This window comes from Glycine max, chromosome 13 (genome assembly GCF_000004515.6).
Source record: "Glycine max cultivar Williams 82 chromosome 13, Glycine_max_v4.0, whole genome shotgun sequence".
In the NCBI taxonomy this organism is placed as follows: domain Eukaryota; kingdom Viridiplantae; phylum Streptophyta; class Magnoliopsida; order Fabales; family Fabaceae; genus Glycine; species Glycine max.
Window position 1 is genome coordinate 6,010,081 of NC_038249.2, and position 288,358 is coordinate 6,298,438.

General features: G+C 40.4%; 1 protein-coding gene and 1 non-coding gene across 3 annotated transcripts; both read right to left on the reverse strand.

The window, feature by feature from the left end:
* Positions 1-130,934: 130,934 nt before the first annotated feature.
* LOC100780476 (protein AIR1) lies at positions 130,935-134,267 on the reverse strand. 2 transcript variants are annotated; one of them, XM_006593844.2, is made up of 7 exons: positions 133,827-134,267; positions 133,231-133,338; positions 132,966-133,124; positions 132,719-132,880; positions 132,460-132,576; positions 131,762-131,851; positions 130,935-131,638 (listed from the first exon to the last, which is right to left on the reverse strand). In XM_006593844.2, the coding sequence occupies exons 1-7, from the start codon at positions 134,157-134,159 to the stop codon at positions 131,036-131,038; spliced, it is 1,572 nt and encodes a 523-aa protein (XP_006593907.1). In that variant the 5' UTR covers positions 134,160-134,267; the 3' UTR covers positions 130,935-131,035. The 2 variants fall into 2 exon arrangements, with proteins under 2 accessions (XP_006593907.1, XP_003542327.1); XM_003542279.3 differs by having other exon boundaries at positions 131,762-131,869.
* Positions 134,268-172,827: 38,560 nt separating this feature from the next.
* Positions 172,828-172,934, reverse strand: LOC112998906 (small nucleolar RNA R71). The gene has a single exon (XR_003264085.1). It is a non-coding gene; the product is annotated as a small nucleolar RNA R71 (small nucleolar RNA).
* Positions 172,935-288,358: the final 115,424 nt, after the last annotated feature.

The following is a 288,358-nucleotide window of genomic DNA, read 5'->3' on the forward strand; positions in this document are numbered from 1 at the left end:
GAGCAAGGTTGCTTCCTCCAGAAGCAACCGCCTTCTGGAGGAAGAATCTGGAAGGCCCAAGTGGGCCTGATTGCTATTTACACCCCCTTTTTTTTTACTAAATGCACCCCCCTTTACTTTTTTTTGGTGATTCTTTTTCCGTAACGTTACGAAACTTTACGAATTTCGTAACGATACTTATTTTCTTTCCGTAAGGTTACAAATCCTTACGGATCATGTATTTACTCCTTTTTTATCTTTCGAAGAAGTTACGGAAACTCATGGATTGGGCAACAATACTTCCTTTTGGTTGCCGTTGCATTATGGAATTTCACGGATCGCGTAACCCTACTTCCTTTTGATTTCTGGCGCGTCTCGGGACTTACATATTGTGCAAGAAAGGGTGCCGAGTATCTTGAAGCAGCCAATCAAAGGTTGCACGTCATCAAGTAATAATCCCCGGACGAAATTAGGGTATGATAGTTGCCCCTCTTTACATACCTTTTATCGGAGATAAGAGGAAAGGAAAGATAAGACACTGATTTCGTCCGTCTTGCCCTTTCCGTAATTAGTCCATGACGACCCAATTTTAAATAAGGGAATTGCTCTTAAAGCCTCATCTTCAATCCAAGAAGAAAGTGATAAGGAAATTGATCTAGATGAAGATGATGATTTTAGCCTTTTTGTAAAAAGGTTCAACAAGTTTCTCAAAGTAAGAGGAAATCAAAGGCGACCCAATTTTAAATCTAAAAGAAGGACAAAAACTTCATCCATTACTCCAAAGTGCTTTGAGTGCAATCAACCTGGACATCTGAGGGTTGATTGTCCTATCTTCAAGAAAAAGATGGAGAAGTCTGAAAAGAAAAACTTTAGTGAAAAGAAATTGAAGAAAGCATACATCACATGGGATGAAAATGATATGGAATCTTCTGAAGATTCAGAAAATGAAGAGATAAACCTCTGCCTAATGGCTAAAATTTTATGAAAGTGATGAAGAGGTAACATCTTCAAATAACTTATCCATTTCTTTTGATGAATTACAAGATGCATTTGCTGATTTGCATAAAGAGTCAATTAAACTTGCAAAGTTAGTTTCATCTTTTAAGAAAACAATTTCAGATTTAGAAAATGAAATTTCAAAATTAAACAAAGAACTAGATCATCTTAGAAATGAAGTCTCAATTTCTAAATCAAATGAAAAAGTTCATATCTCTACTAATTCTGACAAGAAAATATCTGATTCCTGTAGTTGTTGTGAAAAATATGAAAAAGAAATTAATGAGTTGAAAAAATCACTTGCAAAATTTTCTTATAGTAAAAATAATTTAGATGTCATATTAGGAAAACAAAGTTATGTCTCCAATAAGGCTGGAATAGGATATAAATCTGAAAAACAACAAAAATTTCATAAAAACTTCTCTACTTCTACACAAAAATATAATTCTAGTTCTATCACTTGTTTTTACTGTGGAAGAAAAGGGCATGGCATATCTACTTGCTACTTTAAGAAAAACTACAACAACATTAAAATGATATGGGTCCCAAAAGGATCTTCAGTTTACACTAACACACAAGGACCCAATAAAGTTTGGGTACCTAAGTCAAAAACTTGATTATGTAGGTGTCTTTGAGGAAGGAGTGGTACATAGATAGCGAATGCTCAAAACATATGACTGGAGATGCATCAAAGTTTACACATATCTCTCCCAAGAAAAGCGGGCATGTAACATATGGTGACAACAACAAAGGTAGAATCCTTGGAGTTGGTAAAATAGGTACAAATTCTTCAAACTCCATTGAAAATTTTCTACTTGTTGAAGGTCTTAAGCACAGCCTGCTTAGTGTTAGTCAATTATGTGACAAAGGCTATCTAGTATCATTTGATTCTCAAAAATGTCTTATAGAACATAAGCATGACATTAATATAAAGCATGTAGGACATAGAGTCAACAATGTATACATGATAGACTTAAGCCTAAAACTAGATAACAATCATTGTTTTCTTAGCAAAGATGATGATCAATGGTTATGGCATAAAAGAATTGCTCACATAAACATGGATTACTTAAACAAATTAATTTCAAAAGATTTAGAAGTTGGTTTGCCTAAATTGAAATTTGAAAAAGATAAACTATGTGATGCATGTCAAAAGGGTAAACAAACTAAAGTCTCATTCAAACCTAAAAATATTGTTTCGACCTCTCAACCCTTACAATTATTGCATATGGATTTATTTGGTCCATCTAGAACCATGAGTTTTGGAGGAAATTACTATGCTCTTGTTATAGTTGATGATTCCTCTAGATATACTTGGACATTATTCATTACTCATAAAAGTGATGCATTCCAAGCATTTAGAAAACTTGCTAAAGTTATACAAAACAAGAAAAATCTTAAGATTGCATCCATTAGAAGTGATCATGGGGGTGAATTTGAAAACAAAGATTTTGAATCATTTTGTGAAGAACATGGTATTGAACACAATTTTTCTGCACCTAGAACCCCTCAACAAAATGGAGTTGTTGAGAGGAAAAATAGGTCATTGGAAGAAATTGCTAGAACTTTATTAAATGATACTTTTCTTCCAAAATATTTTTGGGCTGAAGCTGTCAATACTGCATGTTACATCATGAATAGGACCTTAATAAGACCCATTTTAAAGAAAACCCCATGAGTTATATAATGGTAGAAAACCCAACATCTCACATCTACATGTTTTTGGTTGCAAATGTTTTGTACTTAATAATGGTAAAGATAATCTAGGAAAATTTGATGCAAAATCTGATGAAGGCATCTTTCTTGGATATTCATTGCAAAGCAAAGCATATAGAATATATAACAAAAGAACTATGAATATTGAGGAATCCATTCATGTTACTTTTGATGAATCTAATGCTATCTTGTCAAGAAAGAATATGCTAGATGATATTGTAGAATCTTTAGAACAAATTCATATTCATGGACAAGATTCTAAAGGAAAAGGGAAAGGAAGCAATGAAGATCCTCCAGAAGAAGCCAAATCAAATAATGAACTCCCAAAAGAATGGAAAGTCTCAAAGATCATCCCCTCGACAACATTATTGGTGATATCTCAAAAGGGGTAACAACTAGACATTCTCTTAAAGAATTATGCAATAATATGGCTTTTGTATCTATGATTGAACCTAAAAATATAAAAGAAGCCATAATAGATGATAATTGGATAATTTCCATGCAAGAAGAACTGAATCAATTTGAAAGAAACAATGTGTGGGAACTTGTAGAGAAACCTAAAAATTATCCCATCATAGGAGCAAAATGGGTATTTAGAAATAAGTTAGATGAACATGGAATAATCATTAGAAATAAGGCTAGATTAGTTGCAAAAGGATATAATCAAGAAGAAGGTATAGATTATGAAGAAACATATGCTCCAGTTGCTAGATTAGAAGCCATTAGAATGCTCTTAGCATATGCATCCATAATGAATTTTAAGCTTTATCAAATGGATGCTAAAAGTGGTTTTCTAAATGGCTTAATTCAAGAAGAAGTATATGTTGAACAACCACCAGGTTTTGAAATATTGGATAAGCCAAATCATGTCTGTAAATTGAAAAAGGCTTTATATGGCTTGAAACAAGCCCTTAGGGCTTGGTACGAGCGTCTAAGTAAGTTCCTTTTAGAAAAGGAATTTTCTAGAGGAAAAGTGGATACTACTATTTTTATAAAGAGAAAATCACATGATATTTTATTAGTTCAAATTTATGTTGATGACATTATTTTTGGATCCACTAATGAATTGTTGTGCAAGGAATTCTCCCATGACATGCAAAGTGAGTTTGAAATGTCAATGATGGGAGAACTTAACTTCTTTCTTGGATTGCAAATTAAACAAACTAAGGATGGTATCTTTGTCAATCAATCCAAGTATTGCAAAGAGTTAATCCACAAATTCGACATGGAAAATGCTAAGCACATGGCTACACCAATGAGCACTGCTTGCTATCTAGATAAAGATGAAACTGGTCAGTCAATAGATGTTAAGCAATATCGAGGTATGATCGGATAACTTCTTTATTTATCTGCTAGCAGGCCTGATATAATGTTTAGTGTGTGTATGTGTGCTAGATTTCAATCAAATCCTAAACAATCACATCTTAGTGCTGCTAAAAGAATCATTAGATATTTGGTAGGCACTACGAACATAGGTTTATGGTACCCTAGAAATTCCACATGCACCTTAATTGGATATTCTGATTCAGACTTTGCCGGTTCTAAAACAGATAGAAAGAGCACTAGTGGAACTTGTCAGTTCATTGGATCTACTCTAGTTATTTGGCACAGTAAGAAACAAAATAGTGTTGCTTTATCCATTGCAGAAGCGGAATATATTTCTGCCGGCAGTTGTTGTGCACAAATCTTGTGGATGAAACAACAACTTTCTGATTATGGAATCCTTCTTGACCATATACCTATTAGATGTGATAATACAAGTGCAATTAATCTCTCCAAGAATCCAGTTCAACACTCTAGAACTAAACATATAGAAATTAGGCACCATTTTCTAAGAGATCATGTTCTAAAGGGAGATTGTGTGTTAGAGTTTGTTGATACTAAGAATCAACTTGCTGATATTTTCACAAAACCTCTCCCCAAAGAAACATTCTTCTCTATTAGAAGGGAATTAGGCCTCTTAGATGTTAGTGATTTAGATAAATAAGGATTGATTGATTAATTTATTTTTATGATTGATTGTTTATGTTAAGTATGTTACTTTGATTGATTTTGTTTAAATTCTTGTTATTATGATAGGATTCATGAATTCCTGTTTGTTTGATGTTTGAATGATTGAATTAAGTGCATTGGTAGTGATAATTAATAATATTAGATGTATTTAGCATAGAAATTGTGGCGTCCCTAAATTAATGACTGGTTTGATAGTAATGATTTAAATAACAAAAACCATGGTAAATTTTTTTCTTTTTTTTTCTTTTTCATTTCTTTCTCTTTTCACCATAACTAGGTTTAGAAGGAAAATCCTCACTATAGAGTCCTGAATGGCCAGTTCACAACTCTATTCGGAGTCATTTCTTTCTTACCGCTTATAATCTCTAAACTATTTTGCTGTTTCAAAAGGAAGAATGTACCAGCCATTACTTTAGGTCGTCACGTGAAAATAAAAGAATAAAATACGGTCGATAAACTCTTTTACAAATAAAGTTGCTAATGCTTTTTTCTCAAATAACAAGATTGATCATAAATACATTCATCATTTAAAGTTGTCCAAAATATGGGAGTTTTACAAAATACATAGTGTCATCCAGAGCAAAGGTGTCCACAGTGGTGGCTTCAGCCACATGTATACAATCATCAAATTCTTATACAACAGGTCTACCCATACAAAAACAAAAGAGTAAACCTAACAGTCAGTCCTAGATACACCCACCCTCAAAAGTATATAAAACTAGTCCATGGAACTATCCACTATGATGAAGAGCCTCCACTGGTCGCCATCTCTCTCGGGCCACTATCCTCCGTAAAGTCTGCCTCAGATGCCGACATGACTTCCTCGGGAGAATCCACCTCAGGGAGTGGGTCCTCATCACCCTCTAAAAAGTCAAGAGCATCCCCAGCAGGCTCGAGAGGTAGCTCCTCAAGATCCTCCTCAAGGTCTTCCTCGGACGACGTTACCTCAATCACTTGGACTGGCTCCACTAGACGGTATGGTGTAGGCGTGGGTAGTATCCACTCCACAGTAAGCTGAAGCGTGCGCACGGGTTCATCTGGATGCACCAAAGAAGTAGCCGTGAATCGAATCGTGCCCCGAAATCGGCACCTCGTGTTGCCTTCGAGGGTCTCCCAAGCTCCCTCTAGGCACTCCATCTCCACTCGATCATGGATTAGCTGCGCCGCCATCACGATCTACAAGAAAGAAAAGAAAGGGGTTGACTCTTTCACGAGAATCTAACTACGCCGCAACACAATGCGTCTCATGACCCCTACATGCAAGTAAAAGGGGTATCTCAAGGCTTTTCATCCCTGGTAATCCATTACACATCCTTGGTAATCGATTACCAGAGGCCAAACTCGAATCACAGCTTCAGGACATGAAAACCTGAAAAAGGCACTGTGTAATCGATTACGCATACCTGGTAATCGATTACCAGTGACCCATTCCTCTGTGTAATCGATTACACACACTGGTAATCGATTACCAGAGGCCTCCACTGTGGCGTCCCCAAAATAATGACTGGTTTAATAGTAATGATTTAATTAACAAAAACCATGGTAATTTTTTTTTCTTTTTCTTTTTCATTTCTTTCTCTTTTCACCAAAACAAGATTTCGAAGGAAAATCCTCACTACAGAGTCCTGAATGGCCAGTTCACAACTCTATTCGGAGTCATTTCTTTCTCACCGCTCATAATCTCTAAACTATTTTGCTTTTTCGAAAGAAAGAATGTACCAGCCATTACTTTAGGTCGTCACGTGAAAATAAAAGAATAAAATGCGGTCGATAAACTCTTTTACAAATAAAGTTGCTAATGCTTTCTTTTCAAATAACAAGATCGATCATAAATGCATTCATCATTTAAAGCTGTCCAAAATATGGGAGTTTTACAAAATATATAGTGTCATCCAGAGAAAAGGTGTCCATAGTGGTGGCTTCAGCCACATGTATACAATCATCAAATGCCTATACATCAGGTCTACCTATACAAAAACAAAAGAGTAAACCTAACAGTTAGTCCTAGATACACCCACCCTAAAAAAGTATACAAAACTAATCCAAAAAGTTGTCCACTAGGATGAAGAGCCTCCGCTGATCGCCATCTCCCTCGGGCCGCTATCCTCCGTAGAGTCTGCCTCAGATGCCGACATGACTTCCTCGGGAGAATCCACCTCAAGAAGTGGATCCTCATCACCCTCTAGAAAGTCAAGGGCATCCACAGCAGGCTCAGGAGGTAGCTCCTCCAGGTCCTCCTCAGGGTCTTCCTCGGATGACGTTACCTCGATCACTTGAACGGGCTCCACTAGACGATATGGTGTAGGCGTGGGTAGTATCCACTCCACAGTGCGCTGAAGCGTCCGTGCAGGTTCATCTGGATGCACCAAAGAAGTAGCCGTGAATCGAATGGTGCCCCGAAATCGGCACCTCGCGTTGCCTTCGAGGGTCTCCCAAGCTCCCTCTAGGCACTCCATCTCTACTCGATCACGGATTAGCTGCGCCGCCATCACGATCTACAAGAAAGAAGAGAAAAGGGTAGACTCTTTCACAAGAATCTAACTATGCCGCCACACAATGCGTCTCATAACCACTACATGCAATTAAAAGGAGTATCTTAAGGCTTTTCATCTCTGGTAATCGATTACACAGCCTTGGTAATCGATTACCAGAGGCTAAACTTGAATTACACAGCCTCAGGACATGAAATATGCAATAATGCACTGTGTAATCGATTACACATGCCTGGTAATCGATTACCAGTGACCCATTCCTCTGTGTAATCGATTACACAGGCTGGTAATCGATTACCAGAGGCTTCCCTAGCTTCCTGACCTCGTTTTCAAGCCTGGTAATCGATTACACCCCTTGGTAATCGATTACCAGAGACCATCTTAGCCTCCTGTCTTCAATTTTAAGCCTTGTAATCGATTACCCACCCTTGGTAATCGATTACCAGAGGCCACAATCCACATATTACACAAAATTCACAGCTGGCCAGCCACCACAAGCCTCCTTGCTTTGTGGTCTTGTTTTCCTTTTATCTGTTGACTGCCAGGAGCTCGCCTGTTTAGGTACATCACAGGTTCTCACTGACCGACTATGCCCGGGTTGGGTCGGGATTGGTCAAGCTTGGTTTTGGGCAATAGCACCCCACCTGACGTCCCCAAGGTCTCCTGACCCCCGCGACATATCTCCAGGTACCACTCTGTAGTCAACAATAAAAGCAGGAAGTTCACCCTTCAACACTTCCTCATCTCAAGCTTGTAGGATTATGGGGTACCCATCACATGTGGTACTAGGTGGCGGTCGGGCGATGGTGCACAACAAGTTTTCCACATCCACAATGCGCGCATAAACCCACCATCCCCTATTGCCCACCTCCAACTGAGCTCACGTACTCCCACGTAGCCCATATCCTCATTTCTCTCAACACCGGGTCCCCATCAATCCTCCCAAGCTTCCACAACATCCAAGCAAAACAACATTCAAACAGCACAAGCTATCATAGCCAAGCAAAACAGAGCAAAGGCAGAAAACTCTGCTCAACACATCAACCAAAATCACAGCTTTTCTCACTTAAAGACCATAGTAACAATTCCTTCGATCCAATTCGTTAACCGTTGGATCGACTCCAAAATTTTACTGGAAGTCTATAGTGCATAAGCCTACATTGTGACCGTTGGGATCTACTAGCAAACATCCAGAACTCATTTTGTACTACTCTTTCCACAGCCAACCACACACAAGCATTTTTTTGCACTTGTGCAAAATTCTGCTGCACAATTTCACAGCAAAAATTCTGCATAAGTGCAGATTTCGGAAATCACACTTCCTCTCATCCAATCTTGCCCAAATCAATTCCTACAAGTCCCAAATCATGTATCAATCATGTCTAAACCAAATTCAAGCTTTAAAGCACAGCAACACAGAATCTAGGTGTCCAACACCCCTCCATTCAATGGCTTTTCTAGGTTTGAAAGGTGAAATTTAGAATGAGGTGAATTTGAGGCAAACTCTCACCTCACACCAGTCCATAACGTCAATCTAAACTTGCCCAAACTGGAATTACACCTAAAATTCCACCAAATCAAAATTTGACTCTTCAACACCCAATTTTGCCCTAGAAATGGCTCTTGGTTCACTTTGGTCATTTGTTTTTCTCTCTAGCTCAGCCTAACCTTTCTCACATGTCCTAAATGACATTTCAAGCTAGTATTAACTCACTTTAACCTCCATTTACCACAGAATTCAGACTTAGCCTTCCAACTCTCAAAGTCTCACTCTTTTTCCACTCATAACATCACATTCTCACTTTCTAACCTTAGGTTAGTTCTACCCTTCGTCTCTAACAGATTTCCATCAGCAATTTCAGCATATAAACATCACAAACATCATCACAAAAACCCTAAAACAGAATGGGTATGTTTAACTCATCCAAACATGGCAATTTCAACAAGCTTTCAACAAATGTCTTCACAAATAATCATCACACAGCAGAACCCTAGCAAGATTACCCATCATATCTCCCCAAAACCCCATACCCACGAAATTTAAGAGAGAAAGAAGTCCACCCAAACCTGAATTTTCGAAGTCCCACTCGTAGCCACGCACTTCACGATCCCGAAAATGCTCTTCTTTCACGATTTGGGGCAGAAACGGGCACTAAAGGTTGAAGCTTTGTATGGAGCTTTAATGGAGAATGAGGGAGGAAGAAAGGCAACGTGAGGGAGAGAGAAAGCTGTCTGAAAAAAAAGTGAGGGCTGAGTGAAGAGAGAGAAAAGCTTTTTGGTTTTAAATAAAAGGTTTTCCTCTTTTTCTATTATTTTATTCAAGCTCTGCCACATGTCCCTATTTGATTGGAGCAAAAAGGGCCCACTTTCTCTTTTTGACTGTGACCTATACTCAGTCACAAAAGTGGGGAAAATCTGACCTCTGAAACGCTAAAATACTGCCTCGGTTTGCGTGTCGTTTCTCTGGTTCCAGTTTCTCGCGTTTCTCTGCGTCCGCCGGGGCCAGTTTTCGAAAGCAAGCAATATATATATCAAAACACTCAGAATAAAACCCCGAGCGTGGTTCAGAGGTTGGTTTCGTTAAATTTTAAGTCGCACGCAAAACGATGATTTTTAACTAATTAATTAGGAATTAACCCATAACCTCCCAGTTATGGATTTCTCTCCCTTAATTAGTCCGACCCGCATATCTTGCCCCCGCTATTCTTACTCTAACCAAGAACATATATGCATATACACTGAATAATACTTATATATATAATCATTCAAAATACATCTTTTTTCGAAAATTCCGGGTAGAAATTTCTAGGATGTTACATCCACAACCTGCTGCCTTCATTTCTAAGCCTGGTAATCGATTACACCCCCTTGGTAATCAATTACCAGAAGCCCTCATAGCTTCCTGACCTCGTTTTCAAGCCTGGTAATCGATTACACCCCGTGGTAATCGATTACCAGAGACCATCTTAACCTCCTGTCTTCATTTTTAAGCCTTGTAATCAATTACCCACCCTTGGTAATCGATTACCAGAGGCCATAACCCATATATCACACAAGATTCACAGCTGGCCAGCCACCACACAAGCCTCCTTGCTTTGTGGTCTTTGTTCCTTTTATCTGTTGACTGGCAGGAGCTCGCCTGTTTAGGTACATCACAGGTTCTCACTGACTGACTATGCCCGGGTTGGGTCGGGATTGCTCAAGCTTGGTTTTGCGCAATAGCACCCCACCTGACATCCCCAAGGTCTCCTGACCCCCGCGACATATCTCCAGGTACCACTCTGTGGTTAACGAATAAAAGCAGGAAGTTTCACCCTTCTACACTTCCTCATCTCAAGCTTGTAGGATTATGGGGTACCCATCACATGTGGTACTAGGTGGCGGTCGGGCGATGGTGCACAACAAGTTTTCCACATCCACAAATCGCGCATAAACCCACCATCCCCTGTTGCCCACCTCCAACTGAGCTCACGTACTCCCACGTAGCCCATATCCTCGTTTCTCTCAACACCGGGTCCCCATCAATCCTCCCAAGCTTCCCCAACATCCAAGTAAATCAACATTCAAACAGCACAAACTATCACAACCAAGAAAACAGGGCAAAGGCAGAAAACTCTGCCCAAAACACCAACCAAAATCACAACTTTTCTCACTTAAAGACCCCAGTAACAATTCCTTCGTTCTAGTTCGTTAACCGTTGGATCGACTCGAAAATTTAACTGGAAGTCTCTAGTACATAAATCTAAATTTGGACCGTTGGGATCTACTATCAAACATCCAGAACTCATTCTGCATTACTCTTTCCACAACCAGCAAATACATAGCATTCTTCTGCACTTATGCAAAATTCTACTGCACAATTTCACAGCAAAATTCTGCATAAAGTGCAGATTTCGAAAACCACACTTCCTCTCATCCAATCTTGCCCAAATCAAATCCTAAAAGTCTCAAAACATGTATCAATCATGTCTAAACCAAAGTCAAGCTTCAAAACACAGCAACACAAAATCTAGGTGTCCAAAACACCTCAATTTAATAGATTTTATAGGTTTGAGAAGTGAAATTGAGAATGAGGTAAATTTGAAGCAAACTCTCACCTCACACAAGTCTATAACATCAATTTAAACTTGTTCAAACTGGATTGACACCTAAAATTTCACCGAATCAAAATTTAACTCCTCAACACCCAAATTTACCCTAGAAATGGCTCTTTGTTCACTTTGGTCATTTGTTTTTCTCTCTAGCACAGCCCAAACTTTCTCATAAGTCCTAAATGGCATTTCAAGCTAGGATTAACTCATTTTAACCTCCATTTACCACAGAATCAAGATTTAACCTTCTAACTCTCAAAGCCTCACTCTTTTCCCACTCATAACACCACATTCTCACTTTCTAACCCTAGGTTAACCCTACCCTTCATCTCTAATAGTTTTCCATAAGCAATTTCAGCACATAAACATCACAAGCATCATCATAAAAACCCTAAAACAGAATGGGTATGTTTAACTCATCCAAACATGGCAAGCTCAACATGCTTTCAACAAGTTTCTTCACAAATAACTATCATGAAGCAGAAAACTAGCAAAACTACCCATCATATCTCCCAAAACCCCATACCCACGAAAATCAAGAGAGAAAGAAGTCCACCCAAACCTGAAATTTCGAAGTCCCACACGTAGAGACGCGCTTAACGACTCCAAAAATGCCCTCCTTTCGCAATTTGGAGCATAAATGGGCACTAAAGGTTGAAGCTTTGTTGGGCAACAATGGTGGATGAGAGAAAAGAAGAAGAAGGCTGCGTGAGAGAGAGAGAGAGCTTCTGAATTTTCTTTTGGCTGAGTGAGGAGAGAGAACAGCTTTTGGTTTTAAAAAGGGTTTTCTCTTTTCCTATTATTTTATTTAAGCTATGCCACATGTCTCCATTTGAGTGGAGCAAAAGGGCCCACTTTCTCTTTTGATTGTGACCCATACTCAGCCACAAAAAGTGAGAAAAATCTGACCTTTGAAACGCTAAAATCCTGCCTCGGTTTGCATGTCGTTTCTCTGGTTCCAGTTCCTCGCGTTTCTCTGCGTCCGTCGGGGCCAGTTTTCGAAAGTAATCAATATATATATCAAAACGCTCAGAATAAGACCCCGAGCGTGGTTCAGAGGTTGGTTTTGCTAAATTTTAAGTCACACACAAAACGATGATTTTTAAACTAATTAATTAAGAATTAACCCATAACCTCCCAGTTATGGACTTCTCTTCCTTAATTAGCCTAACCCGCATATCTTGCCCCCACTATTCCTACTTCTACCAAGAACATATATGCATATACACTGAATAATACTTATATATATATAATCATTCAAAATACATCGTTTTCAAAAATTCCGGGTAGAAATTTCTAGGATGTTATAGAAATAGGTAATGTTTTTTTTTAAACGAGCCTAGTTTATGCTTTGGTAATCGATTACCATCTAGTGTAATCAATTACACAAGAACAGGCAGCCTATAATTGATTACAACATCCTGTAATCGATTACCAGAAGGCTCATTACTCCTGTAATCGATTACCAAGCCTTGTAATTGATTACAACTCATCCTCGTCTATAAATACCCACGAAACCAGTGTTGCTGCGCAGCCAAGGCTTCTCCTCGTGCCTCCTCCATCCCTAAATCTTCAAACCTTTGTATCTTACTCAAATCTTCACCAAAACACATCCCGTAAAGCCCAATCTTCCTCTTTTTCACTCATCTTTCACTTCCACCGATTGAAATTTACTAAAACTTCATCAAATGGAAAAACCATCGAAGAAGAGAAAGGGATCATCCTCCACCGCCGCTGCTGCTGCCCATCGCCGCCACGGACCATCCGAAGCACCCACAACACCTATTCATCCCTCTTTGTCATCTCCAAGATCATCCACTTTGTTTTCATCTGATGATCAGCGTCTACGGTACCTTTCTCAATTTTCTTCTAGGATCATCTTAGACCCTAAGTACCTAGACATAGATTTCTTTAATGATAAAATGTTTGATTGCTATCAAGTGTTTCAAAATTCAGGCTTGGTTGATTTCATGTCCTTAAAATTGCCACATTATCCTGAACTTGTAAAGGTCTTCTACTGCAATTTAAAAATTCAGGATGGCATTATTTCTTCTGAGGTGCATGGTATTCCCATGATCATTGATCAGTCATTGTTCTTTTCTTTAACTCATTTACCTAGTCAAGGTGCACCTTTTGAGGGCACCATTGCTAATGACTAGAAATTTGATTATTCTAGTCATGATGCTCGCCGTATGGTCTGCAATGACCAGGCTGAAATGACCGATAGATTGCTGGTCGGGTCATTAACATTTGATAATCGCATCATGCACTATATAATTGTTAAAATTTTGCTTCCCCGGTCTTCAAATTTGGCACAAGCCTCTAAGGAGGATTTGATTATGATGTGGGCTTTCCTTACCGGTCGTCAGATCGACTGGGCTCACTTGGTTCGGTACCGAATGCATAAGGCATTACGGGCCAATGCACCTCTCCCTTACCCTCAATTGATAACCTTGTTCTGCATCATTTTCAAATTCCGCTTGATGATGAACCATTTGTTCAAGTCAAGCGTTCCTTTGCAATTGGTGCTGGTGCAGTGACTTCCTTTGGATACCATTAGGATCGGAATGGTCAATGGCTGAAGAAAGACGCACTCCCTCCTCAAGATGAGTGTACTCCTTCACCTCCTCCTCAGCGAGATGATTCAGCACTCATGACTGAAGTTCTTTCCGAATTACGGGGTCTTCGTTCTTATGTTGGTGAACGTTTCGACTCGCTGGATACTCATTTTTCCGGAATGGATATTCGCCTCACACAGCTTGAAGAGGATGTGGGTTACATTTGTCAGAGTTTCGATCTTCCACCACCACCTCCACCTTCTTAGAATTTAGTTTATAATTCTATGTCTCTTATAAGTCGTGTATTTTGGCTATGCTACTTAGATTATTATTTTCAGTACTTTATTTATCTTTTAGTATTTGGATTTTAGACTTTTATGCTTTGATACTATGTGTTTTTGAATTTTGAACTGATTGGATTCTATTTTGGTTATGTCTTAGTTATGATTTTCGTTAGTTATGACTTATAATTTATAATTAATCTTTATCCACTTCATTATTATATCTGTTTTGATTCCCAAGTACTTTGGCTTTTTGATGTTGCCAAAGGGGGAGAAAAATGGGGTGTAGAAAAGCTTAGAAAAAGCTTAGAAATCAAGTGATCATCAATTCCAAAACATAGGGGGAGTGAACGCCAATTTTATACATATACATTGTTTGCTTGTATCTTGATTTCAGGACTTATATTGTCATCATCAAAAAGGGGGAGATTGTAGAAGCAAATGACTTCGGTGTTTTGATGATGATCATGATGATTTGATGCAAATGATGCAAATGGGATTTTCAAGTTTAAATTCAAGACAATGATTCAAGAATACAAGCCACAACATCAAAGTGATCACTAGTATTTTAGGAAGGGAATTCCTATTTGATATAGCAAAAGGTTTGGGCAAGTAATTTAAGTTAAAAAGTGTTTTTCAAGAGATTTACTCTCTGGTAATCGATTACCAGAGGATGTAATTGATTACCAGTGGCCAAAAATGATTTACAATAGCTACTAAATATTTGAATTCAAATTTTAGACTGTGTAATCGATTACACAATATTGGTAATCGATTACCAGCAATTAATAAACGTTTTAATTCAAATTTTAAAATCTGTAATCGATTACACAATATTGGTAATCGATTACCAGCAATTAATAAACGTTTTAATTCAAATTTTAAAATCTGTAATCGATTACACAAATCCTGTAATCGATTACCAGAGAAGATTTTCAGAAAAATATTTCTAAGAGTCACATCGTCTCAAATGGTTTTTACATGACCACCAAAGGTCTATATATATGTGACTTGGAACACGAATTTGCTCAGAGTTTTTCAGAACAACAAGTGTTTATTCTCTCAAAGAGCAAAATCATTTTATCCTCTTAAGAATTCCTTGGCCAATACACTTGCAATTCAATAAGGAATCATTTGAGAGCTTAGATTGTAAAATCTATCTCTTTCAAGAGAGATTCATTCTTCTCTTCTTTCTAATTCTCTAAGGGATTAAGAGACCGAGGGTCTCTTGTTGTAAAAGAATTCTGAACACAAAGGAAGGGTTGTCCTTGTGTGTTCAGAACTTGTAAAAGGATTTTACAAGTTCGTGGTACTCTCAAGCGGGTTGCTTGGGGACTGGACGTAGGCACAAGGGTGTGACCGAACCAGTATAAATCTGAGTTTGCACTTTCTCTTCCCTTAAACTCTTTTATTTATTATTGTTTTATATTTATATTCAGATTGTTCTATTTGAATCATTATTTAAGAAGTTCATTGTTAAGGGAATTTGTAACTTGAATAGAAAGTGAAATAGAATTTTAATTGGGGAAATAGTTTGTAATATCTTAATTCAACCCCCCCCCCCCCCTTCTTAAGATATCTGAGGCCACTTGTCTAACAGATTTTCTTGGCCATTCTAATTGAATGACATTGAAAGAGTTGAAACAAATTTATGAGGTTTACACTTTTAATTTTTATCCTTCACTTCTATAATCATTTAAAATTAAACTTTTTGGACATGCTTATATCTAAGATTGTGAATACATATCACAGTGCTTTTGGTGTGGTCCTCGGAATAATTAAACATCTTATAGAAGGTGAAGATTGGTGGTACACTGCCCGTAGATGCAACAAATCTATTTACCCTAATAGTAAAAGATATTTTGTGAAAGTTGAAATCAGCATGTTTCTAAAGTTTTTACAAAATCAAAATGCATTGTTTCGTCTTCCATTTGTAACATTTTTAGTAATGAATTCTATATTTCATATCTATAATATAGCAACTTTTATGTTTGAAACAGGTATCGTATCAAGATCAGGGTGGTTGATGAATCTGATAGTAGTACATTAGTTTTATTTGAATGAGATGCAACTTATCTACTGAAAAAAAATTGTGAAGAAATGGTTGACTCCACTTAAAAGGTACTAATATCCTTTGTTAATGAAAAGAAATTTATATCAGTTTTGTTTTAACAATTTGTAACAAATTTAACTTTTATCTTTATGGTGTTGCAATTCTTGAAGAAATTCGATCTCTGGTCAATAAGATGTTGTTGTTTAAAGTTCAGCTGAAAAATATGGCCACTTCACGCTTTCAGCCTTGTTTTCGGGTGAAGAAAGTTTGTGATGCTCTTATTTTGATCCAGAAATTTAAGGAATTGAAGCCACCTGCAAATCTATTTTCAAATTTTTTCTCTTTTGAAATTTGAAATTTATAACATTTTAAAAGTAATACTGTCTAACTCACAGTATAATGAATTTAGTAACATTCCTGTTAGTAAGAACTCAAAGTTAGCTGCTTTGGAAGCTGTTTCTCTACAAGGCGAGACACTGCAAATTACATTAGAGAAGACTCAAGGAAATATTCAAGTAGATGATAAGACTCTAGATAGTGATGCAATCCTATCCCCCAAGGGCAATTGATAGAAGATTCCAAGAAGATTGGGCTAGAGATGCAATAGAAGGCACTAGGGTTCTCATGAGCCTTAGGGTAGATTTTGGGCCCATGGGCTAAGTATGAGCCCACTCTTCTTTGTACATATTAGATTAGGATTTAATTATTTTTAGGCCTTGTATTTAGGGCTCCATAATGTAGGTAGGGTACCCTAGAAATGTAGAATTTTTCGCCCTTGTATTTTAGGGCACCTAGACTAGTTTTTGTATTAGGGGTAGTTTTGTAATTTCACATGCATTAAGTGAATATTTGATGTGAGTTTTGATAAATAAATTTAATTGAAATGGGAGAATCCCAATCTAATTAAATTTTAGAGGGGGAGGCGAGCATTTGCTTGCTACGCCCCATTGCCACATCACATAGTCACACTTTGTACATGCCTCATGACACCTAAGCACACTTAGTGGAAAACCTTGGACTTGATCTTGGATTAGTAGGCTGAACCATAGCTAAAATTCACTAATCATAATTAGTGAAATTTTGGCTCCAAAATTTGGCTCCACAAATTCAATTTCAAATTCAAGTGAAATTTGAATAGAAATTCAAATTTCCCTCCAATTTTGTGTGACACTTAGGCTATAAATAGAGGCCATGTGTGTGCATTTTTTCCAACTTTGGTAATTTGAGAATTACACTTCAAAGTTTAGACCTTATTTGAGGCACAAAATTTCGTGCCCCTTCTCTCCCTCTCCCTCCACTCATCTTCTCCTACCTTCAAGCTCTTATCCGTGGCTTCCTATGATGGTGAGCTTCTTCTAGACTCATCTTCTCCTTGAAGTGGCGTCTCCAATCATCTTTCTTCCTTATCCATTCCGCTGCCATGATCTTCAAGAAGAAAAGGACTCCGTTGATGAAGAAGATCCAAGGCCTACAAGCTCCATAGGAGCTACATCTTGTGGTATCAAAAGCATCTTCATTTAGGTGATATTCTTTTGCTTCCTCTATCTTTTTGTTTGATCAGTTCACTTTAAATCCTTGTTATTCATCTTATTCTCAATGTATATCCTCCATTTTCTTGTGGTTTGGTGTTGTTTAGAGTAGATTCAAAACAATAAACCGATTAAATCTTAGATCTACACTTGTTCTTGCATTTCTATGGTTCAAATTTTATAGATCTACTCTTGAATCATGTTTTTGTGTTGAACCTTTAGATCTAAATTTTATTCCAAAATATTGATTAGATCTAAATTTTCTTCCAAAATATTGATAAGAAAAAAAAACACAAAAATATAAGTGTAAATCACTTAATCCATGTTGTCTTAGAGTCATGTTTAGTCATAATAATTGTCACATTATGTTCTATGTTTGTGTTGAATTTTTATTTTGTTGATTGAATTCTAGATACATTTGTTCATGTATTCTTGTCATTCTTAGCCTATCTTTTGAATTTTGAGTCTAATTCATGCATGTTATTTAGTTCATAACATGTTCAAAAATCAATTCCTAGAAGTAATCTTGTTGTTGAACTTTTTTTGTTTTCTAAGTTTCCTAGATGATGCCTATGATGAAGTTGAGTTGTGGTGCTGATTTGTGGCTAGATTTGTGAATCAAAATAAGTCTTAAGCTCTCTTGAATTGTGTTATTCAAGATAATTGAGCATAAGCAAACACAAATTGTAACTATCTAAGCCTTAAGCAACATAAACACTACTCTTGATTTCTAGGTTGAGAGTGGGAATTCTCATGGAGAAGAAATCTTTTCGACAATGAGTTGGGGAGAGCTTCAGCCTTTATTGAACAAGCTACAGCACTAAGCCCTAATGAAGCTTTGAAGGATTATTGGGTGTGGGGAGCTGACCCAAAGGGAATCTTTACTACTAGCACTGCCTATCTTTGTATTAAAGGTGATCAGCCAATTGGCCACCTAAATCGTGGCTTCAGTCAGCTGTGGGAAATCAAAGTACCTCCTAGAGCCCTATCCTTTGCTTGGAGACTACTTTGGGATAGGTTACCGACTAAGGAAAACTTAATTAGAAGGCAAGTTGTAATTGAAAATGATCTTTGCACCTTCTGTCAAAGCCAAGTTGAATTTGCCTCTCATCTCTTTTTCACTTGCAAAAAAGTTATGCCAATGTGGTGGGAGTTTAACTCTTGGGTCAAGGAAGACAGAGTTATAGGCCTAGGGACAACTTCTCTCAGCACTTCTCCTTGGCTGGTTCGAGGGATTCTAATAGAAAGTGGAAGATTTGGTAGATAGCAGCTACAATATCTATTTGGAACCTTAGAAATGACATGATTTTTAAAAATCAACCGTTTGTCATCTCTAAGCTGGTGGATAATGCAATCTTTCTCACCTGGTCTTGGATGAGGGGTTGGGAAAAGGACTTTGTTGTTCCTTTTCAGTAATGGTCCTCATCTATGTCTTTGGCCTTTACCTAGTGTGGGGTGTATGGTTGGGTTTTGTAGTTTTCTTTGTTGGGTTGTTATTTTGTTGCTTATGTTTTCACGTCTCAAGAGACGGCATCCCCTTTGTATCCAATGAAAGCAAATCATTCAATTAATATGAACATCACTAAATTTTTATAGAAAAAAATGAAGAAAATTATACTAATTCATTTTCGCTCTATGCTAGAAATCTACCAACACATGCACACAAAATTTCGTTCAAAACAAAAATCCAGGCCTCCAAACAACAAAAACTGGATACAAACTTAAACCAACAAAAACTGGATACAGAAAGAACACTGTACTTACCTAGGATCAACTCCAGACAAGGATAGATAAACCCACCCAGTTGGCTTCAAAAGTTCCACGGTCTTAATCTCCTAAAAATGTTCCCAAAGTCAACACCAAATAATTAAGCATAATCATCCCAATCAAACCCAAACCAATAAAATAAAAATTTACCTTCAAGTTGTGAAAACCATCACCGGCACGGATGGAAACTTTGCTCGGCGTGTAACTCTCGTCAAGCTAGAAAACCACGTAAAGCACAATCAACTGCCACAACAAAATGAAACCCTACATTACAATTCTTATTGATACTTTTATATGGTTAGCCAAGTGGACAAAATGACCCAATAATTTGATAAGAACCTTCGGACAATGCCACCGCACTGATTAAGAACTTACTAAGAAGAGCAACAAACTAAGGTAGAGCTCATACCTTGTTAACTGGCAGCGTAGAAAGCTTCGAGCTTTGAGCACCCACGACTGTTCCAAGAGCAGTGTAGGGTTTTCTTCGACCCACACAGTTCCAACAACAATGTAGGGTTTTCTTCAACTTTTCTTCGATAGGAGGTTCTGTGGGTTCCAGCCAGCGGTTTCCGATAGTATTGAAATGAATGTGGGGGAATGTGGGTGTCGACCGAGCGGTTTCCGGCATATTTCAGGTGGGAGGAGAAAGAGAATAGAGAGTGCAGCAGGGTTTTCGAGCGTGCGAGTTGTGAAATTTCAACACGTTTTAACTTATTAACATAACAACATCAACATCGGTTTTTTAAGGATAACCGATGTTAGGATGAATCTATTAACATCGGTTTTCTAAAAACCGATGTTAATTTCAACAAGGTAACATCGGTTTTTATAAAACCGATGTTAAGTAACTCCATTTATTTACAAAAATGCCACCGCGCTTTCGTTAACATCGGTTTTTGCAATAACCGATGTTAATTGACCGATGTAGAAAGCCTTTTTTTTAGTAGTGGATTATATACTACAATCATTTAGTTAGTTATTTAAATAGTAATATGAAATTTATATCTATAATATATTTGCAATTATAAATTTGGAAGTACATGATCTAAAAAAACTTTGTTTTATTGAGATAGAAAAATTACTTCAGCCAGCCATATTACATATCTCTTGGAGTGCGTTTGGATAGAGAATTTTAACTTAGGAAAGTAATTTATGAGAGAATTCAAATTTCTTTAATCTAAAATTCATTTTTTGGATGTTTTTTTATGAAGAATTTAAATTTTTGGAATTTTAAAATAGAATTTTTAACAACTAAAAATGTGAAATTTTAATTTCCTTCTAAAAGGTTAAAAATCAAAATTCTCTTCTTGATACTTCCAAAATGTGTTTGTGTATTTCCTTTATAACCTTCATCCTCTCTTCCACCTGAAAGTTTTTGAAATCCCATTCTCGAATTCACGACTCTTCCCTCATGCCGATGATCCTCTTCTTTAAGAAACACCGTCTAAGCTCACGGAACGTCGATCGAGTGCAGGTGTAAGGGACTTGTAGAACTACACCTGCCAGTCAGGGGAGCAGCCATCACTGCCTATCACCGGCGCGGAGGGCCTGGGTCATGGATTGCGCTGTTGACTAAATGTCGTGGTCGGGTATGATGGTGTACACCGTCCTATCCCGGTTCCCCTGCGACTCCCCATACCGCATCAATATTTTTCTCTTTGGAAGCACACCAACAATATCTTCTCTTCTCTTTGCATTCATTTTCTTTCCTTCTCTCAATTTTAATTTTTTTATCCAAACACAAAATTTTGAAAATAAAAGAATTTCAATTGAAATATTTGAAATTATTAGAATTTTAAATTTCCTCATCTTCTACTCTACCATATCTAGAAATGTGTATAGAAAGGCAATATGTTAACAAATTTGTTGCTGATGAGCTGAACTACAATAGAGATGAATTGAAACGGACATGCTAGGATCTTTTATCATCATTATCTAATGAGTAACATAATGTTTACCAACAAATAATGGAAGTTGTAATGCCTGACAATGGAGGATTCTTTTTTTTTATATACGAATATGGAGGGACTAGGAAGACTTTTATTTGGAATGCCTTATCTGCAACTATCGAAGTTGAAGGTTTCATTGTTTTAAATGTAGCTTTAAGTGGCATTGCATCATTGCTTTTACCAGGAGGTAGAACAACCCATTATGTTTTTTCTATTCCATTAGTCATCAATGAATCCTCCAATTGTAACATCAAGCAGGGCAATGACAAAGCATAATTACTTCAAAGAACAAAGTTGATTATTTGGGATGAGGCTCCAATGATGAATAAACTTTATTTTGAAGCTTTGGACAGAACATTGAGACATATCATGAGGACCAAAAATTCAAATAGCTCAGAGCAACCATTTGAAGGAAAGGTTGTTGTTCTTGGAGGTGATGTTAGACATATCTTACCAGTTATTCCTAAAGGTTCCATACAATACATTATTTCTATTGCTGTAAATTCTTCTTATTTGTGGAAATTTTGTGAACTCTTAAAACTGACACAAAATGAGGTTAAGATTACAGTATCTAACGAAAATGCAACTGACATACAAGTTTGCTGATTGGATTTCAGAATTGGGAGATGGTCTTGTAATAAGGAATGATAATGCTGAATCTAATGTAGAAATTCCACATGACTTGTTGATTCATGAATATGAAAATCCTATACTTCATTTCATCAACTTTGCATATCTAGATTTGTTGAACAAATTTTCTTATTTAACATTTTTCAGAGAGAGGTTTTGGCTCTAACATTGCAAGTTGTTGATAAAATAAACAGTTTCATTTCTTCCCTTATACCAGGTGAAGAAAGAGAATATCTGAGTTCTAGTTCTACATACCAATAAGATGAAAACACCAATAATTGAAGGGGAATGGTTTACTCCAGAATTTTTGAATGATATTAGAAGTTTTGGACTTCCAAATCATAGATTAACTTTGAAGATTGGAGTGCCAATTATGCTTTTAAGAAACATTGATCCAAGGGGTGATTTATGCTATGGTACTCAGCTAATTGTAAATGAGATGGGCAGAAACATAATTGGTGCAACTATTCTGACTGGAACTAAAAGTGGGGGAATATATATATATATATATATATACATACATACATAAACTAATTTTGGTTTGCCTTTTATGTTTCAAAGAAGGCAATTTCCTATATCTATATGTTTTCCAATGATAATTAATAAAAAACCAAGGCCAGTCCTTCTCTCAAGTTGGATTATTTCTTTCGAGACCAGTCTTTACTCATGGCTTGCTATATGTTTTAGTGTATAGGGTCAAATCAAGAAGATGATTAAAGATATGGATTATGAATGAAAATGAAAAACCATGTAGTATTACGAAATATGTAGTATATCAGGAAGTTTTTGACAACCTTTATAGTGTGTTTGGATGGAGTAATTTAACATAGGAATTCATTTTTTCAAGGAATTTAAAAGGATTCATGATAAAATACATTATTTGGATAGAATATTTAAAAGGAGATTTAATTTTTTTTATATTTTTATGAATCATTTTGATTGACTAAAATAGTGAGATTTCAAATTCTCTAAAAAAATATAGAATTTGAAATTCTTTTTTCAGAGATGCTCACTCTAACTCATGAAGTTCTTGCTCGCAACTCATTCTCTCTCAACACTCACAACTATGGGTGACCAAAGTTTTTACGGCCGAGATCGACATAAGTTTTTTTTCACAGATGTTGGTCGAGGTTTTTTTGGTCAAAATGTTTTGTATGATGTCAACCAAAGCTATTTTTTGCTGATATTGGCTAAGATTATTTTTAGATGATGATGGTTAGGGTTATTTTCTCAATGATGTCAGTCATAGGAATTTTTTGTAGATGTCGACCAAGGATTTTTTTGGCCGTTGTCATCCAGGTTTTTTCAATTGATGTTGACCAATGATTTTTTGGTCGACGTTGACTAGATTTTTTCTACAGGCATCGGTCATGGCTAACTTTTGAATAGACACCTGCTAGCGATTTTCAGCTGATGTCAACTAAGTTTTTCTAGCCAACATAAGCCAAAACTATTTTTAGCCAATATCGGCTAGGTTTATTTTTGAGTCGATGTTAGCTAGAGTGTTTTGGCTTATGTCAACTAGATTTTCTTAGCCAAAGTCGGTTAGGATTTTTTTTGCTGACATCGACTACGGTTTTTTGGCTGACATCAGCCAGAGCTATTTCTTAACCACATTAGCTAGGTTTTTTTGGTTGATGTTGGCTAGGGTTTTTTCTGCTAACACCAGCTAGGTAATTTTGACTGATATCGGGCATGACTATTTTTAGTCGACATCGACTAGGTTCTTACAGTCGACATCCTCTAGAGTTTTTTCAGTCAACATCGATCAGAGCTATTTTTTAGCCAACATTAGCCAAGGTTATTTTATAGCCGATGTCGGGTAGGTTTTTTTGTCCAACATTGGTTAGGGCTATTTTTTAGCCAACTTTGACTAGGGATTTTTCAGCCAACGTTGACTAATGATATTTTTCAGCCGACATCGGGTAAGTTCTATTGGTCAGCATCGACCAAGCTATTTTTTAGACGATATTGGGTAGATTTTTTGTCAATGCCTGCTAGGATTTTTTAGGCCGACGTTGGCTAAAAATAGTCTTGGTCAATGTCGTTCGAAAAGATCCTAGCCGGTGTCGGCCAAACAAACCTCAGCCAACGTTGGTAAAAAAAACCTAGCCAACATCAGTTGAAAAATAGACTCAACCAAAGTTAGCCAAAAAATAGTCCCAGTTGACGTCAACTGACAAATATTCCCGACATACTTTGACAAAAAAACTCCATTTGATGTCGACCTAAAAATAGCCTTGGTTGATGTCGGTTTTAAACATCACTGGTTGTGGTCAGACAAAACAACCCTGGTGAAAATTATCATTATTTTTGTATTTTTAAATTATTAAAAATTAAAAAATATTTTTTAATTAATATTTCAAAATTAGATTGTGTTTGTTTTCTATAAAGTTTAATATTAAAATTTCATATATTTAAAATATAAAATTGAAATTTTGCATATGGAGGAAATCGAATTGCCTTATCCAAACAAAAAATTTAGAATTGAAGAAATTTGAATAGATTTATCCAAAAAAATATTTGAAAAATGAAAGAAATTAAAATCAAAGCAATTTAAATTCTAGACATTTCAAATTCCTTGGAATTTTGAAATTCCTAATCCAAACACAAGATTAATGTCAAACAAGGTATTTCTTAAATTAGTTCCTAATTATTTTGATCATCTTTCATTTTACATTATTATAATTTTGTTCTACTATCACGAAATTTCTTTTGCAGAATATGATGATTCAAAGTTGGTTTTTTGGAATCTCAAAAGAGAAAGATAAAGTAATTCATAAGGATTTAAAAGTTTGTAGATAAAAAGGTGAATGAGCAATTTAATTTTCCCCGATTTCTTTAATACTTATTTCTCTAACTTAAATAAAGCTTTGCTAAATTACCAGGTTCATAGACTTAGTTTGATTCTTCTAAAGAATCCACTTATTATGCAGTTGTAATGAATTTGGAGTCCATAATTTACTCTCTAATTGAACTTATACTTTTATTGATATATTTTTACGGATATGTATCATGTATAAAGGAATTTGGATACTTTTCATAAAGAAAATGATATTATGACTCACAAATGACCATTTATTGTTGTATATTTTTTATACTTTAAAAGGTTATTATTTATTAGTTTAACTTGGCATATTTTCAGTATAATCACATTTTATGTCATACCTTATTACCATTTTAATTAGTCATAATTCTTGTTTTAAATTGGTTTTAATATCTCATTTAAACATAATAACTACTCATTATTTTAATTAATTATCTTTTATTGCACATTATTATATGTTTTTTTTTCTCTCTATAAAAAGTTTGCTCCCTTCCCTTCCTCCAAGTGAGATTGTATCATCCATGCTCTTATCTCTTCTTGAGTTATCTATTCACATATTTTACTACTTGTCTCCTTTGATGTCCCGATTATTCAGCAAGAGCCTTTTAAATCCTAGGGGATAATTATTCAAGGATTTGAATGCCAAGGACAACAATATTAAGGACTTATAAGTTGTTCAATGGTTCATGAATAGTTCATGATTGATCGAGGATTTAAACGCCAAGGACAACAATCTTAAGGACTTATAAGTTGTTCATGATGACGTAAAGTGAGACTAATTTTTCAAAAGTTTTGACCTTAGTATGTCACATTGAGGTACACATATTTGATGGCCTTTTCTTTTTACTTGTTTATGTGTGAAATCTGGATCTACCGAACAAAAAGTGTGGTGGAGAAATGAGAAAAATAGAAAATTGCAAGTCATAATTTGCAAAATGATGTTAGCAAAAACATCTTGAGAACTTCTCCTAAAATCATTATGAATGGTTTTTCTTCCTTCATGAATCACATGGGAGAAATATCAGCTCATAATTATTGAGAGGCTTTTTATGCAGAGTTAAAAAGTCTTCAGGGAGAAGTAAAATTAGCATTAGAGTGAAAGTATAAGTTCTCATGAATGATATGAGACTCACTCTTGAACCAATATACATTTGATGCTTTTTTTCCGTTATATATATGCATCATGTTATGAGATGATGTGTATATTTGTTCTATGATTTGGAAATATTGGTTTCAAGTTTTCCTCAATTGTTTGTTGTTGGATTTCCCTTGCAGTTACTTTTTGGTCCACTTTTTGTTTATACAAATATGTTCAAGGGAAATCCGGTTTGCCGGAAAGCGCATCGAGTCGTCAAGTATTTAAAATTAAAATGGATGAATCCGAGTATCGAACTCAGGGAACTAGTCTTAGACATGGTTAAATTCAGAAATAAGGCATTGTTGAAAGAAACATTGATAATTGATGATTTAGAACAAAACTAAACTAACTATAGGGTAAAAGCAGTAAAAATGCAAGTAAGTAAAATTGACAGTAGTTGGTAGAAGTGTTGGGTCTTTCTAATAGACCAGCTGATGTATATAAAGATGTTTCTCTAATTAATCATGATTTTGTGTTCTATGTTGTAGCCTAAATTACTAAACCTTGATCCCTAGTTAGACTGAATCAATCCAAACTTCATCCTCAGATCCCTCTTGTTGGACTAGGCTCAATTTAGACAGTCCTCCTAGGTTTAGACTAACTTAAACTAAGCTTCATCCTCAAATCCCTCTTGTTGGACTAGACTTAGCTTAAATAGCTTACGAAAGTTTAGACTAATTTAGCCTAAGCTTTGTCCTCAGATCCCTCTTGTTGGACTAGACTTAGACTAAACAACATTATTGTAACAACATATTTAAAACCAAAACTTAATCCGCAGATCCCTCTTGTAAAACTAAGTTTCAATTTTGCTTCATTCAAGTTCTAAGGCAACAATACATTTCCCAATGCTAAAATCACCTAACCAAGCACAAAAATTGTTGATCAGACCAAGAGCATACAGAATTTAAGCATTGAAAGAAGCATTGAACACAAGAAACACAATCAATTAGATATTAAAATAATTACATCATTTGTTCTTTAGAAATCCCCAACTAGGTTGTTTAACAAGCCATTACAGAAAAACCCCTAATAATAATGAGATTACAAAACCTAGGTATCTCTGCAAAAGCTGCTCCTCTTGCTGCCTCCAGAGCTCTTTTCCCCAAATAGGCACTGTGGTGTGCTCTGGAATATTGCTCAAATTCTGCTGTAAAAGTTCTATGCCCAGGGTATTGTAAAAGTTGTACCCTAATTCTACACAAGACAGGATTTAAATAGGATCTGAATTCGCGACGTTGCACTTAGCGCCACCCTCGCGCTTAGCGCGAGTAAGTGGATTCTGTGGCATCCCTAAATTAATGACTGGTTTAATAGTAATGATTTAAATAACGAAAACCATGGTAAATTTTTTTTTCTTCTTTTTCCTTTTCATATCTTTCTCTTTCCACAATAACTGGGTTTAGAAGGAAAATCCTCACTATAGAGTCCTGAATGGCCAGTTCACAACTCTATTCGGAGTCATTTCTTTCTTACCGCTCATAACCTCTAAACTATTTTGTTGTTTCAAAAGTAATAATGTACCAGCCATTACTTTAGGTCGTCACGTGAAAATAAAAGAATATAATACGGTCGATAAACTCTTTTATAAATAAAGTTTACTAATGCTTTCTTTTCAAATAACAAGATTAAACATAAATGCATTCATCATTTAAAGCTATCCAAGATATGGGAGTTTTACAAAATACATAGTGTCATCCAAAGCAAAAGTATCCCCTGTAGTAGTCTCAGCCACATGAGTACAATCATCAAATTCCTATACAATAGGTCTACCCATACAAAAACAAAAGAGTAAACCTAACAGTCAGTCCTAGATACACCCACCCTAAAAAAGTATATAAAACTAGTCCGAGGAGCTGTCCACTAGGATGAAGAGCCTCCGCTGATCGCCATCTCTCCAGGGCCACTATCCTCCGTAGAGTCTACCTCAGATCCCGACGTGACTTCCTCGGGAGAATCAACCTCAGGAAGTGGGTCCTCATCACCCTCTAAAAAATCAAGAGCATCCACAGCAGGCTCGAGAGGTAGCTCCTCAAGATCCTCCTCAGGGTCTTCCTCGGACGACGTTACTTCGATCACTTGGACTGGCTCCACTAGACGATATGGTGTAGGCGTGGGGAGTATCCACTCCACAGTGCGCTGAAGCGTACGCGCGGGTTCATCTGGATGCACCAATGAAGTAGCCGTGAATCGGATCGTGCCCCGAAATCGGCACCTCGTGTTGCCTTCGAGGGTCTCCCAAGCTCCCTCTAGGCACTCCATCTCCACTCGATCATGGATTAGCTGCGCCGCCATCACGATCTACAGGAAAGAAAAGAAAGGGGTAGACTCTTTCACGAAAATCTAACTGTGTCGCAACACAATGCGTCTCATAACCACTACATGCAAGTAAAAGGGGTATCTTAAGGCTTTTCATCTCTGGTAATCGATTACACAGCCTTGGTAATCGATTACCAGAGGCCAAACTCGAATTACACAGCTTCAGGACATGAAAACCTGAAAAAGGCACTGTGTAATCGATTACACATACCTGGTAATCGATTACGAGTGACCCATTCCTCTGTGAAATCGATTACACAGACTGGTAATCGATTACCAGAGGCCTCCACAGTCTTCCAGTTCCCTTTTGAAGCCTGGTAATCGATTACATCCCCTGGTAATCGATTACCAGAAGCTCCCCTAGCTTCCTGACCTCGTTTTCAAGCCTGGTAATCGATTACACCCCTTGGTAATCGATTACCAGAGACCATCTTAGCCTCTTGTCTTCATTTTTAAGCCTTGTAATCGATTACCCACCCTTGGTAATCGATTACCAGAGCCCATATCCCATATATCAATCAAAGTTCACAGCTGGCCAGCCACCACACAAGCCTCCTTGCTTTGTGGTCTTGTTCCTTTTATCTGTTGACTGCCAGGAGCTCGCCTGTTTAGGTACATCACAGTTCTCACTGACTGACTATGCCCGGGTTGGGTTGGGATTGGTCAAGCTTGGTTTTGGGCAATAGCACCCCACCTGACATCCCCAAGGTCTCCTGACCCCCGCGACATATCTCCAGGTACCACTCTGTGGTCAATGAATAAAAGCAGGAAGTTTCACCCTTCTACACTTCCTCGATTCAAGCTTGTAGGATTATGGGGTACCCATCACATGTGGTACTAGGTGGCGGTCGGGCGATGGTGCACAACAAGTTTTCCACATCCACAAATCGCACATAAACCCACCATCCCCTGTTGCCCACCTCCAACTGAGCTCACGTACTCCCACGTAGCCCATATCCTCGTTGCTCTCAACACCGGGTCCCCATCAATCCTCCCAAGCTTCCCCAACATCCATGTAATTCAACATCCAAATCATCACAAACTAACAAACCAAGCAAAACAGGGCAAAGGCAGAAAACTCTGCCCAAAACTCAGACCAAAATTACAGCTTTTTCTCACTTAAAGACCCCAGTAACATTTCCATCATTCCAATTCGCTAACCGTTGGAGCAACTCGAAAATTTTACTGGAAGTCTATAGTACATAAACCTACATTTTGACCGTTGGGATCTGCTAGAAAACATCCAAAACTCATTCTGCACTACTCTTTCCACAACCAGCAAAACATAGCACTTTTCTGCACTTATGCAAAATTCTGCTACACAATTTCACAGCAAAATTCTGCATAAAGTGCAGATTTCGAAAACCACACTTCCTCTCATCCAATCTTGCCCAAATCAAATCCTACAAGTCTCAAAACATGTATCAATCATGTCTAAACCAAAGTCAAGCTTCAAAACACAGCAACACAAAATCTAGGTGTCCAAAACCCCTCAATTTAATAGATTTTCTAGGTTTGAGAAGTGAAATTGAGAATGGGACAAATTTGAAGCAAACTCTCACCTCACACAAGTCTATAACATCAATTTAAACTTGTTCAAACTGGATTTACGCCTAAAATTTCACCGAATCAAAATTTGACTCCTCAACACCCAAATTTACCCTAGAAATGGCTCTTTGTTCACTTTGGTCATTTGTTCACAGCCTAACCTTTCTCATAAGTCCTAAATGGCATTTCAAGCTAGGATTAACTCACTCTAACCTCTAAATACTACCAATTCCAGATTTGGCCTTCCAGCTCTCAAAATTTGACTCTTTTTCCACTCATAACACCATATTCTCACCTTCTAACCCTAGGTTAAGTCTACCCTTCATCTCTAACAGTTTTCCATAAGCAATTTTAGCACATAAACATCACAAGCATCATCATAAAAACCCTAAAACAGAATGGGTATATTTAACTCATCCAAACATGGCAAGTTTAACATGCTTTCAACAAATTTCTTCACAAATAACTATCATGAAGCAGAAACCTAGCAAAGATACCCATCATATCTCCCAAAACCCCATACCCACGAAAATCAAGAGGGAAAGAAGTCCACCCAAACCTGAAATTTCGAAGTCCCACACGTAGAGATGCGCTTCACGACTCCGAAAATGCCCTCCTTTCGTGACTTGGAGCAGAAATGATGGCCAAAGGTTGGAGCTTTGTTTGGAGCTTCAATGGAGAATGAAGGAGAAAGAAAAGCAACGTGAGGGAGAGGGAGAGAGAGAGCTGTCTGAAAATGTAGGGCTGAGTGAGGAGAGAGAGAGTTGCTTTTTAGTTTTAAAAAGACTTTTTCCTCTTTTATTATTATTTTATTTAAGCTATGCCACATGTCTCCATTTGAGTGGAGCAAAAAGGGCCCACTTTCTCTTTTGATTGTGACCCATACACAGCCACAGAAAGTGAGAAAAATCTGACCTTTGAAACGCTAAAATCCTGCCTCGGTTTGCATGCCATTTCTCTGGTTCCAATTCCTCGCGTTTCTCTGCGTCCGTCGGGGCCAGTTTTCGAAAGTAATCAATATATATATATCAAAACGCTCAGAATAAAACCCCGAGCGTGGTTCAGAGGTTGCTTTTGTTAAGTTTTAAGTCGCACGCAAAACGATGATTTTTAGACTAATTAATTAAGAATTAACCCATAACCTCCCAGTTATGGATTTCTCTTCCTTAATTAGCCTAACCCGCATATCTTGCCCCCACTATTCCTACTTTTATCAAGAACATATATGCATATACACTGAATAATACTTATATATATATATATATATATATATATATATATATATATATATATATATATATAATCATTCAAAATACATCGTTTCCAAAAATTCTGGGATGTCACAGATTCGAGCTTAGCGCCAGTCGTGTGCTGAGCCTGGCTGAAGATAACTGTTGCACTTAGCACATTGCTCTCGTGCTTAGTGTGCGGCCTTGATATTGATGCTCTGCCAGATTCTTCTGTTGCACTAAGCGCGCTGAAGCTGGGCTTAGCGGTGGATGCGCGCTTAGCCCACTGATGAGCTAAGCTCAACTGTCACTTTTAGCACTTCATGACTTAGCCTCTTTTTCACCTGAAATTGCACATATTTAATCATTAAATCCAATGGACATATTCTAGAGACAGCTTTAACAATAAAACATGATTTATTTACAGAATCACTACAAAATAACCATAAATTGGGGAATTATACAAGTTTTGGAAAATGTTTTCTATACAAAAGTTAGTCGTATAAGACGACTAACAAACTCCCCCAAATTTTCAGGTTTGCTTGTCCTCAAGTAAAGAAAGAACAGTTCACCACTCTTCAAGTGACAAGCTGCAGTGATCACTCAAAAATGGTGTTTGCTTCACAGAGAAATTCAACCATATGAACTGAATATCATGGACTGCTTCAATCAATTGATTTTCACAAACATGCAGCTTTTCAAAGATAAGAACATACACATTAGAGTCACAATTGAAATAAGCTAGTAAGGATGGCAGAAATCAAGGAAGGATCATCAACCAATACCTTATAGTCATTGTTTCACTCAAGCTCAAGTGTTTAGGCTCATTCCATCATAAACAACTAACACAAGTCCCAACCTTTGCCTTTCATCTCATATCACATAGCACTGAACACACAAAATGAATTTGAAGGACTTTCTAGGCTTGTAATAGGGATAGGCTGCCAACAAAATCATGGTTTTTCTAGGATTCAAAAGCTTAGGTTCTAGGAGGGCATTCATCTATAGATAAACCTTCACTTTTTCATTCATTCACATCCCATACTGTTGGATCAAGTGGCCTCAGAATAATTAAGAAGGGAGGCGGTTGAATTAATTATTAATGTGTCTTGACTAATTAAAAATTTATCCTTTTTAATATTACTAGATTCAACTAGACTTTTACTACTAAGTTAAGAAAGTAAAGAACAAAAATAGAAACTTAACCAAAAGTAAAAGAGGCAACTAAAAGTACACAACGGAAATTAAAGAGTGTAGGGAAGAAGAAGACAAACACAAGATTTATACTGGTTCGGCTACAATCCGTGCCTACATCCAGTCCCCAAGCAACCAATCGGTTCTTGACAAAGAATTCTCAGGTGGTTAGTCCTTTGAATCTTTGTAAGGGGAAACAAAAGATATATAAGGCGGTTAGTCCTTTGTAATCTTTTGTTTAAGGGGAAGGGAAGAATCAAAAGAATTCTCAGGCGGTTAGTCCTTTGAATTCTCTTGGAAGAGAGAAGGGAGACACAAAAGAATTCAGGCGGTTAGTCCTTCTATTCTTTTGGCAAAGGGAGAAGAGAGACACAAAAGAATTCAAGCGGTTAGTCCTTCTATTCTTTTGGCAAAGGGAGAAGTGAATGAAGAAGAATAGAACAAGTTTTTGATCAAAGAAATTTTCTTGAAAGAGAAAGGATTGAACAAAAACTTTTAGAAAGATGAAGAGAAATGAATCAGAAAGTTCTATAAAAAAAAACTTGTTATGAAACTTGTTGAAAGATTGTTGTGAAATTCATGCCATGGTCACATATTTATAATCTCTTGATGACTCAAGTTAAAGTTTGTGACTCTTGGCAATTTCTTTAAAACTAGTCACCTTTTAAAAATTGTGACTCTTTTGAAAACTAGTCACTTAAAAAGTTGTGACTTTTGAAAAAATCTTCAGAAAAAGGGTCACTTTAAGAATTGTGACTTTTGGAAATTTATTTTTCAAAATCAGTCACTGGTAATCGATTACCATCAAGGTCTAATCGATTACCATCAAGGTCTAATCGATTACACATCAACAGCTGTGACTCTTCATGTTTAAATTTTGAAAATCAAAATGTTTAGAAACTCTAGTAATCGATTACAAGTATTGTGTAATCGACTACACAAGTTTAAAATGATTTAAAAATGTTTTATCACTAGTTGTGACTCTTGAAATTTGAAATCTAATGTTTTAAAACATTGGTAATCGATTACATGATTATGGTAATCGATTACAGCTTCGTAAATCAGTTTTGAAAACAATGTTGGTTACTGGCAATCGATTACTACCTTCTGGTAATCGATTACCAGAGAGTAAAATTCTTTGGTAATGATTTTGTGAAAACTTCTTGTGCTCGATGTTTTGAAAAACTTTTTTAGTACCTATCTTGATTAAGTCTTCTCTTGATTCTTGAATCTTGATCTTGATTATTCTTGAATCTTGATTCTTGAAACTTGATTCTTTGAATCTTGAATCTTGATTCTTGATTCTTGAAACTTGATTATTGAATCTTTGGAATTTGCTTAACTCTTGATTCTTTGGCATCATCAAAATAACCTTGGAAGGCATTGCTTCCATAATCTTCCCCTTTTTGATGATGACAATCCTGAAATCAAGAGAGTACATACAAGTTTTGTTCTACAGTTTACTCATCCCTTTTTCCCCCTTTCTTTTTGAATTTATGCTTAATTTTAATGTTTTGAAAATATAATATCTTGATTTCTTAAAATACCCATTTTTCTCTCCCCCTTTGGCAACATCAAAAAGGCCAAAGTGTGTAAAACATACATAATTTAAAACATACACAAAGCATACCGTGTAAAACACTCATAAAAGATTCTAAACCATACGTGAAGCAAGACATGAATAAAACCAAATTTAAATGCAAACCACATAGTCATATATCACAACCCATAAATATTCATTCATACTAAGCAAATATTAAAAATACTAAGTGTTCAAATGTCATAAGCATATAGCCAAATACAAGGTTTTAGAAACAAAATATAATAATAATAATAATAATGTCTAAACTAATGGTGGTGGTGGAGGTAAATCAAGGCAGTCGCGAATGATGGTGACATCTTCTTCAACCTTTGTGATCCTTGAGTCCATTTCATCGAATCGCGTGTCCACTTGTCGTTCCAAAGCATCAAACCTCTCACCATCATAGGTTTGAAGTCCATCAAACCTTTCAAGAATGATGTGCAAAAGAGATGATGAGTCATCTCTCTGAGAATGTGGTGATGGAGAGCAGTCTTCAGCGGCTTGTACTGGAGCATCCTTCTTTACCCAAGAGCCATCCCTCTCTTTGCGGTAACCGAAGGAGGAAACTACATTTGCACCTATAGAGAAGGATCTCTTGACTTTGACAAAGGGCTCAGAGTCAAGAGGGACATTGAAATGTTGTAGAAACAAATTAATCAAATGAGGATATGGGAGTGGAGCATTTGATCGCAGGCCTTATGCATGCAATATCTCACAAGATGGGCCCAGTCGATTTGACGACCGGTTAAGAAAACCCACATGATTATCAAATCTTCCTCAGAAACCTGTGTAAGGTTGGAAGATCTAGGGAGTAGGATACGCATAATCAAGTAGTGCATGATGCGGCATTCAAATGCCAATGAACCTGAAAGAAGCCTTACGGTCATATCCGCTTGGTTAGTACAAACCATCTGGCGGGCATCAGAAACAGAGAAATCAAACTTCCACTCATCATCAACTGAACCCTCAAATGGTACACCGTCACTTGATAGTTGAGTGAGATCAAAGAAAAGGGACTGGTCTATGACCATCTTAATCCCATAGACTTCGGAAATCAAGGAATCTTCTTGAATTTCCAAGTTTGAATAGAAAGCTTTAACCAATTTAGGGTAGAAGGGAAGTTTCATGGAGATAAACTGAATTAAACCAGAATTTTGAAATGCTTGAAAGCAATAAAGCACTTCATCATCAAAGAAAGCTAAGTCTACGAACTTAGGGTCGATAATGGAACGAGAAAAGAGAATTGTACCTGGTACGTTGTTCTTCTGAGGAAAACAACGTAGGAGATGATATGGAGGGAGGAATTTGAGATGTCTGCACCTTGGATGTTTCGTGGCTTCATGTTCTAGAGACTGCGGATGAAGTCACAACCCCCTTTCGCTTCTTCGATGGTTCTGCCATTTGAGAGATTTATTTGAAATTTCAATCAGTTGAAATGAAAGAGGATGAAAAAAGATGAATTTTGGGCTTTGTGGGACGTGATTTGGTAGAAAATTGAGGGAGAAATCAAGTTTTGAAGATTTAGGGATTTGGGTTCGAATTTCTGCAGAAATCATGTTCTCGCGGTTTCTGAAATTTTGAATTTATAGACACAGACGCTCTGTAATCGATTACAGGAATATTGTAATCGATTACGTAAACGATTACAGGAATGTTGTAATCAATTACACTTAGTCTAACTGCCTATAATCGATGACATAAGAAGGTAATCGATTACCAGACACTTCTAAAACATCAGTAATAATAAATAAAAAAATTAACACTTACCAAGATGAACATAGAAAGTTTTAATATATCAAAAAAGATAATTTTATATAATATAATGGTTTTGAAAAAAACATGAGCAATCAATCAAATACTTCTAAACATATCATACAAGTAATCATACAACAATTGAAAGATATAGATCATGGCATCATCAATCATGATAATCTTCATATTTTGAGAAAGGAAGATAACTCAACTATACATATGAGCACAAACTCATTATAGAAATCAAACAACACAAACAAATAAAATTTTGTTAGTCATCATATAAACATGTTAAAAGGTAATGGTTTTGATGTTACCTTTTTCATGATTCAAGTGCTTAGATCTTTAAAGATGGAAGTCAGACTTGTATTTTTCTTACTTAAACTTCTTGAGAGATGTTCTCATCACTTTCATAGTCCTTGGATAGAAGGTTGATCTCCTTCTCCAAACCATCGGAAGAGTCATTGTCATCCCAAGCAATATACACCTTCTTGGATCTTCTTTCTTTATAGCTTTTCTTCTCATTCTTCTCGGGCCCTGGCTCATTTGAGGGGCAGTTTGCCTTTATGTGATCGGGTTGATTACACTTATAGCATTTAAGTGTAAGAGAGACTTCTTGGGATCTCTTCCCATTGTTGAAGTTATGGCTTCTCTCCATTCTTCTATTTTTGACGAATTTATGAAACTTCTTCACAAAGAGTGAGAAGTCCTCTTCATCATCAGATTCTTCTTCTTCTTCTTGCATTGAGGAGGAGGCTGTGAGTGCTATGCTTCTTTTCCTTTTGTTGGTCTCTTCATTTTGGTTGAGACGTTGAAGTTCCATTTCATGTTCCTGAAATTTGCCAAACAAAGTGGCAAGAGACATAGAGGAAAGATCTTTACTTTCAGAAATGGCAGTTACCTTAGGCTGCCATTCCCTACTTAAACATCTTGAAACTTTATTAATTAAATCTTCATTAGGCAAGATTTTTCCTAAGGAGGCAAGATGATTGACTATGTGTGTGAATCTTTTCTGCATACTTTGGATGTTCTCATTAGGGTTCATCCTAAATAATTCATATTCATGTGTAAGGGTATTGACTCTAGATCTTTTCACATCAGTGGTGCCTTCATGTGTAAGTTGGAGAGTATCCCACATCTCCTTTGCATTTGAACAATTTGACACTCTAAAATATTCATCTATTCCTAGGGCAGAAGTGGTGATATTTTTGGCCTTAAGATTATATTGGATTCTTCTTCTATCCTCTTCAGTCCATTTATCTCTAGGTTTTTGTGTTGTTGTGCTAGTGCTTGCATCTACTATGGTGGGTATGTAAGGTCCTATTTCTATTGCTTCCCAAAAGTTTAAATCTATAGCTTCAATAAAGATTTGCATTTGGGTTTTCCAATAGTGGTAACCCTCACCATTAAAGATAGGTGGTCTATGGATGGAGTTTCCTTCAGGAAACAGAGAATTTGAAGAGGCCGTGAATCTTGAAGTTGTGAAACTTTCTACAAGATACCTGCTCTGATACCACTTGTTGGATCAAGTGGCATTGGAATAATTAAGAAGGAGGGGGGTTGAATTAATTATTAATGTGTCTTGACTAATTAAAAATTTATCCTTCTTAATATTACTAGATTCAACTAGACTTTTACTACTAAGTTAAGAAAGTAATGAACAAAAATAGAAACTTAACCAAAAGTAAAAGCAGCAATTAAAAGTACACAACAAAAATTAAAGAGTGTAGGGAAGAAGAAGACAAACACAAGATTTATACTGGTTCGGCCACAATCCGTGCCTACATCCAGTCCCCAAGCAACCAACCGGTTCTTGAGATTTCTTTCAACCTTGTAAAATCCTTTACAAGCCAAAGATCCACAAGGGATGTACCCTCCCTTGTTCTCTTTGAATAACCAAGTGAATGTACCCTCCACTTGAACTGATCCACAAGAGATGCACCCTCTCTTGTTCTCAGTACAATAACCCAAGTAGACGTACCCTCTACTTGTACCACAAAGGATGTACCCTCGAATGTGTTAAGACAAAGAATTCTCAGGTGGTTAGTCCTTTGAATCTTTGTAAGGGGAAACAAAAGATATATCAAGCGGTTAGTCCTTTGAAATCTTTTGTTTAAGAGGAAGGCAAGAATCAAAAGAATTCTCAGGCGGTTAGTCCTTTGAATTCTCTTGGAAGAGAGAAGGGAGACACAAAAGAATTCAGGCGGTTAGTCCTTCTATTCTTTTGGCAAAGGGAGAAGAGAGACACAAAAGAATTCAGGCGGTTAGTCCTTCTATTCTTTTGGAAATTTATTTTTCGAAATCAGTCACTGGTAATCGATTACCATCAAGGAGTAATCAATTACACATCAACAGATGAGACTCTTCATATTTAAATTTTGAAAATCAAAACATTTTGAAACTCTAGTAATCGATTACAAGTATTGTGTAATTGATTACACAAGTTTAAAATGATTTTAAAATGTTTTATCACTAGTTGTGACTCTTGAAATTTGAAATCAAACATTTTAAAACATCGGTAATTGATTACATGGTTATGGTAATCGATTATAGCTTTGTAAATCAGTTTTGAAAACAATGTTGGCTACTGGTAATCGATTACTACCTTCTGGTAATCGATTACCAGAGAGTAAAATTCTTTGGTAATGATTTTGTGAAAACTTCTTGTGCTATTCAATGTTTTGAAAAACTTTTTTAGTACTTATCTTGATTCTTGAATCTTGATCTTGATTATTCTTGAATCTTGATTCTTTGAATCTTGAATCTTGATTCTTGAATCTTTTGAATTTGCTTAACTCTTGATTCCTTTTGATTTCTGACACGTCTCGGGACTTCATTCATTGTGCAACCAAGGACGCCAAGTGTCTCGAAGCGGCCAATCAAAGGTTGTATATCATCAAATAATAATCCCCGGACGAAATTAGGGTATGACAGTTGCCCCTCTTTACTTACCTCTCATTAGAGATAAGAGGAAAGCAAAGATAGGACACTGATTTCGTCCGTCCTACCCTTTCCGTGATGACGACTCTTGTCTCTACTCCTTCTTTTTTCTTCTGCACAAAACAAAATACAAACAACAACCAGAACAACATAATACACATATACACATACTTGGCGAAGGAACCGATCTGGAAAACAACAGAATAACGTGTTTCCCAGTCACCAGAGGCTTCGCGCTTGATAATGGAGAACACATGAACAGCGCTAGGCAATGACATTCATGGTGCTCCAAACAAAGGTAGAGTATGGAGGATTGCCTTGAGGGTCCCCACTTAGGCAATCATAAAACTCAGCTCCAAACTCGAAAGTGGAGGACACATGAACGAAAACGCAATTCATGGAGCTCCGAAAAAGGGTGAGAATGGAGGATTGCCTTGAGGGTCCTCACTTAGGAAATCATGAAACACAGCTCCAAACTCGAAAGTGGAGGACACACGAACAACCCTAAGCAATAACATTCATGTGGCTCCGAAAAAGGGTCAGAATGGAGGATTGCCTTGAGGGTCCTCACTTAGGCAATCACGAAACACAGCTCCAAACTCAAAAATGGAGGACACATGAACAGCCCTAAGCAATAACATTCATGTGGCTCCGAAAAAGGGTCAGAATGGAGGATTGCCTTGAGGGTCCTCACTTAGGCAATCACGAAACACAGCTCCAAACTCGAAAGTGGAGGACACACGAACAACCCTAAGCAATAACATTCATGTGGCTCCGAAAAAGGGTGAGAATGGAGGATTGCCTTGAGGGTCCTCACTTAGGCAATCACGAAACACAGCTCCAAACTCGAAAATACATTGCAAGATGTGCCAAATGAAGCAATAACATTCATGTGGCTCCGAAAAGGGTGAGAATAGAGGATTGCCTTTAGGGTCCTCACTTAGGCAATCATGGAACACAGCTCCAAACTCGAAAATGGAGCACACATGAACAGCCCTAAGCAATAACATTCATGTGGCTCCGAAAAAGGGTGAGAATGGAGGATTGCCTTGAGGGTCCTCACATAGGCAATCATGAAACACAGCTCCAAACTCGAAAGTGGAGGACACATGAAAAGCCCTAAGCAATAACATTCATGTGGCTCCGAAAAAGGGTGAGAATGAAGGATTGCCTTGAGGGTCCTCACTTAGGCAATCATGGAACACAGCTCCAAACTCGAAAATGGAGGACACATGAACAGCCCTAAGCAATAACATTCATGTGGCTCCGGAAAAGGATGAGAATGGAGGATTGCCTTGAGGGTCCTCACTTAGGCAATCATGGAACACCGCGCCAAACTCGAAAATGGAGGACACATGAACAGCCCTAAGCAATAACATTCATGTGGCTCCGAAAAAAGGTGAGAATGGATGATTGCCTTGAGGGTCCTCACTTAGGCAATCATGAAACACAGCTCCAAACTCGAAAGTGGAGGACACATGAACAGCCCTAAGCAATAACATTCATGTGGCTCCGAAAAAGGGTGAGAATGAAGGATTGCCTTGAGGGTCCTCACTTAGGCAATCATGGAACACAGCTCCAAACTCGAAAATGGAGGACACATGAACAACCCTAAGCAATAACATTCATGTGGCTCCGAAAAAAGGGTGAGAATGGGGGATTCGCTTGAGGGTCCTCACATAGGCAATCATGAAACACAGCTCCAAACTCGAAAATGGAGGACACATGAACAACCCTAAGCAGTAACATTCATGTGGCTCCGAAAAAAGGTTAGAATGGAGGATTGCCTTGAGGGTCCTCACTTAGGCAATCATGAAGCACAGCTCCAAACTCGAAAGTGGAGGACACATGAACAACCCTAAGCAATAACATTCATGTGGCTCCGGAAAAGGGTGAGAATGGAGGATTGCCTTGAGGGTCCTCACTTAGGCAATCATGGAACGCAGCTCCAAACTCGAAAATGGAGGACACATGAACAACCCTAAGCAATAACATTCATGTGGCTCCGAATAATGGTGAGAATGGAGGATTGCCTTGAGGGTCCTCACTTAGGCAATCATGGAACATAGCTCCAAACTCGAAAGTGGAGGACACATGAACAGCCCTAAGCAATAACATTCATGTGGCTCCGAAAAAGGGTGTTTGGCGGGACCGAACGGTCCACCGGGTTTTTCCACCTGAAAGGCAAACATGCTTTTTGTAAGGAAAAATAAATCATTCACGAGAGCATCATATCTTAGAGAAACAATATACTTTTGCTAAGGGTTATCTTCCTTGTAATCGAGAATGAAGGGTAGGACGTCAACTTTTAGCTTTTAATTGAACATGCAGGGGAAACATCGGGCTTGGCTGAAAATAAATCACTCATAGTGTATAAAACTCACAAGGCAAGTGTTTTATCCTATTCCCAAACCATAATTGCACCAGGACTTCATTTTGTACACGATTTCCTATCGAATCAGAGATCACACGTACGATCACAGATCAATAGGATTTTCTCGAGGGTGGTGTCTTGGAGAGGAAGCTGGGTGTTTCGGTCTTTTCCTCTTTGTTCACGTGGGGTGGAATATTGCCAGTCGAAAAATGATTTCGAGTGGCAATCTGGCTTGAAGAAATTTTGCCCTCTTTCCTTCATTGATCGAGAATTGCTTCTTTTCCCTTTTCACTTCCTTTCGATCTTTGATCGGGAATCCTTCCTTCCTTTCTTCTGTTCTTTTCTTTATTTTCATTTTTCTTTTTTCTTTCTTTCCATTTCTTCCTTTTCTTTCTTTTCACTTTTCCCCCATCCCTTTCTTTGGGAAATCGGGTTTAGCATTCTATTTTCTCTCCCTTGAGGAGATTCCGTTGTCCTTTGCTTCGAGGGAAAGAATGAGGATTCCTTTTTTACAGGCCAAGGTTAAAAAAGGTCTAAGGTTGTGTTTCAATGGGGTCTTTTATCGCGGGAACCCAATCTTGATATCTGGGGCAGAACAAATTTGGGTGTCAAGGTGTCGGTCTCGGGCCGAACTTCCATATTACTCCACAAGGCACGCGTGACAATGATGATTTGAAAACAACGTGCAAAATTAGTCATGGCTACAACCAGGTGGGCACTCAAGCATCCTGTTTTATGGCATTGTGATACTACGGTTGGGAATTTACACAGACAGACCCAACGTTTCCAAGTTATGTTCTTTCATCATTTCGATGAATTCATCCATCCTTATCTCGGTTCATTCCAGAAAATACACTCTTAGCATCAGTCCCTTGTTTCCAGAAAATACGTTTGCTCTTTACGAATGATTTATACTTCTTAACTATAACATGTCGACCTTCGCGGTCTTTCTTTCTCTTTACTTTTTGTTTTATTTTTTTATATATGTTCACTAAAACTATACACTGTGATCCTTTATGAGGAAAACCTTTCTTTGTACATCTATATTTTTATACATGACAAACTTTTTCTGTACACGCATTGGAACTCTTTCTTTTTACGTCACACGGTCTATATACAAACCCTATTTACATTCAAAGATTTTTTTTATTTTTCCCAACACGCACTTATGGTTCACACAAAAGTTTCTTCATATACACTCGTTGCTCACACACACAAGAATTTCTTTCCATGCATCATTTACACACAAAGACCTTCTATACACATTTTCCTTTTTCTTTATATACGCATACATTTTATTCACAACACTTCTTTCTTTTCATCATGATTTTATTTTTAGGACAACGTTCCTAAATGAAAAACTCTACACGGTTCCGAAACTTCAACAAACACTACTGACAACAACGAAGTAAGCACTAACGCAATAGTCCAAACAAAATATATGCACAAAACAAATGACAATCGCCACAACAAAACAAACATTAGTCCCTCAAGTCATAGAAACAAGATAACATACGAATGATAAATGATGGAACATACAGATTTGGGGATCCCACGGTCATGTAGCTCCGCATGACACCGGACTCTTGGGACACGGTAACAAAAAGTGGGGTGGTCGACAAAAGCAGGGCTTTTGCTCCTACGTATCCTCAATTTGTGATGAGGAACTCAGACCTACGTAGTTCTTGACAACTGTGAGACCAAAAATAGTCTCGGTGTTTTCTTAACCAAAATGCAAACATGCTTTAGTAAAGAGACAAAACTTCCAGTTGATCAGAGCAACATATGCTTTTTGGATGAAAAACAATGTGTCTATCAGGGAAGGAGAGTATGCTGATGAAATTTTCTCATAACCGTAAATGAGATTTTGGTTGTTTAGCATTTCATTTCTAAATGACCATTTAGAGGAAACACTGGGTCCAACAAAGATAGGAGAAAATCACTCAAAGTGTATCAATCTCACACAGGTAAGTGTTTTATCCTAATTCTGAACCATAGATATGTCATGACTTGATTTTGCAAATCATTTCCTATCAAATCAAAGATTACATGCGTGATCATGGGTCAATAGGACTTTTTCTTGGGAATGGTTTGTTTTTTTCTTGGTGGGAAATTTGGCTTTGAGTGTTTCTGCCTTTTCCTTTTCTGTGTTTGTTTAGTGCGTGGCGAGAAAGTCGCTAGCGCACAGGATTTTGGTTGGCAATCAAAGGGAGAGGACCACTTTAGGTCGTGGTTTCCTTTTTCTTGTTTACTTGGTGACAATTCTGTATTGTTTAGGTATTTTCTGGTCCAAAGACCTTTCTGGATGTTTCTTCTGTTTTCTTCCGATCCTTGATCGGGAATTTTCTTTCCTTTTTTGCTTTCTCCCACTCTTTGATTGGGAATTTTTCTTTTCTTCTCTTTTTTGTGTCTTCTCCGGGAATTTTCTTTTCTTTTTGTGTCTTCTCCCTTTCTTGGATTGGGAATTTTCCTTCTCTTTGTGTTTTTTTTAGGGCAAGGATTGACATTCTCACCCTGGGTCAAGGTTTATGGTAAGTTGGGATTTTGGCTCAAGGCTTATAGAACGGCTGGTCATGATATAGGGTTTGGCCAGCGGTTCGAGGATAAAGGGGATGTCCTACATTATTTCCATGATACACATGCAACAATGATGATTAGGAAATTTTATGCAAAACTGGTCATGCATGCCCCTATGTGGACATTCAAGCATCAAGTTGTTTATGGTCATGTGACACTAGGGCTCAGGATTCATTTTCCCTATTTTAAGTCAACCCAGTATTTCCAAAATATGTTCTTCTATCAATTTGTGCATTCATCCGAGTCTATCTTGGGTGTTCAAAAAAACTTTTCACAACATTTACCCTTCAAATGTGTACACACATTTTTTAAAAAACTGGTTAAGATCAGTAAAATCTTTCAAAGAAAAGTTGGAAATTACCTCTTTTCAAAAGCATGTTGTTTTTTAGCTAGACAACTTTTATTTTTTATTATTTTTCTTTCTATTTTTTTTCTTCCTTCTTATTCTTTTCTTGCTCGCTCTCTTTTTGCTCTCTCTTTTTTTTGAAGTATTTTGCTACCTAAACATACGTATATTTTTGTGAGGTATTTTGCTAAATACATGCGTGTCCAAGGTATCTTGCTACCTAAACATGCATATATATGTTTTGTGAGATATTTTTGCTATATACATGCATATCTAAACATACATATATATATTTTGTGAAGTATTTTTGTTTACATACATGCATATCTTAGGTATTTTCACTACCTAATCATACATATATATATTTTGTGAGGTATGACTACCTTCCGAGCTTGTGCTTGTTTTATTTAAATTCCTAGGATCATGAGCAACTAGGTGTGTCCTACTATGACTTGAGAAACAAAAGTGATCAAATAACAAGCAGAGATTTAAAAGGTACTAGGTTGCCTCCTACTAGCGCTTCTTTAACGTCTTGAGCTGGACGCTTGATGGCTTGTCGGTCACGGACCTAGTACTTTGCTTACCTTTGGCTCTGGACTTGGTTGCCTATTGGTCGGCCATGGGTCGTAAGCAACGCTCTAACCTTTTTGTGGATGAGCTGAGGTGAACTCTAGAGGTGATGGCGGTGCGTCTGTTGCCTGCTGCTGGCCATCCCCAGGCTGCTGTGGTGTTTCGCCCTGCGCCTGCCTGGAGACGCAGTACTTCTTGATGAAAGCTCGATTAGTAGGGGGCCTGATGCCCTTGCTGGAGGTGACAGGTACTCCGTAGAACTGACAGAGACCCGTAATTAGAGCTTGACAACTCCAAGACCCTGTTGGACTTCTTCGGGTCCACTGGGTGTCTTGCAGGCGCGATCCCTGCAAACAATAGATGAAATCAGAAATCAGTTGAGCGATGTGCATACTTACCTATGATGACGTGACCTTGCCGGGGGGAACGAGCACCCTGTAGGACTACAGAGGCCCGTAACCAGAGCTGGAAACCCCAGGGCCCTGTTGGACTTCTCCGGGTCCACTGGGTGTCTTTGTGGGTGTGATTCCTACAAACAATAGATGGTATCAGAAACCAGTTGAACCATTTGTATGCTTACCTATGTCACGATGGCATGACCTCGCTGGGGGAACGGGCACCCTATAGGACTGACAGAGGCCCGTAACTAGAGCTGGAAACCCCAGGGCCCTGTTGGACTTCTTCGGGCCCACTGGGCGTCTTATGGGCGCGATCCCTGCAAACAATAGATGACATCAGAAATCAATCGAACCATGTGCATACTTACCTATGTCATGACGGCACAGACCAACCGATACATCTGTAGGGGGAGATTGGCATTATGGTCGCCGGGCAGAATGTTACTAAATAGCAACGCCATCCATATCCATGTAAAAGTGGTCATGTTGGTGCGCATGATCCACACTCGTCTTTTTGCAGCGGCACGGGTGAAATCTTGCCCCGGTATGCATAGTAGATGCGTGATAGCCTCCCTCTCTGGATGTGCTCGCACAGTTGGTCGCCCTCTAATATCAGGGGGTGGCCCAGGAACTGATAAAAGGAAACTACTGGCCCCTTAACCGGGAGCGCAAGTCTCGGTTAAGCATCTAAGGGAAAAGGACCTTATATTCTCTTAAGGTGTGGATATGGAGCACACTGAAAATGAGGACGCGTAGCCCTCTGCAGGCGAGGACATATAGTCCTCTAAAGGTGATAGGTACTAGTACCCAAGGGTCCACCTTTATGAGAAAGCAAGAGATCGACTCATCGAGAGGGCAGGTCATCCAAAAAGATTGGACACGAGATGTAGGAACTCTATGCAGTTAACATGATTTTTAGGGATGCAGACGCATGCAACCTTTGTTGTGAAATTTGGTAATGCTGACCGCACATGAAACAATGCAAAGCAATGGAAAGTTGTATAATGTTCATGACATTCTTTCCCTATTTTGTGATTTTGATTTTGATTTAATTTTTTTGGAAAACACAGATTGACTGTCCTTTTGAAAGAGGTGATAATTCATGCAACCTCATCCTATCTTTTTGCAAATCTCTCCGGGAACTCCCCCAGAGTGTATGTTCTGTTTGATTTAGTCACTTGACCATTTTGGAGTGACGGCAATGGAGCCGTTTGACGTTTAATTAATCTATTGAAATTCCAGGGCTTGTCTCCTTTTTTTTTTGTTTAAAAACATCGACGGGTGAGAACTTTTGATCTGCCCCTATGTTCACTTGAGGCTCATGCACGATGCCCCTCATTGCCCCGGTGTAAGGCTTTGAGGTACCAATTGTTATCTTTCGTCATGACCTTGTAGCTGGGAACCTATTGGGTGAAAACTTCTAATCTGCCCCTATGTTCGCTTGAGGTTTTTGCATGGTGCCTTTCATTGCCCCAGTGTAGGGCTTTGAGGTACAATCGTTGTCTTTCGTCATGACCTTGTAGCAAGGAACCTATTGGGTGAGAACTTCTAATCTGCCCCTAGGTTCGTTTGAGGTTTATGCATGGGGCCTTTCTTTGCCCCAGTGTAGGGCTTAGAGGTACCAATTGTTGTCTTGTTTTCACAACCTTGCAGTGAGGAAGAATGAAAGATGCAGTTGATTCTTGCAAAAAGAATTTTCCAAGGACGAGAAATAGTTGAAGGATTTTTCAGTTGATGGATTAAGTCAAACGACTCCAATGTAGAAGCAAGATGTTTTGATGTCTTGATGATGCTAAAGGATCAAGTGCTTCTAAGTCTTATTCAAGACAAGAATCCAAGAAAATCAAGATATATGATCAAGTTGATCTCTAGAATCTTTAGGAAGAAGTTTCCAAATTGAAAACAAACAAAAGGTTTGACCAAAGAATTCTATCATTTCGAATTGAGATTTGCTCTCTGGTAATCGATTACCAGCAGTTGAAAATGTTTTAATTCAAATTTTTAAAACCTGTAATCGATTACATAAGTCTTGTGATTGATTACCAGAGGGGATTTTCAGAAAATAATTTCCAAGAGTCACATCTATTCAAATGTTTTATGAATAGCCATCAAAGGTGACTTGGAAACATGAATTTAAAGGGAGTTTTCATTTCCTAAAAATTTTATCCTTTCAAAATATTAAGAGTTTTTTTTTAACTGAAATGTTTTATCCTCTCAAAAAGATTCCTTGGTCAACCACTTGCATATTCAATAAGGAATTTTGATTGATCTTCATTGTACAAGCTATCTCTTTTAAGAGAGATCTCTTCTTCTCTTCTTCTTATTTCTGAAAAGGGATTAAGAGACTGTGGGTCTCTTGTTGTAGAGGATTCTTGAACACAAGGGAAGAATTGTCCCTGTGCGATTCAGACTTTGTAAAAGGAGTTTTACAAAGAGAGTGGAAAATCTCAAGTGAGTTGCTTGAGGGCTGGATGTAGGCACGGGAAGTGGCCGAACCAGTATGAATCAAGTTTGCATTCCTCTCTTCCCTTAAACTTCTTTTATTTATTGCTATTTATCTTTTGCTTTAAAGAAGTTTATTTTGAATTGTCTTTTGAGTAATTCATGTTAAGGGTGCATTGTTAATCCGAAAAGAGAGAGTGAAAGTTTAATTGGGGAATAATCTTCGTATCTTAATTCAACCCCCCCCCTTTTTCTTAAGTTAACTGAGGCCATTTGTCCAACATCCTATTCTTGATAACTCACTTCTCTCTAAAAGACAGACTTTCTAGAATGATAAAATGAGGTCACATGGACGTCTTGAAAACACAGTCAATCAAATGCTTCTTTTTTTTTGAACTCTTTTTTTTTAAAACTTATTGGTTTTGAACTTTACTCGTTGTTTTACGGCACCCCCACCAACGTGCAAGACGAGTAATCTCTGATTGAACGGTCTTGGAAGTCCAAACTCAGGAGCACAGGTTGCTTGAGCAAACAGACCAATGGCTTGTACCCACATTCCGGTGAAAGTTGAATAAGCAAAGATGCGTTTGTGAGAGGATGAGGGACAAAGATATCAACTTTATCCATTTCATTTAACATTGTAACTGTGGTTTACAATAATGGTACAAACTTGAAAATCCTGATGAGTCATTAGAGACATCTACAACAACTTTCAAAATTGCCCCATGTGTGGCATCTTTTGTCAATATCAGGATTTACACGTGATTCTCCTCAAATTTCAGCCAGCCCGCAGCAATTAGACCTCACACCTTACGCTTCAAAGCCCTACAATGCTCAATGGAATGCCCCGGGGCTTCTCCGTGACAAGCACACGTTGCGTTCGAGTCGTATTCTCGGAGAAATGGAGATTGATGAACCTTGGTTGGGGTTATGGCTACCATTGAATTATCAAGTAGATATGGGAGCAAGTCAGCATAGGACACTGGAATTGGGGTGAATTCTACAGGCTTTCTCGCTGCAAAATTCATTTCTTGGTTGGTGCTCTTGGTTTGTGCTAAAGGTGATGTTCGTCATTGGAAGTGCGGAAGACAGACTTTGTGGTTGTTTTAGGGATGGCCTTTGTGGATAACTGGGCGGTGGGTAAGGAGAAGGTTGGTTATTGGCTGAGTAATAACATTGTTGGGTTGGTGGGAAACTTGGCTGTATAGGAATGGCAGTCACAGCACGGGCTTCGCCTTCATCCTCACCCTCTTTATTTGCCCCAACTTTTTTTTTTTTGCATTTATCAAAGCAAGATGATCAGATTTGCCTCTTTTCAGACCCACTTTGATCCTTTCGTCGGTGAAGACCATATCATCAAAGCTTGAAGGTGTGTAGCCCACCATCTTTTCATAGTAGAATACTGGTAATCATTGTTTTTTCTCTGTCATTGAAGTACTACTTGAGCTGCCAAGTCTCTCCACCTTTGGGCGTATCCTTTGAAAGATCCGTGCCCTCTTTTTGCACATGTTCTGTAGTTGCATCCTATCCGAAGCCATTATACTGACACTGCCTAACGAAGGCAACCACTAGGTCCTTCCAAGAATGGACTCGGGAAGGTTCCAAGTTACTGTACCAGGTAACAGCTACCCCAGTAAGACTTTCTTGGAAGGAATGTATAAGCAATTCCTCATCTTTTGCGTATGCCCCCATCTTCCGACAATACATCTTTAGATGGTTCTTGGGGCAAGTAGTCCCCTTGTACTCGTCAAAGTCTGGCACCTTGAACTTAGGAAGGGTGATGATATTGGATACTAGGAACAATTCTTCTAGGTTAGCAAAGGCATAATCTTCACCTCCTTCAATGGCCCTGAGCCTTTCCTCTAGATGATCCAACTTTCCCATTTCTGCCATAGCATGAGGGTTTTTACTTGTTGTGGAATGCAAGAGGTGTAGTTGTGGGTGATACTGAGGGCCCTCCAAAGGGTTTTGTAGGGGTATACCATCAACTGCTTGCCCTTTAGTGGCATATCCGAGGCAAGGCTCGAAGTCGGCTAGATTGTGATGGGGAATTTCATATGTCTCCCCCACGGTTTAAGAGACATGTGCATGATCAGCTTGGGGTTGCTGGCTCTCAATGGGTATAGGAGTGGAGTTATTGACATTCTTATTGGGAGTGTACGCCATATTGGGTGGCGTATAGTTGAGAGGCAAGCCACATGGCGGGAAGGCATGCTCGTTTTGAATTTTCACATCATGGGGGCCGCCCATACTTCCCAAATCTTTGCCTACCATAGCTGAGGTTGGATGATTCATTTGGTTGAGGCCAGATTGGGGCATCGGATTCACCTTAGCAACAGTGCTGGTAGCGGCAACTGCAACTGCATTGGCTTCCATTATCTTCTTCATGATCATCATGGCCTCCATCATCATGGCCATTTGCTCTTTCATGGCCTCCATGTCGGCCTTCATCTTCTCTTGTACCTCCTCTACTTCACCCATTACTCTAGCTCTATCACAGGTTTGGTGAGGGCACCGTAAAGCGCATTCTTTTTCTTTTTTATAACAATGATTAAGTTTTTTTTTCAAGGAAAGAATGCAATGAACAATGCAACCAATGAACAACATGGATGTATGCGAATGATGCACAGTTGAAGTATTGCGAATTTGTGCACTGGATATGGGGTTGAATCAATTTAGATTTTCAACATGGTCCATGACATCTCCGTCAAGGTGAAACTGGAAGTAACAGGGACCTCGATAGCCCTAAATGTGTTTGGCAGTAGACGAAGGAGCGATGTAACACGATCCATCTTTTGCCCCAATTTTTTGCAAGATGGTTACTTCCATACTTCAACTTGACTCGATGAACCTTTTCGTAAAAGCACGAGCTTGGTTCAACCCCATAACCCAGAGAATGGCAATTTTGATCGCCAATACTTCATCAACATTTCATAGGGATGAAAGACTCGGGAATACGCATGCCGTGCATGGAAAATGTAATTATGAGATTTGAGATGCCCGAAGAAACATCCTTTCTTAGTTAACCATGCATTAGGTACCATGTTCAATCATTTTGTTTTTAAGTGAAATGGGTTTATGATCCCAACACGGTTGACTCACGGTACCGAATATATGCAACTAAGAATGCAGCGTGAATTTTCGCGCTTTCTTTTTTTGTTTTTGTCCATAGAGGAAAATACAAGGATCATGTATGAGCAAACAAAAAGTATGTTGAACGCATATGCATGATGACGCAATGACTCATGCAAAAATGGGAATGTGATAACGGACAAATGTAGGAACGATATGTTCATTATGATGCTGAAGAGATGTTTATGCGGTGCATGATATGAATGCATTTACGGACATGAGAGCCCGGAAAATTATTTCTCCTTATTGCGCATTTGGGGGGCACAGTGCCCCATGTGTGCAATTAAGAAGACAATATGGATCTTCCGGCTTCCCATGACAAAAGACGAGACCCACATACAACGCATGTGTGACGGTATGATGCAGATGCGCATGCATGAAACGGAAAGAAAACAACACAAAGGGGTAATTCATACATACGAGACCGCAGAGACCCAATTTTAATGCTACGTTTTGGGCATGATGGCGCCTCAACGTAGCATTAGAAAGGTTTACGTATTACTCTAAAGAAAACAAACACCACTAGCAAAAACTATAAACTAGTGCTATTTATCAAAAGATGCATGAGAACAAATGGCACGGAGCGTGTTTGCTCTTTGCCCCTATTTGGGAACCTATGGGATAATATCTAGGAGTTGCTAATAACTAACTTCCCAACAATTTATAACTCACACGGCCGTTCTCTAGAGGTATCATCACTCAAGATAATAATATTGTGGCGGTATAGAATACCAGCAACAACACATTATAAAGAGAGAAAGCTCTAGATGGGGTTTCACTATTATCAAGCAAGTCGGAGACCTAGCATGATGATAGATTCACCTCCACTCCTTAAATTCCCATGAACCCGGGTGTAGGGCCCCTTTTTTACTCAAACCCGTGGGTGCTTAGAATGCAGTGTAAAGAATGTGAAATATACAACAATTATTTACATTTTACACAGTTCGACAAATGCACACACGAAGTTTCACAAATCCACAATTCCTTAAAATAGGCCTAACTCACAAAAAGATCCCCAGTGGAGTCGCCAACTGTCGCAACGTGCCCTTTGCGGGCGAGCGAGGGCGAGGCTCACGGGTGCGCTTTCCAAAGGAGGAAAGATGCGCGGAGTCGCCACCAACGTTTATTTGTGGAAAACGTCGGAAAAACCGAAGGAAACCGGCCAAAATGAAAATTCTAAGTTTGGGAGTTATATTTACGCTTGAGGAAGGTATTAGCACCTCTCACGTTTGTCTTGAAGGACAACAGTCTATTTTTTAGAATTGTGGAATTGTGTTATCTTAACTTTTATTTCTTTTTATTTTTTGAGGTCGACAAAAGCGGGGCTTTTGCTCCTACGTACCCTCCTTTGGAGAGGAAATCAGACCTACGTAGTTCTTTCTTAAGCGTGAATCAAGTGATTCTTTTTACTTGAAAGGTGATCATTTTTAAGGCGTTGGACCTTAAAAATGACCATTTTACTTGGTAAGAAACTGAAATGATAAAACTTTCAAAACCCTATTTTTGTGGACGAGCTTGACTAGGCGAGTTGATTTTAGCCTTAGTTTCACTTTAGTTATTAGTCAATTCAATTAAGAATGAGAAATTCCAAAGAGAAAACATCCGATTGATCTTTCGCTTTTATTTTACTAAAAGGTATTTTTTGATTATTATATTATTATTTTACCTCTTTTTTGATTTCCAACGTGGTTACGGCACGACCGAACGGTCGGAATTCATTTTAACCAAAATTAACAGATTATGCAATTCAAACGATCGGTGGAAATTTATTTTATTTTTAGATTAGGCGAGAAATGACTTAAATAAATTGCTTAAGCACGTCAAAAGGGGGTATAAAAAGTAAATGAAAACGAGAATAAAAATACATGAACAAAATGTGGACCACCACGGGTACATAGAATGAATTGAAAAGCTTGGTTTGAGGTACTTACCCGTTGAAGACTGAAGAAGACGAAGAACGAACGATGAATCTTGAAGAACGGTCAAGAATCTTCGCGTAATTACTCACAGAAATGTTACGGAAATGTTACGGAAGCTCCTCGGCTTGAATTTTCTTCACGGAAATAATTTTCCTCAGCAATTTCGAGAGAGAGAGAAGTGCCTAAGGGGCTGAACCCTTTTCTTCTTCACTTCTCCCCCTATTTATAGCAAAATGGGGGAGAAGCTTCTAGCAAGGAAGAATGAAAGAGGCGTTTGATTCTCGCAACAAGAATTTTTCAAGGACGAGAAATAGTTGAAGGATTTTTTTAGTTGACGGGTTAAGTCAAATGACTCCTATTCTTGATAACTCACTTCTCTCTAAAAAAGGACAAACATTCTTGAATGATAAAATGAGGTCACATGAACGTCTATATTTTACTTGAAAACACAGTCAATCAAATGCTTTTTTTCCTTTTCTTTTTGAACTTTTCTGCTTTACTCATTGTTTACGGTATCCTCACCAAATTTGTAGCATGAGTAATTTCTGATTGTACGGTTTTGGAAGTCCAAACTCAGGATTCTTTGGCCAAACCTTTTGCTTTTTCAATTTGGAAACTTCTTCCTAAGATTCTAGAGATCAACTTGATCATATATCTTGATTTTCTTGGATTCTTGGATTCTTGTCTTGAATAAAACTTAGAAACACTTGATCCTTTGGCATCATCAAAACATCAAAACGTCTTGCTTCTACATAGGAGTCATTTGACATAATCCATCAATTGAAAAAAAAATCCTTCAACTATTTCTCGTCCTTGGAAAATTCTTTTTGCAAGAATCAACTGCTTCTTTCGTTCTTCCTCACTACGAGGTTGTGAAAACAAGACAACGATGGTTACCTCATAGCCCTACACTGAGGCAATGAAAGGCACCATGCATAAACCTCAAGCGAACCTAAGGGCAGATTAGAAGTTCTCACCCAATGGGTTCCCAGCTACAAGGTCATGACGAAAGATAAAAATGGATACCTCAAATCCCTACACTGGGGCAATGAAAGGCACCATACAAAAACCTCAAGTGAACCTAGGGGCAGATTAGAAGTTCTCATCCAATAGGTTCCCAGCTACAAGGTCATGACAAAAGATAACAATTGGTACCTCAAAGCCTTACATTGGGGCAATGAGGGGCATCGTGCATGAGCTTCAAGTGAACATAGGGGCAGATCAAAAGTTCTCACCTGTCGAGTTTTTTAAACAAAAGGGGATAAACCCTAGAATTTTAATGGATTTATTAAACATCAAACGACTCCATTCTCGTCACTCCAAAATGGTCAAGTGACTAAATCAAACAGAACATACACTCTGAGGGAGTTCACGAAGAGATTTGCAAAAAATAGGATGAGGTTGCATGAATTATTTTCTCTTTCAAAAGGACAGTCAATCTTTGTTTTCCAAAAAAATTAAATCAAAATCAAAATCACAAAATAGGGAAAGAATGTCATGAACATTGTACAACTTTCCAATACATTTCATTGTTTCATATGAAGTCCGCATTTACCGCATTTCAAGACAAAGGTTGCATGCATCTGCATCCCTAAAAATCATGTTAAATGCATAGATTTCTTACCTCTAATCTCCAATCTTGTGAATTTGGGATGACCGGCCCTCTCGATGAGCCGATCTCTTGCTTTCTCATAAGGGTGAACCCTTGGGTACTAGTACCCTCACTTTTAGAGGACTACATGTCCTCGCCATCAGAGGGCTACATGCCCTCGCCTTCAAAGGACTACACGTCCTCTCCTTCAGAGGACTACACGTCCTCGCCATCAGAGGGCTGCACACCCCCACCATCAGAGGGCTGCACGCCCTCACCTTTAGAGGACTACACGTCCTCACCTTTAGAGGGCTACGCGTCCTCATTTTCAGTGTGCTCCATAGCCACACCTTAAGAGAATTTAAGGTCCTCTGCCCTTAATGCTTAACCGAGACTTGCGCTCCCGGTTAAGAGGCGAGTAGTTTCCTTTTATCAGTTCCTGGGCTGCCCCCTGATATTGGAGGGCGATCAATTGTGCGAGCACATCCAGAGAGGGAGGCTATCACGCAACTACTATGCATACCAGGGCAAGATTTCACTCTTACACAGATATAGATGACGTTGCTACTTAGCAACATTCTGCCCAGCGATCGCAATGCCGATATGCCCCTGCGAAAGTATCAGCTGGTCTGTGTCGTCCCGACATAGGTAAGTATGCATATGGTTCAACTGATTTCTGATACCATCTATTGTTTGCAGGGATCGCACCCACGAAGACACCCAGTTGACCCGGAGAAGTCCAACAGGGCCCTGGGGTTTCCAGCTCTGGTTACGGGCCTCTATTAGTCCTACTGGGTGCCCGTTCCCCCCAGCAAGGTCATGCCATCATGACATAGGTAAGTATACACGTGGCTCAATTGATTTCTGATGTCATCTATTGTTTGCAGGGATCGCGCCCACAAGACAACCAGTGGACCCGAAGAAGTCCAACAGGGCCCTAGGGTTTCCAGGTCTGGTTACGGGCCTCTGTCAGTCCTACAAGGCGCCCGTCCCCCCAGCAAGTTCATGCCATCGTGACATAGGTAAGTATGCACATCTCTCAACTGATTTTTGATGTCATCTATTTTTGTAGGGATCACACCCGCAAGACACCCAGTTGACCCGAAGAAGTCCAACAGGGTCTTGGAGTTGCCAGCTCTAATTACGGGCCTCTGTCAGTTCTACGGAGTGCCTGTCGCCCCCAGCAAGGTCATCAGGCCCCCTACTAATTGAGCTTTCATCAAGAAGTACTGTGCCCCCAAGCAGGCACAGGGCAAGACACCACAACAGCCTGGGGATTGATGCAATCCTATCCCGCAAGGGCATTGGGTAGAAGACTCAAAGTAGATTGGGCTAGAGATCCAAGGGTAGGCCCTAGGGTTCTCATGAGCCTTAGGGTATATTTCGAGCCCATGGGCTAAGTATGAGCCCGCTTATCTTTGTAAATATTAGAATAGGTTTTTCCTTCGTTTGGGCCTTGTATTTTGGCCATTCTAGTAGTATAGGGTTTTAGCCTTGTACTTCGGGGCATTTTGAGTAGTCTTTGTAGTAAGGACTTTTTTTTTGTATTTTCATGTTTTTTTGTCATGGGGGTGAGCATAGCTATTATAGGGGGTGTGTAGCTAAGTTCTAGCTTCTCATCTCAAGGAGGTGAGCTTAGCTATTAGAGAGGTATGTGTAGCTAAGCTCTAGCTTCTTTAGGAATCTTCTTAAGGAAGCTTCTCAAGGAGGTGAGCTTAGTTATGAGAGGGGTGTGTGTAGCTAAGCTCTAGCTTCTCAAGGAAGTTTTCTCAAAAAAGCTTCTCAAGGAAGTTTTCTCAAGGAAGCTACCTAGTCTATAAATAGAAGCATGTGTAACACTTGTTGTAACTTTGATGAATGAAAGTCTTATGAGACACACTTCAAAGTTCCACTTCTCTCCCTCTTTTATTCCTTCAATTTCGTGCTCCCCCCTCTCTCTTTCTTTTCCTCCATTGAAGCATCCTCTCCAAGCTTCTTATCCAAGGCTCATCTTGGTGGTGAAGTTCCTTCTTCTATGGCTTATTCCCTAGTGGATGGCGCCTCCTCTCACCTCTTCTCCTTTGTCTTCCGTTGCATCTGCATGGTGGAAAATCACCATTAAAGGACCTCATTGAAGCTCAAAGATCCAGCCTCCATAGAAGCCCCACAAGCAAGCTTCCATCAAGTGGTAATCAAAGCACAAGAGCTTCAAGTAGGTGCTCCTTAAACCTCCATTAATTTTTTGCTTTACCTTCTCTTCCATTGTTTTTTTTTCTTCATTTTTCTCCATGTATCTCCTCACATGTCTTGTTCTAAATGTTGTTAACATGATTCTTTAGAGTTTGCACCGATTAAACTTGCTATAGAAGTTAGATTTGATTTTCTATGGTTCAAATTTCTTGTTCTTGTTCTTGAACCATGAATAGTGTTGAGTTTAGGTTCCTTTGAGTTTTGTCTTGTTATTTTTTGTGGCTGAAACCTAAACCATAAAATTCTTACAAAAATATTAAAGTAGAAGAAAACCTCAAAAATCTAGAGTGACTTGTTCACCTATTGTAGTTTTGTCATCGAAGTCATGTCTAGTCATGAAACTTGTCACATAAGATTTCTTATGTTGTGCTGAATTTTATTTTCTTGTTTCTTTGTCTAACTCATTTGTTCATGAGTGTATGAAATTCTTTTATCCTATTATTTGATTTGAGTCAAATCTTTCATGTTAATTAGTCCTTAACATGTTCATGCAAAATTCTTAGAGAGTCTTTGATTGTGAACCTTTTCTTGAACTTTTAGGTTTCTTTATGATTGTGTCTATTGTGAATTTGAGTTTTGGTGATTGAATTGATGGCTGAAATGTTGATCCTAAGTGAATATTGAACTCCTAAAACTTTGGTAAACAATCCTAGTGAGTTCAACATACATAGGAAGATTGAAAGTAAGCCCAAGGCAATCAATATACCATGCTTAAAGAAACAAATCGCTGGTGCTGGCAGCTTGGACATACAAACTTGTAAAAATTACTGAGAATTGGTTACTTCGAATTTTGAGCTGAAATTTTTACTGAATTTTATAGACATCTGGATAAAAGTTATAAAAAAAGAAACAAGTGATTTGGATAAAAGGAAAAAATACGAAAAATCACACAAGTTGGCAGGAAAATCAGTATCCAGAAAAAAAGGTTAAAGGGAAGGGTGCTTGTTGTTTTGGCTCAAAATTTATTCTATAATTGGAAATTTCAATTCAAAAATAGTGTGAAGACAAGTGCCAAAGCTAGAGTTTTGTTGAGTCTTTTTTTCAGTTTTTTTTACTCTACTCTAGAGCCATTCTAAGTTTCTCTTTGAGTACTAACTTGCTTATATGTCATTTTCATTGCTTTAATTGTTGAATAATCCTTGAAAAATTGTCTTGTTAAAACTCCATTGGTTTAGCTCTCATATCATTTTTTTTTTGGTCTTTGGTCATTGCTTGTCTCTTTGTTTCCTTGTTTGTGGGTTGCCATATAGGAAATTGGAAGGAGGATTGGTGCCATCCCTTGAAGAATTTGAGTCCAAAAGCAAGGGGCCAACCACCTTAAGAGCTATTGGACTAAGAAGCACTCCAAATTGAGTGAATCACCAAAGAGAGAACAACCACCAAAATTGAGGACCGTTTTGTAATTTTGTAATTTGGAATTTACTTACCTTCATTGCTTTCAAGTTTTGTAACAAAAAGGCCTTTCATTGGAAGTGTGTTGGGAGCCTCCAATAGGTTACCAAACTTCCATTTGTGTGTAATAATTTTAGGCAATTTTTCCTTAGGATAGTGAGTGTTTTGTTGGGAACCTTGAATGTGGTCATCCAAACCCTCTTAGGATTCGCCTAGTTTACATTTCTTGCTTACTTTCATAGCTTATTTCCTTTACCTTCCATTGTCAAACCGCCTAGATAGCTTTCCTTTTACCAATTAGTTTTTTACCTTATCTTTCACACCTCTTTTAGTGTTTATCTGGCTAGTTTCAACCATAGTTTCTTTTACCTTTTGTTTTCAAACCTCCAACAAGAAAGAACCACAACTTAGGAACCAACATGAGTCATCATTCATCTAGTGTTAATGGCAAGGGTACTAGTCATAAAGACCCTTTATCTAGAATCTTAGATGAGTTGAGTTCCCTCAAGTTATGGAAAGAAAAACAAGAGAGAAAAGAAAAAGGAAAAAAAAGAGTGGAAGAAATAAGTCAAGATGAAAGAAAGAAAATAAGAGAGGAAGAAAGAAGAAAAATAATGGAAGAAATGAAAAGAGAAAAACATGCCTCCTATAGTAGTCATAACTCTTGCAAAAGCCTAAGTGAAGAACTTCGTGACTATTACGAAGGAAGGCATAGGTCACATCTTAGACCTCACTCCCATAGAAGAGAAAAGGAAAGAAAGCCTCAAGAGGCTAACATTAAACTCTCATACTTCCATGGGAAGGACAATGTAGAGGCTAACTTAGATTGGGAAATAAGGGTAGAGCAACAACTTAAAAAGAAGTCTACTTCAAAATCTTATGGCTCTCACTCTTATCCAAAGAAAGACCAAGGTCAAGGCATCTTAGGGGTGACACCTTCTAAGCCCAAAGATGATAAGGGGAAGACAATAGAAAAGCAAGCCCCTAAGGCTAGTATGCAAGAGAAAAATAGCTCTATAAAGTGCTTTAAATGTCTTGGAAGAGGACACATTACTTCTCAATGCCCCACCACAAAAACCATGATTATGAGGGGCCAAGACATTTATAGTAGCCAAGATGAGGCTACTACTTCACCTTCCTCTAGTGAAAGTGAAAAAGCAAAAGGGGAAGAATCTAGTGAAGAAATCTACCCCCAAGAAGAAGGACAACCATTAGTGGTTAAAGAGAAGTGTAAGGAGGTAAGTGTCTCCTCCAAGAGTTTAGCTAAGAAGGAAACTCATTTTACAATAAAGACAAACATTAAATAAACTTTCCCTCTTAGACAACCTCCACATTTTCTCTTTTGTAAAAAGGCACTTGCTAGCATTGCCACACCTCTTGGGCTTGAGTTTATTCCTCAAGTAAAGAAGTTGTTGGATGAGATTTTGGTTCGCAAGAGCTTAAATCCTTGTGCTTTGTTGGTGCCCAAAATAGGTATTATTAGGCACCAAGTCCCTAAAATAGGTGGTATGATGAATGTTTTGAGTGGTGCAACCCTCTTTTGTAAAATCACTCGTACACCTAACATCTTCATGGTGTGTGTACATAGGGACCCATTAGGTAGGTTTGTTCTTATTTTTAGTTTCAATACAAACTTAGGTACTCATATGGGACACCTTAGGTTTGTCATACTTTTTGGTAGGAATAATCAATATGAAAATACAGAGAAAGGTATGTTTTATTGTGTTACTTTTCTTAATTTTTCAAATAGTGATCAAGGGGTTCCCATGAACCCTAAGAGAATAAAGGTCATTCCTGAGTGGTTCACTCCACCAAGTATAAGAAAAATTTGGGGCTTCCATGACTTAACAAAGAAGCTTCTCAAGGAAGTTTTCTCAAAGAAGCTTCTCAAGGAAGTTTTCTCAAGAAAGCTTCTCAAGGAAGCTACCTAGTCTATAAATAGAAGCATGTGTAACACTTGTTGTAACTTTGATGAATGAAAGTCTTATGAGACACACTTCAAAGTTCCACTTCTCTCCCTCTTTTATTCCTTCAATTTCGTGCTCCCCCCTCTCTCTTTCTTTTCCTCCATTGAAGCATCCTCTCCAAGCTTCTTATCCAAGGCTCATCTTGGTGGTGAAGCTCCTTCTTCTATGGCTTATTCCCTAGTGGATGGCGCCTCCTCTCACCTCTTCTCCTTTGTCTTCCGTTGCATCTCCATGGTGGAAAATCACCATTAAAGGACCTCATTGAAGCTCAAAGATCCAGCCTCCATAGAAGCCCCACAAGCAAGCTTCCATCAGGGATGGCCGGCAGCGGGCAACAGACGCACCGCCGCCACCTCCAAAGCCCCTCAGCTCATCCACAAAAAAAGTTAGTGCATTGCCTACGAAACATGGTCGACCAGTAGGCGACCAAGTCCAAAGCCAAAGATAAGCAAAGTACTAGGTCCGTGACCGACAAGTCATCAAGCGTCCAGCTCAAAACGTTAAAGAAGCGCTACTAGGAGGCAACCTTGTAACTTTTAAATCTCTGCTTGTTATTTGATCACCTTTGTTTCTCAAGTCATAGTAGGACACACCTAGTTGCTCATGGTCCTAGGAATTTAATTAAAACAAGCACAAGCTCAGAAGGTAGTCATACCTCACAAAATATATATATGTGTGTTTAGGTAGTGAAAATACCTTAGATATGCATGTATATAGCAAAAATACCTCACAAAATATATGTATGTATGTTTAGGTAGCAAGATACCTTGGATATGCATGTATATAGCAAAAATACCTCACAAAAATATACACATGTTTAGGTAGCAAAATACCTCATGAAAAAAAAGGGAAAAAACAAAAACAAACAAGAAAAAGAAATAAACAAATTATAAGGAAGGAAAAAAGAAAATAATAAGAATAAAAAGTTGTCTAGCTAAAAAACAAATTTTAGCCTTTGTTTCACTTTAGTTATTTAGTCAATTCGATTAAGAATGAGAAATCCCAAAGAGAAAACGTCCAATTGATTTTTCGCTTTATTTTACTAAAGGGGTATCCTTTTTTATTTTTTATTTATATTATTATTTACCTCTTTTTTTTGGTTTCCAACGTGGTTGCGGCACGACTGATCGGTCGGAATTCATTTCAACCAAAGTTAACGGATAATACAATTCAAACGATCGGTGGAAATTTAGTTTATTTTTAGGTTAAGCGAGAAATGACTTAAATAAAACGGCTTAAGCACGCCAAAAGGGGGTACGGAAAGTAAATGAAAACGAGAATGAAAATACATGAAACCAAATGTGGACCACCACGGGTACATAGAATGAATTGAAAAGCTTGGTTTGAGGTACTTACCCGTTGAAGACTGAAGAACGATGAAGAACGAATGAAGAATGTCGAAGAACGGTTGAAAACCTTCGCGAAATCACTCACGGAAACGTTACGGAAGCGCCTCGGCTTGGATTTTCTTCACGGAAACAATTTTCCTAAGCAAATTCGAAAGAGAGAGAAGTGCCTAAGGGGCTGAACCCTTTTCCACTTCACTTCTCCCCCTATTTATAGAAAATTGGGGGAGAAGCTTGCCACCCACCTCGCCCAGGCGAGCAGGGTTGCTTCCTCCAGAAGCAACAGCCTTCTGGAGGAATCTTCTAGAGGGCCCAAGTGGGCCTGGTTGCTATTTGCACCCCCATTTTTATTAAGTACACCCCCTGCCTTTTTTTGGTGATTCTTTTTTCGTAAAGTTACGGAAACTTACAAATTTCGTAACGATACTTGTTTTCTTTCCGTAATGTTACGGAACCTTGCGGATTACATAATCATCCCCTTTTTTGACTTACGGAATGTTACGGAACCTCACTAATTGTGCAACAATGCTTCCATTTGATTTCTGGTGTGTCACGGAACCTTACGGATTGTGCATCAATATTTTCTTTTGTTTTCCGGCATGTCCCGGAATTTCACAAATTGCCTAATGATGGGTGCCAAGCACCTCACAAGGACCAAACAAAAGTTGCATGTCATCAAGCAAAGGTCCCCGGACGAAATTAGGGTATGACAATTGCCCCTCTTTACTTGTCTTTTATTGGAGATAAAAGGGAAGTAAAGATAAGACACTAATTTCGTTCCTCTCGGTTGACTAGAGTCACGGGTGACCATAAAATACATCCGCATGTAAATGACTTGATGTCCCGGGGGAACAAAAGGTGCAGAAGACGATGTCAGTCTCTGCGTGCTATCAAGCGTTCTGTCTTACAGATAGCAAAAGAATGTTTATACGGATAACCACTCGGGTATTTCCGCCCATCAGCGTGACTCAAATGTCAGTATGACAGATCTTGTGAGCGCGGAAGATGACGTAAATCTCCGCGTGTCAACGGGCTTGTTGGCCACGATTGACGAAGGGTGCAGAATGACCATAATTTGTCTCTGCATGCCATCGGACACAACTGTGTCTGAATGGCAAAAAGGTGTGCGGAATGACCATAATTTGTCTCCGCATGTCATCGGGCCCGCCGCCTCTGGATGACAAAAGGGCGCAGAATGATCATAATTTGTCTCTGCGTGCCATCGGACACAATTGTATCTGAATGGCAAAAGGGTGTGCGGAATGACCATAATTTGTCTCCGCATGTCATCGGGCCCGCCGCCTCTGGATGATAAAAGGGTGCAGAATGACCATAATTTGTCTCTGCGTGCCATCGGACACAACTGTGTCTGAATGGCAAAAGGGTGAGCGGAATGACCAAAATTTGTCTCCGCATGTCACATGACCTCAGGGTCAGTATGACAGAGATTGTGGGGCGGCCGACAAAAGCAAGGCTCTTGCTCCTACGTATCCTCCAATGAGGAACTCAGACCTACGTAGTTCTAGATAACTTGTGAGACTTGAAAAAGTCTCGGTGTTTTCTCCACTAAAATGCAAACATGCTTTAGTAAAGAGACAAATATTTCAACTGATTAGAGCAGCATATGCTTTTTGGAGTGAAAAACAATGCGTCTACCGGGGAAAGAGAGTCTGCTGATGAAACCCCCCCATAACCATAAATGAGATTTTGGATGTTAGCATTTCGTTTCTAAATGACCATTTAGAGGAAACACTGGGTTCAACAAAAATAGAAGAAAATCACTCAGAGTGTATCAACCTCACACAGGTAAGTGTTTCATCCTAATTCCGAACCATAGATATGTCACGACTTGACTTTGCGAATTATTTCCTATCAAATCAAAGATTACATGTGTGATCATGGATCAATAGGACTTCCCTTGAAAATGGGTTCTTTTGGTGGGTTTTTCGGCTTTTGATCTTTTTTCTGGCTTTTTCCTTTTCTGTTCTTGTTTTGCGCGAGGCGAACAAGTCACCGACGCACATGATTTTGGTTGGTAATTAAAGGGAGAAGACCACTTTCAGGTTGTGGTTTCCTTTCCTTTTTGTTTATTTGGTGACAATTCTGTACTGTTCAGATATTTTCTGGTCCAAAGATCTTTCTGCACGTTTCTTCTGGTTTCTTTCGATCCTTGATCAGGAGCTTTCTTCCTTTTTTACTTTCTCCCATTCTTTGGTTGGGAATTTTCTTTCTTTTCTTTTCGCTTTCTCCCACTCTTTGATCGGGAATTTCCTTTCCTCTTCTCTCTTTTTTTTGCTTTCTCTTTGATTGGACATTTTCCTTCTCTTCCTTTTTTTTTTCTTTCTCTTTGATTGGACATTTTCCTTCTCTTCTTGCTTCCGAGGGTAAGGATTGACATTCTCACCCTGGGTCAAGGTTTATGGTGAGTTAGGATTTTGGCTCAAGGCTTGTAGAATGGCTAGACATGATACATGTCAGGGTTTGGTTTGGTTCAAGGATAAAAGGGATGCCCCACATTATTTCCATGACACAAATGCAAAAATGATGATTTGGAAACTTTATGCAAAACTGATCATGCATGCACCCATGTGGACACTCAAGTGTCAAATTTTTATGGTCATGTGATGCTAGGGCTCAAGATTCATTTCCTCTATTTTAGTCAACCCAATGTTTCCAAAATATGTTCTTTTATCCATTTGTGCATTCATCCGAGTCCATTTTGGGCGTCCGGGAAAATTTTCACAGCGTCCACCCTTCAGGTGTACACACATTTTTTTTAAAACTAGCTATGATCGGCGAATTTTCCTTCAAAGAAAAGTCGGAAATAATCTCTTTCAAAAACATGTTGGCTCTTTATCTTCTATTTTCCTTCTTTTTCTCATTACTTGCTCTCTCTTTCCTTTTCTTTTTATTATTTTTATCATGATTTTTGTTTGTTTTATTTTTTGGACGATGTTCCTAAACGAAAAACTCTACACGGTTCCAGAATTTCAAACATCATTGATAATAACGATATAAACACTAACGCAACAATCCAAACAAAAATGTATGCGCTGTACAAATGACAATCGAAACAACAAAAACAAACATTAGTCTCTCATAACATAAAAATGATAAAAGAAATATGAAAGAAAACATGAATCTGGGGATCTCCCAGTCATGTAGTTCCACTCCCTCCCAAGAAGTCAAGCAAATCGGCCATCTTCTCGTCCTCGTGGGCCTCCTCTCCATCGCCGGGAGCCTCTAGGGGCGCCTCTCCTGCTTGGGCCTCGGGCCAATCCCCGGGCCATGCGACCTCTGCCCTAAACTAGTCTGGAGTAGGGCATGAAAAAGAAGCGAAGCCCTGACTCTGCATGCTGAGGCTCAGCTGGTAAAGACAATCATGGGTCTGTACATGTGCCCGCTGGTTGGCTGCCTGTTGGCGAACCAAATGCCGTAAATACTGCTCCATGTCAAATGACCCAGCCGGGCCAGCCTGATGAGGTGGTGGTGGCGCGCCTGCGGCCTGTGGAGCATCACCCTGAGCCTGTCTCTGGGTGCAGTACTTCTCAATAAAAGCCTGGGTGATGGGCGGCCGAATCCCTTGGTAGGGGCCACGGGGACTCCGAACGACTGGCAGAGTCCTGTGATCAGTGCGGGAAATCCCAGGGCCCTGTTGGACTTATCTGGATCCAAAGGGTGCCTGGTAGGCGCCATACCTGCAAAAATATAGATGGCATCAGCGATTAACTGAGCCACATGGATGCTCATCTGCGTCATAATGGCGTACACCAGCTGACACTTCGACAGGGGGAGGTCGGAATTATGATCGGAGGGCAGGATGTTGCTGAGCAGCAAAGTCATCCATATCTGAGTCAGGGTGGTCATGTTGGTGCGCATGATCCGCACCCGTCTCCCGGCAGCAGTCCGGGCAAAATCTTGCCCCGGTATACATAGCCACTGGGCGATGGCCTCCTCATCGAACCCATCAGACCGGTTCCTCCTCTGGCCATACTCGCACTCCTGGCCTTCTTCCAGCACCAACGGATATCCCAGGAGCTGGCCGATAGCATCTGCATCAAACGGGATCCACTGACCCCTCACCCAGGACCTCATGTCACGCATGCCCTCCTCTGTTGGCCAAGCATTGGCATAAAATTCGAGGACTATTTCTTGATCGAACTTGGCCATGGGGGTAACCAGTGATGCCCACCGCCGGCGACCTATCTCCTCCTGGAAATCAGTATACTCGTCGTCCCTGAGCTGGACGCGTCGCTCCCGGAGAAATGACCATCCCTTGATGGCCTCGAAGCGCTGCTGATGTACAGCGCTCCTAAAGCGGTGACTGTCATACTCGGGAGCGAAACTAGTTCCTTCGGCCACCTTATCCTTCCTGGATCTCTTTGAGGCAAGTTTCCTCGGGGCCATTTCCTGCGAGAACAAACATTCAGAAGTTAGTTTTACAAGATAATGCTTATCTTAATGCAAAAAATGTCATGCCAATCTCTCTAATTTAGACTAAACTCATATGATCCATTCATGCACGCATGTGTAGAAAATACCCTATTATTTATATCAACATACAAGGATATTCAAAACATTCTAGTTACCACACATATATATTTTTTTGGAAAGAATACTTACACGCGTGCTCAAGGTATTGTGCCCAAAATTACATATGTTCATATCCTAAACATTTGCTATTTACAAACTACCTATACATGTTTGAAATGTATATCATACAAATTTTTATTGTTTCTCTCATATTCATTTATATGCATGTCGGAAAGCTAATTACATTATGCACACACTTTTGCATTCAAAATGGACTTTCACATCATTTAATCTACACTTGAGGGGCAATTCCACATCATATATTCATTTGGGAAGCATTCTTGTGCCATCTTTGGCATGGGTACATTTTTTTGAAAGGCTCCTTATGCTACCTATCCACAAATATACATATTTGAAAGGCATTATTTACTATTCTCTCATTTTGCAAGGTATTTTCATGTCATATATTCACATATATATATACCGTTGAAAGGTATTTTCCATGCTACCTAGGTGCAAGGTATCTCTCATGGGGCAGCCAAACTTAAATTTTAATAAAAGACCCTCAAACATGTCCTAATATTCATGCCCCCTTTTTTACATTCAAAACCAAAAATTAGATTCCTAGGCATAAGTCATGCTTCCTTGCATTGAAATTAAAAACTTGGGTTCCTAAGCCTAGAATTACATTCGGACTCTCATTTTAAATCCTTCATGCTGTCCCTATGTATATGAAACAGTCCCACAATCCCAAGCTTTCAAAACCATGCTCATATGTCATTGAGGCATTTCATCGAGCACTTGGTGGGCGCATGTTTGGACATAAATTGCAAGAGAATGGGAGCAATGTGGGATGCCCCATTGCTTCAGAATACGACCTAGGCCTAAGGCCTTTTCATTCAAATCCTTAATTCAAGAAAACAAGCATCAAAGCAAACCAAAACTGCCTCACAATTATAAGCATGTTCTCACAATTTAAGGCACCAAAAGATGAAGAAAACACATCAATGGGAAGCAAAAAACCTCAAGGATGGAATACTTACTTGTGGGAATGAATTGAAACACCAAAAATGAAAGCAAAACGTGATCAAAAGGCTTAGGGGAGCAAGAAACCGCAAGCCTTCGTGTTCTCTTTTTCTTGAATGAAGGGGGGAAGTTTTTGGATACAAAAACGTTCCCCTCCTTCGTTTTTTATTTTGAGTGCAGGGGTTGCTCGCCCAGGCGAGCTAACCTGCCTTTTGTTTTTTTTTTTTTTAGGGGAACATTAACCATATCCCCTCCTTTTTCATGGGTTAGCGTCTCGCCTAACTTGAACTTTCTTAAGTTAGAATTAGGCGTCGATTACTTATTTTAAAACAAACAAATAGTAAAAGAAAACTGCGAATACAAAGGATACTGGGCTGCCTTGCAGCGACGTTCTCTGCTTGTTTAGCGCAGAGAAGGGGCAACGATCGGTCAGTTGTGACCCCATCCCCACTTGCATCTGTCCCTATGTACCTGCAAGTAAGAAACAACCAGGTGTGGCCAATCTTGGCCGCGTCGTTGTCTTACCTTGATTGGTTTCTGCTGTTCTAGTTTTGTCTCTACCCCAGAAGGTAGCTCAAGATGATCCTGCCCCTGTTTTACCACAACAATATGCATGCGTATGCGTATGCATGAATGTTTTCAAACGCAGCAAATCTTAGTGAAAGTTGGTTTAGGGTCAATTTTAATTAAGCGCTTGGGGCATCCCACAAACTGAGCGGAAGGGCTCAGGTGATCACAAATTAACGCAAGGATTGAAACCAATGTGAGGACTAAAACCTCGAATCCACGTTCTTTTCTTTAAAAGATTGTAACGAGAGATACAACAGACGGGAAATCCCTGGGGGAAATCCAGAAAACACATAAAGATAAAGAACATGCAGGGACATCCTTAATTGCCCTAGATTCTAAGCATAATATCGCTTGACGGCATCAGAATTCACGGGTGAAGGTAGCTCTTCGCCATCCATGTTGGTAAGCACCAGGGCTCCTCCGGAAAAAGCCCTCTTCACAACAAAAGGCCCTTCGTAGTTTGGGGCCCATTTTCCTCGATTGTCCTTGACAGCATGGGACATTTTCTTTAGCACAAGGTCTCCCTCATGGAACTTGCGCAAGCATACCTTCTTGTTTTATGCACTCTTCATTCTTTGCTGGTACAAACGCCCATGACTCATGGCCGTTAAGCGCTTACCCTCAATGAGGTTGAGTTGGTCATAGCGCGTTTGAGCCCACTCTGATTCCTTTAATCCGGATTCTGCCAAGATCCTTAATGACGGGACCTCTACCTCAAACGGTAACACAGCCTCCATCCCATATACCAATGAGAACGGCGTTGCCCCAGTTGACGTTCGCACTGAAGTTCGGTAACCGTGTAACGCGAATGGGAGCATCTCGTGCCAATCTCTGTACGACACGGTCATCTTTTGGATAATCTTTTTGATATTCTTATTGGCCGCTTCCACGGCTCCATTCATCTTTGGCCGGTAGGGCGTGGAATTGTGATGCTGGATTTTAAACTCCTCGCACATTTCCCCCATCATCTTGTTATTCAGGTTGGTGCCGTTGTCCGTGATAATCTTCCTTGGCAAACCATATCGGCAGATGATCTCTTTCTTAATGAACCTGACCACCACACCCCTCGTGACATTGGTGTAGGAGGCCGCCTCGACCCACTTGGTAAAATAATCTATCGCTACGAGGATGAAGCGATGACCATTTGAGGCCTTGGGCTCAATGGCCCCAATGACATCTATCCCCCACATGGAGAAAGGCCAAGGGGCGGACATGACATTCAGAGGATGCGGTGGAGCATTGACATTGTCTGCGAACGCTTGACATTTGTGGCATTTCCTTACATGGACACAACAATCACTTTCCATGGTAAGCCAGTAATAACCTTCTCTTAGGATCTTCCTGGCCATAGCATGCCCGTTGGCGTGCGTTCCAAACGAGCCCTCATGGACTTCCTCGATCATGTGATTCGCCTCCCTGGCATCCACGCACCGCAGGAGTGTCATGTCGTGGTTTCTCTTATACAGTATGCTTTCTCTCATGAAGAAGCCGGCCGCCAACCTTCTCAATGTCCTCTTATCATTGTCGGCAATCTCTGGCGGGTATTCTTTGCTTACGACATATCGCTTGATGTCGAAATACCAAGGCTTACCGTCCCGTTCCTCTTCTACTTGGCAACAATGCGCGGGTTTGCCACGACACTAAAATTCAATGTATGGTAGATCCCCATGCGGCGTTAGCTGGAACATAGACGCCAAAGTAGCAAGCGCATCCGCCATTTGATTTTCCTCACGGGGAACATGATGGAAGGAGATCTCGTCAAAGGTCTTAGCCAATTCCTTGATATAGGCTTTGTAGGGTATCAGCTTGGGATCTCTAGTTTCTCATTCCCCTCTCAGCTGATGGATTACCAACACTGAGTCGCCGTACACCTTGAGTAGTTTGACATTGGAGTCAATCGCTGCCTGGACAGCCAGGGCACATGCTTCATATTCGGCCATGTTGTTGGTGCAGTCGAATCCTAGCCTGGCTGTGAAAGGTACACATTGATTGTCCGGAGAGACCAATACTGCTCCAACGCCATGGCCTAGAATGTTTGATGCTCCGTCAAACCATACGGTCCATTTGTCCCGATCTTCGTCCAATTTTTCCTCAAACAAGGCCATGATGTCCTCATCCGGGAATTCAGGATGCATGGGCTGATAGTCGTTAAGAGGCTGTTGAGCCAAATAATCTGCTAAGGCGCTTCCTTTTATCGCCTTTTGGGTGAGGTAAATTATATCAAACTCGGATAGCAGGACTTGCCACCGGGCGATTCGTCCCGTGAGAGCTGGCTTTTCAAAGATGTACTTAACCGGGTCCATCTTGGATATCAACCAGGTAGTATGGCTCAGCATGTACTGCCTTAGGCGATGGGATGCCCATACTAAAGCACAACACGTTCTTTCGAGCAAGGAGTAATTCATTTCACAGGTTGTGAACTTCTTACTTAGGTAGTAAACAGCGCGCTCTTTCTTTCCGGATTCGTCATGTTGCCCCAGCATACACCCCATTGACTCGTCCAAGATTGTCATGTACAAGATGAGAGGCCTTCCAGGTACTGGTGGCATAAGCACAGGGGGATTCATGAGGCACTTCTTGATCCTTCCGAAAGCCTCTTGGCAACCCTCATTCCAGCGGTCAGTTTGGTTTTTGCGTAAGAGTTTGAACAATGGCTCACAAATGGCGGTGAGCTGCGATATGAATCTGGCAATATAATTCAAGCGTCCCAGGAAACCTCGAACTTGCCTCTCAGTACGGGGTTCCGGCATCTCAAGGATGGCCTTCACCTTTTCGGGGTCTACCTCTATCCCTTTCTAGCTTACGATGAAACCAAGCAATTTCCCTGATTTGACCCCAAAGGTACACTTGGCGGGGTTCAACCTTAATTGATATTTCTTAAGCCTTTCGAACAACTTCCGCAAGTTGACAAGGTGTTCTTCTTCGGATTTAGATTTAGCAATTATGTCGTCCACGTAGACCTCGATCTCTTGATGCATCATATCATGGAACAAAGCTACCATGGCCCGTTTATAAGTTGCCCCGGCATTCTTGAGTCCAAAGGACATCACCTTGTAACAGAATGTTCCCCACAGGGTGACGAAGGTAGTCTTTTCCATATCCTCTGGCGCCATCTTTATCTGATTGTAACCGGAGAAACCGTCCATGAAGGAAAATAAAGCGAAATTGGCCGTATTATCTACAAGGATATCGATGTGTGGCAAAGGAAAATTGTCCTTGGGACTGGCCCGATTCAGGTCCCGATAATCCACACACATTCGTACTTTCCCATCCTTCTTAGGGACCGGTACAATGTTGGCAACCCATTCTGGGTACCGAGCGACGGCCAGAAAACCAGCGTCAAATTGCTTCTTCACTTCTTCTTTTATCTTCAAGGATGTTTCGGGCTTCATCCTTCTCAGTTTCTGCTTTACCGGGGAACACTCGGGATTTAGAGGTAATCGGTGTTGTACAATGTCAGAACTCAAACCGGGCATATCTTGGTATGACCAAGCAAAGATGTCTTGGTAGTCTCTTAGCAGGATTATTAATTCTTCACGGATAGGCGCGGTAATACCTGTGCCTATCTTTACTTCCCTTTTTCCACTACCAATTCCCAAGTCTACTAGTTCTGTTTCTTCTTGATGAGGCCCCATTTCTTGGTCCTCATAGGTGACCATCCTTTCTAATTCTGGGGGAAGTCCCACATCTTCGTTCCCTTCATCTTCCGTTTGATTCGTTTCTTGCTCGAAGTTGATAGGCGGGCCCCAGGTATTAGTACCTTCTAGGGACTCGTCATCGGATTTGCCGTTTTAAAAAGTAAAGAAGTAAACATGCAAATGGATGAGAATGGGTAGAGACGTAGGAACAGATTAAGAAAGATCCTTGTATTATAAATTCAAAACAAAAGACACAAAGCCTTAACAAAAGAAACTCTAAAGCCTAGGCCCAACCATAGAGTTTTTAAAACCGTAAAGGTTTACATTATGCTCGTTGCGTAAATGTCAGGGCGTTCCTCCACTCGCCAATTTCCCAGCTGGAAATCAGGAGGGCATGGTCGTACCAAATCCAATGTACTCGGAACATCATCTTCGTATATCACGACCACTTGACCTTCGTCCCCCAGACCCGCGCTTATAAAGCTTCTACTTATGTGGCAAGGCGGGCTTCCTTCACCTTCTTGTCTCAACCGCGAGCTTTGACTACCACTCTTCCTTCCCGCGATGCTTCTCTTTATATCTGCCTGAGTGGGCTTATAGCCTAAACCATACTTCCCACGATTTCCTTTGGCATTTATCAGGCTAGTTATGCCATCGTTGTCTTTGCCTAAACCCATTCCGGGTTCGTAACCGTTCCCCAACATAACTCGGGCCATCATTACTCCTGCATCGGACAGGCAAGACTGCCCAGAGAAGGAGTCCACGGAGGAAATGCTTACCACCTCAAAAGACTGGAAAGCGGTTTCTAATGACTCCTCTGCGGCTTCCACATAAGGCATAGAGGATGGGCAGCTCACCAAGATGTCTTCCTCGCCTGATACGATGACCAGATGCCCTTCCACTACGAATTTCAACTTTTGGTGGAGTGTAGAGGGAACAACTCCCACTGAGTGGATCCACGGACGCCCCAACAGACAGTTGTAGGGGGGGTTAATATCCATTATTTGGAAGGTAACTTGACAGGTGTGAGGGCCTATCTGTACTGGGAGATCGATCTCTCCCCTAACCTCTCTGCGGGTGCCGTCGAAGGCACGAACCACCATTGAACTCGGCTTTAAGTGGGAAGCATTGAATGGTAATTTCTCCAAAGTGCTCTTAGGAATCACGTTTAAACTGGAACCATTATCGATGAGCACTTTGGCTACGATATGGTCCATACACTTGACTGATACGTGCAAAGCTTTATTATGCCCTCTCCCCTCGACGGGGATTTCTTCTTCAGCGAAGGCGAGATAGTTGTTGGCAGTGATATTATTGACCAGCCCTCCGAAACCTTCTACCGAGATATCTTGGGCCACGTGGGCCTCGTTCAAAACCTTCACTAGCAAAGCCCGATGAGGCTCGGAGCTCATGAGTAATTCCAACAGCGAGACCCTGGCCGGGGTTTTGTTGAGTTGTTCGATAACCTTGAATTCGCTCTGCTGAATTATACGGAGGAACTCGCTGGCTTCCTCTAGTGATACCTCCTTTTTACCATCCTTTTTCTCCGGAAGACCTTTTGCCGGAATATCTTTATTCGAAGCGAGGGGTATTTCATCATCTTGTTCCTCCACCACCTTTGCTTTCCCCTTGACATTCGCGGGTTGGACTGGTAGATCTGGGGGTGCAAACACACGACTACTACGGGTCACACCACTCAGTCCCGTGATATTTGTTACTTTAGCCGACAATGAGCTGACGTCAGTGGCTTCATCTTCCTTCCCCCTCGGAGGTGTATATCTCCATGGGACTGCGTGGCTATTTTGGTATGGGAAAGGGACAGGTTTAGCTGCAAAGGGGTGTCCGGGCTTTTGCGAAGCTGTGCCCTTGGTGAAGTATATCACCAAGGGTTTGGGCTTCGTAACACTGCTCCCATCCGTGGATTGCATGCATATATGCTGCTCCTCTCTTCCTTCACTGCCAACTTCTAGTCGACCTTGATCTATCATCCGTTGTAACAATTCCTCTACTCCCAAACACGTTTCCATGTCATGCAGCTCGCCGGAATGCAGCAAACTGGAATCCTCCTTACGCCCATTATGAGGAATCACACCTCCCTTTTGTAGGGCCTCAAAGATAAACCTCCTAGGGGTTGCCACATCCCTTAAAGGTTTAGACCTGCGCGGCCTATCGGACTCAACGGCATTAACCGCTCCCCCTCCATGATTGGCGAGTGGGTTGGTTTTCACATTGGGCCGATCCTCTTAGAAAGTCAGCCATCCAGCATCTATCAAATGTTGGACCTTGTATTTAAGGGCCAAGCATTTTTCAATGGAATGCCCCGGGACACCCCCATGGTACTTGCAAGTTGCGTTAGGGTCATACCACTTCGGAAAAGGGGGTTGGAGGACCTTTCCGGGAGTTACCATGGCCAAATGGTTGGCGATGAGGGACGGCAAGAGGTCCTCGTACGTCATTGGGAGTGGGGTGAATTCTTGAAATGGCCTCGGAGGGAAGTTCCTTGTTGCGTTGGAATTACCGGTTGGGCGAGTTGTGTTCGGAGTTGGAACTTAGGGAGCTTCCCTCTGGGTGGGTGCCTTAGGCTGCACAGGTGCTGAACTAGAGGCGTTCCCAGTATGAGCCGAGAAGCTCGGGTGATGTTGCGCGTACTGATGGGTACCATGAGGTGTCTGCGGGGGTTTGACCCACACGGGAGTTGAAGAGACGGCATGGGCATCTCTTTCCTTCCTTTTTGCCCCCGTTGTCCCGATTCTTTTGGCATTCGCACTCGTGGAGGAAACGTAATCGAACTTTCCTCTTTTCAACCCTACCTCGATTCTTTCCCTGGTGAACACTAGGTCTGCGAAGCTGGACGGCATGTAACCTACTAGCTTCTCATAGTAGAACACTGGCAGAGTGTCTACCATCATGGTGATCATCTCTTTCTCAACCATGGGAGGAGCCACTTGTGCCGCCAGGTCTCTCCACCGCTGTGCGTATTCTTTAAAGGTTTCGCCCTCTTTCTTGAACATATTCTGCAGCTGAGTGCGATCGGGAGCCATATCGGAATTATATTGATATTGCCTTAGGAAGGCAGTAATCAGATCCTTCCAAGTACGGATACGGGAAGCTTCCAAATTAGTGTACCAAACTACCGCGGCTCCGGCCAAGCTATCTTGAAAAAAGTGTATTAATAGCTTCTCATCCTTAGAGTGTGCGCCCATCTTGCGACAGTACATCTTGAGATGGTTCTTGGGACAAGTCGTCCCTTTGAACTTCGGGGGGATAACAACATCGGGTACTAAGCAAAGATCCATCATGTCTGCGAACGGATAGTCCCCAAATCCTTCCACGGCCCTCAATCTCTCCTTGAAGAGATCGAGCTTCCTCCTTTCTTCAGTTGCCGGGGGCGGTCCTTCCATGGACAAAACCATTGGTTGTGTCGTGATGTTGGGCTGAGGCAACGTGCTGGGTGCCGGCCCTTCGGGGATCGGGGGATAGAACTCGACATCCCTTCGAGCATAGTCTTGAGGGTCTTTGTGGACCTCGTCGGGCTGTTGAGGAGGCTCTCTTTCAAGGACGGGAGAAGCAACATGGCCCGCATCGTCTAGCAGGACGGGTGGTGAGTAGTTGGGCGGCAATCCATAAGGGTAAGCCGCTCGGCTGTATCCCAGATGAGGGTTGCCATCGTGCCCCAGTGTGTCCCTTCCCCGTCCTACTATGTTTGAGGGAGGATGGTGCGCGGTTGCCAAGAGAGTTGGGTCTGCTTCGGCAGCCGAACTGACAGCGGCAGCGGTGGCCACGTTTTTCTCCATGAGCTGCCTCATTCCTAACATGGCCTCCATCATGGAAGCCATCTGTTCTTTCAGAGCCGGCATGTCGGCTTTCATCTGTTCCTGTGTCTCCTCTTGATCACCCATCGTTCTAGATTTGGATCTGGTGCGATAGGGATGCCTTGTGGCGCGTTTAGTTATGGTATTTTTCCCTAAAAAACCAAACGTGAGGAGTGGGTAAAGAAAGAAAGAATGCATGCTAGAGATAAAATGCAGGAGTGATTTGATTCGCACAAGCTTTTTAGAGTAGAAACATGGGACCAACTCATTTTATTTCAGAAAGTCGTATCTAGTCAAGGTCTGAGAGACCATACAGGTTTTCTAGCGATTTCTAATTATGTGGGCCATTAAGTCTATCATATGCTGACAATAGCCGAGAAGCCCATGAATTTCTTCGGGGGCGGAGCAGGTGTCCGCCATTGCCTTGGCCTTGGCTAACAATCGGGGAAGTTCTTGACTCCCGTTCAAAGTAAGAGCAAACCGATCCATCCACATGGTTGCCTCTTGGTGTAAAGAGTCGATCACCCTTCCTCTAGCCTCTTTTTCCGCGTATACTTGGGCATACTCGTCCGCGACCCTATGCTCGTGGGTCGTGGCTAGACCTAACTCTTCTTGGTACTTGGCGATGATAGCTAGCATGTTGGTCTCCGTCTCGCATAAACGTTGAGACAAGCTCCTTTTGGACCTTGAACAGGCAACTAACTCCTCTTTCAAGACCATGCTATGTGCTCGCGACTGGTCCCTCTCTTCCCTTTGCAGCTTGAGTTCATTGTTGCTACCCCACAGAGCTTCGCGAAATTTGTTACGGCCATACTCTTCCTTGCGAGCCCTCTTGGCCTCTTGTTCAAGGGCACACTCCTTCCGGATGTGTGTAGCGGCCAACTCGAACTTCTCCTTGGCAAGTTTCGCCTTTCCTAACTCGCTTTTAACTTGGCGAGCCAATCTAAACCTTGTATATGAACTTTCAGCCATTCATGGTAACCACCAATGATGCCATTACGAATGCCCCTAAGTTCTTGATCTTTCCTTAACGGGGTTTCCCATGCCTTATGGATTCTTTGTATAGCCTTGAAATTTTGCGCGCCGAAATCCCTCACAAGGAAAGGAGACATGCTTTCTTCCATCGGTGCTCCCCTCATGGGGTACCCTAGTTGTCTTATAGCGAGCGCGGGATTGTAGTTAATACAACCCCTCGTTCCTATCAGCGGAATGTTTGGGTACCCTCCACATGAGAAAAGGACTCCCTCCTTTCCTTCCTTCCATCGGGGGAACCAAGTCAAGGTTAAAAGCCTAGATACCACCAGCATCAAGGAATTAGGGCGGTTGATGGAACCTCTCCAAATGCAAATCTTCCGCAAGACTTACGGAAAGATCTTAGAGTTGACCATAGCAGAGGTATCCATAGAAGCCATTGCATCACTCACCCAATACTACGACCAGCCTTTGAGATGCTTCACGTTCGGAGACTTCCAATTGGTACCGACCATTGATGAATTTGAGGAGATTCTAGGATGTCCTCTCGGGGGAAGAAAACCATATCTTTTCTCTGGTTGTCTCCCCTCTTTGAGCAGAATTGCAACTGCGGTCAAGGATTCAGCAAGAGGGGAAACCAACAAAGGAGTAAGTCATGGTAAAACATTGCACAAGATTAAATGGCTAACTCTCTAAAAACAGTCGCCAACTGTCGCAACCTATCCTTCGGCGGGAGGGCGACGCGTGACTCGCGGGATGCGTGTTCCACGAAAGGAATCCCCAGTGGAGTCGCCAACTGTCGCAACCTACCCTTCGGCGGGAGGGCGACGCGTGACTCGCGGGATGCGTGTCCACGAAAGGAATACGCGCGGAGTCGCCACCAACGTTTATTTGAGGAAAACGTCGGAAAAACCGGAAAAGACGCGATCTACGAACTTTTAAGTGAAAGGTTCGGGAGTTGTATTTACGCACGGGGAAGGTATTAGCACCCCACACGTCCGTCCCAAGGGACGGCATCCTTTAATCTAATGTGCAAACATAACTTTGATTTTTACGTTCCCTTTTTATATCTTTATATCCTTTATACCCTTTTTATATTTTTTCTCTTTTTTTGGTCGACAAGGGTGTTTCCCTTTGCTCCTACGTATTCCTCAATTGCGATGAGGAAATCAGACCTACGTAGTTCTTTCTTATGCGTGAATCAAGTGATTCTTTTTTACTTAAAAGGTGATCATTTTAAGGCGTTGGACCTTAAAAATGATCCATTTTACTAAGTAAGAAATTGAAATGATAAACTTCAAAAAAACCTATTTTTGTGGACGAGCTTGACTAGGCGAGTTGATTTTATCCTTGGTTTCACTTTAGTTATTTAGTCAATTCGATTAAGAATGAGAAATCCCAAAGAGAAAACGTCCAATTGATTTTTTGCTTTATTTTACTAAAGGGGTATCCTTTTTTATTTTTTATTTATATTATTATTTACCTCTTTTTTTTGGTTTCCAACGTGGTTGCGGCACGACCGATCGGTCGGAATTCATTTCAACCAAAGTTAACGGATAATACAATTCAAACGATCGGTGGAAATTTAGTTTATTTTTAGGTTAAGCGAGAAATGACTTAAATAAAACGGCTTAAGCACGTCAAAAGGGGGTACGGAAAGTAAATGAAAACGAGAATGAAAATACATGAAACCAATTGTGGACCACCACAGGTACATAGAATGAATTGAAAAGCTTGGTTTGAGGTACTTACCCGTTAAAGACTGAAGAATGATGAAGAACGAATGAAGAACGTCGAAGAACGGTTGAAAACCTTCGCGAAATCACTCACGGAAACGTTACGGAAGCGCCTCGGCTTGGATTTTCTTCACGGAAACAATTTTCCTAAGCAAATTCGAAAGAGAGAGAAGTGCCTAAGGGGCTGAACCCTTTTCCACTTCACTTCTCCCCCTATTTATAGAAAATTGGGGGAGAAGCTTGCCACCTAGCTCGCCCAGGCGAGCAGGGTTGCTTCCTCCAGAAGCAACAGCCTTCTGGAGGAATCTTCTGGAGGGCCCAAGTGGGCCTGGTGGCTATTTGCACCCCCATTTTTACTAAGTACACCCCCCTACCTTTTTTTGGTGATTCTTTTTTCGTAAAGTTACGGAAACTTACGAATTTCATAACGATACTTGTTTTCTTTTCGTAATGTTACGGAACCTTGCGGATTACATAACCATCCCCTTTTTTGACTTACGGAATGTTACGGAACCTCACTAATTGTGCAACGATGCTTCCATTTGATTTCTGGTGTGTCACGGAACCTTACGGATTGTGCATCAATATTTTCTTTTGTTTTCCGGCATGTCCCGGAATTTCACAAATTGCCTAATGATGGGTGCCAAGCACCTCATAAGGACCAAACAAAAGTTGCATGTCATCAAGCAAAGGTCCCCGGACGAAATTAGGGTATGACAATTGTCTAGCACTGTTCGTCAATCCTCCACCCTCAAATCTTATCCGGAGCCCCATGAATTTCTTATCATTCATGCATCCTCCATCATCGAGTCTAGAGCCCCACGAATTGATTGCCTAGCCCTGTTCATCTATCCTCCACCCACAAATCTTATCCGGAGCCCCATGAATTGCTTGTCATTCATGCATCCTGCACCATCGAGTCTGGAGCCCCATGAATTGATTGCCTAGCGCTGTTCGTCTATCCTCCACCCTCAAATTTTATTCGGAGCCCCATGAATTGATTGCCTAGCGCTGTTCGCATATCCTCCACCCTCAAATCTTATTCGTAGACCCATGAATTGATTGCCTAGCGCTGTTCATGCGTCCTCCACCATCGAGTCTGGAGCCCCACGAATTGATTGCCTAGCGCTGTTCATGCATCCTCCACCATCGAGTCTGGAGCCCCACGAATTGATTGCCTAGCGTTGTTCGTCTATCCTCCACCCTCAAATGTTATTTGGAGTCCCATGAATTGATTTCCTAGCGCTGTTCATGCGTCCTTCGTTATCAAGCGCGGAGCCTCCGGTGACTGGGAAATATGGTTTTTTTTTTTTGCTATTTTCCCGATCAGTTCCTTTGCCAAACATGTATATATGTGTATATTATGTTATTGGTGTTTTTGTTGTTTGTGTTTGTTTTGTGTTGTGCAGAGAAAGAAGAAGGAGAGACGGAAGTCGTCATAGACTAATCACGGAGAGAGCGAAGACGGACGAAATCAGTGTTTTATCTTTGCTTTCCTCTTATCTCCATAAAAGGTAAGTAAAGAGGGGCAACTGTCATACCCTAATTTCGTCCGGGGACCATTGTTTGATGGCATGCAGCCTTTGTTGACCGCTTCGAGGTACTTGGCACCCTTTGTTGCACAATATGTGAAGTTCCGAGACATGCCGGAAATCAAAAGGAAGCATTGTTACGCAATCCGTGAAATTCCATAACATGCCGAAAATCAAAAGGAAATGTTGTTACGCAATCCGTGAGTTTTTGTAACATTCCGAAAGCTAAAAAAGGAGTAATTACATGACCCATAAGGTTCCGTAACCTTACAGAAAGAAAACAAGTATCGTTACGAAATTCGTAAAGTTTTGTAACGTTACAGAAAAAGAATCACCAAAAAAAGCAAAGGGGTGTATTTAGTAAAAAAAGGGTGCAAATAGCAATCAGGCCCGCTTGGGCCTTCCAGATTCTTCCTCCAGAAGGCGGTTGCTTCTGGAGGAAGCAACCTGGCTCGCCTGGGCGAGCTGGGTGGCAAGCTCCTCCCCTATTTTGCTATAAATAGAGGGAGGAGTGAAGAAGGAAAAGGTCTAGCCCTTCAGGCATTTCGTAATCACTTAAAATTAGTGAGGAAAATTGTTTCCGTGAAGAAAATCCAAGCCGAGGCACTTTCGTAACATTTCCATGGGTGATTTCGCGAAGATTTTCGACTGTTCTTCGTCGTTCGTTGTTCATTCTTCTTCGTTCTTCGGTCTTCAACCGGTAAGTTCCCAAAATCGAACTTTTCAATTTATTCTATGTACCCTTGGTGGTCCCCATTTGTGTCACATACTTTTATTTTCGTTTCATTTACTTTCCATACCCCTTTTTGACGTGCTTCAGTCATTTACTTAAGTCATTTTCTCGCCTAATCAAAAAATAAAATAAATTTCCACCGATCATTTGATTTGTAATATCCGTTAATTTATGTTAAAATGAAATCCAACCGTTCGGTCGTGCCGTAACCACGTTGGAAATCAAAAAGAGGTAAAGTAATAATATAATAATAAAAAAATATCTTTTAGTAAAATAAAGCAAAAAAATCAATCGGACGTTTCTCTTTGGGATTTCTCTTTCTTAATTGAATTGACTAATGACTAAAGTGAAACTAAGGCTAAAATCAACTCACAAAGTCAAGCTCATCCGTAAAAAATCACTAAAAAGGATTTTAAAGTTCGATACCTCAGTTTTTCTCACCAAGTAAAATTGGTCATTTTAAGGTCCAACGTCTTAAAAGGACCACCTTCCAAGTAAAAAGAATCGCTTGATTCGCTCTTTAGATAGAACTACGTAGGTTTGATTTCCTCTTCGATGGAGGGTACGTAGGAGCAAGAGCCCCGCTTTTGTCGACCTCAAAAATAAAAAAGAAATAAAAGTTTAGGTACACAATTTCACTCAATTCTAAAATTTAGGCTATTGTCCTTTGAGACAAACGTAAGAGGTGCTAATACCTTCCTCAAACGTAAATACAACTCCCGAATATGGAATATTCTTCATGACCGGTTTCCTTCGGTTTTTCTGACGTTTTCCACAAATAAACGTTGGTGGCAACTCTGCGCATTTTCCTCCTTTGGAAGACGCACTTGTATAGAAGTTCAATAACCATGCAGTGCGAAGGGGAGCATCTTATGCCAATCCTTGTATGATATGGTCATCTTCTGAACGATCATCTTGATGTTCTTATTAGCAACCTCAACTGCCCCATTCATCTTGGGCCTATAAGGCGTGGAATTATGGTGTTGGATTTTGAAGTCCTCACACATTTCCTTTATCCTCTTGTTGTTTAAATTGGTGGCATTATCGGTGATGATCTTTCTGGGTAACCCATATCAGAAAATTATCTCTTTCTTAATGAATCTAATCACCATATTTCTAGTCACGCTAGCATATGAAGCTGCTTCCACCCATTTGGTGAAGTAATCAATGGTGACTAAGATAAAGCGATCCCCGTTTGAAGCCTTGGGTTTGATGTCCCCGATCACGTCTATGCCCCACATTGAGAATGGCCATGATGCTACCAAAACGTTCAATGGTACAGATGGAGCATTAACATTATCAGCGAAGGTTTGGAATTTATGGCATTTCCTTACATGAACGCAACAATCGTTCTCCATAGTGAGCCAGTAATACCCTGCCCTCAGAATCTTTCGGCCATGGCATGTCCATTGGCATGCATATCGAAGGATCCCTCATGCACCTCCATTAGCATTTGTTCAGCCTCTCTTGCATCCATACATCGAAGCAACACCATGTCATGGTTTCTTTTGTACAAGATATTTCCACTCAAGAGGAAACTGGCCGCCAACCTTCGTAACATCCTCTTGTATTTGTCAGAGGCCTCAGGCAGATATTCCTTGTCTTCAATGTATCATTTGATATCGAAGTACCAAGGCTTAACATTATCTTCTTCTTATATCAAACAACAATGTGCAGGCTCAACACGACATCTGAATTCAATGTACGACAAATCTCCGTGCGGGCTCACTTTGAACATGGACGATAGAATGGCAAGGGCGTCGACCATCTGATTTTCTTCTCTAGGAATGTGATGAAATGATATGTCATCAAAGAGTTCCATCAATTTCCTGATGTAAGCCTGGTAAGGCACCAATTTGTGGTCTCTAGTCTCCCATTCACCTTTCAACTGATGAATTACCAATGTTGAGTCCCCGTATACCTTGAGTAACTTGACCCTAAAGTCGATCGTTGCTCGGATCCCAAGGGCACATGCCTCGTACTCCGCTATATTGTTTGTGCAGTTGAAACACAACCTAGCCATGAAAGATATATATTCCTTGTCCGGGGAAACCTATACTGCCCCAATCCCGTGGCCTAGTGCATTAGATGCACCATCAAACCACACGATCCATTTATCCATGTCCTCATCTTCAACCTCCTCTTCAAACAAAGCCATAATATGCTCATTAGGAAATTCTGGATGCATAGGCTGATAATCACTTATGGGTTGTTGAGCTAGATAATCTGCCGAGGCACTCCCCTTTATCGCCTTTTGAGTGACGCAAACAATATTGAATTCTGATAACAGAACCTGCCACCGAGCTATCCTCCTAATGAGAGCAGGTTTTTCATAGATGTACTTGACGGGATCCATTTTGGACACCAACCAAGTAGTGTAACTCAGCATATACTACCTCAAACAGTGAGTTGCCCACACCAAGGCATAACATGTTCTCTCTAGCAATGAGTAGTTCATCTCACATGCAGTGAACTTCTTTCTCAGGTAGTAGATGGCCTATTCCATTTTTCCAGATTCATCGTGCTGTCCCAGCACACACCCCATCGACTCATCTAATACTATCATGTATAGGATAAGAAGTCTTTCGAGCACTGGTGGTACGAGCATAGGAGGATTCATCAAACATCGTTTAATCCTTTCAAATGCCACTTGACAATCATTGTCCCATTGGATAGACTGATTTTTACGCAATTATTTGAAAAGAGGCTCGCAAGTGGCAGTTAACTATGATATGGATCTCGCTATGTAGTTCAACCTTCCTAAGAAACCTCAGACCTTCTTCTTGGTACGTTGTCATACCTTAATTTCGTCCGGGGACTATTATTTGATGGCATGCAACCTTTGGTTGACCGCTTCGAGGTACTTGGCTCCCTTTGTTGCACAATATGTGAAGTTCTGAGACATGTCAGGAATCAAAAGGAGGCATTGTTACGCAATCCGTGAAATTCCGTAACATGCCGGAAATCAAAAAGAAGTGTTGTTGCGCAATTCGTGAGTTTTCGTAACATCCCGAAAACTAAAAAAGGAGTAATTACATGACCCGTAAGGTTCCGTAACCTTATGGAAAGAAAACAAGTATCGTTACGAAATTTGTAAAGTTTCGTAACGTTACGGAAAAAGAATCACCCAAAAGTAAAGGGGGGTGTATTTAGTAAAAAAAGGGGTGCAAATAGCAACCAGGCCTACTTGGGCCTTCCTGATTCTTCCTCCAGAAGGCGGTTGCTTCTGGAGGAAGCAACCTGGCTTGCCTGGGGGAGCTGGGTGGCAAGCTCCTCCCCTATTTTCATATAAATAGAGGGAGGAGTGAAGAAGGAAAGGGTTCAGCCTTCTTGGCATTTCGTAATCACTTAAAATTAGTGAGGAAAATTGTTTCCGTGAACAAAATCCAAGCCAAGGCGCTTCCGTAACGTTTCCGTGGGTGAGTTTGCAAAGATTTTCAACCGTTCTTCGTCGTTCGTTCTTTGTCATTTTTCGGTCTTCAACCGGTAAGTTCCCGAAATCGAACTTTTCAATTCATTCTATGTACCCTTGGTGGTCCCCATTTGTTTTGCAAGCTTTTATTTTCATTTACTTTCCGTACCCCCTTTTGACGTGCTTTCGCCATTTACTTAAGTCATTTTCTCGCCTAATCAAAAAATTAAATAAATTTCCACCGATCATTTGAATTGTAATATCCATTAATTTCTGTTAAAATGAAATCTGACCGTTCGGTCATGTCGTAACCACGTTGGAAACCAAAAAGAGGTAAAATAATAATATAATAATCAAAATATCTTTTAGTAAAATAAAGCAAAAAAATCAATCAGACGTTTCTCTTTGGGATTCCTCTTTCTTAATTGAATTGACTAATAACTAAAGTGAGACTAAGGCTAAAATCAACTCGCAAAGTCAAGCTCGTCCGCAAAAAATCACTAAAAAGGATTTTAAGGTCCGATACCTCAGTTTTTCTTACCAAGTAAAAATGGATCATTTTTAAGGTCCAACGCCTTAAAAAGACCACATTCCAAGTAAAAAGAATCGCTTGATTCACCCTTAAAGAAAGAACTACGTAGGTCTGATTTCCTCTTCGATGGAGGATACGTAAGAGCAAGAGCCCCGCTTTTGTCGACCTCAAAAACTAAAAAGAAATAAAAGTTTAAATACACAATTTCACACATTTCTAATTTAAGGTTGTTGTCCTTTGGGACAAACGTGAGAGGTGCTAATACCTTCCTCACACGTAAATACAACTCCCGAATCTGGAATATTCTTCATGACTGGTTTCCTTCGGTTTTTCTGACGTTTTCCACAAATAAACGTTGGTGGCGACTCCGTGCATTTTCCTCCTTTGGAAGACGCACCCACGAACATCGCCTCGCTCGCCCGCAAAAGGGTAGGTTGCGACAGTTGGCGACTCCACTGGGGACTGTTTTTGTGAGTTAGGCCTATTTTAGGAAAGTGTGGAATTGTGAAACCTTGTGTGTGCATTTGATTTTGAATTGTGTAAATATAATAAATGTTGTCTTTTCCACATTTTTACACTGCATTCTTAGCAGCCACGGGTTTGAGTAAAAAAAGAGGGCCTATACCCGGGTTCATGGGAATCTAAGGAGTGGAGATGAATCTATGGTCATGCTAGGTCTCCGACTTGCTTGATAATAGTGAGACCTCGTCTAGAGCTTTCTCTCTTTATAATGTGTTGTCGCTGGTATTCCATACCACCGCAATATTATTATCTTGAGTGATGATACCCTAGAAAACAGCCATGTGAGATATGGATCGTTGGGAGTAATTATTAGAGACCCTTAGATATTATCCTATAGGTCCCCAAATAGGGGCATGGAGCAAACACGCTCTGTGCCATTTGTTCTCATGCATTTTTTTTGCGAATAGCGCATAAATTATAGTTTTGTTGTATAGCTAGTGATATTTTGTCTCTTTAGAGTAACGCGTCACTTTTTAATGCATACGTTGGGGCGCCACAATGCCTAGAACGTAGTATTAAAAAGATGGACCTTTTTCGGTCTCGTATATGTAAATTACCACTTGTTTTTCTTTTCGTTTCATGCATGCGCATTGCATCATTCATATCGGAGCCTTGATTCACCCCCTTTTTAGGTAAATGATGGGGACAAATCAAAACGGAAAAAGGTTCTATCAAGTCAAGATCAAGGGCCTAGATGTCACCAGCCTTAAGGAGTTGGGACGGTTGATGGGACCCCTCCAAAGGCAAGCCTTCCGCAAAGTGTACGGAAAGATTTTAGATTTGACCACAGCGGAGGTATTTACAGAAGTCGTTGTATCCCTCGCCCAATACTATGACCAGCCGTTGAGATGCTTCACGTTTGGGGACTTCCAAATAGTACCGACTGTTGAAGAATTTGAGGAGATTTTAGGATGCCCTCTTGGGGAAAGAAAACCGTATCTTTTCTCCGGGTTTCTTCCCTCCTTGAGCAAGATTGCAACTGTGGTCGGAGATTCGGCGAGAGAGTTGGATCGTATGAAGCAAACTCGAAACGGCGTAGTGGGCCTACCACAGAAATACTTGGAAGGCAAAGCAAACATGGACAGGTTGGTGGACCTAGCCGCAATTGATGCTTTCCTTGCATATCACCATAGCAAGGAGAGCCCAGTGGTAGCTATCTTGGCGGACTTATTTGATACATTTGACCGGAGGTGCGAAAAGAACAACGCACGGATTGTCTGTTGTTTACCCGCTCTTTGTGTGTGGTTGGTTTCTCACCTATTCCAACAAGACATAAGGCACCCGTGTCTGCTTCAAAGTTATCGCTCGTGCGTCGAAAAGAGAAGAGTAGATTGGGACCAATACTTGGCATGTATAGGAGGCAGCACAATCAACTGGTTTCCTCGATGGAAGGAAGGAAAGGAGGGAGTTCTCTTCTCATGTGGGGACTACCCAAACGTTCCGTTGATAGGGACGAGGGGTCGCATTAACTATAATCTCGCACTTGCCATAAGACAGTTAGGGTACCCCATGAGGGGAGCACCGACGGAAAAGAGCCTCTCGCCATTCCTTGTGAGAGATTTCGGCGCGCAAAGTCTCAAGATTGTACTAAGAGTCCACAAGGCATGGAAAAGCCCGTTAAGGAAAGATAAAGAACTTAGGGGCATCCGTAATGGCATCATCGGTGGTTATCATGAATGGCTAAGAGTTCATACACGAGGGTTAGATTGGCTCTCCAAGTTGAAAATTATCAACCAGGAGAACTTCGAAGCTCCGTAAGAGGATGAGGAAATCCAAGCTCTGAAATCAGAGCTAGGAAAGGCAAGACTCGCCAAAGAAATATTCAAGTCAGCCGCTACAAACGTCCGGAAAGAGTGTGCCAAGTTACGAGAGGAAAATGCGGCTACCGCAAGAGCCCTTGAACAAGAAACCAAGAGGGCTCGCAAGGAAGAGCATGGCCGAGATAAATGCCGAGGAGCTTTGTGGGGCAGCAACAATGAGCTCAAGCTCCAGAGAGAGGAAAGAGACCAGTCACGAGTACATGGCATGGTCTTAAAGGAGGAGTTAGCTGCTTGCTCAAGATCCAAGAGGAGTTTGGCCCAACACTTAGAAGCCACAAAGCAAAGCATGCTAACTATAATAGGGCAGTACAAAGAAGAGTTAAACCAGTCTTTGACCCATGAACAAAAACTAGTAGAGGACTTCGCACAAGTGTACGACGAGAAGGAAGCAACAGGGAGGGTGATTGATGCATTGCATCAAGAAGCGACCATGTGGATGGATAGGTTCGCCTTGACCTTAAATGGAAGTCAAGACCTCCCGCGACTACTAGCCAAAGCAAAGGCCATCACTGAAGTGTGTTCAACCCCAGAGGAAATTCATGGGCTAATCAATTACTGTCAACACATGATAGATTTGATGGCCCATATGATTAGAAACCGTTAGGTTCTGTTGTAACACTTTTGTATGATCTTGGCTAGATAAAAGCTTTGTTCCATTTTATAAAAAGAGAAGTTCTGAAGCTCATCACGTTATCTAAAAAAGGCCTTGAGGTGGATGCAAGTGCTCTGATCATTCATTAGCATATTCATGTTTTGGTGGCATACTCACCACTGTTTGTTTCTTTAGGGAACTCACCATAACTAAAAAAGCGCAAAGGCACCCCTATAACACTCGATCCAGAAATAAGATGGATAATGAAGAGGGAGTGCAAGAACAGATGAAGGCCGACCTATCGACCTTAAAAGATCAAATGGCTTCTATCACGAAGGCCATGCTAAAGCTTCAAAAAACCATAGAAGATAATGCTACGAAGGTTGCTTCCAATACAGCTAGGGAAGCAGAGCCGGTGTTACAGCCCACAATAAACTTGGGCCGAGACAAGAACACAACGAGTTCCAGTCGGAGGTATAGTCCTCAAGCCTACCCTTATGGTTTGCCTCTGGACTTCACTCCCCATACCGTTCCAGACGATTTGAGCCAAGCCCCTACCTTCGAGGGACAGCTCCCTCCTCATGCTGACTATCCTCTGTAAGAAGATGATGAAGCAGATGCCCATTTAGGCCCTCTACTTCCCCTCAAGGAACCGGCTCCTAATAAGTTACCCCAACCAAACATAGTTCGCCGCGTCCCGTCTCCATCCGCACCCGTTAAGGAACTCGTTCCCTTTGCAAAAGACAAGGGAAAGATTGATCTACTTGAAGAGAGGCTGAGAGCGGTAGAAGGCCTCGACAACTGTCCGTTCACGGATTTGGCAGATCTGTGTCTGGTACCTGACATCATCATTCCCCCCAAGTTTAAAGTACCAGATTTTGATAAATATAAAGGGAGGACGTGTCCAAAAAGTCATCTTCGGATGTACTGCCGAAGGATGGGGACATATTCTATGGACGAAAAGCTGTTAATGCACTTCTTTCAAGACAGCTTAGCCGGAGCAGCCGTGGCGTGGTACACCAATCTGGAAGCTTCTCAGATCCGGTCATGGAAGGACTTGGCAACTGCCTTCATTAGGCAGTACCAATACAATACAGATATGGCTCCTGATCGGAACCAACTTCAGAGCATGACCAAGCGGGAACACGAGTCCATTAAAGAATATGCTCAAAGGTGGAGAGACCTAGCGGCCCAAGTCGTCCCGCCTATGACTGAAAGGGAAATGATCACGATTTTGGTAGATACGTTGCCCACGTTCTACTACGAGAAGCTGATAGGATATATGTCGGCTAACTTTGCAGACCTCGTCTTCGCCGGAGAAAGAATCGAGTCCGGACTGAGAAAAGGCAAGTTCGAATATGCCTCCAACGTTGCCCCCAACAACAATAGAAGAGCCCCAGTGGTGGGCACACGGAAAAAGGAAGGAGATACCCACGCAGTCACCACCGCCCCAACATGGATGAAAACGCCCCAAAATGCCCAAAACTCATACCAATACAACCACCCGAACTTTTCGATCCGAGCCAGAAGTTCCCTCCCAACTCAAGTGGAAGGGCCTCCCGCAACAGAAAAAACGCCTGCCCAACACACAGCTCCAGCCACTCCCCGGCCAGCGAATAATACAACTCCTGGCGCGAGCTATAACAATGCACGGCGCCCCCCGAAAGACGAGTTCTCTCCTATTCCGATGGCATATTCCCAGTTATGGCCCTTATTATTGGAAAATCATTTGGTGGTGGCCATACCCGGGAAGGTCTTCCAGCCACCATACCCCAAATGGTACAACTCGAATGCCACATGCGCATACCATAGTGGAGCCCCCGGACACAACATTGACTCTTGCCTGCCATTCAAGTATAAGGTGCAACACCTAATAAATGCCGGCTGGCTATCATTTCAAGAAGAGGGCCCCAACATTAAAACCAATCCACTAGCCAGTCATGGAGGGGCTAGCGTAAACGCCATCGAAGAGGATAGGCCGTCAGGGCCAAAGAGATTAGAAGATATGGCTACGTCTAGACGATTCATCTACCAGTCGCTGCAGGCGGCATGCATGGTCTCTCGTGGCGGAGGCGAAAGTGACGAAAGTCTGTTTCATCTCGGGGAATCACACGACATGGAAACCTGCCCCGTGGTGGAAGAATTACTTCAACGACTCATGGACTGGGGGCAGCTCGAAGTATCCAAGGGAGATAGGGAAGAACCGCAGATTTGCATGCAGTCGGAGGAAAGGAAGGTTCCCCCAACCCCCAAAGCCCTAGTAATATGTTTCACTAGGAATATGACCGGCTCCAGCTCCAAGTACCCCCCGACAGTGCCCAAGCCAACGCCATTTTCTTATCAAAGCAATAAGACCGTTACATGGAAGTATACCCCTCCCGCTTTTGGAGAAAGAGCTGCAGCCGAGGTTGACTCTTTGTCAGCCAAGGTGGCCAACATCACCGGCCTTAGTGACGTAACACGCAGTGGCCGGGTGTTCACTCCCCCTCACTCGGCGGAATTGCCCTCCAAGGGGAAAGCACCCATGATCCAAGAGCCCGCAGACGTGGCCACCCCGTCAAAAGAAGTAGATCCCCCGGTGGTAAAGGGAGCTGAAAAGAAAGAAGGTCTTCAAGGAAAGGCGGTGACCTTGGAAGAGGCTCATGAGTTCCTTCATCTCATCCAACAAAGTGAGTTTAAAGTAGTTGAGCAACTGAATAAAACTCCGACAAGGATCTCTTTGCTCGAACTGCTCATAAACTCTGAGCCTCATCGTGCACTATTGGTAAAGGTCCTCAACGAAGCCCACGTAACACACGACATCTCAGTCGAGGGTTTTGAAGGCATTGTTAATCATATAACTACCAATAACTATATCGCGTTCGCGGAAGAAGAGATTCCCGCCGAGGGGAGAGGGCACAACAAAGCTATACATGTGTCTGTCAGATGCATGGACCATGTCGTCGCTAAGGTACTCATCGACAATGGTTCAAGTTTAAATGTGATGCCAAAGACCACCTTGGAGAAACTTCCTTTTAATGCGTCGCGTCTAAAACCAAGTTCGATGGTAGTATGAGCCTTTGACGGTAGTCGGCGGGAGGTGATGGGGGAAATCGACATCCCCATTCAGATAGGCCCCCACACTTGCAATGTGGTTTTCCAAGTGATGGACATAAATCCCGCCTACAGCTGCCTTTTGGGGAGACCCTGGATTCACGCGTTAGGAGTGGTCCCTTCGACGCTTCACCAAAAATTGAAATTCGCAGTTGGTGGACTCTTGGTGATAGTGTCAGGCGAAGAAGATATGTTGGTGAGCTGCCCCTCCTCCGCACCATATGTAGAAGCAACGGAGGAATCATTGGAAACAGCTTTCCAATCCTTCGAAGTGGTGAGTTGTGCCTCTGTGGAAACGAGTCCATTGCTACCTTGTCTCTCTAATGCGGCCCTGATGGTGGCACGGGTAATGCTCAGGCACGGCTATGAGCCCGGAATGGGTCTGGGCAAGGACTGCCACGGGGATGCCGATGTGGTTGACATTAGGGGTAACCTGTACAAATATGGGTTGGGGTATGAACCCGGGAAACCTGGAAGAAGGAATGCACCATCAAGACTCCAGGCGGATAGGGCATGGCCCGGTCATGTTAGCCAGTGTTTCACAAGTGTCGGGATAATGTTCAAGGAAGAGGTGGCGGCAATAGGAGAGGAGGCTCCACAAGATCCGCCAAGTTTCGTGCGACCTTGCCATCCCAATTCCCAAGTGGGGAACTGGCGCGTGATGAGCCAGTCGGAAGTCTATACCGCTGATTCAATGTAATTAGAGGCTATAGATTCCTTTTTCTTTTGTTTTGTGAAACCTACCTTATTAAATAACAAATAGACCTTATTTCATCTGTTCTTGCGATTCCACCTTTTCTCATATTATTTTGCATGTTTTTGTTTTTGTCTTGAATGGTATAGATGTGAGGGTCGATTCTTTGAGGATCCTAACAACGAGGGTTTGATGATCGATTTTGACCGGGAAATAAGACAAACAATAAACGAAGAAGAGGAAGAGGACGTCATTTCACCAGAGTTGGAGAGGTTGATCGCTCAGGAAGAACGTGAAATGAAGCCTCACCAAGAGGAAATCGAACTGATAAACTTAGAGACCAGGGAGGGAAAGAAAGAAGTGAAAGTAGGAACCGGTATGACTGCACCTATCCGCCAAGGTTTGATAACCCTTCTTGAAGAATATCAAGACATCTTTGCGTGGTCGTACCAAGACATGCCAGGTCCGGACCTCGACATTGTGCAGCATAAGTTGCCATTGAATCCTGGGTCTTCCCCGATTAAGCAAAAACTACGAAGGATGAGACCCGAGATGTCGTTGAAAATTAAAGAACAAGTGAGAAAGCAGTTCGATGCGGGTTTCTTGGCTGTGGCTCGATATCCGGAGTGGGTAGCCAACATTGTCCCAGTCCCAAAAAAGGACAGCAAGGTGCGAATGTGCGTAGACTATCGGGACTTAAACCGAGCCAGTCCTAAAGGCAATTTTCCCTTACCACACATTGATATACTGGTAGATAATATAGGCAAATTCGCCCTTTTCTCCTTTATGGATGGTTTCTCAGGGTATAATCAGATAAAGATGGCACCCGAAGATGTGGAAAAGACTACTTTCGTCACCCTATGGGGAACATTCAGCTACAAAGTGATGGCCTTCGGGCTGAAAAATGTTGGGGCAACCTATCAGCGTGCCATGGTAGCATTGTTCCACGACATGATGCATAAAGAGATAGAAGTCTACGTAGACGACATGATTGCCAAATCTTGGACCGAGGACGAACACCTCGTCAATCTGTGTAAGCTGTTTGGAAGGCTGTGGAAATACCAACTGAAACTAAATCCCGCCAAGTGCACCTTCGGGGTGAAATCAGGGAAGTTATTGGGATTTATTGTGAGCCAGAAAGGGATAGAGATAGATCCCGAGAAAGTGAAGGTCATCCTTGAAATGCCAGAGCCACGCACGGAGAAGCAGGTTTGAGGTTTCTTGGGCAGATTGAATTACATCGCGAGATTTATCTCGCAACTCACCCCTACCTGCAAGCCCATCTTCAAACTATTGCGTAAGAACCAGGCGGTCCTGTGGAACAGCGACTGCCAAGAGGCATTCGAAAATATCAAACAGAGCCTCGTGAATCCTCCGGTGCTCATGCAACCTGTAACAGGAAGACCTCTTTTCCTGTACATGACTGTGTTAGACGAGTCTATGGGATGCGTGTTAGGTCAGCACGATGACTCTGGGAAAAAGGAACAAGCCATTTACTACTTACGCAAGAAGTTTACCGCCTGTGAGATGAATTACTCAATGTTGGAAAGGACGTGATGTGCCTTGGTATGGGCGTCACATCGTCTTAGGCAGTACATGCTCAGTCATACCACATGGCTTATTTCCAAAATGGATCCCGTGAAATACATCTTTGAGAAGTCGGCCCTCACGTGATGAATCTCTAGGTGGCAGGTACTACTATCTGAATTCGATATTGTGTACGTCACCCAAAAGGCGATAAAGGGGAGTGCCTTGTCAGATTATTTGGCCCAACAACCCCTCTAAGATTACCGACCAATGCACCCCGAGTTCCCGGATGAAGACATCATGGCCCTGTTCATAGAGAAACGAACGCACGAGGATATAGACAAATGGATTGTTTGTTTTGATGGGGCATCTAATGCTTTGGGCCATGGAGTAGGGGCAGTCCTTGTATCCTCAGATGATCAATGTATTCCTTTCACGGCCAGGTTAGGTTTCGATTGTACCAACAATATGGCCGAATATGAAGCGTGCGCCCTTGGGATTCAAGCGGCCATTGATTTTGACGTAAAGCTACTCAAATTGTATGGAGACTCGGCTTTGGTAATACGCCAGTTGAGAGGAGAATGGGAAACTAGGGATCCAAAGTTGATACTCTATCAAGCTCATATCTTGAACTTAGCCGAATCCTTTGACGACATTTCTTTCCACCACATACCTCGGGAAGAAAACCAAATGGACAATGCATTGGCCACCTTAGCATCCATATTTCAACTTGCCCCACACGGGGATCTGCCGTACATTGAATTCAGGTCTCGAGGCAAGCCGACACATTGTTGTGCGATAGAGGAAGAGCAAGATGGGAAACCATGGTATTTCGACATCAAACAGTATGTCGAGAACAAAGAATATCCACTAGGGATTTCCGACAATGACAAAAGAACATTAAGGAGATTGGCTACTGGTTTCTTAGTGAGTGGTACCATCCTGTACAAACGAAACCACGACATGACTCTCCTGCGATGCGTAGATGCCAAAGAGGCGAACTACATGATTGAGGAAATCCACGGGGGTTCATTTGGGACACATGCCAATGGGCATGCTATGGCCAGGAAGATCCTTAGAGTAGGTTATTACTGGCTCACTATGGAAAGCGATTGTTGTGCCCATGTAAGGAAATGCCATAAATGTCAAGCGTACGCGGACAATGTCAATGTTCCACCACATCCTTTGAATGTCATGTCCGCCCCTTGGCCTTTTTCCATGTGGGGGATAGATGTTATTGGGGCCATCGAACCCAATGCTTTGAATGGTCATCGCTTTATTCTTGTGGCGATAGATTATTTCACCAAATGGGTTGAAGCGGCTTCTTATACCAATGTCACCAGGAGTGTGGTGGTCAGATTCATAAAGAAGGAACTGATTTGTCGGTACGGACTCCCTAGAAAGATCATTACTGACAATGGCACCAATCTGAACAACAAAATGATGCAAGAAATGTGCGGGGATTTCAAGATCCAGCATCATAACTCCACCCCCTATCGGCCAAAGATGAACGGGGCTGTAGAGGCTGCAAATAAAAATATTAAGAAGATTATTCAGAAGATGACGGTGTCGCACAAAGATTGGCATGAGATGTTGCCTTTTTCCCTGCATGGATATCGAACCTCGGTACGAACTTCTACTAGGGCAACGCCGTATTCCTTGGTTTATGGGATGGAAGCAGTACTCCCGTTTGAGGTAGAGGTCCCTTCCTAGAAGATACTAGCGGAATCGGGCCTAGAAGAATCAGAGAGGGCTCAAACACGCTACGACCAACTCAACCTTATTGAAGGTAAGTGCTTAACGGCCATGAGCCATGGGCGCCTGTATCAACAAAGGATAAAGAGCGCGTTTGACAAGAAGGTACGCCCGTGCAAGTTCAATCAGGGGGACCTTGTCTTGAAAAAGATATCCCACACTGTTAAAGATAATCGAGGGAACTGGGGCCCGAATTACGAAGGACCTTTCGTTGTGAAGAGGGCTTTTTCTGGGGGGCTCTGGTGCTCACCAACATGGATGGCGAGGAGCTACCCTCGCCCGTGAACTCTGATGTCGTTAAGCGATATTGCGCTTGAAATCTAGGGCAATCGAGGGAACCGCTGCATGTTCTTTTTATTTTTGTGTTTGTGTGTTCTTCTTGGTTTCCTCTAGGGATTCATGTCCGCTGTAATTGTCTCATCACAGTTCTTTAAAAGAAGAGAACATGGGTCCGAGGCTTCAATCCTCACTTTGGTTTTAAACCATGCGCTATTTGTAAATAACCTAAGCCCTTTCGCTCAGTTCATGGGGTGCCCCAAGTGCTTAGTTAAAACTGAACCTAACCAGCTTTCACTAAGAAGATTATTGCATTTGAAAACATTCATTCATACGCATACGCATGCATATTTTGTGATAACAGGGGCAGAATCGTCTTAGACAACGGTCAGAGGTCGAGACAAGGTTAAAGGCAGAAGCCAATCAAGGTAAGACGACGACACGGTCACGATTTGCCACGCCTTGTTGTTTCCTACTTTCAGGTACTTATAGACGGATGCAAGGAGAGGTCACGACCAATAGGTCGTCATCCTTTGCCTAGCCCGGGACAAGCGGAAAGCGCCACTGCAAGGCAACCAGGTATCCTTTAAATTTACAGTAATTATTATTGTTGTTTGTTTAAAATAAATAATGGATGCCCAATCTACCTTGAGTGGGTTCGATTAAGCGAACGCCGACCCATAGAGGGCCATGCTTATGTCTTCCCTAAAAAAAAATGGCAGGTTAGCTCGCCTGGGCGAGCAACCCCTACACAAAAATATAAAAAACGAGGGAGGGGGAGTTTTCTGCACCCCAAAAACTCCCCCCCCCCCCCCCTCATTCAAAAGCAATACCCACGGGATTCACAAGTTTGCAGCCCTAGGATCACCATTTTTCACGTTTTTTTATTCCGTTTTGTGCTATTATTCGTCACCAACAAGTAAGTATCTCATCCTTGAGCTTTCTATCTTTCCATTGATGTATTTTGGTCTTCTTTTGGTGCTCTAAATTGTGGGAATGTGCGCATATATGTGGGGCAATTTTGGCTTTGTTTCATGCTTGATTGGTGTGAGTTAGGGGTTTGTATGGGATGGCCCTAGGCCTATGTTGCATTCTGAAGCAATGGGGCATGCCACATTGCCCCCACTCTCTTGCTATTCATGCCTAAACATGCGCCCACCAAGTGCTCGGTGAAATGCCTCAATGACATATGAGCATGGTTTTGTGAGCTTTGGACTGTGGGGCTGATTTATATGTATAGGGACAGCACGTAGAGGTTAAGATGAGTGCCCAAATGCGATTCTAGGCCTAGGAACCCAAGCTTTTAATTTCAATACAAGGAAGCATGACTTACACTTAGGAATCTAAGTTTTGGTTTTGAATGTAGAAAGGCATGAATATTAGGACATGTTTGAGAGGTTTTTATTAGAATTTAAATTTGGCTGCCCCATGAGGAGTACCTTGCACCTAGGTAGCATGGAAAATACCTTTCAACGGTATGTATATATGCGAATATATGTAGCAAAGTGTGCGGATATAGGGCATAAAAATACTTTGCAAAGTGTGAATATATAGCAAATAATGCATTTCAAAAATCTGTATATATAGGATAGGTAGCGTAAAAATGTCTTTCAAAATATGTATATTTGTGGATAGGTAGCATAAGGAGCCTTTCAAAAAAATGTACCCATGTCCAAATGGCATGAGAATGCTTCCCAAATGAATATATGATGTGGACTTGCCTTTCAAGTGTAGATAGATGACATGAAAGTTCCTTCTCAAATAAATGCAAGTGTGCGCATGACATGAGTTTGGCTCTCCAATGTGCATATATGTATAAATAAATGTGAATGAAACAACAAAATTTTTATTTTAATAAAATACTTCAAATGTGCGTAGGTAGTTTGTGGTAGCAAAATACTTAGGATATGAACATGTGTAATTTTGACACAATACCTTAGCATGCGTATATGTATTCTTTTCAAAAAAATATATATATATGTTGTAGTAACTAGAATGTCTTGAATATCCTTGTATGTTGATATAAATAGTAGGATATTTTACGCATATGCACGTACATAAATGTTTTACATTAAGGAAATGTGTGCACAAGTTTTGTTCTAAATTGGAAAGATTAGCATGCCATTTTTGCATTAAAAGTAGCATTTCTTTGTAAACTAAACTTTCCAAATGTTTGTCCTCGCAGGAAATGGCTCTGAGAAAGCTTTCCGCAAAGAGATCTCGGAAGGATGTCGCGGCTGAAGCGACTAGTGCCGCCCCCGAGTTTGACAGCCATCGTTTCCGGAGTGCTGAGCACCAGCAGCCTTTCAAGGCCATCAGAGGATGGTCATTCCACCGAGAGAGACGCGTCCAGCTCAGGGACGATGAGTACACCGACATTCAAGAAGAAGTAGCTCTCCGGCGTTGGACGTCGCTGGTCACCCCCATGGCTAAGTTTCACCCAGAGATAGTCTTGGAATTTTACGCTAATGCTTGGCCCACGGAGGAGGGCGTGCGGGACATGCGGTCATGGGTAAGGGGCTAGTGGATTCCTTTTGATGTGGACGCCCTCAGCCAGTTCCTGGGATACCCGTTAGTGTTGGAGGAGGGCCAGGAGTGTGAGTATAGTTAGAGAAGGAACCGAGCCGATGGATTCGACGAGGAGGCCATTGCCCAACTGTTATGCATACCGGGTCAGGATTTTGCCCGGACCGCTGCCGGGAGACGGGTGTGGATCATGCGCACCAGCATGACTACCTTGACCCATACGTGGATGACGTTGCTGCTCAGCAACATCCTGCCCAACGATCATAATTCCGACCTCCCTCTGCCAAAGTGTCAGCTGGTGTATGCCATCCTAACACGGATGAGCGTTCATGTGGCTCAGTTGATCGCTGACGCCATTTATTTATTTGTAGGTATGCCACCTACCAGGCACCCTCTAGACCCAGATAAGTCTAACAGGGCCCTCGGTTTTCCAGCGTTGATCACGGGTCTCTGCCAGTCATTCGGAGTTCCCGTCACACCCAGTAAGGTGATTCGATCGCCGATCACCCGGGCCTTCATTGAGAAGCATTGCATGCCTAGATAGGCGCAGGGTGATGCACCACAGGCCGCAAGCGCGCTGCCACCACCTCATCAGGCTGACCCAACTGGGTCATTTGACACAGAGCGGTATTTACGGCACTCGATTCGCCAGCACGCGGCCAACCATAGGGGGCTGGGGCAGGTCCATGAGTGTCTCTACCAGCTCAGCCTCAGTATGTAGAGCCAGGGTTTCGCTCCTTTTGTGTGCCCTACTCCAGATCAGTTCAGGGCAGAGGTCGCATGGCCCGGAGATTGGCCCGAGGCCCAGGCAGGGGAGGCGCCCGCAGAGGCTCCCGACGATGGAGAGGAGGCCGGCATGGATGAGGAGATGTCAGATTTACTCGGTTTCTTGGGAGGGAGTGGAGCCACATGACTAGGAGATCCCCAGATTCATGTTTTCTTTTATATTTCCTCTTTTATCTTTTACATGTTATTTTATTTTTTTATGACTTGAGGAACTAACGTTTGTTTTTTGTTGTTTAGATTGTCATTTGTTTTGTGCATATATTTTGTTTGGATTGTTGCGTTAGTGTTTATTTCATTATTGTCGATAATGTTTGTTGAAATTCCGGAACCGTGTAGAGTTTTCATTTAGGAACGTCGTCCTAAAAATAAAATGAACAAAAAATCATGATAATGCCAAGAATAGAAAAAAGAAAGAGGCATTGTGAACAAATGTCGTGTCTATATATGAAGAAAAGAAAAAAAAGTTTTTATATATAAAAAGTGTATGAAAAGATTTTTTGTGCGTGTAAATAATGTGTGAAAAGAATTTCTTGTATGTGAGCAATGAGTGTATATAAAGAAGTTTTTGTATAAACCACGAATTGTACATTGAAAAATGAAGAAGAAATCTTTGAACAGGAATAGAGTTTTTATATAGACCGTGTTGATATAAAGAGAAAGAGTTTTAATGCGTGTGTATACAGAAAAAGTTCGTCGTGTATAGGAATGTAGGTGTACAAAGAAAAGCTTTCTCATAGATGGCGATGGATGTATAGCTTTTGTGAACATAAAAATGAAACAAAAAAAAAGGAAAAAGAAAGAAAGACCTCGAAGGTCGGCATGTTATGGTCCTAGGAAGCATAAATAATTCGTAGAGAGTAAACATATCTTCTGGAAATAAGGGACTAACGCTAAGAGTTTATTTTCCGGAATAACCGAGATAAGAATGGATGGATTCATTGAACTGATGAAAGAACATAATTTGGAAACATTGGGTCTACTTGTGTAAATCCCAATGCCATAAACTGGATGCTTGAGTACCCACCTAGATGTAGCCATGACTAATTTTGCACGTCGTTTCCAAATCATCATTGTTACGCGTGCCTTGTGGAAATGATATGGAAGTTTAACCCGAGACCGATACCCAGACACGTGAATTTGTCTTGCCCTGAATATCAAAATCGGGCACACACGATGAAAAGACCATGTTGAGACACAGCCTTAAGCTGCTTTGAACCCTGACCCATGAAAAGAATCCTCCTCCTTTCCCCTGGAGAAAAACGACGGCAGAATCTCCTCAAGGGAGAGCGAATAGCGAATGCTAAAACCCGAATTCCCAAAGAAAGAAATGGAAAGGAAGAAATGAAAAGAAAGAAAAGGAAGAAATGAAAAGAAAGGAAAAGATCAGAGGAAAACAGAATAATTCCCGATCAATAAAGGAAAGCAAGAAAGAAAACAGGAGATGAGGCTCATTCAAAATTTTGACCAACAACGCCCGATGAGGCTCGAAGTTCATGAGCAGCCCTAATAGAGAGATCCTAGCTGGAGTTTTGTTCAATTGCGCAATCACTTTGAACTCACTTTGTTGAATGATTCTTAGAAATTCAGTCACCTCCTCAATTGATATTTCTCTCTTGCTAAAGTTGTTCCCTTCCTCTACAATTTTTCCAACAGAGGCCTGGTCATTCGCAGTCAGACCCGTCTTCTACCTCTCGCCTATATCCGCCTTCGCCTTCCCCTTGTCTTTTGACCTTGTTGTTAGTTTGGGAGCAACAAAACTACGAGTCATGCCACTCGTACCAAAAATATTTGTAATCTTAGCAAATGGAATGTCATTCCTAACACGTATGACGGACACGTCCTGCCTTCCATTGGGCCCCTGTACGCCATATTTCCATGGTACTGCCTTATCGCTCTTATAAGGGAAGGGTACAGGTGCCTTTGCTATAGAGGGCTGGAAGCCTGAGGGCCTCTGAGTGGTAATGTCCCTGGTGAAATGGATCACCAAAGGCTTAGGCTTACTCAGGTTTATGTCACCCGACTGCATGCATACATCTCCTTCCCCTTTCTTCGCACTACAGATTTCAATTCGACCTCTGTCTATCATTACATGTAGCAGCTCCTCAACTATTGGACATGTTACCACATCGTTCGATGCCCCTGGATGCATTAAGCACAGATCTCCATTGTCGCTGTCAAGGTCAATTACACTGGCCTCGCGCAATGCTTCCAATATGAACCGCCTGGAAGTTGACACATCCCTTATTTACCTCAGCCCTCGAGACTCCCATTCTTCCACTGCGTTCACTGCCAAGCCTCCATGATTGGAAATTGGATTAGTCCTCACATTTGGACTATCCTCTTGAAATGTCAGCCATCCAGCATCAATCAAGCTTTGTACCTTGTGCTTGAGGGCTACACACTGCTCGATAGAGTGCCCCGAGAAACCACCATGATAGGCGCATGTGGCTTTGGGATTGTACCATCAGGGAAATAGAGGTTGATAGACCTTTCTCGGGCTCACCATAGCCATTTGGTTGCTAAGCAAGGATGGTAGCAGGTCGGCATACGACATTGGTATCGGGGTGAACTTCACGGGTTTTCTTTCTGGGAAGTTCCTTCTTGGGTTGGTGTTTGTATTGGGGTTGGGATTTCCACTCGATCGGGGCTATGCAGGGAATGGATTTTGTGGGTGATGTTGGGGAGGTCTTTGTGGTTGTGTGGGCATTCTCGGTTGGATGGGCGTCGAACAAGGAGGAGATTCAATATTGGGCAAGTAATTGTATAGGTGCGGGGGATATTGGTACATGGGGTTATGAGGGGTTTGTTGGGAACTTAGCCATGTGGGAGTTGTGGTTACAGCATGGGCATCTCTCTCTTTTTTCTTAACTCCACCTGTTCCAGTCCTCCTATTGCCAGCACTTGTTGAAGTAGCATAATCGAATTTGCCCCTTCTTAGGCCTACCTCAATCCTTTTGCTCGCAAATACCAAATCCGTGAAACTTGAGGGCATGTACCCAACCATCTTCTCGTAGTAGAACACAGGTAAAGTGTCTACTATCATTGTGATCATTTCCCTTTCCATCATTGGGGGCGCTACTTGAGTCATCAAATCCCTCCACCTCTGGGCGTATTCTTTGAAGGACCCATGCTCCCCTTTGCACATGTTTTGCAACTACATTCTATCCGAGGCCATGTCAGAATTATAATGGTGCTACCTGATGAAGGCAACCATTAGGTCTTTCCAAGAACGGATCTGAAAAGATTCTAGATTAGTGTACCAAGTGATAGCTGCCCCGGCCAAACTCTCTTGAAAAAAATGCATCAAGAGCTTCTCATCCTTCGCGTATGCCCCCATCTTCCGGTAGTACATCCTTGGGGCAAGTAGTCCCCTTGTATTTGTCAAAGTCTGGCACCTTGAACTTCGAAGGAATGACAATGTTGGGTACTCAGCATAGTTTCGCCATGTCGACAAAAGGGTAGTCTCCCCCTTCTTCAATGGCCCTCAGCCTTTCTTCTAGGTGGCAACTGCAGCCGTGTTGACCTCCATCATTTTCCTCATGCTCATCATGGTAGTCATTTGGTCTTTCATGGCCTGCATGTCGGCCTTCACATATTCCTAAGCTTCCTCTATCTCGCTCATGATTTTAGCCTTAGCACGTGTTCGATAAGGGTGTTGCAAAGCGCGTTCATTCTTTTTGCTTACTATGGTTACTTTTTTATGATGACAATGACTGCTAAAAACATAATGCAATGAGTGATCCAACAATTGGATAAACATGAATGCATGACAATGATAGTTCACTGAAGTATTGAATTCACACAGAACTTTTCGTAGAACATAGGGTCGAATCAAATCCTATTTTTAATAAAACAACATGGTTCATCACATCTTGTCAGAGTTAAAGCATAAATACAACACAGATGTAACACCCTGAGATATTATAAGTTATAAATCGATGCTTAATTGTATTTATTGTGTTGTTTGACTATATGATAGACTTGAATGAGTGGAAGTATGCCTTGAACTAGTCATGCGTGAATTTCTTGATATGGATGTTGAATTATGTGGAGTTTTGTTGAGCTAAGTTGAAAGTATGAGATTTTAGATTTTACCACAAATCTAGTTCAGTGAAATCGCGATACCGGATTCGTTAACCGTTGGATCGTCTTCAACTTTTGTCTGGATATCCCTAAGATATGTTTCTACATTCTGACTGTTGGGATCTTGAAAAAAAATAACTTTTGATCTCCCGCTAAGCGAGAAAAGCGCGCTAAGCGTAATTCCCACCAAGAGGAATTGCGCTGAGTGGCCCAAAGTTGCGCTAAGCCCATTTCCAACTGAGAGGAAGTGCACTGAGCACCCAGAAGGCCCGCTAATTGAAAGTTGCAGGTTATAAATATGTCCTTAGCGTGAAAAACACAATCTTCACTCTCCTCTTCCCCCAAAAACGTCTCCCAAACCCTAAAACCTTATTTTTCACCACCCAAGACCACCGGTGGCCGCCGTGAGCCACCGTTGCTTGCCGTTGGACCCCCACACCAAGAGGAACACTTTAATCAGAGTGAAATCCTCAGAATCCTCCTCGAAGATTCCATGGAGAAAATCCTCAGAATCCTCCATTTCAAAGTTTCACTGAGGTAACCTTTACTTCTAAGCCTTCTCCTAACTAGTTTGAGCTCCTCTTAGTGTCTTTTATGTGTTGGGTACTGTAATGGGGTGTTTTTACACTTCCTTTGAAAAACCATAGAGAATGAGACATTTTAAGAGTTATCTTTTTATAACCTTGAGATTGTTTTTACGGCATTCACCGAACCCCGGTCACATTGGCGTGATCGGAATTTCAAAAATATGTTTCTTTTCTATAGAACCCGAAATACCCCTCAGCCCTTTATGTTTTGACACGGGTATTTGACCCCGAATGTTGCCTTTGACCTCATTTTTGAAGCTTATGCTAAAATTCCTTTCGTTTTGGCATAATAGAGACTTGTGTTGGACCGACAAGCACCAACGAGAGAGAGACCTCTAAGTGACGCAAAGAAAAACTGACGAAGAGCTCACGATAGGTGAGGGGAGTTATTATAAAATTTACCGTTTTGACACCATAGTTAGGGTCAAGGAACCTAGCTATGAGAATATTTGCCTATCCATGTTGCATGCTGATTTTCTTTCAAGAAAAACTGTTTTTAATGAATGGGATGCGATATATCCATTGTTGATGAATAACATTATTGTTTATTAAACTTGTGTTTTTTGAAGACTTGGGGAGTGTGAACCTCAGGCATGGAAAATATATTTACATGCAGAATGCGACTCATTGTTGATGTTGCTATTGGTGACTTTAATTGATATGTGGCGATGTTGATATTTATGATGATATTGATTTGAGATGATATTGTTAATAAAGAACATGTCAACATGAGTTGATGGTATTGTTGATGATTATGTGAATATGAAATGAGGTCGTTGTTGTGTTGATAACATCATTGAGACGAGATGATGTCTATGTTAAGAATGATGTGAGAATGGAATGTTGATTGATGTTGGAAATGCTTTGGCATGTGCATGTTGTGTATGTTCGTGGGGGGCGAACTGCACTGATCTTCCAGGGTCTTTGGCACTTGCTTTGAGCCACGTTCATACATCGTATGTAGTGTATGTTCATGGAGGTGGAGTGCACTGACCTTGTCGGATGGCCCAGACGTGGGTGGCAAGCGTGGTTAAATAATCTAAGCATTTCTGAGGGGATGCTTAGGCGCTTTAATTGGTCCATGATATTTCGCACTTGCTTTTGGCCATGTTCATAGCTCATACGACACATGAAATAGAATAACTGTGGCAGAGTGTACTTTGTACTGAGGGGGCTTGTCACCTGGTAAGGAACTCCTTTTGGCCCTAGGCTAATCACCTATGGAGGGGCAGTTACGTGCACAACCGGGTGTCTCGACGAACTCTGCATGGTTTCCTAAGTGAGAGTGTCATGTGGACATGCTTAGACTATTTCCTGGGATTTGGATGTTGGTATGTACCACATTGCATCTAAGAGTTGAGTCAGGTGCATGCATCATTCTGTGCAGTCTTGATTGGATCCATGGATGGATGATGAGTAATTGTTGAATATGGATGATGAGTAATTGTTGGATATGGAAAATGAACAATTTTTGGATGTGAGTGTTGGATAATAAATGTTGTGTAAGCTCATGATGTTTGCTTATGTTTTCTTGCTAATTGTGATTATTTGGATTTAACATTGGTTCTTTTTATAATGAACTCACCCTTGCAATTTTGTATTGTGTGGTTGATACCTGTGATGATCGTGAACCTTGTTCGTGGGAGCAGAATGATAGCAGTAGAGTGCAGGGATGAGATTTTGTGGAGGAGCCGCCAAGCCGACGTGATGACGTTGGGATTATTTTGGGGAGTCGTGTTTTGTTAATCAACTCCTCCATAGTGGTTCATGATTTCTTTTGTTGGATTAAGGATGTAAATCACAGATTTTAATTATATCTACGAACTAGTTTAATCTTCATTATGTGTATGATGTGTACTGAACTACTATATTAATATTCATGTATTCGGTTAAACATTGGTGCGTGTTTGGAGACATATATATATATATATATATATATATATATGTGTGTGTGTGTGTGTGTGTGTGTGTGTGTGTGTGTGTGTGTGTGTGTGTGTGTGTGAAATTCAAATTTACTATGATTTTCATAAGCAAAAATAATGGAGTTTTCATAAAAGAAAGAAAAAGAATTTAATTTCATGAGTTATTAGAGTGGTGATATCGTTGCTACGAGGCGGGTCGTTACAACAGAAGCCTCAGCGACTCCTAATTATATGGGTCATTAGTTCGACCATGTGTTGGCAGTAATCGAAAAGACCGTGAACTTCATCGGGAGCCAAGTACGTGTCAGCCATTGCCTTGGCTCTGGCTAACAACCTTGGAAGCTCTTGACTCTCATTTAGAGTGAGAGTGAATCTATTCATCCATTTCATGGCTTCCCCATGCAATAACTCTATCAACCTGCAGAGCCAATACCTTTGTTTGTTCATCTTCCAGCATATGCCCATGACTAGTAGCCAGGTTTACCTTCTCCTTATATTGATCAATGATTATCAACATATTCTCTTCTATTTTTCTCAACTACTCCATCAAAATTATCTTCGACCTCTTACAAGACTTTAACTTATCCTCTAACACCATGTTTTCCATCCTTGATTTGTCCCTCTCGACCTTTCTAAGCTTGAGCTCATTACTGCTGCCCCACATAGCCCTTCAAAACTTGTTCCTGCTCCATTCTTCCTTTCAGGCCCTTTTTGTTTCCCACTCTAACGCTTCAACCATGGTCATGTTGATATCTTTTAACTCATCACACTCTTTCCTGACCCTAGTGACTGCCGTCTTCAGCTTCTCTTTCACCACTCTTGTCTTTTCAAGCTCTCCTTTAAAAGCTTGCACTTCTTTACTTTCCTTAGGAATTTCAGCCTTTTTCCCACTTAGACTTTTTAGCTTTGGGAGCCAAGTTATCCCTTATGTTCTAGACTTCAACCACTTGTGATAGCCACCAATAACGCCATTGCTACTTCCCCTAAGCTCCTTATCTTTTCTTCCCACTCTATTCCATGCTTTATAGATTTTCTGAAGTATCTTTGCATTAGCTTCATTAAAACCTCGCGAGATGAAAGGCATGATGATTTCCTCTGACGGCGCACCTCTCATAGGGTAGCCTAACTGTCTTATGGCCAGCATAGGATTATAATTAATGTAACCACTCATCCCCATCAAAGGGACATTTGGGAATCCCTCACATGACATAACACTCCTTCCCCTCCTTCATTCCACCATGGGAACCAACTAATGGATGCTTCCGTCATGCCTGCAAAGAGTTCTTCCCAATTTGCTTTACCCTTTTTAGAGCACATGTGATGACCTTGTAGGGGATAGACAAATCTACCTTCATGATAAATAAAAACTTGGGATACCAGCCATACATAAAGAGCAGGCGTACAACAGACAATTCTTGCACTGCTCTTCTCGCATCTCAAGTCGAATGTATCATATAAATCTGCCAAAATAGCGATGATCGGGCTTTCTTTGCTGTGGTGATAAGCAAGAAAGGCATCGATCGCCACTAGATCCACCAACCCGTCTACATTCGGGAATAGTATCGTCCCAAACACTAGCAAAGCTAATACGTTGATGAATGCTGCCCATTCTCCTTGGCTAGCCAGAGCTTTCGCCTTCTCCTCCAAGCGCTTCCTTGGTATCCCTGCCACTCCATTCCTATTTTGCTTCACATAGTCTAGCTCTTGTTCCGAGATCTTGACCATTTTTTCTATTCTTGCCATAGAAGGATAGAATCCAGAAAAAAGGTATGGCTTCCTCCCCCTAGCGGGCATCCTGAGATCCCTTCGGACTCCTCTATGGTTGGTGCTAACTGAAAGTCCCCAAAAGTGAAGCATCTAAGTGATTGTTCATAGTATTGAGTGAGAGATGTGATGGCTTCAACAGACACTTCTATCATTTCCAGATCCCAGATCTTCCCATATACCTTGCTGAAGGCTTGGCACTGAACTTGATCCATCCATTGCCCTAGTTTTCGCAATCTAGCTAGCTCTAGATTCTTGACTTTGACATGATAGAACCTCTTTTTAAAAGGTGGCACTTGGTCCGACCCCATGTTTGCAAGAACGAAAAATCCGATGATCAATACTTTAACACCCTATCATAGAGGAGATATGATGAATGCATCAGGGCATGGTTATGCTATGCATGACAAACGTATCTATCAAATGATGCAAGATGCCAGAAAGACCATCTTTTCTTATCCACAATGCATTGGGCATCATGGTTTGTTTGCCATTATTATCATGGTACCCAATGCATGCAACTAAGAAAGCGGTGCAGACTTTCACGCTTCTTTGTGACTTTGACAATGAAAAAGAATGCAAGGCATGAGTCACGACACGGAGGAAGTATGCATGAGTGAACATAATGAATAATGGAAATAGAAGGTATGTGGTTGGTAGCACAGAGAAACATGCTAGACGAATGAGCATGATAACATAATGACTTAATGCAAAATGCTGCGTGTGAACATAATAAAAATGGTAAACACGGGAACGATGTATACTATTACGATGTATGAAGATATGCATGACTAGATCAAGGAAACAAGACATAGTGAGTTTGTTTCGTGTCCCTAGTTTAGGATCCTAATGGAGGGGATCAAAAGTTTGCTATCCGGTGATAACCCCCAAGGGTAGTTGTATGTAACTTTCAAGGTTTCTAGAGATATCATCCTCTTTGATAACAACATTGTGGCGGTAGGGACTACCAGTGACAACGCATCATTAAAAAAGGAAAACTCTAGATGAGGCTTCACTATTATCAAGTGAGTCAAAGACCCAGCATGACCACAGATCGACCTCCACTTCCTATGTCTCACACAGACCCGGGTATAGGGCCTAATACCTCGATGTGTGTGCAAAGGTGTAGGTGCCATGTGTGCATAGAACAAACAAATATTTTTAACTACGAATGTAATAGATAGATAGACACACAAAAAACACAGTAACACGGCAAGAGGTTATATACAAATATGAAAAAAAAAACAAAATATAAAAGAGAAGAGGGAACCTTAAACAAAGAAAAAGTCACGATAAAATTGCACACTGGTTGAATGGTCTAACTCTCTAACAAAAGTCCCTAGTGGAGTCGCCATTTGTCGCAACCTACATTTCGGTGGGAGGGCGAGGCAAAAATAAAAGGGTGCACGTCTTCCAAAAAAGGAGAACATGCGGGAGTTACCACCAATGTTTATTCGAGGAAAATGCTAGAAAAACCAAAAAGAAAAGGTCTGCGAATTTTGAAAATAAGGGTTCGGGAGTTGTTTATGCGTAGGGAAGGTATTAGCACCCCACGCGCCCATCATAGTGGACGACAACCTTAAATCAAGTGTGCAACATGACTTCAAAAGATATTTATTTTTCCCTTTTTTATATCTCTTTTTTATTTTTTGGGGTCGACAAAGGGATGTCCTTGCTCCTACGTATCCTCAAGTGTGTTGAGGAATTCAGACCTATGTAGTTCTTTAAAGTGAGAAAGTTTGTGTGTCAAATTGTTTTTATGCTTTTGAAAGATTCTTTTTAATTAACAAGAACAAAAAAAGGGTCGCTAAGGCGTTGGACCTTGAACGATCTCAAGTGACTTTGGCAGAGAGAAATTCAGTTATGCGTTGATTTTATCTTGGTTCTATTTGTTAACTTTCAATCCATTTAAAAGACAACTTTACGGCGCTAATGATCGGTTAAGATTAAACTTTACAAAAGAAAAGAGATTGCCTATGATAGAAAGAGGAGATGAATATGCACAAAACAACAAAAGGGACCCCTAAGGGTGCATAGATCACATTCAAATTTTAAAAACAAAACTAACCGATGGTCGCACGAAGAACACCGAACAAAGAACGATGTAGAGATTGATCATAGTCGCGATTCGACAGCACCTCGGCTTCGTTTCCTCTTCTTTCTTCTTCTTCTATCTTATTTCTCTAAATTTCATTCACTCCTCAATGCTGGAACCCCTTACCTTAGCTCCCCTTCATGCCTATTTATATAAAAAAAAATGGCACTTGGGACCATGGCAGCTTGCCCAAGCGAGCTAAGACTTACTCCTAAAGTAACTGGCTTGCCCAGGCAAGCTGGTTCCTTCAGCCTGAAGCCATTTGAGGGCCCAAGTGAGCCAAAGACTAGCCTGGGCAAGCTAGGGTCCATGAAACTCAATAAAAAGACCTTTTTGCCCCTTCTTTTTGGTATCTTTCTCATTCTTGATCAAAACATTGAACGATCTTTCGTCTTATGCGGTAACTAGTCCGCGAGAATCAAAACATCAGTGAATGTTAGTCCCTAGAAGAAATTAGGGTTTGATAGTTGCCCCTCTTTACTTATCTTTTATTGAAAATGAAAAGGTAAGTAAAGATAAGGACCCTAATTTCATTTGAGCGATCATGCTATCCGACTGGCAACTGGCAAAAACCAAGGAAGCGAAACCTGTAAAAAAGAATTGTTTTCTTTGTGATGAATCATCCTCAACTTATCAATCTTCCAAGATTGTGTCATTGTTCTTTCCATCTCCTTTTCTAATCCCCTTTTTCCTTTTTATTTTTCCCAATATTAGAGAGTCTCAAATAGGTTCTCCGATTTGTTGATGCTAAAAATTAGATCCGCAAATTAGGGTTCCATCACTAGCAATGGATAATGCCTTTGATCCCTGCTTCTTGCATATTGAAAACGACTGTCAAATCGTTAAAAAAATAAAACTAGAAAATTTTGTAGCATAGGATTAAGCTAGGTCAAACTTAGAAATATGATTCAATTTGATTATTACGTTCATTCACTTATAAACAAAAGAGGGGAATTTTATCGAACAGTTTGTAAGTGACTATAAAGGAATGCAAAAACACACAAAAAAAGACATGAAGAAACAAAACAGAACAAGAACAGAATACAAGTCAAGTTTAATAGCATCAATCCAATTCACCAAACTGATGCAAATCAAATTATCATAGTTACTACGAATGATGTTTTGTGTGAAAGTTTAGTCAAATGCATTAGATAAAGTTCAATCAAATTAATCTCTAAATTCCTTGAGATCAAAAATTAGGAAATGGATCCATAACCTAATCTATTTTCAATCCTAAGCATAATCATAATCATGAAAATCAAAAATAGGATTGACGAGAAAGATGAACATTCACAGAGAGTAGAAATACTAAACCAGAACTCAAATTCAACCTTGCTTGGAGTGGATCCTTGGGTTGATGAATTGTTTAGCCTTCCATAATCATCACCAATGGAATAGCCATGAAATTTTGTCCAAGAAAATTGAAGAACAAAAGTGAAAAGAGGAAGAAGAATGAAGAACAGTTGAGAGAAAAAAAGAGAAAAGAGAAAGTTTGCACAACAAGTAACTAATTCTCTTTTTTACAAAATGAAGTAACTAATAAACTAAATTCCACTAATATATAGAGTGAATACTAAGAAGGAAGTGATGGGCCTTGATTGGTCCCATCTAATCTACCTAATTAAATTAATTACACAAAACAAAGCCCAACTCGCAATCCAATTATTCAAGTGCAGAGGTTCTAACTTCCAAGCTCAATTTGATCCTTGAAATGGAATAATTAGCCAAAGCTTATTTATGAAAAATTGAAGATCTTTTTCTTAGCTTTCCAGTGACTACTCACACTTTCCATTTGGAGTTCTGTAGTGTCCTCTAGTCCCTGTACAAGGAAGATAGGTCAACTAAGCACAAAATCTAAAAATTAGCTACAATCTCAATTAACCTCAATCATTTGCCTTAGACCAAAACTGAGTTAAGGTGAGAAAATAAGGGTCAAAGAGATGTCAATTGAGCTAAGAAGAATGGAAAAATATTAAACTACAAATGCTCAATCACATATCCATGTGACTAAGTTGCCTCCTACCAAGTGACAACTTCCACTTGTACTTTTTCTTTCGACTTTATCTGCAGCATAGTCCGCATCAAAATAGCTTATAAGCCTGAAACTTTCCCTTCCTTTGAATAAAATACCAAGATTAGGAGTTCCAATTAGATATTTGAATATATGTTTAATTGCATTTAAATGAACTTCTCTTGGTTCCTTTTGGAATCTAGCAAATAAGAAAATACTGAACATTATATCAGACTTGGACATAGTAAGGTAGAGCGGGGAGCCAATCATTGCTCTATACTAGATCCTATTCACCTTCTTTGATTCCTTGTCCAATCCAACATGTGTAATGGGATGCATAGGATTCTTCATCTCTTGTGCATCACTCGTGTTGAACTTCTTTAATCATTCTTTTACATGGTCCTGTTCACCTTCTTTAATCATTCTTTCAAGCTCAGTCTACATTAACTTAGAGAAATCTTGACAAAGCATTTCATTAGTGGCACCAAAGATGATGTCGTCCACATATACGTGTACTAGTATAAATCGAGACTCATAATTCTTACGAAAGAGAGTTATGTCAACCGTTCCTCATTCAAAACCCTTTTTTAAAATAAATGAACTTAGTTTTTCATACCATGCTCTATGAGCTTGTTTAAGTCCATATAATGCTTTATTGAGTTTAAAAACACGTTAAGGAAGAGTTTCATTTCAAATCCAGGAGGTTGTTCAACATAAACTTCCTCTTGGATTAAGCCATTTAGAAATGCACTTTTTACATCCATTTGATACAACTTCATATTACTATAGGCTGGAAATGAAAGTAAGATGCATATTACTTGTAAACATGCAACAGGTGCAAAGGTTTCTATGTTGTCTATACCTTCCTATTGTGAGTAACCTTTAGCAACTAATCTTGCCTTGTTTCTCATAGCCATACCATCTTTGTTCAATTTGTTACAAAATACCCATTTCACTCCCACTGCCTTCTTTCCTTTTGGTAATTCAACGAGCTTCCAAACATCATTCTTTTGAAATTGGTCAAGCTATTCTTGCAACACTTTCACCTAGTTGTTGTCTAGCATTGCCTCATCGATGTGTTTAGCTTCCATCTCAAAGATTAGTGTAGTGTGTCCTTATGTTTTTAATGACAATCTAGTTTGATCATGATCTATAATGCCCTGAATTTCCCTAATTATAAATTGATGTTTAATGTATTTCCTATGTTATTTGATTGACTTTGATGAGTTGAGGTGTTGTTTGAACTAACCATGTGTGAATTTCTTGATGTGTATGATGAGTTATGTTGAGTTTTATTGACTTAGGTTGACATTATGAGATTTCAAGTTTTACCTAAATCTGTTTTGGTAAAATCATGATCTTGGACTCGTTAATCGCTGGATCACCTTCAACTTTGTATGTTTGTAACCCACATCCCTACCGTTTGACCATTAGGATTTACAAACTAACACTTTCTGACATCTCGCTTAGTGCGAAAAGAATGTTGAGCGCAATTCCTCAAAAGGAATTGTGCTCAGCACGAAATGTCGCACTTAGCGCAAATCCCAACCTGAGAGGAATTGTGATCAGCACGAAAAGTTGCACTTAGTGCCAAAAGTGAATTCCAACTTAGCAAGATGAGCTCACTAAGTGAAATCTACAAATTATAAATACGTTCTTCAACATGAAAAACACGATTTTTCACTCTTAACCTCTCCAAACGCCCACCAAAACCTCAACACCTTCTTCTCCACCACCCACGACCACCGATGGCCATAACGAGCTGTTGTTGCTTGACACCAAACCACAGCATGGAGAGGAACACTTTAATCAGAGCGAAATTCTCAGAATCCACCTCAAGGATTTGGTGGAGAATAAGCTCCCAATTCTTTCTTTCATAGTTCTTCTAAGGTAATCTTGACTTCCATGTCTTTCTCCTAGTTAGTTTGAGCTTCTCTTAGTGTCCCTTGTGTTTTGGCTACAATAATAGGATGTTTTTACACTTCCTTTGAAAAACCCTTGAAGATGAGACATTGTAAAAGTTATCTTTTTATAAAATTGATGTTATTTTCGTGACCTTCGTTGAACCCTGGTCACATTGACGTGATCGGAATTTCAAAATGATGTCTCTTTGTAGTAGAACCTGAAACATCCCTTAGCCCTTTATGTTTTGATAGGAATGTTATCATTAACCTTGTTTTTGAAATCTATACTAAATTCCTTTCAATTTGGTATATAGACTCCTACGTTTGGACTGATGAACGTGAACGAGAGAGGTCTCTGAGCAATGCAGAGAGGAGCTGACGGATAAATCACGATAGGTGAAGGGAGTTTATTTTGGTTTACCGCTTTGATATTGTAGCTGGGGTCAGAGAACCCAACTATGGGGATGTATGGTTCTCTTCTTTAATTTAGATTTTTTCCCTAAAAGACCAGTCTCATGATATTATCGATTGTTGTTGTATTAGACTTATGTTGTTTGAAGACCTAGGAAGTGTGAATCTCAAGCACGGAGCATGATGTTCCCTAAAATACTCTGTGTTTAGACTTATGTATTTATGGGATGTGATTACTAATGATGTTATCGATGATAACATTTATATGAGGTGATATTGTTATTGATGATAATATTGACAAAGAATGATGTTATTGGTGATAATATTGATATGAGAATGTTGTTGTTATTGATGATAATGTGACATGAGGTGATGTTATTATTGATCATAATATTGAAATGAGATGATGTTCATGTTGGTAATGTCATTGAGATTAGATGATGTTGATGATGATAATGTCATTGAGATGAGATGATGTTGATGTTGATAATGACATTGAGATGAGATGTTGTTGATGTTGAAAATGTCATGATGATGATGTATGTTATATATGTACATGGGAGGTGCCCTGGCCATGATGGATATCCCTGGTGGGGGAAATAGAGTGGTTAAAGAGTTTTAAGCATCTCTGGAAGGGGATGACTTAGAATCTTTAATTATTCACGTTCAGTAAATTGATGGTGTCCATGTTTCATACTTTATATTGCATGGAAATAGTGTAAACTTTGTCGGTAAGTACTTGCAGTTTCTCATGAGAGGAAATACTTGTACTTGGAGGCATGCCACTCAGTTTAGAACTCCCTTGAGACTCAGGCAGATCACCATGGGGAGGAGTTGCCTGTGCATGACAGGGTGACCTCGACACTTGCTACCTATTTTTCTTAAGTGGGAGTGTTGCATGGACACGATTAGGTGCATGCATTTGAGAGTTGAGGTTAGGTGCATGCATCATACTAAACATGATTGATTGGAATTGTGGAAAAGTTGATGAATAGTTATTAAGTGTATGTTCTATTGATCGATAATTATGTATGAGCATGGTACTTGTTATTGTTTCTCTTATTAATTATGGTTATTTGATTATCATTGGTTTCTTTTGAAATAAACTCACACATGCAACTTTATACTGTGTGGTTGGTACTTGTGATGATCACGAACCTTCGTTCGTGGGAGTAGATGCATAATAGTAGATTACATGGAGTGAGATTCTTTTGTTGGAGCCGTCAAGCCGACATCATGACATTAGCATTATTTTGGGAGAGAGTTGTGTTTTATTAGTCAACTCCTCCGTAGCTAGTTCTATAGTTCTTTTGAATTAAGATGTATATCATAGATTTAATTATATGTATGAAATAATTTACTTTCAGTCGTGTGATTGATGTGTACTAAGTTAATATATATATATATATATATATATATATATATATATTCATCCAAGTATTTGTGCTTGTTAGGTGAACGTATATCGCGAACAAAATTTACTCTCATTTTTCACAAGAAAATTAATGGAGTGTCCATTTAAAAATTGAAATTTATGCAGTTTAGATTAGTGATATCGTAGTTGTAATGACCCGCCTCGTTGCTACGATATCACCACTCTAAACCGCGATAATTTCAAATTTTTTTAAATGAAAACTCCGTTAATTTGATTATAAAAAATTAAAGACATTTTTTTCACGATATACATTCCCAAACAACGCACTATTACTTAAATGAGTACATATATGTATAGGCATAGTAACTCAGTATACATCATTCACATAATGGAAAGTAAATTTGTTCATACATATACCTAAATCTGTAATTTACATCCTCTATTAAAAAAAAGAAGTATGTAACCAGCTATGGAGGAGTTGATTAACAAAACACAACTCTCTCCCAAAATAATCCCAACATCATCATGTCGGCTTGGTGGCTCCACAAAAGAATCTCACTTCTTGTACTTTACTGTTTTCATTCTGCTCCCACAAACAAAGGTTCGCGATCATCACAGATACCAACCACACAATACAAAAATTGCGAGGGGTGAGTTTATTATAAAAGAAGTTAATACAAAAAAAAATCATAATTATTGAGAAAACATTATCAAATACCATAAACCTACACAAACATCCATTAGTCCAACATACACTCAACAAGTAGTCATCATCCGTCCATAGTTCCAATCAATCATGCTCAGTATGATGCATGCACCTAACCTCAACTCTCAAATGCAATGTGGTACCATCCCCAAGGAAATAGCCTAAGTGTGTCCACATGACACTCTCACTTAGGAAAACTAGGCACTAAGTGTCGAGGTCACCCTATCGTGCACAGGCAACTCCCCCCCCCCCCCCATGGTGATCAGCCTGAGTCTCAAGGGAGTTCCAAACCGAGTGACATGCCACTAAGTACAAGTATTCCTCCTCATGAGAAACTACAAGTACTTACTGACAAAGTTTATACTATTTCCATGTCATGTGAAGTATGAAACATGGGCACCATCAATGCACTGACCGTGGATAATTAAAAATTCTAAGCCATCCCCCTCCAGAGATGCTTAAAACTCTTTAACCACTCTATTTCCCCTACCAGGGATATCCAACAAGGTCACTACACCCCCCATGTACATACACAACATACAACATATGAAACATGGGCACTATCAATGCACTGGCCGTGGATAATTAAAGATTCTAAGCCATCCCCCTCCAGAGATGCTTAAAACTCTTTAACCACTCTTTTTTCCCCACCAGGGATATCCAACAAGGTCATTGCACCCCCCATGTACATACACAACATACATCTTCACAATAACATTTTCAAAATCATCAGCATCTCATCTCAATATCATTATCGACATCAACATTGTCTCATCTCATTTCAATGACATTATCAACAACAACAACTTCATATCATATTAACATAATCATCAATAACAGCATCAACTAGGCAACTCGTCCAGTGCACATGGAAAGTCAGCAGTGTCCAGTGTTGAAACCAAGCATAATACTACTTCATCATCCAACACTAGTACCAGAAACATAAAATGCTTCAAATGCTTAGGTAGAGGACATATTGCTTCTGAGTGTCCAACCAGGACCATGATCATGAAGGCAGATGGAGAAATCACTACTGAATCTGAAATTAGTGAAGAAGAAGAAGTGGAAGAAGAGCTTGAGGAGGAAGCTATGCAGGGTGATATGCTAATGGTGAGAAGGCTCTTGAGAAGTCAGATGCAGCCACTAAATGACACCCAAAGAGAAAATATTTTCCGCACCAGGTGTACAATTAATGGTAAGCTTTGCTCTTTAATTGTTGATGGAGGAAGTTGTACCAATGTTGCAAGTTCTAGGTCAGTGTCCAAATTGAATTTGGATACTCAGCCACATCCTAGGCCACACAGACTTCAGTGGCTTAGTGAAGATGAAGAGGTAAAGGTGACTCAGCAGGTTGAGGTGTGTCTCACCATTGGAAGATACAATGATAGGGTGTTGTGTGATGTGGTTCCAATGGAGGCGACTCATATATTGTTGGGAAGACCATGGCAGTATGACACCAAGGCAGTGCATGATGGCTTCACCAACAAGGTTTCTTTCAAACACCATGACCAGAAAATTATTCTTAAACCTCTATCCCATAGAGAAGTGTGTGATGACCAAATCAGAATGAGAGAAGAGAGAGAACAAGAGAAAGAAAATAGTGATGCACCACATAAGAATAGGAAAAAGAAGAGTGATACACCTGAGAGAAAAAGTGATACACATGAGAGAAAATTTAATTGTTTTGTAGAGGCGAGTGAAGTAAGGAAAGTGTTACTTGCTCATGAACCACTCTATCTACTATATTGCGAAGACACTAAAATTTCTACTGATAATTCTAATGAGTTAACTATTTCTGTTTCTCCTATTGTTGAACTCTTATTGCAGGAATTTAAAGATGTCCTTCCTAAGGAGATTCCTCATTGACTGTCACCTTCAAGAGGCATAGAACATCTAGTTGATCTCCTTCCATGAGCTTCATTGCCTAACAGGCCAGCTTACAAAAGCAATCCCCAAGAGACTCAGGATAAGGATCCACAGGCCAAAGTTGAGTATAAGAAAAGATTGTATGACCAAGTGAAGATGCAAATTGCAAAGAAGAATGAAAGCTATGCCAAGCAAGCCAACAAGAACAGGAAGGAAGTGGTACTTGAACTCGTCGATGATCCTAGACATTTGAGGGCAAATGATTTCCAAGAAGGAGGGAATGATGAGAATCCTAAAACTGGCCAAATACAGGGACCTATGACCAGGAGTAGGACCAAACAGTTAGTGGATACCCTCCAACAAATGGTACCGGGCATACTTAACAAGGCTCAAGTGGAGAAGGATGAAGGCCCAGAGGCAGAGGCATTACCAAGACTATTAATTGTTGCTGAATGCCCAAACTAATTTGAAGGCCCATGCCAAATATGTTCTTTTTTATTTATAATTTTTTAGTTGTAATGTTGGCCCAAACTGTTTAGAAGGCCCATGTTTATTTCTATCTTTTTGTTCAGACACACTATATGTATTGGTTTTCATTTTCAATAGAGGAACTTTTGGCATTTGATAAAATTTTGTGAGAGCTTCTCTCTGGGTTCCTTGTTGAACCAATCTCAGACTTATCAAGGTAATCCTTGTCGCGTCTACCCTAACTTATCTTCCCTCTCTAGAAGTGGTGTCATCCAAAACTCTAAAGCTTGTATCGATTCGCTCCTAGTCAGGATCACATCATCTTGCTCCTTTCTTTTTCATTTAACTTTTGGTCTTTTTTTCCTTCTCTCTTTTTATATGTTTTGGGGTATAATAATTCATATATGTATGTATGTGTCGGAACCTACCCTTCGGTAAGAGGGCGAGGCGAAAAGCCAAAGGAGCATCTTCCAAAAAGGAAAACCCGCGGGAGTCGCCACCAACGTTTACTCTAGGAAAACATTAGAAAAACCAAAAAAAAAAGGTCGAAGGTCTGCAAATTTTGAAAATGAGGGTTTGGGAGTTGTTTACACACGAGGAAGGTATTTGCACCCCACGCACTCGTCACAAGGGATGGCAACCTTTAATCGAGTGTGCAAAACATGACTTCAAAATTGTGTATTTTCCCTTTCATATGTTTTTTTTTATTTCTTTGGGGTCAACAAGGGTGTTGCCCTTGCTCCCTCACGCCTATTTATAGCAAAAGATAGCATTAAGGGTCATGGCAGCTCGCCCAGGCGAGCTGTTGCTTCACCCTAAAGTAACCTTGCTCCCCCAAGCAAGTTGGTTACTTCACCCCTAAGCTAATTAGGGGCCCAGGAGAGCCAGAGGCTAACCTGGGCGAGCCAGGGTTCAAAAAACCCCCTGAAATGTCCCTTTTGCCCCTCCCTTTTGGTATCTTTCGTATTCTTGATCAAAACATTCAATGATCATTTGTTTCACACTTTAACTGGCGTTCAACACCGTAAGTCGACTAGCAAGGATTCAAGCGATAGTCCCTGACGAAATTAGGGTATGACAATTGCCCCTCTTTACTTATCTTTTATTTGAAATAAAAGGGAAGTAAAGATAAGGACACTAATTGCATTTGAGCGATCTTGCTATTCGACCGGGCAACTAGCAAAAACCAAGGAAGTGAAATCGAGAAAAAATGAGGACATTGAAGTTCTGTAGAGCGGAAGACATTTGAAGTTCTCCTTTTTTCTTTTTCTTTTTCTTCTCTTTTTTTTTCAAGGCATAGAAACAGAGGGCGTTGAGTCCTATGAAGCACAAAAAGGACATTGAATCCTATAAAAGACAAAAGACGTTGAAGTCTTTTGAAATGTAAATGAAGACATTGTAGTCTTGACAAAAGACATTGAAGTCTTTGAAATGTAAAGAAGACATTGAAGTCTTTGAAAATGTAAAGAATACATTGAAGTCTTGAAAAAAGACATTGAAGTCTTGACAAAAGATATTGAAGTCTTTGAAATATAAAAAAGACATTGAAGTCTTGACAAAAGACATTGAAGTCTTTGAAATGTAAAGAAGACATTGAAGTCTTGACAAAAGATATTGAAGTCTTTGAAATGTAAAGAAGACATTGAAGTCTTGACAAAAGATATTGAAGTCTTTGAAATGTAAATGACAGAGGACTTTGAGTCCTACAAAAGCATAAAGACAGAGGACCTTGAGCCCTAAGATAGATAAATGTGAGGACTTTGAGTCCCATTAAAGATAAAAGCGAGGACTTTGAGTCCTATGAAAGATAAAGGTTAGGACTTGGAGTCCTGTGAAAGGTAAAGGCGAGGACTTTGAGTCCTTTGAAAGATAAAAGCGAGGACTTTGAGTCCAATGAAAGATAAAAATGAGGACTTTGAGTCTTGTGAAATAAGCCAATAAGTATTAGTACCAAAGGGCTCAACCTTATGAGAAAGCAAGAGGTTGACTCTTTACGAGGGTCTCTCATCCAAAACTTAAGATAGGACATTAGATTTGGGAAATTGGTATATAAAGAGCAATCTATGCACTTATAACTTAATATGAACACAATTTTTGGGATGCAAATGCATGCAACCTCCATCTTGAAATGCAGTAGATGCAAGCTTTGTACGCAACAATGCAATGCAATGGAAAATTGTGCAATGTTCATGACATTCTTTCCTATTTTTGTGATTTGATTTTTATTTGATTTTTTTTTTGCTTCTTTTTTTTTTGTGGAAAACACAGATTGACCATCTCTTTGTGAAAGACATGATAACTCATAAGACCTCATCCTATCTTTTACAAATCTCTTCGGGGACTCCCTTAGAATGTATGTTTTGTTTGATTACTTGAAAATTTTGGAGTGATGACAATGGAGCCATTTGACATTTAATCAATCAACTAAAATATTGATCCTAGGGTTTTCCCCTATCCTTTCATTTTAAACTTCAATTATTCTTCACAACAAGAAATATATAAGGCTTTGGGACCGATCGCATGTAGCATGGAAGGATGGCAATGGATGGTTACACTTTGGTATATGACCAAGTAAAAATTTCCCGATTTAAGATTACAGAGTAATGCCAAGGATCTGTCGATCCCGCTGAAACTTGATGACATGGGCTGATCCCAAAAGAATTTGTACAACAAAGGCCACCCTTGGATTCAAAAAGAATCCTAAGGAGTCTGCATGAGCGACTAACATCAGATGTACCCTACCATCACAATTTTCTTTTGGGCATTTTCCACGAGCTCCTGGTCGAATGAGTTTTCTTCTCATATGTGCAAGTGCGAAACCTTGAGGATTCTCTTTTTTCCACATATATTTTTTTAACAATCATAAGTGTGTGCGGATTTCATTCCAGAATCCCAACTTAAAAGCAAAATTAGTTATTCCTTGATCCACATGGGCTTTATTGGGCTTGTAAGATGGTTAGGGGTAAGAGGGCTATGAAAGAAAGGATTAGAGAGGCTCAAAGAGTGTTTGAGGGTTACATTGAGTAAGAACCTTGAGAGTCTTGGTTGTACTTTTGTTCCTTCCAACTCTTGGGTTTGGTCCTACTCCTTTTGTCTTATACATTAATCTTTTGTTGCACTTTTGTGCCTTTCTTATAAAATCTTGAGATCTTTGTCTCTCTTTTTTTCTTCACTCGCCTTTGGAGGATTTTATTTTCTTTTTCTTTTCATTGTTGCCCAACTTCATGCATGTGTTGTTTGCATTGTTCTTCTCGCTGGTTTAGCGGTGGTTCCTACTCAGGGTTTCTATTTTGCTTTTGTTGTTTTTTGTTGTTTTTAGAAAACAAATATGCTTTGGCTCGGAGGAGGTAGCAAAGGATAAACTAGTGTTTGGGATGTTGAAACATGACCATGTGTCATTTCAAATCTTGACTTAGATCCTTTTGTAGTTTGGATTTTGGGATAAAACCTTAATAACACGCCCTTGATTGTTTTTTCTTTTTTATTTTTTATTACCCTAATTTTTGCCTAGGCCGCCCTTTCGAGTTCTCGACCTACCGGGTAAGAACTTTTGATCTGTCCCTAGGTTCGCTTGAGGCTCATGCACGGTGCCTCTCATTGCCCTAGTGTAGGGCTCTGAGGTATCTATTGTTGTCTTTTGTCACAACCTTGTAGCAAGGAAAAATGAAAGAAACTGTGCAGATTCTTGAAAATGAATTTTCAAGGATGAGAAACATTTAAAGGATTTCCAATTGACAAATTAAGTCGAACGACTCATGTTCTTGATAAACTCACTTTTCTCTCAAAAAGACAACTTTTTAGGAATGGTAAAAATGAGGTCACATGAATATCTGTACTTTTTATTTGAAACACAGTCAATCAAACATTTTTTTGAACTTTTTACTTTACTCGTCGTTTATGGCACCCTCACCAAACATGTAGAACAAGCAATTTCTGATTGATCAGACTTGGAAGTCAAACTCAGGAGTGCAGGTCGCTTGGGCAAACAAACCATCAGCTTATATTCACATTCCAGTGAAAGTTAAATAAACAGATATGTAATTGAGAGAATGAGAGACATCAAATTTATCCATATTATTAGCATCATGATTGTTGTTTACAGTAATGACATAAACTTGAAAATCTTAATGATTCATTGGAGACATCTAACAACAACCTTTACATTGCCCCAAGCATCATACATAGTATTGCTTGACAACATCAGAATTCATGAGCGATTCTCCTCCTCGAATCTCAGCCAGCTTGCATCAATCAAACTTTGCACCTTATGTTTCAGGGTCATACAATGCTCAATGGAATGCCCCGGAACTCCCCCATGATAAGCACATGTCACATTGGGGTTGTATCCTCGGAAAAATGGAGGTTGAGGAATCTTTGTTGGGATTATGGATACCATTGCATTATTGAGTAGATAAGGGAGTAAGTTAGCATACGACACCAGAATACGGGTGAATCCTATAGGCTTCTTTTTTGGAAAATTCCTTACCCAGATGGCGTTTTGATTTGTGTTAAGGGTGGTGTTTGGTATCGGATACGTGGCAGGCAGGCTTTGTGGCTGATTTAGGGGTGGCCTTTGTGGATGATTGAGTGTTCTTAGCTAATAGAGTGGTGGGTAATGAGAAGGGTTGATATTGGCTGAGTATTGATATAATTGAGCTGGTGAGGAATTTGTTCATGTAGGAATGGCAGTCACAACATGGGTTCCTCCCTCATTCTTACTCTGTCCATTTTCCCCAGGCTTCATATTCATCAAAGTAGGATAATCAAATTTTCCTCTTCTCAGACCCACTTCAATCCTTTCGCCGACAAAAACTAAATCGGCAAAGCTTGAAGGCGTGTAACCCACCAACTTCTCGTAGTAGAACACCGGTAACGTGTCTACTATCATTGTGATCATCTCCCTTTCCATCATTGGGGGCGCTACTTGAGCTGCCAAATCCCTCCACCTTTGGGCGTATTCTTTGAAAGATTCATGCTCCTTCTTACACATGTTCTATAGCTGCATTCTATCCGGAGCCATATCAGAATTGTACTAATATTGCCTAATGAAGGCAATCTTCCAAGAATGGACTCGAGAAGGTTCCAAATTAGTATACCAGGTGATGGTTGCCCCAATAATACTTTCCTGGAAGAAATGCATCAATAATTTTTCATCTTTCGCATATGCTCCCCATTTTCCTGCAATACATCTTCATGTGATTCTTGGGGCAAGTGGTCCCCTTGTACTTATCAAAGTCTCACACCTTGAACTTCAGAGGGATGACGATGTCAGGCACTAGGCACAACTCTGCCATGTCAGCAAAGGCATAATTTCCGCCTCCTTCAATGGCCTTCAGCCTTTCCTCTATATGATCAAATTTTCCCCTTTCCACCATAACAGGAGGGACTCTTCCCATCGCAAAATGCAAGGGTTGTGGTTGTGGGCGAAATTGAGGGCCCTCCAAAGTGTTTGGCAGGGGTACACGACCAACTTCTTGCCCCTCAATTCCAAGGTGAGGTTCGAAGTTGGCTAGATTGTCGTCTCGGGGTGCTTCATGTGTCTCCCCCAATTTAGGAACCTAATGGAAAGGATCCAAAAGTCCCCTTCTAGTGACAACTCCCAAGGGTGGTTTCATGTAACTTTACTAGCTTTTAGAGATATCATCCTCTTAGTTAATAAATGTGGCAATAGGGACTATCAGTGACAATGCATCACCAAAAGAGGAAAACTCTAGATGAGACTTCACTGTTATCAAGCTAGTCGGAGTCCCAGCATGACCAGAGATCGACCTCCACTCCTTATGGCTCACATAGACCCGGGTATAGGGCCTAATATCTCAATGTGTGTGAGAGGTGTAGGTGTCATGTGTCCATAGGAAAAATATTTCTAACTATGAATGTAATCGATAGACAAAAACACACCAAACACAACAACATAGCAAAGGTTATATACAAATATGGACAAAACAAAAGATAAAAGGGAAGAGGGAACATAAATAAAGAAGAAGTCATGATAAAAACATTTCACACTAACTAAATGGCCTAACTCTCTAACATGTCCCTAGTAAAGTCACCAACTATCGCAACCTACCCTTCGGTGGGAAGGCGAGGCGAAAAGCCAAAGGAGCGTCTTCCAAAAAAGAAAACACGCGGGAGTCGCCACCAAGGTTTATTCCAAGAAAACGTCAAAAAAACCAAAAAACAAGGTCGAAGGTCTACGAATTTTGAAAATGAGGGTTCAAGAGTTGTTTACGCACAGGGAAGGTATTAGCACCCCACGCGCCCGTCGCAAGGGACAACAACCTTTAATCAGGTGTGCAAAACATGACTTCAAAATTGTGTATTTCCCCCTTTTTATGTTTTTTTTATATTTTTGGGGTCGACAAGGGTGTTGCCCTTGCTCCTACGTATCCTCAGGTGCGATGAGGAACTCAGACCTATATGGTTCTTTAAGTCTGAAAGTTTATGTGTTACATTAATTTTATGTTTTTGAAAGATTGATTTTAATTACGAACAAAAGTCGTTTGAGGCGTTGGACCTTGAAACGATGTTTTAAACTTTGGAAAGCAAATAGAATCATTAAGGCGTTGGACCTTGAAACGATCTTTTAAATTTGAAAAGAGGAGAGATTCATTAAGGCGTTCGACCTTGAAATGTTCTCAAGCGATATTCGATGAAATAAAGAAGTTTATGAGTTGGTTTTATTTTGGTTTTGCTTATTAACCTTTAATCTTTTTTAAAGATAACTTGCGACACTAATGACTGGTTAAAAATTACTTTACAAGAAGAAAATGAGATTACTAATGATAGAAGAGGGAGATGAAGATGCACAAAACAAGAAAAAGGACCCCTAAGGGTGCATAAATCGCATTCAAATCCTTAAAACAAAAAACTAACCAGACGAAGAACGATGTAGAAGTCGATTACAGTCGCAATTCAGTAGTGCCTCGACCTCATTTTTCTCTTCTTTCTTCTTTTCTCTGATTTCTCTCAATTTCTCTCAATTCTGGACCTTGGAACCACTTTAATCAACCTCCATCACACCTATTTATAGCAAAAGATGGCATTAGGGGTCATGGCAGCTCGCCCAGGAGAACTATTGCTTCACCCTGAACTAACCTTGCTCGCCCAGGCGAGCTGTTTACTTCACTCTTAAGCTATCTGGGGGCCCAGGCGAGCCAGGGTCCAGAAAACCCCCTGAAATGACCCTTTTACCCCTCCCTTTCAATATCTTTCACATTCTTGATCAAAACATTGAATGATCATTTGTTTCGCACTGTAACTGGCATTTAACACTATAAGTCTACTAGCAAGGATCAAAAGATCAACAAATGATAGTCCCTGGACGAAATTAGGGTATGACACTATATGTATATATATATATATATATATATATTCTTTCTTTCTTTTCTCATTTTTGTTTTTGTTTTCTCTTGTATTTTTCTTTTTTTTTTCTTTTTCATCAATGTCTTTGATTTCACTTGAGAGAAGGACTTGAAATTTACTTACTAGCACAACCTGCAATGTATATTAGTTCAAGAACCAACAAAGAATAATCATTCAAGCTCAAAGTTGTCAACTAAGGGAAAAAACTAATCTTATCTTTTTAGAAAACTCAGAATTTATTTAGGGATATGCAAGTCAAAGCAAAAAATAAAACAATGCTAATGAGAGGATCAATTTGTAACACCCTGAAATTTTCTTCTCAATTTATTTTTCTACATGCACAAAATTGCACTATTAAAGACTAGATAGTGGAAATTTTGCATTGTGTAATTTTATTCGATGCATGTGTGATTTAATTTATTCTCTATATGATATTCATTGCAAAATTTTAGTGTTAGTTATATTTATTGTCAGTGTAAATAATTTATTTAGTTAGTTGACGGAAGTTTGGAAACTGCCTAAATAAAAATTCTATCTATAGTGAAATTGCACCGCACACTAAGTGGCAGTGTAATTTAGCTCTGTGTGAGAGTGTTATATGTGTGAGGTTCACTTTGGGTACACATATTTCTAGGGAGATTAGGACAATAACCTAGGTGATTAAGATAATATTTACTAGTTTTGGTAAAAAAGTGAATATACCCATTTTTAGCAAATCTTATCCCTTCCATTTTTTATAGTTTTGCAAAAAGCGAAACTACCCAATTGAAGCATGCTAGCCACATTGGAATATGATTTAATTTTATGTCAATTAGTCATTCCAAATTACACTTAACAAAGATATAAGATTTTCACATCCAATTTTTTTTTGTCCAAAGCCATAATCTTATCTTAGGCTTGTTTTTAAAAGCCAAAACTTAGTCATATTTTCCCATTTTGCACGAGACATATTGAGAGGAAAGAAGGCGTACTTTGCTTCTTCTTCCAAGAGTCTACATGTGTTCTAGAGCTTGGTAAGCTATTTCATCCTTCTTGTCTTACCCTTGTTCTTTCTTTATCATCATTCCTTATTGCTCATGCATTGAGGTGCCATTGAAGCATTGAAACTTAAGTCACAAAGAGTGTTCATCTTGGACTAAGCTTGTGAAATGACCTGCCTCGTCGCTACGATATCGCTACTCTAAATCGCATAAATTTCAATTTTTCTTAAATGAAAACTCCGCTTATATGCATATGAAAAATGAGAGTAATTTTTTTGCAATATACATTCACCAAACAACGCACAAATACTTAAATGAATATATATAGATATATTATCTCAGTACACATCATCCACATGACGGAAGGTAAATTAGTTCATACATATAATTAAATATGTAATTTACATCCCCAATTCAAAAAGAATTATAAAACTGCTATAAAGGAGTTGATTAACAAAACAAAACTGTCTCCCAAAATAATCCCAACGTCATCACGAAAGCTTGGTAGCTCCAACAAAAGAACCCCACTCCATGTAATCTACTATTGTCCATCTACTCCCACGAACGAAGGTTCGCGATCATCACAGGTACCAACCACACTGTACAAAAATTGCAAGGGTGTGTTTATTATAAAAGAAACCAACAATTATTAAATAACCATAATTATCAAGAGAAACAATAACAAGTATCATGCTCATACAAAATTATCAATCAACAAAACATACACTTAATAATTATTCATCAACTTTTCCACAATTTCAATCAATCATGTACAATATGATGCATGCACTTGACCTCAACTCTTAAATGCAATGTGGTACCATTCATCAGGAAATAGCCTAAGTGTGTCCACGCGGCACTCTCACTTAGGAAAACTAGGTAGCAAGTGTCAAGGTCACCCTGTCATGCACATTCAACTCGTCTCCCTCCCCCCAATGGTGATCAGCCTGAGTCTTAAGGGAGTTACAAACCATGTGACATGCCCCCAAGTACAAGTATTTCCCCTCATGAGAAACTACAAGTACTTACTAACAAATTGTATACTATTTCCATGCAATATGAAGTATGAAACATGGACACCATTAATGCACTGACCACTGATAATTAAAGAAGCCATCCCCCTCCAAAGATGCTTAAAACTCTTTAACCACTATATTTCCCCCACCAGGGATATCCATTATGGTCATTTCACCCCTCATGTACATACACAAAATACATCATCGCCATGACATTTTCAACATCAACAACATCTCATCTCAATGTCATTATCAACATCAACATCATCCAATCTCAATGTCATTTCCAACATCAACATCAACTCATCTTAATGACATTATCATCATCAACATCATCTCATTTCAATGTCATTTTCAACATCAACATCTTCTCATCTCAATGACATTATCATCATCAACATCATCCCATCTCAATGACATTACCAACATCATCATCATCGTCATCATCATCATCTCATTTCAATATTATCATCAATAGCAACATCACCTCATGTCACATTATCATCAATAACAACATCGTTCTTTATCAATATTATCATCAATAACAACATCATCTCATATCAACATTATCATCAATAACAACATCATCAGTAATCACATCCCATAAATACATGCATATAAATTTCATGTCTGAGATTTACACTTCACAGGTCTTCAAACAACATAAGTCTAAGATAATGATACTATCATTTATCAATAGTTGATGTATCGCATCCCATTAGTCGAAAACATTATTTTTCTTGAAAACCAGCATGCACAGGGACAAACATACATTCCCATAATTGGGTTCCCTGATCCCAATTTATGGTATCAAAGCTATAAATTATAATAAACTCCCTTCACCTATCGTAAGCTCTTCGTTAACTCCTCTTTATGTTGCTCAGAGGCCTCTCTCGTTCCCGTTCGTCAGTCCAAACACATAGTTCTATATACCAAATCGAAGGGAATTTAGTATAGATTTCAAAAACAAGGTTAATAATAACATTCGAGGTCAATTACCCCTGTCAAAACAAAATAGGCTAGAGGGTGTTTCGGGTTCTACTGCAAAGAGATGTCATTTTGAAATTCTGGTCATGCCAATGTGTTCGGGATTCAGCAAATGTCACAAAAATAACATCAATTTTATAAAAAGGTAACTTCTACAACGTCTCATACTCAAGGGTTTTTCAAAGGAAGTGTAAAACATCCTATTACGACACCCAAAACACATGGGACACTAAGAGAAGCTCAAACTAACTAGGAAGAAGGCGTGGAAGTCAAGATTACCTCAGAGAAACTATGAAAGAAGAAATTGGGAGCTTGTTCTCCACCGAATTCTTAAGGTGGATTATGAGGATTTCGCTCCAATTAAAGCGTTCCTCTCTGTGTGGTGGTCTGACGGCAAGCAACAGCAGCTCGTGGTGGCCACTGGTGGTCATGGGTGGCGGAGGAGGAGTTTCTAGTGTTGTTTGGGCAGAGTTTTGAGAGAGAGAGAGAGAGCAAGAGAGAGAGAGACATGAAATCACATTTTTCACGCTGAAAAATGTATTTATAATCTACAAATCTCGCTTAGCGAGCTTGTCTCACTATGCGGAAATCCATTTTTGGCGCCGAGCGCGAAATTTCGCGCTAAGTGCAATTCCTCTCAAGTTGTATTTTCCCTTAGCGCATTTGTCTCGCTAAGCGAGATATCCAAAAGTGTTATTTTGAATATCTTGTATAGTTTTTATTTTCAAGATCTAAATTTTAGTAATGTAAAAAATGTTATTAAATAATTTTATATAGTTTTCATCTTCTACATTTGTAATTGTTTGACATAATCAAGAAGGATGTTTATGTATGAAAGATTGATCAAGATCCTTAATTATTTTGATTAGATACAAACAAAAGTAAAGAGAATATGTTGCATCCAATATTTGTATAATATATGTGTTTGATGTTTTTAATGATAAGAAAATAAGGTCATGATCTTATATTGCATATGGCATAAATACTTAATACTTCATTTATTAATTTGTGTCTGAGATTTTGTCTGCAGAAACATTCTCTTAGGATTTGTCTAATCCTACGAGGAATAAATGGAGTCAAGATCTGATATGCCATCAAAAGATGAGCTCTGTTATGCATGACCTACTCTGACACAAAGATGTGACTACCTAATGAAATTTCTTGTACAGGCAAGCCTTAAAAGAAAAATCTCTCTCATGAGGAAAGGACGTGCATTAAATGCACCCAACGACCTTCTTTTATCAGACGAAGATCTACCCGTTATGAGACAACAAACACTTGAAGACGAGGCCTATATATAAATCAGAAACTTTTGAAGACTGACACAATTAATGGTGTGCAAACTTTTTCTTACTTTTCTTCTTCAACAAGACCTTCTGTATTTTTGTTGTAAAATTAGAGAAAGCTCTCAAAAACATCTTGAGAGAAAATGACTAAGTGCTTAGATTGTTTATGCATCTGTAGGATGATTTTGTGTTAGTCTCTAAGCAGTCCTCAACCACAAATCTTATATGATTTGTTAGGAGCCAGCAGTGGCTTGATAGAACAAAAAATATTGGGTGTTGATCAAACTTGAGGTAGAGTTTGATTTGTAAAAGCCATAAGTGGTTGTATCATAATACTTGTATCCCTTGAAAAGTTAGTAAAACTTGGTGGTTTACCAAGAACTAGAGATAGTCTCAGCGGTAGAGACGAACTAGTTGAATTGTGGTAGAGTTTGATTTGTCTATCTTTTGCTTTCTCTTTGTTTTTCACTTACCTTGGGTCTAAATCGTGTTTCAATCAGTTTAAGATAAATTGCGTTTTTGCAAAGTCAATTTTTTCATCTTCTGAAGAGTTCTTGGAATAGAAGTTGTTACTCTTTCTTACAAATGAAAAACCTTGTTGGTTTAAAAAAAGGTTTTCAACAATTACGTTAAATCGCAATTCATCACCTTCCCTTCTTGTGATATTGATGTTTACATTTTATAATAATCATTATAAAAGATACAATAATGTCATATTATTGTCGAACTAAAATATACACTAAATAAAACTTATATAAGAAAATAAAATAAAAATTAAATTCACACAGTTAGTGTAGAAATTTAATTGCAAAGTATTTTTTTTTTATTAATTTTTAGGCTAAATTACAATTTTGATCCTCCTATAATTTCAAATCCACAATTTTGGTCCTCCTATTACTAAATCAAGACATTTAGTCCCTTTATTTTTTAGAATAAGAAATTTTAGTTCTTTCATCAGTTGACCGTCGTTGACTTTAATGTAGCTCGTTAGTGCTTATGTATGCTCTTGATATAACGCTAATGTGATAAATAATTAAATAAATTGAAAAAATAAAATAAAAATATATTAGTAGAAATTAAACTTATCACCTTTTATTTATAGACAATTCAAATAATAAACCATTAAGACATTTGTTTTATTTAGTTAATTTTATAAATACTACTTTACGAATATTATTAGCTAAGAGTTATTAATTAATTTTTAATTATAAAAATTGGTAAATTAAAATGAAATATTTAAAATTTGAATATATTTAATATTTAATTTTACATATATTTAATTTTATTTTAATATAAATTAATGAATTATTATATATAAAAACGTGTTCCTATTTAAATATAATTTTAAAAGATTACATAAAATAATATATGGATTATTTAAAAAAATATTTTATATAATTCATAAAAATTATGTAAATTTAAAATAATATTTAAATGATCTTAAAAATTAAAAAAAAAGTATTAATTATATATAAAAAATTGCATGATTTTTCTAAATTACATAAAATAATTTATATAAATAATTTACATATGTAATTTTTTATTTATATAACTGGTATGAAAAAACTTGATTACTAAATAATCTTTTGTAGTTCAAAATATATTCACAAGTATGTTTTTTTAAAAAATTATATATTAAAATTTTATTAATTTATATAATTAGAATAAAATAATATGCATATTAAAATATTTATTAAAAATGTATAGCTTGTATTTTATTTTGCGAATATATTTGTTAAACTAAATTGTGTGGAGTAACATTTACTTATATTTTTTAAAATATTGGTTAAACTCTTTATTAAAAATATATAGCTTTACGTAGCCTTCAGCATGTTACAATTATAAATATCTCAGTATTTATAAATAATTACGTTAAAAATAATATTAAGAGATAATAAACCAATTATATAATATTTTTATATATTAAAAAATCAATTGTGACATACTATATATGACTTGGAGTACGTAGGACAACATTATTTTTCTTAATAATTTAGTTTCAATCAATTATAACATTATTATTAATAAATTATGAATTGTCCAAATAGAATAGATAGAATATTATACAATATAATGAGCAATATTGGGAATAATTTTGGGATTGTCATGGGACATAAACCAGAGAATTAAAACTTTCTTTTATATATAGTAGATTTGTAAATCAATGTATGATAAATTGATTGAAAAATATGTCTTAGGGGTGTTTATAGGTGGGATTTGACGGAACTGGTTATTCAATTCAATCAAAATTTTATAATTTGGGTTGGGTTTGTGCAATTTTTTTTACAAACCTTACCCAATCCAATCATAAATGAGTTGGGTTAGATTGGGTTAATTGAGTCTAAATATTTTTATTTTGTGAAAAATAATTTATTTTTGTTTAAAGCTTTGTAAATATATAATGACTAAATGCATTCAAAAGAGATCAAATTGTAATAATATTTCACTAATAGAAATAATGATTTCAATGTTAATATAATATTCTATTTTAAATAGAAATAAACTATTGTATTAATATGAGAATAGTGATTTAATTAAATAATTTTATAAACAATGTGAACTAAAAATTTATATATTTAATTATTTAGTATGAGTGGGTCGGATCAGGTTAAAAAAATAGAACCCGTTGCTTAAACATATTGATAACGGAATCTTGATTAAATTGGATTATGTTTAACCGAGACACTTACAAAATCCAATCCAATATAATTAGCATGGCTTGTTTCGTATTATAAGAAATGTATAAATTAACTCCCTCAAATGTAGCAATGTAGCATCATTTTTTATTATTTTGTCAGGAAAAGTGACTTCCAAATATTTCAAGCATCCTAAGATGGGGGCAAAAAATTGCGCACCCCTGAAAACAATTAAATTGCCATCGAATTGATTTACCTCTACGCACGGCACAGCAAGCTGCAAAATTAGTTTTTGAAACTAAAAAGTTCATGTTACTGCATGCTTTAACTTGCTCGTTTCAAAAGAGAAATGTAAAAGACCCATAAGTTCAAATCATAGCTTACTTTACAGTGTTTCCCTTGACTTGAAAGATATTCAAAGTAGTGATACAAACAAAAATGAAGTTCAACAGGGAATTTGGATACCCTTAAAACAGATCCATAAATTTGAAAGAATTACCACAGTATCATTGAATAGATATCTGAAAGGAAAAATTAAATATAAATTTAAAAAACTTGCAGGTGTTGTTTTACGAGTTTACAAAAGGAATTATAGAGGACATAATGCAGCATATGCATGATCGCTACCACCAGTTGTAATTTCTACCATGCCCATCACTACTAGAGTTGCCAAACCTTGATGCTGAATATCTATGATGATTTGACCTGGCTGACCCTTGAGACATTGAGGTTCCCGTATGACCATTCCATACCTTGGAAGATTTGTAACTTGGAGTATGACTTCCACCGCCAAATGAATGAATTCTATCGTTTCTAGAAGATGGTGTCCCTGGAGACCTGTAACCCTTGCTCCTTGAGGACAAGGGAGGAAAGAATTCTTCAGGATGCTCGGATGTCCATCCACCTCTACTCTTGGATTTCTTGGGAGTTGCATAGTCTTGTTGTTCTGAAGGATGCTCCGTTGTGCAGCCACCTCTACTCTTGGATTTCTTTGGAGTTGTAAAGCCTCTTTCTTTGGTAGGATACTCCGCCATCCAACCACCTCTACTCTTTGATTTCTTGGGAGTTGAAAAGCCTCTTTCTTCTGTAGGAGACCGTTTCTTTCTACGAGCCCCACTAATATCATTAGGTGCAGATCTATTTCCCATGTAACGATTTTCTTTTTGAGATCTTTTATCTTTTGTGCGTGATGATTCCCAATTCCCCTTCCCTGACTGTGGAGGAAACTACAGCAGCCAAGAAACTACTTAATCTAAGCCGCAAAACACAAAAAGACCAACGATAGAAAGAAAAGGCAAACAGCCATAATAATTTTAGTAACAATAGTCAATAAATGTCCTGAAATGTACATTTATAGAACTTGTGCACTCCCGGGCAAAATGTCCTTCTTCACCACATTTGAAGCATGAACTAGGTGTGGCTCCACTTGCAATCTCATCCTGCAACCTTAAACATGCCTGAAGCAATTGATTCTCAAATTTATATATGCTATAGAGCTTAAAACCAAGAGCCATAGCTGCCTTATATAATATGGACACCATATACAACGTGTTACTTCTCAAACAACCATATATTACCTAGAGCTTTATCTTAAAACTTGGGTCTTTTTTGGTTACCTAGGGATGAAAATTGATATTGACAGAATGCAAGGACAATATTTGATTTTGAAGGAAATAAAGGAAGTTTACAAATGCTGTTATTGATGCATTAAGATTTGAAATAGTGATTGGTTTCCTTCATGTAGCTCCTTTTGATGATCTTCATTGCATACATGTCAACAAGCAATTTCAATTACAAAGTATTGATCGAAATATCATTTTCAGGCTATTTTAACTTTCTTTGAAGTTTTTTTGCCACATTTATTTCCATTAAATAAAATTTTAATCTTGCAAACATTTTAGCCTGTCTGGTATGGAAAAGATAACACTAGCAAAAAAAGAAAGAAACAAATTCCCCTTATTAAGAAACACGCAGGAAGAGTAGCCTAGATTATGCAAAAGTGCTATATAAGGCAAGACCAATAAATCAGTAAACAAATAAAACTTACCAAACCCATATGACCCAGCTGACCACATTTGTAACAAGAAATTTCTCCTGCTGTTGCATCATCAGTATTGACACAGCATAGATGGCCAAGTCTCTTGCAGACATAACATTGAATTTCCTAATTAAACAGAAGAAAGAGGTCAACAGTCAGTGATTTAAAAATTCACATACAACACAAGTCACTGCTTTTATGCAGATTCAACCATACACCTTTCTCAAATTTGCCAGAGAAAGAAAAGCAAGACAAGGAAGAGAATAACCTTGAGATCATCCTGTGAATAATCATTCCTGCAGGAAAAGATATCATGCCCCGAATTTCCACACTTTAAGCAAATAGCAATGCTTTTAGAAGTACTTGTGTGCTTCTCCGGACAGTCTTTAGCACGGTGACCACCTTTCTTGCAGATAAAGCAATCTTGCACCTGTATGAGCATAAAACAAATCTCAGTAAACAATTTTAAACCTTGATACACCAATAAAAAAATGAGAAATTGGCAATAAGACAACCTTACTGCATTGTCTTGCATTGTGTCCCAAACAACCACAAACATAGCACGGTTTCTTCCGCTTCACCGCTGAACAGTTCACAGCAGCATGACCTTCCTCACCGCAATTAAAACATGCTCCCCAACTATTATCTGGTGGATCAAAATACCTCGGACCCCGCTGATAGAACAGAAACAGAGTGATATGATATACCCAACTACCCCTTCCTCATGAAGGCACAGTAGTATTTTCAAAATGACATTTCATAGCAAAGATTTCAACTCACAAGCAGCTTTCGCAGAACCATATTGTCACCTATCTCTGGTCTTCCTTCCACATGATTCTCTGTAGCATTGATTGTCTCCTCCATCTCTTGCTCCTCCGCTATAACAACCTAAAGAAATCAGAAAACACAAATAATTTTTTTCAAACACACACTAGAATAAACGTGATTGTCCAAGTGAGAGTTTGGATTTGGTTCAATTTCATTAGTGAAGAGAGATTTTAAAAACAGTCTATGATGGCGATTTTGGCTGCTGCCACGTCTAGGTTTTCAAGGTCTATCCGTGACAAAACTGCAACCACGACCACAATTTTAAACCTTGAATTTAAGTTAAATAGCTTTAGTATATAAGGACTTTTTTGCACGTAAATGATGTAATACAATTTATAAATAAAATATCATAATTACAGTTCCATATTGTCCACTGATTCAACTTTCAATTTAATCAGAGTCTAATTGAGACTAGATATGTTGCAACCATAAAGGAGCGTATAGGTCCATTCAGATTAAGTTCAAATCAACGTGAGAATAACAAGAAATAGAGTAAAAAGGGTTTTTTATTCAAAAAAGGAAAAAGCCAAACAGGGAATACTACTCACACTTTGATCCCCAGCCTCCACCTTCAACTTCGCCGTTTTCTTCTTTTCCATCACTTCTGAATCAGCGATTGCGCTGGGCCCATCCGAAACACCGCCGCTTGGGGGCAATGCGAGATCAGGTTTCTGCGAAAACGGAGACGAAACGTCGTCGTTTGGGGCGTGCTTGGCGGTGCGCATTCGCATGGCCTTTTTGATGATCTTGAGGCTGAGATCTTGGTTGGCTTCGTCGTCGTCGCTGCTGAAAACGAGTGGCGGCGTTGAAGCGCCATTAAAATTGTCTTGGTCGCGTTCCTCCTCTATTGCCTTCGTGTTCTGCTTCTCTTTGCGCCCCATTCTGTAGTATTACAGCTTCAGAGTTCAAGGTTGCAAACCCTAATAACGCAGGATTGACGATTTTAAGAAACACAAGTAAGGAGGGTGTTGCTAGGTGCATCCAACATTTTTTTAAAATGGTAAAATTATTCCGGTGCTTTCTTCCCATTTGTGATAGGTGTGCGTGAGGATGATCCGTAAATCGTACGAATCAAGTTAATCCGTAAGATTGATACTGACCAAGTTGATTTGTATGTTCATATTAAGCGCATACGGATCAAGTTGATTCTTAAGCCTTTTATGGATCAACTTAAAAGACTTACAGATCAAGGGTATTTCACTATTTTCCCCTTAAGTGTTGGGGTGCACTAACAATGTTGAGTGCACCTAGCAGCACCCAAGTAAGGATTGGTGAGTTTTTGAACCATAAAATAAAAAAAATGTTAAATTACTATTTGGGCCATTTAATTTATTTTTTATGTTTAACTAGGTCTTTTAATTATTAAATGGTTCAATTGAGTCTTATTATTTAAAATAATTTAGTTAGATTTTGTTCGCCAATTATATTAATAGTATAATCTGACATTACATTTAATTCACATTGTTACTGTTAGTAAATTTCACCAAATGTAAGGTAACTTATCTTTTAACAACATTTATACTTAATTGAAGGAAATAATTTAATTGAATTATTTTAAATAATTAGAGGATTCAATTGAAATACTTATTAATTAAAGAACCTAATTAAACATTAAAAATAAATTAGAAGAGCTAAAGAGTAATTTAACCAAATAAAAACCATGTGCCACATGTTTAATTATTTATTTGGTATTTATATTGCAAATTTTTTTTAATATATAATAAATTTAGGATATTATATAAAATTATTAATGATGTGAATATGTTTTCTCATATCATATTATTATTTACTAGTTTTTGGCCCGTAGGATGTATAGGATCATGAACGAATAGATCTTATCAAATGAAAAATGAAAAGATTTAGTTTGTTTGTGTAATTATATGATGATTTTGGATTAAATAATATAGTTCTATAACAAACAAACAAAATTGTTCATGTTTTTTATTGATTTATTTGTTTTGACATATAATAAGTAAAACATTAAAAAAAATCAATCAAATTAATAAAAGTTAGATAATACATTAGCTCTCCAATTATTTTTCACTTATCCCAAACACCTATTAAAGAAAAAAAAAAGGATAAAAATAACTCAGTAATATATGGTTTTATATGCAGAAATATTTGATGAAGTATATTTTAAATTATAATAAAATGAAAACCTTCATTGAAGGTTACATAAATTAAGAAATAAAATGATAATAAATATTGAAATATTATGTTAGATAAGAAATATATGATAGGAAATAATATATAGTAACAATACTTGATTTACATTTTTGAAAGACTTCTCTATAAACACTATTTGAAGTGATATTTTGAATTATCTCCATCCTCATTATATATAATCATCTTCAACCCTCCATGTGTTACCCTTGATATTGCCACATCTAATTGTCTGTGTGAAAAAACTGGTCATGGATGATACATTAATTCCAACATTTTTTATTAACGGTTGAAGTGATAAAATAAAAATACCACAAGAATGAGAGTTGAGTTGTATTTTTACAAACTTATATTCTCTTTTTGAAATTAAAGAGTGTCCTGATATAAGTTTAGAAAGAGATAGTTTAGAATGAAAAACTATTTTGAGCTCAGATTGAAAATGCAAACAGTTTTAGAAAAAGAGTTTTCATAATTCAAAGTTCTGTTCAAAAGGTAGTTTAGTTGAAAAGACTTTGACACATGGTTTCAGTTTTAAATGTGTTTTTTCAAAGGAGTTACCATCCTTAGTGAGAGTAAAAAATAGTAAACATTTTACAGTATAAAAACAATGCAAAGGGATAGAAAAGGAAGATGATACACAATGATTTTTATACGGGTTAACCCCAAACTTGGGCTAAGTCCAGTCCTCACACCCTTCAAGATGAGATTTCATTGATGGACTAGCCAACCACTGGATTTCAACAACCTACCAACAAACCCACTAGACTTCACACCTTGCCATTGTTAGACCAACAACACCACTAGTTACAACCTTTGCTAGCCACTTGCTGGACTTTCAACAACAAAGGGTTTCTGTGTTTGGATTGCATAAAGATAGATTTCTCCTCTTAAGAGGGTTTCCATTCAGGAAATTACAATATCACACTTCTATCTAAGATCTATTTTAGTTTACAAGCTTTTACATGAATGGGTGGCTCTCTATTAAGAAGGTTGAACATAACTTGGCTTGGTTTTCTCTCACTTGGAAGGCTTCAGCATAACTTCATGATGCCCCTTGATGAACTCTTAATGCTCCACAAAAGACTGTTGAAGTGGAGCCCACTCAAGTGACAAACTTTTGGAAGAAACAAAAAAAAAGTGACAATTGTCAACTCATGATAGGTTGTAGAGTCATTCTAAGGAACCTTTCTGATGAGCATTATGAAGGTACATCAGAATGGTGATTCTGATGTTAGCTAAGAATGGATCAATATGAAAGTTGATCCTTATGATGAAGTTCAACTTATATGGCTTTCTGAATAAACATAGCTTCATCACTCTTAACACAACTTCACAACACAAAGCATTTCGAAGTAGATTGCTTCCAAGAAAGAAATTGAAGGTACAATTGTTGGTGTGTTAGTGTTCAAAGTTAGACTGCATAATATTCAAGGTCTTCCATTATGATGTCCCACATCAAATCTTATAACGACCCGCCTCGTCGCTACGATATCACCATTCTAAACCGCAAGAATTTCAATTTCTAAATGAAAACTCCGTTAATTTGCTTATAAAAAAAGTGAAATTTTTTTACGATATACATTTCCAAACAATGCACCATTACTTAAATGAATACACACACACACACACACACATATATATATAGGCATAGTAACTTAGTACACATCATTCACATAATGGAAAGTAAATTTGTTCATATATATAATTAAGTTTGTGATTTACATCCTCAATTCAACAAAAAGAATTATGGAACCAGCTATGGAGGAGTTGATTAACAAAATACAACTCTCTCCCAAAATAATCCCAACGTCATCACGTCGGCTCGGCGACTTCACAAAAGAATCTCACTTCTCGTACTCTACTGTTGTCATTATGCTCCCACGAACAAAGGTTCGTGATCATCACAGGTACCAACCACATGGTACAAAATTGCGATGGGTGAGTTTATTATAAAAGAAATTAATACAAAAAAAATCAAATAACCACAATTAGTAAGAAAACATTAACAAATATCATAAGCTTACACAAACATTCATTAGTCCAACACACACTCAACAAATAGTCATCATCCGTCCATAGTTCCAATCAATCATGCTTGGTATGATGCATGCACCTGACCTCAACTCTCAAATGCAATGTGGTACCATCCCCAAGGAAATAGCCTAAGCGTGTCCACACGACACTCTCACTTAGGAAAACTAAGCAGTAAGTGTCGAGATCACCCTATCATGTCGTGCACAAGCAACTCCCCCCCCCCCACGATGATCTGCCTGAGTTTCAAGGGAGTTCCAAACCGAGTGACATGCCTCCAAGTACAAGTATTTTTCCTCATGAAAAACTATGAGTACTTACTGACAAAGTTTATACTATTTCCATGTCATATGAAGTATGAAACATGGACACCATCAATGCACTGACCGTGGATAATTAAAGATTCTAAGCCATCCCCCTCCAGAGATGCTTAAAACTCTTTAACCACTCTATTTCCCCCACCAAGGATATTGATGTGCCATTATTTTTTCCTATTTCTTAACCCTTTTTGCACCATTTTAATTACTGATTAGTCTTAATTGTCAAATTAATTATGCAGTTTTATCATTTGGGCCTATTAGACTAATTTTGTGTTTTTAATTTAATTTCAGGAGAATTATAAGCAATTGAGCTTGAATCCAGAATTGGGCTTGGACTTGAAGAGAGAAGACAATTTTATCAAATCTTATTTTATCTAGATCAAATCTGATCTTATCTAGATTTTATCTAATCTAGATATTATTTCATCTAGATCTTATCTTATCTTATTTAGATTTTATTTCATCTAGATTTTATTTTATCTTATCTTATCTTGTCTAGATTTTATTTTATTTATGGGCTTGGACTTAAAACAAATTTGTAAGCTTTGGGCTGAAACTATATAACAACACCAAGGTTCTAGTTTAGGCTCTCTCCTCTTTTCATTTTTAGTGTTAGGCTTCTCTTCTTCTTTTAGACACTTTTTCGTTTTGCAATTCCAGTTTTTATTTTTCGTTTTAGCAATAAAATTTTGTTCTCTATTGATTAATGGAAGGCTAAGTCTCCAGCGTTGTTTTCTCTTGAGGATCAAGCACAGTTCTCTTTGAGGTTCTATTATTACTATTAAATTCTGTTCAGTTTTTCCTCTTCACTAATTACTCTGAATTTGTTGCTATTAATTCATGCATGCTTAGTGCTTGATTAATTTTCTCTGCACTTAATTTACGTTGATGCTTAATGATCGTTTATGATTAATTGGTGTATGTGTTGCTTAATCACATAATGAATGCCTTATGTTAAATTTTGCTTAGTAATTTAATTTAGGGTTGGATTAAGTGGTTGAACTGATAAAGGATAAACTCTCGTAACCTAGGATAAGAGACTTGCTTGTGAATCAAGGGGAAGCAACGTGTTTTAATTCTGATATTTTCTAATTCACATCTATTTGCTGTTTAATTTACAAAAGCAAACAACCCCCCCCCCCCCCAATTCGTTACTATTTTCCTACTATCTGTTATGAACATTTGGTTTATCATTGCTCGTTGGGAGACGACCTAGGATCACTTCCTAGATACTGCATTTTTAATGTTTATTTGATTCGGGTACGGCCTCGATCAGATATCCAACAAGGTCACTGCACCCCCCATGTACATACACAACACACAACGTATGAAACACGGGCACCATTAATGCACTCACTATGGATTATTAAAGATTCTAAGTCACCCCCTTCCAGAGATGCTTAAAACTCTTTAACCACTCTATTTCCCTCACTAGGGATATCCAACAAGGTCACTGCACCCTCCATGTACATACACAACACAACATATGAAACATGGGCACCATCAATGCACTGACCGTGGATAATTAAAGATTCTAAGCCACCCCCCTCCAGAGATGCTTAAAACTCTTTAACCACCATATTTCCCCCACCAGGTATATCCAACAAGGTCACTGCACCCCCATGTACATACACAACATAACATCATCACAATGCAATTTCAACACCATTAACATTTCATCTCAATATAATCCTTAACATCAACATCATCTCATCTTAATGACATCAACAACAACAACGTCATTTCATATTAACACAATCATCAATAACAACATCAACTCATGTTAGCATAGTCATCAATAACAACATCAACTCATGTTAGCATAGTCAACAATAACAACATCATCTCATATCCATATTATCATAAACATCAACGTCACCTCATATCAATTAATGTCATCAATAGAAATATCATCAGTAAGTCACACTCCGCATATACATATATGGTTCATGCCTGAGATTCACACTCCCCAAGTCTCCAGACAACACAAGTCTAATAAAAACAATAATGTTATTCATCAATAATAGATATATCGCATCCCATTAGTCAAAAACAAAGTTTTTCTTGAAAACCAGCATGCAATAGGGACAGGCATACAACCCCATAGTTAGGTTCCCTGACCCCAACTATGGTATTAAAAACTGTAAACAATAATAAACTCCCCTCACCTATTATGAACTCTCATTCAGTTCCTCTTTGCATTGCTCAGAGGTCTCTCTCTCGTTCACGCTCGTCAGTCCAAACACAAGGTTCTATATACCAAATTGAAGGAAATTTAGTATAAGTTTCAAAAACAAGGTTAATAACCATATTCGAAGTCAAATACCCCTGTTAAAACATAAAGGGCTAAGGGGTGTTTTGGATTTTACTAAAAGGAGACATCGTTTTAAAATTCCAATCACGCCAATGTGACCGGGGTTCAATGAAGGTCACGAAAATAACATCAATATTATAAAAAGATAACTTTTACAATGTCTCATTTTTAAGGGTTTTTCAAAGGAAGTGTCAAAACATCCAATAATGGTTCCCAAGTCAGAAGAGATGCAAAGATAGGCTCAAACTAACAAGGAGAAGGCTTAGAATCACGGTTACCTCGAAGAAACCACAAAGGAAGGATTGGAGGCTTCATTCTCTACCAAATCCTCGAGTTGAGTTTTGAAGATTGCGCTCCGATCAAACTGTTCTTCTCTATGCATTGATCCAATGACAAGCAAAAGTAGCTCGTGGCGGTCACCGGTGGTTAGTGGTGGTGGAGGAGGAGCTTGGGGTGTTGGGGGAGGGTTTAGGGGAAGAGAAGGAGGAAGAAGATGGATGTTTTACGCTGCTAGACGTATTTGAAGCCTGTAACACTCGCCTGGGCGAGCTGATTCAACTCAAATTTTCTGCTTCGGTAAAAAAAAATCATATCTCACACTCAAGATGTATATTGCAAATCCCGACGATTAGAATGTGGATAATTGTCTTAGGAACCTCCAGAAAAATATGAAGACGATCCAACAGTTAACGAATTCGGGAGAGTGATTTTACTGAAATAGGTTTAGGTAAAAATTTGAAATCTCAAAATTTCAACTTAGCTCAACAAAACTCCACATAACTCAACATTCACATCAAGAAATTCACACATGAGTAATTCAAGCCATACCTCAACTTAGTCAAGTCAACCATATAGTCAAATAACACGATAAATACAATTAAACATCGATTTATAATAAGTAATATTTTAGGGTGTTACAAATCATCTTGCAACCCCTCGATTGAATCACACCAGAATGAGAGGGATCCAAAGGCTGAACAGGTATGAGATTGTGTAGATAAGGGTGACTTAAAGGAATTAATTGGTACTGCCTATTGTCATACCCTAATTTCATCCAGGGACTATCATTTGCTAATATTTTGTTTATTTCTAGCCGAATTGAGCTGCTTGACACCAATTGCAGTGCAGTTCGAAAGGTTTTTCGATGTTTCGGAAAAGAATACAAAAAACACCCAAAAGGGAGGGCAAAAGGGTCATTTGGAAGCTTTTTCTGACTGTTGGCTCACTCAGGCTAGCCTTTGGCTCGCTTGGGACACCAAATAACTTCATGGTGAAGTAACCAGCTCGCCCAGGCAAGCAAGGTTACTTTAGGATGAAGTAACGAGAGCTCGGCTAGGCGAGTTGTCAAACCCTAACTGCCTTGTTTTGCTAAAACTAAGCATGAAGAGGGGGTAGGAGGGAGGTTCTGAGGTCCAGAGGTGAAGGATATGAGAAAAATAAGAGAAAAGAAGAAGGAAGAAGAGAAAAAGAAGCTAAATTGCTGTCGAATTGCGACCATAATTGTTCTTCATCCTGTTAGTGCTTGTCTTTAAGGATTTGAACATGATTCATGGACCCTTAGGGGTCCTCTTTATTGTTTTGTGCATCTTCATCTCCTTCTCCTATCATCGGTAATCGATTTTCTTTTGTAAAGAATGTTTTAACCAATCATTAGTAACACAAGTTATCTTTAAAAAGGGTTGAAGGTTAATAAGCCAAAAAACCAAAATAAAACCAACTCATAAACTTCTTCATTTCATCAAATATCATTTGAGATTGTTTCAAGGTCCAACGCCTTAATGACTTTCTCCCCTCTTCAAAAATCAAAAGATCGTTTCAAGGTACAACGCCTTAAATGACTTTTGTTCGCAATTAAAATTAATCTTAAAAAAAAGCATAAAATCAATGTAACACACAAACTTTTAGACTTAAAGAACTATGTAGGTCTGAATTCCTCATCGCACCTGAGGATATGTAGGAGCGAGGGCAATACCCTTATCGACCCAAAAAAATAATATAAAAGAGGGAAGAAAATATAAAAAGAATACACAATTTTGATGTTATGATTTGCACACTCGATTAAGGGCTGCCGTCCCTTGTGATGGGCGCATGGGGTGCTAATACCTTTCCCGTGCGTAAACAACTCCTGAACCCTCACTTTCAAAATCTACAGACCTTTATCTTTTTGGTTTTTCTAACGTTTTCCTCGAATAAATGTTGGTGGCGACTCCACGTGTTTGGCCCATCTATTTTGGCCTTTTCGCACCCTCACTGAAGGGTTGGTTTCTACATTTGGCGACTCCACTAGGGATCGTTAGAGTGTTAGGTCATTCAGTCAGTCTGCAATGCTTTTATCATGACTTCTTCCTTATTTATGTTCCATTTTCCCTTTTATCTTTTGTTTTGTCCATATATTGTACATAACATTTGCTTTGTTGTGTGTTTGTCTATCAATTACATTCATAGTTAGAAATATTTTTTCTATGCACACATGGCACATACACCTCACACATGCATTGAGATATTAGGCCCTATACCCGGGTCTATGTGAGCCATAAAGAGTGAAGGTTGATCTTTGGTCATGCTGGGTCTCCGACTCGCTTGATGACAGTGAAGTCTCATCTAGAGTTTTCCTCTTTTGGTGATGCATTGCCGTTGATAGTCCCTATTGCCATAGTGTATTATGTAAAAGGATGATATCTCTAGAGACTAGTAAAGTTACATGAAACCACCCTTGGGAGTTATCACTAAAAGTAGACTTTTGGATACTTTCCATTTGGTTACTGAATTAGGGGGCACATAGCAAACTCACTCTGGCTTATTCCTTGATTGCATCATGCATCTCTTTATTGCATCATAATGGACATATTATTCCTGCATTCATCATTTATCATATTTGTGCATTGCATTTGCATAAATCACTGCATTATCATACACCTTCATTTAGCATGCCTTTGTTTTGCCAATTGCATATATTCTATTTCCATCGTTCGCATGTCATGTTCACTCATGCATGATCCTTGAATTTTCCTCTGCAAAAAAACAAACAAACAAAAACAAAAGAAAGTCACAATGAAGCATGGAAGTTTACACCACATTTTTAGTTATAAGTGTTGGGTACCATGATGATGGCTATAAACCAACCTTGTTGGGATTATACGCTCATTTCTCTTAAAAAATGTTTCAAAATCATGTGAACATGGTACCTAATGCATGGTTAACTAGGAAATGATGGTTCTTTGGGCATCTCATGTCAATATCTGTCATACCCTAATTTCGTCCGGGGACCTTTGCTCGATGACGTGCGACCATTCTTTGGTCCTCGTGAGGTGCTTGGCACCCATCATTAGGCAATTTGTGAAATTTCAGGACATGCCGGAAAACCAAAAAATATTGATGCACAATCCGTAAGTTTCCGTGACACACCGGAAATCAAAAGGAAGCGTCGTTGCATAATTAAGTGAGGTTCCGTAACATTCCGTAAGTCAAAAAGGGGATGATTATGTAATCCGCAAGGTTTCGTAACATTACGGAAAGAAAACAAGTATCGTTACGAAATTCGTAAGTTTCCGTAACTTTACGAAAAAAGAATCACCAAAAAAAGCAGAGGGGGTGTACTTAGTAAAAATAGGGGTGCAAATAGCACCCAGGCCCACTTGGGCCCTCCAGAATATTTCTCCAGAAGGCTATTGCTTCTGGAGGAAGCAACCTGGCTCGCCTGGGCGAGCTGAGCTCGCCTGGGCGAGCTGGGCGGCAAGCACCTCCCCTATTTTGCTTGGAAAAATAGGCACTTCTCTCTCTTTCGAATTTGCTTGGAAAAATTGTTTCCGTGAAGAAAATCTAAGCCGAGGCGCTTCCGAAACGTTTCCGTAACGTTTCCATAAGGAATTTCGGGAAGGTTTCGACCGTTCTTCGACGTTCTTCATTCGTTCTTCATCGTTCTTCGATCTTCAACGGGTAAGTACCTCGAACCAAGCTTTTCGATTCATTCTATGTACCCGTGGTGGTCCACATTGTGTTTCGTGTATTTTTATTCTCGTTTTATTTACTTTTTATACCCCCTTTTGACGTGCTTAAGCCATTTTATTTAAGTCATTTCTCGCTTAAACCTAAAAATAAAATAAATTTCCACCGATCGTTTGAATTGTATTATCCGTTAACTTCGGTTAAAATGAATTCCGACCGTTCGGTCGTGCCGTAACCACGTTGGAAATCAAAAAGAGGTAAAATAATAATATAATAATAAAAAAAATACCTTTTAGTAAAATAAAGCGAAAAATCAATTGGACGTTTTCTCTTTGGGATTTCTCATTCTTAATCGAATTGGCTAATAACTAAAGTGAAACTAAGGCTAAAATCAACTCGCCTAGTCAAGCTCGTCCATAAAAATAGGTTTTTGAAGTTTGTCATTTCAATTTCTTACTAAGTAAAATGGGTCATTCTCAAGGTCCAACGCCTTAGAATGACCACCTTTTAAGTAAAAAAGAATCACTTGATAAAGAAAGAACTACGTAGGTCTGATTTCCTCATCGCAATTGAGGAATACGTAGGAGCAAGGGAAACACCCTCGTCGACCACAAAAAGAGAAAAATATAAAAAGGGTATAAAGGATATAAGAATATAAAAGGGAACGTAAAAATCAAAGTCATGTTTGCACATTCGATTAAAGGCTGCCGTCCCTTGGGACGGACGTGTGGGGTGCTAACACCTTCCCCGTGCGTAAATACAACTCCCGAACCTTTCACTTAAAAGTTCGTAGATCGCGTCTTTTCCGGTTTTTCCGACGTTTTCCTCAAATAAACCTTGGTGGCGACTCCGCGCGTATTCCTTTCGTGGAACACGCATCCCGCGAGTCACGCGTCGCCCTCCCGCCGAAGGGTAGGTTGCGACAGTTGGCGACTCCACTGGGGAGTGTTTTTAGAGAGTTAGGCCATTTAATCTTGTGCAAAGTTTTGCCATGACTTACTCCTTTGTTGGTTTCCCTTTATTATGTTCTTGTATATATAACTCTTTGATGCTTTTAGTGCATTTTTTGTATGCATGAGGTAAATATTTATTCATTTGATGCACACAAACACTAACACTATTTGCACACACGGTGAGTTGAAAAAGGGCCCTATACCCGGGTTCGTGGGAACATAAGGAGTGGAGGTGAATCCGTGATCATGCTAGGTCTCCGACTTGCTTGATTACAGTGAACCCTCATCTAGAGTTTTTCTCTTTGAAAACATATTGTTGCTACTAGTCCCTACTGCTGCAGTATGTTCTTCGAAGGGGATGATACCTCTAGAAACCATCAAGAGAGATATGACTACCTTGGGAATTATCACTAGAAGCCTAGTTAGCTCTCTCCCTTATAGGTCCCTTAAATAGGGGCACGGAGCAAACACGTTGCGTGCCATTTTTCACACTGCCATGCATAAGTATCATATACCCTTTTGCTTATATTTGTTTGTGAATATTGTCGTACTATGTACATCCCCGTGTTGTGCCTTTCGCATATGCATCATGCGTGGGTTTCGTCTTTGATCCCCTCACTTTAGCAAACCGACGGAGGGTCCGTGTCGCCTTCTTAAAAAAACATACGTTGGGTGCCATGCTGCCCAAACGTTGTATCCAAGAAGGAGACAGTTTCTCGGGCTCCCGTATTCGTAAATTGCATCTGTGTCATATGCATTTCTTCATGCATTCATCCATTCCACCCATGATAGATGTCGGAGTTTTGATTCGCACTAGATTTTATTTCACTTTAGTAAAACATGGGATCAAGTCAAAAGCCTTCGCTTAAAAAGAGGTTCTATCAAGTCAAAATCAAGAGCTTAGAGGTCACTAGTTTACGAGAGTTGGGGCAATTAATGGGTCAACTTCAACGGCAAGCCTTCCGCAAAGCCTATGGTAAGATTTGGGACCTAGCTAGGGTAGAAGTCTCCATGGAACTGATTGCATCCCTTTCCCAGTATTATGACCAGCCCCTAAGGTGCTTCACATTTGAGGACTTCCAGCTAGTGCCGACTGTGAAAGAGTTTGAAGAAATCCTGGGATGCACACTGGGAGGAAGGAAGCCATATCTTTTCTCTGGGTTCTATCCCTCCACGGCAAGAGTTGCCAAGGTAGTGAAAATCTCAGCACAAGAGTTGAACCAGGTAAAGCAAAATAGGAATGGGGTAGTCGGAGTATCAAGGAAGTGTTTGGAGGAAAGGGCAAAGGCCTTGGAAAATCAAGGCGAATGGGCTTTCTTTTATTGACATCTTGGCGCTTTTGATCTTTGGAATTGTCCTCTTTCCGAATATGGAAGGGTTAGTGGACCTAGCAGTGATTGACGCTTTCCTCGCCTTTCATCATGGCAAGGAAAGCCCGGTTGTCGCCATTTTGGCCATGTATGACACGTTCGACCGGGGATGTGAAAATAGCAGCGCAAGAATTGTTTGTTGTGCACTGGCTCTCTATGTGTGGCTGGTTTCACACCTTTTTCTCCAAGAAGGTAGGCCCGTCTATCCGCTACAAGGTCACTGCTCGTGCGTCGAAAAAGGAAAGGCGAATTGGGACCAACTCTTGGCTAGCATGGAGGGGCGTCTGTTAATTGATTCCCTCGCTAGAAGGAAGGAAGAATCAGGATTCTATCTTCATGCGAAGGATGTCCAAATGTTCCCTTGATGGGAACAAGGGGTTGTATTAACTATAATCCCCTCCTCGCCATAAGACAGCTTGGCTACCCCATGAGAGGAGTGCCATCAGACGAAAGCATCACGCCTTTCATCGCACGGGGTTTCAGTGACCCCAATGCGAGGGTACTCTAAGGAGTTCACAAGGCATGTGATGCGGTGTGAAGAAAGGACAGAGAGCTTAGGGGAAGCAGTAATGGGAGCATCGGCGGCTATCATAAGTGGCTGAGAGTCCGGACACAAGGATTGGATTGGCTCCCAAATCTAAAGACTATGAGAGATGATGAGGTTAAAGCTTCGGAAGAAAGTGATGAGGTACAAGCCCTAAAGGCAGAGCTTGAAAGAGCCCGGGTAGTCGAAGAGAAGTTCAAGTCCATAGCCATCAAAGTCTGAAAAGAGTATGATGAACTAAGGGACGTCAATATGGCCACCGCTGAAGCCTTGGAACGAGAAACCAAGAAGGCCTGAAAGGAAGAACACGACCAAAGCAAAGTTTTGAGGGGCTTTATAGGGCAGCAATAGTTATAAACTTAATGGACCATATGATTAGAAATTGCTAGGAAGTTTGTATTGTCGCTCAGATCTTGACTAGTTATAAACTTTTTGAATAAAATGAGTTTATCCTACGTTTTTACTCCAAAAATCAGTGCGAATCAAGTCACTCCCGCATTTTATCTCTAGCATGCATTGTATGGTGGTCTCGTCCTTTGTCACGGGAAGCCGGAAGGTCCATATCACCTTCTTAATTGTACACATGGGGCACTGCGCCCCCAAATGCGCAAGTAAGAAGAGATAATTTTTCGGGCTCTCGTGTCCGTAAAATGCATTCATATCATGCATCGCATAAGCATCTCTTCATAACATCATAATGAACATATCGTTCCTGCATTTGTCCATTATCATATTCCAGCCTCACATTTTGCATGAGTCATTGCATCATCATGCATATGCGTTCAACATATTTTTTGTTCTACAAACTGCATACCTTTTGTTTTCATGTTTGCTCATGCATGAGCCTTGCATTTTCCTCTACAAAACAAAAACAAAAAAGGAAGCATGAAACTTCACACTACATTCTTAGTTGCATGTGTTAGGCACCATGAGCCAACCATGTTGGGATCATAAACCCATTTCTAAAAAAAAAAAACACACACAACAACAAAACAAAATAATTGAACATGGTACCTAATGCATGGTTAACTAGGAAATGGTGTTTCTTCGGGCATCTCAATTTCATAATTACATTTTCCATGCATAAGCTTAAAGTATGCCCGAGTCATTCATCCCTATGAGATGTTGTTGAAGTATTGGCGATCAGAATTGCCATTCCTTGGATTATAGGGTTGAACCAAGCTCATGCTTTTACAAAAAGGTTCATCAAGTCAAGTTGAAATATGGAAGTAACCGTCTTGCAAAATTGGGGCAAAAGATGAATCGAGTCACATCACTGCTTCGTCTACTGCCAAACATATTTAGGATTATTGATGTCCTTGTTACTTCCAGTTTCACCTTGACAAAGATGTCATGGACCATGTTGAAAATCTAAATTGATTCAACCCCATATCCTGCGTAAAAATTCGCAATACTTCAACTGTACATCATTCGCATACATCCATGCTTTTCATTGGTTGCATTGCTCATTGCATTCTTTCCTTGAAAAATAAAATAAAATGAACTTAATCATTGTTATCAAAAAGAAAAGGACACGCTTTACGGCGCCCTTACCGAACTCGTGCTAGAGCTAGAGTAATGGGTGAAGCAGAGGAGGTGCAAGAGAAGATGAAGGCCGAAATGGAGGCCATGAAAGAGCAAATGGCCACAATGATGGAGGCCATGATGAGCATGAAGAAGATAATGGAAGCCAATGCGGTTATAGTTGCCGCTACTAGCGCTGTCGCTAAGGTGAACCCGATGCTCCCATCTGGCCTCAAGCAAATGAATCATCCAACCTCAAATATGGTAGGAAGTACGAATGATCCCATGATGTGAAAATTCAAAACAAGCACGCCTTCCCGCCATATGGCTTGCCTCCCAAACTATACACCACCCAATGTGGCGTACATTCCCAATGAGGATGTCAATAACTCCACTCCCATACTCATTAAGAGCCAACAACCTCAATCTGATCATGCACATGTCTCTCGACCCATGGAGGAGACACATGGAATGCCCCACCACAATCTAGCTGACTTCGAGCCTTGCCTCGGATGTGCCACTGAAGGGCAAGCAGTTGGTGGTATACCCATGCCAAAAACTTTGGAGGGCCCTCAGTATCATCCACAACCACAACCCTCATGTTCCACAGCGGTTAAAAACCCTCATGACTATGGCAGAAATGGGAAAGTTGGATCATCTAGAGGAAAGGCTCAGGGCCATTGAAGGAGGTGAAGATTATGCCTTTGCTAACCTAGAAGAGTTGTTCCCAATACCCAATATCATCACCCCTCTCAAGTTCAAGGTGCTGGATTTTGACAAGTACAAGGGGACTACTTGCCTCAAGAACCATCTAAAGATGTATTATCGGAAGATGGGGGCATGCGCAAAAGATGAGGAACTGCTGATACATTCCTTCCAAGAAAATCTTACTGGGGTAGCTGTTACCTGATACACTAACTTGGAACCTTCCCGAGTCCATACTTGGAAGGACCTAATGGTTGCCTTCGTTAGGCAGTATCAGTACTATTTTGATATGGTTCCGGATAGGATGCAACTACAGAACATGTGCAAAAAGGGAGACGATAATCGTGATGGTAGACACATTATCGGTACTCTACTATGAAAAGATGGTGGGCTACACACCCTCAAAAGCTTTGCGGATTTGGTCTTCGCCAGTGAAAGGATCGATGTAGGTCCGAAAAGAGGCAAATTTGATCATCCTACTAGGACGACTGAGAAAACTGGGGCAAATGAAGAGGGTGAGAAAGAGGGAGAAACCCATGCTGTGACTGCCATTCCTATACGGCCAAGTTTCCCACCAACCCAACAATGTCATTACTCAGCCAATAACAAACCTCCTCCTTACCCACCGCCCAGTTATCCACAAAGGCCATCCCTAAATCAACCACAAAGCCTGTCTACCGCACTTCCAATGACGAAGACCACCTTTAGCACAAACAAAAAAAAACACCAACAAAAAGGAATTTTGCAGCAAAAAGCCTGTAGGGTTCACCCCAAATTCCGTTGTCATATGCTAAACTTGATCCCCTATCCACTCGATAATTCAATGGTAGCCATAACCCCAACCAAGGTTCCTCAACCTCCATTTCTCCGAGAATACGACTCGAAACGCAACGTGTGCTTGTCACGGAGGAGCCCCGGGGCATTCCATTGAGCATTGTATGACCCCGAAGCATAAAGTGTGAAGTCTAATTGATACGGGCTGGCTGAAATTTGAGGAGAATCGCTTGTTGAATCCTAACATTGACAAGCAACACCATACATGGGGCAATTCTGGAAGCTGTTGTTATGACTCATCAGGATTTTCAAGTTTATGCCATTATTATAAACCACAGTTACAATGCTAAATGAAATGGATAAAGTTGATATCTTTGTCCCTCATCCTCTCACAAACGCATGTTTGCTTATTCAACTTTCACTGGAATGTGGGTGCAAGCCATTGGTCTGTTTGCTCAAGCGACCTGCGCTCCTGAGTGTTGACTTCCAAGACCGTTCAATCAAAGATTACTCATCTTGCACGTTGGTGGGGGTGCCGTAAAACAACGAGCAAAGTTCAAAACAAATAAGTTTCAAAATAAAAAATAATAAAAAAAATAATAATAATAAAAAAAATAAAAGAAAAAAAAGAGCATTTGATTGACTGTGTTTTCAAGACGTTCATGTGACCTCATTCCAGAAAGTCTCTCTTTTTAGAGAGAAGTGAGTTGTCAAGGATAGGATGTTGGACAAATGGCCTCAGTTATCTTAAGAAAGGGGGGGGGGGGGGGTTGAATTAAGATGCAAAGACTATTCCCCAATTGAACTATCACTCTTTCTTTTTGGATTAACAATGCACCCTTAACATGAATTCCTCAAAAGACATTTCAAAATAAACTTCTTTAAAGCAAAAGATAAATAGCAATAAATAAAAGAAGTTTAAGGGAAGAGAGGAATGCAAAATTGATTTATACTGGTTCAGCCACTTCCCGTGCCTACGTCCAGTCCTCAAGCAACCCACTTGAGATTTTCCACTCTCTTTGTAAAACTCCTTTTACAAAGTCTGAACCACACAGGGACAACCCTTCCCTTGTGTTCAAGAATCCTCTACAACAAGAGATCCACGGTCTCTTAATCCCTTTTCAGAAATAAGAAGAAAAAATCTCTCTTAAAAGAGATAGATTGTACAATGAAGATCAATCAAAATTCCTTATTGAATATGCAAGTGGTTGACCAAGGAATCTTTTTGAGAGGATAAGACATTTCAGTTCAGAAAAACTCTCTTAATCTTTTGAGAGGATAAAGCTTTTGGGCAATGAAAACTCTTTTTAATTTGAATAGATATGTCTCTTGGAAATTATTTTATGAAAATCCCCTCTGGTAATCAATTACAAGACTTATGTAATCGATTACAGGTTTTAAAAATTTGAATTAAAACATTTTCAACTGCTGGTAATCGATTACCAGAGAGCAAATCTCAATTTGAAATGATAGAATTCTTTGGTCAAACCTTTTGTTTTTCAATTTGGAAACTTCTTCCTAAGATTCTAGAGACCAACTTGATCATATATCTTGATTTCTTGTCTCGAATAAAACTTAGAAGCACTTGATCCTTCGGCATCATCAAAACATCAAAACATCTTGCTTCTACATAGGAGTCATTTGACTTAATCCATCAACTGAAAAAATTCTTCAACTATTTCTCGTCCTTGGAAAATTCTTTTTGCAAGAATCAACTGCTTCTTTCATTCTTCCTCACTACGAGGCTATGAAAACAAGACAACGATTGGTACCTCAAAGCCTTACACTGGGGCAATGAGGGGCATCGTGCATGAGCCTCAAGTGAACCTAGGGGCATATTAGAAGTTCTCACCCAATAGGTTCCCTCCTACAAGGTCATGACGAAAGACAACGATTGGTACCTCAAAGCCTTACACTAGGGCAATGAGGGGCACTGTGCATGAGCCTCAAGTGAACATAGGGGCCGATCAAAAGTTCTCACCCATCGATGTTTTCAACAAAAAAGGGGTACAAACCCTAGGATTTCAATAGATTGATTAAACGTCAAACAGCTCTATTGCCATCACTCCAAAATGGTCAAGTGACTAAATCAAACAGAATATACACTCTGAGGGAGTTCCCAGAGAGATTTGCAAAAAGATAGGATGAGGTTGCATGAATTATCACCTCTTTCAAAAGGACAGTCAATCTGTGTTTTCCAAAAAAATTAAATCAAAATCAAAATCACAAAATAGGGAAAGAATGTCAAGAACGTTGTACAACTTTCCATTACATTGCATTGTCACATATGAAGTCTGCATTTACCACATTTCAAGACAAAGGTTGCATGCATCTGCATCCCTAAAAATCATGTTAACTGCATAGATTTCCTACATCTAATATCCAGTCGTGTGGATTTGGGATGACCGATCCTCTCGATGAGTCGATCTCTTACTTTCTCATAAGGGTGAACCCTTGGGTACTAGTACCCTCACCTTTAGAGGACTACACGTCCTCGCCTTGAGAGGGCTACCCGCCCTCGCCTTGGGTACTAGTTACCCTCATCTTCAGAGGGCTACACGCCCTCGCCATCAGAGGACTGCATGTCCTCGCCTTGAGAGGACTACACGTCCTCACCATCAGAGGGCTCAACGCCCTCACCTCTAGAGGACTACATGTCCTCACCTTGAAAGGACTACGCGTCCTCACCAATAGAGGGCTGCACGCCCTCACCTTGAAAGGACTACATGTCCTCGCCTTGAGAGGGCTACACGCCCTCACCTCCAGAGGACTACATGTCCTCGCCTTGAGAGGGCTACACGCCCTCACCTTGGGTACTAGTTACCCTCACCGTCAGAGGGCTACACGTCCTCGCCTTGAGAGGACTACACCTCCTCACCATCAGAGGGCTGCACGCCCTCACCTTGAGAGGACTACATGTCCTCGCCTTGAGAGGGCTACATGCCCTCACCTTGGGTACTAGTTACCCTCACTGTCAGAGGGCTACACGTCCTCGCCTTGAGAGGACTACACGTCCTCACCATCAGAGGGCTGCACGCCCTCACTTGGAGAGAACTACATGTCCTCGCCTTGAGAGGGCTACACGCCCTCACCTTGGGTACTAGTTACCCTCACCGTCAGAGGACTACACGTCCTCGCCTTGAGAGGACTACACGTCCTCACCATCAGAGGGCTGCACGCCCTCACCTTGAGAGGACTACATGTCCTCGCCTTGAGAGGGCTACACGCCCTCACCTTGGGTACTAGTTACCCTCACCATCAGAGGGCTACACGTCCTCGCCTTGAGAGGACTACACGTCCTCACCATCAGAGGGCTGCACGCCCTCACCTTGAGAGGACTACATGTCCTCGCCTTGAGAGGGCTACACGCCCTCACCTTGGGTACTAGTTACCCTCACCGTCAGAGGGCTACACGTCCTCGCCTTGAGAGGACTACACGCCCTCACCATCAGAGGGCTGCACGCCCTCACCTTGAGAGGACTACATGTCCTCGCCTTGAGAGGGCTACACGCCCTCACCTTGGGTACTAGTTACCCTCACCGTCAGAGGACTACACGTCCTCGCCTTGAGAGGACTACACATCCTCACCATCAGAGGGCTGCACGCCCTCACCTTGAGAGGACTACATGTCCTCGCCTTGAGAGGGCTACACGCCCTCACCTTGGGTACTAGTTACCCTCACCGTCAGAGGGCTACACGTCCTCGCCTTGAGAGGACTACACGTCCTCACCATCAGAGGGCTGCACGCCCTCACCTTGAGAGGACTACATGTCCTCGCCTTGAGAGGGCTACACGCCTTCACCTTGGGTACTAGTTACCCTCACCATCAGAGGGCTACACGTCCTCGCCTTGAGAGGACTACACGTCCTCACCATCAGAGGGCTGCACGCCCTCACCTTGAGAGGACTACATGTCCTCGCCTTGAGAGGGCTACACGCCCTCACCTTGGGTACTAGTTACCCTCACCGTCAAAGGGTCATGTACCTTCACCTTTGTAGGGCTACACGCCCTCACCTTCAAAGGGCTACACGCCCTCGCCATCAGAGGACTGCATGTCCTCACCTTCAGAGGGCTACCCACCCTCACCTTGGGTACTAGTTACCCTCACCGTTGAGAGGACTACACGTCCTCGCCTTGAGAGGACTACACGCCCTCACCTCCAGAGGACTACATGTCCTCGCCTTGAGAGGGCTACACGTCCTCACCTTGGGTACTAGTTACCCTCACCGTCAGAGGGCTGCACGCCCTCACCTTCTGAGGGCTACACGCTCTCGCCGTCAGAGAACTGCATGTCCTCACCTTCGTAGGGCTACACGCCCTCACCTTTAGAGGACTACACGTCCTCGCCAACAAAGGGCTACACGTCCTCACCTTTAGAGGACTACACGTCCTCGCCAACAGAGGGCTGCACGCCCTCACCTTGAAAGGACTACACGTCCTCGCCAATAGAGGGCTGCACGCCCTCACCTTGAAGAGGACTACACGTCCTCGCCAACAGAGGGCTGCACGCCCTCACCTCCAGAGGACTACACATCCTCGCCTTGAGAGGGCTGCACGCCCTCACCTTTAGAGGGCTACGTGTCCTCATTTTCAGTGTGCTCCACATCCGCACCTTAAGAGAATTTAAGGTCCTCTGTCCTTAAATGCTTAACCGAGACTTGCACTCCCGGTTAAGGGGCCAGTAGTTTCCTTTTAACGGTTCCTGGGCCACCCCCTGATATTGGAGGAGGGCCAACTGTGCGAACACAACCAGAGAGGGAGGCTATCACACAGCTACTATGCATACCGGGGCAAGATTTCACCCGTGCCACTGCAAAGAGACGAGTGCGGATCATGCGCACCAACATGACCACTCTTACACAGATATAGATGACATTGCTACTTAGCAACATTCTGCCCAGCGACCGCAATGCCAATCTCCCCCTACAAAAGTATCAGTTGGTCTGTGTCGTCCCGACATGGGTAAGTATGCATATGGTTCAACTGATTTCTGATACCATCTATTGTTTGCAGGGATCGCACCCACAAAGACACCCAGTGGACCTGAAGAAGTCCAACAGGGCCCTGGGGTTTCCAGCTCTGGTTTTGGGCCTCTGTCGGCCCTATAGGGCGCCCGTTCCCCCCAGCAAGTTCATGTCGTCGTGGCATAGGTAAGTATGCACCTCCCCCAACTGATTTCTGATGTCATCTATTGTTTGTAGGGATTGTGCCCGCAAGACACCTAGTGGACCCGAAGAAGGCCAACAGGGTCTTGGAGTTGCCAGCTCTAAATACGGGTCTTTGTCAGTTCTAGGGAGTGCCTGTCGCCCCCAGCAAGGTCATCAGGCCCCCCTTACCAATCGAGCTTTCATCAAGAAGTACTGCGCCCCCAGGCAGGCGCAGGGCGAAACACCACATCAGCATTGGGATGGCCGGTAGCGGGCAATAGACACACCGCCACCACCTCTAGAGTTCACCTCAGCTCATCCATAAAAAGGTTAGAGCGTTGCCTACGACACATGGCCGACCCATAGGCGACCAAGTCCAAAGCCAAAGGTAAGCAAAGTACTAGGTCAGTGACCGACAAGTCATAAGGCGTCCAGCTCAAGACGTTAAAGAAGCGCTACTAGGAGGCAACCTAGTACCTTTTGAATCTATGCTTGTTATTTGATCACTTTTTATAGTAGGACGCACCTAGTTGCTCATGATCCTGGGAATTTAAATAAAACAAGCGCAAGCTCGAAAGGTAGTCATACCTCAAAAAATATATATATGTATGTTTAGGTAGTGAAAATACCTTAGATATGCATGTATGTAAACAAAAAAACACTTCACAAAATATATATATGTATGTTTAGGTAGAAAGATACCTTAGATATGCATGTATGTAACAAAAAAATACTTCACAAAATATATATATGTATGTTTAGGTAGAAAGATACCTTAGATATGCATGTATGTAAACAAAAACACACTTCACAAAATATATATATGTATGTTTAGGTAGCAAGATACCTTAGATATGCATGTATGTAGCAAAAAGATACCTCACAAAATATATATATGTATGTTTAGGTAGCAAGATACCTTGGATATGCATGTATATAGCAAAAATAACTCACAAAAATATACACATGTTTAGGTAGCAAAATACCTCATGAAAAAAAAGGAAAAAAAACAATAAAAAAAAGAAAGAAAAAAAAAGAGAAGAAAAAAAAAGGAGAGAAAAAAAGAAAAATAAGTTGTCTAGCTGAAAAACCAACATGCTTTTTAAAAAAGGAGATGACTTCCAACTTTTCTTTGAAAAAAATTCACTGATCATAACTAGTTTTTGAAAAAATGTGTATACACCTGAGGGGTGAATGCTGTGAAAATTTTCCCGGACGCCCAAAATGGACTCGGATGAATGCACAAATTGATAAAAGAACATATTTTGGAAACATTGGGTTGACTAAAATAGAGGAAATGAATCCTGAGCCCTAGCATCACATGACCATAAAAATTTGACACTTGAGTGTCCGCATAGGTGCATGCATGACCAGTTTTGCATAAAATTTCCAAATCATCATTTTTGCATTTGTGTCATGGAAATAATGTGGAGCATCCCTTTTATCCTTGAGCCAAACCAAACCCCGACATGTATCATGTCTAGCCATTCTACAAACCTTGAGCCAAAATCCTGACTCACCATAAACCTTGACCCAGGGTGAGAATGTCAATCCTTACCCTCGGAAGCAAAAAAGAAAAGAAGGAAAATTTCCAATCAAAGAGGAAGCAAAAAAAGAAAAGAAAGGAAATTCCCAATCAAAGAGTGGGAGAAAGCAAAAAGAAAAGAAAGAAAATTCCCAATCAAAGAATGGGAGAAAGTAAAAAAAAAAAAGAAGAAGAAGAAGAAGGAGGAAAGAAAGCTCCTGATCAAGGATCGAAAGTAAAAAAGAAGAAATGTGCAGAAAGGTCTTTGGACCGGACAATATCTGAACCATACAGAATTGTCACCAAATGAACAAAAAGAAGGAAAGGAAACCACGCCCTAAAATGGTCTTCTCCCTTTAATTGACAACCAAAATCTTGTGCGCTAGCGACTTTTCGCCCCGCACTAAACCAAAACAGAAAAGGAAAAAGCCAAAAAAAAAAAAATCAAAAGCCGAAAAATCCACCAAAAGAACCCGTTTCCAAGGGAAGTCCTATTGATCCATGATAACGCATGTAATTTTTGATTTGATAGGAAATAATTTGCAAAATCAAGTCATGACATATCTATGGTTCGGAATTAGGATGATACACTTACCTGTGTGAGATTGATACACTTTGAGTGGATTTCTTCTATTTTTGTCGGACCCAGTGTTTCCTCTAAATGGTCATTTAGAAACGAAATGCTAACATCCAAAATCTCATTTATGGTTATGGGGGATTTCATCAGCAGACTCTCCTTCCCTGGTAGACGCATTGTTTTTCACTCAAAAAAGCATATGCTGCTCTAATTGGTTGGAATATTTGTCTCTTTGCTAAAGCATGTTTGCATTTTAGTGGAGAAAACACCGAGACTTTTTCAAGTCTCACAAGTTATCCAGAACTACGTAGGTCTGAGTTCCTCATTGGAGGATACGTAGGAGCAAGAGCCTCGCTTTTGTCGACCACACCACCTTTTGTTGCCATGACCCAAGAGCTGGTAACCCGCGGAGACACCTTACAGTTATCCGCACCTCGTCATTCAGTGACCCCAAGTGTGATTCATGAACAGAGGGCAATGTGGTCATCTGTGCCCTTTCCGGAGATGTCAGCATCTTCCGGTGCAGACTTTTTCAAGTCTCACAAGTTATCTAGAACAACGTAGGTCTGAGTTCCTCATTGGAGGATACTGTCATACCCTAATTTCGTCCGGGGACCTTTGCTCGATGACGTGCGACCATTCTTTGGTCCTCGTGAGGTGCTTGGCACCCATCATTAGGCAATTTGTGAAATTTCAGGACATGCCGGAAAACCAAAAAATATTGATGCACAATCCGTAAGTTTCCGTGACACACCGGAAATCAAAAGGAAGCGTCGTTGCATAATTAAGTGAGGTTCCGTAACATTCCGTAAGTCAAAAAGGGGATGATTATGTAATCCGCAAGGTTCCGTAACAATTACGGAAAGAAAACAAGTATCGTTACGAAATTCGTAAGTTTCCGTAACTTTACGAAAAAAGAATCACCAAAAAACAGCAGAGGGGGTGAACTTAGTAAAAATGGGGGTGCAAATAGCACCCAGGCCCATTTGGGCCCTCCAGAAGATTCCTCCAGAAGTTGCTTCTGGAGGAAGCAACCCTGCTCGCCTGGGCGAGCTGAGCTCGCCTGGGCGAGCTGGGCGGCAAGCATCTCCCCTATTTTGCTATAAATAGGGGAGAAAATGAAGAAGAAAAGGATCCCAGCCCCTTAGGCACTTCTCTCTCTTTCGAATTTGCTTGGAAAAATTGTTTCCGTGAAGAAAATCTAAGCCGAGGCGCTTCCGAAACGTTTCCGTAACGTTTTCCGTGAGGAATCCCGCAAAGGTTTGAACCGTTCTTCGACGTTCTTCATTCGTTCTTCATCGTTCTTCGATCTTCAACGGGTAAGTGCCTCGAACCAAGCTTTTCGATTCATTCTATGTACCCGTAGTGGTCCACATTGTGTTTCGTGCATTTTGATTCTCGTTTTGTTTACTTTTTATACCCCCTGTTGACGTGCTTAAGCCATTTTACTTAAGTCGTTTCTCGCTTAACCTAAAAATAAAATAAATTTCCACCGAACGTTTGAATTGTATTATCCATTAGCTTCGGTTAAAATAAATTCCGACCGTTCGGTCATGCCGTAACCACGTTGGAAATCAAAAAGAGGTAAAAAATAATATAATAATCAAAAAGACATCTTTTAGTAAAATAAAGCGGAAAATCAATCGGACGTTTTCTCTTTGGGATTTCTCATTCTTAACCGAATTGATTAATAACTAAAGTGAAACTAAGGCTAAAATCAACTCGCCTAGTCAAGCTCGTCCACAAAAATAGGCTTTTGAAGTTTGTCATTTCAATTTCTCACTAAGTAAAATGGATCATTTTTAAGGTCCAACGCCTTAAAATGATCACCACTTAAGTAAAAAAGAATCACTTGATAAGCAAGAACTACGTAGGTCTGAGTTCCTCGTTGAGGATACGTAGGAGCAAAAGCCCCGCTTTTGTCGACCACCCCAAGAGATCGTTAATGGTCCAATGCCTTAACGTTTCTCTCCTTTCAAAAACAAGAAATCGTTAATGGTCCAACGCCTTAACGTTTCTCCCCTTTCAAAATCAAAAGACCGTTTAATGGTTCAACACCTTAAATGACCTTTTGTTCAATAAAAAACATATTTTGCAAAAAAAGACAAAAACAACTTAACCAAACACTTTGTTCCGAAAGAACTACGTAGGTCTGATTTTCTCATCCCAAATTGAGGAATACGTAGGAGCAAAGGGAAACACCCTTGTCGACCACAAAAAAGGAAAAAAATATAAAAAAAGGGTATAAAAGATATAAGAACATAAAAGGGAACATAAAAATCAAAGTCATATTTGCACATTCGATTAAAGGCTGCCGTCCCTTGGGACGGGCGTGTGGGGTGCTAATACCTTCCCCGTGTGTAAATACAACTCCCGAACCTTTCACTAAAAAGTTCGTAGATCGCGTCTTTTCCGGTTTTTCCGACGTTTTCCTCGAATAAACGTTGGTGGCGACTCCGCGCGTATTCCTTTCGTGGAACACGCATCCCGCGAGTCACGCGTCGCCCTCCCGCCGAAGGGTAGGTTGCGACAGATACGTAGGAGCAAGAGCCTTGCTTTTGTCGGCCGCCCCACAGGATCTGTCATACTGACCCTGAGGTCATGTGACATGCGGAGACAAAATTTGGTCATTCCGCACCCCTTTGCCATTCAGACACAGTCGTGTCCGATGGCACGCAGAGACAAATTATGGTCATTCTGCACCCTTTTGTCATCCAGAGGCGGCGGGCCTGATGACATGCGGAGACAAAATTTGGTCATTCCGCACCCCTTTGCCATTCAGACACAGTCGTGTCCGATGGCACGCAGAGACAAATTATGGTCATTCTGCACCCTTTTGTCATCCAGAGGCGGCGGGCCCGATGACATGCGGAGACAAAATTTGGTCATTCCGCACCCCTTTGCCATTCAGACACAATCGTGTCCGATGGCACGCAGAGACAAATTATGGTCATTCTGCACCTTTTTGTCATCCAGAGGCAGCGGGCCCGATGACATGCAGAGACAAAATTTGGTCATTCCGCACCCCTTTGCCATTCAGACAGAGTTGTGTCCGATGGCACGAAGAGACAAATTATGGTTATTCTGGACCCTTCGTCAATCGCGGCCGACAAGCCCGTTGACACGCGGAGATTTACATCATCTTCCGCACTCACAAGATCTGTCATACTGACTTTTGAGTCACGATGACGGGCGGAAATACCCGAGTGGTTATCCGTATACACATTCTTTTGCTATCTGTAAGACAGAACTCTTGATAGCAGGCAGAGACTGACACCGTCTTCTGCACCTTTTGTTCCCCCGGGAATAACAAGTCATTTGCATGCGGAATTTTTATGGTCACCCGCGACTCTCGTCAACCGAGAGGAACGAAATTAGTGTCTTATCTTTACTTTCCTTTTATCTCCAATAAAAGACAAGTAAAGAGGGGCAACTGTCATACCCTAATTTCGTCCGGGGACCTTTGCTTGATGACATGCGACTTTTGTTTGGTCCTTGTAAGATGCTTGGCACCCATCATTAGGCAATTTGTGAAATTCCGGGACATGCCGGAAAACAAAAGAAAATATTGATGCACAATCCGTAAGGTTCCGTGACACACCGGAAATCAAATGGAAGCATCGTTGCACAATTAGTGAGGTTCCGTAACATTCCGTAAGTAAAAAAGGGGATGATTATGTAATCCACAAGGTTCCATAACATTACGGAAAGAAAACAAGTATCGTTACAAAATTTGTAAGTTTCTGTAACTTTACGAAAAAGAATCACCAAAAAAAAGGCAGGGGGGTGTACTTAGTAAAAATGGAGGTGCAAATAGCAACCAGGCCCACTTGGGCCCTCCAAAAGATTCCTCCAGAAGGCTGTTGCTTTTGGAGGAAGCAACCCTGCTCGCCTGGGCGAGCTGGGTGGCAAGCTTCTCCCCCAATTTTCTATAAATAGGGGGAGAAGTGAAGTGAAAAAGGGTTCAGCCCCTTAGGCGCACTTCTCTCTCTTTCAAATTTGCTTGGAAAAATTGTTTCCGTGAAGAAAATCTAAGCCGAGACGCTTCCGAAACGTTTCCGTAATGTTTCCGTAAGGAATTTCGGGAAGGTTTCGACCGTTCTTCGACGTTCTTCATTCGTTCTTCATCGTTCTTCGATCTTCAACGGGTAAGTACCTCGAACCAAGCTTTTCGATTCATTCTATGTACCCGTGGTGGTCCACATTGTGTTTCGTGTATTTTTATTCTCGTTTTATTTACTTTTTATACCCCCTTTTGACGTGCTTAAGCCATTTTATTTAAGTCATTTCTCGCTTAAACCTAAAAATAAAATAAATTTCCACCGATCGTTTGAATTGTATTATCCGTTAACTTCGGTTAAAATGAATTCCGACCGTTCGGTCGTGCCGTAACCACGTTGGAAATCAAAAAGAGGTAAAATAATAATATAATAATAATAAAAATACCTTTTAGTAAAATAAAGCGAAAAATCAATTGGACGTTTTCTCTTTGGGATTTCTCATTCTTAATCGAATTGGCTAATAACTAAAGTGAAACTAAGGCTAAAATCAACTCGCCTAGTCAAGCTCGTCCATAAAAATAGGTTTTTGAAGTTTGTCATTTCAATTTCTTACTAAGTAAAATGGGTCATTCTCAAGGTCCAACGCCTTAGAATGACCACCTTTTAAGTAAAAAAGAATCACTTGATAAAGAAAGAACTACGTAGGTCTGATTTCCTCATCGCAATTGAGGAATACGTAGGAGCAAAGGGAAACACCCTTGTCGACCACAAAAAGAGAAAAATATAAAAAGGGTATAAAAGATATAAAGACATAAAAAAGGGAACGTAAAAATCAAAGTCATGTTTGCACATTCGATTAAAGGCTGCCGTCCCTTGGGACAGACGTGTGGGGTGCTAACACCTTCCCCGTGCGTAAATACAACTCCCGAACCTTTCACTTAAAAGTTCGTAGATCGCGTCTTTTCCGGTTTTTCCGACGTTTTCCTCAAATAAACCTTGGTGGCGACTCCGCGCATATTCCTTTCGTGGAACACGCATCCCGCGAGTCACGCGTCGCCCTCCCGCCGAAGGGTAGGTTGCGACAATATCATAATTACATTTGCCCTGCATAGCATAAGTATAACCTAGTCATTCATCTCTATGATATGTTGTCAAAGTATTGGTGATCAAAATTGCTATTCTTTGGATTATGGGGTTGAACCAAGCACGTGTTTTAAGGAAAGTTTCATCAAGTCAAGGTCAAGTATGGAAGTAACCAGATTGCAAAAGTTGGGGCAAAAGATGGATCGAGTTACATCGCTTATTTGTTACTACCAACACATGATTGAGCTAAATAATTTACAAAAAAAATTAAGGATTATTGGCATCCATGTTTTATTTCTAGTTTCACTTTGACAATATGTGATGAACAATGTTGTTTTAATGAAAATTTGAATTGATTCAATCGTATGTCCTACTGAATGTCCTGTATAAAATTTGCAATACTTTGACAATGCATCATTCATATACATCCATGTTTTTTTTCTTTTCACATTGGTTGCATTGCTCATCGCATTCTTTCCTTGAAATTAGAACTATAATAATTGTAATCAAAAGGAAAAAATGCGCTTTACGATGCCCTTATTGAACGCGTGCCAGAGGTAGAGTAATGAGTGAAATAGAGGAGGTGCAAGAGCAGATGAAGACCGACATGGAGGCCATGAAAGAGCAAACGACCATAATGATGGAAGCCATGATGAGTATGAAAAAAATAATGAAGGTCAATGCAGCTACAGTTGTTGCCGCAAGTACCGCCACAGAAGTGGACCCGACTCACCCATCTAGCCTCAATCGAATAAATCATCCAGCCTCGGATATGGTAGGTCAGGGAGGCAAAGAGCTGGGAAGTGTGGGAAGCCCCCATTTTGTGAAAGTTAAGAACAAGCATTCCTTCCCACCATATGGATTACCTCCCAACTATACACCACCCGATGTTGCACATGCTTTTGATGAGAATGTCAATAACTCCCCTCCCATACTCATTGAGAGACAACAAACCCAATCTGATCATGCACATGTCTCTCAACACATAGGGGGGACACATGAAGCGCCTCGAGACCACAATCTAGTTGACTTCGAACCCCACCTCGGATATGCCACTGAGGGGCAAGCATTTTGCGGCATACCCCTACCAAACACTTTGGAAGGACCTAAGTTTCGCCCATAACCACAACCTTTGCATTTTGTGGTGGGAAGAGCCCCTCCTGCTATGGTGGAAAAGGGGAGATTTAATCATATAGAGGAGAGACTGAGGGCCATTGAAGGAGGCAGAGATTATGCTTTTGCTGACATGGCAGAGTTATGCCTAGTGCCTGATGTCGTCATCCCTTCGAAGTTCAAGGTGCTGGATTTCGATAAGTACATGGGGACTACTTGCCCCAAGAATCACCTGAAAATGTACAGTAGGAAAATGGGGGCATACACAAAAGATGAAAAATTGTTGATGCATTTCTTCCAAGAAAGTCTTACTGAGGCAGCCATCATCTGATATACTAATCTGGAACCTTCCGGAGTCTATTCTTAGAAGGACCTAATGGTTGCCTTCATTAGGCAGTATCTGTACAATTCTGATATGACTTCGGATAGAATGCAGCTACAGAACATGTGCAAGAACGAGCACGAATCTTTCAAAGAATACACCCAAAGGTGGAGGGATCTGGCAGCTCAAGTAGCGCCCCCAATGATGGAAAGGGAGATGATCACAATGATAGTAGACACGTTACCGGTGTTCTACTATGAGAAGTTGGTGGGTTACACGCCTTCATGCTTTGTCGATTTAGTTTCCGCTGGCGAAAGAATCGAAGTGGGTCTGAGAAGAGGAAAATTTGATTATCTTGCTTTGATGAATGGGAAGCCTGGGGCAAATGGAGAGAGTGAGAAGGAGGGAGGAACCCATGTTGTGACTGCCATTCCTACATGGCTAAACTTTCCACCAGCTCAACAATATCAATACTCCACCAATATCAGCCCTTCTCATTACCCACCACCCTATCAACTAAGAACACTCAATCATCCACAAAGGTCACCCCTAAATTAGTGTCGTAGCCTGGCGCACATCTAATACCAAACACCACCCTTAACACAAATGAAGACACCAACCAAGGAAGAAATTTTCTAGAAAAAAAGCCTGTAGAATTCAACCCAATTTCAGTGTCGTAGCTAACTTACTCCCATATCTACTCAATAATGCAATCATGGCCATAATCCCAGCAAAGATTCCTCAATCTCCATTTTTTCGAGGATACAACTTGAATGCAACATGTGCTTATCATGGAGGAGTTCTAGGGCATTCCATTGAGCATTGTAAGACCTTGAAACATAAGGTGCAAAGTCTGATTAATGCAGGCTAGCTGAGATTCGAGGAGGAGAATCACTCATGAATTCTAATGTTGTCAAGCAATACCATGTATGATGCTTGGGGAAATGTGAAGGTTGTTATTAGATGTCTTCAATGACTCATTAGGATTTTCAAGTTTATGCCATTACTGTAAACAACAGTCGCAATGCTAATAATATGGATAAATTTGATGTCTCTCATTCTCTCAATTACATCTTTGCTTATTTAACTTTCACTGGAATGTGAATGTAAGTTGATGGTTTGTTTGCTCCAGCCACCTGCACTCCTGAGTTTGACTTCCTAGTCTGTTCAATCAGAAATTGCTCGTTCTACACGTTTGGTGAGGGTGCCGTAAACAACGAGTAAAGTAAAAAGTTCAAAAAAAATGTTTGATTGACTATGTTTCAAACAAAAAAGTACAGACGTTCATGTGACCTCATTTTATCATTCTTAAAAGTTTTCTTTTCGAGAGAAAAGTGAGGTATCAAGAACAAGAGTCATTCGGCTTAATCTGCCAATTGAAAAATCCTTTAAATATTTATCGTCCTTAAAAATTAATTTTCGAGAACCTGCATAGTTTCTTTCATTTTTCCTTGCTACAAGGTCATGACAAAAGACAACAATAGATACTCAAAGTCCTACACTGGGGCAAGGAGAGGCACCGTGTGTGAACCTCAAGCAAACCTAGGGGTAGTAGATCAAAATTTCTTACGTGATAGGTTGAAAACCTGAAAGGGCGGCCTAAGCAAAAATTAGTGTTAATAAAAAAGTAAAAAAAAAAGAGGAAAACGACAATCATCGGCGTGTTATTAAGGTTTTGTCCCAAAATCAAAACTACAAAAGGATCTAAGTCAAGATTTGAAATGACGCATGGCCATGTTTCAACATCCCAAACACTAATTTATCCCTTGATACCCCCTCCAAGGCAAAGCATATTTGTTTTCTAAAATAACAAAAAAATAGCAAAAGCAAAATAGAAACGCTGAGTAGGAACCACCACTAAACCAGCGGGAATAGCAATGCAAACAACACATGCATGAAGTTGGGCAACAATGAAAAGAAAAAAGAAAATAAAATCTGTAACGACCCGCCTTGTCGCTACGGTATCCACACTCTAATATTCGATAATTTCAATTTTTATAAAAAGAACTCCCTTAATTTTTTATTATGAAAATAGAAGTGATTTTGTCACAACATAAATTCATCCAACAACACGCCATTACTTAAGTGAATATGCATAATTACATAGAAGCAATAATTCGGTACATGTCATACACATAACGAAAATTAAATATGTTTATATATATATAATTAAAATTCGAGTTTTACATCTTTAACTCAACAAAATAAAACTTAAAAACCAACTACGGAGGAGTTGATTACAAAACACAACTATCTCCCAAAATAACGCCAACGTCATCACGTCGGCTCCTCACCAGAATCTTACTCCCTACACCCTGCCACTGTCATTCTACTCCCACGAACAAGGTTCGTGATCATCACAGGTATCAACCACACGATACAAAATTGCAAGGGTGAGTTTATTATAAAAGAACCAATACCAATTCCAAATAACCACAATTAGCAAGGAACATAGGCAAACATGATAAGCATACACAACAATCATTATTCAACACTCATATCCAACAAATATTCATCATTCACATCCAACAATTACTCATCATCCATCCATGGACCCAATCAAGACTGCACAGAATGATGCATGCACCTGACTCAACACTCAGATGCAATGTGGTACGTACCAACAACAACCAAACCTCAGGAAATAACCTAAGCATGTCCACACGACACTCTCACTTATAGAACTGGGCTGAGTTTGTCGAGACCACACGGTTGTGCACGTAACAGCCCCCCTCCCATAGGTGATCAGCCTGGGAGCCCAAAGGTGTTCCCTACCAGGTGACAAGCCCCCTAGTACAAAGTACACTTGGCCACAGTTACTCTATTTCCTGTGTCGTATGAGCTATGATCATGGCCAAAAGTAAGTGTCAAAGACCATGGACCAATTAAAGCGCCTAAGCATCCCCTTAGAAATGCTTAGATTCTCTAACCACGCTAGTTACCCACGTCTGAGCCATCCGACAAGGTCAGTGCACTCTACCCCCCATGACATACACTCCATACGACGTATGATCGTGGCCAAAAGCTAGTGCCAAAGACCCTGGAAGGTCAGTGCACAGTGCCCCCCACGATCATACACAACATCCAATGTATGAACGTGGCCAAAAGCTAGTGCCAAAGACCCTAGAAGGTCAGTGCACAGTGCCCCCCACGAACATACACAACATGCACATGCCAATGCATTTCCAACATCAATCAACATTCCATTTCCATGTCATTCACAACATAAATATCATCTAATCTCAATGATGTTATCAACAACAACAACAACCTCATTTCATATTCACATATTCATCAATAATAACAATTCATGTTGACATGGTCTTTATTAACAACGTCATCTCAAATCAATATCATCATAATTATCATTATCATCACATATCAATTAAAATCCTCAATAGCAACATCAACAACAATTCAAACAAACAAAAAAATATCATTTCCACACGCACGGTCTTCAAACAACACATTTCAAACAACCAAAACAATATCATTCATCACAATACATACATACATATATATATATATATATATATATATATATATATATATATATATATATATATATATATATATATATATATATATATATATATATATCGCATCCCATTAGTTAAAACGTAATTTTCTTTGAAGAAAAATCAGCATGCAATAGGGACAGGCAGATATCCTCATAGCTAGGTTCCCTGACCCTAACTATGGTGTTAAAATGGTAAATTTTATAATAAACTCCCCTCACCTATCGTGAGCTACCCCGCGGATTCCTCGTCGCGTCACTTGAAGATTCCTTTTTGTCCTTGCTCGTCGATTCCACACAAGCCTCTACCATGCCAAAACGAAGGAGACTTAGTATGGATTTCAGAAAAGAAAGCTAGTAACAGTGCTTTGGGTCAAACACCCACATCACTACATGAAAGAGCTGAGAGCATTTCAGGTTTTACAAAGGAACGTCATTTGGAAATTCCGACCATGCCAATGTGACCGGGGTTCAGTGTAGGTTACGAAAATAATATGATTTCATGAAATGATAACGTTTACAAAGTCTCTTTCTCTAAGGTTTTTCATAGGAAGCATAAGACATGCAATGGCGGTTCCAAAGTTAGAAAAGATGCAAAGACAAGATGAAACTAATAAGAAACAAGCATAGAACCATGGTTACCTCGAAAGAAAACGAAAGGTCAGATTAGGGTTTTCATTCTCTACCGAAACCGCAAGTCAAGTTGGAAGATTCCGCTTCGGTTGAAGGGTTCCTCTCGGTGTGGGTTTTCAATGGAGAACAATGATGGTTTGTGGTGGCTAATGGTGGCTGTGGGTGATGGAGAAAGTGCTTGGAACTTTATAAATGGCTTTGGAAGAAAGAAAGAAGAAGAAATGACGTTTTTCCTAAGCTACACAAAAGCAAAGGCTGAAATGCTTAAATAAGAGATGCTCTCGGGAACGGGAGCTTCTAGCACACTCCAGACATCTTCTCAAAGATCCCAATGGTCAGATAATGGACAAGTATCTTGTAAAGTTGCAAACCAAATGTCGAGAAGATCCAACGATTAACAAAAGCTGGGTAGCATTTTTACCGAGGCAGCTTCATGTAGCTTTCTCTAGAAGCTTCATTAAGAGGCTTCCTCCAGAAGCTTCCTCGTGGCTTCTTTGAGAAGCTTTCTCAAGAGGCTTCTTTGAGAAGCTAGATCCTTATCTATCCAAACCCCTCTATTAACTAAATTAACTTCCTTTAAAATAATTACGGATGAAAATAACGCAACAAATAATCAAACATCAAACATAATTACTAATAATATATAGATATATATATCAGGGTGTTACAAAATCCACCAAAGGCGAGTAAAGAAAAAAAAAGACAAAGATCTCTGGATTTTACAAGAAAGGCACAAAAGTGCAATGAAAGATTAAGACAAAAAGAGTAGAGCCCAACCCAAGAGTTGAAAGGAACAAAATGTACGACCAATGCTCTCAAGGTTCTTATTGAATGTAACCCTCAAACACTCTTTGAGCCTCTCTAATCCTTTCTTTCATAGCACTCTTATCCCTGACCACGTTACAAGCCCAATAAAGCCCATGTGGATCAAGGAATGACTGATTTTTCTTTTAAGTTAGGATTCTGGAATGAAACCTACACACGCTTGTGATTGTCGAAAACAAAGGGGAATCCTCGAGGTTTCACACATGCACATTTGAGAAGAAAACTCATTCGATCAGGAGCTCGTGGAAAATGCCCAAAGACAATTGTGACAGTAAGGTGTTCGACGGTCGGCAAGTGCATCAAATTGCTCAAGTAGTATAAAACGGTAAGTGAATACCGAGTATCGAACTCTCGGGGAACTTGTTTTACTTGGTAAAGATGTGGTTCAGTAAATAGGTGTCTTGTGATAAAAGGTTGGTGTGTGGTATGGACAAGTATGTAAACTAAACTATTCAAAAGTAAGTAGAGGTGAGTAGCGGTGTGTAATGACAAATAGATAACTTGTTGGTCTTCCTACAGGGTAGACTGATGTGATTAAGGATGTTCTCTACCTAACAATGTTCTTGTGTTCTATGTTGTCTCCTGGACAACTAAACCCCGATGTCTCGTGCATGTTTAGCCTAATTCTAATCAAGCTTCGTCCTCAGATGTCTCTTGTTGGACTAAACTTAACCAGAACCGCTTTAATACATAACATACCAAAAACTAACTTATCGTACCCCGATGTCTCGTGAAAATACGATAAGCTAACTCCATCCTATCAAGTTCTAAGGATCAAACCATTTCCCAATGTTTAGTGACCCAAACTAAGCATGTAGTTACGTGATCAAGTCAAAGGCACACTAGAATTGAGTACTGATAGCACAGTGAACACATAAAACATCATTAGATAAATATTGAAGTATTTACATCAAGTACCCCATAGGAAGAACCAACTGAGGATTTAGCTCTCCATAGCAAGGAAGCTTCTTTTACAACAATGAAAAGAGAAAATGATAGACTGAAGAAGTACAAGTAGCGGGGATGTCTCCTCCACCTCTAGAAATCTCACAATCACTCAAGATCTCATCCAAAGCTCCTCAAGATGGCTTCCTCATCAAGCTGAACTATCTCAGTCTCTCCATAACCAAAACCAAAAGCTAACTCTCTAAAAAGCTCATCTCCCTTCTAATTTCGAGATTTCAGCTTTAAATAGGCAATCCTGTTGGCAGCCGTGCGCTTAGCGCGAGATGGCTCGCTTAGCACGCATAAGTGGCTTTTGGCTTAACGCCAGTCTTCTCACTCAATACGGAGGATTGCAGGTGGTGCGCTTAGCGAATTGACACTCGCTCGGCGCGTCTGTACAGCTCATCCTTCTTCCATATTCTTCTTTGTGCTCCGCCAACAGTGGTTGTGGTTAGCGGATTGCTCGCTTAGCGGATGAATTGGCTTAGCAAGTTGACAATTTCTACACTTCACCAATCTTGCCTATTTCACCTGAAATTGATACGAAAGGATCATTAAGTGCACAAAATTGGGATACTGAGTATTGATTACCTATATTAACAAGAAGTAATTACAATATTAGAAAAAGAACCATAAATAGGAGGAGTTGTATACAATTTACAACAGTTTCTTACACAAAAGTTAGTTGTATTAACCGACTAACAAACTCCCCCAAATTTACAAATTTGCTTGTCCTTAAGCAAATAAAGAGCAACTCACTGGTCCCCAAGTGACAAAAACATCCAGTGGTTATGTACAAAGGTGTGTGGATAACAAGATATTAATCACATGATAACTAATGTGCCATTATTTTCTCCTATTTCTTAACCTTTTTCGCACCATTTTAATTACTGATTAGTCGTAATTGTCAAATTAATTAGGCAATTTTAGTATTTAGGCTCATTAAGCTAATTTGATGTTTTTAATCTAATTTCAGGAATTAATGAAGCATTGGGCTTGAATCCAGAATTGGGCTTGGACTTGAAGAGGGCAGACTATTTTATTCTACCAAATTTTATCTTATCTAGACTTTACCTTATCTAGATATTATTTAGATTTGATCTCATCTAGATATTATTTAATCTAGATCTTATCTTATCTTATCTAGATTTTATTTTATTTATGGGCTTGGATTTAAAACAAATTTGTAAGCTTTGGGGCTGAAAAACTATATAACAGCACCAAGGTTCTAGTTTAGGCCCTCCTTCTCTCTCTTCTCTCTCTCCTCCCCTCTCTCTCTCTTTTTCGTTTTAGTTTTAGAGTGCTACTCTCTTTTCCGTTTTAGTGACTTTTCATTTTAGCAATAAAATTTCGTTCTCTATTGATTAATGGAAGGCTAAGTCTCCAACGTTGTTTTCTCTTGAGGATCAAGCATAGTTCTCTTTGAGGTTCTATTATTACTATTAAATTCTGATAAGTTTTTTCCTCTTCACTAATTACTATGTATTTGTTGCTATTAATTCATGCATGCTTAGTGCTTGATTAATTGTCTCTGCGCTTAATTTACGTTCATGCTTAATGATCGCTTATGATTAATTGGTGTATGTGTTGCTTAATCACATAATGAATGCCTTATGTTAAATTTTGCTTAGTAATTTAATTTAGGGTTGGATTAAGTGGTTGAACTGATAAAGGATAAACTCTCGTAACCTAGAATAAGAGACTTGCTTGTGAATCAAGGGGAAGCAACGTGTTTTAATTCTGATATTTTCTAATTCACATCTATTCGCTGTTTAATTTACAAAAGCAAACAACCCCCCCAGTTCGTTACTATTTTCCTACTATCTGTTATGAACATTTGGTTTATCATTGCTCGTTGGGACACGACCTAGGATCACTTCCTAGTTACTGCATTTTAATGTTTATTTGATTCGGGTACGACCTTGATCAAATTTGGCGCCGTTGCCGGGGAGCAGTGTCCAAAGGTTCATAATAGCTAGTGATTCGTGTTTTATGTTTAGTTGTTTTATGCTTTCATGTTGTGTTAGTGTCTTGTTATTTTTGTTTAGTGTGGTGTTTTGTTTTAGTGCAAATCCCTTAGCGACTGAATTAGTGACTGTTGTTGACAATTTAATTGGCGATTTTTGTTTTGATAGTTAGGTTTGTTATTTTTGGCTGAATTTTGGTGTGGTAGGTTCTTTTGACTCATATTTTGTGTGAAAAATACCAGGAACACTTGTTGTGGCCAGATTTGAGATTCAAAAAAATTTGAGAACTTGTGTTTACCAAAACTTCAAACGGCCAAAAATTTTTCTCCGGGTATCAGAATGACTATTATTATATATGTATTTGGGGTAGAAAAAAATTTCCCATACTATGGCAGCCCGCTAAAGGCCGGCTGAGGTCTCTAGCTAGCCACAATCGCTTGTTTACTAGTTTTTTTTCTTCAAGTTTTATTGTGTTATTTTTATAAACTTTCCTTAGGTAGTTTCCATAGTTAGACTTTGAATTTTTGTTTGAAAATTTTTGTGCTATCTTTTCATGATTTCAGGGTGCTGCTCACAAAATTTGAAGTCATTTGGATATCATTTGAGGGTAGCTGTAGTTCAAACCTACATTGTTACTTGCATAAGAAGGCAACTAGTAGTGCATGTTGAATGTAGTGTATGACTAGAGGTAATCCGTCTGACTTACAACCCTTTGATCCTGAGATAGATAGGACATTTCATAGATTAGTTAGACATCATTTTGTACCTTTTGAGCATCCTGAGCATTCTGTTATTGGTGAATCTAAGCATTTTGTGGTTGATAATTTTGAACATCCTGACTTTGAGCATTATAGTTTTGAACATTCTGAGAACATGGCACAACCTCCATCCCGTGAGAGGACTCTAAGGGAAATGGTTGCACCTGATTTCACCTAGGAAAGCTTGTGCATCCAATACCCTGATGAGGATGTCCCATATGTTCTTAAAACTTGACTGATCCATTTGCTTCCAAAGTTTCATGGCCTTGTAGGTGAAGACCCGCACAAACATCTGAAAGAATTCCATATTGTCTGCTCCACCATGAAACCCCCAGATGTCCAGGAGGATCACATATTTCTGAAGGCCTTTCCTCATTCTTTAGAGGGAGTTGCAAAGGACTGGCTTTATTACCTTGCTCCATGGTCCATCACGAGCTGGGCTGACCTCAAGAGAGTATTCTTAGAAAATTTTTACCCTGCTTCCAGGACCACGACCATCAGAAAGGATATCTCAGGCATTAGACAACTCAGTGGAGAGAGCTTATATGAATACTGGGAGAGATTTAAGAAACTATGTGCCAGTTGCCCTCACCACCAGATTTCTGAGCAGCTTCTTCTCCAATATTTTTATGAAGGACTCAGTAACATGGAGAGAAGTATGATAGATGCTACCAGTGGTGGAGCCCTTGGAGACATGACCCCTGCTGAAGCCAGAAATTTAATTGAGAAGATGGCTTCAAACTCCCAGCAATTTAGTGCCAGAAATGATGCTATTGTCATTAGAGGAGTGCATGAAGTAGCCACGAATTCATTTTCATCAGTTGAGACTAAGAAGCTTGTAGGTAAACTAGATGCCTTGGTTAACCTGGTAACCCAACTGGCCATGAATAAAAAATTTTCACCTGTCGCCAGACTCTATGGTTTATGCTCCTCTATTGACCACCACACAGACCTTTGCCCTTCTGTGCAACAATCTGAAGCAATTGAACAACCTGAAGCTTATGCTGCAAACATCTACAATAGACCTCCTCAACCTCAGCAGCAAAATCAGCCACAACAAAACAATTATGACCTCTCCAGCAACAGGTACAATCCCGGGTGGAGGAATCATCCCAACCTTAGATGGTCGAATCCTTCACAACAACAGCAACAACAACAATAGCCTTATTTTCAAAATGCTGCTGGCCCAAGCAGACATACGTTCCTCCACCAATCCAGCAGCAACAACAACAACAACAACCCCAGAAACAACAAACAGTTGAGGCTCCTCCGCAACCTTCCCTTGAAGAACTTGTGAGACAAATGACTATGCAAAACATGCAGTTTCAACAAGAGACCAGAGCCTTCATTCAGAGCTTAACTAATTAGATGGGACAATTGGCTACATAGTTAAATCAACAACAGTCCTAGAATTCTGACAGATTACCTTCTCAATCTGTCCAGAATCCCAAAAATGTGAGTGCCATTGCATTGAGGTCGGGAAAGTAGTGTCAAGGACCTCAACCAGCAGCATCTTCCTCATCCGCAAATGAACCTGCCCAACTTCACTCTACTCCAGAAAAAGATGATGACAAAAATTTAAAGAGTAAGTTACCTAACAATTTCTATGCAGGTGAATCTTCCACTGGTAATTCTGATTTACAGAAGCAGCATATCCCTCTTCCATTCCCTCCAAGAGTAATTTCCAACAAAAAAATGGAAGAGGCAGAGAAGGAGATCTTGGAAACATTTAGACAAGTAGAGGTAAACATACCTCTGCTGGATGCAATAAAGCAAATTCCAAGATATGCTAAATTCTTGAAGGAGCTGTGCACTAATAAGCGGAAGCTTAAAGGAAGTGAAAGAATTAGTATGGGCAGAAATGTCTCCGCATTGATTGGTAAATCTGTTCCCCAAATCCCTGAAAAATGTAAAGATCCAAGTACATTCTCCATACCTTGTATTATAGGGAACAGTAAGTTTGACAATGCCATGCTAGATTTAGGAGCTTCTGTTAGTGTTATGCCTCTGCCTATTTTTAATTCTCTATCAATTGGTTCCTTGCAGTCAACTGATGTGGTAATTCATTTAGCTAATAGAAATGTTGCCTATCCTGTTGGTTTCATAAAGGATGTCTTAGTTAGAGTTGGTGAACCGATTTTCCCTATTGATTTTTATATTTTGAATATGGAGGAGGGATTTTCTAAAGGATCAGTTCCCATCATTCTAGGCAAACCTTTTATGAAAACTGCTAGAACTAAGATAAATGTATATGTAGGCACACTATCTATGGAGTTTGGTGATATAAATGTTCATTTTAATATTCTTGATGCTATGAAACACCCATCAGAAGATCTTTCTGTATTTCGTACTGAAATAATTGACCATGTTGTTGATGAATACATGATTGATCTTCATTCTAATCTGCATGCCTGTCACTCTTCATGCATTGAATCTGAATTTGTACTTGATCATATGTCTGAATTTGATGCTGAGAGTGAATCTGAATTTGATATTGATTACATGTCTGGTGATGTTTTACCTCTTGAGATTGATTTTATATAGTCAGATAGAACTAACCATGTTTCAGGAAGTACACATACCTCTGACTTTCTTTATGAGGCATAGGCTGAGAAACCATCTCTTTCTACCACTATCCAGCCGGCCACACCAGAATTGAAGCCTCTGCCATCAAATTTAAAATATGCTTACTTGGATGATAGCAAAAGTTTTCCAGTAATTATATCTGCCTCCCTTGTTGATGAGCAAGAGGAGAAGCTGTTATCTGTTCTCAAGAAGCATAAGAAGGCTATAGGTTGGACCCTGGCGGACATTCCTGGTATTAGCCCATCCACATGTATGCATCGAATAAATTTAGAGGATGGGGCTAAACCAGTAAGACAGCCACAGAGAAGACTCAACCTGGTGATTCTTGATGTAGTGAAGAAGGAGGTAACCAAGTTTTTGCAAGTTGGAATCATTTATCCTATCTCCAACAGCCAATGGGTGAGTCCCGTCTAGGTAGTCCCAACGAAAACCGGCCTCACCGTGATAAAAAATGAGAAGGAGGAGTCGATTCCTACTCGGGTGCAGAACAGTTAGAGAGTCTGCATCGACTATAGGAGGCTGGACCAGGTTACCAAAAAGGACCATTTCCCCCTGCCATTCATTGAGCATATGCTTGAATGCCTGGAAGGTAAATCTCACTACTATTTCCTTGATGGTTTTTTTGGTTATAAGCAAATCACTATTGCTCTTGAGGATCAGGAAAAAACCACATTCACCTGCCCCTTCGGCACTTTTGCCTATAGGAGGATGCCTTTCGGCCTGTGCAATGCCCTTGGTACCTTCTAGCGGTGCATGATTAGTATTTTTAGTGATTTTTTAGAAAAATTACATAGAGGTGTTTATGGATGATTTCACTGTTTATGGATCCTCTTTTGATGTTTGTTTGGATAGTCTGGAAAAGGTTTTGAATAGATGCATTGAAACTAACCTTGTTCTCAATTTTGAAAAATGTCATTTTATGGTTGAGCAAGGTATAGTTTTAGGCCACATTATTTCCAATAAAGGCATTGAAGTAGATCCTGCAAAAATTTATGTTATTTCACAATTGCCTTACCCATCTTGCATGCGAGAGGTGCGATCTTTTCTTGGTCATGCAGGATTCTACTGGCGCTTTGTAAGAGGTTTTAGCAAGGTAGCCCTTCCACTATCCAACTTGTTGCAAAAGGAGGTGGAGTTTGACTTTAATGATAAATGCAAAGAGTCTTTTGATTACCTCAAAAGAGCATTGACTACCACCCCCATCATCCAGGCACCCGAGTGGACAACCCCTTTTGAGCTTATGTGTGATGCATCAAATTATGCATTGGGGGCTGTCCTTGCTCAGAAAATTGATAAATTTCCTAGGGTGATATATTATGCTTCTAAGACTTTAGATGCTGCCTAAGCGAATTATACTACTACTGAGAAAGAGCTACTAGCCATAGTTTTTGCTCTTGAAAAATTTCGTTCTTATTTGCTTGGTACTCGCATTATTGTTTATACTGACCATGCAGCTTTAAAGTACTTGTTGAAGAAGGATGATTCAAAGCCTAGGTTGATCCAATGGATGCTCTGGCTCCAAGAGTTTGACTTGGAGATCCGTGATAGGAGTGGAGCACAAAATTTAGTTAATGATCATTTGAGTCAGATTGAACATGTGTCTGATGAGGACTCACCTATTCGGGATGATTTCCCGGATGCTCATTTATATATATTGTATAGTGTCATACCCTAATTTCGTTCGGGGACCATCCGTTGTTGGGATGCAACCCTCGTTTGACCACTTCGAGGTACTTGGCACCCATCGTTAGGCAATTTGTGAAGTTCCGTGACATGCTGGAAGTCAAAAGAAAGCATTGTAGCATAATCCGTGAAGTTCCGTGACATGCCGGAAATTAAAAGGAAGTGTTAGTGCGTAATTCGTAAAGTTCTGTAACATCCCAGATTACGTAATCCGTAAGGTTCCGTAACATCACAAAAAGAAAGCATGTGTCGTTACGAAATTCGTAAAGTTTCGTAACATTACGGAAAAAGAATCACCAAAAAAGGGCAGTAGGGGTGTATTTAGTAAACAGGGGGGGTGCAAATAGCAACCAGGCCCACATGGGCCTTCCAGGATGTTCCTCCAGAAGGAGGTTGCTTCCTCCAGAAGCAACCTAGCTCGCTTGGGCGAGCTGGGTGGCAAGCTCCTCCCCTATTTTCCTATAAATAGGGGGAGGAGGGAAGGAGAAAAATGTTCAACCCTCCTGGTATCTGAGAATCACTTAAAATTAGTGAGAAAAATTGTTTCCGTGAAGAAAATCCAAGCCAAGACACTTCCGTAACGTTTCCGTAACATTTCCGTGGGTGATTTCGCGAAGATTTTCAACCGTTCTTCGTCGTTCGTTGTTCGTTCTTTGTCGTTCTTCGGTCTTCAACCGGTAAGTTCCCGAAATCGAACTTTTCAATTCATTCTATGTACCCTTAGTGGTCCTCATTTGTTTCGCGTGTTTTTATTTTCATTTCATTTACTTTCCGTACCCCCTTTTGACGTGCTTTAGTCATTTATTCAAGTCATTTTCTCGCCTAATCAAAAATAAAATAAATTTCCACCGATCATTCGTATTGTAACATCCTTTAATTCCTGTTAAAATGAATTCCGACCATTCGGTCGTTCCGTAACCACGTTTAAAACCAAAAAAGAGGCAAAATAATAATATAATAATAAAAAATATCTTTTAGTAAAATAAACCAAAAAAATTCAATCGGACGTTTCCCTTTGGGATTTTTCTTTCTTAATCGAATTGACTAATAATCAAAGTGAAAATAAGGCTAAAATCAATTCATAAACCAAAATTTTTGTCATCGCCTAAAAAAGCCATTTTTAAAGGTCCAACGCCTTGAAATGGTCTTTGTTCTTAAAGAACTACGTGGGTCTGATTTCCTTATCACAATTGAGGAATACGTAGGAGCAAGGGAAACACCCTCGTCGACCACAAAAAGATAAAAATATAAAAAAGGGCATAAAAGACATAAGAACGTAAAAGGGAAAACAAAAATTGAAGTCATATTTGCACATTTGATTAAAGGCTGCCGTCTATTGTGACGGACGCGTGGGGTGCTAATACCTTCCCCGTGCGTAAATACGACTCCCGAACCTTTCACTTAAAGTTTGTAGACCACGTCTTTTCCAATTTTTCCGACGTTTTCCTTGAATAAACGTTGGTGGCGACTCTGCGCGTATTCCTTTCATGGAAGACGCCTCCCGCGAGTCACGCGTCGCCCTCCCGCCGAAGGGTAGGTTGCGACAGTTGGCGACTCCACTGGGGAAGATTTTTAGAGAGTTAGGTCATTTAATCTTGTGCAATGTTTCATCATGACTTTCTCCTTTGTTGGTTTCCCTTCATTTTTCTTATGTTCTTTGTGTATAACTCTTTGATGCTTTTAGTGTGTTTTAAAATATATGCATGAGGTAAAATTTATTCATTTGATGCACACAAACACCAACACTATTTGCACACACGGTGAGTTGAAAAAAGGGCCCTATACCCGGGCTCATGGGAACTTAAGGAGTGGAGGTGAATCTGTGGTCATGCTAGGTCTCCGACTTGCTTGATTACAATGAACCCTCATCTAGAGTTTTTCTCTTTGATAACACATTGTTGCTAGTAGTCCCTACTGCTACAATATGTTCTTAGAAGGGGATGATACCTCTAGAGACCATCAAGAGAGATATGACCGCCTTGGGAATTATCACTAAAAAACCCTTTTAGCTCCCTCCCATATAGGTCCCTTAAATAGGGGCACGGAGCAAACACGCTGCGTGCCATTTTTTCACACTGCCATGCATAAAGTGTCATGTACCCTTGTTTCTTATATTTGTTTGTAAATATTGTCATACTATGTACATCCCCGTGTTGTGCATTTTGCATGTGCATCATGCACGGGTTTCGTCTTTGACCCCCTCACTTTGGCAAACTGACGGAGGGTCTGAGTCGCCTTCTTAAAAACATACGTTGGGCGCCATGCTGCCCGAACGTTGTATCTAAGAAGGGGACAATTTCCCGGGCTCCCGTATTCGTGAATTGCATCTGTATCATATGCATTTTCTTCATGCATTCATCCATTCCACCCATGATAGATGTCAGAGTTTTGATTCGCACTAGATTTTGTTTCACTTTAGTAAACATGGGATCAAGTCAAACGCCTTCGCTTAAAAAGAGGTTCTATCAAGTCAAGGTCAAGAGCCTAGGAATCACCAGTCCAGAAGAGCTAGGGAAGTTGATGGGTCAGCTCCAGCGGCAAGCTTTTCACAAAGCTTACGGTAAAATCTGGGACCTAGCCATGGTAGAAGTCTCCACAGAGGCCATTGCCTGCCTCACCCAGTATTATGATTAGCCGTTGAGGTGCTTCACTTTTTGGGACTTTCAGCTATCACCCATGGTGGAAGAATTTGAAGAGATCCTAGGATGTCCTCTAGGGGGAAGGAAACCATACCTCTTCTCAGGGTTCTATCCCTCATTAGCCAGAATTTCTAAAATAGTCCAAATCTCGGCGCAGGAATTAGACCGCCAAAAGCAAGTCAAAAATGGGGTGGTTGGAATACCGAGAAAATGTTTGGAGGCAAAAGCAAGAATCTTGGCACGTAAAGGAGAATGGGCCCCGTTCATAGACATTCTCGCACTGTTGATCTTTGGAGGAGTCCTCTTTCCAAATGTGGATGGGTTGGTTGACCTCGCAGCAATCGACGCTTTTCTTGCCTATCATGACCTCAAGGAAAGCCGATCGTTGCTATGCTAGCCGACCTATACGACACCTTTGACCAAAGATGTGAGAAGAACAGTACGAGGATTGTCTGCTATACTCCCGCTCTTTATGTATGGTTGGTTTCACACCTTTTTCGCCAAGAGGTGAGGCATGCTTGCCCGTTAGAAAGCCACCGTTCATGCACAGAGAAAGGAGGCGCAAATTGGGACCAACTCTTATCAAACAAAGAAGGAGCGTCTGTCAACTGGTTCCCACGATGGAAAGAAGGAAGAACTGGAGTTCTTATCTCGTGCGGAGGATTTTCGAATGTTCCCTTGATGGGGACAAGGTGTTGCATCAGTTACAATCCCGTTCTTGCTATAAGACAACTTGGCTACCCTATGAGAGGGGCACCCCTAGAGAAAGAGCTCACACCTGTCATTTCACGAGGGTTCAGTGAGACCAACGTGGAGACGCTTCGGAAGGTCCACAAAGCATGGGAAGTGGTACAAAAGAAGGACAAAGAGCTCAGAGGCAGTAACAATGGGCCCATTGGTGGCTACCGTAAGTGGTTGAAAGCCCACATACAAGGTTTGGATTGGCTCCCAAGTCTGAGAACCGCTAAAAGGGACGAAGTTGAGGCACTGGAGGAAGACGAAGAGGTGCAGGCCCTTAGGACAGAACTCAAGCAAGCTCAAACAGTCAAAGAAAGGTTCAAATCAGTGGCTCTTAGGATCCGAAAGGAGAATGCCGAACTGAGGGATGTAAACGTAGCTACCACCAAGGCCTTGGAACAAGAGACCAAGAGGGCTCGTAGGGAAGAGCACGGCTGGAACAAGTTTCGAGGGGCTCTGTGGGGTAGTAACAACGAGCTTAAACTCCGGAGGAAGGAAAGGGACCAATCGCGAGTAGACAGTTTGATCTTGAAGGATGAGTTGAAGGCTTGCTCGAGGTTCAAGAGAAGTTTGTCTCAGCGTTTATGCGAGATAGAGACCAACATGTTAGCCATCATCAGCAAGTACCAAGAGGAACTAAGTCTAGCCACGACCCACGAGCATAGAGTGGCGGACGAGTATGCCCAAGTGTACGCGGAAAAGGAGGCTAGAGGAAGGGTGATTGACTCGTTACACCAAGAGGCAACAATGTGGATGGACTGATTTGCTCTTACCTTGAACGGGAGTCAAGAACTTCCCCGATTGCTAGCCAAGGCCAAAGCAATGGCGGACACCTACTCCACCCCCGAGGAGATCCACGGACTTCTCGGCTATTGTCAACATATGATAGATTTAATGGCCTATATAATTAGAAACCGCTAGGAAGCTTGTATGGTCGCTCAAATCTTGACTAGATATAACTTTCTGAATAAAATGAGTTGATCCCATATTTCTACTCCAAAGTTAGTGCGAATCAAATCACTTCTGCATTTTATCTCTAGCATACATTCATTATTCTTTACCTACTCCTCACGTTTGGGTTTTTAGGAAGAACACCATAACTAAACACGCCACAAGGCATCCCTATCGCACCAGATCCAAATCTAGAACGATGGGTGATCAAGAGGAGACACAGGAACAGATAAAAGTCGACATGTCGGCTTTGAAAGAACAAATGGCTTCCATGATGGAGGCCATGCTAGGAATGAGGCAGCTCATGGAGAAAAACGTGGCCACCGCTGCCGCTGTCAGTTCGGTTGTCGAAGCAGACCCAACTCTCCTAGCTACCGCGCACCATCCTCCCCCAAACGCAGTAGGACGAGAGAAGAGCACACAGGGGCACAACAGCAACCCCCATTTGGGATACAATCGGGTGGCTTACCCTTATGGATTGTCGCCTAATTACATGCCGCTAGTCATGCACGATGACGCGGGTCATGTCCCTTCCCCCATCCTTGAAAGGGAGCCTCCTCAACAGCCCCACGAGGCCCATGAAGATCATCAAGAGCATGCCCAAGGGGAAGTTGATTTCTATCCCCCGATCCCCTTCGAGGGGCCGGCACCCAACACATTGCCTCAGCACAACCTCACAACACAACCTATATTCTTGTCCACAGAAGGACCACCCCTGGCGGTCGAAGAAAGAAGGAAACTCGATCTCCTCGAGGAGAGATTGAGGGCTGTTGAAGGCTTTGGTGACTATCTGTTTGCAGACATGACGAATCTTTGCTTGGTACCGGATGTTGTTATCCCCCCAAAATTCAAGGTGCCGGACTTCGACAAGTATAAAGGGACGACTTGTCCCAAGAACCATCTCAAGATGTATTGTTGCAAGATGGGCATGCACTCTAGGGATGAGAAGCTATTAATACACTTTTTCCAAAATAGCTTGGCCGGAGCCGCGGTTGTTTGGTACACTAATCTGGAAGCTTCCCGCATCCGTACTTGGAAGGACCTGATTACTGCTTTCCTAAGGCAATATCAGTATAATTCTGATATGGCTCCCGATTGCACTCAGCTACAGAATATGTCCAAGAAGGAAGGTGAGACCTTTAAAGAATACGCACAGTGGTGGAGAGACCTGGCAGCACAAGTGGCCCTTCCCATGGTCGAAAGGGAGATGATCACCATGATGGTAGACACCTTGCCAGTGTTTTACTATGAGAAGTTGGTAGGTTACATGTTGTCCAGCTTCGCGGACATAGTATTTGCCAGGGAAAGAATCGAAGTAGGATTGAAAAGAGGGAAGTTCGATTACGTTTCCTCCACAAGTGCCAATGCTAAAAGAATTGGAGAAACTGGGGAAAAAAGGAAGGAGGGAGATGCCCACGCTGTCACTTCGACGCCCGCATGGGTCAAACCCCCGTAGATATCTCATGGTACACATCAGTACGCGCAACATCATCCGAGCTTCTCAGCTCGCGCCGGGAACTCCTCCAGTTCAGCACCCGTACAGCCTAGGGCGCCCGCCCCCATCCAGAGGGAGGCCCCCCAAGCTCCGGCTCCAACCACGACTCGCCCGGCCGGCAATGCCCACTTTGGCGCCAGTTCCAATGCAATGAGGAACTATCCCCCGAGGCCAATTCCAGAATTCACCCCACTCCCAATGACGTACGAGGACCTCTTGCCGTCCCTCATCACCAACCAACTGGCCGTAATAACTCTCGGGAAGATCTTCCAACCCCCTTTCCCAAAGTGGTATGATCCTAATGCAACTTGCGTGTACCATGGGAAAACCCTGGCCTTTAAATACAAGGTCCAGCATTTGATAGACGCCGGATGACTAACATTTCAAGAGGATCAGCCCAACGTGAAAACCAACCCGCTCGCCAATCATGGAGGGGGAGAGGTTAATGCCATTGAGTCAGATAGGCCGCACAGGTCTAAGCCTTTAAGGGACGTAGTGACCCCTAGGAGGTTTATCTATGAGGCCTTACAAAAGGGAGGTGTCATTCCCCACGGTGGGCATGGAGAGGATTCTTGTCTGTTGCATCCTGGCGAGCAACATAACATGGAAACATGTTTGGCAGTGGAGGACCTTTTGCAACGGATGATAGATCAAGGTCGACTGGAAGTCGGCAATGAGGGAAAGGAAGAGCAGCATATATGTATGCAGTCCGCGGATGAGAGAGGTTTTGGAAGGCCTAAACCTTTGGTGATATATTTCACCAGGGGTGCAGCTTCACAAAAGCCCCGATACCCCTCGGTAGCTAAACCTGTTCCTTTCCCATACCAAAACAGCCACACAGTCCCGTGGAGGTACACACCTCCGAACAAAAGGAAAGAAGAAGCCACCGACATCAGCTTGTTGTCGGCCAAGGTAACCAATATCACGGGGCTGAGCGGTGTGACCCGCAGCGGTCGCGTGTTTGCGCCCCCCGACCTACCAATTCAACCCGTGAACGTCAAGAGGAAGGCAAAGGTAGTGGAAGAACAAGATGATAAAACGCCCCTCACTCCGAATGAGGATATTCCGGTGAAAGGTCTTCCGGAGAAAATGGATGGTTATGGCAAGAATGAGGTGTTGCTAGAGGAAGCCAATGAGTTTCTCCGCATCATTCAGCAGAGCGAGTTCAAAGTCATTGAATAGCTTAACAAAACCCCGGCTAGGGTCTCGCTTTTGGAATTACTCATGAGCTCCGAGCCTCATCGGCTTTGCTAGTAAAGGTCTTAAACGAAGCTCATGTGGCCCAAGATATCTCTGTAGAAGGTTTTGGAGTGCTCGTCAATAATATCACCGCCAACAATTATCTCGCCTTCGCCGAAGAAGAAATCCCTGCCGAGGGGAGAGGGCATAACAAGGCTTTGCATGTATCAGTCAAGTGCATGGACCACGTCGTAGCCAAGGTGCTCATCGATAATGGTTCCAGTTTAAATGTGATGCCCAAAAGCACTTTGGAGAAATTACCGTTTAATGCTTCCCATCTAAAGCAAAGTTCCATGGTGGTCCGTGCCTTCGACGGCACCCCCTGAGAGGTTAGGGGAGAGATCGACCTCCCGGTACAGATAGGCCCTCACACCTGTCAGGTTACCTTTCAAATAATGGATATTAACCCCCCTTACAGCTGCCTGTTGGGACGCCTGTGGATCCACTCGGTGGGAGTTGTTCCCTCTACACTCCACCAAAAATTGAAATTTGTAGTGGAGGGGCATTTGGTTATCGTATCAGGCGAGGAAGACATCTTGGTGAGTTGCCCATCCTCTATGCCATATGTGGAGGCCACGGAGGAGTCGTTAGAAACCGTTTTCCAGTCTTTTGAGGTGGTAAGCATTTCCTCCGTGGATTCCTTCTCTGGGCAACCTTGCCTGTCAGATACGGCAGTAATGGTGGCCCGGGTAATGTTGGGGAATGGTTATGAGCCCAGAATGGGTTTAGGCAAGGACAACGGCGGCATAACTAGCCTGATAAGCGCCAAAGGGAACCGTGGGAAGTTTGGGTTTGGTTATAAACCCACACAAGTAGACATAAGGAGAAGCATTGTGGGAAGGAAAAGTGGAAGTCAAGGCTCGCGATTAAGACAAAAAGATGAAGGAGGCCCGCCCTGCCACATAAGTAGGAGCTTTATAAGCGCAGGTCTAGGGGACGAAGGCCAAGTCGTTGCAATATGCGAAGATGATGCTCCGAGTGGGTCGGATGTGGCACGACCATGCCCTCCTGATTTTCGACTAGGAAATTGGCGAGTGGAGGAGCGCCCGGACATTTACGCGACAAGCATAATGTAAACCTTTTATGGCTTTAAAAGCTCTACAGTTGGGCCTAGGCTTTAGAGTTTCCTTTTGTTAAGGCTCTGTGTCTTTTGTTCCTGAATTTATAATACAAAGATCTTTCTTCATCTGTTCCTACATCTCTACCCATTCTCATCCATTTGCATGTTTATTTCTTTACGTTTAAAAACGCTAGATCCGACGACGAGTCCCTCGAAGGTACTAATACCTGGTACCCGCCCATCGATTTCGAGCAAGAAACGAATCAGACAGAAGATGAAGGGAACAAGGATGTGGGACTTCCCCCGGAGTTGGAAAGGATAGTCGCCCATGAGGACCAAGAAATGAGGCCTCATCAAGAAGAGACGGAACTAGTAGACTTAGGAACTGGCAGTGGAAAAAGGGAAGTAAAGATAGGCACGGGTATGACCGGACCCATCCGTGAAGAATTAACAGCCCTGCTAAAAGACTACCAAGACATCTTTGCTTGGTCGTACCAAGATATGCCAGGTTTGCGTTATGACATTGTACAACACCGATTACCCCTAAATCCCGAGTGTTCCCCGGTAAAACAAAAACTGAGGAGGATGAAGCCCGAGACATCCTTGAAAATAAAAGAAGAGGTAAAGAAACAATTTGATGCTGGGTTTTTGGCTATCGCTCGGTACCCAGACTGGGTTGCCAACATTGTACCAGTCCTTAAGAAGGATGGGAAGGTGCAAATGTGTGTGGATTATCGGGACCTGAATTGGGCCAGTCCCAAAGACTACTTTCCTTTGTCGCACATCGATATCCTCGTGGATAATACGGCCAATTTCGCTTTGTTTTCCTTCATGGATGGGTTCTCTGGTTACAATCAGATAAAGATGGCACCAGAGGATATGGAAAAGACTACCTTTGCCACCCTGTGGGGAACGTTCTGTTACATGGTGATGTCCTTTGGACTCAAGAATGCCGGGGCAACTTATCAACGGGCTATGGTAGCTTTGTTCCACGATATGATGCACCAAGAGATCGAGGTCTACGTGGACGACATAATTGCCAAATCTAAGATCGAGGAGGAACACCTTGTCAACCTGCGGAAGTTGTTCGAAAGGCTTAGGAGGTATCAATTGAGGTTAAACCCCGCTAAGTGTACCTTCGGGGTCAAATCAGGAAAGTTGCTAGGTTTCATCGTAAGCCAGAAAAGGATAGAGGTGGACCCTGAAAAGGTGAAGGCCATTCTTGAGATGCCGGAACCCCATACCGAGAGGCAGGTCCGAGGTTTCCTAGGATGTTTGAATTATATTGCCAGGTTCATATCACAGCTCACCATTATTTGCGAGCCGTTGTTTAAACTCTTACGCAAAGACCAAACCGTCCGCTGGAACGAGGATTGTCAAGAGGCGTTTGGAAGGATCAAACAGTGTCTCATGAACCCTCCTGTGCTTATGCCACCGGTACCCGGAAGGCCTCTCATTTTGTATATGACGATTTTGGACGGGTCGATGGGATGTATGCTAGGGCAACATGACGAGTCCGGAAAGAAAGAGCGCACAGTCTACTACTTGAGTAAGAAGTTCATGACCTGTGAAATGAATTACTCCCTGCTCGAAAGAACGTGTTGTGCTTTAGTCTGGGCATCCCATCGCCTAAGACAATACATGCTGAGCAATACCACCTGGTTGATATCCAAGATGGACCCGGTTAAGTACATCTTTGAAAAGCCAGCTCTCACGGGATGGATCGCCCAGTGGCAAGTCTTGCTATTCGAGTTTGATATAGTTTACGTCACCCAAAAGGTGATAAAAGGAAGTTCCTTAGTAGATTATTTGGCTCAGCAGCCTCTCAACAACTATCAGCCCATGCATCCCGAATTCCCTGATGAGGACATCATGGCCTTGTTTGAGGAAAAACTAGACGAGGACCGGGACAAATGGACCGTATGGTTTGATGGAGCGTCAAACGTTCTAGGCCATGGGATTGGAGCAGTATTGGTCTCTCCAGACAATCAATGTATACCTTTCACAGCCAGGCTGGGGTTTGACTGCACCAACAATATGGCTGAGTATGAAGCGTGTGCCCTGGCCGTCCAGGCGGCGATTGACTCCAATGTCAAGCTACTCAAGGTGTACGGGGACTCAGCGCAGGTGATCCACTAGCTGAGGGGGGAATGGGAAACTAGAGACCCCAAGCTGATACCCTACAAAGCCTATATCAGGGAGTTGGAAGATTCCTTTGATGAGATCTCCTTCCATCATATCCCCTGGGAGGAAAATCAAATGGCGGATGCGCTTGCTACTTTGGCGTCCATGTTCCAGCTAACACCACACGGGGACCTACCATACATTGAGTTCTGGTGTCCAGGCAAACCCGCACATTGTTGTTAGGTGGAAGAGGAACGGGACGGTAAGCCTTGGTATTTCGATATCAAGTGACATGTTGAAAGCAAAGAGTACCCACCGGAGGCTTCCGACAATGATAAAAGGACATTGAGGAGATTGGCGGTCGGCTTCTTCATGAGCGGGAGCATACTATATAAAAGAAACCATGACATGATTCTCCTGCGATGCGTGGATGCCAAAGAGGTGAACCACATGATCGAGGAAGTCCACGAGGGTTCGTTTGGAATGCACGCCAATGGGCATGCTATGGCCAGGAAGATCCTGAGAGCAGGTTATTACTGGCTCACCATGGAAAGTGATTGCTGCGTCCATGTAAGGAAATGCCACAAATGTCAAGCGTTCGCGGACAATGTCAATGCTCTGCCACATCCTCTGAATGTCATGTCCGCCCCTTGGCCTTTTTCCATGTGGGGAATAGATGTCATTGGGGCCATCGAGCCCAAGGCTTCGAACAGTCACCGCTTCATTCTTGTGGTGATAGATTATTTCACCAAGTGGGTCAAGGCGGCTTCCTACACCAATGTCACGAGGAGTGTAGTGGTCAGATTCATAAAGAGGGAGCTAATTTGTCGGTACGGACTCCCTAGGAAGATCATTACTGACAATGGCACCAACCTGAATAACAAGATGATGCAGGAAATGTGTGCGGATTTCAAAATCCAGCATCACAACTCCACGCCCTACCAGCCAAAGATGAACGGAGCCGTGGAAGCAGCCAACAAGAATATTAAGAAAATTATTCAGAAGATGACAGTGTCATACAAAGATTGGCATGAGATGTTGCCTTTTGCCTTGCATGGATACTGAACTTCAGTACGAACTTCTACTGGGGCAACGCCGTATTCCTTAGTTTATGGAATGGAAGCGGTACTCCCATTTGAAGTAGAGATCCCTTCCCAGAGGATACTAGCAGAATCGGGCTTAGAAGAATCAGAGTGGGCTCAAACACGCTATGACCAACTCAACCTTATTGAAGGTAAGCGCTTAACGGCCATGAGCCATGGGCACCTGTATCAACAAAGAATGAAGAATGCGTTCAACAAGAAGGTACGCTTGCGCAAGTTCCATGATGGGGACCTTGTGCTGAAAAAGATGTCCCACGATGTTAAAGATATTTGAGGGAAGTGGGCCCCGAACTACGAAGGGCCTTTCGTTGTGAAAAGGGCTTTTTCTGGAGAGGCCCTGGTGCTTACCAACATGGATGGCGAGGAGCTACCTTTACCCGTGAACTCTAATGTTGTCAAGCGATACTATGCTTAGAATCTGGGGCAATTAAGGATGTCGCTGCATGTTCTTTTATTTTTGTGTGTTCTTCTTGGTTTCCCCCAGGGATTCCTGTCTACTGTAATTTTCTCGTCACAGTCTTCTAAAAAGAAGAGAACATGAGTTTGAGGCTTCAGTCCTCACTTTGTGCTTTAAACCATGTACAATCTATGATAACCTGAGCCTTTTCGCTCAGTCCACGGGATGCCCTAAAGCGCTTAATTAAAACTGAACCTAACCGGCTTATTGCATTCGAAAACATTCATACATACGCATATGCATGCATGTTTTGTGATAACAGGGGCAGAATCATCTTAGGCCGCGGTCAGATGCCGGGACTAAGCTGAAGGCAGAAACCATAGTTTGCCGCGCAATGTCGTTTCCTACTTTCAGGTACTTAGGGATGGACGCAAGTAGAGGCTAGGGTCACGACCGAAAGATCGTTGTCCCTTGCCTAGCTTTGGACAAATGGAAAGCGTCGCTGCAAGGCATCCTAGTATCTTTTGAACTCCTGGTAGTTATTACTGTTGTGTCTTTAAAGTAAATATTGAATGCCTAATCTACCCAAAGGGGGGTTTGAGTAAGCGAACGCCGATCCATAGAAAGCATTATTTGTTTCCTCCCAAAAAAAAAAAATATAGTATAGGGTAGCTCGCCTGGGCGAGCACCCCTGCACCTGCAATTATAAAAAACGAGGGAAGGGGAGTTTTCTTCCACCCAAAAACTTCCCCCCCTCATTCAAAAGAAAGAGCCCCGAACTTCACGAGTTTGCAGCCCTAGGGTCACCATTTTTCGCGTTTTTGATTCCGTTTTGCGCTATTATTCATCTCCAACAAGTAAGTACCTCATTCTTGGGCTCTCTAGCTTTCCATTGATATATTTTGGTGCTCTAAGTTGCATGTATTTGCTAAAAAACGTGAGGGATTTGTCTTTGAATTGTTGCTTGTTTTTGTTGAATTGAGGGCTTGTAAGGGATGGCCTTAGGCCTAGGGTGCATTCTGAAGCAATGGGGCATGCCACATGGCCCCCATTCTCTTGCTATTCATGCCTAAACATGCGCCCACCAAGTGCTCGGTGAAATTCCTCAATGACATATGGGCATGGTTTTGTGAACTTTGGATTGTGGGGCTGTTTCATATGTATGAGGACAGCACGTAGAGGTTAAAATGAGTGCTCGAATGCGATTCTAGGCCTAGGAGCCCAAGCTTTTAATTTCAATACAAGGAAGCATGACTTGCGCCTAGGAATCTAAGTTTTGGTTTTGAATGTAAAAAAAGGCATGAATATTAGGATATGTTTGAGAGGTTTTTGATTAGAATTTAAATTTGGCTGCCTCATGAGGAATACCTTGCACCTAGGTAGCATGGAAAATACCTTTAAATGGTATGTATATATGTGAATATATATAGCATGGAAATGCCTTGCAAAGTGTGTGAATATACGACATAAAAATACCTTGCAAAGTGTGAATGCATAGCAAATAAATGCATTTCAAAAATCTGGATATGTAGGATAGGTAGCGTAAAAATGCCTTTCAAAATATGTATATTTGTGGGTAGGTAGCATAAAGAGCCTTTCAAAAAATGTACCCATGTTGAAAATAGCACGAGAATGCTTCCCAAATGAATATATGATGTGGAATTGCCTTTCAAGTGTAGATAGATGACATGAAAGTTCCTTCTCAAATAAATGCAAGTGTGTGCATGACATGAGTTTGGCTCTCCAATGTGCATATATAAACAAATGCAAAACAACAAAAATGTATATGTTAATAAAATACTCCAAAAAGTGTGTGCATGACATGAGTTTGGCTCTCCATAGTTTGTGGTAGCAAAATACTTAGGATATGAACATGTGTAATTTTGACACAATACCTTGAGCATGCATATATGTATTCTTTTAATATATATATATATATATATATATATATATATATATATATATGTGTGTGTGTGTGTGTGTGTGTGTGTGTGTGTGTGTGTGTGTGTGTGTGTGTGTGTGTGTGTGGTAACTAGAATGTTTTGAATATCCTTGTATGTTGATAGTAGGATATTTTACGCATATGCACGTTCATAAATGTTTTACATTAAGGAAATGTGTGCACAAGTTTGTTCTAAATCGGAAAGATTAGCATGCCGTTTTTGCTTTAAAATAAGCATTTTCTTGTAAACTAACTTTCCAAATGTTTGTCCTCGCAGGAAATGGCTACGAGAAAGCTTTCCTCGAAAAGATCTAGGAGGGACGCCACGGCTGAAGGGACCAATGCCGCCCCCAAGTTTGATAGCCACCGTTTCAGGAGCACCGAGCACCAGTAGTGTTTCGAGGCCATCAAAGGATGGTCGTTCCACCGAGAGAGACGCGTCCAGCTCAGGGACGATGAGTACACCGACTTTCAGGAAGAGATAGCTCGCCGGCGTTGGACGTCGCTGGTAACCCCCATGGCTAAGTTTGACCCGGAGATAGTCCTGGAATTTTATGCCAATGCTTGGCCCACAGAAGAGGGAGTGCAGGACATGCGATCATGGGTGAGGGGTCAGTGGATTCCCTTTGATGCAGATGCCCTCAGCCAATTCCTGGGTGACCCGCTGGTGTGAGAGGAAGGCCAGGAGTGCGAGTTTAGCCAGAGAAGGAACCGGGCCGATGGATTTGACGAGGAGGCCATTGCCCAGCTGTTATGCATACCGGGTCAGGATTTTGCCCGGACCGCTGCCAGGAGGCGGGTGCGGATCATGCACACCAGCATGACCACCTTGACCCAGATGTGGATGATGTTGCTGCTCAGCAATGTCCTGTCCAGTGATCATAACTCCGACCTTCCTCTGCCGAAGTGGCAGCTGGTGTATGCCATCCTGACACGGATGAGCGTCCATGTGGCTCACCAGGTACCCTCTAGACCCGGATAAGTCTAACAGGACCCTGGGGTTTCCAGCATTGATCACGGGCCTCTGCCGGTCATTCGGGGTTCCCGTCACACCTAGTAAGGTGATCCGACCGCCGATCACCCGGGCTTTCATTGAGAAGTATTGCACTCCTAGGCAGGCGCAGGGGAATGCACCACAGGCCGCAGACGCACCACCACCACCTCATCAGGCTGATCCCGCTGGGTCATTAGGCACGGAGCGTTATTTACGACACTTGGTTCGCCAGCAGGCGGCCAACCACCAGGGGCAGGTGCAGATACATGACTGTCTCTACCAGCTCAGCCTCAGTCGGCAGGGTCAGGGTTTCGCTCCTTTCGCATGCCCTACTCCAGATCAGTTTAGGGCTGAGGTCGCATGGCCTAGAGATTGGCCTGAGGCCCAGGCAGGGGAGGTGCCTGCAGGAGCTCTCAACGATGCAGAGGAGGCCCGTATGGAGGAGGAGATGACATACTTGCTCGGCTTCCTGTGAGGGAGCGGAGCCATGTGACCGAGGTCACCGTACCTTTTTGACATTACTGTTTTTGTGACTAGTTTGTTATTGACGTTTTTTATTGTCTATATTGCTCGACATTATTGTTTTCTGTTATTGTTCATATGGTTACTAACATTACTATCTTCTGTTATCGTTCACATAGGTTACTAACATTACTATTATTATTATCGTTCATTTCTGTTAGAAATTTTTGGCGTTATGACTCTCGGTTATTTCATCACCGTTTTTGCTACTTACCGTTTTGTGCGTTTTTTTTCGTTTACCTTGTGATTAGATGTAAGTAGGTAGCGTGCGCCATCATCCGCACGACCTTTTCAAAGAGAAAAGAAAAAGAAAAAAAGAGAGGAAAAGAGAGAGGAAATGAACAAATGATAAATAACTTAAAACAGAAAAAGAGAGGAAAAGGAAAAGAGAGCAAGTAAGAAAAGAAAAAGAAGGAAAGAAAAATAAAACAAATAAAAATGAGTTGACTAGTTTACCTAAAGAAAAATAAAACGAAAAAAAAGAAAGGAAACCACGACCTAAAGTGGTCCTCTCCATTTGATTGCCAACCAAAATCCTGTGTGTCAGTGACTTGTTTACCTCACACTAAACAAAAACAAAAAAGGAAAAGGCCAAGAACACTCAAAGCCACATTCCCCACAAGAAAACAAACCATTCCCAAGAAAAGTCCTATTGATCCATGATCACGCATGTAATCTTTGATTTGATAGGAAATGATTTGCAAAATCAAGTCATGGCATATCTATGGTTCGAAATTAGGATGAAACACTTACCCGTGTGAGATTGATACACTTTGAGTGATTTTCTTCTATTTTTGTTGAACCCAGTGTTTCTTCTAAATGGTCGTTTAGAAGCGAAATGCTAACATCCAAAGTCTCATTTATGGTTATGAGAAAATTTCATTAGCATACTTTCCTTCCCCGGTAGACACATTGTTTTTTATCCAAAAAGCCTATGTTGCTCTAATTGGTTGGAAGTTGTCTCTTTACTAAAGCGTGTTCACATTTTAGTGAAGAAAACACCGAGACTATTTTAGTCTCACAAGTTATCCAAAACTACATAGGTCTGAGTTCCTCATTGAGGGTACGTAGGAGCAAGAGCCTCGCTTTTGTCGACCGCCCCATAATCTCTGTCATACTTACCCTGGGGTCAGGTGACATGAGGAGATACCCAAGTGGTTATCCATTTAAACTTTCTTTTGCTATCTCTAAGACTCAAAGCATGATAGCATGCAGAGACTAACGTCGTCTTCTGCACCTTTTGTCATGCAGAGGCGGCGGGCCTGATGACATGTGGAGATACCCAAATGGTTATCCGCACTTTTGCTATCTCTAAGTCTCAAAGCATGATAGCACGCAGAGACTAACATCGTCTTCTAAGCCTTTTGTCATCCAGAGGCAGCGGGCCCGATGACATGCGGAGATACCCAAGTGGTTATCTACACTTTTGCTATCTCTAAGACTCAAAGCATGATAGCACGCAGAGACTAACGTTGTCTTCTGCGCCTTTTGTCATCAAGAGGCAGCGGGCCTGATGACATGCGGAGATACCCAAGTGGTTATCCTCACTTTTGCTATCTCTAAGTCTCAAAGCATGATAGCACGCAAAGACTAACGTCGTCTTCTGCGCCTTTTGTCATCCAGAGGCGGCGGGCCTGATGACATGCGGAGATACCCAAGTGGTTATCCGCACTTTTGCTATCTCTAAGACTCAAAGCACGATAGCATGCAGAGACTAACGTTGTCTTCTGCACGTTTTGTCATCCAGAGGCGGCGGGCCCGATGACATGCAGAGATACCCAAGTGGTTATCCGCACTTTTGCTATCTCTAAGTCTCAAAGCATGATAGCACGCAGAGACTAATGTCGTCTTCTGCGCCTTTTGTCATCCAGAGGCGGCGGGCCCGATGACATGTGGAGATACCCAAGTGGTTATCCGCACTTTTGCTATCTCTAAGACTCAAAGCATGATAGCATGCAGAGACTAACGTCGTCTTCTGCGTGTTTTGTCATCCAGAGGCGGCGGGCCCGATGACATGCGGAGATACCCAAGTGGTTATCTGCACTTTTGCTATCTCTAAGTCTCAAAGCATGATAGCACGCAGAGACTAACGTCGTCTTCTGTGCCTTTTGTCATCCAGAGGCGGCGGGCCTGATGACATGCGGAGATACCCAAGTCGTTATCCGCACTTTTAAAACTTTATTTTGCTATCTCTAAGACTCAAAGCATGATAGCACGCATAGACTAACATTGTCTTCTGCGCCTTTTGTCATCCAGAGGCGGCGGGCCCGATGACATGCGGAGACAAATTACGGTCATCCGCACGCTCGATGAGTGATAAACGCGCATAGACGAATTTTGCGCCCTTTATCATTCAGGAGCAGCGAGTCGAGTGGTAAACGTGCATAGACGAATTCTGCGCCCTTTGCCATTCAGATTTCGCAAAGTTGAGTGATAAACGCGCATAGACGAATTCTGCGCCCTTTATCATTCAATAACAGCAAGTTGGGTGGTAAACACGCAGAGAAAAATTCTGCGCCCTTTATCATTCGGGAATAACAAGTTGGGTGGTAAACGCGCAGAGACAAATTTTGCGCCCTTTATCATTCAAGAGCAACAAGTTGTGTGGTAAACACACAGAGACAAATTCTGCGCCCTTTATCATTCAAGAGCAACAAGTTGGGTGATAAACGCGCAGAGACAAATTCTGCACCCTTTGTCATTCAGATTTCGCAAGTTGGGTGATAAACACGCAGAGACAAATTCTGCGCCCTTTGTCATTTAGATTTCGCAAGTTGGGTGATAAACGCGTAGAGACAAATTCTGCGCCCTTTGTCATTCAGATTTCGCAAGTTGGGTGATAAACCCGCAGAGACAAATTCTACGCCCTTTGTCATTCAAGAACAGCAAGTTGAGAGGTTGGCGGAGACAAATTATGGTCATTCCGCACACCTTTTCGCCATCTAGAGGCGATCGTGTTCGGTGGCACGCAGAGACAAATTATGGTCATTCTGCGCCTTGTGACAACCAAGAGGAACGAATTCGAGAGTATCAGGATGATGTGTCGGTACTGATCATTTTCAAATTTTTGCAGGTTCCGCTAACAGGGAGATTCACTAGCCGAATGGTGTTTCGCTCGAACAAAATTAGTGTCTTATCTTTACTTCCCTTTTATCTCCAATAAAAGACAAGTAAAGAGGGGCAACTGTCATACTCTATTTTCGTCCGGGGACCATCCGTTGTTGGGATGCGACCCTCGTTTGACCACTTCGAGGTACTTGGCACCCATCGTTAGGCAATTCGTGAAGTTCCGTGACATGCCGGAAGTCAAAATAAAGCATTGTAGCACAATCCATGAAGTTCCGTGACATGCCGAAAATTAAAAGGAAGTGTTAGTGCGCAATTCGTAAAGTTCCGTAACATCCCGGAAACCAAAAAGGGGTTGATTACGTAATCCGTAAGGTTTCGTAACATTATAGAAAGAAAACAAGTGTCGTTACGAAATTCGTAATGTTTCGTAACGTTACGGAAAAAGAATCACCAAAAAAGGGCAGGGGGTGTATTTAGTAAATAGGAGGTGCAAATAGCAACCAGGCCCACATGGGCCTTCCAGGATGTTCCTCTAGAAGGCGATTTCTTCTGGAGGAAGCAACCTTGCTCGCCTGGGCGAGCTGGGTGGCAAGCTCCTCCCCTATTTTCCTATAAATAGGGGGAGGAGTGAAGGAGAAATATGTTCAACCCTCGTGGTATCTGAGAATCACTTAAAATTAGTGAGAAAAATTGTTGCCGTGAAGAAAATCCAAGCCGAGACGCTTTCGTAATGTTTCCGTAACGTTTCCGTGGGTGATTTCGCGAAGATTTTCAACCGTTCTTCGTCGTTCGTCGTTCGTTCTTCGTCGTTCTTCGGTCTTCTATCGGTAAGTTCCCGAAATCAAACTTTTCAATTCATTCTATGTACCCTTAGTGGTCCTCATTTGTTTCACGTGTTTTTATTTTCATTTACTTTCCATACCCCCTTTTGACGTGCTTTAGTCATTTATTTAAGTCATTTTCTCGCCTAATCAAAAATAAAATAAATTTCCACCGATCATTCGTATTGTAACATCCTTTAATTCTTGCTAAAATGAATTCTGACCGTTCGGTCGTGCCGTAACCACGTTTAAAACCAAAAAAGAGGCAAAATAATAATATAATAATCAAAAATATCTTTTAGTAAAATAAACCAAAAAAATTCAATCAGACGTTTCCCTTTGGGATTTTTCTTTCTTAATCGAATTGACTAATAATCAAAGTGAAACTAAGGCTAAAATCAATTCATAAACCAAACTTTTTGTCATCGCCTAAAAAAGCCATTTTTAAAGGTCCAACGCCTTGAAATGGTCTTTTCCGCTTTTATTGGTTAAAGTTTCTAAAAAAGGCCCTAAAATCAACATGTAGCTTTATTACCTCTTTCAAAAAATAAATAGATCATTAACGGCCCAATGCCTTAATGTGTTCTCTCTCTTTTCAAAAGAATCAAAAGATTATTTAATGGTCCAACGCCTTAAATGACCTTTCATTCAATAAAAACATATTTTGCAAAAAGGATAAAAATGACTTAACCAAACACTTTGTTCTTAAAGAACTACGTAGGTCTGATTTCCTTATCACAATTGAGGAATACGTAGGAGCAAGGGAAACACCCTCGTCGACCACAAAAAGATAAAAATATAAAAAAGGGCATAAAAGACATAAGAACATAAAAGGGAAAACAAAAATTGAAGTCATATTTGCACATTTGATTAAAGGCTGCCGTCTCTTGTGACGGACGCTTGGGGTGCTAATACCTTCCCCGTGCGTAAATACGACTCCCGAACCTTTCACTTAAAGTTTGTAGACCACATCTTTTCCGGTTTTTCCGACGTTTTCCTCGAATAAACGTTGGTGGCGACTCTGTGCGTATTCCTTTCATGGAAGACGCCTCCCGCGAGTCACGCGTCGCCCTCCCGCCGAAGGGTAGGTTGCGACATATAGTATTTCTGGTTCTCTTTCTACTCCCTGGTTTGCTAACATTGTCAATTATTTAGTTGCTTCTGTTTTTCCTCCCTTAACATCTAAGGCTCAAAAAGATAAAATTAAAAGTGATGCTAAGCATTTTATTTGGGATGACACCTACTTGTGGAAATTGTGCAATGATCAGGTCATTAAACGATGCATTCCAGATCACGAGACTGACTTAGTCCTGCAGTTTTGTCATTCTTCCACACCGGGAGGTCATCTGGGTGCTCAAAGGACAGCTCGCAAAGTGCTTGACTGTGGCTTTTATTGGCCCACCATCTTTAAAGATGCGTAGAAGATTTGTAGCAATTGTGAGCAGTGTCAGAGAACAGGAAGTGCACTTACATGGCGACAACAAATGCCTCAGCAACCTATGCTATTCAGTGAGGTGTTTGATGTCTGGGGCATAGATTTCATGGGCCCTTTTCCTGTCTCTTTTGGTTATGTTTACATTCTCCTTGCAGTTGATTATGTTTCAAAATGGGTGGAAGTGATGAGAATCATGAAACTGGCCAAATACAGGCTAAAGGCCCAAGTGGAGAAGAACGAAGGCCCAAGTGGAGAAGGACAAAGCCCCCGAGTGGAGAAGGATGAAGGCCCAAGTGAAGAAGGATGAAGGCCCAGAGGCAGAGACACTATCAAGACTATTAATTGTTGCTGAAGGCCCAAGTTAAATATATTTTTTAGTTATAATTTTTATTTATTGTAATTTTGGCCCAAACTATTTAGAAGGCCCATGTCTATTTTTATCTTTTAGTTCAGATACACTATAAGTATTGGTTTTTGTTTTGAATAAAAAAAAACTTTTGGCATTTTCATAAAATTGGGTGAGAGTTTCTCTCTGGGTTCCTTGTTGAACCAATTATCAGACTTATCAAGGTAATCCTTGTGGCGTCTACCCAGACTTATCTTCCTTCATTGGAAGTGGCGTCTACCCAGACTTATCTTCCTTAACCGGAAGTGGCGTCTACCCAGACTTATCTTCCTTCACCGGAAGTGGCGTCTACCCTGACTTATCTTCCTTCACCGGAAGTGGCGTCATCCAAAAACTCTACAGCCTGTATCAAGTGATCCGCCCCGTAAGGTTCACATCATCTGGTATCAGAGCTTCGGCTCTTGATACAGGTTCTATCCTATCCTATTATTTTTCTTTGTAATTTGTCCAGGTTCGTGTTTGGTCCTTGTTCTGTTATTTGCGTTTTTGTTTACGTCTTGTTTGGTTCTTGTTTGCGTCTTGTGTTCTGTTATTTGCGTTTTGTTTACATCTTGTTTCGTTCTTGTTTGCGTCTTGTGTTCTATTATTTGCGTTCTTGTTTACATCTTGTTTCGTTCTTGTTCTTGTTCTTGTCACGTTCTTGTTCTTGTTTCTTGTGTCTTTCACACTTTGTGTCAAAAAAAAGTTGCAAAATTTTGAAAAAAAAAAGTGGGTGTTTGATCTTTGAACACGAAATTGAGGCATTTAGAGGTGTTTTTTTTTGAAAGAAAATCGTGGAACAAATCCCCTTATCTAGATTCTCCTCTGAATTCTGAGCGTTTTGATATATAGTGGGCCTCAAACGGACAACCGTAACAAAAGTTATGAGCATTTGAAGTTTAATTGTCATATCTGTTATCTTATCTATTATCCTATCTGTTATCTTATTTGTTATCATATATGTTATCCAAATTAAATCTAATTTGTTATCCAAATCTGATCTATTATCCAAATCAAATCAAATCAAATTTTTTATCCAAATCAGATTTGTTATCCAAATCTAATCTGTTATCCAAATCAAATCCAATCTGCTATCCAAATCAAGTCCAAGTTATTATCCCAAATCAAATCTGTTACTCTGATAATTATATTGTCTTTCCTTTTATTTTATATTACCTTGTGTGTCTAATTCGATCCATCCAGGAACTTAAGAGGGAGTGAGTGGTAAAAGGCAAGAGTGAAAACATCACACAAAAGCCTATATTGAGAGCATCAAACACGAGGGAACTACCATTAAAGAGAGAAACACGTGAGTAGAGTGTGGTGAGGTCCTGAATTTTTTTTAATTTACTGCAAAATTCTTTGTTCCTTAATCATGGCAAGAGCTGGTGACAATGGTGGTGTATATCATCAACTGGACGAATCTCAACGCTTATTTCTGGACGCGTGGACTACACAAATGCAACATTTGTTGAACCGTAACAAAGAAAAGCCCTACAGACGAATAGCCAAATCTTCCTCGTTTACTCTTAAACCTCTATCCCCTAGAGAAGTGTGTGATGACCAAATCAGAATGAGAGAAAAGAGAGAACAAGAGAAAGAAAATAGTGAGGCACCACAAAGGAATATGAAAAAGAAGAGTGATACACCCGAGGAAAAGAGTGATACACATAAGAGAGAGAGTGATACACATGAGAGAAAATTTAATTATTTTGCAGAGGCGAGTGAAGTGAGGAAAGTGTTACCTGCTCATGAACCACTCAATCTACAGTATTGCAAAGACAGTAAAATTTCTACTGATAATTCTAATGAGTTTACTATTTCTATTTCTCCTAGTGTTCAACCCTTATTGCAGGAATTTAAAAATGTCTTTCCTAAGGAGATTCCTCATGGACTGCCACCTTCAAGAGGCATAGAACATCAAGTTGATCTCCTCCCCGGAGCTTCATTGCCTAACAGGCCAACTTACAAAAGCAATCCCCAAGAGACTCAACGTAAGGATGCACATGCCAAAGTTCAGTATGTGAAGAGATTGTATGACCAAGTGAAGGTGCAAATTGCAAAGAAGAATGAAAGCTATGCCAAGCAAGTCAACAAGAAAAGGAAGGAAGTGGTACTTGAATCCGGTGATGATCCTAGACATTTGAGGACAAATGTTTTCCAAGAAGGAGGGAATGATGAGAATCATGAAACTGGCCAAATACAGGCTAAAGGCCCAAGTGGAGAAGAACGAAGGCCCAAGTGGAGAAGGACAAAGCCCCCGAGTGGAGAAGGATGAAGGCCCAAGTGAAGAAGGATGAAGGCCCAGAGGCAGAGACACTATCAAGACTATTAATTGTTGCTGAAGGCCCAAGTTAAATATATTTTTTAGTTATAATTTTTATTTATTGTAATTTTGGCCCAAACTATTTAGAAGGCCCATGTCTATTTTTATCTTTTAGTTCAGATACACTATAAGTATTGGTTTTTGTTTTGAATAAAAAAAAACTTTTGGCATTTTCATAAAATTGGGTGAGAGTTTCTCTCTGGGTTCCTTGTTGAACCAATTATCAGACTTATCAAGGTAATCCTTGTGGCGTCTACCCAGACTTATCTTCCTTCATTGGAAGTGGCGTCTACCCAGACTTATCTTCCTTAACCGGAAGTGGCGTCTACCCAGACTTATCTTCCTTCACCGGAAGTGGCGTCTACCCTGACTTATCTTCCTTCACCGGAAGTGGCGTCATCCAAAAACTCTACAGCCTGTATAAAGTGATCCGCCCCGTAAGGTTCACATTCCTTCACCGGAAGTGGCGTCTACCCAGACTTATCTTCCTTCATTGGAAGTGGCGTCTACCCTGACTTATCTTCCCTCTTTGGAAGTGGCGTCATCCAAACCTTCGTAGCCTGTATCAAACGATCCGCTCCTACTCAGGTTCGCATCATCAATGATGAGAATCATGAAACTGGCCAAATACAGGCTAAAGGCCCAAGTGGAGAAGGACGAAGGCCCAAGTGGAGAAGGACAAAGCCCCCGAGTGGAGAAGGATGAAGGCCCAAGTGGAGAAGGATGAAGGCCCAGAGGCAGATTAATTATTGCTGAAGGCCCAAGTTAAATATGTTTTTTAGTTATAATTTTTATTTATTGTAATTTTGGCCCAAACTATTTAGAAGGCCCATGTCTATTTTTATCTTTTAGTTCAGATACACTATAAGTATTGGTTTTTGTTTTGAATAAAAAAAACTTTTGGCATTTGATAAAATTTGGTGAGAGTTTCTCTCTGGGTTCCTTGTTGAACCAATCTCAGACTTATCAAGGTAATCCTTGTGGCGTCTACCCTGACTTATCTTCCTTCACCGGAAGTGGCGTCATCCAAAAACTCTACAGCCTGTATCAAGTGATCCGCCCCGTAAGGTTCGCATCATCTGGTATCAGAGCTTCGGCTCTTGATACAGGTTCTATCTTATCCTATTATTTTTCTTTGTAATTTGTCCAGGTTCGTGTTTTGTCCTTGTTCTGTTATTTGTTTTCTTGTTTGCGTCTTGTTGCGTTCTTGTTTGTGTCTTTGTTTCGTTCTTGTTCTTGTCACGTTTGTGTTCTTGTTGTTGTTCTTGTTTCTAGTGTCTTTCAGACTTTGTGTCATAAAAAAAAATTGTTTGGGTTCTGTTTCAAGTAAAAAAAAAAAAGTTGCAGAAATTTTGAAAAAAAAAAAAAAAAAAAAGAGAAGAAAAGAAGAAAGAGAAAAAAGAGAAAGTGGGTGTTTGATCTTTGAACACGAAATTGAGGCAGTTAGAGGCTCTTTTTTGGCAGAAAATCGTGTACCAAATCCCCTTATCTAGATTCTCCTCTGAATTCTGAGCGTTTTGATATATAGTGGGCCTCAAACGGACAACCGTAGCAAAAGTTATGAGCATTTGAAGTTTAGTTGTCATATCTGTTATCTTATCTGTTATCCTATCTGTTATCTTATTTGTTATCATATCTGTTATCCAAATTAAATCTAATTTGTTATCCCAAATCTGATCTATTATCCAACTCAAATCAAATCAAAAAAATTTATCCAAATCAGATTTGTTATCCAAATCTAATCTGTTATCCAAATCAAATCCAATCTGCTATCCAAATCAAGTCCAAGTTGTTATCCCAAATCAAATCTGTTACTCTGATAATTCTATTGTCTTTCCTTTTATTTTATATTACCTTGTGTGTCTAATTCGGTCTATCCAGGAACTTAAGAGGGAGTGAGTGGTAAAAGGCAAGAGTGAAAACATCACACAAAAGCCTATATTGAGAGCATCAAACACGCGTGAACTACCATCAAAGAGAGAAACACGTGAGTAGAGTGTGGTGAGGTCCTGAATTTTTTTTTTTTTTTTTAATTTACTGCAAAATTCTTTGTTCCTTAATCATGGCAAGAGCTGGTGACAATGGTGGTGTATATCATCAACTGGACGAATCTCAGCGCTTATTTCTGGACGCGTGGACTACACAAATGCAACGTTTGTTGAACCGTAACAAAGAAGAGCCCTACAGACGAATAGTCAAATCTTCCTTGTTTACTCTTAAACCTCTATCCCCTAGAGAAGTGTGTGATGACCAAATCAGAATGAGAGAAAAGAGAGAACAAGAGAAAAAAAATAGTGAGGCTCCACAAAGGAATATGAAAAAGAAGAGTGATACACCCGAGGAAAAGAGTGATACACAAAAGAGAGAGAGTGATAATTCTAATCAGTTAACTATTTATGTTTCTCCTAGTGTTCAACCCTTATTGCAGGAATTTAAAGATGTCTTTTCCAAGGAGATTCCTCATGGACTGCCACCTTCAAGAAGCATAGAACATCAAGTTGATCTCCTTCTAGAAGCTTCATTGCCTAAAAGGCCAACTTACAAAAGCAATCCCCAAGAGACTCAACGTAAGGATGCACATGCCAAAGTTGAGTATGTGAAAAGATTGTATGACCAAGTGAAGGTGCAAATTGCAAAGAAGAATGAAAACTATGCCAAGCAAGCCAATAAGAAAAGGAAGGAAGTGGTACTTGAACCCGGTGATGATCCTGGACATTTGAGGACAAATGTTTTCCAAGAAGGAGGGAATGATGAGAATCATGAAACTGGCCAAATACAGGCTAAAGACCCAAGTGGAGAAGGACGAAAGCCTACGTGGAGAAGGACAAAGCCCCCGAGTGGAGAAGGATGAAGGCCCAGAGGCAGAGACACTATCAAGACAATTAATTGTTGCTAAAGGCCCAAACTAATTTGAAGGCCCAAGTTAAATATGTTTTTAATTATAATTTATTTTTATTGTAATTTTGGCCCAAACTGTTTAGAAGGCCCATGTTTATTTTTATCTTTTTGTTTAGCTACACTATAAGTATTGGTTTTTGTTTTGAATAAAAAAACTTTTGGCATTTCATAAAATTGGGTGAGAGTTTCTCTCTAGGTTCCTGGTTGAACCAATTATCAGACTTATCAAGGTAATCCTTGTGGCGTCTATCCTGACTTATCTTCCTTCACCGGAAGTGGCGTCTACCCAGACTTATCTTCCTTCACTGGAAGTGGCGTCTACCCAGACTTATCTTCCTTCATTGGAAGTGGCGTCTACCCTGACTTATCTTTCTTCACTGGAAGTGGCGTCATCCAAATCTCTGTAACCTGTATCAAACGATCCGCTCCTACTCAGGTTCACATCACAGATGCAACGTTTACTAGACCGTACCACAGAGGAGGTCTATGGACGACTAGAAGCTTTGGAGAACCAAGCCAATCAGAATGCTAGACGAAATATAGATGGGAATAGAGGTAACAATGGCGGTAATGACGGACCGAGGCAGAACCGGGTTGAGGGAGTAAAGCTCAATGTTCCTCCCTTCAAAGGTAGAAGTGATCCAGATGCCTACCTGGACTGGGAAATGAAGACTGAGCACGTATTTGCCTGCAATGACTACACTGATGCGCAGAAAGTCAAGCTAGCAGCAGCTGAATTCTCCGACTATGCCCTTGTTTGGTGGCATAAATACCAAAGAGAAATGTTGAGAGAGGAACGGCGAGAGGTAGATACATGGACTGAGATGAAAAGGGTGATGAGAAAAAGGTATGTGCCCACTAGCTATAACAGAACCATGCGACAGAAACTCCAAGGGCTGTCCCAAGGGAATTTAACCGTGGAAGAATATTATAAAGAGATGGAAGTGGCGTCATCCAAAAACTCTACAGCCTGTATCAAGCGATCCGCGCCCCGTAAGATTCTTATCATCTGGTATCAGAGCTTCGGCTCTTGATACAGGTTCTATCTTATCCTATTATTTTTCTTTGTAATTTTGTCTTGGTTCGTGTTTTGTCCTTGTTCTGTTATTTGTTTTTCTTGTTTGCGTCTTGTTGCGTTCTTGTTTGTGTCTTTGTTTCGTTCTTGTTCTTGTCACGTTTGTGTTCTTGTTGTTGTTCTTGTTTCTAGTGTCTTTCAGACTTTGTGTCGTAAAAAAAAATTGTTTGGGTTCTGTTTCAAGTAAAAAAAAAGTTGCAGAAATTTTGAGGAAAAAAAAAGAGAAGAAAAGAAGAAAGAGAAAAAAGAGAAAGTGGGTGTTTGATCTTTCAACACGAAATTGAGGCAGTTAGAGGCTTTTTTTTGGCAGAAAATCGTGTACCAAATCCCGTTATCTAGATTCTCCTCTGAATTCTGAGCGTTTTGATATATAGTGGGCCTCAAACGGACAACCGTAACAAAAGTTATGAGCATTTGAAGTTTAATTGTCATATCTGTTATCTTATCTATTATCCTATCTGATATCTTATTTGTTATCATATCTGTTATCCAAATTAAATCTAATTTGTTATCCAAATCTGATCTATTATCCAAATCAAATCAAATCAAATTTTTTATCCAAATCAGATTTGTTATCCAAATCTAATCTGTTATCCAAATCAAATCCAATCTGCTATACAAATCAAGTCCAAGTTATTATCCCAAATCAAATCTGTTACTCTGATAATTATATTGTCTTTCCTTTTATTTTATATTACCTTGTGTGTCTAATTCGATCCATCCAGGAACTTAAGAGGGAGTGAGTGGTAAAAGGCAAGAGTGAAAACATCACACAAAAGCCTATATTGAGAGCATCAAACACGAGTGAACTACCATTAAAGAGAGAAACACGTGAGTAGAGTGTGGTGAGGTCCTGAATTTTTTTTAATTTACTGCAAAATTCTTTGTTCCTTAATCATGGCAAGAGCTGGTGACAATGGTGGTGTATATCATCAACTGGACGAATCTCAGCGCTTATTTCTGGATGCGTGGACTACACAAATGCAACGTTTGTTGAACCGTAACAAAGAAGAGCCCTACAAACGAATAGCCAAATCTTCCTCGTTTACTCTTAAACCTCTATCCCCTAGAGAAGTGTGTGATGACCAAATCAGAATAGGAGAAAAGAGAGAACAAGAGAAAGAAAATAGTGAGGCACCACAAAGGAATATGAAAAAGAAGAGTGATACACCCGAGGAAAAGAGTGATACACAAGAGAGAGAGAGAGTGATAATTCTAATCAGTTAACTATTTATGTTTCTCCTAGTGTTCAACCCTTATTTCAGGAATTTAAAGATGTCTTTCCCAAGGAGATTCCTCATGGACTGCCACCTTCAAGAAGCATAGAACATCAAGTTGATCTCCTTCTAGAAGCTTCATTGCCTAACAAGCCAACTTACAACAGCAAGCCCCAAGAGACTCAGCATAAGGATGCACAGGTCAAAGTTGAGTATGAGAAAAGATTGTATGACCAAGTGAAGGTGCAAATTGCAAAGAAGAATGAAAGCTATGCCAAGCAAGCCAACAAGAAAAGGAAGGAAGTGGTACTTGAACCCGGTGATGATCCTGGACATTTGAGGACAAATGTTTTCCAAGAAGGAGGGAATGATGAGAATCATGAAACTGGCCAAATACAGGCTAAAGGCCCAAGTGGAGAAGGACAAAGCCCCGGAGAAGGGTGAAGGCCCAAGTGGAGAAGGATGAAGGCCCAGAGGCAGAGACACTATCAAGACTATTAATTGTTCCTGAAGGCCCAAACTGTTTAGAAGGCCCATGTCTATTTTTATCTTTTTGTTCAGCTACACTATAAGTATTGGTTTTTGATTTGAATAAAAAAAACTTTTGGCATTTGATAAAATTTGGTGAGAGTTTCTCTCTGGGTTCCTTGTTGAACCAATTATCAGACTTATCAAGGTAATCCTTGTGGCGTCTACCTTGACTTATCTTCCTTCACTGGAAGTGGCGTCTACCCGGACTTATCTTCCTTCACCGGAAGTGGCGTCTACCCTGACTTATCTTCCTTCACCGGAAGTGGCGTCATCCAAATATCCGTAGCCTGTATCAAGCGATCCGCCCCGTAAGGTTCACATCAGGAAGTTTTCTTGTTTTGTTATTGATATGAATCCACATGGCACAAGGGCTGACTTAGGATCGTCTAGGATTAAACCTTGATGGAAAATGCGGAAATTGATTAAGGAAAGGATGGAAAATAAGGTGGCTAATTTCGTGGGTCTTAATAAGGTGGTTCTTGGCATAAAATGGATGAATGGGATGGTAAAACGTAGGTTAAGTGGTGGCTGGACAGAAATATAGAAATGGCAATAACTGAAGCTACAGGGCTCCAAATGAGGTGATTCCAAAACGAGGTGAAAGGTCTCGTTTTGAAATTCAATTTAGGCTCAAGAATCACTTAATTTGAGTGCGTAAAATGGGAGTTATGGCCACAAGATAATTCTGGGCAGAGGTGGATTTTCGGGAATTGTGGTTTGAAAGAACAAGGGTGATGATGAAAGGAAGGAAAGAATCACTCTTTCCAGCGAGGGCAACACACAAAAGTTGTGAAAGTCCTTTGATACAGCCAAGGTGTTCTTGAATCACTCAAGAATTTAGGAGAATCACTCTCACTAAGATAAAAGAGATAAACTCTAATTTTCTGAATAAAACTCAACTTGTGTTTATTGATAAAATGGTTCAGCTTATATAGAAGCTTTACAGCAGATTTTAGTAATGACCCACTAACCTAGAATTAAAATAACTTAATGCCATTAACCTAGGGAATTAAAAAAAACTTAATGGCTGAGTGTAACTGAAATTGTGGCAACCAAAAGTCACCCCCAACAGCCAACAAGTCAGCCACCATTTGGTCTCCCAAAAGGCTGATGCCTAGGTTGCCAATTGGGCCCTTATTACAACTTGAACTAAACCTAACTAAAGCCCTTTTAATTGATTAACCCAAAACATATTTTTGGTCAGCCAACTTTACAAGGTTTGGGCCATTATTTAGACAAACTAAACACTCTAAAATTGAGACAAAGTGGTGTCATTTAGTCCTCCTCCATTTGGGCCATGATACAACTCACAACCTTGGACTTTTCTCCTTGAAACTTGGGCTTGTATTCAAATAGTATGGACAGCACTTGTTGAAGAGCTTCCTTGGCTTTCCTTGCTCTAGCCCTTGTCATAGGTCCTCCAAGTCCTTCAAGTGGATCCTTGCCCTTGCTCTTGGTCATGTCCTCATCAGTTATTGCAAAAAAAATTTACAATGTAGGTCGGCTAGGTTTTTTTGTGCGAGCTCAACCGACCTTTTGTTTGGCCCGAAACTGGCATGTTCCCATTTATTCCTCCATGAAAACATTAGCCCATCTCGGCAAAAAAATATTATTCACCAATATTGATCGAAAAAAATGACAGTCGACATCAGCATGGAAACATGACCGATCGAGGTCTAAAAAAGACACAAGATGATGCCGATCGAATTTTTCCTAACTGATATCATGCAAATTTCGTTCACGGATTGAATTGAAAACTCAATAGCCGACATCGGTCGTGAAATAGCCCCGACTGATATATTTCAGCCGACATTGAGCAATATTTTTTGAAAAATTCTCGCTGGCAGATAATGATGTTTTTACGGTAGAGGAAGTTTTCTTATTTTGGTGATGCATAAAAAATTATCAATGTAAGTCGGCTAGGTTTTTTTGTGCGAGCTCAACCGACCTTTTGTTTGGGCCGAAACTGGCATGTTCTCATTTGTTTGGCCAGCAAAACATTAGCCCATCTCGGCAAAAAGAAATTATTTACTGATATTGATCGAAAAAAATGACAGTCGATATCGGCTAAGAAACATGACCCATCGAGGTCTAAAAAAGAAGCTTCACAAGATGATACTGATCGAACTTTTCCTAATCGACATCATGCAAATTTCGTTAACGGATTGAATTGAAAACTCAATAGCCGATATCGGTCGTGAAGTAGCCCCGACTGATATTTTTCAGCAGACATTGAGCAATTTTTTTTTAAAAAACGCTCGCTGGCCTGTAATGTTTTTTTTTACGACAGAGGAAGTTTTCTTGTTTTGGTGTTGCATAAAAAATTTACAATTTAGGTCAGCTAGATTATATTTGCGAGCTCAACCGACCTTTTGTTTGGGCCGAAACTGGCATGTTCCCATTTATTCGGCCAGGAAAACATTAGTCCATCATGACAAAAAAAATATTATTCACCGATATTGATCGAAAAAAATGACAGTCGACATCGGCCAGGAAACATGACAGATCGAGGTCTAAAAAAGAAGTTTCACAAGATGAAGCTGATCGAACTTTTCCTAACCAACATCATGCCAATTTCGTTCACGGATTGAATTGAAAACTCAATAGCCGACATCGGTCGTGAGGTAGCCCCGACTGATATTTTTCAGCAGACATTAAGCAATTTTTTTTTAAAAAAACGCTTGCTGCCCGATAATGTTTTTTTTATGGCACAGGACATTTTCTTGTTTTGGTATTGCATAAAAAATTTACAATGTAGGTCGGCTAGGTTTTTTTGTGCGAGCTCAACCGACCTTTTGTTTGGCCCGAAATTGACATTTTCCAATTTATTCGGCCAGGAAAACATTAGCCCATCTCGGCAAAAAAATATTATTCACCAATATTGATCGAAAAAAATGACAGTCGACATCGGCAAGGAAACATGATCGATCGAGGTCTAAAAAAGACACAAGATGATGCCGATCGAACTTTTCCTAACTCATATCATGCAAATTTCGTTCACGGAATGAATTGAAAACTCAATAGCCGACATCGGTCGTGAAATAGCCCCGACTGATATTTTTCAGCCGACATTGAGCAATTTTTTTTGAAAAACTCTCGCTGACAGATAATTGTTTTTTTACGGTAGAGGAAGTTTTCTTGTTTTGGTGATGCATAAAAACTTTACAATGTAGGTCGGCTAGGTTTTTTTGTGCGAGCTCAACCGACCTTTTGTTTGGGCCGAAACTAGCATGTTCCCATTTATTCGGCCAGCAAAACAGTAGCCCATCTCGGCAAAAAAATATTATTTTACGATATTGAATGAAAAAAATGACAGTCGACATCGGCCAGGAAACAAGACCCATCGAGGTCTAAAAAAGAAGCTTCACAAGATGATGCTGATCAAACTTTTCCTAACCGACATCATGCAAATTTCATTCACGGATTGAATTGAAAACTCAATAGCCGATATAGGTCGTGAAGTAGCCTCGACTGATATTTTTCACCAGACATTGAGCAATTTTTTTTTTAAAAAACGCTCGCTGGCCGATAATGTTTTTTTTTTTTTTTTTTTACAGTAGAGGAAGTTTTCTTGTTTTGGTGTTGCATAAAAAATTTACAATTTAGGTCGGCTAGGATTTTTTTTGCTTGCTCAACCGACCTTTTGTTTGGGCCGAAACTGGCATGTTCCCATTTATTCGGCCAGGAAAACATTAGCCCATCAAGGCAAAAAAAATATTATTCACCGATATTGATCGAAAAAAATGACAGTTGACATCGGCCAGGAAACATGATAGATCGAGTTCTAAAAAAGAAGTTTCACAAGATCAAGCGGATCGAAATTTTCCTAACCAACATCATGCAAATTTCGTTCACGGATTGAATTGAAAACTCAAAAGCCGACATCGGTCGTGAAATAGGCCCAACTTATGTTTTTCAGCCGACATTGAGCAATTTTTTTTGAAAAACTCTCGCTGGCAGATAATGGTTTTTTTATGGTAGAGGAAGTTTTCTTGTTTTGGTGATGCATAAAAAATTTACAATGTAGGTCGGCTAGGTTTTTTGGTCTGAGCTCAACCGACCTTTTGTTTGGGCCGAAACTGGCATGTTCCTATTTATCGGCCAGCAAAACAGTAGCCCATCTCGGCAAAAAAATATTATTTACCGATATTGATCGAAAAAAATGACAGTCGACATCGGCCAGGAAACATGATCCATCGAGGTCTAAAAAAGAAGCTTCACAAGATGATGCTGATTGAACTTTTCCTAACCGACATCATTCAAATTTCGTTCACGGATTGAATTGAAAACTCAATAGCCGATATCGGTCGTGAAGTAGCCTCGACTAATATTTTTTAGCAGACATTGAGGAATTTTTTTTAAAAAACGCTCGCTGGCCGATAATGTTTTTTTTACGGCAGAGGAAGTTTTCCTGTTTTGGTGTTGCATAAAAAATTTACAATTTAGGTCGGCTAGGTTTTTTGTGCGAGCTCAACCGACCTTTTGTTTGGCCCGAAACTGGCATGTTCCCATTTATTCGGCCATGAAAACATTAGCCCATCTCGGGAAAAAAATATTATTCACCAATATTGATCGAAAAAATGACAGTCGACATCGGCCAGGAAACATGACCGATCGAGGACTATAAAAGAAGCTTCACAAGATGATGCCGATCGAACTTTTCCTAGCTGATGTCATGCAAATATCATTCACGGATTGAATTGAAAACTCAATAGCCGACATCGGTTGTGAAATAGCCCTGACTGATATTTTTCAGCCGACATTGAGCAATTTTTTTTGAAAAACTCTCGCTGGCAGATTATTTTTTTTCCGGCAGATGAAGTTTTCTAGTTTTGGTGTTGCATAAAAGATTTGCAATGTACGTCGGCTAGGTTTTTTTGTGCGAACTCAACGGACATTTTGTTTCGGCCGAAACTGGCATGTTCCCATTTATTCGGTCAGGAAAACATTTGCCCATCTCGGAAAAAAAATATTATTCACCGATATTGATAAAAAAACAATGATAGTCGACGTTGGCCAGGAAAGATTACCGATCGAGGTCTAAAAAAGAAGCTTCAGAGGATGATGCCGATTGAACACTTCCTAAACGAAAACATGCAAATTTCGTTCACGGATTGAAATGAAAACTCAATAGCCGACATCGGTCGTGAAATAGCCCAGACTGATATTTTTCAGCCGACATTATGTAATATTTTTTTAAAAACTCTCTCTTGCGGATAATGTTTTTTTTACGGCAGAGGAAGTTTTCTTGTTCTGGTGTTGCATAAAAAATTTACAATTTAGGTCGGCTAGATTTTTTTCGGCGAGCTCAACCGATGTTTTGTTTCGGCCGAAAATGGAATGTTCCCATTTATTCGACATGGAAAACATTAGCCCATCTCAGCAAAAAAATAATATTCCCCGATATTGATCGAAAAAACTGACAGTCGACATCGACCAGGAAACATGACCGATCGAGGTCTAAAAAAGAAGGATCACAAGATGATGCCGATCGAACTTTTCCAAACTGATATAATGCAAATTTCGTTCATGGATTGAATTGAAAACTCAATTGCCGACATCGGTCGTGAAATAGCCCTGACTGATATTTTTCAGCGACATTGAGCAACCTTTTGTTCGGGCCGAAACTGGCATGTTCCCATTTATTCGGCCAGGAAAACATTAGCCCTTCTCGGAAAAAAAAAATATTATTCACTGATATTGATCGAAATAAATGACAGTCGACATCGGCCAGGAAACATGACCGATCGAGGTCTAAAATAGAAGCTTCACAAGATGATGCCGATCGAACTTTTCCTAATTGATATCATGCAAATTTCGTTCACGGATTGAATTGAAAACTCAATAACCGACATCGGTCGTGAAATAGCCCCGACTGATTTTTTCAGCAGACATTGAGCAATTTTTTTGAAAAACTCTCGCTAGCAGATAATGGTTTTTTTTTACGGTAGAGGAAGTTTTCTTGTTTTTGGTGTTGCATAAAAAATTTACATCGTAGGTCGTCTAGGTTTTTTTGTGCAAGGTCAACCGACCTTTTGTTTGGGCCGAAACTGGCATGTTCCCATTTATTCGGTCAGGAAAACATTAGCTCATCTCGGCAAACAAATATTATTCACCTATATTGATTGAAAAAAATTACAGTCGACATCAGCCAGGAAACATGACCTATCGACGTCTATAAAAGAAGTTTCACAAGATGATGCTGATCGAACTTTTCCTAACCAACATCATGCAAATTTTGTTCACGGATTGAATTGAAAACTCAATAGCCGACATCGGTCGTGAAATAGCCCCGACTGATATTTTTCAGCAGACATTGAGCAATTTTTTTAAAAAACTCTCGCTGGCAGATAATTGTTTTTTTACGGCAGAGGAAGATTTTTTTTAGGTGTTGCGTAAAAAATTTACAATGTAGGTCGGCTAGGTTTTTTTGTGCGAGCTCAACCGACCTTTTGTTCGGGCCGAAACTGGCATGTTCACATTTATTCGGCCAGCAAAACATTAGCCCTTCACGGCAAAAAAAATATTATTCACCGATATTGATCGAAAAAAATGACAGTCGACATCGGCCAACAAAGATGATCGATCGAGGTCTAAAATAGAAGCTTCACAAGATGATGCTGATCGAACTTTTCCTAACCAACATCATGCAAATTTCGTTCACGGATTGAATTGAAAACCCAACAGCCGACATCGGTCGTGAAGTAGGCCCAATTGATATTTTTCAGCAGATATTGAACAATTTTTTTTGAAAAACTCTCGCTGGCAGATAATGGTTCTTTTACGGTAGTGGAAGTTTTCTTGTTTTGGTGTTGCATAAAAAATTTACAATTTAGGTCGGATAGGTTTTTTTGTGCGAGCTCAACCGACCTTTTGTTTAGGCCGAAACTGGCATGTTCCCATTTATTCGGTCAGGAAAACATTAGCCCATCACGGCAAAAAAAATATTATTCACCGATATTGATCGAAAAAAATGACAGTCGAAATTGGCCAGGAAACATTACAGATCGAGGTCTATAAAAGAAGCTTCACAAGATGATGCTGATCGAACTTTTCCTAACCAACATCATGCAAATTTCGGTCACGGATAAAATTTAAAACTCAATAGCCGACATCGGTCGTGAAATAGCCCCGACTGATATTTTTCAGCTGACATTGAGCAATTTTTTTAAAAAAGTCTCGCTGGCAGATAATTGTTTTTTTACGGCAGAGGAAGTTTTCTTATTTTGGTGTGGCATAAGAAATTTACAATGTAGGTCGGCTAGGTTTTTTTGTGCGATCTCAACCGTCCTTTTGTTCGGGCCGAAACTGGCATGTTCCCATTTATTCGGCCAGCAAAACATTAGCCCTTCACGGAAAAAAAAATATTATTCACCGATATTGATCGAAAAAAATGACAGTCGACATCGGCCAGCAAACATGACCGATCGAGGTCTAAAATAGAAGCTTCACAAGATGATGCTGATCGAACTTTTCCTCACCAACATCATGCAAATTTCGTTCACGGATTGAATTGAAAACCCAACAGCCGACATCGGTCGTGAAGTAGGCCCAACTGATATTTTTCAGCAGACATTGAACAATTTTTTTTGAAAAACTCTCGCTGGCAGATAATGGTTTTTTTACGGTAGAGGAAGTTTCCTTGTTTTGGTGTTGCATAAAAAATTTACAATTTAGGTCGGATAGGTTTTTTTGTGCGAGCTCAACCGACCTTTAGTTTGGCCCGAAACTGGCATGTTCCCATTTATTCGGCCAGGAAAACATTAGCCAATCACAGAAAAAAAAATATTATTCACCGATATTGATCGAAAAACATGACAGTCGAAATTGGCCAGGAAACATTACAGATCGAGGTCTATAAAAGAAGCTTCACAAGATGATGCTGATCGAACTTTTCCTAACCAACATCATGCAAATTTCGGTCACGGATTGAATTGAAAACTAAATAGCCGACATCGGTCGTGAAATAGCCCCGACTGATATTTTTCAGTTGACATTGAGCAATTTTTTTAAAAACTCTCGCTGGCAGATAATTGTTTTTTTACGGCAGAGGAAGTTTTTCTTTTTTTGGTGTGGCATAAGAAATTTACAATGTAGGTCGGCTAGGTTTTTTTGTGCGATCTCAACCGTCCTTTTGTTCGGGCCGAAACTGGCATGCTCCCATTTATTCGGCCAGGAAAACATTAACCCTTCTTGGCAAAAAAATATTATTCACCCATATTGATCGAAAAAAATGACAGTCGACATCGGCCAGGAAACATGACCGATCGAGTTCTAAAAAAGAAGCTTTACTGGATGATGCCGATCGAACTTTTCCTAACTGATATCATGCAAATTTCGTTCACGGATTGAATTGAAAACTCAATAGCCGACATCGATCGTGAAATAGCCCCGACTGATATTTTTCAGCCGACATTGAGCAATTTTTTTAAAAAAACTCTCGCTGGCAGATAATGGTTTTTTTTACGGTAGAGGAAGTTTTCTTGTTTTTGTGTTGCATAAAAAATTTACAATGTAGGTCGGCTAGGTTTTTTTGTGCGAGCTCAACCGACCATTTGTTTGGGCCGAAACTGGCATGTTCCCAACTATTTGGCCAGGAAAACATTAGTCCATCTCGGCAAAAAAGTATTATTCACCGATATTGATCGAAAAAATTGATAGTCGACATCGGCCAAGAAACATGACCGATCGAGGTCTAAAAAAGAAGCTTCACAAGATGATGCCGATCGAACTTTTCCTAACTGATATCATGCAAATTTCGTTCACGGATTGAATTGAAAACTCAATAACCGTCATCGGTCGTGAAATAGCCCCGATTGATATTTTTCAGCAGACATTGAGCAATTTTTTTTGAAAAACTCTCGCTGGCAGATAATGGTTTTTTTTACGTTAGAGGAAGTTTTCTTGTTTTGGTGTTGCATAAAAAATTTACAATGTAGGTCGGCTAGGTTTTATTGTGTGAGCGCAACCGACCTTTTGTTCGGGCCGAAACTGGCATGCTCCCATTTATTCGATCAGGAAAACATTAGCCCATCACGGCAAAAAAATATTATTCACCGATATTGATCGAAAAAAATGGCAGTCGACATCGGCCAGGAAACATGACCGATCGAGGTCTAAAAAAGAAGCTTCACAAGATGATGCTGATCGAACTTTTCCTAACCGACATCATGCAAATTTCGTTCACGGATTGAATTGAAAACTCAATAGCCGACATCGGTCGTGAAGTAGGCCCGACTGATATTTTTCAGCAGACATTAAGCAATTTTTTTTTAAAAACGCTCGCTTGCCGATAAAGGTTTTTTTTACGGGAAAAGAAATTTTCTTGTTTTGGTGTTGCATAAAAAATTTACAATGTAGGTCGGCTAGGTTTTTTTGTGCGAGCTTAACCGACCTTTTGTTTGGGCCGAAACTGGCATGTTCCCATTTATTCGGCCAGGAAAACATTAGCCCATCACGGCAACAAAATATTATTCACCGATATTGATTGAAAAAAATGATAGTCGACATCGGCCAGGAAACTTGACCGATCGAGGTCTAAAAAAGAAGCTTCACAAGATGATGCCGATCGAACTTTTCCTAACTGATATCATGCAAATTTCGTTCACGGATTGAATTGAAAACTCAATAGCCGACATCGGCCTCGAAATAGCCCCGATTGATATTTTTCAGCCGACATTGAGCAATTTTTTTTAAAAACTCTCGCTGGCAGATAATGGTTTTTTTACGGTAGAGGAAGTTTTCTTGTTTTGGTGTTGCATAAAATATTTACAATTTAAGTCGGCTAGGATTTTTTGTGCGAGCTCAACCGAACTTTTGTTTGGGCCAAAACTGGCTTGTTCCCATTTATTCGGCCAGCAAAACATTAGCCCATCACGGCAAAAAAAATATTATTCACCGATATTGATCGAAAAAAATGACAGTCGACATCGGCCAGGAAACATGACCGATCGAGGTCTAATAAAGAAGCTTCACAAGATGATGCTGATCGAACTTTTCCTAACCGACATCATGCAAATTTCGTTCACGGATTGAATTGAAAAGACTATAGCCGACATCGGTCGTGAAGTAGCCTCGACTGATATTTTTCAGCAGACATTGAGCAATTTTTTTTTAAAAACACTCGCTGGCCGATAATGTTTTTTTTTTTACGGTAGAGGATGTTTTCTTGTTATGGTGCTGCATAAAAAATTTACAATTTAAGTCGGCTAGGATTTTTTGTGCGAGTTCAACTGACCTTTTGTATAGGCCGAAACTGACATGTTCCCATTTATTCGGCCTGGAAAACATTAGCCCATCTCGGCAAAAAAAAAATATTATTCACCGATAGTGATCGAAAAAAATGATAGTCGACATCGGCCAGGAAACATGAAAGATCGAGGTCTAAAAATGTAGCTTCACAAGATGATGCCGATCGAACTTTCCCTAACTGATGTCATGCAAATTTTGTTCACGGATTGAATTGAAAACACAATAGCCAACATCGGTTTTGAAGTAGCCTCGACTGATATTTTTCAGCAGACATTGAGCAATTTTTTTGTAAAAACGCTCGCTGGCCGATTATGTTTTTTTTACAGCAGAGGAAGTTTTCTTGTTTTGTTGTTGCATAAAAAATTTACAATGTAGGTTGGCTAGGTTTTTTTGTGCTAGCTCAACCGACCTTTTGTTTGGGCTGAAACTGGCATGTTCCCATTTATTCGGCCAACAAAACATTAGTCCATCTCGGCAAAAAAATATTATTCACCGATATTGATCGAAAAAAATGACAGTCGACATCGGCCAGGAAACATGACTGATCGAGGTCTAAAAAAGAAGCTTCACAACATGACGCCGATCGAACTTTTCATAACCGACATCATGCAAATTTCGTTCACGGATTGACTTGAAAACTCAATAGCCGACATCGGTCGTGAAATAGCCTCGACAGATATTTTTAAGCCGACATTGCGCAATTTTTTTTAAAAAACTCTCGCTGGCCGATAATGTTTTTTTTACGGCAGAGGAAGTTTTATTGTTTTGGTGTTGCATAAAAAATTTACAATGTAGGTCGGCTAGGTTTTTTTGTGCGAGCTCAACCGACCTTTTGTTTGGGCCGAAACTGGCATGTTCCCATTCATTCGGCCAACAAAACATTAGCCCATCACGGCAAAAAAAATATTATTCACCGATATTGATCGAAATATATGATAGTCGACATCGGCCAGGAAACATGACCCATCGAGGTCTAAAATAGAAGCTTCACAAGATGATACTGATCGAACATTTCCTAACCGACATCATGCAAATATCGTTCACGGATTGAATTGAAAACTCAATAGCCGACATCGGTCGTGAAGTAGCCCCGACTGATATTTTTCAGCAGACGTTAAGCAATTTTTTTTTAATAATGCTCGCTGGCCGATAAAGGTTTTTTTTTACCGGAGAAGAAATTTTCTTGTTTTGGTGTTGCATAAAAAATTTACAATGTAGGTCGGCTAGGTTTCTTTGTGCGAGCTCAACCGACCTTTTGTTTGGGCCGAAACTGGCATGTTCCCATTTATTCGGCCAGGAAAACATTAGCCCATCTCGGCAACAAAATATTATTCACCGATATTGATTGAAAAAAATGACAGTTGACATCGGCCAGGAAACACGACCGATCGAGGTCTAAAAAGAAGCTTCACAAGATGATGCTGATCGAACTTTTCCTAACCGACATCATGCAAATTTCGTTCACGGATTGAATTGAAAACTCAATAGCCGACATCGGTCTTGAAGTAGCCTCGACTAATATTTTTCAGCAGACATTGAGCAATTTTTTTGTAAAAACGCTCGCTGGCCGATAATGTTTTTTTTACGGCAGAGGAAGTTTTCTTTTTTTGGTGTTGCATAAAAAATTTACAATTTAAGTTGGCTAGGTTTTTTTGTGCGAGCTCAACTGACCTTTTGTTTGGGCCGAAACTTGCATGTTCCCATTTGTTCGGCCAGCAAAACATTAGCCCATCTCGGCAAAAAAATATTATTCACCGATATTGATCGAAAAAAATGACAGTCGACATCGGCCAGGAAACATGACCGATCGAGGTCTAAAATAGAAGCTTCACAAGATTATGCCGATCGGACTTTTCCTAACCGACATCATGCAAATTTTCATTCACGGATTGAAATGAAAACTCAATAGCCGACATCGGTCGTGAAATAGCCCCGACTGATATTTTTCAGCCGACATTGAGCTATTTTTTTTTAAAAAACGCTCGCTGGCCGATGATGTGAACCTGAGTAGGAGTGGATCGTTTGATACAGGCTACAGAGGTTTTGGGTGACGCCACTTCCAGTGAAGGAAGATAAGTCAGGGTAGACGCCACTTCCGGTGATGGAAGATAAGTCCGGGTTGACACCACTTCCGGTGAAGGAAGATAAGTCTAGGTAGACGCCACTTCCGGTGAAGGAAGATAAGTCAAGGTAGACATCACTTCCGGTGAAGGAAGATAAGTCAGGATAGACGCCACAAGGATTACCTTGATAAGTCTGATAATTGGTTCAACAAGGAACCCAGAGAGAAACTCTCACTAAATTTTATGAAAATGCCAAAAGTTTTTTCATTCAAAACAAAAACCCATACTTATAGTGTAGCTGAACAAAAAGATAAAAATAGACACGGGCCTTCTAAACAGTTTGGGCCAAAATTACAATAAAAATAAATTATAACTAAAAACTTATTTAACTTGGGCCTTCAAATTAGTTTGGACCTTCAGCAACAATTAATAGTCTTGATAGTGTCTCTGCCTCTGGGCCTTCATCCTTCTCCACTTGGGGGCTTTGTCCTTCTCCACTTGGGCCTTCGTCCTTCTCCACTTGGGCATTTAGCCTGTATTTGGCCAGTTTCATGATTCTCATCAGCCGATAATGTTTTTTTTTAAGGCAGAGGAAATTTTCTTGTTTTGGTGTTGCATAAAAAATTTACAATGTAGGTCGGCTAGGTTTTTTGTGCGAGGTCAACTGACGTTTTGTTTGGGTTGAAATTGGCATGTTACCATTTATTCGGCCAGGAAAACATTAACCCACCTCGGCAAAAAAATATTTGTCAACCGACTTCATCCATATTTCATTCAGGGATTGAATAGAAAACTCAATAGCCGACAACGGTCGTGAAATAGCCCCGACTGATATTTTTTAGCTGACGTGTTGTTTCGGCCGAAACTGGCATGTTCCGATTTATTTGTCAAGGAAAACATTAGCCCATCTCGGCAAAAAGATATTATTCACCGATATTGATCGAAAAAAATGACAGTCGACGTCAGCCAGGAAACATGACCGATCGAGGTTTATAAATGAAGCTTCACAGGATGAAGCCGATCGAACGTTTCCTTACCGACAACATGCAAATTTCGTTCACGGAATGAATTGAAAACTCAATAGCCGACATCGGTCATGAAATAGCCCCCCGACTGATATTTTTCAGCCGATATTGCGCAATTTTTTTTAAAAACGCTCGCTAGCAGATAATTTTTTTTATGGCACAGGAAGTTTTCTTGTTTTGGTGTTGCATAAAAAATTTACAATGTAGGTCGGCTAGGTTTTTTTGTGCGAGCTCAACCGACGTTACTTTTCGGCCGAAACTGGCATGCTATCATTTATTAGGCCAGGAAAACATTAGCCCATCTCGGCAAAAGAATATTATTGACCGATATTGATCGACAAAAATGACAGTCGACATCGGCAAGGAAAGATGACCGATCGAAGTCTAAAAAGAAGCTTCACAGGATGATGCCGATCGAACATTTCCTAACCGACATCATGCAAATTTCGTTCATGGATTGAATTGAAAACTCATTAGCCGACATCGGTCGTGAAGTAGCCCCGACTGGTATTTTTTAGCCGACATTGCGCAATTTTTTTTTAAAAAACGCTCGCTGGTCGATAATGTTTTTTTTTCGGCAGAGGAAGTTTTCATTTTTTGGTGTTGCGTAAAAAATTTATAATGTACCTCGGCTAGGTTTTTTCATGCGAGCACAACCGACGTTTTGATTCGGCCGAAACTGGCATATTCCCATTATTTCGGCTAGAAAACATTAACCCACCTCGGCAAAAAAATATTTGCCAACCGACTTCATGCATATTTCGTTCACGGATTGAATTGAAAACTCAATAGCCGACATCGGTCATGAAATAGCCCCGACTGATATTTGTCAGCCGACATTGCCCAATTTTTTTATAAAAACGTTCGCTGGCAGATAATGTTTATTTTACAGCAAAGGAAGTTTTCTTGTTTTGGCGTTGCATAAATAATGTACAATGTAGGTCTGCTAGGTTTTTTTGTGCGAGCTCAACCGACGTTTTGTTTCGGCCGAAACTAGCATGTTCCCATTTATTCGGCCAGGAAAAGATTAGCCCATCTCGGCAAAAAAATATTATTTGCCGATATTGATCGAAAAAAATGACAGTCGACATCGGCCAGGAAACATGACCGATCGAGGTCTATAAATGAAGCTTCACAGGATGAGGCCGATCGAAAGTTTCCTTACCGACATCATGCAAATTTCGTTCACGGATTGAATTGAAAACTCAATAACCGACATCGAACATGAAATAGCTGATGAGGACATGTTCAAGAGCAAGGGCAAGGATCCACTTGAAGGACTTGGAGGACCTATGACAAGGGCTAGAGCAAGGAAAGCCATGGAAGCTCTTCAACAAGTGATGTCCATACTATTTGAATACAAGCCCAAGTTTCAAGGAGAAAAGTCCAAGGTTGTGAGTTGTATTATGGCCCAAATGGAGGAGGACTAAATGACACCACTTTGTCTCAATTTTAGAGTGTTTAGTTTGTCTAAATAATGGCCCAATCCTTGTAAAGTTGGCTGACCAAAAATATGTTTTGGGTTAATCAACTAAAAGGGCTTTAGTTAGGTTTAGTTCAAGTTGTAATAAGGGCCCAATTGGCAACCTAGGCATCAGCCTTTTGGGAGACCAAATGGTGGCTGACTTGTTGGCTGTTGGGGGTGACTTTTGGTTGCCACAATTTCAGTTACACTCAGCCATTAAGTTTTTTTTAATTCCCTAGGTTAATGGCATTAAGTTATTTTAATTCTAGGTTAGTGGGTCATTACTAAAATCTGCTGTAAAGCTTCTATATAAGCTGAACCATTTTATCAATAAACACAAGTTGAGTTTTATTCAGAAAATTAGAGTTTATCTCTTTTATCTTAGTGAGAGTGATTCTCCTAAATTCTTGAGTGATTCAAGAACACCTTGGCTGTATCAAAGGACTTTCACAACCTTTGTGTGTTGCCGTCGCTGGAAAGAGTGATTCTTTCCTTCCTTTCATCATCACCCTTGTTCTTTCAAACCACAATTCCAGAAAATCCACCTCTGCCCAGAATTATCTCGTGGCCATAACTCCCATTTTACGCACTCAAATTAAGTGATTCTTGAGCCTAAATTGAATTTCAAAACGAGACCTTTCACCTCGTTTTGGAATCACCTCATTTGGAGCCCTGTAGCTTCAGTTATTGCCATTTCTATATTTCTGTCCAGCCACCACTTAACCTACGTTTTACCATCCCATTCATCCATTTTATGCCAAGAACCACCTTATTAAGACCCACGAAATTAGCCACCTTATTTTCCATCCTTTCCTTAATCAATTTCCGCATTTTCCATCAAGGTTTAATCCTAGACGATCCTAAGTCAGCCCTTGTGCCATGTGGGTTCATATCATTTGGTATCAGAGCTCCGGTTCTAGGATCAACACTTCCTTTGCTGGAAATATTGGGTAACATCCTTCTTTATTCTCTTTGCCATTTATATTACCTTCTTATTCATATATATTTTTTTAGGCTGAACCATTGCAAAAGTTAAGCCTTTTGATCTCTTTGTTATAAAAAAAAAAAAATTGGGCTGAATGGTTCATGCTTGAAGAACTTTAAAAAAAATCTCTTTAAGGTAATATATTGGTTGCATGAAGGATTGTTACTTGAATTCCTAAATTCTGAATTTTATTTCCTTCGTTTGTGCCTAAAAACATTGTTAGCCTTTTTCTTGGTTAACCTTTTCCTTGTCTCTCTAGCCTTACCTTACACATATTGGTGAATTGTTCTTTGTTGTGGCCATAATCTCTTGAATTGCCTAAGAACTCAAGGGGAATTAGAGTGGTAAAAGGCAAGAGTGTTTCATTAGAGAAAAGCCATAATTGTGTGATACACTTGAGTGGGTGAGGTATTCAAACAGCAACTATAATTGTCTTGTTACGTTTGATTTGTTTGTTTGAGATGTCAGGTACTAATCCTAATGATGGAGTGGGGCTTTCGCAATTCCAAATGCAAGCTTTGATGCAACATTTGGAGAGGTTAATGAAACAACGAGATGATGCGCTCCATGAGAGGTTGGATCAAATGGAGAATAGAGATCATAATGAAGAAGAAAGGAGGAGAAGAGAGAATGATGGTGTTCCTAGACAAAACCGAATTGATGGTATTAAACTCAACATTCCTCCATTTAAAGGAAAGAATGATCCGGAGGCCTACTTGGAGTGGGAGATGAAAATAGAGCATGTTTTCTCATGCAACAACTATGAGGAGGACCAAAAGGTGAAGCTTGCCGCCACGGAGTTTTCCGACTATGCTCTTGTGTGGTGGAACAAGCTACAAAAGGAGAGAGCAAGAAATGAAGAGCCAATGGTTGATACATGGACGGAGATGAAAAAGATCATGAGGAAGCGGTATGTGCCGGCTAGTTACTCAAGGGACTTGAAATTCAAGCTCCAAAAACTAACCCAAGGCAACAAGGGGGTTGAGGAGTATTTCAAGGAAATGGATGTGCTCATGATTCAAGCAAATATTGAAGAAGATGAGGAGGTAACTATGGCTCGATTTCTTAATGGTTTGACTAATGATATCCGTGATATTGTTGAGCTGCAGGAGTTTGTTGAAATGGATGATTTGCTTCACAAAGCAATCCAAGTGGAGCAACAATTAAAAAGGAAGGGAGTGGCTAAGAGGAGTTTTACCAACTTTGGTTCTTCTAGTTGGAAAGACAAAGGTAAGAAAGATGGGGCTGCTACTTCTAGTAGTTCCACACCTATCCCATCAAAAACTCGCTCAAAGTCCCAAGAGGAACCCTCTAAAAGGAGTAGAGATGTGAAGTGTTTCAAGTGCCAAGGCCTAGGGCACTATGCTTATGAGTGCCCTAACAAAAGGTCCATGGTTCTTAGAGATGGAGAATATATAAGTGAATCCGATGTTGAAGAAGAAGAGGAGAGTGAGTACGTAGAGGAAGAGGAGACTCCGGAGGGAGATTTGTTGATGATTAGGCAGTTACTTGGTGGTCAATTTGATGAGAATCATGAAACTGGCCAAATACAGGCTAAAGGCCCAAGTGAGATGATGTGAACCTTACGGGGTGGATCGCTTGATACAGGCTGTAGAGTTTTTGGACGACACCACTTCCAGTGAAGGAAGATAAGCCAGGGTAGACGCCACTTCCGGTGAAGGAAGATAAGTCCGGGTAGACGCCACTTCCAGTGAAGGAAGATAAGTCAGGGTAGACGCCACTTCCAGTGAAGGAAGATAAGTCAGGGTAGACGCCACAAGGATTACCTTGATAAGTCTGATAATTGGTTCAACAAGGAACCCAGAGAGAAACTCTCACCCAATTTTATCAAATGCCCAAAAGTTTTTTTTATTGAAAATAAAAACCAATACTTATAGTGTATCTGAACAAAAAGATAAAAATAGACATGGGTCTTCTAAATAGGTTGGGCCAAAACTACAATAAATAAAAATTATAACTAAAAACATATTTAACTTGGGCCTTCAAATTAGTTTGGGCCTTCAGCAACAATTAATTGTCTTGATAGTGTCTCTGCCTCTGGGCCTTCATCCATCTCCACTTGAGCCTTCATCCTTCTCCACTTGGGCCTTCATCCTTCTCCACTCGGGGGCTTTGTCCTTCTCCACTTAGGCCTTTGTCCTTCTCCACTTGGGCCTTTAGCCTGTATTTGGCCAGTTTCATGATTCTCATCATTCCCTCCTTCTTGGAAAACATTTGTCCTCAAATGTCCAGGATCATCACCGGGTTCAAGTACCACTTCCTTCCTTTTCTTGTTGGCTTGCTTGGCATAGTTTTCATTCTTCTTTGTAATTTGCACCTTCACTTGGTCATACAATCTTTTCACATACTCAATTTTGGCATGTGCATCCTTACGTTGAGTCTCTTGGGGATTGCTTTTGTAAGTTGGCCTGTTAGGCAATGAAGCTCCGGGGAGGAGATCAACTTGATGTTCTATGCCTCTTGAAGGTGGTAGTCCATGAGGAATCTCCTTAGGAAAGACATTTTTAAATTCCTGCAATAATGGTTGAACACTAGGAGAAATAGAAATAGTAAACTCATTAGAATTATCAGTAGAAATTTTACTGTCTTTGCAATACTGTAGATTGAGTGGTTCATGAGCAGGTAACACTTTCCTCACTTCACTCGCCTCTGCAAAATAATTAAATTTTCTCTCATGTGTATCACTCTTTTCCTCGGGTGTATCACTCTTCTTTTTCATATTCATTTGTAGTGCCTCACTATTTTCTTTCTCTTGTTCTCTCTTTTCTTCCATTCTGATTTGGTCATCACACACTTCTCTAGGGGATAGAGGTTTAAGAGTAAATGAGGAAGATTTGGCTATTTGTCTGTAGGGCTTTTCTTTGTTACGGTTCAACAAACGTTGCATTTGTGTAGTCCACGCGTCCAGAAATAAGCGTTGAGATTCGTCCAGTTGATGATATACACCACCATTGTCACCAGCTCTTGCCATGATTAAGGAACAAAGAATTTTGCAGTAAATTAAAAAAAAAAAAAATCAGGACCTCACCACACTCTACTCACGTGTTTCTCTCTTTGAGGGTAGTTCACTCGTGTTTGATGCTCTCAAAATAGGCTTTTGTGTGATGTTTTCACTCTTGCCTTTTACCACTCACTCCCTCTTAACTTCCTGGATGGATCGAATTAGACACACAAGGTAATATAAAATAAAAGGAAAGACAATATAATTATCAGAGTAACAAATTTGATTTGGGATAACAACTTGGACTTGATTTGGATAGCAGATTGGATTTGATTTGGATAACAGATTAGATTTGGATAACAAATCTGATTTGGATAAAAAAATTTGATTTGATTTGATTTGGATAATAGATCAGATTTGGATAACAAATTAGATTTAATTTGGAAAACAGATATGATAACAAATAAGATAACAGATAGGATAACAGATAAGATAACACAGATATGACAAGTAAACTTCAAATGCTCATAACTTTTGCTACGATTGTCCGTTTGAGGCCCACTATATATCAAAACGCTCAGAATTCAGAGGAGAATCTAGATAAGGGGATTTGGTACACGATTTTCTGCCAAAAAAAAGCCTCTAACTGCCTCAATTTCGTGTTGAAAGATCAAACACCCACTTTCTCTTTCTTCTCTTTCTTCTTTTCTTCTCTTTTTTTTCAAAATTTCTGCAACTTTTTTTTTTACTTGAAACAGAACCCAAACAATTTTTTTTTATGACACAGTTTGAAAGACACTAGAAACAAGAACAACAACAAGAACACAAACGTGACAAGAACAAGAACGAAACAAAGACACAAACAAGAACGCAACAAGACGCAAACAAGAAAACAAATAACAGAACAAGGACAAAACACGAACCTGGACAAATTACAAAGAAAAATAATAGGATAAGATAGAACCTGTATCAAGAGCCGAAGCTCTGATACCAGATGATAAGAATCTTACGGGGCGGATCGTTTGATACAGACTACGAAGATTTGGATGACGCCACTTCCAGTGAAGGAAGATAAGTCAGGGTAGACGCCACTTCCGGTGAAGGAAGATAAGTCGGGGTAGACGCCACTTCTGGTAAAGGAAGATAAGTCTGGGTAGACGCCACTTCCAATGAAGGAAGATAAGTCTGGGTAGACGCCACAAGGATTACCTTGATAAGTCTGATAATTGGTTCAACAAGGAACCCAGAGAGAAACTCTCACCAAATTTTATCAAAATGCCAAAAGTTTTTTTTATTCAAAACAAAAACCAATACTTATAGTGTATCTGAACTAAAAGATAAAAATAGACATAGGCCTTCTAAATAGTTTGGGCCAAAATTACAATAAATAAAAATTATAACTAAAAAATATATTTAACTTGGGCCTTCAGCAACAATTAATAGTCTTGATAGTGTCTCTGCCTCTGGGCCTTCATCCTTCTCCACTTGGGCCTTCATCCTTCTCCACTCGGGGGCTTTGTCCTTCTCCACTTGGGCCTTCGTTCTTCTCCACTTGGGCCTTTAGCCTGTATTTGGCCAGTTTCATGATTCTCATCAGGAAGTCAAGCCCACTAGAACTAATGATGCTAAGGTTGTTGCAGATTTTGTCAGATCTAATTTGTTTTGCAGGTTTGGAGTACCTAAAGCAATCGTTAGTGATCAAGGAACCCATTTTTGCAACAAGTCAATGCATGCCTTGCTTAAAAAGTACGGGGTTGTACACAGGGTATCCACACCATACCACCCCCAAACCAATGGACAGGCATAAATTTCTAACAGAGAGATCAAGAGAATTTTAGAGAAGATTGTGCAGCCAAGCAGGAAAGATTGGAGTACCAGGCTTGATGATGCTCTTTGGGCACATCGGACTGCCTACAAAGCACCCATAGGAATGTCTCCTTATCGGGTTGTCTTTGGAAAGGCATGTCATCTTCCAGTGGAGATTGAGCACAAAGCATACTGGGCAGTGAAGACCTGCAACTTCTCTATGGATCAAGCTGGTGAGGAAAGAAAGTTGCAACTGAGTGAGTTAGATGAGATCTGCCTAGAAGCCTACGAGAATGCCAAGTTCTACCAAGAAAAGACCAAGAAATTCCATGATAGCATGATAATTAAGAAGGACTTCATGGTTGGGCAAAAAGTGTTATTGTATAATTCTAGGCTTGGACTCGTGAGTGGTAAGTTGAGGTCTAAGTGGATTGGTCCTTTTGTTGTTACTAATGTTTTTCCTTATGGTACAATTGAGATCAAAAGCGACTCCACAGACAAGAGCTTCAAGGTCAATGGACACCGACTTAAGCCATTTCTCACAAACCCTTCTTTAGTGGACGTAGTGGTGGAAGAGACTTCCTTACTCCACCCTACTCTTCCTCCACCATGACTTAGGGAGTTTTTCTTTTCCTATCTCCTTCTTTACTTTTATTACATTGGTTCGATTCTATTTGATGGTTTAATTGCTTTTAATCTTTTACTTGTGCTACATTGAGGACAATGTGTTGTTTAAGTATGGGGGGGGGGAGGAGTGTTCTTTGGTTTTGGTAGTTTTGTGGGTTTTGTTAGTTTTGTTAGTTGTGTTAAATTTGTTAATTTTGTTAGTTTTGTTGGATTTCTAGTTTAATATTTTAGGTCAATTATGTTTGCATGTACAACTTTGCATGTTTTTCTTTGAATTATAGGATATGTTCAAGTAATGGGTAATTGTTTTGAAAGTAAAAGTCTCTTGACATTTTGTGATTTGAAATCCTTGTTCTTCCTCTACATGTCATGATAGTTTTGAAAGCTCAATTTGAAAGTGATAAGTTTACCTTTGTGAGAATTTGAGCCATCCATCATCTTAATCATTTGGTGTGTTTTTCCCCATTGATTGCTTGCATAATAGCCTTGGCTTGATTCTTGTTGATGCTTCCTAATTCACATGCATATTTGGAAATGATTTAGGCAATTTTGTTCTTATAAGCCTCTAGCCAAATGGACTTACCTTGAATTAATTCCTTTGATAGCCCTTTTGAGCCTTGTTTCCCTTTCCTTGTTTTGAAGCTCATTACAAGCCTTGAGTGAAAAACCATGATCTCACCTTAACCTTAAGGAATTTTGGAGCTTTGGAATTGTTTTGGGAATAAGTGTGGGGGGTTTTGTTGGATAACATGTTTTGTTGGCTATGCTTCATGATGTATTTTTGGGCCGTACTGATGTACATTGTATATGGGTTAAATGTTGGACATGCTGCTAAATGATATGCTAGTTCTCAAATGCTACTGTTAAAAAAAAAATTGCAAAAAAAAAATTCAAGTTGAATCAATTCGAAAAAAAAAGAAAAGCAATAAAGTTGAGTGAATAAGATCTTAAATGGAAAAAGAATGACAAGACTCTTGGCTCTACTCTTTGCGTTTAAAATTTTATCTTTAGGTTTTCTTATTTTTTCTTAATATGCACTTATTCCCCATTGCTCATCTATTCCTTTGGGATTTAGCTACTTATTCCATATTTTTCCCTACCTTGTCCTTGGCCCCATTCCAACCTTAAAAGACCTTTTGATCCTCATGTGCTTGTGTTTATGGGTTGATTGTCAATTTTAGAATCTTGCCAAGTTTATGTGGTGTTGGTTTTCATGGGTGCTTTGAGGGTAAATAGTAGCCTAGACACTTGAGAGATAGAGTGTATATCTTGTGAGGCTTTATCACTTTTCATTCTTGAGCTGATTAACTATTTTGCCATGATTGGGTTGCTTGGATTATTTTCACGAATGTCTTGACTCTTTGGATCTCTTCATGTTAGATGTTCCCATTCCTTTCATTCCTTGATGTTCATTGAGAAATATGTAAATGTTTTTGTTTGTCTCTCTTTGATATCCTTGGATTTTTTTCTTTGTTTCATTTTGCCCATGAGTGCAAAAGGCTAAGTATGGGGGGTTTTGATGTGCCATTATTTTCTCCTATTTCTTAACCCTTTTTGCACCATTTTAATTACTGATTAGTCTTAATTGTCAAATTAATTAGGCAGTTTTATTATTTGGGCTCATTCAGCTAATTTGATGTTTTTAATTGAATTTCAGGAATTAATGAAGCATTGGGCTTGAATCCAGAATTGGGCTTGGACTTGAAGAGGGCAGACTATTTTATTCTACCAAATTGTATCTTATCTAGACATTACCTTATCTAGATATTATTTAGATTTGATATCATCTAGATATTATTTAATCTAGATCTTATCTTATCTTATCTTATCTAGATTTTATTTTATTTATGGGCTTGGATTTAAAACAGATTTGTAAGCTTCGGGGTTGAAAAGCTATATAACAGCACCAAGGTTCTAGTTTAGGCCCTCCTTCTCTCTCTTCTCTCTCCTCCCCTCTCTCTTTTTTTCGTTTTAGTTTTAGAGTGCTACTCTCTTTTCCGTTTTAGTGACTTTTTGTTTCAGCAATAAAATTTTGTTCTTCAATCTATAATTTCGTTTTCTATTGATTAATGGAAGGCTAAGTCTCCAGCGTTGTTTTCTCTTGAGGATCAAGCACAATTCTCTTTGAGGTTCTATTATTACTATTAAATTCTGATCAATTTTTTCCTCTTCACTAATTACTATGTATTTGTTGCTATTAATTCATGCATGCTTAGTGCTTGATTAATTGTCTCTGCGCTTAATTTACGTTCATGCTTAATGATCGTTTATGATTAATTGGTGTATGTGTTGCTTAATCACATAATGAATGCCTTATGTTAAATTTCGCTTAGTAATTTAATTTAGGGTTGGATTAAGTGGTTGAACTGATAAAGGATAAACTCTCGTAACCTAGGATAAGAGACTTGCTTGTGAATCAAGGGGAAGCAACGTGTTTTAATTCTGATATTTTCTAATTCACATCTATTCGCTGTTTAATTTACAAAAGCAAACAACCCCCCCCCCCCCAATTCGTTACTATTTTCCTACTATCTGTTATGAACATTTGTGTCTCAACATGCCCTTTTGCGGGCGAGCGAGGCGAGGCTCATGGGTGCGCTTTCCAAAGGAGGAAAGATGCGCGGAGTCGCCACCAACGTTTATTTGTGGAAAACGTCGGAAAAACCGAAGGAAACCGGTCTAAATGAAAATTCTAAGTTCGAGAGTTGTATTTACGTTTGAGGAAGGTATTAGCACCTCTCACGTTTGTCTCAAAGGACAACAGCCTATTTTTTAGAATTTTGGAAATTGTATTACCTTAACTTTTATTTCTTTTTATTTTTTGAGGTCGACAAAAGCGGGGCTTTTGTTCCTACGTACCCTCCATAGAAGAGGAAATCAGACCTACGTAGTTCTTTCTTAAGAGTGAATCAGGTGATTCTTTTTACATGAAAGGTGATCATTTTAAGGCGTTGGACCTTAAAAATGATCCATTTACTTGATAAGGAAAACTGAAATGATAAACTTTCAAACCCTATTTAGTGACCTTTTTTGTGGACGAGCTTGACTAGGCGAGTTGATTTTAGCCTTAGTTTCACTTTAGTTATTAGTCAATTCGATTAAGAATGAGAAATCCCAAAGAGAAAATGTCCGATTGATTTTTCGCTTTATTTTACTAAAAGGTATTTTTTTTATTATTATATTATTATTTTACCTCTTTTTTGATTTCCAACGTGGTTACGGCACGACCGAACGGTCGAAATTCATTTTAACAGAAATTAATGGATATTACAAATCAAACGATCGGTGGAAATTTATTTTATTTTTTGATTAGGCGAGAAATGACTTAAATAAATGACTGAAGCACGTCAAAAGGGGGTACGGAAAGTAAATGAAAACGAGAATAAAAGTACACAAAACAAATGGGGACCTCCACGAGTACATAGAATGAATTGAAAAGCTCGATTTGGAAACTTACCCGTTGAAGAACGAATAACGGATGAAGAACAGTGAATAACGGAGGAAAACCTTCATGGATTTGCTTACGGAAACATCTAGGAAGCGTTACGGAAGCACCTCGGCTTGGATTTTGTTCACGGAAACAATTTTTTTCACCCAAAATAGTTGAAATACATCACCAGGGGATCCCGAACCCTTAGAACAGCCCCTTTTAGCTTATTTATAGGAAAAAGGGGGAGGAGGTTTCCGCCCAGGCGAGCTCAGAGCTGGGTTGCTTCCTCCAGAAGCAATCCAGCTTCAAAAAATCATTATGGAAGGCCCAATTCAAAATTTCGAAATTGCTATTTGCACCCCCTCAATTTTGATAAGTTCACCCCCTTCTTTCGTAATTGACGGAAAAGTTACGGAAGCCTTATGGAAGTATATAGGACTTGATTTTCTTCTTTTTTTCTCTTCCCTCTCACCCGTATTAAGTGACATATGCTTATTTAGGGTTATGGGAATTTTACGGAAGCATTACGGGTGTCTTGGAAGCCCCAGAATCCCATTTTTAAACCAAACCAAGCGAGCTAGGTTGCTTCCACCTTAAGCAAGAAATTGCCCAGAAACCTCTAGAAGGGCCCAGATTTGAAAATTACTATTTGCACCCCCCATTTTACTAAATACGCCCCATTTGCTGTTTTTTGGTGATTCTTTTTCCGTAACGTTACGAAACTTTATCAATTTCGTAACGATACATATTTTCTTTCCGTAAGGTTACGGAACCTTACGGATCATGTATTTACTCTTTTTTAGCTTTCGAAGAAGTTACGGAAACTCACGGATTGTGTAACAACACCTCCTTTTGGTTTCCGCCACATTACGGAATTTCACGGATCGCGTAACCCTGCTTCCTTTTGATTTCCGGAGCGTCTCGGGACTTACATATTGTGCAACAAAGGGTGCCAAGTATCTTGAAGCGGCCAATCAAAAGTTGCATGTCATCAAGTAATAATCCCCGGACAAAATTAGGGTATGACAGTTGCCCCTCTTTACTTACCTTTTATCGGAGATAAGAGGAAAGCAAAGATAAGACGCTGATTTCGTCCGTCTTGCCCTTTCCGTGATTAGCCCATGACGACTCTCGTCTCTACTCCTTCTTTTTTCTGCACAACACAAAACAAAATACAAACAACAACAAAAACAACAATAATATAATACACGTTTGGCAAAGGAATCAATCGGGAAAATAACAAAGATCACATTTCCCAGTCAAGAGGGTCCGCACTTGACAGTGAAGAACACATTGGAGAATGGAGGATTGCACTAGAGAGTCCACACTACGCAATCATGAAGCATGGCTCCAAACTCTTTGGTGGAGGATGCATGAACGAAAACGCAATTCATGGGGCTCCGAATAAAAGGCGAGGATGGAGGATTGCACTAGAGGGTCCTCACTAGTTAATCATGAAGCATGGCTCCAAACTCTTGGGTGGAGGATGCATGAACGAAAACGCAATTCATGGGGCTCCGAATAAAAGGCGAGGATGGAGGATTGCACTAGAGGGTCCTTACTAGTCAATCATGAAGCATGGCCCCAAACTCTTTGGTGGAGGATGCATGAACGAAAACGCAATTCATGGGGCTCCGAATAAAAGGCGAGGATGGAGGATTGCACTAGAGGGTCCTCACTAGCCAATCATGAAGCATGACTCCAAACTCTTTGGTGGAGGATGCATGAACGAAAACGCAATTCATGGGGCTCCGAATAAATGGCGAGGATGGAGGATTGCACTAGAGGGTCCTTACTAGTCAATCATGAAGCATGGCTCCAAACTCTTTGGTGGAGGATGCATGAACGAAAATGCAATTCATGGGGCTCCGAAAAAGGGGTAGAGAATGGAGAATTGCACTAAGCAATCACTACGCATGGCTCCAAACTCGTGGGTGGAGGATGCATGAACGAAAATGCAATTCATGGGGCTCCGAAAATGGGTAGAGAATGGAGAATTGCACTAAGTAATCACTACGCATGGCTCCAAACTCGTGGGTGGAGGATGCATGAACAAAAACGCAATTCATGGGGCTTCGAAAAAGGGTAGAGAATGGAGAATTGCACTAAGCAATCACTACGCATGGCTCCAAACTCATAGGTGGAGGATGCATGAACGAAAACGCAATTCATGGGGCTCCGAAAAAAAGGTAGAGAATAGAGAATTGCACTAAGCAATCATTACGCATGGCTCCAAACTCGTGGGTGGAGGATGCATGAACGAAAACACAATTCATGGGGCTCCAAAAAAGGGGTAGAGAATGGAGAATTGCACTAAGCAATCACTACGCATGGCTCCAAACTCGTGGGTGGAGGATGCATGAACAAAAACGCAATTCATGGGGCTCCGAAAAAGGGGTAGAGAATGGAGATTTGCACTAAGCAGTCACTATGCATGGCTCCAAACTCGTGGATGGAGGATGCATGAATGAAAACACAATTCATGGGGCTCCGAAAAAGGGTAGAGGATGGAGAATTGCACTATGCAATCACTACGCATGGCTCCAAACTCGTGGGTGGAGGATGCATGAACGAAAACGCAATTCATGGGGCTCCGAAAAAGGGGTAGAGAATGGAGAATTGCACTAAGCAATCACTACGCATGGCTCCAAACTCGTGGGTGGAGGATGCATGAACGAAAATGCAATTCATGGGGCTCCGAAAAAGGGGTAGAGAATGAAGAATTGCACTAAGCAATCACTACGCATGGCTCCAAACTCATGGGTTTAGGATGCATGAACGAAAACGCAATTCATGGGGCTCCGGAAAAGGGTAGGCAGGACCAAATGGTCCACCGGGTTTTTTCCACCTAAAAAGGCAAACATGTTTTTTTTTTGCAAAGAAAAATAAATCATTCGCGAGAGCACCATATCTTAGAGAAACAATATACTCATGCCAAGGGTAATCTTCCTTGTAACCGAAAATGAAGGGTAGGATGTCAACATTTAGCTTTTAAATGAACATGCAGGGGAAACATCGGGCTAAGTTGAAAATAAATCACTCATAGTGTATAAAAAACTCACACAGGGAAGTGTTTCACCCTATTCCCAAACCATAACTGCACCATGACTTTATTTTGCACACGATTTCCTATCGAATCAAAGATCAAACGTACGATCACGGACCAATAGGATTTTCTCAAGGGTAGTGTTTTTGGAGAGGAAGCTGAGTGTTTCGATCTTTTCCTTTTATGTGGGGCGGGATATCGCCAGTCGAGAATGACTTTGAATGGCAATTTGAAAGGAAGAGACACCAAAAATGGGTTTTCCTTTGCCGACAGTCACTTATCTTGTCGAAAATTTATCTGGTCTGAAGATTTTCCATTCCCTTTCTTTCATTGATCGAGAATTACTCTGTTTTCCTCCAATCTTTTCCATTTTCACTTCCTTTCGATCTTCAATCGGGAATCCTTCTTTTTCTTTCTTTTTTATTGTTCTTTTTCTTTCTTTTCTTTTCATTTCTTCCTTTTCTTTTCACTTTCTCCTTTCCTTTCTTTTGGAAATCGGGTTTTAGCATTCTACTTGCTCTCCCTTGAGGAGATTCTGCTGTCCTTTGCTTCGGGGGAAAGGATGAGGATTCTTTTGATAGGCCAAGGTCCAAAATAGTCTAAGGTTGTGTCAATGGGGTCTTTAATCGTGGGAACCCGATCTTGATATCTGGGGCAAAACAAATTTGGGTGTCAAGGTGTCGATCTCGGGCCGAACTTCCATATTATTCCACAAGGCACGTGCGACAATGATGATTTGGAAACAACGTGCAAAATTAGTCATGGCCACAGCCAGGTGGGCACTCAAGCATCCCGTTTATGGCATTGTGATACTATGGTCGGGAATTCACACAAACAGACCCAACATTTCCCAATTATGTTCTTTCATCAGTTCAACGAATTCATCCATTCTTATCTCGTTTATTCAGGAAAATAAACTCTTAGCGTTAGTCCCTTGTTTCCAGAAGATACGTTTGCTCTCTACGAATGATTTATTCTTCCTAACCATAACATGTTGACCTTCGAGGTCTTTCTTTCTTTTTCCTTTTGGTTTCATTTTTAAATTCACAAAAATATACACCCATTGCTATTTGTGAGAAAGCTTTTCTTTGTACACTTACATTCCTATACATGACGAACCCTTTTTCATATACACATCAGAACTCTTTTTCTTTATGTCACACAGTCTATACACAAACCCTATCCATGTTCAAAGATTTTTTGTTTTTCCCAACATACACCTGTGGTTCATACAAAAGTTTCTTTATATACACTCGTTGCTCACACACACAAGAATTTCTTTTCACACATCGTTTACACACACAAAATCCTTTTATTCACATTTTCTTTTTACATATATATAAATAAAAACCTTTTTCTTTTTCTTTATATACGTAGACATTTATTCACAACGCTTCTTTCTTTTTACCATGATTTTGGTTCATTTTTTTTTATTTTGGACGACATTCCTAAAAAATGAAAAATTCTACGCGATTTCAGAACTTCAACAAACACTATTGACAACAACGAAGTAAATACAAACGTAACAGTTCAAACGACACGTATGCACAAAACAAAAGTCAACCAAAACGAAACAAACGTTAGTCCCTTAGTTAAAGAAAAATAAAATGATACGTAACAGATAAAAGAGGAAACATAAAAGAGAATATGGATCTGGGGATCCCACGATCATGTGGCTCCGCATGCCACCGGACTCTTGGGTCACGGTAACAAAAAGTGGGGTGGTCGACAAAAGCAGGGCTTTTGCTCCTACGTATCCTCAATTTGTGATGAGGAACTCAGACCTACGTAGTTCTTGATAACTGTGAGACTAAAAATAGTCTCGGTGTTTTCTTCACCAAAATGCAAACATGCTTTAGTAAAGAGACAAAACTTCCAACTGATCAGAGCAACATATGCTTTTTGGATGAAAAACAATGTGTCTATCGGGGAAGGAGAGTATGCTGATGAAATTTTCTCATAACCATAAATGAGATTTTGGATGTTAGCATTTCGTTTCTAAACGACCATTTAGAGGAAACACTGGGTCCAACAAAGATAGGAGAAAATCACTCAAAGTGTATCAATCTCACACAGGTAAGTGTTTTATCCTAATTCCGAACCATAGATATGTCATGACTTGATTTTGCAAATAATTTCCTATCAAATCAAAGATTACATGCGTGATCATGGATCAATAAGACTTATTTTGGGAATGGTTTTTAGGTGGGGAATTTGGCTTTGAGTGTTTTTGCCTTTTCCTTTTCTGTTTTTGTTTAGTGCGTGGCAAGAAAGTCGCTAGCGCATAGGATTTTGTCGGCAATCAAAGGGAGAGGACCACTTTAGGTCGTGGTTTCCTTTTTCTTGTTTACTTGGTGACAATTCTGTACTGTTCAGATATTGTCTGGTCCAAAGACCTGTCTGGATGTTTCTTCTGTTTTCTTCCGATCCTTGATCGGGAATTTTCTTTCCTTTTTTTGCTTTCTCCCATTCTTTGATTGGGAATTTTTCTTTTTTTTTTCCTTTTTTTGTTTTCCGAGGGCAAGGATTGACATTTTCACCTTGGGTCAAGGTTTATGATAAGTTGGGATTTTGGCTCAAGGCTTGTAGAACGGCTGGTCATGATATATGTCAGGGTTTGGCCAGCGGTTCGGGGATAAAGGGGATGTCCTACATTATTTCCATGATACACATGCAACAATGATGATTAGGAAATTTTATGCCAAACTGGTCATGCATGCACCCATGTGGACACTCAAGCATCAAGTTTTTATGGTCATGTGACACTAGGGCTCAGGATTCATTTTCCCTATTTTAAGTCAACCCAGTATTTCCAAAATATGTTCTTCTATCAATTTGTGCATTCATCCGAGTCTATCTTGGGTGTTCGAAAAACTTTTCACAGCATTTACCCTTCAAATGTGTACACACATTTTTTTTCAAAAACTGGTTAAGATCAGTAAAATCTTTCAAAGAAAAGTTGGAAATTATCTCTTTTCACAAGCATGTTGTTTTTTAGCTAGACAACTTTTTATTATTATTATTTTTTTATTATTTTTCTTTCTATTTTTTTTCTTCTTATTCTTTTCTTGCTCGCTCTTTTTTTTTTTTCATGAGGTCTTTTGCTACCTAAACATACGTATATTTTTGTGAGGTATTTTGCTACATACATGCATGTCCAAGGTATCTTGCTACCTAAACATACATATATATGTTTTGTGAGATATTTTTGCTATATACATGCATATCCAAGGTATCTTGCTACCTAAACATACATATATATATTTTGTGAAGTATTTTTTGCTACATACATGCATATCCAAGGTATCTTTCTACCTAAACATATATATATATATATATATATATATATATATATATATATATATATATATTTTGTGAGGTATGACTACCTTCCGAGCTTGTGCTTGTTTTATTCAAATACCTAGGATCATGAGCAACTAGGTGTGTCCTGCTATGACTTGAGAAACAAAAGTGATCAAATAACAAGCAGAGATTTAAAAGGTACTAGGTTGCCTCCTAGTAGCACTTCTTTAACGTCTTGAGCTGGACGCTTGATGGCTTGTCGGTCACGGACCTAGTACTTTGCTTACCTTTGGCTCTGGACTTGGTCGCCTATTGGTCGGCCATGGGTCGTAAGCAACGCTCTAACCTTTTTGTGGATGAGCTGAGGTGAACTCTAGAGGTGATGGCGGTGCGTCTGTTGCCCGCTGCTGGCCATCCCCAGGCTGCTGTGGTGTTTCGCCCTGCGCCTGCCTGGGGACGCAATACTTCTTGATAAAAGCTCAATTAGTAGGGGGCCTGATGCCCTTGCTAGAGGTGACAGGCACTCCGTAGAACTGACAGAGACCCGTAATTAGAGCTTGACAACTCCTAGACCCTGTTGGACTTCTTCGGGTCCACTGGGTGTCTTGCAGGCGCGATCCCTGCAAGCAATAGATGAAATCAGAAATCAGTTGAGCGATGTGCATACTTACCTATGTCATGATGACGTGACCTTGCCGGGGGGAACGGGCACCCTGTAGGACTACAGAGGCCCGTAACCAGAGCTGGAAACCCCAGGGCCCTGTTGGACTTCTCCGAGTCCACTGGGTGTCTTTGTGGGTGCGATTCCTGCAAACAATAGATGGTATCAGAAATCAGTTGAACCATATGTATACTTACCTATGTCATGATGGCATGACCTCGCTGGGGGAACGGGCACCCTGTAGGACTGACAGAGGCCCGTAACCAGAGCTGGAAACCCCAAGGCCCTGTTGGACTTCTTCGGGTCCACTGGGTGTCTTGTGGGCGCGATCCCTGCAAACAATAGATGACATCAGAAATCAATTGTGCCATGTGCATACTTACCTATGTCATGACGGCACAGACCAACTGATACATCTGCAGGGGGAGATTGGCATTATGATCGATGGGCAGAATGTTGCTAAATAGCAACGTCATCCACGTAAGAGTGGTCATGTTGGTGCGCATGATCCGCACTCGTCTTTTTGCAGCGGGACGGGGGAAATCTTGCCCTGGTATGCATATTAGACGCGTGATAGCCTCCCTCTCTGGATGTGCTCGCACAGTTGATCGCCCTCCAATATCAGGGGGTGGCCCAGGAACTGATAAAAGGAAACTACTGGCCCCTTAACTGGGAGCGCAAGTCTCGGTTAAGCATCTAAGGGCAAAGGACCTTATATTCTCCAAAGGTGTGGATATGGAGCACACTGAAAATGAGGACGCGTAGCCCTCTAAAGGCGAAGGCGTGCAGCCCTCTGCAGGCGAGGATGTGCAGTCCTCTGATGGCGAGGACATATAGTCCTCTAAAAGTGATAGGTACTAGTACCCAAGGGTCCACCTTTATGAGAAAGCAAGAGATCGACTCATCGAGAGGGCCGGTCATCCAATAAGATTGGACACGAGATGTAGGAAATCTATGCAGTTAACATGATTTTTAGGGATGCAGACGCATGCAACCTTTGTCGAAAAATTTGGTAATGCTGACCTCATATGAAACAATGCAATGCAATAGAAAGTTGTACAATGTTCATGACATTCTTTCCCTATTTTGTGATTTTGATTTTGATTTAATTTTTTTTGGAAAACACAGATTGACTGTCCTTTTGAAAAAGGTGATAATTCATGCAACCTTATCCTATCTTTTGCAAATCTCTCCTGGAACTCCCTCAGTGTGTATATTCTGTTTGATTTAGTCACTTGACCATTTTGGAGTAACGGAAATGGAGCCGTTTGATGTTTAATCAATCTATTGAAATTCCAGGGCTTGTCTCCCTTTTTTTTTCTTGTTTATAAACATCGACGGGTGAGAACTTTTGATCTGCCCCTATGTTCACTTAAGGCTCATGCATGATGCCACTCATTGCCCTAGTGTAAGGCTTTGAGGTACCAATTGTTATCTTTCGTCATGACCTTGTAGCTGGGAACCTATTGGGTGAAAACTTCTAATCTGCCCCTAGGTTCGCTTGAGGTTTTTGCATGGTGCCTTTCATTGCCCCAGTGTAAGGCTTTGAGGTACAATCGTTGTCTTTCGTCATGACCTTGTAGCAAGGAACCTATTGGATGAGAACATCTAATTTGCCCCTAGGTTCGTTTGAGGTTTATGCATGGTGCCTTTCATTGCCCCAGTGTAGGGCTTAGAGGTACCAATTGTTGTCTTGTTTTCACAACCTCGTAGTGAGGAAGAAGCAGCTGATTCTTGCAAAAAGAATTTTCCAAGGACGAGAAATAGTTGAAGGATTTTTCAGTTGATGGATTAAGTCAAATGACTCCTATGTAGAAGCAAGATGTTTTGATGTCTTGATGATGCTAAAGGATCAAGTGCTTCTAAGTTTTATTCAAGACAAGAATCCAAGAAAATCAAGATATATGATCAAGTTGATCTCTAGAATCTTTAGGAAGAAGTTTCCAAATTGAAAAAACAAAAGGTTTGACCGAAGAATTCTATCACCTCAAATTGAGATTTTCTCTCTGGTAATCGATTACCGGCAGCTGAAAATGTTTATCACAGTCACTAGAAATTTGAATTCAAAATTTATAATGTGTAATTGATTACGCATGGATGGTAATTGATTACCAACAGTTTATTGAACATTTTAATTCAAATTTTAAAGCCTGTAATCGATTACACAAGTCTTGTAATCGACTACCAGAGGGGATTTTCAGAATATAATTTCCAAGAGTCACATCTATTCAAATGGTTTATGAATGACCATCAAAGGTCTATTTATATGTGACTTGGAAACACGAATTTAAAGAGAGTTTTCATTGCCAAAAGTTTTATCCTCTCAAAAGATTAAGAGTTTTTCTGAACTGAAATGTTTTATCCTCTCAAAAAGATTCCTTGGTCAACCACTTGCATATTCAATAAGGAATTTTGATTGATCTTCATTGTACAATCTATCTCTTTTAAGAGAGATCTCTTCTTCTCTTCTTCTTATTTCTGAAAAGGGATTAAGAGACCGTGGGTCTCTTGTTGTAGAGGATTCTTGAACACAAGGGCAGAGTTGTCCCCGTGTGGTTCAGACTTTGTAAAAGGAGTTTTACAAAGAGAGTGGAAAATCTCAAGCGGGTTGTTTGAGGACTGGACGTAGGCACGGGAAGTGGCCGAACCAATATAAATCAGGTTTGCATTCCTCTCTTCCCTTAAACTTCTTTTATTTATTGCTATTTATCTTTGCTTTAAAGAAGTTTATTTTGAATTGTCTTTTGAGTAATTCATGTTAAGGGTGCATTGTTAATCCGAAGAGAGTGAAAGTTTAATTGGGGAATAGTCTTCGTATCTTAATTCAACCCCCTTTTTAAGGTAACTGAGGCCATTTATCCAACATCCTATTCTTGATAACTCACTTCTCTCTAAAAAGACAAACTTTCCGGAATGATAAAATGAGGACACATGAACGTCTTGAAAACACAGTCAATCAAATGCTCTTTTTTTTTTCTTGAACCTTTTTTTATTTTTATTTTGAAACTTATTTGTTTTGAACTTTACTTGTTGTTTTACGGAAGCCCCACCAACGTGCAAGACGAGTAATCTCCGATTGAACGGTCTTGGAAGTCCAAACTCAGGAGCACAGGTGGCTTGAGCAAATAGACCAATGGCTTGCACCCAATTCCGGTGAAAGTTGAAAATCCTGATGAGTCATTAGAGACATCTAACAACAGCTTTCAAAATTGCCCCATGTGTGGCATCTCTTGTCAATGTCAGGATTTACACGCGATTCTCCTCAAATTTCAGCCAGCCTGCATCAATTAGACCTTGCACCTTACGCTTCAGGCCCCTACAATGCTCAATGGAATGCCCCGGGGCTTCTCCATGACAAGCACACATTGCGTTCGAGTTGTATTCTCGGAAAAATGGAAGTTGATGAACCTTGGTTGGGGTTATGGCTACCATTGAATTATCAAGTAGATATGGGAGCAAGTCAGCATGGGACACTGGAATTGGGGTGAATTCTATAGGCTTTCTCGCTGCAAAATTCATTTCTTGGTTGGTGCTCTTGGTTTGTGCTAAAGGTGGTGTTCATCATTGGAAGTGCGGTAGACAGACTTTGTGGCTGATTTAGGGATTGCCTTTGTGGATAACTGGGCGGTGGGTAAGGAGAAGGTTTGTTATTGGCTGAGTAATGACATTGTTGGGTTGGTGGGAAACTTGGTTGTATAGGAATGGCAGTCACAGCACGGGCTTCTCCTTCATCCTCACCCTCTTCATTTGCCCCAGTTTTTTTTTTTGCATTTATCAAAGCAAGATGATCAGATTTGCCTCTTTTTAGACCCACTTTGATCATTTCGCCGGTGAAGACCAAATCTGCAAAGCTTGAAGGTGTGTAACCCACCATTTTCCATAGTAGAATACTGGTAATGTGTCTACTATCATTGTCATCATTTTTTTCGTCATTGAGGTGCCACTTGAGCTGCCAGGTTCTCCACCTTTGGGCGTATTCTTTGAAAGATCCGTGCCCCCTTCTTGCACATGTTCTGTAGTTGCATCCTATCCGAAGCCATTATACTGACACAACCTAACGAAGGCAACCATTAGGTCCTTCCAAGAATGGACTCGGGAAGGTTCCAAGTTAGTGTACCAGGTAACAGCTACCCCAGTAAGACTTTCTTGGAAGGAATGTATCAGCAATTTCTCATCTTTTGCGTATGCCCCCATCCTCCGACAATACATCTTTAGATGGTTCTTGGGGCAAGTAGTCCCCTTGTACTCGTCAAAGTCCGGCACCTTGAACTTGGGAGGGGTGATGATATTGGGTACTAGGAACAACTCTTCTAGGTTAGCAAAGGCATAATCTTCACCTCCTTCAATGGCCCTGAGCCTTTCCTCTAGATGATCCAACTTTCCCATTTCTGCCATAGCATGAGGGTTTTTACTTGTTGTGGAATGCAAGAGGTGTAGCTGGGGGTGATACTGAGGGCCTTCCGAAGTGTTTTCAAGGGGTATACCACCAACTGCTTGCCCTTCAGTGGCATACCCGAGCCAAGGCTCGAAGTCAGCTAGATTGTGATAGGGAATTTCATGTGTCTCCCCCACGGTTTAAGAGACATGTGCATGATCAGTTTGGGGTTGTTGGCTCTCAATGGGTATAGGAGTGGAGTTATTGACATTCTTATTGGGAGTGTACGCCACATTGGGTGGCGTATAGTTGAGAGGCAAGCCATATGGCGGGAAGGCGTGCTCGTTTTGAATTTACACATCATGGGGGCCGCCCGTACTTCCCAAATCTTTGCCTACCATATCTGAGGTTGGATGATTCATTTGGTTGATGTCGGATGGGGACGTCGGGTTCGCCTTAAAACAACGTTGGTAGCGGCAATTGCAACCGCATTGGCTTCCATTATCTTCTTCACGCTCATCATGGCCTCCATCATTGTGGCCATTTGCTCTTTCATGGCCTCCATGTTGGGCCTTCATCTGCTCTTGCACCTCCTGTACTTCACCCATTACTCTAGTTCTAGCACGGGTTCGGTAAGGGCACCGTAAAGCGTGTTCTTTTCTTTTTTATAACAATGATTAAGTTTTTTTTTTCAAGGAAAGAATGCAATGAACAACATGGATGTATGCGAATGATGCACAATTGAAGTATTGCGAATCTTTACGCAGGATATGGGGTTGAATCAATTTAGATTTTCAACATGGTCCATGACATCTTCGTCAAGGTGAAACTGGAAGTAACAAGGACATTAACAGTCCTAAATGTGTTTTGCAGTAGACGAAGCAACGATGTAACCCGATCCATCTTTTGCCCCAATTTTTTGCAAGATGGTTACTTCCATGCTTCAACTTGACTTGATGAACTTTTTCGTAAAAGCGTGAGCTTGGTTCAACCTGATAATCCAAGGAATGGCAATTCTGATTGCCAATACTTCGACAACATTTCATAGAGATGAAAGACTCGGGAATTCGTATGCTATGCATGGAAAATGTAATTATGAGGTTAAGATGCCCGAAGAAACATCATTTCCTAGTTAACCATGCATTAGGTACCATGCTCAATCATTTTGTTTTGCTGTTGCATTTTTTTTTTAAATGGGTTTATGATCCCAACATGGTTGACTCATGGTACCTAACACATGCAACTAAGAATGCATCATGAATTTTCATGCTTCCCTTTTTTTTTGTTTTTGTTTTGTAGAGGAAGGCACAAGGATCATGTATGAGCAAACATGTAGAACAAAAAGGTATGCAATTTGTAGATCAAAAAGACAGTGAACGCATATGCACGATGATGCAATGACTCATGCAAAATGTGAGGCTGGAATATGATAACAGACAAATGCAGGAACGATATGTTCATTATGATGCCATGAAGAGATGCTTATGCGAGGCATGATATGAATGCATTTATAGACACGAGAGCCTGGAAAATTATCTCTTCTTACTTGCACACTTGGGGGTGTAGTGCCCCATGTGTACAGTTAAGAAGGTGATATGGACCTTCCAACCTCCCGTGACAAACGGACGAGACCAACAGACAACGCGTGCGTGACGACATGACGCAGATGCGCAAAAGCATAACACGGGGATGTACACAGCATGACAATATCCACAAATAATTGTACAACAAAGGCGTACATGAAATTTAGGTCTACATGCATGGCAGTGTTAAAAATGGCGCGCAGCATGTTTGCTCCGTGCCCCTATTTTAGGGACCTATAGGACAATATCTAGGTGTCTCTAATAACTACTCCCAACGATTCATAACCCACATGGCTGTTTTCTAGAGGTATCATCGCTCAAGATAATAATATTGTGGCGGTATGGAATACTGGCGACAACATATTATAAAGAGAGAAAGCTCTAGACGAGGTTTCACTATTATCAAGCAAGTCGGAGACCTAGCATGATCATAGATTCACCTCCACTCCTTAAATTCCCATGAACCCAGGTATAGGGCCCCTTTTTTACTCAAACCCGTGGGTGCTTAGTGTAAAAAAATGTGAAAAAAGACAGCAGTTATTACAATTTACACAATTCAATAAATGCACACACAAGGTTTCACAATTCCACAATTCTTTAGAATAGGCCTAACTCACAAAAAATGTCCCAAGTGGAGTCGCCAACTGTCGCAACATGCCCTTTTGCGGGCGAGCGAGGCGAGGCTCACGGGTGCGCTTTCCAAAGGAGGAAAGATGCACGGAGTCGCCACCAACGTTTATTTGTGAAAAACGTCGGAAAAACCGAAGGAAACCGGTCAAAATGAAAATTCTAAGTTCGGGAGTTGTATTTACGTTTGAGGAAGGTATTAGCACCTCTCATGTTTGTCTCAAAGGACAACAACCTATTTTTTAGAATTGTGGAAATTGTATTACCTTAATTTTTATTTCTTTTTATGTTTTGAGGTCGACAAAAGCGGGGCTTTTGCTCCTACGTACCCTCCATCGAAGAGGAAATCAGACCTACGTAGTTCTTTCTTAAGAGTGAATCAAGTGATTCTTTTTACTTGAAAGGTGATCATTTTAAGGCGTTGGACCTTAAAAATGATCCATTTACTTGATAAGGAAAACTGAAATGATAAACTTTCAAACCCTATTTAGTGACCTTTTCTGTTGACGAGCTTGACTAGGCGAGTTTATTTTAGCCTTAGTTTCACTTTAGTTATTAGTCAATTCGATTAAGAATGAGAAATCCCAAAGAGAAAACGTCCGATCAATTTTTCGCTTTATTTTACTAAAAAGTATTTTTTGATTATTATATTATTATTTTACCTCTTTTTTTATTTCCAACATGGTTACGGCACGACCGAACGGTCGAAATTCATTTTAACAGAAATTAACGGATATTACAAATCAAACGATCGGTGGAATTTTATTTTATTTTTTGATTAGGTGAGAAATGACTTAAATAAATGACTGAAGCACGTCAAAAGGGGGTACGGAAAGTAAATGAAAACGAGAATAAAAGTACACAAAACAAATGGGGACCTCCACGGGTACATAGAATGAATTGAAAAGCTCGATTTGGAAACTTACCCGTTGAAGAACGAAGAATGGATGAATAACGGTGAATAACGGAGGAAAACCTTCCCGGATTTTCTTACGGAAACATCTCAGAAGCGTTACGGAAGCACCTCGGCTTGGATTTTCTTCACGGAAACAATTTTTTTCACCCAAAACAGCTGAAATACATCACCAGGGGGATCCCGGACCCTTAGAACAACCCCCTTCAGCCTATTTATAGGAAAAAGGGGGAGGAGGTTGCCGCCCAGTTCAAAATTTTGAAATTGCTATTTGCACCCCCCCCAATTTTGATTAGTTCACTCCCTTCTTTCGTAATTTACGGAAGCCTTATGGAAGCATATAGGACTTGATTTTCTTCTTTTTCTCTATTCCCTCTCACCCGTATTAAGTGACATATGCTTCTTTAGGGTTATGGGAATTTTACGGAAGCATTACGGGGGTCCCGGAAGCCCCGGAATCCCATTTTTAAACCAAACGGGGGAGGTGGTTGCCACCTAGCTCGCCTAGGCGAGCTAGGTTGCTTCCACCTTAAGCAAGAAATTGCCCAGAAACCTCTAGAAGGGCTCAGATTCGAAAATTACTATTTGCACCCCCATTTTACTAAATACACCCCCTTTGCTGTTTTTTGGTGAATCTTTTTCCGTAACGTTACGAAACTTTACGAATTTCGTAACGATACATATTTTCTTTCCGTAAGGTTACGGAACCTTACGGATCATGTATTTACTCTTTTTTAGCTTTCGAAGAAATTATGGAAACTCACGGATTGCGCAACAACACCTCATTTTGGTTTCCGCCACATTACGGAATTTCACGGATCGCGTAACCCTGCTTCCTTTTGATTCCCGGCGCGTCTCGGAACTTACATATTGTGCAACAAAGGGTGCCAAGTATCTTGAAGCGGCCAATCAAAGGTTGCATGTCATCAAGTAATAATCCCCGGACGAAATTAGGGTATGACAATTTGGTTTATCATTGCTTGTTGGGAAACGACCTAGGATCACTTCCTAGTTACTGCATTTTAATGTTTATTTGATTAGGGTACGGCCTCGATCAATAACAAATGAAACATAATGTCTTTATCAATTGCTTTTCACAAGGCATGCAGTTTTTCAGAGAAGAGAACATGTTAGTAAGCAACACAACTAAATGAAGCTAGGAAGGAGACAGATTTCAAGGAAAGATGCTTGACCAATGTCTCACGGCCACTATTTCACTCAAGCACATGTGTTTAAGCTATTTAGCAATAACAACTAACAAGAGGTCCAATATTTGTACTTCATCTCTTACCATAAAGTTAGAAATACACAAATTGAATTAGAAGGACTTTTATTGGCTTATAATGAGGTTGGGCTACAAAAATTATTGGTTTTTCTAGGATGCAAAAGCTTGAATTCTAAGAGAGCACAAATCCTAGACTTACCCAATTTGTCTTTTTAATTCACTTAGCTTATTCCCTAGCCTTTTACTTGACTTTGTTTTAACAACACACACACTTATTTGAATTTCTCTTTTTCCCTTTCTCTCTTTCTTTTTTTTTTAGCTGGGCTTAGCGCACAGCAATGCCCGCTTAGCGAGATATGCAGACGTTAATTCTTGCAACTCTCGCTAAGTCGGGCTCAGCAAATATAATGCATTTTGTATACAAAGGTGTGTATGCGCTTAGCTAATAGCTTCTCGCTTAGCATAATCCAGGCCGCAATGAATTGGGCTCAGCACGAATGGGTCGCGCTTAGCTCAATTAACCCATGAATTGGTCGAATCGAAGCAGGGCTCAGCATAGGTATACTGCGCTTAGTGAGCAAGCATGATGCGCTTAGCGAGTCAGACACTTGCTTAGCCTAATTCATTTCAGTCATAAACTCTATATCTGCACCGGATTTATAATACTCGCGCTGGTGGAGTAGAAGAAGAGGAAACATCAGCTGGTCGAGCCCTTACTTTCCTTGTCCCTCTGAAGTTAACTGTTAGATAACCCAAATTCCAACAATTCTTTTTAATGTAGGCCAAATTAATGGCCGGGCTCAGGCTCTCATAGGTCAAGCTATTAGAAGTAACCCCCCTAGCTTTGTAGAGAGCAATAATCAAGGCTGGAAATCCGAGCCTAGAGGAGTTACTCTGAGCAATAGAAGAGATTTGACCTGAGATCAGGGTGCCAATGCTCATATCCATGTGGGTTACCAAGCCATAAACCAACCTAGCTCTCCATGTTTAAATCTGAGGTGTGGGATGTGGGAGCTAGGTTGGAGTAAGATAGGACACTCCACGTCTGAGCTAATGTGGTCAAGTCCTTTCTGAGTAGCTTCCATGGTTGACCTTCAACATTTCACACAAAACCCTTGCGGGGAATACATAATCTAGCCTCTATCTCTTGATGGTTAGTCCTCAAATTGCAAAATCTAGAATAAGTGGGTAGAGACTCCCCCTCATCTAGGACTACTGATGTCTCAAGAACATCATTGAGGTTGTCTGCATCAATTTTTATGAGATGCCCTCTTACTCTGGCTTGCTTGGGTGATTGGTCCTCAGGGCTGCACAAGTTGGCATAGAATTCTTTGACGATCGCCACATCAATGCTTCCCTCTTGGAGGTTGGTGAGGCGTTTGTGTAGATTATGCCTCTCCAACTACACTTTAAACTCGTCAAACTCAGTATGATAAATCTGCACATTTCTCTTCGAAAGGATATTCCGACCGAGAATGTTATTCGTGTATCTGTTCCAAGCGTCCAAAGAATGGAATCACCTGGAGTCATACTGAGCTTGAGGTCTGGAAGCTGAGCTTTTTCATTTCCTGGATGCCATCTGCAATGAGAAGAGCCAATCACTTTATTAGACTAGAAGTTATTAAAATTTGAAAATAGAAAATAAAACTGAAATTGACAGTGGGCACTTAGCACGACACAACTCGCTTAGCGCGCCTGCATAAAAATAACTCACCAACTTAGCGCAGCAGGGGTGCGCTTAGTGAGTCATGATAGAAAATTTGTGTTTTGCATAATTGGCTTAGCGAGATAGACACTCGCTTAGCCCAGAGTAGATTTTCTTCACACATGCGCTTAGCGAGTAGCTACTCGCTTAGCCTTATTCAAACCGCATTGAATAGCCTTATTCAAACCACATAATTTGTGTTTTAAGGCTAACTTTGCAGACCTCGTCTTCGCCGGAGAAAGAATCGAGTCCAGACTGAGAAAAGGCAAGTTCGAATATGCCTCCAATGTTGCCCCCAACAACAATAAAAGAGCCCCAGTGGTAGGCACACGGAAAAAGGAAGGGGACACCCATGCAGTCACCACCGCCCCAACATGGATGAAAACGCCCCCAAATGCCCAAAACTCATACCAACACAACCACCCGAACTTTTTGATCCGAGCCGGAAGTTCCCTCCCAACTGAAGTAGAAGGGCCTGCCACAACAGAAAAAATGCCTATGCAACACGCGGCTCCAGCCACACCCCGGCTAGCCAATAATACGACTCTTGGCATGAGCTATGACAATCTGCGATGCCCCCTGAGAGACCAGTTCTCTCCTATTCCCATGGCGTATTCCGAGTTATGGCCCTCGTTGTTGGAAAACCATTTGGTGGTAGCCATACCCGGAAAGGTCTTCCCGCCACCATACCCCAAGTGGTACAACCCAAATGCCACGTGCGCATACCATAGTGGAGCCCCCGGACACAACATTGATTCTTGCGTGCCATTCAAGTATAAGGTGCAACACCTAATAAATACCGGCTGGCTATCATTTCAAGAAGAGGGACCCAACATTAAGACCAATCCACTAGCCAATCATGGAGGAGCTAGTGTAAACGCCATCGAAAAGGATAGGCCATCAGGGTCAAAGAGATTAGAAGATGTGGTTACGTCTAGACAATTCATCTACCAGTTGCTGCAGGCAGCATGTATGGTCTCTCGTGGCGGAGGTGAAAGTGACGAATGTATGTTTCACCTCGGGGAATCACACGACATGGGAACATGCCCCGCGGTGGAAGAGTTACTTCAACGGCTCCTGGACTGGGGGCAGCTCAAAGTGTCCAAAGGAGATAGGGAAGAACCGTAGATTTGCATGCAGTCGGCAGAAAGGAAGGTTCCCCCAACCCCTAAAGCCCTAGTAATATGTTTCACTAGGAATGTGACCGGCTCCAGGTCCAAGTACCCCCCGACAGTGCCCAAGCCAACGCCGTTTTCCTGTCAAAGCAATAAGGCCGTTCCATGGAAGTATACCCCTCCCGCTTTTGGAGAAAAAGCTGCAACCGAGGTTGACTCCTTGTCAGCCAAGGTAACCAACATCACCGGCCTTAGTGGCATAACCCACAGTGGCCGGGTGTTTGCTCCCCCTCACTCGGCGGAATTTCCCTCCAAGGGGAAAGCACCCATGATCCAAGAGCCCGCAGACGTGGCCACCCCCTCAAAAGAAGTGGATCCCCGGGTGGTAAAAGGAGCTGAAAAGAAAGAGGGTCTTCAAGGAAAGACGGTGACTTTGGAAGAGGCTCATGAATTTCTTCGTCTCATCCAACAAAGCGAGTTTAAAGTAGTAGAGCAACTGAATAAAACTCCGGCAAGGATCTCTTTACTCGAACTGCTCATAAGCTCCGAGCCTCATCGTGCACTATTGATAAAGGTCCTCAACGAAGCCCACGTAGCGCACGACATCTCGGTCGAAGGTTTTGAAGGCATTGTTAATCATATAACCACCAATAACTATATCGCGTTCGCGGAAGAAGAGATTCTCGTTGAAGGGAGAGGGCACAACAAGGCTCTACATGTGTCTGTCAAATGCATGGACCATGTCGTCGCTAAGGTACTCATCGACAATGGTTCAAGTTTAAATGTGATGCCAAAGACCACCTTGGAGAAACTTCCTTTTAATGCTTCACGTTTAAAACCGAGTTCGATGGTAGTACGAGCCTTTGACGGTTGTTGGCGGGAGGTGATGGGGGAAATTGACATCCCCATTCAGATAGGCCCCCACACTTGCAATGTGGTTTTCCAAGTGATGGACATAAATCCCGCCTACAGCTGCCTTTTGGGGAGACCCTGGATTCATGCGCTAGGAGTGGTCCCTTCGATGCTTCACCAGAAATTGAAATTCGCGGTTGGTGGACTCTTAGTGATAGTGTCAGGCGAAGAAGATATGTTGGTGAGCTGCCCCTCTTCAGCGCCATATGTAGAAGCAGCAGAGGAATCATTGGAAATGACTTTCCAATCCTTCGAGGTGGTGAGTTGTGCCTCTGTGGAAACAAGTCCATTGCTACCTTGTCTCTCTAATGCGACCCTGATGGTGGTGCGGGTAATGCTCAAGCACGGTTACGAGCCCGGAATGGGTCTGGGCAAGGACAGCCACGAGGATGCCGTTGTGGTTGACATTAGGGGTAACCCGTACAAATATGGGTTGGGGTATGAACCCGGGAAACCTGGAAGAAGGAATGCACCATCAAGACTCCGGGCGGATAGGGCGTGGCCCGGTCATGTTAGCCAGTGTTTCACAAGTGTCGGGATAATGCTTGAGGAAGAGGTGGCGGCAATAGGAGAGAAGTCTCCACAAGATCCACCAAGTTTCGTACGACCGTGCCATCCCAATTCCCAAGTGGGGAATTGGCGCGTGATGAGCCAGTCGGAAGTCTATACCGCTGATTCAATGTAATTAGAGGCTATAGATTCCTTTCTCTTTCGTTTTGTGAAACCTACCTTATTAAATAAACAAAAAGATCTTGTTTCATCTGCTCTTGCGATTCCACCCTTTCTCATATCATTTTGCATGTTTTTGTTTTTTGTCTTGATTGGTATAGATGTGAGGGTCGATGGATGGATTCATTGAACTGATGAAAGAACATAATTTGGAAATATTGGGTCTACTTGTGTAAATCCCAAGCCTTAGTATCACAATTCCATAATCTGGATGCTTGAGTACCCACCTAGCTGTAGCCATGACTAATTTTGCACGTTGTTTCCAAATCATCATTGTTACGCGTGCCTCGTGGAAATAATATGGAAATTCAACCCGAGACCGACACCTTGACACATGAATTTGTTTTGCCCCAGATATCAAAATCGGGCTCGCACGATGAAAAGACCATGTTGAGACACAACCTTAAGCTACTTTGAACCTTGACCTATGAAAAGAATCCTCATCCTTTCCCCCGAAGAAAAGGACAGCAGAATCTCCTCAAAGGAGAGCGAATAACGAATGTTGAAACCCAAATTCCTAAACAAGGATCGGAAAGGGAGAAATGGAAAGAAAGAAAAGGAAGAAATGAAAGAAAGGAAAAGAAGGATTCCCGATCAAAGATCGGAAGAAAGTAAAAAGGAAAAGATCGGAGGAAAATAGAATAATTCCTTATCAATGATGGAAAGCAAGATAGAGAACAAGAGATCTTCGGACCAGATAAATTTTCGGCGAGGTAAATAACCGCCGGTGAAGGGAAAACCCATTTGTTAAGTGGTTCTTCCTTTGGGATTGCCATTCGAAGTCGCTCTCGACTGGCGATATCCTGCCCCACATAAACAAAGAGGAAAAGACCGAAACACCCAGCTTCCTCTCCAAAAAAAAAACACTACCCTCGAGAAAATCCTATTGATCCATGATCGTGCGTGTGATCTTTTGGTTCGATAGGAAATCATGTGCAAAATAATGTCATGGTGCAGTTATGGTTTGGGATTATGGTAAAACACCTACCTGTGTGAGTCTTTATACACTATGAGTGATTTTATTCCCAGTTTCAGTTTGACCTGATGTTTCCCCTAAATGTTCATTTAAAAGTTAAATGTTGACGTCCTGCCCTTCATTTTCGGTTACAAGGAAAATTACTTTTGGCATGGGTATATTGTTTCTCTAAGATATGGTGCTCTCGCGAATGATTTATTTTTCCTTGCTAAAGCATGTTCTCCTTTTTAGGTGGAAAAACCGGTGGACCATTCGGTCCACCCTCAAATTTAATCCAGAGCCCCATGAATTGATTGTCATTCATGCATCCTCCACCATCGAGTCTGGAGCCCCGCGAATTGATTGCCTAGCGCTGTTCGCCTATCCTCCACCCTCAAATCTTATCCGGAGCCCCATGAATTGATTGTCATTCATGCATCCTCCACCATTGAGTCTGGAGCCCCGCGAATTGATTGCCTAGCGCTGTTCGCCTATCCTCCACCCTCAAATCTTATCTGGAGCCCCATGAATAGATTCTCATTCATGCATCCTCCACCATTGAGTCTAGAGCCCCCTTGAATTGATTGCCTAGTGTTGTTCGCCTATCCTCCACCCTCAAATTTTTTTCGGAGCCCCATGAATTGATTGTCATTCATGCATCCTTCACCATTGAGTCTGGTGCCCCACGGATTGATTGCCTAGCGCTGTTCGCCTATCCTCCACCTTCAAATCTTATCCGGAGCCCCATGAATTGATTGTCATTCATGCACCCTCCACCATCGAGTCTGGAGCCCCACGAATTGATTGCTTAGCGCTGTTCGCCTATCCTCCACCCTCAAATCTTATCCGGAGCCCCATGAATTGATTGTCATTCATGCATCCTCCACCATTGAGTCTGGAGTCCCGCGAATTGATTGCCTAGCGCTGTTCGCCTATCATCCACCCTCAAATTTTATTCGGAGCCCCATGAATTGATTGTCATTCATGCATCCTCCACCATTGAGTTTGGAGCCCCACGAATTGATTGCCTAGCACTGTTCGCCTATCCTCCACCCTCAAATCTTATTCGGAGACCCATGAATTGATTGCCCAGCGCTGTTCATGTGTCCTCCGTTATCAAGCGTGGAGCCTCCAGTGAGTGGGAAATATGTTTTTTATTTTCCCGATCGGTTCCTTCGCCAAACATGTGTATATGTGTATATTGTGTTATTGGTGTTTTTGTTGTTTGTGTTTGTTTTGTGTTGTGCAGAGAAAGAAGAAGGAGAGACGGAAGTCGTCATGGACTAATCACGGAAAAGGGCGAAGACGGACGAAATCAGTGTTTTATCTTTGCTTTCCTCTTATCTCCGATAAAAGGTAAGTAAAGAGGGGCAACTGTCATACCATAATTTCGTCCGGGGACCATTGTTTGATGGCATGCAACCTTTGTTTGACCGCTTCGAGGTACTTGGCACCCTTTGTTGCATAATACGTGAAGTTTCGAGACATGTCGGAAATCAAAAGGAAGCATTGTTACGCAATCCGCGAAATTCCGTAACATGCCAGAAATCAAAAGGAAGTGTTGTTACGCAATCCGTGAGTTTCCGTAACATTCTGAAAGCTAAAAAGGGAGTAATTACATGACCCGTAAGGTTCCGTAACCTTATGGAAAGAAAACAAGAGGTACTTGGCACCCTTTGATGCATAGTACGTGAAGTTCTGAGACATGCCAGAAATCAAAAGGAAGCATTGTTACACAATCCGTGAAATTCCGTAACATGCCGGAAATCAAAAGGAAGTGTTGTTACGCAATCCGTGAGTTTCCGTAACATTCCGAAAGCTAAAAAAGGAGTAATTACATGACCCGAAAGGTTCCGTAGCCTTACGGAAAGAAAACAAGTATCGTTACGAAATTCGTAAAGTTTCGTAATGTTACGGAAAAAGAATCACCAAAAAAAGCAAAGGGGGTGTATTTAGTAAAAAAGGGGGTGCAAATAGCAACCAAACCCACTTGGGCCTTCCAGATTCTTCCTTCCCTAGATATTATGCTATAGGTCCCCAAATAGGGGCATGGAGCATGCACGCTCTGTACCATTTGCTCTCATGCATTCTTCTGTGAATAGCACATAAATTATAGTTTTGCTGTATATCTAGTGATATCTTGTCTCTTTAAAGTAATGCGTCACTTTTTAATGCATACGTTGGGGCGCCAATGCCTAGAGCGTAGCATTAAAAAAATGGATCTTTTTCGGTCTCGTATATGTAAACTACCACTTGTTTTTCTTCTTTTCGTTTCATGCATGTGCATTGCATCATTCATATCAGAGCCTTGATTCACCCCTTTTTAGGTAAATGATGGGGACAAATCAAATCGGAAAAAGATTCTATCAAGTCAAGATTAAGGGCCTAGATGTCACCAGTCTTAAGGAGTTAGGGCAGCTGATGGGTCAGCTCCAACGGCAAGCTTTTCACAAAGCTTACGGTAAAATCTGGGACCTAGTCATGGTAGAAGTCTCCATAGAGGCCATTGCCTCCCTCGCCCAGTATTATGATCAACCGTTGAGATGCTTTACCTTTGGGGACTTCCAGCTGTCACCCATGGTGGAAGAATTTGAAGAGATCCTAGGATGTCCTCTAGGGGGAAGGAGACCATACCTCTTCTCAGGGTTCTATCCCTCATTAGCTAGAATTTCAAAGATAGTCCAAATCCCGACGCAGGAATTAGACCATGGAAAGCAAGTCAGAAATGGGGTGGTTGGAATACCGAGAAAATGTTGGGAGGCAAAAGCTAGAACCTTGGCAGGTAGAGGCGAATGGGCCCCGTTCATAGACATTATCGCACTGTTGGTCTATGGAGGAGTCCTCTTTCCAAATGTGGATGGGTTGGTGGATCTAGCAGCGATCGACGCTTTCCTCGCCTATCATGACCACAAGGAAAGCCCGGTTGTCGCTATGCTAGCCGACCTATATGACACCTTCGACCGAAGATGTGAGAATAGCAGTACGAGGATTGTTTGCTGTACTCCAGCTCTTTATGTATGGTTGGTTTCGCACCTTTTTCGCCCAGAGGTGAGACATGCTTGCCCGCTAGAAAGCCACCGTTCATGCACAGAGAAAGGAGGGGCAAATTGGGACCAACTCTTAGCAAGCAAAGAAGGAGCGTCTGTCAACTGGTTCCCTCAATGGAAAGAAGGAAGAATCGGGGTTCTTATTTCGTGCGGAGAATTTCCGAATGTTCCCTTGATAGGGACAAGGGGTTGCATCAGTTACAATCCCGTTCTTGCTATAAGGCAACTTGGCTACCCTATGAGAGGGGCACCGCTAGAGGAAGAGCTCACGCCCGTCATTTCACGAGGTTTCAATAAGACCAACGGGGAGACACTTCAGAAGGTCCGCAAGGCATGGGAGGTGGTGCAAAAGAAGGATAAAGAACTCAGGGGCAGTAACAATGGGCCTATCGGTGGCTACCGAAGGTGGTTGAAAGCCCACATGCAAGGTTTGGATTGGCTCCTGTGTTTTTTGAACCGCTAAAAGGGAGGAAGTTGAGGCACTGGAGGAAGACGAAGAGGTGCAGGCCCTTAGGGCAGAACTCGAGCAAGCCCAAACAGTCAAAGAAAGGTTCAAATCAGCAGCTCTTAAAATCCGAAAGGAGAATGCCGAACTAAGAGATACAAATATAGCTACTGCCAAGGCCTTGGAACAAGAGACCAAGAGGGCTCGTAGAGAAGAGCACGGCCGGAACAAGTTCCGAGGGGCTCTGTGGGGCAGCAACAACAAGCTTAAGCTCTGGAGAGAGGAAAGAGACCAATCACGAGTACATGGCATGGTCTTAAAAGAGGAGTTAGCAGCTTGCTCAAGATCCAAGAAAAGTTTGGCCCAACACTTAGAAGCCACGGAGCAAAGCATGCTAGCTATAATAGGACAGTACAAAGAAGAGTTAAACCAGTCTTTGACCCATGAGCAAAAGCTAGAAGAGGACTTCGCACAAGCATACGCCGAGAAGGAAGCAAGAGGGAGGGTGATTGATGCATTGCATCAAGAAGCGACCATGTGGATGGATAGGTTCGCCTTGACCTTAAATGGAAGTCAAGACCTCCCGCGACTACTAGCCAAAGCAAGGCCCATGGCCGAAGTGTGTTCAGCCCCAGAGGAAATTCACGGGCTAATCAATTACTGTCAACACATGATAAATTTAATGGCCCATATAATTAGAAATCGTTAGGTTCTGTTGTAACACTTTTGTAAAATCTTGGCTAGATGAAAGCTTTTGTTCCCTTTTATAAAAAGAGAAGTTCTGAAACTCATCACGTTGTCTAAAAAGGCCTTGAGGTGGATCTAAGTGCTCTGATCATTCATTAGCATATTCATGATTTGGTGGAATGCTCACCACTATTTGTTTCTTTAGGGAACTCACCATAACTAAAAAAGTGCAAAGGCACCCCTATAACACCCGATCCAAAAGTAAGATGGATAACGAAGAGGGAGTGCAAGAACACATGAAGGCCGACATGTTGGCCTTAAAAGATCAGATGGCTTCTATCACGGAAGCCATGCTAAAAATTCAAAAATCAATAGAAGACAATGCTACGGCAGCCGCTTCTGATACATCTGGGGAAGCGGAACTGGTGCTACAGCCTGCAATGAACTTGGGCCGAGACAGAAACGCGACGGGTTTCAATCGGAGGTATAGCCCTCAAGCCTACCCTTATGGTTTGCCTCCTGACTTCACTCCCCGTACCGCTCTAGAAGATTTAAGCCAAGCCCCTACCTTCGAGGGGCAACTCCCTCCTCATGCCGACTATCCTCTACAAGAAGATGATGAAGGAGATGCCCATTTAGGTCCTCTACTTCCCCCAAGGGAACCGGCCCCCCATGAGTTGCCTCAACCAAACATAATCCACCATGCCCCGTCTCAATCCGCCCCCGTTAAAGAACTTGTTCCCATTCCAAAAGACAAGGGAAAGATCGATCTGCTTGAAGAGAGGTTGAGAGTGGTGGAAGGCCTCAGCAACTATCCTTTCTCGGATTTAGCCGATCTGTGTCTGGTACCTGACATCATCATTCCTCCCAAGTTTAAGGTACCAGATTTCGATAAATATAAAGGGATGACATGTCCAAAGAGTCATCTTCGGATGTATTGTCGAAGGATGGGGGCATATTCCACGGACGAAAAGCTGTTAATGCACTTCTTTCAAGACAGCTTAGCCGGAGCAGTAGTCGCGTGTTATACAAATCTAGAAGCCTCTCAGGTCCGATCGTGGAAAGACTTGGCAACTGCTTTCATTAGGCAGTACCAGTACAACACAGACATGGCTCCCGATCGGAACCAACTTCAGAGCATGAGCAAACGGGAGCAGGAGTCCATCAAGGAATATGCTCAAAGGTGGAGAGATCTTGCGGCCCAAGTCATCCCACCTATGACTGAGAGGGAAATGATCACGATTATGGTAGATACGCTGCCTACGTTCTACTACGAGAAGCTGATAGGATATATGCCAGCCAACTTTGCAGACTTCATCTTCGTCAGAGAAAGAATCGAGTCCGGACTGAGGAAAGGCAAGTTTGAATATGCCTCCAACGCTGGCCCCATCAGCAATAGAAGAGCCCCAGTGGTGGGAACACAGAAAAAGGAAGGGGATACCCATGCGGTCACCACCGCCCCAACGTGGATGAAAGTGCCCCAAAATGCTCAATACTCATACCAACACAACCACCCGAACTTTTCGATCCGAGCCGGAAGTTCCCTGCCAAATCAAGTAGAAGGGCCTGCCACAACAGAAAAAATGCCTGCACAACATGCGCCTCCAGCCACACTCCGGCCAGCCAATAATATGACTTCTGGCACGAGCTATGACAATCTTTGACGCTCCCCGAAAGACCAATTCTCTCCTATTCCCATGGCGTATTCCGAGTTATGGCCCTCGTTATTGGAAAACCATATGGTGGTGGCCATACCCGGAAAGGTATTCCAGTCACCATACCCCAAGTGGTAAAACTCAAATGCCACGTGTGCATACCATAGTGGAGCCCCCGGACACAAAATTGATTCTTGCTTGCCATTCAAGTATAAGGTGCAACACCTAATAAATGCCGGCTGGCTATCATTTCAAGAAGAGGGCCCCAAGTTAAGACCAATCCACTAGCCAGTCATGGAGGAGCTAGCGTAAACGCCGTCGAAAAGGATGGGTCATCAGGGTCAAAGAGATTAGAAGATGTGGCTACATCCAAAAGGTTCATCTACCAGTCGTTGCAAGTAGCAAGCATGGTCTCTCGTGGCAGAGACAAAAGCGACAAATGTCTGTTTCATCTCGGGGAATCACACGACATGGAAACCTGCCCCGCGGTAGAAGAGCTACTTCAACAGCTCATGGACTGGGGGCAGCTCGAAGTGTCCGAAAGAGGTAGGGAAGAACCGCAGATTTGCACGCAGTCGGCAGAAAGGAAGACTCCCCCAACCCCCAAAGCCCTAGTAATATGTTTCACTAGGAATATGACCGGCCCCAGGTCCGATTACCCCCCGATAGTGCCCAAGCCGACGCCATTTTCCTATCAAAGCAATAAAGCCGTCCCATGGAAATATACCCCTTCCTTGACAGCCAAAGTGACCAACATTACTGGCCTTGGTGACATAACCCGCAGTGGCCGGGTGTTCGCTCCCCCTCACTCGGCGGAATTGCCTTCCAAGGGGAAAGCACCCATGAACCAAGAGTCCGCGGGCGTGGCCACCCCCTCAAAAGAAGTGGATCCCCCGGTAGTAAAGGGAGCTGAAAAGAAGGAAGGTCTCCAAGGAAAGGCGGTGACCTTGGAAGAGGCTCATGAGTTCCTTCGTCTCATCCAACAAAGTGAGTTTAAAGTAGTTGAGCAATTGAATAAAACTCCAGCAAGGATCTCTTTGCTCGAACTGCTCATAAACTCCGAGCCTCATCATGCACTATTTGTAAAGGTCCTCAACGAAGCCCACGTAGCACACGACATCTCAGTCGAGGGTTTTGAAGGCATTGTCAAGCACATAACTACCAATAACTATATCGTGTTCGCGGAAGAAGAGATTCCAGTTGAAGGGAGAGGGCACAACAAAGCTCTACATGTGTCTGTCAGATGCATGGACCATGTCGTCGCTAAGGTACTCATTGACAATGGTTCAAGTTTAAATGTGATGCCAAAGACCACCTTGGAAAAGCTTCCTTTTAATGCGTCACGTCTAAAACCGAGTTCGATGGTAGTACGAGCTTTCGACGGTAGTCGGCAGGAGGTGATGGGGGAAATTGACATCCCCATTCAGATAGGCCCCCACACTTGCAATGTGGTTTTCCAAGTGATGGACATAAATCCCGCCTACAGCTGCCTTTTGGGGAGGCCATGGATTCACGCGCTAGGAGTGGTCCCTTCGACGCTTCACCAGAAATTGAAATTTGCAGTTGGTGCACTCTTGGTGATAGTGTCGAGTGAATAGGATATGTTGGTCAGCTGCCCCTCCTAAGCACCATATGTAGAGGCAGCGGAGGAATCATTGGAAACAGCTTTCCAATCCTTCGAGGTGGTAAGTTGTGCCTCTGTGGAAACAAGTCCATTGCTACCTTGTCTCTCGAATGCGGCCCTGATGGTGGCACGGGTAATGCTCGGGCACGGTTACGAGCCCGGAATGGGTCTGGGCAAGGACAGCCACGGGAATGCCGATGTGGTTGACATTAGGGGTAACCCGTACAAATGTGGGTTGGGGTATGAGCACGGGAAACCTGGAAGGAGGAATGCACCATCAAGACTCCGGGCAGATAGGGCATGGCCCGGTCATGTTAGCCAGTGTTTCACAAGTGCCAGGATAATGTTCGAGGAAGAGGTGGCGGCAATAGGAGAAGAGGCTCCACAAGATCCGCCGAGTTTTGTGCGACCGTGTCATCCCAATTTCCAAGTGGGGAACTGGCACGTGATGAGCCAGTCAGAAGTCTATACTGCTGATTCAATGTAATTGGAGGCAATAGATTCCTTTCTCTTTTGTTTTGTGAAACCTACCTTATTAAATAACAAAGAGATCTTGTTTCATCTGTTCTTGCGATTTCTCCTTTTCTCATATCATTTTGCATGTTTTTGTTTTTTTGTCTTGAATGGTATAGATGTGAGGATCGATCCTTTGAGGATCCTAACAACGAGGGTTCGATAATCGATTTTGACCGAGAAGTAAGTCAAACAATGAACGAAGAAGAGGAAGAGGACATCCTTTCACCGGAGTTGGAGAGATTTATCGCTCAGGAAGAACGCGAAATGAAGCCTCACCAAGAGGAAACCGAACTGATAAACTTAGAGACCGGGGAAAGAAAGAAAGAAGTGAAAGTAGGAACCGGTATGACCGTACCTATCCGCCAAGGTTTGATAACCCTTCTTGAAGAATATCAAGACATCTTTGCATGGTCGTACCAAGACATGCCAGGTCTAGATCTCGACATTGTGCAGCATAGGTTGCCGTTGAATCCTGGGTCTTCCCCGGTTAAGCAAAAACTACGAAGGATGAGACCCGAAATGTCTTTGAAAATTAAAGAAGAAGTGAGAAAGCAGTTCGATGCGGGTTTCTTGGTTGTGGCTTGATACCCTGAGTGGGTAGCCAACATTGTCCCGGTCCCAAAAAAGGATGGCAAAGTGCGAATGTACGTAGACTATCGGGATTTAAACCGAGCCAGTCCTAAAGACAATTTTCCCTTACCACACATTGATATACTAGTAGATAATACAGCCAAGTTCGCCCTTTTCTCATTTATGAATGGTTTCTTAAGGTATAACCAGATAAAAATGGCACCCGAAGATGTGGAGAAGACCACTTTCGTCACCCTATGGGGAACATTCTGCTACAAAGTGATGGCCTTCGGGCTAAAAATTATGGGGCAACCTATCAACGTGCCATGGTAGCTTTATTCCATGACATGATGCATAAAGAGATAGAAGTCTATGTAGATGACATGATTGCCAAATCTCAGATTAGGGACGAACACCTCGTCAATCTGCGTAAGCTGTTTGGAAGGCTGTGGAAATACCAACTGAAACTAAACCCCGTGAAGTGCACCTTCGGGGTAAAGTCGGGAAAGTTGTTGGGTTTTATCATGAGCCAGAAAGGGATAGAGATAGATCCCGAGAAAGTGAAGGCCATTCTTGAAATGCCAAAGCCACGCACGGAGAAGCAGGTTCGAGGTTTCCTGGGCAGGTTGAATTACATCGCGAGATTTATCTCGCAACTCACCCCTACCTGCGAGCCCATCTTCAAACTATTGCGTAAAAACCAGGCGGTCTTGTGGAACAGCGACTGCCAAGAGGCTTTCGAAAAAAATCAAACAGAGCCTTGCAAATCCCCCGGTGCTCATGCCACCTATAACAGGAAGACCTCTTTTCCGGTACATGACTGTATTGGATGAGTCTATGGGGTGCGTGTTGGGTCAGCACAATGACTCTGGGAAAAAGGAATGAGCCATTTCCTATTAAAGCAAGAAGTTTACCGCCTATGAGATGAATTACTCAATGTTGGAAAGGACGTGTTGTGCCTTGGTATGGGCATCACATCGTCTTAGGCAGTACATGCTCAGTCATACCACGTGGCTTATTTCCAAAATGGATCCCGTGAAATACATCTTTGAGAAGCCGGCCCTCACGGGACGAATCGCTAGGTGGCAAGTACTACTATCCGAATTCGATATTGTGTATGTCACCCAAAAGGCGATAAAGGGAAGCGCCTTGGCAGATTATTTGGCCCAACAACCCCTCCAAGATTACCGGTCGATGCACCCCAAGTTCCCGGATGAAGACATCATGGCCCTATTCGAGGAGAAGCGGACGCACGAGGATATAGACAAATGGATTGTTTGTTTCGATGGGGCATCTAATGCTTTGGGCCATGGAGTAGGGGCAGTCCTTGTATCCCCAAATGATCAATGTATTCCTTTCACGGCTAGGCTAGGTTTTGATTGCACCAACAATATGGCCGAATATGAAGCGTGCGCCCTTGGGATTCAAGCTGCCATTGATTTTGACGTAAAGCTACTCAAAGTGTATGGAGACTCGGCTTTAGTAATACACCAATTGAGAAGAGAATGGGAAACTAGGAATCCAAAGTTGATACTCTATCAAACTCATATCTTGAAGTTAGCCGAATTCTTTGACGACATTTCTTTCCACCACATACCTCGGGAAGAAAACCAAATGGCCGATGCATTGGCCACCTTGGCATCCATGTTTCAACTTGCCCCACACGGGGATCTGCCGTACATTGAATTCAGATCTCGGGGCAAGCCGGCACATTGTTGTGCGATAGAGGAAGAGCGAGATGGGAAACCGTGGTACTTCGACATCAAACAATATGTCGAGAACAAAGAATATCCACCAGGGATTTCCGACAATGACAAAAGAACGTTAAGGAGATTGGCTACTGATTTCTTTGTGTGTGGTACCATCATGTACAAACAAAACCACGACATGACCCTCCTGCGATGCGTAGATGCCAAAGAGGCGAACTCTATGATTGAGGAAATCCACGGGGGTTCATTTGGGATGCATGCCAATGGGCATGCTATGGCCAGGAAGATCCTTAGAGCAGGTTATTACTGGCTCACTATGGAAAGCGATTGCTGCGCCCATGTAACGAAATGCCATAAATGTCAAGCGTACGCGGACAATGTCAATGTTCCGCCACATCCTTTGAATGTTATGTTCGCCCCTTGGACTTTTTCCATGTGGGGGATAGATGTCATTGAAGCCATCGAACCCAAAGCTTCGAACGGTCATCGCTTCATTCTCGTGGCGATAGATTATTTCACCAAGTGGGTCGAAGCGGCTTCTTATACCAATGTCACGAGGAGTGTGGTGGTCAGATTCATAAAGAACGAACTGATTTGTCGATGCGGACTCCCTAGGAAGATCATTACTGACAATGGCACCAATCTGAACAACAAAATGATGCATGAGATGTTGCCTTTTGCCTTGCATGGACAGGGCTGTGGAGGCTGAAAATAAAAATATTAAGAAGATTATAAAGAAGATGACGGTGTCATACAAAGATTGGCATGAGATGTTGCCTTTTGCCTTGCATTGATATCGAACCTCGGTACAAACTTCTACTGGGGCAACGCCATACTCCTTGGTTTATGGGATGGAAGCGGTACTCCCATTTGTGGTAGAGGTCCCTTCCCAGAAGATACTAGCGGAATCGGGCCTAGAAGAATCAGAGTGGGCTCAAACACGCTATGACCAACTCAACCTTATTGAAGGTAAGCGTTTGACGGCCATGAGCCATGCGCGCCTGCGTCAACAAAGGATAAAGAACGCGTTCGACAAGAAGGTGCGCCCGTGCAAGTTCAGCAAGGGGGACCTTGTGCTGAAAAAGATATCCCACGCTGTTAAAGATAATCGAGGGAAGTGGGCCCCGAATTATGAAGGGCCTTTCGTTGTGAAAAGGGCTTTTTGTGGAGGGGCTCTGGTGCTCACCAACATGGAAGGCGAAGAGCTACCCTCACCCGTGAACTCCGATGTTGTCAAGCGATACTACGCTTAAGATCTGGGGCAATTGAGGAAATCATTGCATGTTCTTTTATTTTTGTGTGTTCTTCTTGGTTTCCCCCAAAGTATTTACATATTAAAGTATTTACATCAAGTACCCCAAAGGAAGAACCAACTGAGGATTTAGCTCTCCATACCAGGGAAGCTTCTTTTACAACAATGAAAAGAGAAATTGAAAGACTGAAGAAGTACAAGTAGTGGGGATGTCTCCTCCACCTCTATAAATCTCACAATCACTCAAGATCTCATCCAAAGCTCCTCAAGATGGCTTCCTCATGAAGCTCAACTATCTCTCAGTCTCTCCATAGCCAAAACCAAAAGCTAATGCTCTAAAGCTCACCTCCCTTCCAATTTCGAGATTTCAGCTTTAAATAGGCAATCCTGTTGGTGGCCGCGCGCTTAGTGCGAGATGGCTCGCTTAGCGTGCATAAGTGGCTTTTGGCTTAGTGCCAGTCTTCTCGCTCAGCGCGGAGTATTGCAGGAGGTGTGCTTAGCAAATTGACACTCGCTCAGCATGTCTGTACAGCTCATCCTTCTTCCAGATTCTTCTCTGCACTCAACCAACAATGGTTACGCTTAGCGGATTGCTCGCTCAGCGGATGAATTGGCTTAGCGAGTTGACAATTTCTACACTTTACCAATCTTGCCTATTTCACCTGAAATTGATATGGAAGGATCATTAAATGCACAAAATTGGGATACTGAGTATTGATTGCCTATATTAACAAGAAGTAATTACAATATTACAAAAAGAACCATAAATGGGAGGAGTTGTATACAATTTACAATAGTTTTTTACACAAAAGTTAGTTGTATTAATTGACTAACATAAGGTACGTGTGATGTTAGTCACTCATGGAAACTCCTTAGGATTCCTTTTGAATCCAAGGGTGGCCTTTGTTACATAAATTCTTTCAACATCAACCTATGTCATTGAGTTTCAATGGGATCAACAGACCCAATGGCATCACTCTATGACCTTAAATCAAGAAAGTTTCACTTACTCATATACCAAAGTGTAACAATCCATTACTATCCTTCAATGGTGCATGTGATTGGTCCCAAAGTCTTATATTTCTCTTGATGTGCAGAATAATCAAAGTTTTTTTTAAAGAAATGGGAAAACCCTAGGATCAATATTTTAGATGATTGATTAAATGTCAAACGGCTCCATTGTCGTCACTCTAAAATTGTCCAGTGACTAAATCAAACAAAACATACACTCTGAGGGAGTCCCCGAAGAGATTTGCAAAAAGATAGGATGAGGTCTCATGAGTTATTGCGTCTTTTAGAAAAAGACAGTCAATTTGTGTTTTCCACAAAAAAGCAAAAAAAAAAAAATCAAATCAAAATCAAATCACAAAAATAGGAAAGAATGTCATGAACATTGCAAAATTTTCCATTGCATTGCATTGTTGCGTACAAAGCCTGCATTTACTGCATTTCAAGATGAAGGTTGCATGCATCTGCATCCCAAAAATCATGTTCATATTAAGCTATAAGTGCATAGTTTTCTCTTTATATACCAATTTCCCAAATCTATGTCCAACCTTTTAAGTTTGGGATGAGAGATCCTCTTAAAGAGTCAATCTCTTGCTTTGTCGTAAGGTTAAGCCCTTTGGTACTAGTACCTATTGGCTTGTTTCACAGGACTCAAAGTCCTCACTTTATCTTTCATAGGACTCAAAGTCTCACTTTATCTTTCATAGGACTCAAAGCCTTCGCCTTTATCTTTCACAAGACTCAAAGTCCTCGCTTTATCTTTCATAGGACTCAAAGTCCTCGCTTTTATCCTCCATAGGACTCAAAGTCCTCGCCTTTATCTTTCACAGGACTCAAAGTCCTCGCTTTATCTTTCATAGGACTCAAAGTGCTCGATTTTATCCTCCATAGGACTCAAAGTCCTCGCCTTTATCTTTCATAGGACTCAAAGTCCTCATTTTTATCTTTCATAAATCTCAAAGTCATCACCTTTATCTTTCATAGGACTCAAAGTCCTCACTTTTATCCTTTATAGGACTGAAAGTCCTCTCCTTTATCTTTCATAGGACTCAAAGTCCTTGCCTTTATCTCTCATAGGACTCAAAGTCCTCTGTCTTTATGCTTTCATAGGGCTCAAAGTCCTCTGCCCTTTACTTTTCAAAGACTATCCTAGTTTTTTGTCTTGCAGAGACAATCAAGGTCATCTGCCCCTTTACTTTTCAAAGACTATCAGAGTCTTTTGTCTTGTAGAGACTATCCATGTAATCCGCCTTTACTTTTCAAAGACTATCATAGTCTTTTGTCTTGCAGAGGCAATTAAGGTCATCTATCCCTTTACTTTTCAAAGACTATCAGAGTCTTTTGGCTTGTAGAGACTATCAATGTCATCCGCCTTTACTTTTCAAAGACTATCAGAGTCTTTTGTCTTGCAGAGACAATCAAGGTCATCTGCCCCTTTACTTTTCAAAGACTATCAAAGTCTTTTGTCTTGTAGAGACTATCAATGTCATTTGCCCTTTACTTTTCAAAGACTATCATAGTCTTTTGTCTTGCAGAGACAATCAAGGTCATCTACTCCTTTACTTTTCAAATACTTCATGGTCTTTGTCAAGACTATCACAGTCTTCTTTACATTCTAAAGACTTCAATGTCTTTTGTCAAGATGACAATGTCTTCATTTACATTTCAAAAGACTTCAATGTCTTTTATCATTTACGCTTTCAAAAGACAACAATGTCTTCATTTACATTTCAAAAGACTTCAATGTCTTCAGTCATTTACGATTTCAAAAGACGACAATGTCTTCAACGTCTTTTGTCTTTTATAGGAATTAATGTCCTTGTTTGTGCTTCATAGGACTCGACGTCCTCTGTTTCCATGCTTTGAAAAAAAAAAGAACTTCAAATGTCCTCATGTTTTCTCGGTTTCACTTCCTTGGTTGCTCGATTGAATAGCAAGATCGCTCGAATGAAATTAGTGTCCTTATCTTTACTTCTCTTTTATTTCCAATAAAAGATAAGTAAAGAGGGGCAAGTGTCATACCCTAATTTTTTCCGAGGACTATCATTTTCTAAGATTCTATTTATTTCTAGCCAAATTGAGCTGCTTGACACCAGTTGCCGCACAGTCCAAAAAAGGTTTTCAATGTTTCGGAAAAGAATACAAAAAATACCCAAAAGGGAGGGCAAAAGGGTCCTTTGGAAGCTTTTTCTGACCGCTGGCTCGCCCAGGCTAGCCTCTGGCTCGCCTGGGCCACCAAATAACTTCATGGTGAAGCAAACAGCTTGCCTGGGCGAGCAAGGTTGCTTCAGGATGAAGTAATAGCTCTCCTGGGTGCCTTGTTTTGCTATAAATAAGCGTGAAGTGGGGCTGAGAGGGAGGTTTTGAGGTCCAGAGGTAAAGGATTGGAGAAAAATAAGAGAAAAGAAGAAGGAAGAAGAGAAAAAGAAGTTAAATCACTACCGAATCATGACTGTAATCGTTCTTCGTTTGTTCTTCGTTCTTCATCCGGTTAGTGTTTGTCTTTAAAGATTTGAACATGATTCATGGACCCTTAGGGGTCCTCTTTATTGTTTTGTGCATCTTCATCTCCTTCTCCTATCATCGATAATCAATTTTCTTTTGTAAAGAAAGTTTTAACCATTCATTAGTACTGCAAGTTATCTTTAAAAAGGGTTGAAGGTTAATAAGCAAAAAAACCAAAATAAAACCAACTCATAAACTTCTTCATTTCATCAAATATCACTTAAGATCGTTTCAAGGTCCAACGCCTTAACGACTCTCTCCCCTCTTCAAAAATCAAAAGATCGTTTCAAGGTCCAACGCCTTAAACGACTTTTGTTCACAATTAAAATCAATCTTAAAAAAAAACATAAAATCAATGTAACACACAAACTTTCAGACTTAAAGAACTACGTAGGTTTGAATTCCTCATCGCACCTGAGGATACGTTGGAGCGAGGGCAACACCCTTGTCGACCCCCAAAAAATAAAAAAAATATAAAAGAGGGAAGAAAATATAAAAAGGGAAAGGAATACACAATTTTGAAGTCGTGATTTGCACACTCAATTAAAGGCTGTCGTCTCTTGTGACGGGCGCGTGGAGTGCTAATACCTTCCCCGTGCGTAAACAACTCCCGAACCCTCACTTTCAAAATCCGCAGACCTTGCCTTTTTTGTTTTCCTAACGTTTTCCTTGAATAAACGTTGGTGACAAGTCCACGCATTTGGCCCATCTATTTTGGCCTTTTTGCACCCCTGTCGAAGGGTAGGTTGCGACACCTATACCAACAAGATGCATCTACTTTTCGGTAGCCTATCACTTAAGAACTTCATAGTTAAGCCTTCTTGGCTTGGAGTAGTTATAAGATGTGTGACCTTTTGGGAAGTTTCCGGAAAACATGTGAGTGAGGACAAAATGTGCTGAAAAGTCTTGTGTTGGTTTCAGGGGGTCAGACATTGATCTTGGAAGTAGGTGTAACACCCTGATATATATCTATATATTATTAGTAATTATGTTTGATGTTTGATTATATTTGTTGCGTTATTTTTATCTGTAATTATTTTCAAGGAGATTAATTTAGTTAATAGAGGGGTGTGGGTAGATAAGGATCTAGCTTCTCAAAGAAGCCTCCTGAGAAAACTTCTCAAAGAAGCCACGAGGAAGTTTCTTGAGGAAGCCTCTTAATGAAGTTTCTTGAGGAAGCTACATGAGCTGCCTCGGTAAAAATGCTGCCCAGCCTTCGTTAACCGTTGGATCATCTCAAAATTTGGTTTGCAGCTTCACAAGACACTTGTCCATAATCTTACCATTGGGATCTTTGAGAAGATGTTTGAAGTGTGCGCGAAGCTTCCATTCCTGAGAGCATTTCTCATTTGAGCGTTTCAGCCTTTGCTTTCGTGTAGCTTAGGAAAAATGCCATTTCTTCTCCTTTCTTTCTTCCAAAGCCATTTCTAACGTCCCAAGCACTGTCTCCATCACCCACAGCCACCATTAGCCACCACAAAATGCCGTTGTTCTCCGTTGAGACCCCACACCGAGAGGAACCCTTCAACCGAAGCAGAATTTTCCAACTTGGCTCGCGGTTTCCCTAGAGAACGAAACCCTAATCTGACCTTTTGTTTTCCTTCGAGGTAACCATGGTTCTATGCTGTTTCTTTTTAGTTTCAGCTTGTCTTTGCATCTCTTCTGACTTTGGAACCACCATTGCATGTTTTACGCTTCCTTTAAAAACCCTAGAGCATAGAGACTTTGTAAACATTATCTTTTCATGAAATGCATGATATCTTCGTAACCTATGCTGTACCCCGGTCACATTGGCGTGATCGGAATTTCAAAATGATATCCCTTTGTAAAAACCCGAAATGCTCTCATCTTTTTCATGAAGTAACGTAGGTGTTTGACCCTGAGCATTGTTATTAGCTTTGTTTTCTGAAATCTATATTAAGTCTCCTTCGTTTTGGCATGGTAGAGGCTTGCATGGAACCAACGAGCAAGGACGAAAAAGGAATCTCCATGTGACGCGACGAGGAACCCACGGGTAGCTCACGATAGGTAAGGGGAGTTTATTATAAAATTTACCATTTTAACACCATAGCTAGGGTTAGGGAACCTAGCTATGAGGATATCTGCCTGTCCCTGTTGCATGATGATTTTTTCTTTCAAGAAAATTATGTTTTTAACTAATGGGATGCAATATAATTGTCCTTGATTTGCATGCGAGTTTTCCAAAAAGGAATAATGTTTTAACTAATGGGATCCGATAAAATTGTTATTGATATGCATGCTGGTATTTCAGGAGAACCTATGTTTTGACGAATGGGATGCAATATATATGTGTGTGTGTGTGTGTGTGTGTGTGTGTGTGTGCGAAATGCGATTTGTTGTTGATGTCACTAATGAGTATTTTAATTGATATGTGATGATGATGATAATTATGATGATATTGATTTGAGATAACGTTGTTAAAAAAAGGACCATGTCAACATGAATTGTTATTATTGATGAATATGTGAATATGAAATGAGGTTGTTGTTGTTGTTGATAACGTCATTGAGATGAGATGATATTTATGTTGAGAATGACATGGAAATGGAATGTTGATTGATGTTGGAAATGCATTGGCATGTGCATGTTGTGTATGTTTGTGGGGGGCACTGTGCACTGACCTTCCAGGGTCTTTGGCACTAGCTTTTGGCCACGTTCATACGTTGGATGTTGTGTATGTTCATGGAGGGCACTGTGCACTGACCTTCCAAGGTCTTTGGCACTAGCTTTTGGCCATGATCATACGTCGTATAGAGTGTATGTCATGGGGGGTAGAGTGCACTGACCTTGTCGGATGGCCCAGACGTGGGTAACTAGTGTGGTTAGAGAATCTAAGCATTTCTGAGGGGATGTTTAGGCGCTTTAATTGGTCCATGGTCTTTGGCACTTACTTTTGGCCGTGATCATAGCTCATACGACACAAGAAATAGAGTAACTGTGGCCAAGTGTACTTTGTACTGAGGGGGCTTGTCACCTGGTAGGGAACACCTTTAGGCTCCCAGGCTGATCACCTATAGGAGGGGGGTTGTTACGTGCACACCCGGGTGGTCCCAACAAACTCAGCACAGTTCCCTAAGTGAGAGTGTTATCTGGACACGCTTAGGCTATTTCCTGAGATTTGGTTGTTGTTGGTACGTACCACATTGCATCTGAGTGTTGAGTCAGGTGCATGCATCATTCTATGCAGTCTTGATTGGGTCCATGGATGATTGATGAGTAATTGATGGATGTGGATGATGAATATTTGTTGGATATGAGTGTTGAATAATGAATGTTGTGTATGCTCATCATGTTTGCCTATGTTCCTTGCTAATTATGGTTATTTGGGATTGGTATTGGTTCTTTTTATAATGAACTCACCCTTGCAATTTTGTATCGTGTGGTTGATACCTGTGATGATCACGAACATTGTTCGTGGGAGCAGAATGACAGCAGCAGGGTGCAGGGAGTATGATCCTGGTGAGGAGCCGCCAAACTGATGTGATGATGTTGGCATTATTTTGGGAGAGAGTTGTGTTTTGTAATCGACTCCTCCGTATTTGGTTTTCAAGTTTTATTTTGTTGAGTTAAAGATGTAAAACTTGGAATTTAATTATACTTATGAACAAATTTAATTTTTGTTATGTGTATGACGTGTACCGAGTTATTGTTTCTATATAATTATGAATATTCACTTAAGTAATGACGTATTGTTGGATGAATGTATGTTGTGACCAAATTACTTCTATTTTCATAAGCAAATTAAGGGAGTTCTTTTTATAAAAATTAAAATTATCGAGTATTAGAGTGTTGATATCGTAGCAACGAGGCGGGTCGTTACAGTAGGCATAACTAATTTTCGAGGTCTCAGAAAGGGCTTGATGGAAGCTTGCTTGTGGAGCTTCTATGGAGGCTGGATCTTTGAGCTTCAATGAGGTCCTTCAATGGTGATTTTCCACCATGGAGATGCAGTAGAAGGCAAAGGAGAAGAGGAGAGGAGAGGCACCATCCACTAGGGAATAAGCCATGGAAGAAGGAGCATCACCACCAAGAATGTGCCATGGATAAGAAGCTTGAAGATGATGCTTTAATGGAGGAAAAGAAAGAGAGAAGGGGGGAGCACGAAATTGAAGGAATAAAAGAGGGAGAGAAGTGGAACTTTGAAGTATGTCTCATAAGACTTTCATTCATCAAAGTTACAACAAGTGTTACACATGCTTCTATTTATAGACTAGGTAGCTTCCTTGAGAAGCTTTCTTGAGAAAACTTCCTTGAGAAGCTTCTTTGAGAAAACTTCCTTGAGAAGCTAGAGCTTAGCTACACACACCCTTCTAATAACTAAGCTCACCTCCTTGAGAAGCTTCCTTGAGAAGATTCCTAAAGAAGCTAGAGCTTAGCTACACACACCTCTCTAATAGCTAAGCTCAACTCCTTGAGATGAGAAGCTAGAGCTTAGCTACACACTCCCTATAATAGCTAAGCTCACCCTCATGACAAAATACATGAAAATACAAAAAAAAAAGTCCCGACTACAAAAACTACTCAAAATGCCTTGAAATACAAGGCTAAAACCCTATACTACTAGAATGGCTAAAATACAAGGCCCAAAAGAAGAAAAAAAAACCTATTCTAATATTTACAAAGAAGAGTGGACCCAACCTTGGCCCATGGGCTCAGAAATCTACCCTGAGGTTCATGAGAACCCTAAGGCCTTCTTTAGTAGCTCTAGCCCAATCCTCTTGGATTCTTCTCTCCAATACCCTTGGGGGGTAGGATTGCATCATCCCCTCCACCTTGGAAAGGATTTGACCTCAAATCCTGAGGTTCTTCATACTCTGGGCTCCTTCCCTTGACACATGTAAAAAGAATAAAAACATATATATTAGTGGTGTTGGGTATGTTAGAGTAGGGTAAGGTCTGAAAACCCTTTTCACGGGCATCTTCCCATGAGGGAACATGGTTCCTCACCAACTCAATGAGTGGTGCTACAAGTATAGAAAAATATGGGACAAACCTTTTGTAAAAGTTTGTTAAGTCTTGGCAGCCCCAGATTTCCCTTATACTTGGTGGAGTGGGCTAATTAAGAATGAACTTTATTCTCTTAGGGTCCGTGGGAACCCCTTGATCACTATTTAAAAAATTAAGGAAAGTAATGCAAGAAAAAGGACCTTTTTCAGTATTTTCATGTTGATTATTCCTACAAAAAAGTACGACAAACCTAAGGTGTCCCATATGAGCACCTAGGTTTGTATTAAAACCAAAAATAAGAACAAACCTACCTAATGAGTCCCTATGTACATGAATCATGAAGATGTTGGGTGCATGACTGATTTTACAAAAGAGGGTTGCAATATTCAACACATTCATCATATCACTTATTTTAGGGATTTGGTGCCTAATAATACCTATTTTGGGCACCAACAAAGCACAAGGATTTAAGCTCTTACGAACCAAACCCTCATCCAAAAACTTCTTTACTTGAGGAATAACCTCAAGCCCAAGAGGTGTGACAGTGCTAACAAGTGTCTTTTTACAAAGGAGAAGATGTGGAGGTTGTCTAAGAGGGGAAGTTTCTTTAATATTTGTCTTTATTTCAAAATGGCTTTCCTTCTTAGCTAACCTCTTGGAGGAGACACTTACCTCCTTACACTCCTCCTTAACCATTAAAGGTTGTCCTTCTCCTTGGGGGTAGATTTCTTCACTAGATTCTTCCCCTTTTGCATCTTCACTTTCACTAGAGGAAGGAGAAGTAGTAGCCTTATCTTAGCTACTATAAATGTCTTGGCCCCTCATAATCATGGTTTTCTTGGTGGGGCATTGAGAAGTAATGTGTCCTCTTCCAAGACATTTAAAGCACATTATAGAGCTAGTCTTCTCTTGCATAATAGCCTTAAGGGGTTGCTTTTCTATTGTCTTCCCCTTATCATCTTTGGGCTTAGAAGGTGTCACCCCTAAGATGCCTTGACATTGGTCTTTCTTTGGATTAGAGAGAGAGCCATAAGATTTTGAAGTAGACTTCCTTTTAAGTTGTTGCTCTACCCTTATTTCCCAATCTAAGTTAGCCTCTACATTGTCCTTCCCATGGAAGTATGGGAGGTCAATGTTAGCCTCTTGAGGCTTTCTTTCCTTTTCTCTCCTATGGGAGTGCGGTCTAAGATGTGACCTATGCCTTCCTTCGTAATAGTCACAAAGTTCTTCACTTAGGCTCTTGCAAGAGTTATGACTACTATATGAGGCATGTTTTTCTTTTCTTAATTCTTTTAGTATTTTCCTTCTTTCTTCTTCCTTTATTTTCTCCTTTTCATCCTAACTTATTGCTTTCACTCTTTTTTTTTTCCTTTTTCTTTTCTCTCTAGTTTTTCTTTCCACAACTTAAGGGATCTCAACTCATCTAATATCTTATACAAGGGGTCCTTAGGAGTAGAACTGATGCAATCCTACCCCCCAAGGGCATTGGATAGAAGACTCCAAGAAGATTAGGCCAAAGATGCAAGAGAAGGCCCTAGGGTTCTCATGAGCCTTAGGGTAGATTTCGGGCCCATGGGCTAAGTATGAGCCCACTTATCTTTGTACATATTATATTAAGGTTTCATTAATTTTGGGCCTTGTATTTAGGGCTCCATAATCTAGGTAGGGTACCCTAGAAATATGGGATTTTTCAGCCCTTGTATTTTAGGGCACCTAGACTAGTTTTTGTATTAGGGGTAGTTTTGTAATTTCACCTGCACTAAGTGAATATTTGATGTGTGTGTTGGGAAATAAATTTAATTGAATTGGTAGAAGCCCAATCCAATTAAATTTTAGAGGGGAGGTGAGCATTTGCTTACTACACCCCATTGCCACATCATATAGTCACACTTTGTGCATGTCCTTCATGCTTTACATGCCTCATGACACCTAAGCACACTTACTGGAGAATCTTGGAATTGATCTTGGATTAGTGGGCTGAACCATAACTAAAATTTACTAATCATAATTAGTGAAATTTTGGCTCCACAAATTCAATTTCAAATTCAAGTGAAATGTGAATTCCCCTCCAATTTTGTGTGACACTTAGGCTCTAAATAGAGGTCATGTGTGTGCATTTTTTTGAACTTTGATCATTTGAATATTAAACTTCAGATTTCAGAGCTCTTTTAGAGAACAAAATTTCGTGCTCTTCTCTCCCCCTCCCTTCATTCATCTCCTTCTTCCTCCAAGCTCTTATCCATGGCCTCCTATGGTGGTGAGCTTCTTCTAGACTCATCTTCTCCTTGAAGTGGCGTCTCCTCTCTCTCTTCCTTCTCCATTCCGCTGCCATTCATCTTCTAAGAAGCAAAGGAATCCATTGATGAAGAAGATCCTAGGCCTACAAGCTCCAATGGAGCTTACATTATGTGGTATCAAGAGCATCTTCATCTAGGTGATGTTCTTTTGCTTCCTCTATCTTTTTGTTCGGTGAATTCTCTTTAATTCCTTGTTCTTCATCGTATTCTCCTTGTATATCCTCCATTGTCTTGTGGTTTAGTGCTGTTTAGAGTAGATTCAAAAAAATAAACCGATTAAATCTTAGATCTACACTTGTTCTTGCATTTCTATGGTTCAAATTTTGTAGAGCTACTCTTGAATCATGTTTTTTATGTTGATTTTAGGTTCTATCATTTTTCATTCATAATATTCTTGTGCTGAACCTTTAGATCTAAATTTTCTTCCAAAATATTTATTAGAAACAAAAAAACACAAAAATCTAAGTGTAAATCACTTAATCTATGTTGTCTTAGAGTCATGTTTAGTTATAGTAATTGTCACATTATGTTCTAAGTTTGTGTTGAATTTTTATTTTGTTGATTGAATTCTTGATACATTTGTTCATGTATTCTTGTCATTCTTAGCCTATCTTTTGAATTTTGATTCTAATTCATGCATGTTATTTAGTTCATAACATGTTCCAAATCAATTCCTAGAAGTAGTCTTGTTCTTGAACTTTTTTTTGTTTTCTAAGTTTCCTACATGATGCCTATGATGAAGTTGAGTTGTGGTGCTGAGTTGTGGCTGAATTTGTGAATAAAAATAAGTTTTAAGCTCTCTTGAATTGTGTTATTCAAGATAATTGAGCATAAGCAAACACAAATTGTAACTATCCAAGTCTTAAGCAACATAAACACTACTATTGATTTCTAGGTTGAAATCGCTGGTGCTGGTAGCTTGACATACGAACTTGTATAAATTATTGGGAATTGGTCACTACGTGTTTTGAGCTGAAATTTTAAATTACTTTTCTATACATCTGGACCAAAATTATAAAAAAATAACCAAGTGATTTGGATAAAAGGAAAAAAATAAGAAAAATCACACAAGTTGGCAGAAAAATCAGTGTCCAGGAAAAAAAAAGTGAAAGGAAAGTGTGCTTGTTGTTTTGGCTCAAAATTTGTTCTATAATTGGTGCCTGTTTTATACCAATCCTAGTTCTGAAATTTCAATTGAAAATTACTATGAATACAAGTGCCAAAACTAAAGGATTATTGAGTCTTTTTTTTTAGTTTTTTTTACTCTACTCTAGAGCCATTCTAAGTTTCTCTTTGAGTCCTACCTTGCTTTTATGTGCTTTTCATTTCTTTAATCGTTGAATCATCCTTGAAAATTTTTCTTGTCAAAACTCTTTTGGTTTAGCTTTCATCTCATTTTTTGGTCTTTGGTTATTGCTTGTCTCTTTGTTTCCTTGTTTGTGAGTTGCTATATAGGGAATTGGAAAGGAGGATTGGTGTCATCCCTTAAAGAATTTGAGTCAAGAAGCAAGGGGCCAACCACCTTAAGAGCTATTGGAATAAGAAGCACTCCAAATTGAGTGAAACACAAAAGAGAGAATAGCCACCAAAATTGAGGACTTCCTTTTTTTTTTGTAATTTTTAATTGGCAATTTTCTTTACTTTCAAACTTTGTAACAAAAAGGACTTTCATTGGAAGTAAGTTGGGAGCCTCCAATAGGTCACCCTACTTCCATTTGTGTGTAATAATTTTAGGAAATTTTGTTGGGAACCTTAAATGAGGTCATCCAAACACTCTTAGGATCCGCCTAGTTTGCATTTCTTGCACTTTAATTTCTTGCACTTTAATTTCTTGCTTACTTTCATAGCTTATTTCCTTTACCCTCCATTGTCAAACCTTTTACCAATTAGTTTTTACCTTTCACACCTCTTTTAGTTTTTTATTTTGGCTAGTTTCAACCGTAGTTTCTTTTACCTTTTTTCAAACCTCCAACAAGAAAGAACCATAACTTCGGAACCAACATGAGTCTTCATTCTTCATCTAGTGTTAATGGTGAGGGTTCTACTCCTAAGGACCCCTTGTATAAGATATTAGATGAGTTGAGATCCCTTAAGTTGTGGAAAGAAAAACAAGAGAGAAAAGAAAAAGGTAAAAAAAGAGTGGAAGAAATAAGTCAAGATGAAAGAGAGAAAATAAGAGAGGAAGAAAGAAGAAAAATAATGAAAGAAATGAAAAGAGAAAAACATTCCTCCTATAGTAGTCATGACTCTTGCAAGAGTTTAAGTGAAGAACTTAGCGACTATTATAGAGGGCGCCATAGTTCACATACTAAACATCACTCCCAAAGAAAAGAAAAGGATAGAAGGCCTCAAGAGGTTAACATTAGCCTCCCATATTTCCATGGAAAAGATAATGTTGAGGCCAACTTAGATTGGGAAATGAAGGTTGAACAACTCTTTGCTTGCCATCATATTAGCGAAGAGAGAAAAGTTCCATTGGCTACCCTTAGCTTTCAAGGGTATGCCCTCTATTGGTGGACTTCCCTTGTTAGGGAACGAAGGATTCACGGGGATCCTCCAGTAGAGTATTGGAATGATCTTAAGAGTGCCCTTAGGAAGAGCCACATTCCCTCCTACTATGAAAGGGAGCTTATGGACAAGCTCCAAAGGCTTAGACAAGGGAGTATAAGTGTTGAAGAATATAGACAACAAATGGAACTACTCCTTTTAAGAGTTGGACTTAGGGAGGAGGAAAGAACAAGCATAGCTAGGTTCCTTAGTGGGCTTAATATGGAAGTGAGGGACAAGGTTGAACTCCTTCCATATAGGGACCTAGATGAGCTAGTCCAACTTTGTATAAGAGTGGAGCAACAACTTAAAAGAAAGCCTTCTTCAAAATATTATGGCTCTCACTCTTATCCAAGGAAGGACCAAGCCCATGGAATTTTGGGGGCTGCACCTTCAAAACCCAAGGAAGATAAGGGTAAGACCATAGAGAAATACACCCCTAAGACTAGTTCCCAAGAAAGGACTAGCAACATTAAATGCTTCAAATGTCTTGGGAGAGGTCACATTGCCTCTCAATGCCCCACAAAGAAAACCATGATCATGAGGGGTCAAGACATTTATAGTAGTCAAGAGGAGACTACTTCTTACCCTTCTTCTAGTGGAAGTGAAGATGAAGGGGTGAAGAGTCTAGTGAGGAAGTCTACCCCCATGAAGAAAGTGACCTCTTAATGGTTAGAAGGATCCTTGGAGGTCAATCTTGTGATCTATCTCAATCCCAAAGAGAGAACATCTTTCATACAAGATGCAAAATTTTAGATAAAACTTGTTCTCTCATTGTGGATAGTGGATCTTGTTGCAATTGTTGTAGCACAAGATTAGTTTCCAAGTTGAACCTCACTATCATTCCCCACCCAAAACCTTATAAACTTCAATGGCTCAATGAGCAAGGGGAAATGATAGTTAACCAACAAGTGAAGGTACCTTTCTCCATGGGGACATATAAGGATGAAGTTAATTGTGATATAGTTCCCATGGAGGCAGGACATATTCTTTTAGGAAGGCCATGGCAATTTGATAGGAAGATCATTTACAATGGCCTAACCAATGAAATTACCCTGACCCATCTTGGCACTAAATTTGTGTTGCATCCTCAAACACCTTCACAGGTGGCCAAAGATCAACTAACTATGAAAGATAAGAGGGGTGAGGAAGAAAAACTAGAAAAACAAAAGAAAATGAAGGATAGTAAGGCCTTGTCTTCAAAGGCCAAGGGGAAGGAAATGGAGGAAAAGGATTCCTCCAAGAAGATTGTTAAGAAGGAAAATCATTTTGCAACAAAATGTGATATTAAAAGAGCACTCCTTCTTAAACAATCTTTCTACCTTCTCCTATCAAGGGAAACATCCCTTAGCACCACCATACCTCTTGAGCTTGAGGTTATTCCTCAAGTAAAGGAGTTGTTGGATGACGGTTTGGTTCGCAAGAGCTTAAATCCTTGTGCTTTGTTGGTGCCTAAAATAGGTATTATTAGGCACCAAATCCCTATGATAGATGGTATGATGAATGTGTTGAGTGGTGCAACACTCTTTTGAAAAATCACTCATGCACCCAACATCTTCATGATTTGTGTACATAGGGACTCATTAGGTAGGTTTGTTCTTATTTTTTTTGCTTCAATGCAAACCTTGGTGCTCATGTAGGACACCTTAGGTTTGTCGTAATTTTTTGTAGGAATAATCAGCATGAAAATAAAGAAAAAGGTATGTTTTATTCCATTACTTTCCTTAACTTTTTAAATAGTGATCAAGGGCTTCCCATGGACCCTAAGAGAATAAAGGTCATTCCTGAGTGGCCTACTCAACCAAGTATAAGGGAAATTTGGGGCTTCAATATCTTAACAAACTTTTACAAAAGGTTTGTCCCATATTTTTCTACACTTGTAGCACCACTTACTGAGTTGGTAAGGCACTATATTCTCTTATGGGAAGATGGCCAGGAAAGGGGTTTTCTGTCCTTATCGTACTCTAACATACCCAACATCACTAATACATATGTTTTTATTCTTTTTACAAGTGTTGAGGAAAGAATTAATGAGTTTCAAGAACCTCTGGATTTGAGGTCAAATCCTTTTCAAGGGGATGGAATGATGCAATCCTACCCCCCAAGGGCATTGGATAGAAGACTCCAAGAAGATTGGGCCAAAGATACAAGAGAAGGCACTAGGGTTCTCATGAGCCTTAAGGTAGATTTTGGGCCCATGGGCTAAGTATGAGCCCACTTATCTTTGTACATATTAGATTAAGGTTTCATTAATTTTGGGCCTCGTATTTAGGGCTCCATAATCTAGGTAGGGTACCCTAGAAATATAGAATTTTTCAGCCCTTGTATTTTAGGGCACCTAAACTTGTTTTTGTATTAGGGGTAGTTTTGTAATTTCACATGCACTAAGTGAATATTTGATGTGTGTGTTGGGAAATAAATTTAATTGAATTGGTAGAAGCCCAATCCAATTAAATTTTAGAGGGGGAGGTGAGCATTTGCATACTACACCCCATTGCCACATCATATAGTCACACTTTGTGCATGTCCTAAATGCTTTACATGCCTCATGACACCTAAGCACACTTACTAGAGAATCTTGGAATTGATCTTGGATGAGTGGGCTGAACCATAACTAAAATTCACTAATCATAATTAGTGAAATTTTGGTTCCACAAATTCAATTTCAAATTCAAGTGAAATTTGAATTTCCCTCCAATTTTGTGTGACACATAGGCTATAAATAGAGGTCATGTGTGTGCATTTTTTTTAACTTTGATCATTTGAATATTAAACTTCAGATTTCAGAGCTCTTTTAGAGCACAAAATTTCGTGCTCTTCTCTCCCCCTCCCTTCATTCATCTCCTTCTTCCTCCAAGCTCTTATCCATGGCCTCCTATGGTGGTGAGCTTCTTCGAGACTCATCTTCTCCTTGAAGTGGCGTCTCCTCTCTCTCTTCCTTCTCCATTTCGCTGCCATTCATCTTCCAAGAAGCAAAGGAATCCATTGATGAAGAAGATCCTAGGCCTACAAGCTCCAAAGGAGCTTACATCAACAACCCTCACCATTAACACTAGATGAAGAATGAAGACTCATGTTGGTTTCTAAGTTGTGGTTCTTTCTAGTTGGGGGGGTTTGAGAACAAAAGGTAAAAAAAACTATGGTTTAAACTAGCCAAAATAAACACTAAAAGAGGTGTGAAAGATAAGGTAAAAACTAATTGGTAAAAGGCAAGCTATCTAGGCAGTTTGACAATGGAAGGTAAAGGAAATAAGCTATGAAAGTAAGCAAGAAATGTAAACTAGGCGAATCCTAAGAGTGTTTGGATGACCACATTTAAGGTTCCGAACAAAACACTCACAATCATAAGAGAAAATTGCCTAAAATTATTACACACAATTGGAAGTAGGGTGACCTATTGGAGGCTCCCAACTTACTTCCAATGAAAGGCCTTTTGTTACAAAATTTGAAAGCAATGAAGGTAAGTAAATTGTCAATTACAAAATTACAAAAAGGTCCTTAATTTTGGTGGTTGTTCTCTCTTTGGTGATTCACTCAATTTGGAGTGCTTCCTAGTCCAATGAGAAAATTGCCTAAAATTATTACACACAAATGGAAGTAGGGTGACCTATTGGAGGCTCCCAACTTACTTCCAATGAAGGCCTTTTGTTACAAAATTTGAAAGCAATGAAGGTAAGTAAATTGTCAATTACAAAATTACAAAAAGGTCCTTAATTTTGGTGGTTGTTCTCTCTTTGGTGATTCACTCAATTTGGAGTGCTTCCTAGTCCAATAGCTCTTAAGGTGGTTGGCCCCTTGCTTTTTGACTCAAATTCTTCAAAGGGATGACACCAATCCTCCTTTCCAATTCCCTATATGGAAACTCACAAACAAGGAAGCAAAGAGACAAACAATAACCAAAGACCAAAAAAATGAAATGAAAGCTAAACCAATGGAGTTTTAACAAGAAATTTTTTTAAGGATTATTCAACAATTAAAGCAATGAAAAGGACATAGAAGCAAGCTAGGACTCAAAGAGAAACTTAGAATGGCTCTAGAGTAGAGTAAAAAAAAAACAAAAAAAAGACTCAACAAACCTCTAGCTTTGGCACTTGTTTTCACACTAATTTTCAATTGAAATTTTGGAACCAAGATTGGTATAAAATAGGAACCAATTATAGAATAAATTTTGAGTCAAAACAACAAGCACACTTCCCTTTCACCTTTTTTTTTCTGGATACTGTTTTTTCTGCCAATTTGTGTGACAAAACTACAATAGGTGAACAAGTCACTCTAGATTTTTGAGGTTTTCTTATACTATAATGTTTTTGTAAGAATTTTATGGTTTAGGTTTCTGATGCAATCCTACCCCGCAAGGGCATTGGATAGAAGACTCCAAGAAGATTGGGCCAGAGATGCAAGAGATGGCCTTAGGGTTCTCATGAGCCTTAGGGTAGATTCAGGCCCATGGGCTAAGTATGAGCCCGCTTATCTTTGTACATATTAGATTAAGGTTTCATTATTTTTGGGCCTTGTATTTAGGGCTCCATAATATAGGTAAGGTACCCTAGAAATTTAGGATTTTTCAGCCCTTGAATTTTAGGGCACCTAGACAAGTTTTTGTATTAGGGGTAGTTTTGTAATTTCATATGCACTAAGTGAATATTTGATGTGTGTAGTTGAAAATAAATTTAATTGAATTGGGAGAAGCCCAATCCAAATAAATTTTAGAGGGAGAGGTGAGCATTTGCTTGCTACACCCCATTGCCACATCATATAGTCACACATTGTGCATGTCCTTCATGCTTTACATGCCTCATGACACCGAAGCACACTTAGTGGAGAATCTTGGACTTGATCTTGGATTAGTGGGATGAACCATAGATAAAATTCACTAATCATAATTAGTGAAATTTTGGCTCTACAAATTCAATTTCAAATTCAAGTGAAATTTGAATAGATATTCAAATTTCCCTCCAATTTTGTGTGACACTTAGGCTATAAATAGAGGTCATGTGTGTGCATTTTTTAGAACTTTGATCATTTGAAAATTAAACTTCAGATTTCAGAGCTCTTTTAGAGCACAAAATTTCGTGCTCTTCTCTTCCTCTACCTTCATTCATCTCTTTCTTCCTCTAAGCTCTTATCCATGGCCTCCAATGGTTGTGAGCTTCTTCTAGACTCATCTTCTCCTTGAAGTTGCGTCTCCTCTCTCTATTCCTTCTCCATTCTGTTGCCATTCATCTTCCAAGAAGCAAAGGAATCCATTGATGAAGACGATCCTAGGCCTTCAAGCTCCAATGGAGCTTACAGTAGTTTCAGTCACAAAAAATAACAAGACAAAACTGAAAGGAACCTAAACTCAACACAATTCATGATTCAAGAATAAGAACAAGAAATTTGAACCATAGAAAATCAAATCTAGCTTCTATAGCAAGTTTAATTGGTGGAAACTCTAAAGAATCATGTTAAAAACATTTAGCACAAGACATGTGAGGAGATACATGGAGAAAAATGATGAAACACCAATGGAAGAGAAGGTAAAGCAAAAAATTAATAGAGGTTTAAGGAGCACCTACTTGAAGCTCTTGTGCTTTGATACCACTTGATGGAAGCTTGCTTGTGGAGCTTCTATGGAGGCTGGATCTTTGAGCTTCATTGAGGTCCTTCAATGGTGATTTTCCACCATGGAGATGCAACAGAAGGCAAAGGAGAAGAGGAGAGGGGAGGCACCATCCATTAGGGAATAAGCCATGGAAGAAGGAGCTTCACCACCAAGAATGTGCCTTGGATAATAAGCTTGAAGAGGATGCTTTAATGGAGGAAAAGAAAGAGAGAAGGGGGGAGCACAAAATTGAAGGAATAAAAGAGGGAGACAAGTGGAACTTTGAAGTGTGTCTCATAAGAATTTCATTCATCAAAGTTACAACACGTGTTACACATGCTTCTATTTATAAACTAGGTAGCTTCCTTGAGAAGCTTTCTTGAGAAAAGTTCCTTGAGAAGCTTCTTTGAGAAAACATCCTTGAGAAGCTAGAGCTTAGCTACACACACTACTCTAATAACTAAGCTCACCTCCTTGAGAAGCTTCCTTGAGAAGATTCCTAAAAAAGCTAGAGCTTAGCTACACACACCTCTCTAATAGCTAAGCCCACCTCCTTGAGATGAGAAGTTAGAGCTTAGCTACACACCCCCTATAATAGCTAAGCTCACTGCCATGACAAAATACATGAAAATAAAAAAAAAAAGTCCATACTATAAAGACTACTCAAAATGCCATGAAATACAAGGCTAAAACCCTATACTACTAGAATGGCCAAAATACAAGGCCCAAAAGAAGAAAAAAAACCTATTCTAATATTTACAAAGAAGAGTGGACCCAACCTTGTCCCATGGGCTCAGAAATCTACCATGAGATTTAAGAGAACCCTAGGGCCTTCTTTAGTAGCTCTAGCCTAATCCTCTTAGATTCTTCTATCCAATACCCTTGGGAGGTAGGATTGCATCAGGGCTACCTATGGAGGGTTCAGATTAACAAGGATGTTGAGTGAAGTGTCATTGTGTGAGATCCACTGAGAAGCCAAAAATTATGGATGTTACACTTCACATGGACAATTTTAGCTTTTAACTTGTTTGTTTCTTCTAATGTAGTTAGCATTCACTTTCTAATGTGCCCTCAATATATGTAGCAGTATATGGAAATTGAAATGTTATCAACCACAGTCTTTTGATGTGACCTCTATATGTGTGACATCATATGGAAGACATAATGTTGTCTTTGAGGTGCATTCTATACCATTACGAACTACATTATAAGGTTCAGTCTTTAAATTGAAGTTCTTCATCATTCTGATGTAGCTTCATTTTGATACTAGATAGTTTATTTGTAAGCTTTGATGTATGTTGGATGTTGGGCCTTATCTTGTACTTTGCCAAAATCAAGTACTCAGAGGGAAGCATTTTTCATCATGCAGATGGGCTTTAAGGGATTTTTTGAGTTCTTTACTATTGACAGTCAATTTGAGACAACCTTTCTGAGCACCTAAGAAAGGATGTACATATCTGTTTCTTAAAAGGTTTAGCACTTAAATACTTAAGCAAAATTTTAGTCATCACATAAAACACATCATCTGATGTAATCCTACCTCGCAAGGGCATTGGATAAAAGACTCCAAGTTGATTGGGCCAGAGATGCAAGAGAAGGCCTTAGGGTTCTCATGAGCCTTAGGGTAGATTTCAGGCCCATGGGCTAAGTATGAGCCCGCTTATCTTTGTATATATTAGATTAAGTTTCATTATTTTTGGGCCTTGTATTTAGGGTTCCATAATATAGGTAAGGTACCCTTGAAATGTAGGATTTTTTAGCCCTTGTATATTAGGGCACCTAGACAAGTTTTTGTATTAGGGGTAGTTTTGTAATTTCACATGCATTAAGTGAATATTTGATGTGTGTGGTTGGAAATAAATTTAATTGAATTGGGAGAAGCCCAATCCAATTATATTTTAGAGGGGGAGGTGAGCATTTGCTTGCTACACCCCATTGCCACATCATATAGTCACACTTTGTGCATGTCTTTCATGCTTTACATGCCTCATGACACCTAAGCACACTTAGTGGAGAATCTTGGACTTGATCTTGGATTAGTGGGCTGAACCATAGCTAAAATTCACTAATCATAATTAGTGAAATTTTGGCTCCACAAATTCAAGTTCAAATTCAAGTGAAATTTGAATAGAAATTCAAATTTCCCTCCAATTTTGTGTGACACTTAGACTATAAATAGAGGGCATGTGTGTGCATTATTTCAACTTTGATCATTTGAGAATTAAACTTCAAAGTTTAGACCTCTTTTGAGGCATAACATTTCGTGCTCCTTCTCTCCCTCTCCCTCTATTCATCTTCTCCTACCTTCAAGCTCTTATCCATGGCTTCCTATGGTGGTGAGCTTCTTCTAGAGTCATCTTCTCCTTGAAGTGGTGTCTTCAATCGTCTTTCTCCTTCTCCATTATCCTGCCATCAAACTTCAAGAAGCAAAGGAATCCATTGATGAAGAAGATCCAAGGCGTACAAGCTCCACATGGAGCTACATCATCATCCTTACAATTTGCATTGCTAATGGTTTGTCATAAATTCAAACCAAGGATGTGGTTCAACAATTGTCCTTAACTTTTTGTTTATTGCCACCATAAAGGAAATGAGTACTGGAAATTGCTTGCGCTGAAACTAAAATGGAATTTTAGGATGAGATAGAATCAATGTTAGTCTTGAGATGTAAACCTTTTTAATCTTGCTGTCAAAAATGACTTTTGCTTCCAAAATATGTTTTTCCAATTGGGTGAGAATGAGTCAAGTGCCATTACACAATCTAGAAGATTGGTTTATATTTCTTAATAACATGATGGGAAGACCAATCTAAGCTTTAATTGATGGTTGACAAGTTTGGATGCAACAATTGTATTTAAAACTCAAGAGTATGTATATTATCTAGTTTCAAGTGTGGAGGTTCAATTAAGCCAAGGGTTGCCCACCAAACTTTTTTGTAAAAATTATACATATAATATTATTAAAGTTATTTATATTTTTAGTTAACATTATTGTATTCTTTTATAATATTATCAAATATTCTTTAAAATTACTTTTTATTATTTAATTATCAATTATTTTATTTTATTAAAAGAGTATAAAAAATTTAATTTACTATTGTTTAGTTACTAAAAGAGTATAAATAAGTTAACCTTTCCTAATTTTCTTTTTATTAATAGTATTATAATAAAAAAATTAATGTTAATAATTAATTTTGTACTTTAAGTTTTTATTTTTGATATAATATCAACTCTAACGGATTATTGAGTAATATTTTTTATTGACTAATTGTCTTTTCGTAATATAAAATTGATTTTATATAACTTTTATATCTTCATTTTGGTATATAAAAGCTTATAAAATATGATTTGAACTTGCATATTTTTCTTGTTGAGTCCAAAACCCTCGATGTTTTAATTATGATAAATCTTCTAAACACAAATCATAAGCCTTATGAATTTATGTCTATTGATGAATTTGCTTAAGTGTATCAAAAAAAGTCAAGTTCTATAAACAACAATAGGAGTAAAGTCAAGGTTGTCATGAGTCACTCAGAAAGGATGATAGATAAGCCTGAAAGATCAAAAGAAGACTCAAAGTGTCCTTAACTGAGTACTCCAATGAAGAAGTCAACATGCTCATTGGATGAAGAGAAAAACTTTAAGTCACGAGAAATAATCAACATCTAGAGGACAAGAAGAATGTTGTAGACATGAAGACCTACAAAATGAACATGACATGAAGAACAACATTGTTACAACACATTAGAATGGGATTTCATCAACAGGATGAGTTCATTATGGACATCGTATCTGAAGTTCCAAAAATGTAATTAGTTGTTCTTGGTGGCTATGCAAATCTTGAAGAAATATCTTCAACTTTCATGAATAAGTCGTGGTCTGATACAACCTGAATCATGGACAAAATTGAGCCTGAAGTTCTAGACGCAGATTTGCCTAGACAACTTGATATGTGTACAGTAATTTAAAGGTTGCATGAGCTACATAGGTGCATTTGAGATGAAATCAATGTCTATGGAAAGCTAAGATAAACATCTACATCTTTCATGAAGAAGTAGTGAGCTAATATGGCTTGTATCTTGCAGGAAATTGATGATCACGATAAAGATGTCATTTTGTCCTCACAATATAACACAACTGCAATGCTTTGAAGATTGCTTATGATGAAATGGTCCAAATAACATGAGATCAGTTCCTGAATGTCAAGGGCATAATTATCTACAATTCTCCTGAAGACATCAAAAGACAGCAGCCATTCAAAGGATCAAAGAAATAAAAAACAGTAGCAAGCACAACATGGCACAACAAGCTCACACTAGAATGTTTGGAATACAAGTCTGTCATGCCATCTCATCAAAGTATTCCAATAAGAAGAACATTCAGTGACCTTCCATGATGCAATCCTACCCCCCAAGGGCATTGGATAGAAGACTTCAAGAAGATTGAACCAAAGATGTAGGAGAAGGCCTTAGGGTTCTCATGAGCCTTAGGGTAGATTTTGGGCTCATGGGTTAAGTATGAGCCCACTTATCTTTGTACATATTAGATTAGGGTTTCATTATTTTTTTAGCCTTGTATTTAGGGCTCTATAGTGTAGGGAGGGTACCCTAGTAATGTAGGATTTTTCAACCATTGTATTTTAGGGCACCTAGACTAGTTTTTGTATTATGGGTAGTTTTGTAATTTCACATGCATTAAGTGCACTATTTGATGTGTGTGTTGGGAGAGAAATTTAATTCAATTGGGAGAAGCTCAATCCAATTAAATTTCATACCAACCCAAGGGGGAGGTGAGCATTTGCTTGCTACACCCCGTTATGACATCATATAATCACAGTTTGTGCATGTCTTTCATGCTTTACATGCCTCATGACACCTAAGCACACTTAGTGGAGAATCTTAGACATGATCTTGGATTACTAGACTGAAACACAGTTGAAATTCACTAATCCTAACTAGTGAAATTTTGGCTCCACAAATTCAAATTCAAGTGAAATTTGAATAGAAATTCAAATTTTCCTCCAAGTTTGTGTGACATTTAGGCTATAAATAGTGGCCTTGTGTGTGCACTTTTTCAACTTTGATCATTTGAAAAATTAGACTTCAAAGTTCAGACATCATTTGAGGCATAAATTTCGTGCCCCTCTCTCTCCCTCTCCCTCCACTCATCTTCTCCTACCTTTAAGATCTTATCCATGGCTTCTAATGGTGGTGAGCTTGTTCTTGACTCATTTTCTCCTTGAAGTGGCATCTCCAATCACCTTTCCCCCCTTCTCCATCCCACTGCCATTGATCTTTAAGAAGCAAATGACTCCATTGATGAACAAGATTCAAGGCCTACCAGCTCTACATGGAGTTACATTAAGAAGGCCTTAAGAGGTTAACATTAGCCTCCCATATATTCCATGGAAAAGATAATGTTGATGCCTACCTAGATTGGGAAATGAAGGTTGAACAACTCTTTGCTTTCCATCATATTAGTGAAGAGAGAAAAGTTCCATTGTCTACCCATAGCTTCCAAGGGTATGCCCTTCATTGGTGGACTTCCCTTGTTATGGAAAGAAGGATTCATGGGGATCCTCTAATAGAGTATTGGAATGATCATAAGAGTGCCCTTAGGAAAAGGCACATTCCCTCCTACTAGCTTATGGACAAGCTCCAAAGGCTTAGACAAGGGAGTATGAGTGTCGAAGAATATAGGCAACAAATGGAACTACTCCTTTTAAGAGCTGGCCTTATGGAGGAGGAAAGAACAAGCATTGCTATGTTCCTAAGTAGTTTAAATATGGAAGTAAGAGACAAGGTTGAACTCCTTCCATATAGGGACCTAGATGAGCTAGTTAACCTTTGTATAAGGGTAGAGCAACAATTAAAGAGAAACCCATCTTCTAAAAACTCTACCTCTAACTCTTATAAAAAGAAGGACTAAGCTCCAAGTGTGTTAGGAGTACCACCTTCTAAGCCAAAGGATGATAAGGGTAAAAACATAGAGGAAATCACTCCAAGGGCTAGTTCACAAGATGAAACTACTAACATCAAGTGCTTCAAATGTACTGGGAAAGGCCATATTGCTTCTCAATGCCCCACAAAGAAAACCATGATCATGAGTGGTTAAGACACCTATAGTAGCCAAGAGGAGCCTACTTTTTCCCCTTTCTCAACTGGAAGTGAGGGTGAAGCCAAGGGTGATGAGCATATTGAAAAGGTTTACCCCTATGGAGGTGGTGATCTTCAAATGGTGAGAAGGGTCCTTGGGAGACAATCTTGTGACCTAACCCAAACCCAAAGAGAGAACATATTTCATACAAGATGCAAGGTCTTTCATACACCCCATTGTCACATCATATAGTTATAGTTTGTGCATGTCCTTCATGCTTTACATGTCTCATGACACCTAAGCACACTTAGTGGAGAATCTTGGATTTGATCTTGGATTAGTGGGCTGAACCATAGTTGAAATTCACTAATCCTAATTAGTGAAATTTTGGCTCCACAAATTCAAGTGAAATTTGAATAGAAATTCAAATTTCCCTCTAATTTTATGTGATAGTTAGGCTATAAATAGAGGCCTCAGGTGTGCATTTTTTTTCCAACTTTGATGATTTGAGAAATTGGACTT

Bases quoted from the DNA above. Each gene is read 5' to 3' on its own strand.
- LOC100780476 (XM_003542279.3), bottom strand. From the start codon at position 134,159: ATGGGGCGCAAAGAGAAGCAGAACACGAAGGCAATAGAGGAGGAACGC. The intron at 132,881-132,965 runs GTTGTCTTATTG...ATGCTCATACAG, and splicing joins ATGCAAGACAATGCAGTAAG to GTGCAAGATTGCTTTATCTG. The intron at 132,577-132,718 runs GTTATTCTCTTC...CTGTTTAATTAG, and splicing joins ATTCACAGGATGATCTCAAG to GAAATTCAATGTTATGTCTG.